Source organism: Megalops cyprinoides, chromosome 17 (genome assembly GCF_013368585.1).
Source record: "Megalops cyprinoides isolate fMegCyp1 chromosome 17, fMegCyp1.pri, whole genome shotgun sequence".
NCBI classification, from domain to species: domain Eukaryota; kingdom Metazoa; phylum Chordata; class Actinopteri; order Elopiformes; family Megalopidae; genus Megalops; species Megalops cyprinoides.
Genome location: NC_050599.1, coordinates 23,351,246 through 23,639,603, shown reverse-complemented (window position 1 = coordinate 23,639,603; position 288,358 = coordinate 23,351,246). Strand labels below are relative to the sequence as shown.

General features: G+C 43.3%; 16 protein-coding genes and 1 non-coding gene across 20 annotated transcripts; 5 read left to right on the top strand and 12 right to left on the bottom strand.

The window, feature by feature from the left end:
• Nucleotides 1-19,193: 19,193 nt before the first annotated feature.
• Nucleotides 19,194-19,353, top strand: LOC118792779. The gene has a single exon (XR_005005632.1). It is a non-coding gene; the product is annotated as a U1 spliceosomal RNA (small nuclear RNA).
• Nucleotides 19,354-70,335: 50,982 nt separating this feature from the next.
• Nucleotides 70,336-86,841, bottom strand: LOC118792030 (poly(A) polymerase type 3-like). The gene is made up of 22 exons (XM_036549716.1): nucleotides 86,669-86,841; nucleotides 84,970-85,140; nucleotides 84,464-84,530; nucleotides 84,203-84,284; nucleotides 82,483-82,592; nucleotides 82,246-82,299; nucleotides 81,805-81,916; nucleotides 81,401-81,490; nucleotides 80,898-81,036; nucleotides 80,560-80,632; nucleotides 79,847-79,967; nucleotides 79,362-79,446; nucleotides 75,569-75,622; nucleotides 75,034-75,153; nucleotides 74,552-74,661; nucleotides 74,244-74,365; nucleotides 73,444-73,586; nucleotides 72,877-72,944; nucleotides 72,621-72,787; nucleotides 72,302-72,352; nucleotides 71,822-71,878; nucleotides 70,336-71,310 (listed from the first exon to the last, which is right to left on the bottom strand). The coding sequence occupies exons 1-22, from the start codon at nucleotides 86,674-86,676 to the stop codon at nucleotides 71,215-71,217; spliced, it is 2,100 nt and encodes a 699-aa protein (XP_036405609.1). The 5' UTR covers nucleotides 86,677-86,841; the 3' UTR covers nucleotides 70,336-71,214.
• Nucleotides 86,842-87,154: 313 nt separating this feature from the next.
• Nucleotides 87,155-93,257, bottom strand: LOC118791834 (adenylate kinase 7-like). The gene is made up of 18 exons (XM_036549315.1): nucleotides 93,168-93,257; nucleotides 92,938-93,087; nucleotides 92,744-92,852; nucleotides 92,448-92,542; nucleotides 92,192-92,302; nucleotides 91,694-91,777; nucleotides 91,493-91,581; nucleotides 91,266-91,356; nucleotides 91,106-91,183; nucleotides 90,750-90,899; nucleotides 90,267-90,395; nucleotides 89,952-90,054; nucleotides 89,336-89,464; nucleotides 89,184-89,249; nucleotides 88,378-88,575; nucleotides 87,793-88,013; nucleotides 87,443-87,601; nucleotides 87,155-87,193 (listed from the first exon to the last, which is right to left on the bottom strand). Exons 1-18 carry the CDS (start codon nucleotides 93,255-93,257, stop codon nucleotides 87,155-87,157), a joined length of 2,091 nt encoding a protein of 696 aa, XP_036405208.1.
• A 3,849-nt stretch (nucleotides 93,258-97,106) lies between these two features.
• Nucleotides 97,107-99,822, bottom strand: LOC118791833 (osteoclast stimulatory transmembrane protein-like). Its single transcript, XM_036549314.1, has 3 exons — nucleotides 99,797-99,822; nucleotides 97,914-98,628; nucleotides 97,107-97,424 (listed from the first exon to the last, which is right to left on the bottom strand). Exons 1-3 carry the CDS (start codon nucleotides 99,820-99,822, stop codon nucleotides 97,107-97,109), a joined length of 1,059 nt encoding a protein of 352 aa, XP_036405207.1.
• Nucleotides 99,823-108,790: 8,968 nt separating this feature from the next.
• Nucleotides 108,791-119,371, bottom strand: LOC118792116 (galactocerebrosidase-like). 2 transcript variants are annotated; one of them, XM_036549831.1, is made up of 17 exons: nucleotides 119,170-119,371; nucleotides 119,003-119,071; nucleotides 118,494-118,557; nucleotides 118,239-118,352; nucleotides 117,970-118,109; nucleotides 117,808-117,846; nucleotides 117,197-117,324; nucleotides 115,541-115,696; nucleotides 114,288-114,412; nucleotides 112,703-112,830; nucleotides 111,774-111,863; nucleotides 111,572-111,661; nucleotides 111,087-111,231; nucleotides 110,504-110,684; nucleotides 109,709-109,872; nucleotides 109,497-109,573; nucleotides 108,791-109,399 (listed from the first exon to the last, which is right to left on the bottom strand). In XM_036549831.1, the coding sequence occupies exons 1-17, from the start codon at nucleotides 119,308-119,310 to the stop codon at nucleotides 109,253-109,255; spliced, it is 1,998 nt and encodes a 665-aa protein (XP_036405724.1). In that variant the 5' UTR covers nucleotides 119,311-119,371; the 3' UTR covers nucleotides 108,791-109,252. The 2 variants fall into 2 exon arrangements, with proteins under 2 accessions (XP_036405724.1, XP_036405723.1); XM_036549830.1 differs by lacking the exon at nucleotides 117,197-117,324 and adding an exon at nucleotides 116,419-116,549.
• On the bottom strand, nucleotides 119,313-130,742 carry LOC118791832 (nidogen-2-like; the record flags this gene model as incomplete). Its single annotated transcript, XM_036549313.1, has 17 exons — nucleotides 119,313-119,330; nucleotides 121,072-121,213; nucleotides 121,636-121,759; nucleotides 122,301-122,458; nucleotides 122,868-123,039; nucleotides 123,711-123,840; nucleotides 124,029-124,198; nucleotides 124,630-124,854; nucleotides 125,440-125,688; nucleotides 126,090-126,215; nucleotides 127,144-127,272; nucleotides 127,696-127,842; nucleotides 128,211-128,438; nucleotides 129,450-129,650; nucleotides 129,746-129,991; nucleotides 130,232-130,381; nucleotides 130,676-130,742. Coding segments are annotated over 17 exons (2,682 nt in total), but the record flags the coding sequence as incomplete, so codon positions are not given.
• A 5,372-nt stretch (nucleotides 130,743-136,114) lies between these two features.
• Nucleotides 136,115-139,823, top strand: LOC118792659 (prostaglandin E2 receptor EP2 subtype-like). Its single transcript, XM_036550553.1, has 2 exons — nucleotides 136,115-137,389; nucleotides 138,380-139,823. Exons 1-2 carry the CDS (start codon nucleotides 136,292-136,294, stop codon nucleotides 138,638-138,640), a joined length of 1,359 nt encoding a protein of 452 aa, XP_036406446.1. The 5' UTR covers nucleotides 136,115-136,291; the 3' UTR covers nucleotides 138,641-139,823.
• Nucleotides 139,824-149,083: 9,260 nt separating this feature from the next.
• cgrrf1 (cell growth regulator with ring finger domain 1) lies at nucleotides 149,084-152,102 on the bottom strand. Its single transcript, XM_036550464.1, has 6 exons — nucleotides 151,996-152,102; nucleotides 151,132-151,268; nucleotides 150,708-150,885; nucleotides 149,910-150,057; nucleotides 149,702-149,809; nucleotides 149,084-149,533 (listed from the first exon to the last, which is right to left on the bottom strand). The coding sequence occupies exons 1-6, from the start codon at nucleotides 152,097-152,099 to the stop codon at nucleotides 149,186-149,188; spliced, it is 1,023 nt and encodes a 340-aa protein (XP_036406357.1). The 5' UTR covers nucleotides 152,100-152,102; the 3' UTR covers nucleotides 149,084-149,185.
• A 2,157-nt stretch (nucleotides 152,103-154,259) lies between these two features.
• Nucleotides 154,260-172,176, top strand: LOC118792680 (syntaxin-binding protein 6-like). Of its 3 annotated transcripts, none has more exons than XM_036550577.1 (7): nucleotides 154,260-154,473; nucleotides 159,002-159,182; nucleotides 163,315-163,445; nucleotides 163,986-164,151; nucleotides 167,273-167,368; nucleotides 170,897-171,054; nucleotides 171,867-172,176. In XM_036550577.1, the coding sequence occupies exons 2-7, from the start codon at nucleotides 159,029-159,031 to the stop codon at nucleotides 171,888-171,890; spliced, it is 729 nt and encodes a 242-aa protein (XP_036406470.1). In that variant the 5' UTR covers nucleotides 154,260-154,473; nucleotides 159,002-159,028; the 3' UTR covers nucleotides 171,891-172,176. The 3 variants fall into 3 exon arrangements, with proteins under 3 accessions (XP_036406470.1, XP_036406472.1, XP_036406471.1); XM_036550578.1 differs by lacking the exon at nucleotides 154,260-154,473 and adding an exon at nucleotides 155,477-155,602; XM_036550579.1 differs by lacking the exon at nucleotides 167,273-167,368.
• Nucleotides 172,177-194,257: 22,081 nt separating this feature from the next.
• gjd2b (gap junction protein delta 2b) lies at nucleotides 194,258-196,926 on the bottom strand. The gene is made up of 2 exons (XM_036550227.1): nucleotides 196,449-196,926; nucleotides 194,258-196,156 (listed from the first exon to the last, which is right to left on the bottom strand). The coding sequence occupies exons 1-2, from the start codon at nucleotides 196,517-196,519 to the stop codon at nucleotides 195,313-195,315; spliced, it is 915 nt and encodes a 304-aa protein (XP_036406120.1). The 5' UTR covers nucleotides 196,520-196,926; the 3' UTR covers nucleotides 194,258-195,312.
• A 1,904-nt stretch (nucleotides 196,927-198,830) lies between these two features.
• actc2 (actin, alpha, cardiac muscle 2) lies at nucleotides 198,831-201,804 on the bottom strand. Its single transcript, XM_036549421.1, has 7 exons — nucleotides 201,738-201,804; nucleotides 200,970-201,114; nucleotides 200,481-200,805; nucleotides 200,224-200,385; nucleotides 199,923-200,114; nucleotides 199,405-199,586; nucleotides 198,831-199,253 (listed from the first exon to the last, which is right to left on the bottom strand). The coding sequence occupies exons 2-7, from the start codon at nucleotides 201,096-201,098 to the stop codon at nucleotides 199,110-199,112; spliced, it is 1,134 nt and encodes a 377-aa protein (XP_036405314.1). The 5' UTR covers nucleotides 201,099-201,114; nucleotides 201,738-201,804; the 3' UTR covers nucleotides 198,831-199,109.
• Nucleotides 201,805-221,912: 20,108 nt separating this feature from the next.
• LOC118791831 (zinc finger protein 770-like) lies at nucleotides 221,913-223,520 on the bottom strand. Its single transcript, XM_036549312.1, has one exon. The coding sequence runs from the start codon at nucleotides 223,518-223,520 to the stop codon at nucleotides 221,913-221,915; it is 1,608 nt and encodes a 535-aa protein (XP_036405205.1).
• A 428-nt stretch (nucleotides 223,521-223,948) lies between these two features.
• On the bottom strand, nucleotides 223,949-225,395 carry LOC118791830 (zinc finger protein 770-like). Its single transcript, XM_036549310.1, has 2 exons — nucleotides 224,168-225,395; nucleotides 223,949-223,965 (listed from the first exon to the last, which is right to left on the bottom strand). The coding sequence occupies exons 1-2, from the start codon at nucleotides 225,390-225,392 to the stop codon at nucleotides 223,949-223,951; spliced, it is 1,242 nt and encodes a 413-aa protein (XP_036405203.1). The 5' UTR covers nucleotides 225,393-225,395.
• A 12,361-nt stretch (nucleotides 225,396-237,756) lies between these two features.
• On the top strand, nucleotides 237,757-240,393 carry LOC118791987 (NF-kappa-B inhibitor alpha-like). The gene is made up of 6 exons (XM_036549609.1): nucleotides 237,757-238,021; nucleotides 238,725-238,830; nucleotides 238,937-239,144; nucleotides 239,264-239,352; nucleotides 239,448-239,705; nucleotides 239,920-240,393. Exons 1-6 carry the CDS (start codon nucleotides 237,777-237,779, stop codon nucleotides 239,953-239,955), a joined length of 942 nt encoding a protein of 313 aa, XP_036405502.1. The 5' UTR covers nucleotides 237,757-237,776; the 3' UTR covers nucleotides 239,956-240,393.
• Nucleotides 240,394-246,524: 6,131 nt separating this feature from the next.
• Nucleotides 246,525-250,604, bottom strand: LOC118792016 (proteasome subunit alpha type-6). Its single transcript, XM_036549699.1, has 7 exons — nucleotides 250,438-250,604; nucleotides 249,507-249,601; nucleotides 249,300-249,381; nucleotides 248,792-248,947; nucleotides 247,724-247,902; nucleotides 246,932-247,026; nucleotides 246,525-246,659 (listed from the first exon to the last, which is right to left on the bottom strand). The coding sequence occupies exons 1-7, from the start codon at nucleotides 250,511-250,513 to the stop codon at nucleotides 246,602-246,604; spliced, it is 741 nt and encodes a 246-aa protein (XP_036405592.1). The 5' UTR covers nucleotides 250,514-250,604; the 3' UTR covers nucleotides 246,525-246,601.
• Nucleotides 250,605-268,391: 17,787 nt separating this feature from the next.
• LOC118792509 (protein FAM177A1-like) lies at nucleotides 268,392-271,819 on the bottom strand. Its single transcript, XM_036550379.1, has 5 exons — nucleotides 271,709-271,819; nucleotides 269,824-269,997; nucleotides 269,500-269,566; nucleotides 269,150-269,247; nucleotides 268,392-268,970 (listed from the first exon to the last, which is right to left on the bottom strand). The coding sequence occupies exons 1-5, from the start codon at nucleotides 271,775-271,777 to the stop codon at nucleotides 268,770-268,772; spliced, it is 609 nt and encodes a 202-aa protein (XP_036406272.1). The 5' UTR covers nucleotides 271,778-271,819; the 3' UTR covers nucleotides 268,392-268,769.
• Nucleotides 271,820-272,379: 560 nt separating this feature from the next.
• Nucleotides 272,380-280,039, top strand: LOC118792612 (F-box only protein 33-like). The gene is made up of 4 exons (XM_036550496.1): nucleotides 272,380-272,928; nucleotides 274,751-274,861; nucleotides 274,957-275,669; nucleotides 276,150-280,039. Exons 1-4 carry the CDS (start codon nucleotides 272,513-272,515, stop codon nucleotides 276,413-276,415), a joined length of 1,506 nt encoding a protein of 501 aa, XP_036406389.1. The 5' UTR covers nucleotides 272,380-272,512; the 3' UTR covers nucleotides 276,416-280,039.
• The last annotated feature ends 8,319 nt before the right edge of the window (nucleotides 280,040-288,358 follow it).

Genomic DNA, 288,358 nt, shown 5'->3' with positions numbered 1-288,358 from the left:
AACCAGCTACTGTTTTGTTTTATTTCTTCAAAAGGTAGATACAGACACACATCAAACTTTTGTTCCACTTTGCCATAGATGCCGACTGAAGAGTTACCCTGCTCCCACCTTGAACGTGACGTAAGAGTAAAATGGCCGCCATGTGAATAAGGCTAATTATAGTAGGCCTACCACCAACTGGATCTTCTCTGAATCTGCAGCTGGGTAGGCTACTGTTGTCTGAGTCAGACCGCAAATAACCAACACAGCATTTAGTCCATGCAGAATTGAGGCACACAACAGATAAACATCTGCCACTGCCATCAGTGAATGTCATCTTATTTGCTGATAGGCCAATGGCGGCCAACAAGGCGAATATTAGCCGATACCAATGTTCGGCCGATATATCGGTGCATCCCTAAAGATAAGATAAGCGGCTTGGTTTCTTACAAATGCCAGACATGTATTTATGATACAGGATATTTGGTTAAATGAAAAATGCTGGTTTTCATACCAAAATACTTTATCTTATGTAGATGGTAACACTAGTTTTTCTATAATATAGTCTAATATTTAAAATGAACTTACTCTATGTAATTAGCTTCCAAGTATATTCTCTTTTCTTACTGCATGTAAAATGGCTGCCATGATGTAATTTAGTTTATAATTTTGGAAATAAAGATTTAATTAATAAAAAAGACGTAATTGCAACAAACACTAAAGTTAAAAGATTAAGTAAATTTCTGGCAGGCTTCACAATTCTTTTTTTAATTACATTTTTAGTGAAATATTCACATTTTGCTAATTAACATTTTAGGTTCACATAAAAATAAATATATATATATTAGAGCCCAACCGATATAGAATTTTTAAGACCAATACCGATTTCGATATTTCAGGTTTTAAAAATCCGTTAATGATATATCGGCCAATATTCTTTTTTTTTTTTCCAATGATTTTCCCTAACATTTGTTATGTGTAGTTATTTCAGAGTCCTCACCAATTACACGACATAATACAGTTTAAAAATAAACTTGTTTTATTGTCATAAATAGTATTTTGAACAAAAGTACAACAAAACATATTAAAGTTTTGATAAATAAGAGTCAAATGTATAAAAATACAAAAAAAAAAAAAAAAAAAAAAACAATTAAAAAATATCAGATCCATTATAAACTATAGAGTGCTACCACTAATGAACATTAAAAGAAATAGCATGTGTGTGTGTTGTGTGGGCCTGCCATATGGACATCAAGGAGAAACTATAAATAAAAAAAAAAAAACAAAAACAAATATATTATCCTTGAGAAAAATTTGGATGAAATGAACATGCCGTCTATAAAATGTTTAACGAATACTTGGCGAATAAACTATATACAGTAAATGAGGTAGTGTGCTGTGTGGTTCAGCAGTAGTAAAGAACATTAATTCCTCCTCAATATAAACAAAAAAGGAACTTTATTACTGCTACTACTACCACTTATAATAATAATAGTAATAATGATATACCATTTACTCTTGTGATTATAATTATCTGATAAACAGGGTTCTCCTTCATAGGCAAAAAACTATAGGGTTTTTTTGTCATTTACTAATTATTACCTTACACCTAATCTGTCACAATGAGTACTTTACAGCTCTAAAAAACAAGCATATACTGCCTTGATTTAAGATATTTACTTACTTAGATTTAGCTTTTTGCAATGCAGGAGAGAGCTGTTGGGTGAAAAAATCCATTAATATGATCCTCCTAAAGTCTGGATCTGACTATGTGTTTGCAAACAGACTTACAGGATGGTTCAGCTCAGTTCACACAGCCAGTTTTCAAGTTTCACTGCCTCATTACCTTGAGGGTGATAAGGAGTGGTCCAGTTCTTACGGGCCCAACACATAATACAAAGCCGTCAGCTCTGACTGACATGCTGCCCCATTCTGCATTACACAAACTCTCTTAGACACCCAAACAGTTGGACTACATCTTAGCACAAAGACTGAACAGAGTAACTTGTGGTTTAGTCCTTGGGTAGGCCCAAGTATACCTTGAGAACACATCTACCATGACAAGATTGTGGGGAACATGTCCGTGGGCCACTCCAGCAATGGATGGGCAAGATTCCCAAAGGGAAAGAGGTAACAGGCACTAGTGAGGCACCTCACTTCCAGCCAGACTTTCCTCGGGACGCAGTAAAGGGACCTCTTGGTCCACTCTCTGCTGTCTTCTGTCATGGCCGACCAGCAGCAGAGTCTGTCTTTGCACTTCCCAGATGAGTTGCTGCCTGATAGCGCTACCATGACCTCCCAGTTTTACAGTCTGGTAGAGTTCTCCCTTCATCCTCCTGTCCAGCCACCTCCCCACACCAATGCTTCATGAAGCAGCTTCGTCAGTGCCCAGCTAGACGGGTAAGGTCTAAGCAAGGATGAATCAGTCCCCATCCCACCAAAGCCTCCATAACCTGCCAGGCTCTGGGATCTTCTTTCTGCTACCACCTCCAGCCCTGTGCCACCTCCTCTTTGTAGGCTACATATAGATAGAATGCAGAAGTATGTGTTTTGGAACACTGTCCTTGTCACCTTTAAAAATAATTTTAAAAATACTAACAATAATGGATTGCATCTACATAACACCTTTCAAGCATCTCAGTGTGTGCTTTACAGTGAATGGGAGCGATTCACCTGAACCACCAACAGTATGAAGCACCCACCTCAGTGATGCAGAGCAGCCATTTTGTGCCAGAACAATGTTTCACTGCACAGGTGAGGCAGAAAGGGGAAAAAAAAAATCATATATACATTTAAAAACTGCAGGATTGCTATATGGCCAGCTTCAGAAGCCGATTTGCCCAGGACACAAGGGGAAGCTTGGCTTTCTTGTCCTATTGATACAGACATACCTTTAGTAGTACAAACTAGACCACATACAGGCTACTGATGAGACAGTTTGACACATTTTTGTACAGTTAGCTTGTAAAAACTCACCACTCCCTGTTAATTTTACAGGACTGAATGAATGATATTAAATTGTTGTCAACTATATTAATACAATTTACAATAACCTAAAACTACAGTACTCTCTAATTTGGAACTTCAATGGACAACAGCGCCTCCACATGGCAAAGCAGAGAGGTGGAAAAGAATCTGTAATGAATTGATTTTTCCCAGCCATACATCCTATCTTTGAAGACTTGACGCCACTTCCAAGAGATGTCAAATGCAGACCACTATGATTTTAACAGCTCATAAAACATAATCATTGACAGCTCATTTATGGTACTCCAGAACCAAGGTTTGGGCAACATTGCAAAATCTTTGGGGGGAAAACAGAGGCACATCCAGCTTTGGTCAGGACTGGTCACTGTGGTATGGTAGTTTTCAGAAAAAAATTAAAACAAAATAGCACATTTTTTGTCATTGAAATAGACAGGGTGATATTTACAATAACTGATGAGTTTTTCTTTGCCAGTATGATTACACACCAAGGAAATAGACAATACAAGAGTACCTCAGATCAGCTGGATTCACATGCCATCAGACCACGCATTTCAAATCAAAATTACGCTATATTATTGTCATTCAAAAGATCCTGTCACGCAGAGCAGCTTACACAACGCGTCTTAATAAAACGGCATAAGAATTTGCACAAACAGGGCACCAGTTTGCTGAAACATATAAAACTGAATTGATGCACACCCCCCTCCTTTTCCTTTTTGTTCAATCCCCTTCTCCATTCAAACAGAAATGGCAGTGAAACACTTTTCAAAGGAAATGAAATGACATTGCAATGGACAGGCCACTGTGCCTTGTATCGGTGATGTAATCATTGCTTCCTATGAAGACATCAGGAAGGAATAGCCCTCCAGTGAGTATTTATGTCACACAGGGGCAGTGAAAATGCAGTGAGATGCTTAGGCAGCTACAGCATTGTCATTAAAGCATTTACTCTGGTGGTGGTTTCATCATAACGCAAACATATTATACTTACCTCTTTTATGATGAGACATCCACAGTATGACCCCCTGCTTATTGCCATATAAATTCACTTTTATCACACTCTCCGCATCTTCCTCACATTGAACAACTTACTAATTCAGAAGTAGCAGTGTAGTGTAGGTCATTATACAGGTATTTGACAGCAATTTTCTACAACGAAACCAATGTTACTGATGTACAGGTATGAGGGCTCATCTGTCAGTCATTTCAAATGCAACTGAAATGTTTAAAGGCTTTGGAATGTACAAGTATGGGTCACACTTTACATTATTTGTAACTTTGTCAGAACTTCATCAAAAAACACAGCTCCCTCATGAATTACTACTTTATAAAGCAGTCATATAGCACTTTATGATGGCTGACAGTTTTGATATGGATAAAAAGTGCTATAACAAAAAGCATCTTCTTGTACCTGACTTAAACACTTGTTAACGACATGCTAACAAAGGTGCTACCAGCGGTTTATGAAGTAACAATTGGTAAAAAGTGTGACCATTGTAAGACCAAACAGTCTTCTATAGTATTATTTTGATGTAATTTGGTGAGCTAAAGTGAATGCAGGCACTGCCTTGGCTAGCGATGGATCTGAATAGAAGGGGAAAATACCTTTGATCTAATCATTACTCTCTGTGATATTTTGATTTAGATAATATTTCTCATTTTATAATAATATAAAAAAAGGCAAAGAAAAACAAAAACAAATATAATCAATAATACCACTAATTCCACTGAGAAATGTTGCTATTTATACAGAACTTTCTCATTATTTCAACAGCTTACAGAAGGAACACAGGCCAGGCCGTTACTTTGAAGACTTTCCAATTTTTTTCACTCTTGCTAAAATATCACGTTATGGCTTTGAAATGAGTTGCGTTATACTGTAATACACTGAGTTATATTTACTGAAGACTGAATTCCACGAATAAAATCTCAAGATGAGTGAGACACAACCAGTGTGTGGTATTTACACGCTATTTATTATAATCAGTAATATAGTACATTTAATACAATATTCAGTGGCTTACACGTTCTTAGTATTGAGTAGACAATACACTGAGGAAGCCTGTTGTGACAACTAAGGCATTCAAAAGTCATCATCATTTGTCTATGTGAGACCGATCAGGGACAAAGATCACTCCCGAATTTTCCCATAATCGCTCACTTTGCCGATATCCACAAAGGATTAGTGAAAGAAAATTCGGCAAAAACCAACTGGTCGGTGGGACTGATGGGGCTGTCGTTGCTCTGGGATAACTGGGGTGTCTTTCTCAGCGACTCTGAACAAAAACACGAGCAGTCATAGGGGTCCCTCTGTGATAGGCAGACAGAAGACGGACAGAGCGAATAAAAAGAGAGGCAAAGTGATGCATGATGGGAAATCGAGCGCTGTGAAGTCATTAGACCTACGCTACAGCAGTCTTCTAATTACCACACTTCACACTCCTGCTTATTCTATTCTACAGTCTACAATCAGCAACGATGGCAGCCTCATGTACAAGCCACTCCTCAAAGCATTGGACAGTGCGAACACTACTGTGATTGGCACACAAACAAAAGCGGATCATACCATTACGGGCTTAAAAGGGGGTTCCAATGCCCTCATTTCAAGGGCCCGCCAGTCAATGCCCCTAAAGAAGGGGTGTACCCTGATATTTCCGGATGAGCCCAGCCTGCGAGCGGGGTTCTTCTCCAAAAGCTGAAGGGGGAAAGGAGATGGGAACACAACACATTGAGAGAACCAGTACACATCTGAGGGACAGATGGACTCCCCTGACTACTCTGCTAAATGACATACAGGCTGACACAGATGAAGAGGGTCACTAGGTACTGCTGACAGAGCACTAAACGGTAGATATGCAACGCATTGACTTCAACAGTCAACAGGGTTGACAGATATACAGACCTTGTCCAGCAGGTGCTTTGTCTTCTTGTTAAACCAGCGGGGATAATGAGGTATGCCTTCGCAGACAGCCTCGCGAAGCTCATCGTCATCCTTCCAGGCAAAGGGTGTTCGACCAGTCAGCATTTCAAAGATTAGGATCCCAAATGACCACCAATCTGCAGGAAACGAGTACCCTGTTCTCGTGTAGACCTGAGGGAGGCAGAAGTCATTGGCTGAGTCACTGACATGGTCAGAGAGGGATACGCTGACAAGGTCACGGACATCATCAGAAAGGGACACACTGACTTGGTCACTGACATCATCATAGGGAGGCACATTAAGCGGATCATTAACGCCCATCACAGAGCTGAAATGTGAGTTGAAGTGTTAGCCTCTTTACATTCAAAGTTCTCAGCAATTAAGACTGTGCCCTCCTACTCCCTTGTGGTGGTGCACGCCGTGCTGTTAAATCAGAAGCTTACACACCACAAGTGCGGTGTGTGCTAGAGTGTGATTTCTACTGACTGAATCTCTGACATCATCAAAGAGAGCCTCATACCTCTGGTGCAATGTAGTGCTTTGTGCCACAGAAGGTTACAGCGCGTGTCTCCCCAAACAGGTTGTCCTTGCACAGTCCAAAGTCGACAATTTTTATGTGTCCCTCTCGGTCCAACATAACATTGTCCAGCTTCAGATCTCTGCGCAGAGGAGAGGGGAGAGAAAAAATGAGAGGAGGAGTAGATAGAAGATATCTGTTCACTTCCAGGACTGAATCCCCATTCAGAGCTAACAAGAACATGAACACTACATCAGCACTTGACCTACTGAAGATAGAGGAACATGTTTTACCTGTGGAGGACTCCATTACTGTGGAGGAACTGGATCCCGCAACTCACCTCTGCAGCGTAGAACCTGAGACAGTGAGAGGGGGACGCAGAGAAATAGAGAGAGGGCAAGAAAGAGAGCGCATTTGAGCTCTTAACAACCTCACTGAAAGCTCTGCTGTGCTAATGACTCGTTTACGAACCTGTGGGACAGGTAAAATAACAGGCAGGGGAAAAGCCCTTACTACTGAGTTTAAGAAACAGCGGTACTCACTGTGTGCTGTGCATGTCAAAGCTCCCCCTTTTGGCAATGTGGTAAAACAGCTCTCCTCCATTCACAAACTCCATGACAAAGAAAACTCGATCCTGAGGACACAGGGAAGCGCTGTTATTCAACACATGGACACACACCCGTCTGTAGGCAAGGGGCATTAATCTAAATTGGAGGGGAAAATGGGGAAGGGCTTTGACAGCCTGAGATCAAGTGGGCATTACCTTTGTCTGAAACGAAGTGTACAGGTGTGTAATGAAGGGGTTCTTCGCAGAGAGGGATAGCACCCTCCTCTCCACCTTGGCGCTGTCAACATTGCAACTCTTCAAAATGGCGTCCTTCCTTACTGCTTTGACGGCAAAGCGCTCCCCACTTCCTTTCACCTCCGCCAGCAGGACCTGAAGGAGAGGAGATGAGAAAAAGAGAAGGGAGCAGAGTAGGGTGATGATGTCGTTTTAAAAGGGAACTTTCACTGTAACATCAGATCGCACACAGAACACTGTTAAGAGCCAAGTGGGAAATGGCCATGGAGCTGTCAAAGGTGACAGATGTGTTTGCAGGTGTCGGTGGACCTACCGTTCCAAAGGTCCCCTTTCCCAGCACTTTGCGGAATGCGAAGTTTTCAAGGGGGAAGCCATGTCTGAGTGGGGAGATCTTCGCCTCGATGCAGGACACCAGCTCTTTGAGCTCGCTCTGGATCATGGCTGCTGTTGCCTGCAGGTCACGCTGGCTATACGATATCATCTCCTCTAAGTCAGGACAGGGTAGAGCAATGTCCTGAAGAGGGGAGCGCTGCGTGTGCCTCTTCTCGCTGACGGGCACTAGGGCCTCCACCCACTCCTCGAGTTCACCCTGCACCTGGGGTTCCTCCAGGGTTCCAAAATAGCCCCTGGATTTTGAGAGCTGTACCCCTTTATGGGCTGGGGCCTAGTGGAAGGAGAGGTGACCGAAATTCAGCCCTGACACCGACACTGGATTCTAACATATAAGATATGAACCACCAAAAGCCACATTGTAAAGAGTCATCTGGGACGTGTCCGTGTCTGCGTCCATGGTTATAAAGGTGATGGACAGGCGCCATGGGCAGTGCCCAGGCCCTCCCTTTCTGAAAGGTCCCTTTCCCAGGACTTTGCGGAACGCAATGTTTTCAAGGGATAAGTGTAAGTGGAATCTTCCAGACTTTTCTACCTGGTCATGTTGTACTGTGTTGTCGTTTACCCTCAGGTCACACTGGACCTGTTGGACCTCATATCCAAATGGTGTGGTCTTCACCTCAATCCAGGAGACCAGCTCGTCCAGTTCATGCTGGATCTGCCCTGCTGTTACTTGCAGGTCACGCTGAATGTGTGTCGTCAGCGCCTCCAAGTCAGGGCAAGGCAACTCGATGTCCTGGACGGGGCAAAGTGGTACACCCCCTGTCTCCAGAAGAGGAGAGAGGCATGCTGGCCCCTCCCCTTGTTCGTCCTGCTGCTGGTGTTCCTCTGAAGTTCCACACTGATCTCTGGATTTTGGGACACACGCCCCTTTAGGCAGAGAGCCTGGGGCCTAGGGGAAAGAAAGACAATGACCAAAATTAAGCATGGACACCAACATTAGATTTTAACATTAGCTTACTCATATAACACTCAAGTCCACAAAATTTCACAATTGACTGCTAAACTGGAATATTGCCATACTGACTGACACCAACCCATCAAGCCCAGCAGAAACACAACTGTATCACAGTGTCAACATTACTTTGTTAGTTTTTGTGGAATAAGTCAATGCTGCACTGTAATGAGTACATCTAATCTCTGAATAGCAACACATATGCTTGGCTGATGAAAGTCAGTCAGAGACAGTTTGATACTGCATATTTTTGCATGTCACACTCGCTTCTGCTCAGGAGTAGCAATTTTTTTTTTTTGTACTCTAGACACCAATTAACATTAGGACTACTGTTTGTTAAATCCGTTAAAACCGATTATTATAAACCCTTAATGGTTAACTGGTTAATTGTTAGCATCCCTGAGACAGGCGTTCAGTCCTACCTCTCCTATTTCCTGCAGGTCGGGCAGGAATGGAGCGGTCCTCATACTGCCCTCGATCGAGCGGACCAGCTCCTCCAGCTCGCGTTGGATCCGTGTGGCCGCTTCCTCTTGGTCACGACACACGTGCACACCCACTTCACTCAGCCCGGGGTTGGGGGCAGGGGCTCGCACCCGCGCCCAGGACACCGTCTCATCCAGATCACGCTGGATCCGGGCCTCCACAGCCCGCAGGTCATCCTGGAGGTGTTTGATCACCTCCTCCAAGTCAGGGGAGGGTAACTCGATGTCCTGCAGAGGGGAGCGCGGCGCACCCCTCTTTGGCTGAGGAGGACTGGACGGAGCTGCCCTCTCTTCTCCTGCACACTGCTCCTGGTGTTTTCCTGGGGCGTCATAGCAGTCCCTGTATTTTCTGAGATGTTCCCATCTAGATCGACGCCGAGGGGCTAGGCACTGAAGGAAGGAGAGGTCTGTAGTTGTTAACATTTCATATATATATATATATATATATATATATATATATATATATATATATATATATGAACAGATAGGTATACAGACACTATTATCAATCATCACAATTCATGAAGTACATTAAATATCGTCTAATTCGTCGGAAAAAAAAAAACATCACATTTATGTTCGCAGGAATTATGAACACGCGGTACAAACGGGACTGCGCGGCAGGATGGCTAGAGGTTTACGATTTCTCTTAGGGTCAAATGTCTTCTTGTCAATACTAATCAGGTCACAAGGTTGCTACGCCCTATAATTATGGGGTTTATTTAGGATATTTCTTGGCTGGCAGACTAAGCGAGTGCAAGACACTCGACATAATCATGTGTGTAACTTATAATGCCTTCCCTGTCGGATAGGTTATTTGATCGTAAATAATCTCATAAATGCGCACATTTTGCAAAAACACGTCTGAACGAACCAATCTGAAATAAAACCATGTCAGCTCCTTGTCACAAGTGCCAGTCGACACACTCAATCAAACGTTTCAGAAACGACGAAAATATACTCCTTTGACAAATAAGACGATCAGCGTCTTAACTTTCCAGCCGCCTTTTCCTTGGGGACACAGCAAGTTAAGCACACGCGCTAACTAGCTAGCTTTCTTGCTATTGCTACTAACGTTTATCTCAAAGCTACCAACGCAAAAGAACCGACACTATTCTTATCTTCTATGGATGTAGACTCGTTACGGTGAAATACACAAAATAATAATAAAATAAAATGTTACTGGTAAAGACTTTTAGTTCGCTTGATGACATGGCGCTAACATGTCACTTAAATGTGTGCTTCCGAGTCATTCAGCGTAGAGGGGGCGGATCAGATATCGGTATCAATCACAGTGTATAGATCGACAGTAGTAGCATCTAATTAAAACGGAATAACAAATCGCTGGATTTAGCATTTCACCGTTATCTTTGAAAAGCTCAGGTAATTTTTTTCCGCCTATGGCTTACTAAAGATCGTCAGCCTACAGTAGTATTGATAACTGTAGTTGTGGGGCAACAGGAAATACTGCAATCACACATCTTAAATTCATGAAGGTCCTTACCCGAAAAAAACCTCTGAATCGTTTGAAAAAACCCATTGCTTCTTTTTCTTTTAGGAATTGACGGAATGCAAATCTCAAAGTGATAATGCCTTGCACTGTGTATTCACCTCTAAATAAAGAGAATATTGCTCTGACGTCACAACAGCAACGATCAAAGTTCTGAGCTCATACCACGTCACAATACGGCTGCGTGCGCTGAGAGGGAGGACTAGTGACCTTACTGAGAGTAAGCTCATATGGTACAATTGGCACTATTTGTGGGGATTGCTTTCATGCCCTACGGTTATATGGTCATGGTTTACAGACAAGTCTCACTATATGTGTGTTTGTGTGTGTGTGTGTGCGTGTATGACAAATGTCCACTGTGAGATTTAGGTTTACAAAAGTAACATAGGTTCATGCTGACGCTGCTCCCACTTCCATGCTAAACTACCACACTACGGCACAGAGCAGAAGAATATGTGTCACAGACAACACAATATTTATCACATAAAAACATTGCTAACATAGTTATATACATATAGTCCATTGTTCACTTTTTTTATGTTGAACAAACCAATTCATACAGTATATAGTTCAGAACAAGTCCATAGTAAGGATCTCACAAATGCAGAGGGGCCCTCAGTTTGCATTCGTTCAAGACAATCATCAATGTAAAAAAAATCTGAGTACATTTAATTTTACAATTTACATTTTTGACATCCAGCACTTGCTCTTACCAAAAGCAACATACAAGATGCGAGTGCATTTCACACGACACGTTTACATTTTTGACATCCAGCAGATGCTCTTATGCATGTGTATAAATTAAGCATGTAAACATGTAAAATAATCAGACATTAATATGGATGTTTTGAAGAAGTGTTTTTTTTTCCAGTCAGGATTGCCAACATGTCAATGCCTGATTGTTTCCCACACTTTGAGGAAATGTAGCAGTGAATGAAACCTCTACAACTCCATGTTTAAGACAGTGGCACAATTCAAACCAAATGCCATTAGAGCTTTGGCTGTTTTTGATACGAGATAACACGATATTTTTTTATTGGTCTCTCACACACATACACGCACAGGCACGCATGCACACTTGCACACTCACACACTGATGCCTGCAATAAGCTGCATAAGTTATCTGCTCCTCGGACAGTGATGCAAAAGCAGGGAAAAAAAAAAAAAAATATATATATATATATATATATATATATATATATATATATATATATATATATATATATATATATATATGTATATCGACAAAAAGAATGCCTCTATGACTTAATGAAAAATCGCTTCCCTTTTGGACAGAACTTCATAGGCTACAATCAAGCTCAGGGCCCCCTCTTCCTGATGCGCAATCGCGGCGAATCAACTCAGCATCTATTAATAATTTCTCCCCGGCTCCTTTCATTCCCGCGCGCGGGTGCGACCGTCAGGGGCGTTGATGGAACGCTGCCTTTATCGTCTCCCGGCCCCACTCTGTCAGAGTGATAAACAATTCCAACAAGAATCAGAATAAAGATTTTCCCAGCAGACTCCAGGAGATAGAGAAGCCTTTTCCTCTCTCGCTCTCTCTCTCTCTTTTTTTTCGAGATGGCAAAATTTAATCAACTGCCTCCGTGTTTTTTTTTATATGTGTCATATTCAAAGAGATGCAAATGCAGCAGAGATGAAACCTGGTTTACTCTCTTGAGGTGACAGTCGAAGCAGGAGTTTTTGGGACACATGCAGTTTACCTGCGCGCTCCCCGTTGACCCCAGGGCGGGGGGCTTGGACCGGGCCAATCGAAGGTCTGAGGGCTCAGCTTGCTCGTCCCCGTGGTGTTATGTGACAATAGCCTTATTCCCGTGCATCACCACAGTACTCCTTTCTGTGTTACATATTTTTACCCTACGCTGTGCCTTAGGACAGGCTGTGAGTTTGAATTTGTGTATTTGTTATAACCAGCAGAGTGGAAGACTTATTAAGAACATAGTCTAACATTACAACAACCTCAACAACAACAACGACAGTAATAATAATTTAAAAAATAATAATAATAATAATAAATAATAAAATAATAATAAGGATGGTGATGATGCCCACGCTGTTAGAATCTTACAGGGATGAAGGACACATTCCTCTGTTTTTAAATTTGTCCTGTCAAGTGGTGGTAAGACCACTTTAATGAATATCTTGCTGAAGATCACTTGGCCAGGGTCTCCCACAATAGCAGTGTTTTACCATTAGTGGGTGAAAAGGTCACCAGAGTAGCTACAGCCTTCCTGCCACAGCAGAGACTCTGTACAGCAAACACACAGGGGAGGTATGCCAGCTCTCCCGCTGGACTGACTCCCTATCTTTACAGTGGTGAAAATATGTACAGCACGCATGCAAAATTGTTCACAAATATTTTTATTGGATTTTTTGACTGCAATGACACAATGGTATCTAGTGGGAAGCAGCCCCGTGACTTTCAAATAATAACTGCCACTGCCATTCACAGGAAGCCCCTCAGACAGTCAGTGAGGGACACTGCCGTGGCGAGGGCCAGCTCTTTGAGTCACAGCCACAGAAATTAGTTGAGGGCTCTATACCCTCCAGATTGCTGACCCTGAAAACCCTGTGGCTAGTTCATTTCTACCCATAATGCACTTCTTCATTTATCTGACGGAAAATGGGAAAAGCATTGCAGATTGCTTTATTTGTTGTCACGCTATTTACAAAACACTTTATTAGAAAAATGCAACTGACCCACATTCTGTTTATTTTTGGACTTGGAGACACTGAGTGGAAAAGGTGATTAATGTGAACACATTTCATAAGGATAAATATACCCAAGGTAATATTCATAGCTAATATTCACAGAGGGGTATGATAATGAACCCACATAGCAGATTAACATGCTAATCTGATCTTAAATATCAAAGTGTTGTCTTTTTATCATCATCTTTTTTGTAGAGACATTTTGCCTTTTTTAACCATGATCTTGATTTTAAGACGATTCAGTCCTTATTTAGCGATGTGAGATTTAATCTCTTTGAATATGGGACTTGCAATGTATGTTCAAGCATTATACTGTTAGCTGGTAACGATATAGTGAAAACATGGCAAATCAGAAGAATAACCTTAAATCACAATACAGTAAGAGCAAGCTGACAGGTGATGAACTGAGAATCCTGAGTCTGACAGAATGAGGCTGGACCACCTGTGTCATTTAAATAGACATTCACCGATTTTTAACAATGTTATCACAATGTAGCAGCATGCACATGAACTTGTGCAGTAGTTCCTCCACTACTGTGGTATATGACCCTATGAACTCTATACAGTTTCGCCAGAGGTGGTCTTCTGCCTTGGTGCATTTGATTGGTCCAAATCTGTATGCTAATTTTCCCATGGTTGGCACACATCTGCCCCCCTCCCATGGACTAGTTTGCAGGAACAACTGTCACGGGAAACGCACTTGCCGGCACGTCAGGAGAGACACCACGGTTATGACAAGTTTATTGTTTCTCGCCCCTGATTTATTCAGCCTGTTAAATGCGTTCCTCTCAGTCGCGCCGCATGCGGTCAGAGCCGCATTCATTAGAGGTGAGACCGTGTCGCCTTGGCAGCATGCCAAGGGAAGACGATGATTTGCGTCTGCAGGGGGGCACCTGCCCCATTGTTACCTGCGACTCTCCAGGCTCGTCAGTTTTGAGACTGTCGCTGCTAGGCTATTAGCACCGATAGCTAATGAAGTTGTGTTGACAGTAATAGATTTTTTATTCTTCCTCCACTGGTACAGGTCTGTCCTTCTTTAGACTCGTATTGTCTTCATACTTCCAAATAATACAATTAAACTGTATATGTTTTACATTTTAGCATATTTTATTTATTTTGCTACTTTTAAAAATTATGTGTACATTATAGGAATGCAGAATTGTCACTGGACCACTCCCCCTGACACTCATTTTCCCATAAACCCAAGCCCCTGCCAAGCATTGATTCTTCATCCAGGGGCCAATTCAGGAACGTAACTTCCGACATGGGAGAGTGTCAACTGTCCATTCACTTGTTGTAACTATGGTGTAACCGTGTTATTACAAAGAACAGTTCCATGCATGCCTTTAATGTTGATAAATGTGCTACTGTATTGGAAGCAAGGAATAAAACCAATTTATCAGTGTGAGGGTCAAGTACAGTGAGCGTTATAGGAGCACTGCCATGTCGACCGTAACAGAAGGCTTAGCGACTGTGTGAAAACAGGAATCCCCCCCCCCCCCCCCCATTTGCTTTCTGCACAACCTCCTATTCATGCTAGAACAAGAGTGCTGCAGACGGTATCAGAAACCCTTAGGGATTTGGAGCGCTGTCATTTCACGTAGCGTACATGGTCCAGCATTTATGGTGATATCTGCTACTTGGAGCTTACAGGAGAAAAAAAAATGAGAGAAAAGATATTGAAATTGCTGGTCTCCATGCATATTAAAGAAACTTGTCATCTGGACGTCACACAAGAGCACAAAAGATAAGAGGCACATTCCTATGGGGTAGCTTTCCCTGCCATCAAAATGTTCAAATTAAAGCCATAAAAATGTCCAATTTTGCAGTAAATGCTCTCCTTTAGTGCGCTTTGCATAAACGTGCATTTAAATGCCCCCACCCACCCCCACCTCCACAAAGACAAATTGGTCATTCAGATTCAAAATGACTCCTGCGCCAAAGCGCTAACAAAGAAAATTTGTGATATACGGGGAAATAAGAATAGTGAAATTGACATATTTAAAATGTTGCGCTTTTCAGAAAAAAAAAATAGATGGAGTGTGATCAAAAAAGCATGTAATTATGCTTCTTAGAGATTTTCTCCAGCAATATTGGGACAACACTGGCCTTTCAAGGTGTGCACCATGATGGTTGCTGTTATTTTTGAGTTGACACTTAAATGTTCTTGTAAACCTCATTAGCATGAAAGACGGCTTGCACATGTTTACCTTTTGACTGCTCTGTTTCCTGTTCTAAGTAGTCTGGGTTCCTGTGATGGAAGGAGAGGGTGAACAGTCTGGATCGCCCCTCTCAATCTGGTATGGTTTTACAGTGATTGTGACATCACCTGTATGGTTTTATAAAGCCTATCAGGATGTAGGCAGAAGGGTATCTCTGTAATTCCCTTTCTGGAGCTGGTATTTCAAGTCACAATATTGCTAATAAAATTGCATGTGAGCATCTGTATGTTTGTGTGGGATTCAGTTTTAAATATAGTTAGTAATTGAATGCATTTGTCTTTTTTCATACATTGTTTGGTGGAAACATTATTATGAATTATTTAACTCTTCAGAGCCTCATGAGAGTTAATGCAGGCAAGTGAATTTAAAACATGTGGCAACTAAAAGCATTAGACAAGATTTAGAAAAAAGCCTCATCAACCAACAGCAGATAGCTGCAAAAAAAAAAAAAAAAACATTTTTAGTCACTCAATGACTTCTGTCAAAATCAATAGCAAGGTACAGTGTGAGCTCAGCTCAAAGACTTAATGATGTTATTAATATTACACAAACTTGATGCTACCACAGTAGAGCGTCTTTCTCACTATATTTGAATCAACTGATTCTGAAGTATATTACTTTTCTTGTCGATGGCTTTAGGCTTAAAGGTAAAACATCTTCCATTCAAATGGTTGCAGTGTAAAATCCCAGGAGCATCCTGAAGTAAGAAAATGTGCTGTGAGTTTGAAGGCAGCCTATAATACATAAAGCACAGGGCAGCAGCCACAGGTTAAAGAGAGGACTGAAACATCGAAGTTCTCTTCTGATCGGCACTAACATTTTCTGATCATGTCTCTGAAGAGGTGAGAAGGGCGGAGCCTTTAACAAGCCTCCCGGTCGACCCCCAGCCGGGATGCACACCGATTCGGCCCGGAGGAACAGCTCTCAGGTCATCTGTTACACGGCGCGCGCACGAAAAGCAAGGAAGGCTTTCATTATGCGACTCATTTCTTTTATGTTCACAGTGAATAATATATGAGGGCGGCGCTGTGTTAGAGAGAGCCTTCAGCAGGCCCGGATGGGAGCAGACTGCCTATTGTAACCACTCTGCACCTAATTTATATCTGTGTAAATGGCATGTCGTTCGACACAGTCACTGCTGTGGAGTACAGTGTACAGGTTTCTGGGTTATTTGATTAACCTCTACCCAACTACAGCACTGCTGATCATGATTCAGTTGTGACCAGCTGTACCGCCAACCCTAAAGCTAACCCCCAACACTCCCTTTACTTTCAATCATTACACAACTGTTTTGTTTACATATCATTTGCACAGTATTTCTGATAATAATGTTATTATTATTATTTTCTTGGTTGACTTTGAAGCCCTTGTCTGGGTTGACTTAAATTTTCCATGTTATCCATGTATACCTTTGGATATTTGCTGAGGAATTCAGGTTTTAAGTGCCTTTCCAATTTCTCACCTCCACACTGGAATCGAACCTGCACCCTTCCGCACCTGCAGTGGGGCAACACCTCACAGCGTCTTCCAGAAGTCGTTATCCCCTTGGGCACGCTCCTCCCCCTCGGAGACTGACCCTGGGGAAACCCATTACTCAGGCTTCCAAACCGCAGCCCTGCATTTGCATGCGGGAGACAGTTCAAATGCAGCCGTATATCAGCCGCGGGGACTTTAAATGGATCTGCGGGGAGATTGGAACCCAGGAAGTCTCGTTTGCAAATATTTCACGCCCTGGCTGAAAAGATATCCGCCACCATTAACCGCCTAAAACCCTCTATGGCCGCTTAGCTCGTATATTTCCCTCCTTCCCCCAGTCTGAGGGGCCAGGCTCCGTTCGGCTGATCCCATAAATCTACTCGCAGGAGCCAGTCTGTGGTGCGCCATTAGTAATTAACGGTTAAGGTTATCTACTAAGGTGTACTGAAATGCTGAGGGGGAAAAAGAAGTTGCAGGGCCAACATGGAATCATAGATGAAGCAAACAGTTGCACTTTTCCAAAACATCAGGCCACAAAACTGGAAACAAAGGCAGCCATTTTTCGAGAAATGGCTGCATTTGCAAGTTCAGATGTTTCAGTGAAGTGAACCATGGTGAAATGTGTGCATGCATAGAATGGACATTTTTAGATTCAAACCATAGCCCTTCAAAAGTTTTCAAGACCGCAGCTGAGACAAGCAAATACATCCTTTCTAAACAATACATCTCCACATACAGTTTTAGGAAATTGTATTACTGTTGCATGGGTTTATGTGCAATGGGAGAGTGATAAATCAAATAAGATTCAAATGGACCAAAAATTGTCTGGAGGCTGTAACCACCCAACAGGAATTGTAGCAATTTGTTGAATTAAGCTCACCGTTTTTGAAACTAGTTCAATCAGAAAACAATGCTAATAATTTGTCTGAGCTTATATATACAGCAAATAAGGATAGGTCAATCATAAATACATACCATTTAATTGGTTGCAAGTCAGTGTTTGTGTTTGTGACCTAGAGTGAAATTTGGGTCTATCAAAGGGGTTTTGCAAAACTAAATAATTTAACGAAATCATCCATTGATGTTTCCCTCAATATAAATCATGTGAAAGTTAAATGAAGCAGAATCAATTGGTTAGCCCCTAAATCATGCTAAAGAGCGTAACTGTACACTACTGGAGTCAATATTTAGAATTCAAGCAATGAATTCAACCATTTCTAAAACAACCTTGCTTGCTTCACTGAATAGAGTGCAACTTTTTATCTGCTTCTCTGAATCGTGGCACACATTTTGATTGGTTAAAGTTCAAAAATTGCTTGTTATTCAACAAGAAAAAAGCTCCATTACGTTCACTAGAAAAAAAGTGAAATTATTTTGGTCAACATGACACACTATGGCTTTAATTCATTCAGGTGAAAACCCTCAGTATTCATGGGAGCATTTTTATGGCAAATCTTTTGATGACAATACAGTAAGACTTCTTTCAATGTGAGATAAAAACACTGAATTATATAGTCTAAAAAATGAAAGTGCTTCTTCGTATTAAAGAGCTAAAAGACACGGAGCTGTTCATCATATGCATTCCATTTAAAACAAAAACTTAGGCTGAGAAATAGAGTTCACAACATTCTTGTTTCTTTATCTTTAAATAGATCAAAATGACAACTAGCATGGAGGAGGGAAGATCCATCAGGTGTTTGATTGACAGTTTAGCACTTCTGTCAAAATAAATGTTTGTTTCTTTACTACAAACTTCAAAAACATTGCATGCCCTGTTCTGTACAGTAGGGTCACTCTGGATGCATTAGTGTTCCTGTTTCAACATTAAGCAGAGGTGTAGTAGTAAGGAGCAAATCTCAAAGGTTGCTGGTTCAGTTCCGAGATGGGTCACTGCTGTCATGCCCATGTTTCAGGCACTTAACCTGAATCATCCCGTGCATGTCTCCCTTCCTCCCCTTAAGGGCAGACCTCAAAACGGACATCAAATTATACACGAAGTACATGAGAACTGTCTAATAATATAGAAAATAAGTCTGTCTAATAATATAATTCAGTCGACATGAATTTCCATGCAATGGAAACATGAATGTTGTGTTTGATGTGGTTATAGCAGACCTTTATTTGGCTTATCTGATGAAGGAATAGCACCTGGCTGTGGGCTAAGGTTATTGACCCTCTATGTGGATATCATAAACAGGGCGGGAAAGAAAAGGCGGGAGATGGGGTGGAGGAGGGGTGCCTTGATCAAGAAGGTGGTTCACCCAGGGTGAGGCTCAGTCATTGCACTCCGGCTGTGCTGACCCCTGCGAATTCCCCAAATGTGGGAATTTTGACTGCATAATTTCTGGTAGTGGGGGACTGTGTTTGCGCCCACTCCTGATTTTTCTGGTTCAAAAACAGATGTTCAAAAGGTTGCCGGTTCAATTCCCCTTTGGGGAACTGCTGCTGTACCCTTGGGCAAGGTACTTAACCCACAATTGCCTCAGTAAATATCCAGCTGTATAAATGGATTAGATGTGGAAAAAAAACCGTAGCCTAAAAATCTGTAATTGATGTAAGTCACTCCGGATAAGAGCATCTGCTAAATGCCAGTAATGTAATGTAAACTGTCTAGTTGTCATTAATTGCATACAGATTGTCTGTAAATTCTTCTCATGAAGCTTTCTTTGGAACTTCAGTAATGACATAGTGTAAAAGTGTATCAACTAATGCGAAGCTAAGAGGCAATTTTTCACGAGGGCATCTATTTTAGCTGCTGTCTCCTCAAATGCCCCTCAAAACTGGAATGTGAGTTAATGAGGAGCATTTTAACCATGGGTGCGTGTTCAAAATCGTCAACATAAACTCAGACGACACTGGCTCACCAGTCTGGGTATATCGGGATTTCCTTCTATTTAACAAGAGAGCATAATGGTTTAAATCACAGAGCAAGCTATTAAACAGTCCCCCCCCCCCCCCCCCCCCCCATGTTAAACAACTGCAAAAGGGAGACCGGGGCAAGCCCTCTCAGCCGTGCCCATATCGATCCCCACATGGTCGACAGTCGCTCAAACGGCCATAAATTTGGAGTGAAAAACAGGGGTGCTGGAGGATATGATTTCATTTCAGGAAGGGGTGAATGGTGGAAAAGCGAGCTGAGAGTGGCCTAACATGGAAGGGGTTAGACTCCATTTAACGAACGTTTGGCCAATGTGCCGCTCACCAGATAATGAACCAATTGCTTTACTGCCGCTTACTTTCACACATTTTTTGGGCATGTGTGCAGTGGTGAGTTTTTTTGGGGAACCTCTTTTTCTCTGCTATCATTTAATTTTTTTAGACTTTCCCTGAAAAAACGTTCCTTGTTGCTGTGGTTTTATTTGTCAGATTGAATTTGACGTGAACGCTGGCAGTGCATCTGATATTTCGTAGGGTGACGGGCAAAGTTGCTCATTTCTCGTAGTGCTGAAAGGGTAAAGGGAAACCGTATGGCGACCGTGGGTGTGCATAGTTCGCTGACGTGCGTTACAAAGGTGAGAATCCACTGCGGAAACGTGTTTTCCTCCCACACGACCACATGTAGGCATGTCCCGCTTGGTCTCATGACCACTTGCTAAGCAACCTGTAAATATCGAGAAGCGTGGTCACGCATCTGTGCTCATACTTCACCCCTACACGAGTGGATACATATTCCCTCTGGATTACAATTAGTGTAGTGAGTGCCAGTAAAAACAATTCCCCTTCCCTAACCTATGTGTCTTACTAGTGAAGCTATAATGGGACTTTTGGGTCACCAGTAAGATTGGTGTTACCCAGAAGCAGGGGCACTTAACCTGAATTGCTTCAGAAAATATCCAGCTGTCTCAACAGATAGTTCTAAAAAAAAACAACATAAAGAGTTTCAATCCCCCCAGAAAGTGAAAAAAATGCAACATTCAACTGATAAACACGCTTTTTTTTGTTGATGGACAACAGAGTTCCATGTGCCTTGATTGATCAGAATCACATGATCACATCGAAGGCCGCGCCTGAGCGATCTGTTATGGTGCTGAAGAGCTCCTCTCAGTCCCCCCCGCTCTCTGTTTTGCATGTTTTTTAATTCTGCTGGGTGTGCCGGCACCGCCGTTTGAGCTTACTACATCACGCCTCACCGGTCCCAAGGCCTTCGCCTGCATAAAAAAAGAGATTTATTTTAACTTTCAGGATTAAAATGTGATATTTAATTACTTCTGGTGGAAAAAAACAGATTAATCTCAACGTGAGTTATGGACAGTCTAATGTCACGTAAACCGCACGGAATAAATCTCTGTAATGCAAAGACCCGCGGTATCTGAAGAATAAAAATGTAAATGTGAGTGAGAGATTTCCCTTGTGCTGACTGACTGGTCATCTCTCTTACGGCCATGCAGGTGTTTAAAGAAAGCGGAGTGTGAGAGAGCATAAACGAATGAAGGTGTGAATAGCTACAGTTACAGTCTGGTTTGTGCCACATGTCACATGTGCTTAACGTCCTTAATGTGCTTATAAAAACTTGAGTGTGCCACATGTTGTTTATGTTTTGACACCACTACTGCTGTTATGGGCAGGGATAAAGTTTTAGCTGTTGGGGTAAGTGCCGACCCTGACTGGTGAATTGATGGCAGCAAAAGGAGTTTTTAAAATGTCTTTGTTCATGGAGAATATGACACAAATCGGACTACCTTCCTTTTGCCCCTTGTCCTCTTCTGAGGAAAGATCACTTTGAATCTGCTGGCTCCATGCGTGTTTAAATCAGTAATCCCCAAAGACAACATACAGGGAAAATCACTGCACTAATAAACATGCACTAAAACACACGCACACACACACACACGCACACACGCACACACACACACACACACGTATGCAACATATGTGTGCAAACACGTATGTTTGCACACATATGCAAACAACCTCATACAACGGCACACATACAAACACAAACAAACAGCCCCCTAAAGTCACATAAACAGACACACACACACACACACACACACACACACACACACACACACACAAACACACAAACACACGCCACTCAAGTCAAAGTACTCCCCAAAGTTCTCGCAGAGCCTCACCGCTGCTACACAGTCAGCAAAACAGGTTGAAAGCATTAAAGAAAGTCACCGTTAAAAAGGCGAGAAAAAGAGCTGAAAGGAAAGGCAAGAAACATCTCACAAACAGCCCCAGCCTCCATACGTTTCCCTTCCCCCCTCCAGGAACCTCTCCCTTTGAAAAGAAACCAGATGAAATGGCATTATGCATATGAAAATGGCCCGAAAGATGTTTGATTTATGCATGCATTAGATGCAAATGCTATTACAGGATGTGGCGCCGGTGCGTCCCCCCCCACCTCCCCACACACACACACACACACCTCACAGCCACGCTCCGGCCGGTCAGATCAGACCAGATCTCATTAATTCGGACAAGGAGGGCGAGGGATGGAGGAATAAGGGGAAGGGAAATTTATGACCTGGACGGGGACTCTGCCGAAAAGGGACTAAATCCCATTCCACCCTCTAACCCCCCCCAACCCTGGAGCGTCTCTGTTCCGAAGCATGTTCTGGGGGAGGCCAATGTCACCAAATGTCAGTTCATCTAAAGACTTTATCAGATGTCGCGCCTGACCGTACTCACCTGTCTGATATCAGAATGCTCTGAGTCGTGCGCGCAGGCAGGTTTAATCTTTCAGTCTGGGAACGCTCCGCTAGGAAAAATCTCTGTGTTCTGAAATAGAAAACTGCAGATTTAGGAAGCAGAAATCCTCCTTCATTGACTTGTGCGTTTCGTGTATTTGCTTTTGACTGCCAGCGGCTCACATGGCTGACAGTATGTGTGAGAGACTGACGTTTTGAAACTGGCTGCTTTTTAATTGACAGAAAATACTGGATGAGGAAAGTGTGATAAGTGTTATATATCTCCTGGAAGCTCACAGATGCATTTTGCTTTAATTACCTACATTTTTCTGTAAAACATCCTTCAGGAATAAAAACGATACGGCAGATCACCTGTTTTCTAAAAACAGAGGTTTAAAAAGCTTATTGTCTATATGACCAATGAAAATGAGTATGTATGTGTGTGTGTGTGTGTGTGTGTGTGTGCATGTAAATGTGTGTACTAATGTGTGAGTGTGTGTGACTCTGCATTTTAGTGTGTATGTATGTGAGAGTGTGTATATGCATTTGTATGTGTATGTGTGTGTGTAGTGATTGGAAGCCTTTAGACAAAAGAGAAGCATTTACTAAGGAAAGCGGCAGTCGCCAGACGTCCGCAGAACTCCCCCCTCCTCCTCCTGCCGTCCCCCGCAGCCTCTGTGATTGGGGTCAGGCCCGGCATTCCGCGCCGTGCCGCCTAATGTGATTGCATCCAGGCAATACCCTTAAAGCGCAGTGCCGCTGATCTGCATGCTAATTGGCCCGGCCCTCCTTGCCGGTGACCTTGGGGAGGCATTCCAGTCGCCGGGGGAACCGTCGCAAGGCCTTCAGGATCGCGGGATGAAGCATGGAAGGCCGTGATCCGCATAACCCCAGCTTGCCGCCCTTCCCTGAATGTGCCCCACTGGTGTGCGATCGCATCGTAAAAAAAAAAAAACCCACTGCCGCTCCTCTCTCAAGGTGAGAATACCGGACTCCCTGCGACAAGCAGCCGTAAGCACAAAGGAGTCCGTCTCTCTGAGTGCACAAGGTCAATGCCATCGCTAGCCTGCCGCTCCCTCTCTCACTCGAAAACCCACGGAGTCTGAGCTGAGGGGAAACACCTCGTCTCCGCTTTAAATTCAGGCAAAGGCTCGTCTGGCCGCACGTGCTGCTCAGTGATACCAGGATGCTCTGCAAGGGTGCTAACAGTAAGCGTAAGAATGTTAACACCCCGGCAGCTTCAGCACTGAACTGACATTTGTCAATTATGAGGGGCTTAAAAGGCACCGAGCTATTCCCAATCTAATACCAATTAAAAGTCATTTATCAAGTAAAGTATTGATTTATCTCAAGGACAGGTGGAGGTGATTGGGAAGGATTTGACTCTGCTGCTTTTGACTGTCTCCTTCATTTGTCCAGCATCTGTAACTGTGTGTGCATATATGTGCACATCTGTGTATATCTGTATGTATGTATTTGGATGCATCCATCTATGCAGGAAACATGTTCATATACATATACATATATATATATATATATATATATATATATATATATATATATATATATATATATATGTGTGTGTGTGTGTGTGTGTGTGTATAGACATGTGTATTGGTATGTATTTGTATAGATATGTGGATGTGTGTGTACTATGCTGTCTCTTGTAACACTTCAATTACTTTTAAACAGTATTTTTATTTACAGCAGAGGCTCATATAACTGCCTCATATTTACTCCCAAAAAGCATATAACCATATCATTAATTATGCAATATCATGCCACAAAACAGTATGTTCCCATGTCAGTAACTATGCAACATCCTGCCCTATAGAAGTGAATAACCATATCAATAATTATGCAACATTACCCCCCCCCCCCCCAATAAAAATATGTAACCATATAATTAATTATGCAGATTATCCCTGCTTATGCACTCATACACACAGGTTTAGTTTAAAGCTCATCTTAAAATAGATAAGAGCTATGTTTTACAAAAATATCATTTTCAACAGCTGTAAATATTATCTGTCCTGAAATTAATAATCATAATGAAATGAATGAATAATGCTTGTAAAGCATGCTCCTGTCAGGTGTCCCTAGAGAAGGAAGGAAGGAAGAGAGAAAAAGAGAGAGTGAGGAAGTGGGAGAAAAGACAGAAAATGGAAAAAAGCAAAGCAATATGTTGTCTCTATGTAGTCTTCTCTCCTGAGGGGTACCACAGCAATACCCCCAACACACACACGCACACACACGCAAACATGCACAGGCACACGCACACGCATGCACAGGGACACATTTTGTCTCCATATGTGGCAAATTTGTCAGAAGTCGTCAACCAGCCAGGCGTGGATTTCAGCGTTTTTGATATGTCAGATGGAGGGGAAATTTCAGAATAATGAAAACGGAGGGTTTCTTTTTCACCTTTGGAAAACAAAACAAGTGTCAAGCCTGGTGACAAGTTTGTTGTCCTGTGATGATGACTATAAAGCAGAAGTATGTTGCTTCTCACTGACAGTTTGACCTACTTAGGTAGTGAAGACTCTCTCAGTAATGCTCCAACTCTAGAGTTAAGAAAACCAGACCTGTGTGTTGTGCAGTAAGCGCTAATCTGAAACAAGACGCACTACCTTCAATATGCGTCTTACATTAGTGACAGACTAATATCCTCACACTTATGTACAAATTCATGAGAAAAGGCTAGCAGCCATTTACAGACAAATTCTATTAAACGTAGTCTACTGACACAAAGAAAATGAATTCAAAATGACAAAAACTGTATGCCTCCCATATGGATCCTTAGAATTAATCCAAAATGCTGACTGACATTCCTTTAATAAACATGGAATTATTGCTGATTCAAACTTAAATTGTACTTTTTCAAAGGAACATTTAGCTATTTAATCCAATGTAAATTTACGATGACTAATAGTCCACACTGGGTTGCAATGTATGTGTATGTTCTTATGTATAGCAGTTATTAAGATTAAATGATGAAAGTATCATCAGGTTTATTAAATGTGTTATGAGGATAAATTAAGCATGTCTATTATTTAGAAAAAACAAACAGCAATTTGAGTTTCTCTTGAAATTGTTTATTTTTCAATTAAAACATTTCATTCAAACCAAAAGACAGCATGCTATGTATAGTTCAGTATTTTTCCATTTTTACTTTACTTTGTTATTTAAATTATTTTTGTTTTGTAAAAAGAAAAAAAAGCGAAATTCAAGTTCACACATTTATGGCTAATGCAAATTAACATGTGCTGTTTATTCATAAAACTGTCAATTCAATCTTTGTAGGCATGTAGTTCAATATAGAGGCTGTGTAATGCACTCAAATGTAAACAGAATATCTTCCACAGTCAACAGGGAAATGACAAATCCGGTTACAACAATACACACGCACACACACAAGTACTCATGAACACATGTACATATGTATACATATTTTTATATATTTGAAAATATGATTTTCTTGGCATATTCATTGACCCTCCATCTGATTCCACTGCTGTCTGTCATATTCTTTTCTCACAACAAACAATCTGTTATGTTATTTTGGGAGATGGGTCTTGTCAGATCTAGTCATGCTAATATTAAACTATCAGCACCCTTAAACTTTACCTCTCTGCATGTCTGCTTTTTGCATATTTATGTACTTGTGTAATTAGTGGTGTCCTGTTTGTGCAACTTTTTCATACGACTATATTAGCATCACTGTGAAAGTCACTCTGGCTAAGAACGTCTGCTAAATGAAAATAATGTAGATGCAATGTTAGAAAGATCAATTATAAAAACAGTGCGCCGACGGCCTATTAAGAACTCCAAACCATCAGGTGAGTTGCTGAAATTAGGACTCTGGGGACTACAGGCACAAGGCTCAGGAATATGAGCAGAGGATCGACCCCATCTCCTCCACTACCGCGGCATGACACCTCTTTTGCTCAGAGGGCGAGAGCAGCACAACTGGGCTGCAAGCTTTTAAATCATCTATCGCTCAGAATTTAGAATTTTGTTAAAGAAGCCTCCTCTGTTTCTTCCTTCTAATGATGGAGCTTACAGGTTTTTTAACAGAGGAGGTTCTGGAGTCATTCCTATTTTAAGGTAGCTTTTTAATTATTCTTCGTCGTGTTGGTTTTCCACAGGTTTTCTCTCGACCGCTTTATCCTGGGGTTTAGGAACAGCTGATGTGCTTTTTCACCTCAGGGTTTTCCGTTTTTTTTTTCCATTCCCCCCTTCAAAATATGATCTGTCCACTGCTTTGTGTGCAAAAGCAGAACAAAATTCAATTGTGTCTCAGGAAATCTGTTCATTTCACAAAAAACATGGATGTTTGACCCAAGAGCCCTTTGTCATCTGTTATACAGACTTTACAGGAAATCGGAAGCGGAGACATAGGAGAACGATGTTGATTGTGGTTTGATACCCCATTGTTCGATGCATTACAGGGTTGTATTCTCCTCACCATGCGGTATATGCTGTTCTGAATAGGAGAGTTTGGAATAGAGATAACTGTGCTCCAACCAGCAGGGGAAATATGTTCGATTGTTACAGATCACTTACTGTGTGTGTATACAAAGACTGAAATGAGAAGCGCTTATCCTAACTGAGGCAGAAGATTCACGCTGCAGTCTGTGCACCTGTGCATGGCCATTTTAATCTCCGCTTAGGTCGTTCATTGGTGTTCTTGGGTTCAAATGAACTCCATGGGGGAGTGTATCTGTGTATGTGGATGGTGATGGGTGTGGGGACGGGGGTGGTGTGGGGGGAGGGGGGTTCCACTCCACCACAATGACATATTCACAAGACACTAATAAAACTATTTTTTAATCAGCTTATCTTTTATTAAACTGAACCACATCATGATTATTGTGATACACATGCACACGGAAATGATTCTTTAAATCATTTGCATTGCATGAAAGTTAGTCTTATAAAATAAAAAGTGAGAAAATAACAATGTTATCACAGCATTAACTTTAGCATTAGCGCTCGAACAAACTGCACACCAAAAACAGCTTACATCCAGTACAAGGGTTTCTTCTTGCATTACAGTGGTACAGCACAGAGAAAAACAAAACAAAACAAAAAAATGGTGCCCGCAGCATTCAGTAAGAGACCGAGAGAGCAGGAAGTTCAGCTTTTGTCTTTACTGTGACCTATTTACAGCACTTCCAGGGTTGCTGGCTGGATCTAGTTCGCACTTCACTTTGGACTCCAAACTGCCATGTTCCAAATTATTCACGAGGCGGCCTCACGACTGTTTTTCATGCTGTTGTGTTACCTTTGGTGTACTCTTAAGGGATTTGAGGAGAGAAAACAGTTCTTCCCCCCCCCCCCCCCCCCCCCCCCCCCTCTTCTCTGAGTTGGAAACACCTTCAAATTCCTCGGAGAAAAGAATACAGCCTACCCTCATTCAGAGAGAGACTTGATCAACTCAGCCTCCCAAACGCCTTTGTCTCCAAAATGCCTTTGACTCATATCATGCCACACGAATACCATACAAGAATATTGTTGGGAACACAAAAATTCTCAATACCCATACATTTTTTGCTTTCAGTCAAAAGTGAAAGTTTTTGGGGCAAAGATCCTCACTTCATGGGTCTCAGAGAGGTCATATTTTTTAGCTCTCAACATGCACATTTTTTAAGAAAAAAACTGTGATCCAAAATGTGCTTATACGAATGACTATTCACTTAAGAAAGAAATCATCTCATGCTGAGTGTAAGAAAATTGCAGGGTTTCTCATCAGATTAGCTCTGTTTTTAGAAATCAAACTACTAAACATCAGTGTCTTTGACGAGTGACTCCACATTTGACACAATGGAAGGCATATCCAATCATCCGCAGCGTGACAGATTAATTTAGGGCCTCTTAACAGATAGCACTATTGCTGTGTACATTCTGCACAATGAAGCAAAGCAAATCCAAGCCAACTGTGAATGCCCAACTTGAGTGTGATATTCTGCGATGCTGGATGCCACCACATTTTGCTGGAGATGCTGATGATGTCACCTTTAAGCACGAGTATCCATGCATACAAAACACACAATAATTACAGAAAACTCTACACTAAGTGTATTGCAATTAGTCTCGCTTTAGCCCCAGGGACACTGAATCACGGATGCCTCATTTCCAAAATGTGTGCCACCCATTGCTGCTGCAGATTTGAGATGTTGTGATCATAACAGGAAGTGTAAATGCGAGATAATCTGTGTCACACGTATTAGCCGAAAACAATGTAATTGATGTTAGATACTAATCAACACCTGTTTGCATGGGGCTAGTATCCAAAAATTCATCGATCTGACTGTACCCTGATGGAGAGTTGTCCAAGGCTGCTGTGCATTGTGTTGGGCTGTCCATGTCTGATCAACACTGTACAAACATCAGTGTAAATACCATAAACCACTACTCCAACCGCCAACAATACAGCAGGGAGGCAAATTTTCACTGAAAAGTGAAAAGGGTAAATGATATGTGAACATCAAAATGGATTATGAAATCTTCCTCTCTCTTCAGATGGTAAATTACAAAAACAAATGGCATGACATGGCAAACTCATATCTGAAACATACATGTTGGGATATTCAGGGGTTGAAAGCATACTGCAGAATCAGTAGGATTCTCTATCCTGATTAGATGTTTTGGTTTTGATGAAAGTGGTTTCGCATCACCCGGAGAGCAGTTTAGGTTTAGCGTTATTGTGACGCGCTGTCACGGCATGCCGTGCTCCCGTGCGGGGGCCGGAGTGACAGCGGCGGTCGGTGACAGCACCTGCCGAGCGGCGCCTCCCCGCTCCTTGACATCTCTGTCTCGTGTCAGCCGCGTATTCCCGCTAATTAGCCCCCGTCTGGCTCCGGCGTTCATCTCTAAAGAGCGCTGCCTCCCGGCGGCGGGGTCCCAGGCTCCCGGGCGTCCCCGGGGATGGCGGCTACCCCGCTGGAAAGCCACCGCACCGGGGGGAGTGCGCCACGGCGCCGACGTGCAGCGGTAAACACGGCGTATCTGAGCGCCGTAGTGAGTGGGCAGAGGAGGAACAGAAGTTTGCGTGGAGTTAACCATGGGGAGTCAGCCCTGAAGATTGATGGCAAAGGGGTTGGGATGGCAACCAGCTCGTCAAATCTCATGCGATTATCTTCCCTTCTTTCTTTTCTTTTGCGCTCTTTATTTAGGGATCAGAAAACTCTGTTCCTGGTGCTCCATTATCCCCCGGAGGCTGTTGGCTTCCACTTTTAACTGTGTGTGTGTGTGTTGTTGGGGTGGAGGGGTGGGGGGTGGGGAGGTTGTTTGGGGTGCAGAGATGACAAATACAAAGGTCTCTGATTTAAAGTGTGTTTAATGATACCAGCATCTCTAAATCTAAGTCTTCCCATTTTTTGTCTTACTTTCTGTCTTTTACTGAGAGAAGGAAGTGTCACTTCTGGATATTTTTATCCGAATGAGTAAAAACTGTGAAATCAAAAAGAAATGTAAACCATAAATTCCGGATAACAACATTCAACCAAGCCAATACTGCTGCTACTATTACTACTACTACTACTAATAATAATAATAATAATAACAATATTAATAGAACTTAAAGGCTGCATTTGTTAGTAATAGTACTTGTTTTTTTCTGTGAGAACATTTTTATTAAGAACTGGATTTTTCCTCCCTCTGTGAACAAGGGCGTGGTGTTCCTTCAGCGCAAGCTACTGTGCCCATTTCTTTGCAGTAAAATCTGGTGATTAAAGCAAGCAGGACACCTATGTATTCAGTAAAACTTCACATTCTGAAAAATGATAAAAGATGGGCTTTCAAATCTTTTGTCATTGTTGTCTGTTTGTTTTCTTGTTTTACGAACGAGTGCATCCAGTTTGCCTTTGGAGTGAAAAGTAGATTCAAGAACACTTGTTCAATTTGTTTCACAGCCAAGGAAAAGCAACTTGGTGGGAATTCAGATTCATTAAAACAGAATTAATATGCATCATTATGTAAATGAGGTTTCAGTTAATGAGTTTTTAAAAGAAGCCTTCCTTAATTAGTTCACTTTTAATGGCATCATCATTTATCTTTTTTCACTTTGAAGCAGACTGATGTGCAGAAAGAGCTATTCCTGAAAGTGTCATTTTTCCCTCCTTTTTTAAGGATTATTCTTATTTGACCGAATTGTGTATAATTAATAGCTCTTAGGGCATTAAATGTATCACTTTTATTTAAACTTGTGACTTTTAAACTCATCTACTTCCATTTTCACTAGCTGTTTTTTTTTTTTTTTTTTTTACAAATATGGAGGTTGCTTACAAGACAAAAGTCCAGCCTCTTCACAAAAATGATTGTCAACTTTTTGCCACTTTGGGGCAAAACTTTGTGACTCAAATATCTCAGCAGAGAAATAATATCACACAGAGTCACTGACTTATGCTCGCCTTCTATTTGAGTAACCTTTTTTGCTATTGAGTAAAAATTAGCAACTGCTGTTTTTTTTTTTTCCCTAATGGCAATTTTGAAGTGTTAACGGAGCTGTCAAGACTGTGGGAGTTCTCTCTCATATCTCAGAAAAATGCAAACACATATCCCACGCACTTCCGCTGCCAGCCAGCATCTCATTTCCTCATTTGGAAACCTTTCAGCACAACTTAAGAACCTTTTGCATTTTTATTTGTCTAAGATCTGCCACTTACATGTCTCTCCTGATGTGCGCGCCTTTCTCTCATCTGTCTCATGCATCGGCTTGTTTTTATTTAAATAAAAACAAATTTTCAACGTTGTATATATACTACAGCGCGTAGTGTATAGTGTACTGTACACACCATTTGAAGGTAATTCTTTTCAATTTAGGAATTATATTTCTTCAGAAGACAATTAAATTTACCACACATTCTGGGGAAATACATGACAGCAACTTTTAGGTTTTTTTATATGTCCTGAAAAAGCATAAGGTCTATTCTGTTAATATTCCAGCACATGGTTTTAAAATGACTTAAAAGGTTGCAAACAATACATTTGTGTTCATTGTGCTGGTGTCAAAAGGGAATATTATCAAATCTGTCTTTAGCATCGAACATTGATTCAATAATAGTCAAGCATGTCACTGTTGTCCACTGGACGATTTAACTTTTTATCTTGTCTTATAATGCATGGATGGATTGTGTGCAGGTTCCAGTGACTCTTATGACATCCCATTCGTGATTCAACCGCCCACCAGATATTACAATCTGTTATTTACCCACAATGCATCTGGCACAGGCAGAAATGTGATCCGCGATCTTCCTTATTCCTGCTTCTGTAGCCAACTAAAAACAAATAAAATAAAATAATTTCTAGAATTTGCATTAATTCATTTTCAATAATCTACCTTAGTGATGATGTATAGTGCTACACATGTGCTCTTATTTTTTATTTTATTAAACACTGCAGTGATGGTGTGCACAAAGCCATGCTGAAACATGTCTGCTATGTCTAATAGTGTTTTACTTTCGGTACTATATGCATGGCAGTTCCTCTAAGAGTAGGTGTTTGCGAAGGAGACGAGCAGTGTTCCGGTAATGACATGCTAATGTGACAGTTTTCCCCTGCAGTTTATTGTGAGAGGCACCTGTACCCAGCTATTCATCTCAATCCTCGAGATTTTATCATTGCGTTTCATTTGTTTTGCGCCGCCGACAAGGACTAGATCATGAAGCAATGAAATGAATGGGCACAGCAGCAACTGGACCAAAACAGATAATCTTGACAATGTGTCATGCAGGAAACAGGTTCACGTGCTTTCAAACTAGAGACCTAAATCACTAAATCTCAATGTTCTCAGCGTCTAGCTGTTGGCGCTTGAAGAATGTTAACCCTTACTATGGCTGCTGGGTTTTCCAGCTGTGTATCATGAGGGATGGATTTGAATAACAGGGCCACAATGAAGAAAAAAACCATGCAATGATTTGCTTTTTAGTCCTACAAAAAATTTTCACCAGCATTAGTGACTGGCGTTGGATTAATCACCGTGTTGGAATGCTGGAGGGTTGAATCCCAGAGGGCATGGACCCCAAGCACATGTGGAGCAATGCCTGGCAGTGGGGGGGGGTCTCTTCTGTGTGCCATCGCTGAGCCCCAGGGACACCAATTAACCCTTTCAGCTCAGATTCACATACAAGCTGTAATGCAGGTCAGATTTATGACAGGATTGGTTTGACACCGTGTCTTGCAACATAATACCTGCAAATTCTGTTGAAAGCTTCAAAAGTTTCACCTGTGCATTAGGCTTGACTTACTGTCCTTCACATGTCACAGTTATAGCTCAGATTTTCATAATTAACTGTAATTTTCTTTGACTTCTCAGACTATCATCTGCATACCTAATTAACGACATTAAAAGAAATTGAAATCCCTTTCTTTAATGAAAACACTACTTTAGGGTAATTGGTGATTGATGTTAAATTTAAAGCATTATAAGAAAAATGATTATGAGAGAACAATGCAGTATTACATTTATTCAATTTACATTTGGTTATGCAAGACTATATGATTATGCAAGCTAGATGGATAATGGTATGATGTGGTCTTGTAACATCAAAACTCCTATACCATCTTAAAACCATCTACCAGTCCCCACAAGCCAAAGGGAAGACCAAAATGGCCCATGCAATTGGCCCGAGCTTTGACAAATGGTCTCACAAATGCAGAAACGAATGCGCCGACAGGAAAAAATCTCTCCTCTCCTCAGTGGCAATGAGATGCCATTAGCCTCCCACGACGTCGGCGAGCTGTTCTCAGTACAGTGGGAAGTGTGAGGTCTTCATCGGCCAGATTACGAGGCGTGCAGAAAGTGACGGCTTTCTCTTTCCATGTGAAAGGTTTGCAGTACTGTGACTCCACCCCCACCCCCCCCCCCCCAAAAAAAACAGCTTTCCAGGGCAGGGTTCCACACCCAGCAAAGAAAATGAAAAGACTCTGTTTCTCTCCTTTCCCTTGTGTATGATAGTTTTCATGCACTTTGGCTCCGAGTGGATGTTGTCACGTTGCTGCATCAATGTGAGTAATTTTAGAATTACCCAATTGGCGTTGGGCCTTGCCGTCATCATGGACGGACATCACAAAGTTTCACAAAAACAAAAAACAAATCTTTTTTTTTTCCTGTTACGTGAAACAAGTTAACAGATGAAAAGGTATAACTGCAAGCATTGGTGAAGGCAGCTGCCACTCCGGAAATGCTACTCTGTGCCCCGTCAGAACCAGCTTTCATTCCGCTCCTCCTCAGCTCAGCGAGGGAGGGAGGAAGGATGTTCTCTGCCCTAGCGAGCTTTTATTTATTCCACCTCTTAAACTTCATTGTGAAGCTTTGTTTCACACACCTGTGAATCTATGAAGCCCTATATAATTCTACGGTCTGAAGGAGATTAATTTATATCTCTTCGAAAACATGAATTGGTGCTGTTTAGTACGAGCGTTGTTGCATTAACAATTACCAATGCATTGTCAGGGATCCTCTGTGAAGGGTTATGTGGGTGCAAATAAGAAAATATGTCCTGTGGCATTAGCATGAGTAGAACAGAAGTGTGAAATACGTGTAGATTTTATCAGTCTCAAAGTTGTATACATTGGTTTACACTGATGTTACAATTCATGGATTATATGAACAGATTAGGCAGGCTAGTAGCAAAAACTATTTAAAAATATTCACATAAATAAGCAGTGACTTCTTGTGAGTAAATTCCTGTGAAAGACTTCTTTGAAAGCATAAGCAAGGTTTTCTCTGAGATTTACAAATAAAACATCAACATAACATATCAATATATAAATATATATTTATTTCTGCTTCACTAGATGCATTGAATGTTATGAGTCCTATAAGGAGAAAATGCACTAATCAAAAACAGAAGAAAGAAATTTAACACAATATTTGTACACATTCATAAATGTTCTCTTCAATTTTGTTCATAATCCTTGTTATGTTATTTCAGGGTTGACTCTGACATATAGTCATATAGTTTGACCAATGAATCACACACTTAACACTGTTTTTGTCCATAAAAAAATTAAAACAGGAAAGAGGAATAATAATATTATTATTATTATTATTAATAATAATAATAATAATAAAAATAATAGTTTATTATATCTTCCCAATGCTTATATTATTCTTGATATTTTGATGATATTTTTGACACGGTGTTGATATTTTATCTGGCATTGTTATTGTTGTTATGCACAATCATTAACTTTCTTAACTCGGGCATTGTTTTTGTTCATTATTTAGACGTGCATTGCAGAGGAGTCAATTCTCATAGATGCATATAAATTATTTCTTAAGGAGATGGCACACAGCATAAATTATTCAAAACAAGGGGGAATACAATATGAGATCAAATCACGGGACACAAAGGCTTTTTCTCTGCTGGAGGCGCAGCGTTCACATGCCCTCAGATCTTAGTTTGCCGCTAAATAAAGTGAGATCCACACAATCTGCTTATGCAAAAATAATTGGTAACGTACATGTGTAGCGTACTGTTATTCAGATCCAGCCTTTGTTGATCTTGTTTACAGATTATTAATTGGAGCGCTGCCATCCTGAGAATGGACTCCCCGTTTCCCAAAACGCAGGGAACGTCAGTCCTATGGACTATTTAGATATTTATCACCCCTCTCCACGGGTTCGATTAGGTTTCGGAAGCTGTTAACTTTGCCGAGTAAACTTTGAGCGCGTTTAAGTGATGAAAAAGAGAAGTCCATCATTGATTGATAATGGCATGATCTTGAACTAGGCACTGTTATTCATAAGGAGAAAACAAAATCATTATGGATATGCATACAGTCTTGAACAATATTGAGGGAAAATCAATATTTTTCTCTTTTTTTTTGTCAAGAATGTTGCAGGTGCCCATCCTATATACATTGCTGGAACAGACCTGCATTGTCCTCCATATTGTTGTGTACTGTTAGTGTAGAAAATATGATTACAGTATGAATATAATACACATTTTATGGTAGTGGTTACATTCAACTACAGGTCAACCAGTAGGTTCAAAATGTGAGCATTCTGATATGTGTGTTAGAAAAAGAAAAAAAAAAAGAATAGCGTGATAGATCATAATTTAATCTATCAATTGACCACATTCTAGATTTAGATTTTAGATGATGATGGCATAATGACTTTGCCTGTTATGACATGTGATTTGGGACTGTGACTCTAGTGCTCTTACTAAAATACAGACACCAACTCATCCATTATCCTGCAAATATTTTAGAATCACTTTCTCTCATCTCTCTGCTCCTAGGTAACTATGGAATGTGTTGTTTAAGGGATCTTTTGACAAATTAGAACAAAAATGTTATGATGATTATGATGATGTCACAATACAATGATGTCACAAACCAGAATCAAGGCAGGTATCCAGGTACCTTGTGACCTCTGGGCTAGAGATGTTTATCTGTGGTATAACAATGAGTGCAATATGCAAGACAGACAGGGGAGTGTGTGATAGGGTTTGAACGTGAGGGAAGCAGGCAGACTGAGTGTGGCTTTTTCTCTCGCTTTTTGCTTCGCGCCGGCTGTATGTAGGGCAGAGTGCATGCGCCCGTCTGACGATGGGGTATGGTAGCTTCCTCACACCACAGTTCACCGCGGGCGCCGCCGCTGGCGCAGGTGGGCACGCCTTCGTGCCCCGCGGGGGCGCAGGAGACAGGCAGAGCGGGTGGGCGGGCAGGAAGCGCCGGCGGAAAACCACGTGGGGGGGCACGCGAGGTCAGGGCGAAGCGCTCGCCCCGCGCAGGCACGGGGAGAGGGGCTGGGAGCGGAGCGCCTCCGCCACTGAGCGGGCCCCGCTGAACCGCCCCAATTAAAGTGAAACCTCACAAACTCGGGGGGCAGGGGGGTGGGGGGGGCGGGCGCAGAGAGGACCGCTCTGCTTGTTTGGCATCCCCGCTGAGAGTTTTCTCCCAGCATGCAGTCTGATATTGAGCACACAAACATGCACCATGGCCCCTTCCCCAGCCTTAGCCCCTAAAATGGCGCGCCCAGCTGAGCTCACAAATGCCTGTGAAAAGATGACAAATTCTGGCCTGTGCATACAGAAAAAGCTACTTTCCAGTGCTCACATTCATACGAGATGCTGCTGCATTCTTAACGCACATGAATTAACAATCCAAATAGGAATCTGTTAGTGTGTATGTGTGTACATGTGTATACAGAGGTCCATGTGTGTATCATGCACACGTGTGTGTGTGTATGTGTGTGTGTGTGTGTGTGTGGCACACATAAATTTAGCTTGTTGTTCCGAAGGATCAGCTCCCATTAAAAAGTACGATGTGATGCCTCTCTCTGCGGCTTCTTTCTCGCTTTGTCTGTGAGTGTGGATTCATCTATTTCCGTCCAAATCCTGATGCCGTTCAGGTGTTTCTGTGAGACGGTGTCGGCGACGCCGCAGTCTCTCTCCTTCCTTTGAACCCTGCCTTTATTGTGTTCTAAACACATTTATAATGAGTTTCCACGCTGCTACCCCAACATATGGCAGATTAGTCACCGTGCAACTGCTCGGAACGCTGTGTTTTAATTGGGAAGTTATACATCATTTCAATCACCCGAGACAACAACACAGAGGCTGCACTTGACGATGAATGATTAGCAATTTTGCTGATGTGATGAAATATATGCTGCAGTTGTTTAATCTTCCTGCAGTCATTCACACTGATCCTGTCTGTTTGATGATATATTCCATGTTTTGGAACTGTAACTGCTGTGTAGGGTGTGAAAAACATTAAGGATATTTTGAATAATGGGACCCTACAGCTGATGTCTCTTCATGAGTCTGTAAGTGCCCTTAAAAGTTCTGTTCTTTTGGAAAACAGAAAACCGCTATTTTCATATTTTAATTAAACATATACAACCCCTTAATTTTGAAAATATGAAATTGAAATTATAGACAGAATATAAAGATAGAAGATTGTAAAGAAGAATACTAATATCTTCTCCAGCAAAATAATGTTCAAGACCTGCAATACTGCCATAAATACAGCTTGGAATATCTGTAAAACAAAGTATTATACACTGCAATGGAATGGACAGTGTATTTATTGTTTACTCATTTCACTTAGTGATTTACTGTTTGACAACAGAAGTCACATTATTTGTCTTAACAGAGCTGATTAGTATCACCAGAATGTTAAATGGGTGGTTAAATAGCAATAATAAGTGGTTCATTACAATTCAGATGTTTTCAAAACCACATGGTGAATGTATGCACAACAGTGCCCCCTATCTGTGAGATATTGTAAATAACCGGTCAGCACAGGAATTCTTCGGGTTGTAATCACCTGCTCGACTTGTTGAAGTGTCCACTGAGTCAGAGATTTAAATTTTACATGTTCCATTTGTTGTCATGCCAGTGGGGCCTTTACAGTTATTTGATTTTAGATGATCCAATAAGCAGGGAACATAGAGTGTATTCACAGTGATGTTGTGGATGGAGACACAATAGACGTGATATTGCCTGCCACATTCAGAGTGTCAAAAATCTTCAGTTTTTTTTCCTATCAATTCTATCAATCGTAAAGTGTTCTTATTATTCTTAAAGGAAGCACTTTAGCCAGTGTGGTTACTGCTGGGACTGAGGGGTCGTTTTAATTATTATCTATAAGGCTTCACTTAAAAAATTAACATACAGTTTCAGCCCAGTATAAAGGTGTTTTATTCCCCATACTATGAGTTTAAAAATGCAGCTTGCCCTATATCCATAGGAAAAGAAGGTAAAAAGTCAAAATTGCCAACAGCAAGTGGCAATAGGTGCTGCCTTTGGCTAAAGCATAATTTCTGTACTACACAAGAGGCACAACAGCAAGGTGCCGGCAATTCCCTGATGGACTCATCCACAGCCAATGACATATTACAGGTCCCACAGTGCACTGCAGGAGGCAAAATGCCGATTGGAGGATTTGGCACATTCCCCACTGTCAGCTTGGCAACTTTTCGGCACCTGTTATAACAAATGTTGCGGCATGTACTATTTGAAAACTGATAGGGAAAAATCCATTTGTAATAGTTTCTGGAGGCATATTAGATTTCAAACCTTTTTTTTATTGGGATTACAAACACAAGCTTTACCAGATTGCTGACTCCCTCTGTAGGGAGTACGAAAATGTTTCTTTTTTAAATTGCATTTTCCCCATTAGTTGTATTATTTTTTTCGGTTTGATGAAGTGCTTTTTAAATTATTATTTCTTCTACAGCCTATTTGTAAAGGAGAGAGGGGAAGTAAAATCAGGACTGTCTTGTATTTGAGCCAATATGGTATTTTGTTATGGAAACAGCTAAAATGAATTGGTACACCAGAGTTCTTAAAGTTTCATGCCCTTCCCATTGGCATACGTCAAACCCTTTTTGGACAAGTGATAACTGTTTCCCTTGTAAGTAATATCAGTTCATTCAGCATGTAATTTCTTAGTTAACTACAAGTACTGTCCTTTTTTCAATATAAGTGAGGTCAAGGTGTGGCATCAGACACTATATTCAATAAAAATAACACTTTTCCTTACATTAGAATGGAAATAACTGGCATTCCATTTGCTCGTTGAGTTAAGGCCATTAGACAAAATGGATCCCCCTTGAGACTGTGTACCTTCCCTTGTAATTTTCAATGGAATCCTTTGATGGAAAGCAGAATAAAGTCGCTCCTTCAGGCCTTATTGAGATCTTGTGGTTTGGCTTAATTTTTTCGGTTCTTAATTTCCATTCCATTTGGACAACCGAACAGTGGCTTGGTGCTGGTTGGCTTGGCGCTGAAGTGACATGTACAGCTAGTGCATGCCAGAGACAGGCGGCAGAGGCAGGGGAAGCGTGAGCATGAAAGCATTCTTTGACATGGCTGAAACAACCCAATTACAAAGCTTATCAAACTTCACATGTCACAGCTGCTAATTATGCGACAGAAAGTGACACTTCAGTCGCGGCGGGACGCCGTAAGAGAAGAACAAACAGAGTCTGATCGCGGGGCGGGAGGCGAACGCTGTCACCACGCAACGATCATCATTAAAGGAAAACATTCTTCATCCATTGGGTCAGTTCTCCAACAACAGAAATGACACAGATCAGGCCTCTGTGTAAGAACGCTGCTAATTAGAGGAAAGATAGACTTAACAATGGATGGAAAGCAAAGTCATGAATATTTTTTTTCCCGCCACTTAGACAAATGATTATCTGGTGATTGCCCACAATGCTTTGAGGCTGGGTACCAAGCTTTGTACCTCTGGAGAGAGTGGACCCAAAATGCAGCTCTCCAAATACTGACAGACAGATGGCACAGTTGAGGAAGCACTGTATCCTTGAAAATTAGACGCCCCTTAACTGTGGAGGTCCTGAGGAAACCTACCGGATTCCTATATGTTTAGCACATGGTTCAAGAAACACTTTTTTATTCACTGGACCTGGATTATTGTTTGAGAGTCATTGGACAGTAGTAATATCTTTCTTAATATCTTTCTTAGCTTTTCTCTCCACATCATCTCCTTTCATTTGCATGAGCTGCTCGACCACGCCCCCTGCTGGGGGGTTGGGTTCTGTGAGACAGGAGCCTGTGTGTCAGGGCACAGAGAAGGCCTTCCAGTGTGACATCATTAAGCTCACAGATTAATGGTTCTAAATTACTGCCAGGTTCAAACATTGACATGTAAGGATCAGTACAGTTTAATCACTTTATGACAAAACTGGTATACCACACAACTGAAACTAACAGTTCATTTTCCCTTTGCTACCCGCTCACTATCCTTTTATAAACTCAAAAATATCTCAAAAATAAGACATACTCATTATGTAATAACAAGCTTATTACATGTTACCCAGTAAAATACATAAGGCCTTAAAATAAATCGTAAAATGTCTCTGAGTCATTATCTAAGCCCATCAGATGGACTCTTGTGGTGTGGAAGCCTCTGGGCACCATGCCCGCTCTGTCTTGGCATAAATGAGGGATCATTTTGTCCCCCAAACACTCTGGCATGGCCAGTCTGTCGTTATGTGTGGCATAAACAGTGTGACGGCCTTAAAAAATTTTGGCTGGATGTCAAACCTATTTACAGATCTCTCTTTCTGAGGATATCAGAAACCATATGAGGGGGAAACGTATGTTAAAACACAAATATCCAGTACCACTGTGTGTATTTCATTAACCCAGATAGATTGATCCAGTGTGACTGATTTTCAATGACTACTCTTCCATTCATGTAATTTATCATACGGATGTTATATCTTTTGTAGCATACATACTGTATATACCATTGCAACATACATACGGCATTGCACCATTCTAAGAAGTGGACCCAGTTAGATTGACGTTACAGCAAAGATGAAATGTAAGCAGTGATTACAGCATTCTATATTTTGATGTTATTTCTAGATCTGGAAGCCCTTCATAGCTCTCGCAGCTCAGCGCTCAGAGCTGAAACATTTGAATGGCGGAGAGGGTTTTTTAACAACACTAAACACCTGGCATCTCTCCCCCTCCTTTGGGCCTTCCACTGGCAGACTGATACTGGCTTCTTTAATGCAGACACAAATGCAATATCTGCTGATTTAAACAAGGGGGTATTCAGACATTTAAACGGGCTTCCGTTTTCAGGGGCCCGACACGCACTGTCTGAACACATGTACGAGGGAGTGAATCACTCCCTTCCTCACAAGGAGCGCCGCAGTGGGCATTTAAATGGAGATCCGCCAAGGATCCGGGTAGATCCAATTAAATGTGTTGGAATGCCAGCGGCATCGATATTTCACCTCGCTTGCCAATGTTCCTGTTGAGTGTCAGCGTTCCTGAAAACAAGGGATCGGTGCCATGTCCTTTGGCGTCTGTGGAGAGGGTGTAGTTCAACGACCAGATTTTGCACAGCCAGAGAACCTGGTGGGATGCCCCCCCGTGTCACCCTCGGACCTCTTTGTAATTTTCAGACGATCCATCACTAACTCTACAGTGCACCAACGCAACCTGTGCAGTTATGAGACACACCTACACACACCTTTTCAGAACTGTCCTCACTGATGTGCCTGCTGTTCTTTGAAAAACCAACACTGAGAGAAGCAGTGTCAGTCGCCAGCTGTCTCAAGCAGGTTTTTTTATGCTTTGGGCTGTCATTCCTGATGGTTCTTATTACTGATCGTTGTTATATCCTAATAGGACATGACAAATTACTCACGGCGCTGTACGCTTTGGTCTGCGGAATCCCTCCCCCCCGCCCCCCTCTCGCGGCATTCAGACAGGCAAATGTTACATCTGAAGTTTTCCGTGAGTGAGAACGCCGGCGCGAGCGGGATGTGACACCGGGAGGAAGTGCGTTTTCCTTCAGAGGACTCATCTCGACGGTCCCGTCGGCGTCGGATCAGAGTGCTTCACGCACGCACTCTGGCTTGAAGCTCCACAGCTGGACGGACTGAGCAAATTAATTACCGCAGAAATCTTGCTGTCTTTCTCCTCTTTTCTCTCTCTGGCTCCCTTGTTCTCTCTCCCCCTCTCTCCCTCTCTCTCTCTCTCTCTCTAATAGAGCTGATTAGTTATTAGTCAATTAGACTGTCAGTCCCACCACACAGTCACTTCCTTTGGGTTTTTTTTTTTTGAAGATGCAGAAACCATCCCTGCTTTCCTCTGTGGCTTTCATTAATTAAGGTCCTAATTACTTTTTTTCTGTTTTGTTATGAATAATTTTCATCTTGGAAGCAAATCGAGACAAACTAAATAATTAAAATGAAAACAATTTTGTCTGCCACGAGTTGGGAACTCGTTAATAGCCTTACTGAAAATAGAGGCACTGATTGGTAATTCCTCTCTAATTAACTCGTACACCTGTGGTGACGTTTTAGAGTCAGATATATAAAGGTTGCCAGCACCAACACCTTTCACTGTTGAAGGCAGTATGCTTAAATTAGTTAATCCTTTAGTCTCATATTTATATATACAAATGTTATTGATTTTTATTTTTACCTTCACGTGTTAAGCTGTTGTAAGTGTGGAGTTTGCTTCTGTGGAAAATGATTAAATCCTTTTTATATTCTGCCTCAAGTAATGAATGCCTGAGTTAGTCACCTGAGTTAAAATAGAAGCACTGATGGCAGTTAAAAAAATGAATAAGTAACCAAATGATATTGTCTCCTCAGAATCACACACTTGACATCCCGACACCGAATATTTGATGTTTTGAAATAAACAGCAAAGACCCTAAAAACCTAAGTATGCTAATAATATCATTCCCCAGTTCCTCATATACTTAATTCAAATACAGAATGCATCAAAATTCTCCTGCCTTTCACAGTAGGTCTTAATATTATGATTTGTTAAATTATCACCAGTAAAATCTTTATTATTTTACAAGGTAAAATAGTAAATAGTGCTATGATAAAGTGCTTCACATGGTAATTCATTTGACAATTTCTCTCTTTTTTGGAGGGGGAGAGGTTAAATAACCCTAGGTTTCCTAGCTCAATTTAGATCACACTTTCTGTCTTAGGGGTGAACTAAATGACTCATTAAAATGTGATATTTCCAATGGATCAACAGGCATTGACATGAGTCAGCTAGTGAGAGGCAAGTGTGAGGGAAGAGGTTCTGGAGCAGGCAGGGCAGACCGTAGCCTTATTTGTGTCATCAAAAATAAGGGCCATCTCTCTGGTCAGTGCCTGTCAATCAAAAATCATCCACACTCTAGATAAGAGTATCTGCTAAATGACAATAATGTAATGTGATGTAATCATTTCTCCGGTTGGCAGCTATATTGTTAATCAGAGTACTACTACTACTGTTACTACTACTACCACTACTACTACTACTACTACTACTACTACTACTACTACTACTACTACTAATAATAATAATAATAATCTCAAAGCCACCTCCCCCAGATGAACCACACACAGATTTAAAATCCATTTTTCCCTCTACATAGATGAGCCATGTGGTCAAAGGCTTAACTGAATCACCAGGTTAAAGAGCACTCTGCTCTGGACAGTGACCCAGGAGAGGGGGGCGCAGATGTCTGCTGATTCAGACTGTGATGGGCTTAATCAGGAGTGCCGCTCCGCAGACGGAATCACCATGACGACACACGTTCATAAACACATATGCACTGCTGGGGATACCGCCACTCCAGAACAAATTAGAATGACGATATTAAATTTGTCTGCAACGCAACAATTTTAATGTGCTCAGCTTTTAAACAAGCTGTTTTATTGGAATTATGTTTGGTGAATAATAAACACAGTACCTTTAATGTACGGTAAGGTATTTCAGAAGGTGATAGTCACAAACTAGCTTATCTTCTGATCATTTCGACTCCATATTTTAAAGGATAGCACCCTCATCCTGAAAACCAAGTCACCCCTTTAATTTGCCTACAGCACAGCATACAATAGCATGCGTTAAACTCTGTGCCTTGCTCTTTGTTCTTGTTACTGAAGGCTGCTGTTTGCTGTGATGCAAGTATGTCAGGAATGAGATTCTTGCACATGTGTAACCTTTCCCAGACCTGGTGGACTGTTTGATTAAGGACTCTCACCTGTATTGTCATGCATACAATTTCCCACACTAAGCTGATGTGGATGGAACATTAACACACAGCATTTCAACCGGCCAGTGGTTATTTTACATGAGCAGATAGGCTGTTGCTGTTAGCAGAGGTGAAAACATACAGCGTCCCTGTATCTGAAGTTCTGTGATAGGAGTGGATATGAGAGCGAGAGGATGTGACAACGATGCGTGTTATGATGCAACGCGAACTGTCTGCTGTAGTCACAGGGGTCGGCGAACAGCTTATGATATTGTATTGGATGAATAAAAAATGATGGATGAAAACAACTATGCTGCAGGTTCATCGCAGCATGTGTGTTACATTGCACTGCAAACAGCTGCGTCTTGTGTGTTGATAACTGCAAAAAATATACACCCAACATTTAAACGAACATGTAGATAGTGAAGGCTTATTAGCATAGCAATTTATGCATTTGATGCAACAAAACTACAAGTCATCAGAGACTGGTAAAATCACATTTAAATGGGAGACATCACCAAAGCGAGAGGCAGCAGACATCCGGGAGGCATTAGCTGCCAGCCTGCTCTTTAACACTTCTGGAGAAGGCAGCGGGCAGTTCATACCCTGCCGAAGAAACAGCAACTACAGATATAATTCTGATACCCATATCATCTGAGTGTCCCTTCACTGGATTCATTTCTCCTGCAAAAGCCTGACAGTGGTATCATTTCTCATTATTTATATGACTTGATATATTTTACATATAATTTACAGACATATCCAAACTGGGTTCTTCAGCTTCTATGGTGATGAGAGAAAAATGGCACTTGTAATGCTTAGGGAGTTGAAGATTCAGCTCAATACTTATTTCAAAAGTATTAATCCAATACAAAGTAAGTCCTGGGAGGGGAGGTGACAGTTAATTCAGTCTTTATGAAGATTTAGATGAAATTCCTTTTAATTAGTACTAATGTCCTGAACCTGCATCAGGTCACGTAACTCTTAACCAGTACTGCATTGGCCCATCCATAAAGCCAACACGTATGTCTTTAAAAATTCAAATCATCCTACATGATTGGACAGCTTTTTACTAGTTTCTCCTTCCTGAAAGGGAAGCCAGGATAACAGGCATTTTTAAGTGACTTGCCCTCTGTCCTTAGAACAGTGCAGTTAAAAGTCATTATTGTGCTAAGCATCATATTTTTAGTTTTGTACTTTCATTTGGAAAGAAAAATAACAATCCATTTTCTTTTTCCATCAATAAAACACCTTCTATTATTCCGTCACATTATTAAGAAAACGATGATGCTTATTCTATTTTAATCTGCAGTTGTTTTTTTCAAGTCTTATTGCTTTTTAACAAGTATACTATGATCAGATCTTGCCAGAATGGAACTTATCTACAGTTCAATCAGTGAGGAGAAAGTTGCACTGCGATGCAGCTGAACTTCTCAAACCTTTAACCCAATCACGGCATTTATTTTCAGCTGCATGACTAATACTCAGCTCTAACTCTGCCCATTTAAAAGAACACTCAACTGGGTGTTGATTTTGGGGTACAGCTACATAAACCGGAGTATTGAAAATAAGCTCTGTCCTCAGATGTCTTTGTAAAATTAATAATGCCAAAGCTGGGAAGGTAGTCACTATCATGACCCTTTACTATTTTTTTCATACTGGAAAATGTTTTCAAGAACACTAAAATGTTCAAGAATAGCTATTCACTCCTACAACAGGCACATTACATTGCTTACTGGTTGATCAGTTTAACAAGCAGACATATTAAGTTACAATTCTTTTGTCCCTCTCTCAGGTCATTTTACTGGGCTCATGTACCTCAAACGTAATCACAAATCCAAAGGAATCCCAGCCACTAAACAGCCTCATTACATCCTGAACAACCCTTAGCACCTAACAGCCTGCCTCTCAGCAGATAGTTATTCTCTGTAGTATAATAGGGGTGTTAAGATTAAAAAAAAAAAAACTGTTGGATTTTTTGGATTTTACATGTATCATTCATCTGATTATAACTGTAGCTCCTTTTCTGAACCACTGCCAACTCATTTTGTACATTAATATTCAGTCAGGGATGATAGGATTCCATTTTCATGGTTGGCAATGCAGAACGGGTGAGGGAAGACAATTACAGGCCCTTGAGTAAACTCTCTGAACGACAACATGATGTAAACGACGGTGAGGCGACTACTTCTTCTGTCTGCGCTGGTATGTGTGTGTGTGTGTGCGTGTGTGTGTGCGTGTGTGTGTTTGTTTATGTGTGTGTGCATTGTGTGCAAGTGCAAATAAAAATTAGTACCACAGTATCACATTAGTCATCCATATATCCCAAAATGCATTTGAGATAGAGGCCCCATTTGTGCCACCTGCCCCCTGTGGGTTTACTTCTGAATGCCAGTGTGCATGCCAGCTCCTGTCTCAGGACAAAGAAATAGTGGCACGTGGACAGGCATTGTTAGTCTTTCTCTCTGCTCTTCACTTGGGCACAAACGGTTAACGGTGCATGTTTAACAATTTCACTAGAAACAAACAGAACACTGCAGCCGCTCATATGTGTCTAACATACTAACTAGGAGTCAATCCTGTGGTTTAGTATAAGCAATACAAAGGGAACAGGGTATTTTGTCAGATAGATTCCCCATTGTTACCGCTGTCTCAGAGCAATTCAATAAAAGTTTCCATGCTTGAGAGTAAGTTTGACAGAGCAGAATAAACCTTGAATTTCTTTCTCCAGGCCACGGTTTGTTTGAGACTCACTGTTCCTTCTGTTTGAACTGGATTTAAAGGATTAGCATACATACATGTACAACGTACTGTTCATCCCTTATATATAAAAAAACACAGCACATCACACTAGCAAGTCTTCGCAAGTCTTCGCAAGTCTGAGCAAGTCTTCGCCTTTCAACAAACAGTCATTGGGACGAGTTCATTCACCCCACAGCAGAAGAACTCTATTGTCATGTAACCTTTTCTTGAACAATGGAAACATCAGGAGCTGCCCAGCGACCACTTCTGTCCCGCCCCAGGACAGACCACCCTGCCCTCCAGACAGTTGCCGACTAGGTAACAAGGCATGGTGAGACAGCAAAGGTATTGATAATTCATCAAATGGTACTCACTAATTGTTTGGGTTAATGCGCTTGACTCTTGCCCTGGCACAGCTGTTCAATACCTCCAGGATCCCTATTGGCTCAATAGTGCCCTCTACAGGTAAGTGTCTATCTCATTTCCACCACACACATACAGTACATTTAGGATAAACTACTGTAGTGCACCCCATTCTGGTTAAGGTATTACACATTCTAACACATTCTAGCCTGGCTTTCCACTGCACACAGCATGGCAGTATAAAGCACACATTCTGACCACTGCAGCTTTTTAACATTATATTTTGTGCACGTATGTATGCAAACACATCTTCTGCTGCATGCCCCAGCTGCCCTGACACATTTGTGTCTGCACAGAAGTGAAATGGAGCAATGTCAGCAGCATTTGAACAATGACAGAATAGCTATAAAATAGAATCATAAAAACAGTGCCAATTACAGGGTGGAGGGTGTTTTTTACAGTGAAAACACTGATGGGATTTCATCTTTAAATCGATAGTGATAATAAAATTTAAAATCTACATATGAGAAGACTGATCAATTCCATAATGATCCACGCCACAATGACTTGTGCTGAGTGTGGGTGAAGGAGGTGAAACAGGAAGAGTGAGCTGGCATAGCATTGATGATGGCTCACAGTGTTTGTGGTCCAGTGTGGGGATCAGGCGTGGTGACAGCAGACAGAATCAGGGACCCTCTGATCTCTCACACAGAGCTCCTACGCATTTGTGGAGTCACTGCCTCTAATCGATGTAACATGTGGAGTCACTGCCTCTAATGGCCATAATGTGTGTAGTCACTGCTTTTGCCTCTAATGACTGCATGTAGGAGTCACTGACTTTAATGGTCTCATGTCTGTTTCTGGGAAATTAAGAATTGGCACAGCAATAGCTAAATGATTCGGCTAAGTCCGCAATACTCAGAAGGACGAAGCAATGAACCGGAAGTCGTCCATCACAAATGGATTTTAAAAAAAAATCATGTCAAATTGAACATCACAGCCAGCTGAATCCCACCCAGCCCTGCCTCGCCCCTCTGAGAAACATCACGCAGGGAAAAAAAAAAAATCCCACCGGCTGCCGACGGGGCCACATTAAGATGCAAATGTATGCGAGAAATTAAAAAGCAGAATTACACAGGCAAATGAGGTGGCTGCACTCGAATTGTTGGGATTATGAATAATTACCGCAAATTTCCTGCTCCTAATATAACTTGTTGTTTTGATAAACAAAGACTTAATTACGGAGATGCGCGGCGCTCATTAATCTTGCTGGAAAAGCACGCCCCCGGTGGCCGGCGGTAATGAGGAGGCGCGTGACCTGAATCGGTGGGGAGCGTGGGGGGGGCGCTGGAGGTGCCGGGGCAGCTGGAGCGGGAGTGCCAGGCCGCCGTCCCTCGCGGGTCCCCCTGAGCCTTGTGATGTCTTCGGCCGGCCATCAAAGAGACTCGATTAAGATGGAGGCTGAGCCGTGGGGCCAGTTTCGCCGGGACCTGAGACGCCGCAGGAATGATCCGCTGATGTGCTGTGTGAGTGGTAGTGAGCTGCAAAGGGGTCTCGCCAGACTGTGAAGGCATTCTGCATGCTGTGCTTGGATCCAAAGGGGCTATACGAAGGCATTCACATGCCGTATGAGGTCCAAAGGGGTTTTGCAAAGGGGTCTACATGTTATTCTTGGACGCATTATGGTTATGCAAAGGGGTCTATATGTTATGCTTGGACCCAAAGGGATCATGCAAAAGAAGAGATGTACATGTTATATTTGGACCCAAAGGGATTAAGCAAAGGAAGGGGTCTACATGCTCTGTATGGTCTCAATGGGGCTATACAAAGGGCTCTACACATTAAGACTGGGTCCACTGGGGTCTGCTTGCCCAATCCAGAAGCTGTTTCAGGTAATAGTCCCACAGTGTCCCAGGGTTCAGAGGAGACACACAGAAATCCCTGGAGGAATGCGGCCCTGCAAAACTGGGGGACACGAGGTCCAGATGGCGCCAAAGGGTCTGACGACATTGGCTGTCCTTCCGGAAGAATCCACCGCCTCTTGATCTTTAAACTGAACGCGAGACACGGCTGGCGGAAGGAAGAAGGTCTGGCTGCAAGTCTCTGGCTGAGAGAATAAAAGAGCAAACAGAAAGCGAGAGTCAAGGGCGCAGCTCCTCCGCAAATCTGTCACGTGACCCCTTTTGTGTTGAACCACGCATCGGGCCTGGCTGCTGTTGCTGGGAATTCAGCGCGCTGTACGAGTATCCAGGAGATTAGAGCGAGGGCTCTTGCCTACTAGAGGATTAGAGAGTGATTTGATTTAGGAAATGCCTGGCAAGATAAAGCAAATTAGTTCTACAGACGCACGTATCAGAGAGGCCTTTGAAGGCGGGCTGCGCTCGTCTTTAATTTTAAGGGAACTTTCAGAAACGTGAAACCACACCAAAAAAAAAAAACACTAGAAGACTTGAAGAAATGTTCTTGATAGACTGCACAGTTGGTAGACAAACTTCTGGCAAGCAGAGGAGCAAGACACAGAGAAAGATGTCAAGGTGCGAAGATACTGCAGATATAGTCGGACACCTCCAAACTCACGCATTGAATGCGAGACTCTCGTGCTGGGATCACACCTTATGCTCTTTTGCTCAGGCCTCACACACAATTTGGAGGTGGATATTTTTTTCCCTGTTCTAATGACTGTTTACTTTTGCACAAAAGTGTCACTTATGCCAATCAAAACTAGTATTGACTACAACAGTGTAGTGTAAACTCTTGACTGAATTGCATCAGAAGAGACAGAGGTCCAACATACTGCCCCTTCCTCCATCCTCCCAGTCCTCAACCTCAAAAGTGCACTTAAAAAAGTGTTTTTAAAAGCAGAAAGCATGGAAAATAAGAAATAAGAATGGTTTTAACAATGGCATGGCCATTTTGTGGTTTTTAAGTGCTCAAGCGTTACAGTGCGGTCAAAAGTTCTAGTGGTATGTCGTGCTGGGCCTAAAACAACCGAAGTCATCAGTGTGCAAGGGCATTCAACTGAGTTAGCCTGCGTCAGCCCTGCAAAGCAAATATCCCCTCTCATTAAGGCCAATGGAAGTGATGCGGCGGGGAGCAGAAGCTTTAGCTGTGTCTTCAGGGGGATTCGGAAATTACTATTCAACCACCTCTCCACGCTCCAGACAGCTCCCTTTGTGATGTCACCGTTTCCAATGAGCGCGAGCGCGACACACTGGAGACCATTTCCTGAACCCCTGCATCTGTTTCCAAGGACACCGTAACCAGGATAGGGTTGCCACGAGATGAGAGGGGGATGCTGCAGACGCACCAGCCCTCCGGAGGTGATCTTACGGGGAAAGCTGTGAAAGGCAGTGGAGTACGACCGTAAGAAATGCCATCACAAGGAGGAATAGATTGACGTCAGTCCTCAAAAATGCATCACCTCTTCGTGGACTGGTTTGCCACAGAAGTCCCAAAAGCAACACCCACCATGCTGGCAATTAATTTAAGTCATCATTATGGGTTTGCCTTTTTGCTGTAGCTTTAAAAACATTTTTAAAATTTGCCATTTTGCTGTATCTTAAAATAATAATTTTAACTTATGCTTTAACTGAAATAAATAATATGAATAAATATTGTAGGATAGGATAGACAGTGGAGTTGTTGTCCAAATGAATCATAGGGGCAGTTCTGGCATCCTTTGGCTTCTTGGCAATTGGTTTCACTTTTCAGTGGAGAGGCTGACTCGGACCTAGTCCTGCAAAATCACCTCTTCCCTCTGACCATGACTCAATCCTGAGAGGGTTCATCAAAGAAACCAACCGTGTGGGCTTTTGCATAGATTTGGTTTCTCTTCATGGGTTCTTGACCCCTTTGGCAGTCTGCATATTGAAATAATGTCACATCCTTTTTTCCTGCCAAGCCTGCTCTGCTGTGTGGATGATCGCCCCTCAGGTTTTAGAAGACAGAGGGGACAGCAGGTTAGGGTATGGTGGGACAGAGGAGAGCTGATATGGGCATCAGAAATATAGAATTCAGAACTTTCAGACTACAGCAAATGAGCAAAACCTCAAATTCCAAATGAAAATTCAGGAGGAGAATTTATAGACGCTCCCACCACAGTTAAGCAAACCTAGACAAACCGGTCCCATCCATGACTAAAAACGAGACTTACCACTTCTATTCCATATCAGCTGTTCACGGCAGCCCTCCTCCACCATATCTCCCCCTTTTCTTTTCCCTGTTTATGATGTCCACACAGGGGGGTCAGCAACCTCGGCCCACGGCCAGGTGCTATCCCTTCATCGGACTTCAAGCCACATCAAAGACAAGCTTCAGGCTTTGATTGTATGGAAATTTATATCTTTTGAATACAGAGGATGTGTAAAAATGAAAAGTGGTTCGGTCAAAGCACTCTTGTCAATGATCTCAATGCTGGAGCACTTTTTTTGTTCTTGTCAGAGTCAATTCAAAGTTCAATGAGACTCACATCTGGTTGTTTGGTACACTCTTTAGAATAGAATGATGTTAAACACCACATTCTGTTCTGCTGAAGCAACACAAACACACACACACAGAACCAGGAGGTTCATTAAAACAGGTAGTGATACAAGTTAATGTGACAAACGGCTTGAATGGCCACATGTGCTTTGCTTTTATTTAGTATAGTAACCCCATCTGAAGTTCAGTGGTGGCATAAGATGTGAGAGGCTCGCAACAGAAATTAATTAAAGGCGAACTCACAGCACTGCAGACCTTCTCCCACGATCTGCACCGCGCTCCGTTAAATATTAACCAGCTAATTTGCTTTCCCTCACCACCTTCCTCTTACACAAAAAAAAAAAAACTTTGTGCAACTGTGCTACACTGGAAAAAGTTTAAGTGAAAAGTTTTGTGGAAAATTAGCAATTAGCATGGCGTTAATGAATTACCTCTCATTATCTCTGAATCAGCGGGCTTGTGCTAATTACAGAGAGCACTCCGGCTCTTCTGCGGAGCGGCACCTCTTGGATGAGAAACACGCAGAGCGGAATTTTTTGCTGCACGGGTACTGCAGGTGTTTTCGCAGGGCGCCGGCATGTCCGCCGAAGGCGGAGCGACGCTCTCGCCAGGCAGGCCCGGGTGTTGTTCCTTCGTTGAATTTCATAGTTTTTTTTTAATGATTTTTTTTGTTTGTTTGTCATTGTTGTTGTGAAAGGAAATACTGTAAACAAAATATTATTGCAGCCATTATCACATTCAAGGAAAAAATAGGGGAAAAAGGTGATGTACTCCACTAATTATCTCTGTTAATTAGACAGATACAGGATGCGCATGGAGGAATTAGATATAATTGGACATAGACACGTTTGAGCGAGACTTAATTACATGTAAGCAGATGTAAACAAAGGCATAAATGAGTTCAGGATCAGATAATAATAATAATAATAATAATAATATTAACAATGTCTGGTTTCCAAGGCAGATTCTAACATCCTTTGACCTTTGACCTAAATTAAAACATGGTGATATGGTGAAGTGCATTCCCTGTGAATTTCCTGTTGTAACTGTCATTGGTTGGCACACAGCATACTGCATTCTAAAGCAAAGCTCATTAACCTTGGTCCTGGAGGGCTGCAGTGCCTGCAGGGCCACTCAGCCTTGGTCCTGGAGGGCTGCTGCACAGGGAGGGCTGCTCAATGCTGGCCCTGGAGGGCCTCAGTGCCACAGTGCCTCAGCCCTGTTCTTGGTGTCTCTAGGCTTGTATTGCAGCTAGGCACTTAAACACCTGATTCAACTAATCATTGGTTTCATTAAATTACTTTATCTCTCCTCCCCACACTGGAGAACCTCAGAGGTATAAAGAAGGATTTAAACCCCCCGCAACAAAGTTGAGCGGTCCTGGTACACAAAAGTTCCTCACAAAAGATAAATGCTATCCCATTTACTGAGCCATGTGCTGCTGCTCAGCACGGAGTTTCACAGGCCTTGTATTTCACTACAGTAATGCACAGCCTGAGAAAGCATTTTAGCATTCACGCCTTGGAGCAATTCAAAAAATGAAACGAAGACAACAGTACGGCGACAAATCAAGGTATGTACACTGTACAATTTATGCAAAACAAATTTAATAAACCTTGGTGGCGTTCAGTGTAATAACAATGGAATTCCACAGAGAAATTCACGAGTGTCTGCAAGTCAACCTTGCTGGTGGGACAAATATTTACCAACAACATTTGATTTTAATGAATAAAATATAAAACTTCCTTCCTTAGCAATATAGCTCTTAATTGCTGAGGGAGAACGGCATTTCAATTTTAATATACGAAGAGAAAAATGAAGGCCCTGGGGCCTCTGCAGCAGCCAAAGACGTGTCGGCAAACGTAATGGAGAGGGGACCGCCTTCTTCAACTGTACAGTGGGGGCTGTGGCACACATTCAGTCTGAATGAACTTGCAAATGAAAGAAATTAATTACAATTGGTATGGAAGAAACACTTGCTTAGATGCACAGTTGCTGCTTTAGGATGGTGACAATATTAGCAGCACAAAGAGGAAGAAGAATGTGCTTTTTGTTATGAGTAGTAGTAGTAATAATACTTATTGTTACTATTATTGGCATTATGATCATCATAAACATTCATATATCCTCCACTTTAATGTTAATAGTCTATAATTCTGAGAGGAGGGCAGCTATCTGTGATTCAGAGCGGAGCAAGGCTTTGGTAGCACGGTTCTTCTTCGCTTTTATCACTGACAGATTTATCACAGACATTAGTGAATGTTTCTGAAACGTGTTATTTGGGCCCAAGTCTGTAGTCACGTAGCATTTAGGCCAGTTCAAACCTCATCATATGGTGCAACTAGAGGCTGAATCCCACCTCGCTCTGCATGACTCTGAATCTCTGTTGGCTTCCTTTAATGGGTCGGTGGTATGTTGTGTGTCAAAAGTTCACTTACATTACATTATCAGCAGTTAGCAGACACTCTTGTCCACTTACATCAGTTACACTTTTTTTTTTTGAAAGAATATTATCCATTTATACAGTTGGATATTCACTGAGGCAGTTGTGTACGTTAAGTGCCTTGCCCAAAGGTATAGCAGCAGTGTGCCAGTGGGGAATTGAACCAGCAACCTTTCAGTTGCAAGTTTTGCTCCTTAAACACAGTGCTACACTGCCATTTTTTCCTCCTGATGTACAACTCCTGATATATCAATGACTGCAATGAGTAATGTCCTTCATACATGCTAAAAGTGCTGTTTTTGGAGGCAATGCGTGACTGCATAGCTCCTCAGCCTTGTGGAATTTCTTGCCAGAAAAGGATTCACTTGTGCAGTTCATGAAATCTGCCTGCCAGTCATGGGTTACAGATTACCACAGTGCTGTCAGGACTCTCGTTTGCCTGAGTGTTTCATCTACAAACACAAAACTCAGTGCTGTTTCAACTCTGGCTCCCGCAGTACTGTTTCAGTGGCAGCAATGCTTTATATTTATACTGGATGGATATTTCTCTTCTTGTCATTTGAATTTAATCCATTTGAAGTGTTTTTGACCTGGCAGAGTCACATGACTGTGAAACACACACACACATGCACACATACACACACGCACACACACACGCACACACACACGCACATTCACAGTCTTAATTTTACTATGAAGTCATTATTATCTCAATGAAAAAAAATTGCATTATTTCTCAAATTATTAGGCATTTAGAACAGCTTTTTCAAAGCACATACATTCAGTATACATAGCTAGGGGAGGCTAATTATCTCTTTTGCATGGGGAAAGTATAGCTGGTCATTAGAAAACTGAATGCATAATCAAGCAGCTGCAAAAAAGGAAAAATATTTGGACTCAAGTGAATTCATAATAAATTTTGCAAATTGGGAATCACAACTTATTAGTTCTTATTTCCTGGAGTAGGTATTTGGAGGTTGGGTAGCCCTGGGAGGATATCTATGAAAGATCAGTTAAAGCACTGAGTGCACCTCTGAGCTTTCAGAGCTTTTTACAAATGTTTAAAATATGTAACATAATTGAAATAAATAACATCATGTCTTCTGCTGCTCATGAGACTGGTAAAGGCTAATAGATTTCAGAGGACGGCCCTTTGGCCAAAGTGTGCCACCCCGGACTGACTCCACTCCAATTGAAGTAGAAGCACACAGAAGTAATTTCTTCTTATATATTCCACCAGTTGTATGCATATATTGCATAGTATACAATAATTTTGCTATACTGGGACCATTTGGATAGGTTCCATTCACTTGCACTTTGTAGGCAACACTGTGTAGGTCACACTGTCAGTTTGACTGGCAAAAGTTTTAATGTCATTTTGGCTCTATGTGGAGGACTGGCTCACAAAACTGAGATTTATGTTAGGTAGATGGGAAATCGCACTCATGAAGTTATTTGTTTAGCTGCCACCTGCAACCATGAATGAAGCAGGAAGTTATCGTACCCCTCACACCAAAAATGTCTTTCATTATTTATAAGATGTTAAAAACAAAATGTTTAATCAGACCCTTGTAATCACACTGAGGTGGTTATCACGAAGGCTAAAGCGACACCCTGAGGTGGGATCACTTGAGGATAACTTAAAATTTGAAGCGGAGTCACCGAGACCCAGAGTGGGGTGCTCAGCATGTCCCTCAAGAAGGGTCGACGGCTGAGTCAGATGAATGTGGGACCACGGGCCCTCTCATGGATCCTGACTCACAATTCAAAAAGCTGAAGAGTTTTAAAGCTGACAGTTAAGCGCTTGTGAATATTACTTGAATCGAAAAACAACAACTGTTTGGCTACTCCAAATGAATAATAGAAATCAGATTGTGGCACCCGTCCAAACTGCTGCCAATCAAAGTGGGTGCAGTGGGTGCAGTCAAAAAAAATCATAAACAACAAAATGTAAAAAATAATAAAAGGATAATAATAAACTTTTGAATGACATGATATATATATTGCCTTTTTTATTAAAAACACAAAACAGAGCTGCATGATTTGAGCTTATTGTTAGTGTTACGACAGTTGTCACAATAATATGCAATGAATCTTGGATAAACATTGCCTGGTTCATCTATAGTGCATGTTGTATAATCAATACTTTTGCCCTGGAATGCTTCTTCTGTATCGGAAACCAAACTGGATGGACACAGTAGAAACATGCCAAAAGTGGGCTACAGTTTCCATTCCTGTTTTTAATGATAAATTAAGTTACTTGTTTTGTCCATGCTCTTTCTAGACACTGCAGGTTTAATTGCTAATTGTTAACTGGGAATGAATATATTTGCATATTAATTACCTCTCCATTTGCATTTTTAATTTGCTGCCTTCAAAGGGTGGCAGATAAAAGGTCGTGCTATTTTAAATAATTTATGCTTTATTGCTGAAAAGATGCTAGAAGGAAATATGCAGCTGGTTTCAGCCCCTGAGAGCTTTCACTGTGTGAAGCATTCTGAAAATTATTTTCACAAATCTAATTAAATTGGCAAAAAAAGCCACCCTGAACTGAAAGTTCTCGAGAGGGTCCTCAGGATTTGTGCAGTGCAGAACAGAAATGCTCCAGAGATGGATTCTTTTGAAGTCAGATGTACAGACTTATTTCTTCTTTGTGGTAGAAGGAAGTTATTCCTTTTTTAATGCATAGTTTTGTCCCATCAGAGGCACTCTGGATATTGCCGCTTTTCTTGCTTCTCCCAAACGCTGAGATGCAGTGCACAGTGCAGAAGTTTCACAAATTCAAAACTTAGAAGTCAAAATAAAATAATTCAGAGAAATGTTTTAGTAGCCTAAAAAGAGACAGCAGTGCAGGGCAGGGATTTTTCCATCACAAAAAAAAATCTTTCAGTGTTGCAACCTGCTGTTTTTCTAGAAATGGTCAACTGAAGTTGACTTCAAAGCAGGGAGTGTTAGGGGACAAGAACTCAGACCCTCGGTACTATGGTGTGGTGGTTCATGCAGGTGACTGAGGTGTGAGGCCCTGGTGACATCTGGCTCTTAAACTGCCACAATCCCATGGCAGAGAGGATTAGAAGAATGGATTTTGCACCCGTTCGCACAGCAATGTCAGTACTGTATATTCCCCTTATGAACTGCAATGCTAATCAATGATAAACCATACTAATCCCACATGAACCTCAAAGTGATATGGCTCCACCCCCAGCCAGGAGGGCAGGAGTTAATAGGAAGAGCTTTATAACACAGGTATAGGTGGTTTTTGAAGTATTTTTAGCAGTGACATTTCTTATATTTATATGTGTTTTATTTTAGGGAGAGGCAAGTCGGGTCCGATTTCCTCCTCAAACTTGCCTCGCCTTTACTTGATTCCAGCAAAATCTCATGCATAGAGACAATCCTCTCTCTGCAGGGAACCTAGCTGAAAAAATAGAAAATATTGAAAAGTAAATCCAAACAAATGGGCACTTTATCATCTCCGGCTTTGAGGCTCTTTAACTGAGCCGTGCAACTAAGACGGGCCATTTGGCTGTGAGCAAACAGTCATGATTATCTAAACTCTGGCTGTCGTCTGCAGACGCGCAATCAGGTAACTTTGTCTCTGTGAGTCTTTTGAGGGCAAGCTGAGGTCACACTGGCGTCAGCACGTCGACATATGGGTGATGGGCCTGATCATACTAATTCCCCAGAGGCAAATGAATGAAAACAGGGGAACGTCATCATTCTTTTGATTACATACATTGATTTGGTGTAAAACATATGAATGCAGGCAAAATAAGGTAATGAATCCCAGGAAAATGAAGAAAGAATATGAAAGACAACCACTGCATGGATTTAGTCTGTTAACCAATCACTCAGTTACTCAATAAATCAATCAATCAATCACACTGTAAGTCAGCCAGTGGGTCAATAAACCACTCCAACCAACCCATCCAATTTTATTGAGCAAAGCATCTTTAACAACAGTGCGGGCATAGTGTTCAACACCCAGGAAAGTGATTGAAAAAAAATCACACCTCCTACGTGTAAGAGGATCAATTAGAATGATTTGTTGTGAAGACAAAATGCCTTCTTATGCCACCAGGACCCCCTATTTACAGCACACCGAGGCGTTCTACTTTGAGTACTGAACAATTACACCAGGAACACAGGTACAGATGTACACCGGGAGGGTAGCACGGAACTCTCAGAGCGGAACATGTAAAACTGCTGCTGCTGTCACTTGTCCGTTGCCGTGGTTACGGGCCTCCGCTAAACAAACAGATAATGGTTGTAACATCCTGCTGCTGGCTGTGGCATAACCGGTGCTGGGATGCAGATGAGGGAAGGCTTCTAGAGAATGTTGTAGAAAAAAAAGAAAAGAGAATGTTAACTGTGGTGATGTGCGGGGTTTTTTTTTAGGAAAATGGGGTCTGTCCCTTTAAGTGGCTGGTGTTCGTTTTGGTATTTTGGCTGCACACAGGGGCTGGCTCCCGCAGTGGGACGCCCCTCTGGGGATCATTGCCATCAATCAGCAGGCCTCGATTACAGGCCCCTGCCACCCCCACGCGGTGGAGCCGCCGGGATCAATCGCAGCGATTGGGATTGTTTGGCTGCGGCAGCAGGGGAAAGCCATGCTGGCATTCTGGGCGCCGCCACAAGTTTTCATCACATCTGTCCCATCGATTCCAACAGCACTACCACAGAGAAAATTCCCTCAAAAACAATGTTTTTCAGTGGCCCTGAATGGAGGCTTTTAAAGTTATGCCTCAAAAGTGGTATTAGCAATCATGGCTGGGATTGGCATTTTCCAAATTAATTGAACCGCTTCAGAAGTAAATGACAAGGAGTTCAGTGAGGGTGAGGAAAATATTTTTGGGAAAAACAAATTACATAAGTCTAATATATCTCCAATAGCTGCAAATGCAAAGACTGAATTACTTGCAGTTTTATTTGCAGATCCAAATGTTTGAAATTTATGAATGCAGAACAAATTATGACAATGCCCTTTCAAACCTAAACCAAGATACAATTAAACGGCCCTTTAAAATGCCCTTTACCCTCAGCTGAGTAACCAAATGCTCAGCTTCATGCACGCTCTGAAGTTCAGGTTATCCTTCCTTTTCCTGCCAGATCCAAATTTTAAAACTGCTGTTGCTTTTGCATTTCTCTTTCTCCCACTGATCGAAAATCACACCACAGTGGCCCTTGGGATGAAGAGGATTCTCTGTGTCAGATCCAGCCCCTTTGCCTTTGTCCTCGCGCTCTTAAATTATATACCGGCGCTCCTCGGGACTCGGCGAACAATAAACGGGGGAAAGGAAGAGACGGGGCGCTCCGAAAATAGGCTGACATCTCTTCGTTGGATATCGCTGTAAAAAAAAAAAAAAAAAAACTCCAGAACCTAATAATATCCATTGCTCTTCCGCCCCTGTGATTGTCAGAGTAATCGACACCTTCCGCTGTCTGAATGGAAACTGAATATCAAAAGGACACAAATTAAGTGCCTGCTCAGTTTCCTCTCTGCCTCCATGGCGCTCGCTGATGATCCACCCAGCCAGGGGAATTAAGCGAACTCATTCCGTTTCTGTGCCGCTGAATGGGCAGCCCGTGATTGAATAATAGATATGTTTTTTAAGAGATTTTCTCCTGCGGTCTGTGTTTAAAAAGGATAACCAGACGCCTTCATCGCTGTAATTATCATGCGATATGCAGTGGCTGGCCATGTCCAATGTGACACCGTAAGGGCTATTATTAACTTTTTGGTTTCTTTTTTTTTCCCTCCTCTTGCGGTGCAAGGAAACATCACAGGGAAGAGTGGGCTTCTTCGGCCAGAACTGGAACAGCCCAATGGGAAAGGTATTCATGAAATTCCTGTGGATTTCGTCACAAAGCAACAAAACAGTACACTACTCTATATAGATATGTACAGATATATTTTAAAATCCTGTACTGCTTGTGACACTGAATGAAACATATTGTTGTGTCTTTGTCCTAGATTTTGATCGTGTGTCTGGCTTCCTGTGCTGTGATTATTTTTTAAAATTCCACTAAACAAGTAAAAGGTGTCCAAAATGTGACCTCATAAATACTGAAATGACCTCATAAATACTCATAAATACTGGATAGGGGAATGAAGCTCAATGCAAAAATAATGCAAACATGTCGCGGTTAAATTACAGAAATTACTTGTGCAAATCAAGTATCTCAACAAGATTTGCAGTATCCACATACTCTATGATGTATGAATCTTACAATGTTTTTCACTGTGGGGTGTGGGGTGTTCTATCCATTGCAAGCAACCATAACAGTGGAAGTTCATGATTTAAATAAAAAGTAACAACAACATAATATTAAAATTTAATGACCTTACATCTGGGTGATTGCTGCATTCCGGATGATGAATCCAAGAGCGCTGGATAATTACAGCTGTGTAACTATCAGTTCACATCTATTTGGCCAGATCACACAATAATCAGCTATACACCATAATGGCTATCCAATCCAAACATGCATTAATACAATAATATGCAGTAATGATCGACTTCTGAAAACCACTGAAATTTGACTGGTAACACAATGTAAACTGCTGAGATGCCAACATTTCAATGAATGGAAATGAACTTTCGCTAATGCTAACCCCGCATGGTGCATAGTTAAAGGGGCCTCATGTCACAAAACAGGGCATGGGTACGACTTCTTCCCACAACAGGAATCCATGTCACCACCTCTTTACCAAAGGTAGCATGTAGTGTTAGATTACCTCCCGATAGAGTACATCTGAGATAACATGCTCATTTAAAGTCCATAAGAGTTTATTGCACATTTTTACATTTTCTGTAACAGTGTGTGGTGGCAAGTGAAGATATCCCATGCATTGTTATGCAAAAAACAGGCGGGATCATATTTCTTCTTATGAATAAATATGAAGCGCCTGTGTTGGGATTTAGACACAGCTGGGCCTTGTCTAGGCGTCAAAGGGGGCAGAGTGACATGCCATGAAGGTTGTGACAATTTTTAATTTTTTTTTCCTTTCCGTTTTTTTTTCCCAAAAGTCAGTGTGCGCCCGCATGGATCCGCTAGCCTGCTGAAATCCGGGCTGCATTCCCCAGGCCCGTTAGATGTATTCACACAAAGCCGCTGGGTCCCGGGGGAGCCCGGTTTGATCAAACACCCCGCGGTGCGTTTGAAAACCCGAGTCGGGGAGGCATGCAGGCCCGTCCCATAATTCCCTGCTTTGTTTTCCTGCCCGGAGGGGGGTGGGGAGGGCTGTGCGATGGTACATACTAAAAATAAATGATGTCACGAGGATGCAAATGTCACTCCTCACACCTTATGTGGCGGTGTGATTACATATTCACCTTTCTAACACCGGAGGCCTTACTGGCAGGAGGCCACACCCTTAGACCACACCAGTGGCAACTTGTGCCTTCCATGGTACCTCAAGCACTTTCCTGCTAAAACATAGCGAGAAGAATTTCTCTCTCTAAATATGAACTTCTTCTGCATCTAATTAACCATGGACAACCATGGACAAGAAGCATGCAGCATTGTATAGGCATACCCTTTCTGCAGCAGAGCTTTATTCTTTTGTAAGTCATGAGCTTGTGCTAAAATACACACTAAGAAACAATGCAAACAATGCAATCCTTAAATGATTCTGAGCTGTATGAATGCTGGCAGACTGACAGCAGTTTGCTACAAATCTCCATAAACATGTATGGATGGTGAGTTTATTACATGCTGTATGGTGGTCATTTGCTGCATGGTGGTCATATTGGCCACTGCTCGGGTCTTGGGCCTGGTAGTCTGGTCCTAAAAGTCTAGCGAAATCCTCTTTGGCCACCAAACCCCCACCTTTCCCCCTGCTGATCTGGGAACAATCTGTAAAAGCCTGTCATTGAATCTTGGTTTGTGTGACACAGGTGAATAATTTTGGTGAAGAAATTTTTGGTGAGAAACTGATCAGATCCCCCAGCTCCGTGATTAGATGGGAGGGGGAGAGAATCAGGGCGCAGTCCGTGGCTGGGGAGAGAGTGGGTTCCGGCAGAGTAGTAGGCTTCCCTGTGCCCACGGGATCAATTACAGGCACTCGCTCAGCTTTCTCTATTCAAATGAGCTCCTGAAGAGCCCGGTCTCTCCACCTTTAAAAGCTCAGGCTATTACTATACAAGCAGCAGGCCAATAAAGAGCTCATTATCAGCAGTTTGGATGCACTTAAGCCGACGGCAAAATGCGTTTTATTTTCAAGTGGTTTTTTTTTTGTCCTCCTGTCCTCCTTTTTTCATTTCACACACCTAAGAAAACGTGTGAACCGCTGTGGATTTGCATGCTGCAAGCAACACATACTGTGCTATAACAAAGGCTGTTTTTGGGTACTTCAAAGTTAGGTGTCCTACAGACATGTAAGCGCTCCGGAGCAATGAAACATTGCGTTTAAAGCTGTGCTGAGTCGCTCGCTTTTGGCATTGTTTGAAATTATTCCCCATGACCACACAGGAACACTGTTCCTGCAGCTCAGTGTGGCAATTACCATTATTTTTACACAGTTCAGTCATGTATATAAGGTTTACAGAAAACAGGAACCATGCAATTCCATGTACTGCCCATGTGTCTCCACCCACCCCCCAAAAAGACAAACCCTCGGAGGTGGGGCCTGGAACACAAGCCCTGCCCTCAACCCTCCTTCTAGGCCTAAGAACTGCCCCTAGTGGCAAGTACAGCTGCGCCCCTCATCCATATTCGCGACACACTCAGCAAACATATTGCCCACAGCAATAAGAGACGGTACAGGAAATCACACTGTGTGGCCTCCACGGCAGCGACTGCACACAAACCTGGCAACATTAAACACATATGAGAATGACTTTGTCTTCCTGATATGACAGCTATAGCCCTATAAAGGCAGCTGAGGCTGGATCTGCCTTCATGATGCTATACTGCATTAAGCTGTTTATCACTCACGCCCACCAGCATGGCATCGAGGTGAGGAACAGGGCATGTAACCTAAAAGACACCAGTTCAATTCCCAGGAAGGCCATGACTGTTGTGCTCTTGGACAAGGCACCTAACCCAAATTGCCTCAGTACATATGCAGCTGTATAATTGAATGCCATGTAAAATTGTGCGGTGTGTGTGTACTGCTTTGGATAAGAATGTCTGTTAAGAAAATGTCATGCCATGCCCTCACACAGAGAATGAAGAGGATTAGCGTTTTGGGTCACCGAATCCATAAGTGAAGTTCTGCTCTCTGCAGGCGTCTTGAAGATGGCTCCCATGGCTCGAAATGGGCGTCGCCCAACTGTTGCGCCTGAGACCACAAGGCAAAGAGAGGCTGCGATTCAATCAGTTGTGTCATAAAGGCAAAGCTCAAAGGCAAAGTGAGGCAATGTGATTCCACCCTGTGTCAATTTACAGATTTTCGGCTTTCTGTTGTACGATACCTCCTACACTGACAGTCAAACTGATACACAGCTGTTCCTGCTCCAAACAAGCAAGCCTGGCTTCATCAGCCTATGGGTAATTTCAGATTAGGCAATCATAATGATTGTGAAAACATGGATAAACAAGTTCCCGCACCAAGCAGGCTGTTTTACAAACAAAGCCTACTGAATCAACTTTGTAAACCATACTCTAACTTCGTTGTCCAGAAGTTAGATAGTCCATGTGTTTGTTATTATAGTGGCCAGACAAAAGACAAAAGACTCAGAAACATAGTAAATGAACAAACTGTAAGTATATCATTCAGACAGTGAATGGCAACCCAATACTAAGACATTATTAACAGGCTAATCATGGTCTTACTTCTCTCAAAGTAGCAGCCATTGAAGGTCATTCCACACAGCTTAGGAGGTGGAGACAGGCTGAAGTGTCTGTTACAGCATGGGACATTTTGGATATTGGATACTAAAAGTTACTAATCTCTCAGGTCTTAATGAAAAGGTAGACTTCTCCACTTTTCCCTTACTATCATTAAACATATTAACAGGCTATATCCTGATCATTCTTCTCAGTCTCTTGTTTCAGACATCATTTTCCCCTCATTTCCTCTACTTATTAAGAGGAATGTGACCTTGTTGTTGTCAAATATGAGAGTGACACAATCTCCTACCTATCTAATGTAATGATAACATGCCTTTGCAATTGGATCATATGGCTGTATAAGTATGTTTCATGTTCTCTCTATTGGACCCTGACAAAGGCTTCAACAGCGCTTAGGTCAAGTGCATTTTTAATTCCCTATTGCCCATGAAATAGAGGCTTTTACGTGATTTACCAGTCGTGAGTGTCTTTGAATTTGAGAATCATTTGCCCTCAATTTAGAAAAAGCCTCACAGGAGACATACACACCTATGGTAAATGACCTTCATTTTATTTCTCTAATGTAAATTATAGCCATTTATGTAATGAGGGGAAGACAGTCACACGGGTAAGAGCTTTCATTGACATTTGCTTAACAGTAAAGCTATTTCCTTTCCCAGTTTAAAAAAGAGAGAGATTTGTACACACTGGGCACAAACATGAAGCAAGCAGAAGGCGTGAAGGGTCATACTACAGGACCTATCAAAGCGTGGGAGCAGGAAAATCGCCCAAATAGAACAGAACCGATAATGAACAAAGTTGACTTAATGACTGAGGCTGTGGTTAAATTCCATTGTTTGTACTCCCTCAAAATATGTTTTAAATAATATTTTCAATTTTCAATAATATGCATACATTTAAAATTCAATATATCCCCTTAAGACAACATAAAAGTGGTACAAGAGTATCACGGAAGTAAGGAACTGTAAGTTCCAAAATTTCTTGTACAATATATTTACAACCTTAAATTGAAAATCCACAGCCTTGAAAATCTGCAAAGACTTTCATAAAGACATCTTTATGTTCACATTTTATCTTATAAAGCCTACCTGGCCTGTCATGTTATGTTCTCTTGGGGCTTATCGAAGAAGCAGTACCTTACTGAAGAAGCAATAGGTGTAGAAATGCACTTTTTTTGTCAACCCAGTGTACTTAAAAGCAATATCTGTGCCAAGGGGAAAAATCAGGTGTAATTTCAATGTAAACATGAATGTAAACTTTGAACATGAATGCATCAATCACTTGAACACCCCATAATGCCACAGCACTGTGACTGAAGAGCATGAATACACAGGCCTGACCACAGAGACAAATCCCTTTATTGATAGGCTTATAGAATGGGACATCAAGCACCAAACCACGTACTTGCTTATACTTCATACTGGCATATGAAATGTTAAGTAATTTGCATACATTAGCATATAAAATATTTGGCACAGATGCCGCAAAAACATTGAAAAAGAGATTAATTGTCATCCACCAGGCGCGGTGACATAGTTAAAAATGAGTCGTGTTTAAGAAGCCAATTATCAGAGACTTTTAAAATAGCCTTTTTTTCCATCAGTACTCTCTCACTCCACACACACACACACACACATACACACACACGCGCACACACAGAGTCTCTATTTATGACGCCACCAGAGGACATGCTGAGCCAACAAAGTTTAGTTTCACTTGCCAAACTAAATGAATTGATTGACTCTTTTCTTCTGCATCGGGAATTTTAAATAACTTCATTAAAATACAGAGAAGCAAATAATGGCCTAACCATTATTAAAAAAAATCTTTTCAAAAGCACATTATTATCATAACTTATGCTGTGTGGCATAGGCGTCATTTACACTAGGGGTGCTGGGGACATGTCCCCACCACTTTTTGTCATGGCCCATTTCGTCCCCACCACTTGTTGAAAGCCTCTAGTTAGTTGAACTGTTGTTGTCCCCAGCACTTTTCAGAACAAACTGACGCCCATGCTGCATGGATTGACTGTAGTGAAGACACCTAACAACAATCACGTACAGTGTCTTTATTGTGAGCATCTGAGTTTTGCTATTGAGAGCGACTGTACAAGCCGCACAGTGCCTGACCGGGCTCTGACCACTGCACTCTGTGTTCTGAGATCTCCATTAAAGCTTTATAATGGCCCTCTCGCCTCAGGCCCGGCAGGCTGGAGACCGGGGGCCCCCTTCCCTGCCCGTGCTGCCAAGTGGGTTGTTTGTACACGCTAATGACTTTATAATCCCACGCCAGCGGGAGGCAGGTTTCGGCAGCCTGGCAAACACGGCGAGGCTGCAGCCATGGCGACGTGCCAGGGCGCGAGCTCCCACTGGTCCATCTGTGTCGCCTTGTCGAGGTTGTGGGGGAGGAGGGGGGGCAGAGGGGGAGGGAGGGACAAGAGCATTTCTTCTCCACTGGTGTTCCGGCCTCTCCTCCTCTGTCATATCCATAGACACCTTCGTCCCGCCACACACACAGCCCATGCTAAAAATAAGAGGTGCCACCGGGATGTAAATTTCTCTCCTCGCACCTTATGTTGTGGTAAAATGGCATGTTCACCTCTCCGATGTCAGGTGTTCCTGTAGCCGACAGACCCCGCCCAGACCACGCCTCAACGCCCCACCCCCTCATAGTCATGTACAAAGAGAGAAAATTAACCCCAAACGCAATTGTGGCACAACCTATGGTGAGGTTTTAGGCACACCATTTCATTCTGCTCTACCCAAAAACCAGTACCCAGAACTGAGAAACAATGCATCCACATGAGGTTCTCTTTCTGCATCTCCTTCACATGACAGTATAAGATCAGAATGACAGCTGAGGTCAAACAAAAGGAAACATTAGCACTCACTGAGTGTAGTTTTCATGACCCTGTGACCCCGTGACCCTGTGAATCCTGACCCCGACAGCAGTCATTGCCAGCAATACTCTGGGTTAAGACAGCAGGGCCTGCAACCTTTGACCCAGGAAGCAGAAGCGGAAATTACCAACGGCAGTGGAGCTGGTCCCGGTCCAGGAGGTGCTGTAGCTCAGTTGATGCCTGGCACAGCGTCTAAGTGCTGCTGAAAACCAGACATCATCACATACTTGGCACAGCTCTGCTCCTATGGGGCCAGGACTACCCCTTCTTCTCTGTACCAGATAGATTGACAGGTGCACAATGCAGTGAGCTTTTACACTGTCGTCTAGTGGATGGATGTCCCTTACCATGCAGTGGCGGCTGCACACTGGAGTTTCTGCGCTCTACTATGCGCACTTATTACTTCATATTAACACACCTTATGAACACAGGTCTGACGGCTTTACCTTCATTGCGAATGAACGAAGGACATTATCATACACCATACAGCAATACTGTTGAGGGCTAGGAGAAACAGGGAAATTAAAAATTGACTGTTATGATGAACAAATCACGGCATTTGCGCACAGTGATTATGGTACAACATGTAACGTTGTCATGCAAATGGAATGATGGCATGGTGTATACACCTTCGATAAGTCAAGGTTCCACTTTGTGAAGATTGCGTATTTCCTGTGATATTGATGGTTGATTTGTCTATCACATTTATATTTATTGAATCGTTGTTGCTTCGGCAATGACGTGTTGTAAATAGTGGTGCCAATAAGGCAAACTGAATTGAATTGAATTGAGATCTGTGGAGAAAAAGCTGGTGATGCTGTGACCAAGCACACTGCACCTTGAGCCCAGAGTATAAATAATTCCTTTTTTGTGATCCTCCCCCTTCATTGTCACTGTTAAATATTGTCCCCACGGCTGACTTTTATCCTTGCTAATCGTAATCCGGGTGCTGACGGAGCCGGTGGACCCCTGGATCAGCACGGCAGTGACAAATCCCCTGTCCCCTAATGGCTCACGGCTTCCTGCCGTCGCCTGCCAGTTTCCTGTGAGTCTCTCCTCCCAAACCATAAAGCGACTCAGCCTGTCCCCCCTGCGAAACACAAGCTTCAATCACCAGGCAATGAATGTAATTGTGTTTTGGGGATTTTTTTTTCTCGCCCAGCAGCACGTTGAGAGGAGGCTATGGAGTGAGTCCCGGTAGGGTGCGAGTCGTGCAGTCGGTCTGGTGAGTTTGCGTTTCGGTTTAACGTGCGCTTTCGCATGGAAGGGACACGGCTTCCTTCCCCCTGTGACTGCACGAAGGAAATGCATTCCGGCAAGCAGACATCATCCAAATCCCAGAGTTCCTTTCCATTAAGGCGAGTTGGCGAACTTTTACATCTGTTCGCTTGTGGGCCTAACGGCAAAGCCGTGGATTTAACTGAACTACGTGCTTAAATTTGCGGTTTTGCTCGTGGGAAATGGAGCGTCAGCATGCTTGATGAGCTGGAACTGGGTACTGTCAATTTTGTGGGGAGAGGGCACCCTTTCACTCCACCTAAGCACAATCACAATGACAGCCAAGACTCCTTACCCATAATGCCCTCTGGTTCAGCAGACTTAACCAACAACCATGGCAGCCCTTTGGAACCAAAAGTCCTGGCCTGTCATTAGGACCAGTCCACCAGTCCTCCTCCCTTCCTGGTTATTTTTTAAGCTTTTCTCCCCATGTATGCAACCTTGTTTTTCGATTTCCAAAATGTATACTAGTCTCGTCTCACTGAGCACTCTGCACTTGTGCAGGAGCCCTGAGGAAACAAATGTAATCCTCTGATACACCTGCATGCAGACAATGTCTATTTTTCACACTGAAAGTGACAAAGTGTACTACAGCGGAGAAGTCGTTGGAGGACAAGTGCTCTGAATTGCTGCTAAAAGTTCAAAAGACTGAAATGATTGAAACTTTAAATGTCAAATGTACAGTATATCTGCCAAGAATACAAAGCCTATTCTCTTTCTCTACTGTGAATATTAATTTAGCGTAGTTCAGACAACTGAAAAGCCACCTGGAATTCTCAGGTTTTTTATTTTATATTATTCATTTATTTTATGAAGGAGTGATAAATATTCTGAGAAAGGTCTCCCTCATCTCCAGAGGGCAGAGGTGTAATTATATTTACAAGACTACCCCCCACCAAGACAGGGTTCCTAAGCAACAAAACCCATTCCATGTTTTGAAATATGGGTGAGATCTCTGAAATCCACCTACCCCCTGACACACGCACACACAGGTTGTATTTACAGGTGGCTGCGGAACATTTGGAACCACTCCATGGTTTTAAGGATTTCACAGGCACAAAACATTATCATTGGATTCAGGTTGCAGTCCTCCACCATGCCGGAGACAATGTATGCAGGCTCGGCACCAGGAGAAGATACAGAGGGGTGCAATTGCAATCCACGGGGGTGCGCAAAAAGTCATAAATACTATGAAGACATCGGGATATAAGAAGACATTTGGGGGTGCACTGAGGTCCGTCTGGGGGTGCAACGCACCCCTGTGCACCCCCGTAGCACCAGGCCTGAACGTATGTGATTGATTTCCGGGGTATGGGTGCAGAGATGGCAACGGTGGAAAGGTAGTGTGTGTGTGTGTGTGTGTGTGTGTGTGTGTGTGTGCGTGTGTGTGCGTGACAGAGAGAAAAAGACAGTGAGACTTTTTAAAATCTTTCCTTTGCATCACCAATAACCCTATCATTTGTCAAGTTGCTGCATGACAATGGTGATGATGCCACCTAGTGGTTGTCGTTGACAACAACAAACACAAAATAAAGCTATTGATAAGACTAAAACTTGAGCTCAACAAATATATTATTTAGGAAAATCAGTAGTGATAAAACCTCAGTTTATATCACCATATCACATACATATACAGCGCAGTATAACCATGTTGGCACGATAGAACTCAAGTGTATTGAAAGAAACAGCGCAAGATGATCTTTTCAGCATATCTGATCTTTATTTGTGTAAAAAAAAAGCACAATACCGTGTTCTTACAAAGCCTTGGGAAAAACAAAACACCATGCTTCATAAATGATAGGTTGGCAAGAACAAAGGACAACATCAACAGCAATGGAGAAGTGACGCAAAAGCAAAGATTAATGTCTGTTCATTAATGGATGTCTTCGTTAGCTTAGCAGGGATATCTGCCTTTCCCCCTCCATCAACACAAATAGTAAGACAAAGATTTTATTTATTTTTTTTGTTCGTGTAACAACAAATATTAGTTTAGATGAGAATGTCCTAAAACAGTGAACAAAATTAAGTCCTCCCATCATCTTATAACAAAAAAAAAAAAATTTTTTCCAACAATATAACCACGCTTTGAGAACTACTAGACAACAATTAATCTTGACTGATCTCATGGACTAAAAATATGCAGTTAGATTTTTTTTTTTTAACTCCTCATTTTGACCACATAAAAAAGTGACTAAACTCTTAGAATCCATACAGACAAATGCATTTTTTCTTTTTTTCTGTATAACGGACACTCTTGAGGTATTCTGTAAATGTAACTGAATAGTTAGGAGCAGGTCAGAACTTGTAATATGTTCACACACAGCTCTCCGTGGTCCAGAATTATCTGCCTCTATGGCCATAACCAGCAACAACTGGTACCATAGAGTTGCAGGAATGGTTGCCTGTTTACCAAACAACACATTTTTCCAAAGAAGTTTTGGTCAAGTTACTTACTGAGGCCCTGGTCATTTCAGTTAGCATGATACTATCTACGTCTACTGCGATTTGTTGAGGCTTTTCTGAGAGTGATTTTGCTCCAAGACAACTCACAGGGTCTGGATTGCTGGTAGAGAGTACCTTATGTTAATAACATTTTTGTAAAGGTTTTTTCATAGTTTAGCAGTGCTAACACCAGTAGTTGCTAAGCAGCACCAAATTATTGTTACTAATTTTGATTGTGAAAAAACACACCTAGTTTACACTGAAACAAAAGCACAGATTGATCAAACATTATGGCCATAATACCTGCTCTGGACAGCTGTCCAACAGATAGTAAAAAAACATGTACACACACACACACGCACACACCCGCATCTTTAGAAATCACATTTACAATGTGAGGTTATGACATCATATCTATGTGGCCTGATTTCTCCATTATATGACCGGTCTGGGGATAACGCAGTCAACTGTGGAAGTTGTGAGTGGAGTCACCCCCTGCTGGGCAAAGCTGGAACACGCACACAGAAAGCCCCCCTAGAAGGTCATACTCTTGCTATTAGCTGTGGGCTTTGTTCGGTACTTTCTGGTTGTGATGTGACCCAGCATTTGCCCCTGGGGAGCGGAGTTGCTCCTCGGGTGTGCCTCCTAGCGCTGTTCTTGGATCCCTACCTGCTAAGTCGTAGCTTAATGGAATTTTTCACTACTGAGATGGGATTGGCTGGGAGAAGGGGCACATCCGACAGGTCTGCACTGGGAAGTCTCTAGATACGAGAATGAGACAGACAGAGATCACACTGGTAAGACCACAGCCACGAGACTTTAGCACCACAGCCACACAATACAGTGCTGTATCAACCTGCATATATCCTGCTGCATGCTCATTCATCTTAATGGCACTACCACAGCTGGCTATTTGTGTTTTAATGCAGTAAACACACACTCTACCTCTGTTCAAATACCTACTGATAAATAAAAACAGCTGCAGTCATAATTATAATGACACTTCCACCCTTTATGGAAAAAAATATGACATTTGAAGGAGACGGGAATTTATTTTTGCCAAATAAAACACATTTTTCAGGCTTTAGGTACAGGGATCATACTATTCTTAGACCAGTTTCCTGCATGGTAAGTCATGAGGCACCAAAAATGTGCGGATATTTGGTCTTCTTTTCCTGTTCCTCCATTGTGATAGGAGACACTGTACTGCTGTTATGACGTAAACTATACCAATGTAACAATTAGACAGGAGATGGTAGTGAAATCTGTTACCTTCATTTCTGCTTCTGCAGTCACCTCACTGTGAGATGCACGGACATCTTCTCCCATCTGCAGTTATCAAACATTCAAATCCATTCCCATTAATACAAATCCAACGACAGCAACAAACTGAAACAAATCCTAAATCTCATTCATGCGATATTGTTCTGAGCCACGCGGGAATAATTAGAACTCTGTGCGTAAAACACAGAAAGCCAAAGTTCACCAGACAGGGTACAAGTATAAACAATAGAAAAATAAAAAGACATATAGGTTGAACATGTAATTGAGACAGCGCAGACCAAATACTACATAACAAGTAATAAGCAGGGAGATCAGGGATATGGATTAGAAAAGAGAGAGTAGAAAATATAGCGAATATTAAATAAGAAAGAAAAAAAATAAAGGGATTAAATAAGAGGGACAGAGGTCTGGAATGGACACGAGAGGTCAAAGATCATGTTTAAAATCAGCCGGTGTCTCCCTGTTCACCTCTGTGACACTGACGCCATCTCCTGCCGCCCCCTTTTCTGCAGATGGATCCTGGCAGAACACAGAGAATATCACAGTGTGACAGAGCAGAGAACAGCACGCTGGAGAATATCACAGTGTGTTAGAGAACGCTGAGCTTCGTCTGAGAACATCACAGCTTTCGGAACCAAAAAGTATCACATTGTGTTACAACATCGCGGTGTAACAGTTTTTGTTTGAATTCCCTGACTGTTCGTGATGCCGTGAGTCGTGAATGAGAGGCCAATGGTACGGCAGAGGACCAGGAGAGAGGCGCTAATGGTAGCGGTTCCAGCCCTACCTCTTCCACCTTCAGCCTCTTGGCCCTTTCCTCCAGCAGAGGGGACCCCGTCCTCTTGGGTGCTGCGGGGGCAGGGGTGCAGGGGGCCGGTGACCGTGTAAGGCCGGGGATGGGCTTGTGCGCGGCCGTGGCAGGGGGTGGGGCAGACGTGAGGCCCTCGTTGTCACCTGCGAGGAGACAGAAGGTGTCAGGTTACAGCTGGCGTGTAAGGGTAGCCAATGGAAACAATGAGGGCCAGTGACATCGCAGCACAAACCTCCTGCGGGGGCAGAGTGACCTCCCACGGTGTCTGAGGGAGTGGCCAATTGAGGTGAGGGGCTGGGCCTTCTCCACAAGGGGAGGAGACAAGAGACAAGGGAAAGGGGGGAAAAACACACAATTCAGTTAGGACAAATAGCAATGAGAGCTCTGAGGGTCAAGTTCATTAAAATTTCACAATCCATTGGCTCATTAATAGAGGTGAATGCCAGGCAAAACAAAAAGCAGGGCAAAATAGCCTTCTACTGGTAAATAGTAAATGCCAGATAATCCTATTAGGCAGCATGGGAACATGGGGGTACTAGTTCAACTGCTCATGTTTTTAAATGCATAAACTTCCTTATGGACTCATTAGAACAATAACAAGCATTTAAGCCCATAAATGTCTTAGGAATACCTGATTTTTTTCATGTTTTAGGCAGCACTTACTATCTACCAGCACAAGGCCGCTTTTATCTGAGTTGTTCGCTTACATTGCATGTTCAGAATATAACTGTCACGAAAAGTTTGTGGAGAGACATTTCCCTCAAAAGCACAACTGACAGGTCAAACTTGTCACTCTTACCCCAAAGGTCCGGGGGTGTGGCTCTGACCGATTGCCCCACCCCTGGGCGTGGCGGTGGGCGAGGGCACGGACATGCTGTTGTCACTGTCCTGGGACAGGTCCAGACTACTCTCAGTGAGCAGGCTTGGTCCTTCGGTTGAGTGCTGGAGGATACAGAAAGGGACTCCAGTCAGGTACATAGGTCTGACACGTATACAGAACTTCACATGCCAATGAAAAACACAAATGCTATTCATGCTGGTGATTAGACTGGCAATAAGCATGCAAACACAGGACTTCAAGTATTGTAACACATATACAACTAGCTTCCATAAATACCTTCCATAAAGCCTTATGGTTCAAGCGCAGTGGCTGTTTAATGAACAAGGTCTTTAGATAATGGCTGCCATTGCATAGACCACAAACTCCTGTTCAATTAATTACTTAGCAAACTGAGGACACAAAATGATAGGTGATAATCACAAAATGCATGGTAGTTAAACTATAATAATATTAGAAAAAAATATCAGTAGCTTTTTACAGCTCTCATACCACTGTATTTATTTCACTGTAATAATTACTATGCTCCCTTTGTACCTGTAATAATCCACACAGTATAGTGGATGTCCAGGCAACTTTAAGTTTCTATGCAATGTTACTTTACTGTAATACAAACTAACCCCATTTTCACCATGTTATTATCTCTTTATTCTGAACTGAAACCAAAGTACTTCCTCCATAAACAAAACAAATATAAACATCAATACTTTGAAATGTTTGATCAGAACGTTAGCACGTTAGCATGGCCGGGCGTGTCCCACCTTCCTGCGCTTGTGGACGACGCGGTCTGGCAGCAGCTGCTGCAGCTGCTTCCTCTTCACGTGCATGGCCGTGATCTTCATGTCCGCCTCGAACATCTTGCTGCTGATCGCCTGCCTGTAGACTGCGGTCAAGGAGGGAAAGGAAACAGTGGGCACTGGAGCTGTATCATATTACTGTATTGCACTGTTCTACTGAAGCTCTTTTTTCCTGTTGTATTGAAGCTGTGTTACTTTTTGCTGTGTTGAAAGTGCACTGAAGCTGCACTGTACTCCTGTATTGAAGCCGTGTTTGTTGTTAATTCACTCACCGGTGTCAGTGAAGGACTGGATGTCGTAGGTGAGGTCCACGTTGAGGTTTTCCGAGCCCTCCACTTTTTTAAACACGATCCCGATCACCCACATTGTGCTGATCTCCTCCCTGTTCCAATCAAGCCACAGAACAAGATGCAAAACAAGAAATATGACAGCAAGGGTCAGAATTTTAACATCAGGTTACATATACATACGTCTTCATCTACAGTCAAAACCAAACCAAACAACAAACTGACAGATTCTGGGCTCAATTACTATGTACTAATTAACTATGTTGTGTTAACTGAGGGTTCAGGGTTAAGCATGTTACAGGAGAATTAAACATGTTAACTGAGGTCTGGGGGTAAGTATTATAGAAAGTAAGTATTACAGAATTAAAGAGGCTAAGCATTCGACAACAGAACTGTAGATGGAAAAATAACGTATGAGGTATGAGGATAAGTGTTGTTAAAGCAGAATTTGGAACCACATGACTTACTTTTCATTGCCTTCCTTTGGTCCTGGAAATGACTGTGGGTTTACGTGGGCCAGCGTGATGAACTCATTCTTCTCCAGGTTCCCCACCAGGATTCGGATCTTCGATTCCACCAAGCCGACCCTGCAAACAGAACACAGCAAGGTCTACATATGCACTCAGATGGATAATGCACGTTCACTCTGTACAGCAACAAGGACACATTAGCTCTGACAATGATTAAGAGCTGTCAGCCCTAGGACACAAATCCGACTAACGCTGTTCCCTGAATAATGCAACAAAATGTATTACTCATGAAGAGTAGCGAGTTGGAACACGCAAATTGCAATTCTGGTCACTGTGGGTACAGCTGAAATGCTGGTCACTCGTTTAATGTGAGGCACATTCAACCATAAATAGCATTATGCTAACAAGCTAACACGCTAACTTCACATGTCATACCTTCATTGTTTCATTTTAGATACCACCCCAGACAAGAATCGACACACCCGTTCACACCTGCGATGCCAAGCTATTCTTGGCGTTGTGTGGTACTCACCATTCCAGGTGCTGTTTCTCTGTCGGCGCGCTCGCTAGCAACACAATATAATGCCTTGGGACATAAACACAAAACAATGCCATTACACCCTTTAAAGAACTGCACCCCTAATACAGTGCTCAAAAAGCCACACTCTTGAGGGCTGTGCCAACCCCAGACAAGGGTTTGAATACTGGGGAAACTGTGAGGGGAGGAATGTGGAGTTAGGAACACAGAACTCTCTCAGCGTTCTGTGGCTGTTGTGCTGACATTCCCAGGTCAGCTGGACGAACCCTAAACCCTCAGAGGAAAGAAAGATGAGAAAGACAATGCATGCACAAAGGCTGACCAATCAAAAGCAGCGGGTGTTCCATCTGCTCAATCACCACACAACGCAACTCTCCTTCCTGCAATAAGGGGTGGTCTGTGCATAATTATCTCAGTTAAGCACATGCACGTCATCACACATGCATATGCCTGGCTGCATGAGTCAGTCTTAATACCGGAACTGGTAAGTTACGGCAGTAAGGAGGCTGACAAAGAGATCCTTTTAAGTTGAATTAGTTAACGTAAGTGACAAATATTATTACTTAGCTGAAACATTATGTTAAAACAATATTATAATCCTCATCAACCACCCATTTGTAGTACTCCCAGGTGGAACTCGCCTCTCAATATCAATATTCACAGGAAATTAAATCCTTGTGCTTTGTGGTTTGGAGCAATTGCTACTTGTACTGTCCTTTTGATTCAGCAGCGATAAAAAGATCTTTGTTCAAGTAACATTTAAAAAGGACCTGCAATTTGTCAAATGTAGCCTAGCCACAAAGTGCAAGGACTCTTTCAACGCAAAACTCCTCAGTCTTGGAGTCAACAATGGCATTAATATTCCCCAATGCAGAATAGTTTGGACCATTCCAGGATTTACTAAAAGCGGGTTGGTGTTGGTAAGAGGAAACCGCAAACGGAATCCAGTAAAGAGCCTTTAACAAAACTCAAAATATCTCAAATGGCTATGCACTGGGAGCACTACCTCCATCCTTGATCATAAAGCAATTACAGCCGATAATAACAAATGATACAACAATAATGTTACGAGGCAGATTTTGGCAAAGGCAAATGTAGTCTAGCCAAAGTCAATAAAACTAAAACGAATACAGAATCATTTCAACATAAGGTTACAATTTTGATTTTTTTTTTCCTTTAGAAATATAAAAAATAAGTAATATTTACTACAGCTGTTTAAATTAGGTAAAGTACACATTTTACACTTTGTTTCTTTGCCAGAATTGTAAAATACATATTTATGTGCAAGTCGAATTTTACAGCGGAGTTCTGTGGAAAAAAAATTAAAGAATTAAGATAAATAATACAAACATTACACATCTAAATAACCCAACAATGAACACAGTAAATAACTGTATGTGAGGCCTATCTAGAGCCCCCTGTCTGCTCCACTCCACAACAGGCAGCATTTTTAAAACTGTCATAGAGTTTAAAAAAAAAAGCTTGACTAGCGATTTTAAAACAAAGCTCTCTGCTGTGGGTACACTTTTCCCTCACATTCCACATTTCACAGAGATGGAAAATAAACTTAAATTCTTTCCGGTCCACCTGTAAAATAAAAAAAGACCGAGACAAGAATATGTAATTCATTTATTCAGAACATTTACATCTTCATGTTAATGCAAGATCTACAGGGACTGGGAAAGAATGGGAATTCACATAAGAACTATAGCCTGTAACCTATAAAAAAAACCTCAGAAGGAACAAGGGAATGGTTGAAGGAAGTCTTGAAATCTAGAACTGTGATAATTATTACATGAAATTTACACCTGAGAACCAGAGCATCTTTAATGTGCTATACACCATCAAGCAAAGCCTCTCCAACAAGCTAAGATTTGGGCTAATACTCCATTTTACTGTTTTAACATTGTACATTACATTAAATTTTACTACTAATAATACTAATATTTTATGATGAAGGCCAGTTTTTGGTCAATGCAGAATTAAGTCAACATGACTTTCACCCTAAAGTGGTTGGCTTCACTGAGATTGTAGCTGTTCGCTGTGTCAAGACAATAAGAAGGGCTTCAGTATGGCTATCAAACTGACGACCACCACAGAAAGGATCATTTTCTTGTTATAGGTGATGTCCAGACAATCGACCTGAAGCCTTTGGCTTTTGAGAATGATCCATGAAAAACATTACAAAAATGTTACTAAATGAATATTCAGACATTTGCTTCAGGTCAATTTAACAGCGTTGCTATCAGAAGGAACTTGAATGATTCTCTTGATTTTTTCTTGCATATAACGCATGATCTTAAATTGCCACATAATGGTTCAATCACATTTTGTAACATTTGGGTACGTCTCAAAACGTCAAAGTTCAAAAGGCTGAATGTCAAAGTAAAGTTCAAAATAGAAGGCTTCAAATTTAAAATAATTAAAACTATGCAACCCTGACGTAATTTAAGTCTTATACTTAAAAATACATATATTTATGCAGAGATATTTCAGATAATTGTGGGCATGGCACAAGGAACTGCAAGGGTTTACATCATTCATAAATGATAGGCAAATTCAAAGCCTTATCAAATTGATGGCCCAAGTCCAAGTTTCAAACAAGTCTCTGACTTGCAAATAGGAATCTGCAAATAGGAATGTTGGTTACAATAAATATTTTCATTATTAGAAGGTGCGTCCGTGTAACCAACTAACCTGTTCCCAGTGGAAAACTGAGTGGAAAATTCTGCACCAGCAGCTTTAGTGTTTGTGAAGACACTGTTCTATTTCTTTGGCAAAAGCTACTGAATCTGTGTGGAAACGGTTTTGTGAAACTACAATAAAAAATTGCCATGATCTATACCCAGCATGCCATGTACCTCAATATGAATAATTTGATCAAATTAATAGCAATGTGGTAATACAATTGTTCTGTGCAGTTGACTGACTGACTCCATTAAGTTTAAATGGAAGTTTAAATCAAGGAAGGCCTGCAGTTATAACTTTTAACAGTCATAACTTGATTATAAAATGACCTAACTCCTCCTTTTTCTCCATTAAAGGGATCCTGAAGAAGAAATCAAAGATTGCAAGGCAAAATATGTTGTTTCACACCTCACAACCAAAGACAGGAATGATCCAGAAGGTTAGATGAGATCACAGCGCAACCGTGTGGGAACATGCAGCTTTTAAAAATGGTTGCATCTAGATTTGCTTTTCTTGATCATGTTATGAGTGGTTTCACTGTTGTACAATTAATACATAAATGAAACAAAAAATAAAAACTATGGGAAACAGACTAACAAGAAATACATGGTGCAAATTGGGAACTAAAATATTTTATTTGAAATTGCTTGGTACAGTTTAATAAGGCACAAGAAAGCCAGGAAAAATCAACTTTTAATAAGATGCCATACAGCTGCTGTACCTACCTTCAGTATGTCAAACCACAAGTACATGCATGAACAGGTCCCTAAGCATTAACTACTGTGCTTCCACTGATAATATTTTATTAAAAGTTGCATTTCTGGACTACAAGATTCAAACATTTATAGGACTATAATATTTCATGCAGTTTTGTGAATTGAAAATGATTTTTTTCTTTCTTTTTTTAATCATAAAAGGTAAAATCTTATCTGCATGTTTCTTTACTTCAATCCACAAGGAATAAATCACAAAATCAAATGATAACCAAATATCGAATATACTAAGGAACTGTTTACCTACTTGTTTGAAAAATATAACTTTATTGAAATGGTTAGGCCTCACCACTTGTGTCCAACAGGATAGGCAGTTTAATACATACTTGTATTTCTGAAAGAAGTTTGGTGCTTCAAATAGTTTGGACCAATCAGATTTATTCAGCAAGATTTCGTCCGTGATGGCAAGACCTGAGGAGAAAATGAACAAGAATGTTACCTAATCAGAATGAGCTGATTTTACCCCGTTCATCTACACCTCATCTATGAGGTCATCTCTACGGACAAACATTCCGTGCTGTCATCAGTAAGCGCCACCATGTCATTATGTGTAACCTATCATCATTTACGCTTTTCTTGAGGTCAATTTTACTGTTCTGTTTCATTATGTATTCTTTAAAGTAAATTATGTCAAGAACAGTTACTTTAGATCACATCATTTTGGGCTGTATAATGTTCTTTCATGTTTACTTGGTGTTTAATATTCTTTCTCTAAATACATACGTCATTCTCGCTCTGTGCTAAATGTCTGTCTCTCTCTCTCTCTCTCTCTCTCTCTCTCTCTCTCTCTATGCGAACGTGTCTCACTGACCCTGTTTGAACTCCTCCATCATGACGGCACGGGTCGATGCCGACACATTGTAGGTGGAGTTCTGCTGAGGGTAGGCAGGTGTAATGATGGGCATCAGGTGGTACCTGTCACTGGGGGTCACCTGAAACGACACATTCTGAACTGTTACCTCCAATTCACTCACTTTCCCCATGGAGCTGTGCCTGCCTTTCACAGTAGTGTAGTGTCAAATTATTCAAAAAGATATACATCAGCCACTCTTCATGAGCTCTTTGTGTAGACAAAATAAAACATTTTCAGCGCCATGACAAACCTGTGTACATCAAAATAATTCTACAACTAAGAAAATATTGTTTAATTATGCACTTTATTAACAGTTTGTTGTGGGACAAAACATCTCATTTGAGGTATGTGGAACATTATGTGTTTAAAAGTCCTGGTGCCAACATAATTAATGTAAGTGCAATGTGCTGGCTGTCCCTGCATCTGCAAGCAGATTGGCTTATTCAAAGGAGGATTAGTGAGGGGAAGAAAGGGGAGAAGAAGAGACAGTGAGCGAGAGGGAGGAGAGAGCAAGAAAAGGGGAATACAGACAAGGGAGAGAGAGATGGAAAGACACAGAAGGGGGAGAGAAAGAGACAGATGAGTACGTGAGAGAAACAGAGGGGGTATGGAGAGATAGAAGCAGAGAGAGAGAGAGAAAGAGAGAGACAGGAAGAGACTGAAGCGATTACCCTTGGATCCCACACAGGCAGATTGAGATTACAGTCTTCAGGCTGCTTCAGGAGGACAGGGTTTGGCCATTCCCTAGAAGAGATAGCATTCAGGCCGTCACTCAGTAGCATCTATTGTCCCCTCCTCACTTCCTGTGTTACTACCGCACTGTGAAAATACCAGCACTGTCAGCCAAAGAAGGCCGTCTCCCGAATGAATAAAACCATTAAGAAAAAGAAGACACCAATTTCACGGAGATAAACATTTACATTTTCACATGCACGTTCTTGTTAGTCCTGCTAATGCATACTGCAAATAACTGCATCGACACTCTTTGAGGACATGCTGGGAAGCTCACCACTTTGAGAAGACCAAGAAGAACTTGTGCACCAGTGTGGAGGCCACAGCATTGGGGTACAGCTGGCATGTTCTGGCAACCAGCATGGCCCATGACACACCCCCCAGGAAGCCCAGGATGTTGGAGTAGATGTTGTGACCTGCAGGAAGTTCACTCAGTTACTTCCTTTTCCGCAACTCAGTTTGCAAATGCAATTTACTCCAATCCACCAAGAGGAGAGGTGAGGATGTGCATTCTGGGTTTTGCCTTAGGGCTGCACAGAAGTAAACTGGTTTACGTAACCATCAAGGGATTTCAAATGAATTTAAAGCTCTTAGCTGCCAAGAGAAATATAGTGCTTTTCAATATAGATAGCTAACACAGTAAAGAACAGCAGACAGAATTTCAATTTAACTGAGAAAGTTGAACAGTGAATGACTGGAGATTATTCCAGAGATTCAGCATTGCGAGTTGCTGCTTCTTCTTCATAAATACCAAACCAAAGTGAAGAGAGGGGAACATACGTTTGGCCCACAGCTTTATGGCCCTCAGTGTCAGTCTAAAGTTCTCTATGTTGGGGACTAAATGCAGGATTTCATCAGTAACTCGACAACCTGCAGGTAAAAAAATAATAAGAAAGGTCTTCAGTTATCAAGTCATTACTGAGACATAATACACTTGAATACTGCTTCATTTGCTCAGCATCTTTTTGTAGGCATCTAAAAAAACAGAAAAAAATTGTACGCACTTCCACAAAACTGACTACAAAACACACAGTTACAGACTACTCTTTCATATGCACAGATTACTCTTTTAAGTGTGAATATTAGTATAAATATGTCAAAAGGTTTTTTTCACATTCCATAAGTAAATGTGCTGTCTCCAACTGCTTCAAAGTTTTGTTTTAGGTTCACTGTGGGAAAATTACCATTCAGACTCCTTATACAGCGGATGTCTAGATTCTTGAGTAAGCTGTCATCTCGAAGATCCAAGTTTTCTGGGATGGTCTGCAGTGCTAACCGGGCAAATAGGATATCAATCTAAGCAAAGGGAAAGCAGAAAATGATGATTACACATGCTGCAGCCCAAGCCTTTGATTTTACAAAATCACTGGATGAAACAGCAGCTCTCTCAATAGCAGTGCCTCTCAGTCACTGACCGAGCAGTCAGCTACAACGTTTCATCACAAGAGGGAGCCATCTAACAGTCAACAATATGGCACATTTATAATTTCTTCTTCTTATTATTATTCTACATTATCCTATTCATTGTTAACTACCTTGTGCAGGAATTCTAAATGTACAATGAGAAAATGATCTTTTACCAGACTGCTTAGCAAAACATGTAGGTCTGTATAAAACAACCATACCTCAATGCCATCAAAGGATAATTTTATCACAGGAACAAAAGCTTCCTCCACAGCCTATAAAACAAAGTGAAAACATGAGTAATATATCCTTTAACAATATTCATCTGATGAAATGTAACAGCAATGCCTGCCGTATCATTATTAACTGCATGTGACACAAAGACTTTCGACAAAATCATTTCATATTCCGCGTAACAATTTTCAATGACTGTGTAACCAGTGAGATGTTCTTCCTACCCTCAAATCTTTGACCTCCTCTTGCTCCTTCAGCTTCTCATAGAACGAGGTGAAAAAGTCTGACCTCTCCACGTGCCGCGGCGCCACGCAGAGGGCATCGATATCAGCACCTTCAGGAGCGTCAAAAAGTCATTACCGTGGCAACCCGCAAACTGCATCAAGCCCAAACATTTACATTTATTCATTTAGCAGACGCTTTTATCCAAAGCGACTTACATAGGTTACAGTTCTTTACAATGTTATCCATTTATACAGCTGGATATTTACTGAGGCAATTGTGGGTTAAGTACCTTGCCCAAGGGTACAGCAGCAGTGTCCCAGCGGGGATCGAACCGGCAACCTTTCGGTTACGAGTCCTGCTCCTTAACCACTATGCTACACTGCCGCCCCAAACAACAAGCAGCAGCAAATGGGAAGTCCCCAAATCCAGACCGAGGGTTGACGTGACGACAAGGTTTAGGTTTTAACGTCTGGGTTCTTCTAGAACGTACTTAACAGTCTATGCCCGCAGGAACAAATGCAAGGAACCCACATTTCCGAAAGACAGATTACTACACCTCCATGCACAGAGGCCTTGGAGACACCATGGTGTCACTCTGGCCCGGCTTTTTTCATTTGATTTCAGTAAGACCAGATGCAACAGTCACCCTTCTGCTACTCCGCAGCAGATCCACTTGTGCATGGGGACATGCAGAGTTACATTTTATCTATGTATACAGTTTGGACACTGGATGAGTGCCTTGCTCTAAGCGCAGTGTTTCTCGGTCCTACTCCTGGAGCCCCCTGTCCTGCATATCTTCCATCTATCCTTGCTCCAGACACACCTGATTGAAATTAGCGATTAAATCAGGTGTGCTCAGTTAAGCAAAAGTGCCACTGCTGTATTCACTCAGGTAGCTAGAGCAGGGAAAGATGGAAAACGTGCAGAGCAGGGGGGCCCCAGGAGCAGGATTGAGAATCAGTGCAAGGTATGATCACAGCACTTCACCAGGGTTTGACACTGCAACCTTCTGGCCACCTAAGTCTAACTCTTTCACCACTAATCTTTTTTAACCTTCCACTTCTACAAAATACAAGATAATAAAAAATAGATAAACACAATGAAAGCCTCCTTCAGGAAATAAACTAATAACATCTACTAAGAACATCAGAATCAACATCAGACTACCTGTACAGTACCAGTCAAAAGTCTGGACACACCAGATTATGACAGTGGGCAATATGCATTCAAAGGCATTTTCATCTAAAGACTTGTACCTAAATGCTTGATTTTTTTTGTTAAACAAATATAAATAGTGAAGTTGATGGCTGTGTATGATTTTCTTTCCAATCTATTTTTAAAATATTTTTTGGCTTCTTTGAAGAATCTAAAATATAAGATTTTTTTCAGTTTTTATTTGTTTGGTCACTGCATAATTCCATTTGTGTTATTTCATAATTTTGATGTCTTTACTATTATTCTAAAAAAAGAGAGAAAACCCTTCCATGAGTAGGTGAGTCCAAACTTTCAACTTTTTACTGCATGTAAAAAAAAAAGCCTGTGACGGAGTGCCGTCACTACGTTTGAGTATGCATCTGACTGCCATACCAACGAGCCTGGCTCTTTGGCATTGCGGTCAAAGTCGCATGGTTAGATAGACCCGGGTTCAAGGCCGGGTGGGGTGACTGCTCTCGCCCTTCGCTACAGAGCATATCAAAAATGTCAACAAAAGTCCATTACCTTTTGTATGAACTCCTAACCTGTAGGAGCCAAATGTGAATATCTTTCCTCCAACATTTTCTATTACAGATGCAGGCAAATTCTGCAGGGAACAAGAAATAAGTAGTCATTGATAATATGAACAGCATGGGGCTGAAGCATTAGAACAGCCAGGCATTTCAATTTTTCTAAAAAGGCCCTTTCCTTAAAAGCTATCAAAAACTGTCCACCTCCCTCCCCCTATTGACTTCACCTTTAGAGTCAAACTAACACATAACCTACCTTAGTTCCACTGATGTCTCTTATCCAACCCTTAACCAGTGTGTTTAATTTCCCCAAAACCAGAATTCTGTTAAAGAGAAAACACATTGGTTCAGAAAATAAAATCACTGCACTCTGACAGGCACAAAACTTACATTTCACACCATATATCTATTCTTCATGAAAAATGTACCATCTTGCTCGTATAGGTCCACGCGACCTCCTGAAAATTGTCGGAATTACTCACTTCCGAGGCAACGAAATCTACCTTTAAAGGCCCTTGATCTTTACTGTTAGTACGCAATTTAATCGAGCTTACTTTCCCCCTATTCTTGCACAACTGATTCATATCGCGATTATATGAAGTGGGAGCAAAACGTCTTAAACGTCTTAAAATCACGTGTGAAAACTTAAGAACGAAGCATCAGAGATGACAGATGCCTCCTTAAAATGAGATCTGAGAAGTCACGACATCAATGCGCCAGGATCGAGCCATTCCGAGTGCACTAATAACTGCACCCGTTTACCTGCGCTGTAACTCCAGCTCCTCCTCGAACACGCCGTAGGGCTTCAGCGCCTCCACCAGCTTCCGCGTCAGCAGCAGGTCCACCTCCTTCGGCGGCGCCAGGCTGATGGGAGACGTGATTCCATAGTGCTTCGGCGGCTGAGGGGGCGCCTGCGACTGGTTCGTGATGGGGCTGTAAAACGGAGAACTCCTTTCACTTACCACGACTTCTTGTCGAGTTACAAACTGTTCTGCCAGCGATGTATTTGACTGTTCCCACTGCAGTGTGTAGTCCGTTCGTGGTCATTATCTTTATCACTGCTGCAATTGCATTTTTATAATCACCGTATGCCGGACAGTAATGGTTGGCCAAACTTTTGTACTAGAATGTAATGATTGCTTCTCGACTATCTCAACCTTCTTAACATCATATATCCAGGTATGCTGTGCATTTTAGATATTGCACGACGTCTTCTCTAAAAGTAGCCTAGCTGAATACCATAAAAAGATATTCAACCGCCTTTATCAATAACCTTAACTTCTTTCTTAAATGCCTCTTTCCCAAGAAGAGTTTGACTGGCTGAAACACACCTGTTCAGACTTGAGAGAAATTCGACACATCTCCCGCCTGGCTTATTGCAATAGTTCAATGTATCGCATTCAGTTCAGTTTTAGTCACTAGTGTGGTCGTTGGCTAATACGGTGGAAGTTAACGGTGCACTCAGTTTTCCTGGAGGGACATGAGTACTTCAATTTATGATCTTTAAGCACAATGTTTTCACTTAGATTTTACTGTAGCACTCTTTGCGGTTTAATGCCAGTTTAAAGTTTAAAGTCATTCTGGGTGAAGTGTGCCTCTTAATTTTCGTTCGTTCTGCTGAACTAAAAAACTACATCAAAAATGTGGCGAAAAAGCTGTACTGGGTAAGAGGGCCGGTCAAACAATTAGCTGGCAAGTGTATAAAATTAAGCCTGCTCATGTTAGCTCATGTTCAGATGGCTAAATCCGATTTACACGTCTTTTAGAAACATTTCAGCTAACCTTAGGAGATCTACAGAAGATGGCTGATTAGCTAGCCAGCTAACGAAGGCTTATGGCAAAGGAAACAATAGGTGCTTGCTAGGGTAGACGAACCTTGAATCAAACTACTGAGCTATGTTTAGCGAGCGCTACATGGGGGTGTACATTAGTGCTACTCTTCAGTAAGACCTACATGTGTAGATAGCGAGTAAGATCTTGACTTTTTTCCACAAAATTCACCTAAAACTACATCAATCTGGACCGCCCATCAAACATCATCACGTCTAATCTGCCGAACACATAAAAATACATGACTAATTAAGGAGCAAGTCGTCCAATTCCTGAAATTTACTTTGTATCGCAAATAGCTAGCTTTTCACCCACTAAACAAGCTAACAATTGACGCAGGTAGCCAACACTAGTTATCAGGCAAAGTAGCCAACTTGTAGCTAGAAACGTCGACTGAACGTGAAATACATATAACCAGTAACACTAAAATTACACAAAATATGTACTGATCTGTCACTACTTTTTAATTGCACATAAACTACATTATCGTTATGGTGGACGCAATATAGCTAATTTACACTGGGTGGCTAGTTAAATAACTAGCTAGCTAACGTTAGGCCAAATCCGCCCCTGCTGGCCCACTTCGCTAACGTTGGCTAGCTAAACACAGTTCAGAATCCAGCGTACTTACAAAGGCATGGTACCTCCAGTGAGAAAATCAAAACCCCACAAATACCATTTTTCATGTAATTTTAATCTTTTACATGACGCGTGTAAAAAATTATGCTTTGACCATGCTAGCTGGCTAACGTAACTGACTTCGTCTCTTTTGTTTCCTCACAACATGGTGTGGCGTAGCGCAGCTTGCCGTCTGCCACAGCAACCTTACGTAAGAGTGCGTTCAAATATCACGTGCTTCCCTTGGCCTCCTGGGAAATGAAGTTTACCGCCACAGGTTTTTTGCACACAACAAACGAACAAATCGCTAACGATTTTTATACTTTTGACTTACAAAACGTTTAGCAAACTTTACCTAATATCAGATATAGACAAACAACGATATAAGTCACTGCATATGTTCATTTTATTGTTAAGATAAAAAATAACATTTCATAGTATACAAGTATATACATTTATATATCATGTATCTTTTTAATCCCGAAGCCATGTGAAAGCATCAGTCTTCATGGGCACAATTTCTGAAGAGGTATTCTGCCTGAAATGCAATGACACAAAAAGTGATACGTTATTATTATACATTATATACATTATTTTAAAGTGAAGTCAAATATATAATCTGCCATATTAGATGTAAGAATTACTACAGATCCAACATGGAAAAAAAAAAAAAACATTTTTCAATCATTTTTAAGTCCGTATTTGTACGTTTCATGTTCAGTTTTGTCTTATTAATATCAATAGTTTTGGGACTTCTACATCTGATTAGTATAGAGATAAGTACTACCAGAAAGTCCACTGGATCATCTGGTTTGACTTTACAGCACTCGACCAGTGCCTCTGTGAGGGCCGGCATTACGTTCTTCATCAGATAATTCCTCAGGGGAATAGACTGAACCTCCAGCATCTCATGCTCCTGGCTCTTCACCTCTCTCAGATTTTTGCTCTGAGGACGGACACACATGCACAAGCACACACAAAACACAAGCACAGTTCAGTATAGCACTCAAACAAAATACAAAGTTAGCCATTTTACCAACTCATTTGCCCAGTCACATTTTTTTCTTGTACATATTGTTTTGCAGCTAAGCTTTCCCTCTGGAACAATGAACACATATCCCATGAACCTCTGCTTACCCACTTCTCCAGCTGTGCCGCCCGATTGGCTGCCTCTTCGGCCTCCTTCCTCTTCTTCTCCTCCCTCTCTGCCGCCAGCAGCTTCATCCTCTCCTCAGCATTCCTCCGTTCCTCCTCCTCACGTTCCTCAGCAGAGGGGCCATAGTTTTTGGCTTTCCCCACAGCTCTGATGATTCTCTCTGTCACATTCATGTATTCAATGTCTTTGCCAGCAGTGACATCTAAAACAGGATATGCACCATAATCCACATCAGCTACTGTAAGCAACTGGAAATTCAACACATCTCTCTTTGAGATGTCATTACAGAATCAGAAAAAAAAAACAGTTAAACTGGCATAAATAAAACAATGAAAATAATTCTAATACTAAAATGCCCTGCTGGAGCTGAAGCTAGTAGGAACTGTGGCCATCCAGGACCAATACTGGAGTCACACAAGAGCCCAGTTCAAACAGAATCATCAACATCTTGCTGGTATTTCTGAGACATTACCTGACTCTTTTTTATTTTGCATTCATTAAGTGCAGTCGTTGCAGGATGACTAGTGCCCAATGACTCAAAAAGGTGGATCCTTTATCCTCCTCACCAATGTGCTCTGGGTGAATCTCCAGCTCATCAAAGTAGTCGAGCACAGTTTCGTCCTGGGCATTTCGGTCTCTGAAGTCGGCCAGGTGGAGGAGGAAGCGGTCCTGGGTGTAGTTCGTGCCCTCCACCACACTCTCTGGAAGGTTCTGCACGCGATCTTTCAGGAACTCATCAGTGGCATCCAGAGCGAACACATACTCTGCAACAGAGAGAGCTGCCATTAAGTATGCCATTCGCAAGTAAGCAACACTAAGTTAAACAGGACCACGGCTGCTACCAACAGACGACATTGTCTACGTAGATGTATGGGCATTAGGTTCTACCTCAATCTGCCTGGATAAAATATGGAACTCAATGAATTTCTTGTTCTCAATCCAAAGATCAGTTAGCTTAGTACACAGCTGGTATTGCCTTGGATCCCACATATTTAGAAAAATACTTAAATTCAAACGCAGCAATATTTTGGAGCAGGTGACATCTGCAAGAGGTATTTTGAAGGAGGGGAGAGGGGAGTTTCCAAGGGCTGCCCCTTAGCGACACAGCATTTTTTGTTTCCAATTGGCAAGTTGGTGAGGTGTTTGATCACATTTGGAACAATAACTTAGTTTAACAAGTGTACTGCACTCTTATTGAAGGCTATAGGGTGAAAACAGAGGGGCATATATCAAAATAATTTAGGCTTCTAAATAAATTATTTTGCCATTAAAATGAAATGTAGTTACAGCAGCAAGCATTTTTAAACTAATTAACTTGTCAAAGTCATTGCACAAGAAATAGTTACTAAAGTATATTCCATCATTGGCTAACCTGGGATGATTTTTGGGTCAAACAGAGGAATTTTGGGTCTGGGTTCCTCTGGTTCTTCCTCTTCTCCTGAACACAAAAACAGTGCTTGATAAGTAAGGAAGGACATGAGTGAATTTTGAAAAGGGCAGACATGGACATAAAAGCATGCTTACCATAGAACAGCTCTTTGGCCTGTTCATATGTCTTAGGAAAACCATCCAAAACAAAGCCTTGATTCCTACAAGGCTTTGAATTCAGTTTGTCTCTCATGATCTGAAAAACAAACCTGTCGTCCAACCGGCCTGAAAGAGCAGATGACTCCCATGAGCACAACAGAAACTGGTTCACTTTCATTGGTTCAATCAACAAAAGGAAAAGGAGACTTTACAAATTTCAAAGAATCACATTACAATATCAAAGAATTACATTACATATGGTACATCTGGTACCATATGTAATGTGCATGAGATGGATTGTGATTGAACATAAAAGGAACACAAAAAAATCCTCAATCCTTTGTTCTTTAGGCTTAGTACATTTAGTTTGCAACCTGCTGCAAGTTGGTATTATCATTGATTTGCTAAGCAGGTGTTCTTAAACATGGCAACTTGTACATACATTTTTACCCACATCTGTTTAAACAGCTAAATATTTACTGAAGTAGTTTACCTAACATGCCTTCCTCAATGGTACAAGAGCAGTGCCCGAAGTGAGAGCCCTGCTAATTCAAGTCCATTTATCATCTCTGCCCTGAATTTAGCCTGTGGCTTGCGAAACTCTGCTCAGTACCTCCGTTCTGACTCATGTTCTCCTTCAGAGACTCCAGAAGTTCCCGAGCCCCTGAGGTGTCGTAGGCCTCGCTTTCCTCACTATCCATCCCAGCTATTTCTTCCTGGAACAAACCAAGAACTGAAATCACTGCTTTTCAACAAACATTGCGTCCAAAGTTCATAGAGACCAGCTAAAGCCTGTCAAGAGCTTCTGCATACTGCATGCTTCTTAACATTGATTCCAAAGGACATGACAACATAGTGCTTTTTGGAATTCATACTGTTGATTATATCTCGATAGCTTTTTTGTTTTTGTCTCTGTGACTTCACTGACCAGCTGCGTGATCCTCTCAGCGATGGCCTCCTTGACTGTGACATGATGCAGTTTGTAATGTTTGCAGATCTTCTCCGCCACCGTGGTTTTTCCCACAGCAGGAGGGCCCAGGATGCAGATTCGGATTGGCTGCGAGAATGAAAGGAACACATATGCATTTCAACATCTTAGTGAATTCCTGTTTATCACTCTCCTGTTCTCTTTAAATGGATCATTTGCTCTACAAACACGCAAACTCAAGAAGACTCAAATAACTTGGTGTACTGCATCCAGTGCAATAGCCATTATTATTATTATTATTATTGTTATCATTATTATCATTACTGTTAGTAGTAGTAGGATATACTGTACCTAAAGAACACTGTTTACATTTTAAATGTGTTTGTAAAATGAGAATACAAGCATACCAGTTATATTTCAAAGCTGTCTGTGTCTGTGTGTATGTGTATTTATTGTGTGTAATTGTTGTAAAACTAAACATACCAGCAGTTGTCTGATTTGCCTGTATTCTTCCACTACACGGTCAATGTTTACAACCATCCCCGACTCGCATGCCCAGTGGAGATTAAAGCTGTTCTTCAGAAAAACAGCTTCCGCACGCAGGTGCAAAGACAGGGCGTCAATGTCTGCTTGCTGTGGAAACAACAGATGCAGTGGTTTTCGTCTTACATTACAAAGATGCTGACAATTTGAAAGCTCAAGTGAATCTAGTGGTTAGCGTCCCATGGTTAAGTGTGTTGCCTTATGCCATTTCAATGGCAGACAGTCCAATACTAAGCAATGTGCCACCGTCACACTAATGATAGCTTTTTTTGTTCAAAGGTTTGCCAGCCACATACGGTCAAATCTTTTGTGAGGAAGGCCTCTTCTTTTGAAACTTTTTCGGTTTTCCCCGGACCGAGTGCACTGCTGATCATCTAAGGGACAACATGAAGAAAAGATGACAAGAGGGGAAAAACAAAATGATGTGCCACACATCTCTGTTACATCAAGGATTACCTTCACAATGTCTTCAGAGGTGTTCTTTGAGTCATCCACAGCCAATAAATAGTGGGTCTTTGGCTTGTGGTCAATGATATTTTGAATCACCCTTAAGAATAAGAGGAAAAAAAAACACCAATGTAAAAATATATGTATATTAACAAATTACAAAAGAAGTAACATTTCCTTTCATCATGCAAGATCAAGAAGAGTATGTTCCAAAGTAGTAGAAGAACATAACTAACCCTGCTAGATCATTAACATGTATTGTAGGAATGACGTTGTTGCCCGATCCAAAGATAGGAATTCTGGAAACTTCTCCCAGCCAGGACGCCTGAAATTAAAGCCAATACATGTGTAACACATCAGAAAAAGCAAAAAGCAGCACATAACTAAACCAATCAGAATGACATTAATAATGTGATAATAACAGAGGTATAATTTACCTTGAAAAAGTAGTGAAATATGTTCTCGCCCATTCCATACTGAATACCAGCAGCCACAACATAGGTAGACAGCTTGGACTTTTTCTGAAGGGTACAAACCAGTTCAAAACGCCTAGGACATTACAACGTGTTCCGAGGAAAATCCAACCGATTAATTGCACTAATGATCTCGCTAATTCTCACAAACAGTTCCGCTAATGATCCAAATCTCCATCAATAGGTTTGTCTTTTTTATGTTAGAGCCAGGTTCCTTGAATTTCAAGTAATCTGGCTCTAACAGCAACATAGCTATTGTCACGTAGCACGGTGGCACATACATAATTTCAAATCGGCCAAAATAAAAAGAGCAACAGGATTACCGCTAACATTTTAATTACAGATTGACATGCTGACGTAATTGGCAGCCCCGCGCACGTAGGATTCAAACATAGGTGAGAAAAATGAATGAGATCAAAAACTCCAAGTAACGACAAACTGTCTAACGTGACCCATACTTACAGTTTTGCCCATTTTAAGAACGAGTTTCTCTACGCTGATGTGTTCTTTAAAGTTTGGGTGGGGTCGTCTCCTCCTGTAGTCATCCTCTGTGAAGGGAATCTCAAGATCATCCTGGAAACAAGTCAGACAATGTCAGAACTGCCTACTGATCCTCAAAAGTCCGGAGGCCACTCCACAAGTTGTTTCCACCACAAGCATAGTAGCTATGTCTTTAAAACTAAAAAAAACAGAGCAAGTGAGCACACAAATCACCTACTGGGTCAACTGGCTTGGTCAACGCCCAGGTCATCACAGTTGATATCAAGATAAATATCTTCGGACCGGCAAAATGACTCATTTCAGAATGCAGAGCTGAAAGGGAATGCCATTTTAAGGAAGTGTTACTTCAAAAAAAGTACAATTATTTTGCTACACATTTGTGAACATGTTCAGGTATGTAAACACCACAAGACCGCTGAAATTGAAGAGCAAGACTGTTGAATTGATCTCAGTTACACTCTTATGCAAATTTTGTTAATACCGTGTAAAACACATTGACCCCCCAGTCTGTACCTGAAATTGCCCAGGACGCCTCATCTAACTGCTCCGCATTTTCACTTATATTGTAAACGATAACGTCACATTCCATGAGACGCTGCAGGAGCTCCTCTCGGTTAAGTGCCTACAAAATTCAAAATTTGGAAGTAAGATAATGCAGAGTAAACGCCACTATCGTGTGCTAGAGGTTATGCAGTAATTTAACTCACGTAATACTCTTCGAATGAAAAACTTGATCTCTGCTTTTCCGTTCTGGTGGCAATGGTTCCAACTATCTGAAAAGTGCCTTCGTCCTCCTCCTCTTCGCCTTCACCCTCGGCCTCATCCAGTGACGCTCCAACAACGCGAGTAGACAGAAACTGCACGGTAGCATGTATAAAACAGTGTTGACATCGGTTTTACACTATTCCACTGTTTGTCTAAAAATCCAGAACCTTACCTTCCCAATGCATTCGGAAGAATAGGAATCGACCAGGTTGATAAAAACCCGTTTAGTTAAAGGACCGATTGCTTTCTTCTCCTCCGCCATTCTCAGGAGTGTAGGGCTTGTCTGTCCTTGGCAACCTAGACGACGCGGTCTGTCGCTAGGTAACCTCTATGGGGGTGACATTTGTAGCCAAGTTTACGTGGGTGGTGGGTCCTTATTATTTTTGTGCGTCGATTTTTTTACTTTAAGATATACTTTGAAGAGGGCACATTTAATTTAATGGGAAAGTAATGCAAAAAAGACTTTCGCGTGGATTTAGGTTTTTCGAGAGTCAGCTGTTTAGGAAATGAGACACGAAAACACGAGTTGTAACTTTTTATTGACTTTATTTGAATGATTTTTTTTATCATCTTAGGTTAATAATCACATAAGTGCTTCAGTCAAAATAAAACGTATTATCCTGTATTTCAAAATTTTAGTATTTCACATTCAAAGCATTCTGTTGAATGTACCTTTCCCCCAAAGTTCACAACTGTTTTATTCCAAGTTCCAATATATATATATATATATATATATATATATATATATATATATATATATATATATATATATATATATATATTACATTCCTCCAGTGGTAGTCCTTTAGAGACTAAATTTAAACCACAGTATTTCTTGTTCCCTTCACTGAAAGATCTATGTTTCTTCCAGCTGACAGTGGAAAAAATTAAGGCATTTTTGGTTGCAAAAAAAAGATTTTGGCTTCACAACAAACATGATTAGACTCCGTGCCATCTGTGAGGAGAAAGTAGGCTACATTGTCCAGTGCTGTCAGCTCGTCATAGGATAAGCAGAGAGTATAGAACAAAAACTGCCAAAAATCGTATCACGGCTACGATGCAATTTTCAACTTTCCGAATTTGCCCTAAGGCCACAAAGTTAGGCTATAAATAGCTAATAAAACGTGTATGAGCACAAACTATCTCATCAATACACATTAAAGTGTTCAGGATAAGTAACTAACGGTAGAACCTTTGAACGTCTATCAGGGTATAGTTGCCACAGACACTTTCACAGCGAAGTGAAATTCAAAGCTCTATTTAAAACCGACAAAGAAGATTTTAATGGTACTTAACAGTGTTTAACATTTTATTTAAGGAACTAGATCAGTTGGTTTCCGTGAAGCTAATAATTAACTTGGGACGGTAAATGTTGCTTATTGTAATGTTTATAATGAGAAATTCAAAATACATACTGTATATTACTAGCCAAGGTGTAACGCACTGAAAACACTCTAACGAGGGTGCATGCTTGGCAACTTCGTTTTCACTGCGAAATCTGACCATAAAGCCAGTCTGTCATTTTATAATTATGAACAACTGCAATTGTACGAAGTATAACCAACGCAGAATCAATGCGTTCTTACAGCGAGTGTCATGTTTTCACGCAGAGATCGGTTGAACGCAAGGACATGTTGCTATTTCAATTGCCTCATCTGTAACCAAACACATGAGCATGAGCGATACAATGACATTGTGGATGTCGCCACCTTGTGTGCACACCACAGCACAGCTTCTCCGTGTTCAAGACTCATCAGTCAGTATGAGCTAAAACAACGACAAAGAAACGTCCGATACAGTCATTGTATAATTGCGTTTCAACTATGCATGCAATCTAACTAAAAATACGTGAGTGATTATTTTCATTATTGACATTGGACTTAAGAAAGTAGGTACAATCCTTTAGTAGTGTCCCTTTCTGTAATGGTGAGTTTTTATTTGGTAATGATCAGTTTTGCCCTGGAATTGTGCACTGTCAGTGTTCTTACTGAATATGCATGTTCAAGCGAAATAACACAATGTATGACTTACGATATTATGCTCCATTATGGTGCAACTGTAGTGAAAAGTTTACTGTTAAAATTTCAAATGATTTTTCCCTTTAATGAAATGTTCAGATCAACATTTTGTTTCATTGAACCCAGAAAGAGCTCTTGAGGGAAGTTAAAGGACATTCTAGTGTACCAGTACCCACGGTGGTTCATTGACACTTGGAGCACTGGACAGACAGGGTTAATCAGCTGATACAACAGAATAGAGGTTTATCATTCATTTGCATTCTTGAAAATACATAGCGCTGGTTTCAGTGCCAGGGAAAACCTTGTACACATCTGCTGTGATTTTGTCTAAATCCTGATTCTTGTGAAGTCACTGATAGTTTATCCAAATCAGCTGAGTTTTGTTTGACATCTGAAATGGTAGCTGTAGCTTTTAGCTTAGCTCACTGTACAGCTCACTGCACTTGTCCAATGTCTCATTGGTGAGTCTGTTTCCAAATTGAAGGGGGAGACTACTGGTGAATCACTAAAACTGACTGAGGAAGTTGACAGCTTGGCAATTTGAGCTGGAACCACTTCTGGCTTGGAAGAGGGAGGATTATTTGTGGGATCTGATATGCCCTTTCATTGCAGTGATGTCACAATTAAGTCCTGCTGCTATATATTGATTTTCAGTTTCACAGGCACTTAATGGGTTAATATTTCATTTAGCTGGATACATATCAATTCAGTAGTTGCCTAAATAATTTGTTTAAAAATCTTCATTTGTTTATTATAAGGCACAAACAGAAACACATTTTTGCACATCTGAGAACAATTTCAGCACCTAGCACATAGGAGAGGAATGTAAACCCTCAATGCCTTTTTGGATGAACCCCTGCATGGATAGTTTGACTTGCTAGCTAGCTATTCTTGATGACTTTAGAATGTTTGAATTGAAGTTGGAACATTAGAATGTTGAATGCCTTTGGGGGCCATGGAATGTGGAACACACAGCTACACTGCTGAAACCGGCGAGAGGGATGAGGGACTTCAGTCAGAGCATGGTGTATTTCCAGCACTATGTTGTTCTTGAGAAAGTAAGCAAATGCTGATGCAAGCAGCGAAGGAAGTGTTCCTTTGAGGATGACCCATCGTGCCTTTAGAGAGGCCAGCAGGAGCTGCTGGAGACCTATTCCAGCTTTCCTGCAGGGAGGCTGTAAAGAGCTGGAACTGATTACATTTACGTTCACACGCACCCCTGTCTCATAACAGACCATCACAGATTCAACACACAATTGTGAACATATGAATACCCTGTACCCCCCACCCTTGGCCTGATAGATAATGCAGGTGCTGTTACTTCAGTCAACATTTACTTGAGTAAACAAGAGCAATGGATGAATGAGTAAGAACTTGAGTTCATAAACAAAATCAAGTGTACTGCTACAGGTGGGTGATTCCTACATAGCCAGGCAAAACAGTTATTGATCAGGCGAATGGAATGCATATATATGGCTGGCCTGTCAAAGAAAGTATCCAAAGTTTCACGTGTATATTTGTTAAGCAGCGAAGCACTGCTCCGTGTGCCCTCAAACATCAGACAACATTTACATCCACAAAAGCTGTTCTCTCTTTTACAACCCTGTCAGATTTCTTTTAAAATAAAAAATATACAAATGTAAATTGATATCTACCATATCTGTGCAGTAAACCCTTATGTAAAAGTAAAATCTCAGTGTGTTGAAAATATGAAATCCAAAATATGTATACTTCTCAAAATACTATATGTAACTCAAAATCCTTCAAGATGATGCAGTTTACAACAATCCACTGAGCCACTTGGGAGACCCAGACTCAATCCCCCAGGCTCAATCTATCTTGTCTTTATATTAATCGCTGAGCTTCAGGAATCGTATGCTTTAAACATTGCTTCAGTGGAAAAATCAGATGTAATTAATTCAGGTTTATGATGGGGATTCCTGAAAAGTGTTGTGTCATTAAAGAGAAGACTGTCTTTTAACATTTTTGCAAAGGAATAGGAAACAGATTTATTGACAACTACATGCCACATTATGCAGTACATTTTGTAGGCTTTGTGTGAGCCAAACTAAACCCCCTAAAAAGGGCAAAGCTCAGTTCACTGGCCCTTCTCTCTTTTTCAACACCTTCGCCAGAAGGTACTGCACCCTCTGCTCCTCCCGTTTTCTGTAGAAGGAGGTGCAGATTTTCCTGCGCATTCGCCGGGCATACACCTCCACCAGGGTCATGAAGAAGGCAGTAAGGTACAGCGCCCCCACTGTCACCAGCACAGACTGTTCCGGAGGGGAGAGCTCCTTCACACACCGTGGTGGTAACATTGGGATGACGTAAGAATAATCTTTACGCATGGTTTTAACGTTGGCAGATCCAAAGAAATCAACTATGTCTCCAATTGCGCCACCAAGCAATATCTGGGGACAGAAATGACATGTGAAGGTGATCAGCATTTTTTACACTGATGATGGTTATCTGAGTTGTTTCTGAGTGTTCATCTTCTAAATGGTGCCATACAAAAAGTATATGATGTTCAAAGGATGTCTACTCCACCAGTGGATTCTGATGTTATGAAACAGTGATGTAACAGGTAGCTGTGGGAAAGTACTTACTTTCAGATCGGCTGTGATGATAGAGTGTATGTTGGGAACATCATGTGCCCATTCTAAAACAGTCTGCAAAACATTAAAGGCAAAATAGTCAAGTCCTATGATGACTGCAGATATCAAACCATACATAACAACGCTCATCAATGCCAACAGCCCTCTTTTCAGCTCAAGCCTTGTCATCTTCCACCCTGTGGTTCTCACAAGCTTTTTCTTGTAATGCAAGGGAATGTCAGCCTCCCCATGAACCTTTAATAACTCCATCAGTCTATGTGTTATATAGACGTTGTTATGGGTCACATCTGTCAGATATCCAATCAGGTACCACACTGAACCTCCTAGTAAGAGTAAAATGAAGGCCACTGCAATGACTTTTTGCACCACATTTGAGGTGGTCTCCAAAACTTTCTGTTGTGTGCTGATGTCTGCCTTGAGCTCTTTGGAAACTTTCTCAAGTTTCTGCATCATTTCATAAATGTTGGTGCCTTGCTGAAGGTGAGGAATAGTTTCTGTGTCTGTAAAATCTGGGATATCCTCCAAAATTTCCTTCATGTCCGCCACAGCAGACTTTATCTCCGTCGTGGAGTTCAGGATCCCCTCCACAGCCACCTGGGTGGAACACTTCATCATGACAACCACAGAGGAAACATTGTTGACCATGTTCGGGATGCATTTGGTTGCCAAAATTGTCAGCGCTGTGGAAATGAGGATCTTGCGGCCCTGCTTGGTGCCCAGCGAGGGTAAGATGATGGTGAAAGCGCAGCGCATTGGATGAAGGAGGAAGAGGACCAGGGCCAGGGTGGAGCCCGACACTGCCGCTGTGATAAGGGATGGGAAGGGGTCATACTGCAGTGTGAAGTTCATCCAGACATACAGCAGTCCCCCAGTGGACCCTGAGATGGCAAGGCAGAGGACAATGAGACCAAAGACCTCTTTGAGGTTGCAGGGTGTTGGTTTGGAGTATACATCCCAAATGATGTTCAAGGTTGCCTTTGTCTTTCCTACAAAGAAGGACCTGCAAAAGGTGCAAAAATAACCACCATTCATGCACAATGTTGTTGAAGTTTTTAGCATAAATCAAGAATTATTTTTGCAATGTCACTGATTGTTAACCTATTGTTACATTGAAGTCCTGCAGTCCATAACATCAAGTGTCACTGTTTTGGTCGCAATTAACATCCCCAAACATGATTTCTTCTTCTTGCAGTGACTAATGCAGCATATATACACTTTTTATGCTATCCATAAATGCAGAAACATTTGCTCCACTAACACTTGTTGGATTATTAGTCACACAATTCAGATTTAGTAATCTAACAAAGATTCCAAGAGTAGTGCACATTCCAGGATTCAAATCTACAACCTTCATGCTACAAGCTCAGTTCCCTAGCCACTGTATTATACCACCTTGCTACCCCACATACACAGAAACGCATGCAGAAATGTCTGCTGAAGAAAACTTGAATGAGGCATTGTGCTGAATGGTGCAATATAAACATCCAGTTAACAAAGCTTGTGTTTAGCAAAATAATGAGAATGTAAAATGATAGCTAGACAACATGGAAACAAAATGGACCACTACAAATATAGGCTGGAATCCTAGACTTGTATTTTTCCACACAGGAACTTCATCTATGCCACATAGCATAAAATTACAAACAAGAAAGGGATAGACAAGATGGTATATTATAAGCAGATGCCTTTCTGTAAATCTGCAGCCTGTCAAAGAGGATGTGATGGTTGTTTCTGATCACCCAATCAGTTATAGCAAAAAAAAATAATAATAATAAGCAACTGGAGGGAAGCACCACACATATTGAAAACTGAAAATAGAATATGTCTTTTTTAATTCATAATCACCCAACAAAAGAGGCTTATAGTTACACAGTAAAGATTAGCAAATGCAATGATATGCATGATATGTTTTGTATCATATATTAGAATAAAATGATCTCCCCTGATTAACTCATTGAAATTTGAAGTTAAACATTATTTCCAAGTAACACATGCCTGGAAATAATACTAGGCTCATATTGGCTGAACAGCATCAGTTGGCCGAGCCTAATAAGCATGATACCTGTAATTATGTTCAGAATCTCTCTACCATTTATTTTTTAGTTGTACAGCTAAAACTGTTCAATCAGAAGTGTTGATTCATTGCATGGAAGGAAAGGAGTACATACATGAGAGATCCTGAGGTCTGGGCCATCCTTCCACAGTTTGATGCCATGCTGGTGCACGTCAGTGTTGTGCAGTAAACAGACTATGGTCAGAATGACAGCATAATGACAAAACATATTAACACACGATACTCAAAAGCGGTAGATGTTACACACAATAATGCTCCTCATTGACTTTGGCTTGGAGTCCTGAGAAGGGGATCGTGTCTAATCACAGGAGTTTCTGTGTGAAAGGTGCAAGCACTATACCAGTTTTGTACTCACTGCCTGCATTCAGGTTTGTGATTGAGGTGGTGTGTGTGACTATATATGGTTCCACAGTGTTCTCTGTGTTTTGGAACACCTGTTTGCAAGCCTCTGGATGAGATGGTGACTGCCAGTTGTGCACCTGGCCATTAAGCTCCACTCTGCACCTGCCTGGCTGCTAGAAGTATTTACCACCAAGCTATCTCTCTCTGGATTATGAGGAGATTTGGTGGAGCTACACATGGAAGAAAGGAGAAAAATTAAATTGGTTTTGAAACACAGATGTGAAGTATAAGCTGAAGAGGAGCCAAAGAAGAGACCCACTGCATGACAAACTCTTGACTCTTGTTCTGCCCATTACCATAAATTCTGAGCCCCTCTAACAATAACACCCAAGGTACCTTGTGTAGCAGGCACAATCACGTCTCATCTAGCCTATACATTTATGGTTATAGTTAATCATAAATATCCATATCCAGTTCAATCAGTACCTACCTTACAGCTGTACTGACCAACTCTGCAACAATGGTGGTACTACCTCCTGCTGGTGGTTGACAACTGTATTTAGATGTGAAAATCAGTCCATCTGATCTGAGAATGAATGTTAAGTTCCTCAAAGTTCCATTTTGTCCCTCAATGGGATGTATGATTCTTGAGCTATTTGTAAATACTCTCCATTCTTCCTAAACGTTTGCGCATCATCCAGTGATTATTAGCATCAGTGAACTTTAGTTGATCATTCTACCAATAATAATTACATGAAGGTTATAGTGCAGTGTGAGTAATGATATATCAATATGGAGACACATAAGTAAATAATGGCACTAAGCTGAAAATAAATGGCACTAACATGAATAGCTCATTTCAAGCTATTTTTTATTCCTACACTGGTAGGCAATGGAAATCACCATTTATTAGTAATTGCTTTAAAGGTATAGCCATTAAGACAAAGCCCTCTAGATGAGACCACACCCAGACAGTGGTCCATCAGTCACAATTTAAAGGTGGCAGGTAATCCAGACAGCATGTCTTCAGAGTGTAGGAAAAATCCACAAATGTAAATGGAGAGAAAGTCTGAAAGTGCTCTGTGCTGTAGTGAAATTAGTCATGGAAAGTCACTTACAGTTTTAAAAGGATGATGTAAAACAGGAAAAAAGATATGGAAATCCTAAAGATATAAAAGCATTGATGGGAAATATGACAGATACCATCAAAGGCTACTACATCATCTGTGCATTCACAGACATTAGCACATGAACATAATCAATGTAAATGTTCAAACACATACACAAAAAGCGTAGTGTCAGACTTTCAAACACGATTGAAAATATTCAGCAAATTCAAAAAGAATATAGTTTATATTTCTAAAAACTTGTATTTGCATATACAGTGGAGAATATCTTTGGATGCTCTGTTCACCAATATATGTATAGTGGTATATTACTTTTTCTTGCACAACATTTATCATTATTGTTGTGAAGCCATGTGAAATGACAAAAAAGTGACATTTGTGTTAATGTGCTACTCAGCAAGAACAAAGATGAACATAGTCTGATTAAGCAGAGGCATTTGCCACAGCATAAAATAGTATGTCTAGGAGTTTAAGGTTCCCCTCAAGATAATGTCTGAAAATATCTGTGGTGAAGATGGAATTCAAATGTATTTCTTATCTGTGTTCCACACAGCACTGTTGCTGGGCAACATGGCAAAAGCAACCCAAAAGGTGGTGGCTTTTCAAGCCTTTTCTGACATAAATACATTTCTCCTTTCTGCTAGAAGAATTGAAATATTGTAGAGATTATTGCCACTTAATTCCAAATAGCCTGTGGTCTTTATTCACTCCACAAATATTTTTTTTTACTCAAGCTGGTATGTGTGCATATACAGCATGTTAAGAGATCAGACGGGGTTGCTCCACCAGAGCAAATGCAATCATGCCACAGATTGGAAGGATGAGGCTATTATTGCAAAGTTCTTCAGCAGGTAGAGATTTAGTCCCTCTTTTACACACTGGTGCACACATGAGAGATATAAAAGTGCAGGTGAAAGTATGGATCTCTATTCAAAAAGCTTTGAAAACCCTTTCAAAAGAAGTCATGAATGGTACAAATGTAAATGCCTATGTGCATTTATAATACACTTCAGTCACACTGCATAAATATGTAATAGCAAATACACAGTGACTATACACTGAATAATAGAATCAAATTTCCACAGGTCATATGGGTTATATATTTTACTACTCTTAACAGCAGAGTATTTTCTCAATGTGTTTTGTTTCTGTTTTCTGGATTTAGTTTGCAAGATATTTTAACAAAAACCATAAGGCTACCTGAAGAGAAAAATATTTATCTTGACAAACAGTTTAGGGCATCAAATGGCTTACCACAAAGGAACGACTTTTTCTCTTTTTCCAAGGGAAGGAGATCCTTAAAAGGAGCCGTCTGGTTGAAATGAAAATGTTATCCCCAAAGATGAAGTTTTCTCGGGATAAATACTTTTCTTTCTATTTTCCTTTAAGATATCTCTACGTTTACTACCTAAAAAGCAGAACTTTAGTATAGTGGTCATGTGACATATATTCCTATCTGTATGCTGCCTGTAACCAATCATGTAAATATCTGAACCTTCAGTCAGTTAAATCATCCAATCAGCAAGGCCACTGAGGCCTCAACATTAAGTGTTTGTTGTCATGCTCACACCCACATCCTTGACAGAGCATTAACAGTTGCCACTTACATGTTGTTGAGCTTGTAGAATATACTGAAAATAGAACACACACAGTGTTCCTGTGCAGATCTGGATTGTCTGCAAAAAGCATGTAAAGGTCTGGTAAAATATCTGAGATTCCATTACATTGCCATACTTTGGCCACAGCTACAATAAGATGTCAGCATTTAGTTCATGATTCTAGGATGCAACTGACACGAATATAGATCTATGACTCTGAAACATATTAATCTTATGCTGTAATATAAGATTTTCCAGTAGAAGCATTCATGACCTTCTTGGTGGTGCTGAGGCAAAAAGCAGTGTGAGGAATGTCACATTCTGAACATCTGACATAAAGAAAATCTGTTTCACTGTACTGGAAGAAGACTTTCCATTGTATGTAAATAAATTTAAAAAAAACAATGTGTTGATAGAAATGTTCTTCTTTGCCAGCAGTGCAAGTCCAACCATTGGATGAATAGACTTGGACTAACTGTCCACCATGTTCTTGTTTGGTCCTACCACAGGGACACCATTCATGTAGGACACCAACGAAGGGTCCAGTGGTTCAGCAGAGACAATATGGAGCTTACTGAACAGTCCTCTAAAAGAATGAGTGAGGCGTATACAGTAAGTGAACACAATCTTCTTGTGGCTCATATTTAGGTACTGTTTACCTTTAGGTAGTGCAAGGCAGAATGAAATGATATATATATATGGAGGGGAATTAATGCACTTTGAGAAGAAATCTGTGATAGAAAAATAGATATATACAAAATATTTTGTCTGATATATTCTAGTCAATAGAATCTGTTGATCAGGGCAGTGTTTTGAGATGCCAGAAATAAGACAATTATGACAGTAAAATGGTGATAGTAGTGAATCATGTCAATGCCAAATAAAATGACATCCATAGTTATGGAAGACTTGGAAGCCAGGTGCAGTGAGAGTTGTACATCATTTCACATGATGAATAGACACACAGTCATCAACTCCAGCATACACAGTATCGAAGCCATTCTTTCCACAATTTTATTGTACTTGGCCGTTACAGACACTGGCACTTACTTTTTATCCACATTTTGGTAGCAATGTAAATTGGACACTGTGAATACAGGCAACCCACAAAAACGATTACTTCAATTTCCAAGAAAAATGACATAAAACATAACACTTGTGTGAATTCATGATTCAGTTTCAAGAACAAACAAAGTTGAATGTGGTTAGATTGAACAAGGGCCATGTCGCAATGCCAAACTAAATGTCTGCTGTAAAAGTCGTATGCAAATTTATTTCTTATCTGTGTTCCACAGCTCACTTTCTGAATACAAAAAAGTTGAAATGTGGTTTACCATATCATGAGTTATCAAAAATAAATGCCTATGCATTCACTAAGTACCCATGCAATGTCAATGTGACTCCATGTAAGCATATATGAGCTAATGCATGTCATACAGGACCAAAAATCTGTACTACTGTCTTTTTGGAAGTGCTCCACTCAGGTGTAGTCCACACAGCAATGTACGTCTTTTTCTCTGTTGGGGTCCAGGTGTCTCACCATTCCCTGCACTGCGTTTTTAGTGGCACAAAAGTCCTTCAATCTTCTATTATGACTACTCAGCCACTGCTTTGCAGCAGCTACACAGGAAATTGATGCATTATTTCAGCTAAGTGGCCGATCGTATCTCTCAAGCCTGCCATGCATGTTGTGTTATCTCTATGGTAATAATCCCACATGTATCTAACTATCTGTGTTCTGGCCCACTTGGTCATGAATGGATACAGTTTATTGTTTGCTGGGACATAGATTAATTCAGGCGAATCAGGAAAGTGTGCAACCCATGTTGTGATGTTGTTTCTGTGGCCCTGAGGTTTATATGCTTGCGTGGCCCATTGACATTAAACGCCTCAGGAAACATGTCTGGTGGTGTGCGCTCAACCCTACAGACGGTACTGTTCCAACACAAAGCTAACACATACTTCCAAAACGTCCACGCATAAAATTATATACACTGTGAATGAAAAGCCATGCTTGGGTATGTTCTGGAAAGGTAATCGTGCGTAAGCGCTGCATGGTGAAAAATTGTGCTGCATAAGATTATGTTATGCTCCCCGGTGCTCGGCTGGAAAAAGTGCTTGACATTTGATGTTTCAAGTACAAGGCAGAGTTAGGGCAACCTGCCTTATACTTGGCAGTCTCTTCCAGGTAAGCCTATATAGGTGAACTAATGACCAGAAGAGGAGGGAGAGAGAAAAATCACGGCAACTTTGAAACAAATGTGATGAGATGAGATGTTGGTGATTAGTTTAAATGCAGTCTGGATGGGGAGACCAGACAACAGAATTTGCCAGGGCCTGACACAATTTTCAGTCCTTTGTTAGATTGCTTGTATACGCTGTTTGTGTCACTGGGATTTGCAAGACAACATTTTCTGAGTCACTTTTTTTGTACTTACACAGAACACACAATCAGGTTACGATTGCTATCCCTTTTACAGCCATTATCAGCAACTGTTTTCAGGCCAAAGGGAGTTAGTCATTACATGTGTCACCAGTCAGCACTGACTGGTAGCCAAAGTGACGGAACAAATTGGATGTTGGAAAGTCCTTTAAACTTTTTTATTTTTTGACTAATCCTAAAACAAGATTAACATCATTATAACCAAAAAAGAAAAAAAATCAATCTCATCATCACCATCATTTTCGTCTTCATCCCCATCAACGAAAAAATTACCAACATCAACATCATCAAAATGTGGCAGATACTCATGGATTCGCCAGGGACCACAAAGCTGGCTGAGCTGCATTTCAACAATGTTAGTGTGTCTTCTGTGAAAAAACATAAATTCAAATTTACACCACTGTCCTCATCACTTTGCTGGGGGTGTTTCAGCTGATTTATCCCCAATATATGCAAACTTTGTGTGGATTCAGTCCTCTGATGTTTCATCACTCTCACTAGTCTCCAGACATCTCTGAGCAGATTTAGAGGTAACCTAAGCACTGTGAGCATCATTACTACACCTTTCTGTAACACAAACACGACAGCCACTTTCACAACGTTCCTTGTAGTAGTAAAAAAATTAATACATACGTTATTCTGGCACTATATGCATATCTTACTATGCCAGCCTTGAAAATCAGCCTGCCTGATGTGCAACTAAAACTGATAGCATAGTTCTATGCTGTCTACCATGGGCTGAATTTACATGCATATTACATTCAGTCGTTGAGCAGCATTTCTGGACTACAGGATTCCTCTGGTTTGTCCTCTTTTCCTGAACACAAAAAACAGTGTTTGATAAGTATGGAAGGACATGAGTGAATTCTGAAGGGGGTAGAGATGGAGAGAAAAACATGCTTACCATAGAACAGCTCTTTGGCCTGTTCATATGTCTTAGGATGACCATCCAAAACAAAGCCTTGATTCCTACAAGGCTTTGAATTCAGTTTGTCTCTCATGATCTGAAAAACAAACCGGTCGTCCAGCTGACCTGAAAGAGCAATTGACTCCCATGAGCGCATACACTCACTAAAACAGAAATACAACTGCTATCATTGGTTCAATCAACAAAAGGCAAGGAGACTTTGCAAATATCAGAGGATAAAAAACTGGTACCATATGTGAGCTAAAATATGCATGAGGTAGATTGCAAAGGAACATAAAAGGAACACAACAAAATCCTGAATTCTTTTTTCATCTGGTACCATATGTAATGTGCATGAGATGGACTGTGATTGAATATGAAAGGAACACAAAAAATCCTCAATCCTTTGTTCTTTAGGCTTAGTATATTTAGTTTGCAACCTCCTGCAGGTTGGTATCATCATTGATTTGCTAAGCAGGAGTTCATAAGCAGGGTAGCTTGTACATACATTTTTTACCCACATCTGTTTAAACAGCTGAATATTTACTGAAGTAGTTTACCTAACATACCTTCCTCAATGGCACAAGAGCAGTGCCCCACATGAGAGCCCTACTATTTAAAGTCCATTTATCATCTCTGCCCTGAGTTTGGCCTGTGGGTTGTGAAACTGCTCAGTACTTCTACTCTGACTCACATTCTCCTTCAGAGACTCCAGAAGTTCCCGAGCCCCTGAGGTGTCTATCCCAGCTATTTCTTGCTGGAAGAAACCAAGAAGTGAAATCACTGCTTTTCAACAAATATCGCTTGGAAAGTTGAGAGACCAGCCAGGACTTTTGTAAGTTCGTTTGAGATCAGGATGCAGACTCCAAAGATGGCAAGAATTTATCTCACTGATTTGATGACTTAACAACTGATTCTTATGTGTGACATGTCCCAGGCAGTATTCATGAGGATTCACAGAAGGACAGCCTGACATCCTGTGAACCACTATTTTCATTCAATTGGTGTTTGCTCTCCTGTTGCACCTTCTCAGTTGTGTGCCCACCATAACTGCCACATTTATTTTTTACACCAGAAGAACTAACCTAAGCAGTGACACGGGCTTCTCTGTGACCTCACTGACCAGCTGTCATTTTACAAAAGAAGTAACATTTCCTTTCATCATGCAAGATCAAGAAGAGTATGTTCCAAAGTAATCGAGAAGAACATAACTAACCCTGCTAGGTCATTTACATGTATTGTAGGAATGACAATGTTGCCTGATCCAAAGATAGGAATTCTGGAAACTTCTCCTAGCCAAGAGGTGTGAAATTAAAGCCAGGTGTAGCATGTCAGACGAAAAAAAAAAAAGCAGCACACAACTAACCCCACAAGAATGACATTAATAATGTGACAGTTATGGAGCTATCATTTACCTTGGAAAAAGTAGTGAAATATGTTCTCTCCCATTCCATACTGAACACCAGCAGCCACAATATAGGTAGACAGCTTGGACTTTTTCTGAAGGGAACAAACCAGTTCAAAACACCTAACATTACAACATGTTCCGAGGAAAATCCAACTGAATAATTGCACTAACGGCCATGGTAATTCCCACTAATCATTCCAGTAATGATCCAAATCTCCAAGGTTTTTCTTTTTTTTTTAATGTCAGAACCGGATTCCTTGAATTTCAGCTAATCTGGCTCCAACAGCGGCATAGCTATTGACACATAGCACGGTGGCACATACATAATTTCAAATCGCAACCGGCCAAAATAAAAAGAGCAACAGGATTACCACTAACATTTTAATTACAGATTGACATGCTGACTTGATTGGCAGCCCCGTACTCGTAGGATTCAAACAGATCCTCAAAAGTCTGGACTCTAGAGACCTGCTCCCCACTTGCAGAGGCCAATCCATAAATAGTTTCTATTTGCTAGCTATATTTCACAAAACTTATAAACAGAAGAGACCACATGAACATAGAAAATACTTACTGGGTCAACTGGCTTGGTCAATGCTCAGGTCAACCTTACCTTCACAATGCACTCAGCAGAATAGGAATCAATCAGGTTGATAAAATCCCGTTTAGTTGAAGGACTGATTGCTTTCTTCTCCTCTGCCATTCTGTCAGAAGTGTAGAACTTGTCTATGCTTAGCAACCTAGAACTAGATGACACTGTCTGTTGCTAGGTAACCTCTAGGGTGGTGATATTTGTCCTCAGGTTTATGTGGGTGGTGGATCCTTATTTTTGTATGTAGATTTTTTTACTTTAAGTTATACTTTGAAGAGGGCACATTTAATTATTAATGCAAAACAGACTGTTTTAAGTTTTTGAGAGTCAGGGGTTTAGGAAATGAAGCAGAAACACAAGTGACAGCTTGAACAGTTTTTATTATTTATTTTTTTTAATCATTGTAGGTTAATAGTCACATTACATAAGTGCTTCAGTCAAAACAAAATGTATTATCCTATATTTCAAATCTTATTTCACATTCAAAGCATTCTGTCGATTGTACATTTCCCCCAAAGTCAGTGCAGACAGAATTATAATCAACAGCAAGAAATTGAGTCATTAGTTTCATTCAAAGTTCACAACAGTTTTATTCCAGGTTTAAAAAAAGTGTTACATTCCCCCATTGGTAGTCCTTTAGAGACTAAATGTAAACCACAGTATTGCTTGTTCCCTTCACTGAAAAATCAACCTTTTTTCTAGCTTGACAGCGGCAAGGCATCTCTTTGGTTACAAGAAAGGAAAAAAAAAAAGATTTTGGCTTCACAACGTAAGTATGAAATTAATCAGAAAGAAGGCACAAAATAATTAGTTATTTCATACAGGTCAATATCAATGGCAGCAACATTTACAATATTACAATATGTATTAAGAAAATCTTGGCGACATTTTAGCTGGTCAATACCAGTGTAGTCTGAAACAACTTCAACAGCTATATCACAACTTCACCTCTGCCAGGGAATGGCCTCAAGATGTAATTCCTGGTGAACTCAAGTTGAAAATGCCACACAACCCAAGCCAAATAGAAGCAGTAATCACAACATGATGCTCGAGAAAACTGAGGGGAAAAAAAGTGATGGGCAAATCTTGTGACACCTCGCTAATTAGTGTCTCCCTTCTGCGATGTAAAGTCACTATGACTTAGCCTCTATTGAAAAGTTGTCAAACTGCACCAGTTCGAAGGTCTGTGTGCCAATGGCTGCCCACCCGTTCTTGGGCTCCAGGACGACTGCGTTCTTCCATAAGGGATATCCATTTAGCATTCCCGAGGCATACTGGCCCTGCAGACAGGAAGAGAAATGACACAAACCAGGCTCAAGTTACTCCACGCATGCGACTAGTTCTTTGCATTGTGAACAGGTGGGTCTCTGAACCAACCTCTATGGTGAGGGTTAACGTGTGCCAAACCCCAGCTCTTGTTCCAGATTGGCCCTCCGCCAGCACAGTCTGTCCACCTTTTGAAGAGGAGAGAAAGTGGAAGCACACAAATGGTTTATCTCCGTCTCTTATTGTGTACGCTGCCAGCTGCATTCAGGCACCACAGCGGACTACAGCAATGAGTGCATCAGCAGAAACCATAAAGCACTCACGGAGGTCATTGGTGACTTTGTAAGTGCCGTCTGCGTACACCCAGTAGAAGACCCCCTTGGCGTTTCTGACCGACTCTCCCCCTTTGTCCACCCGTGCTGCGATGAACACGCCTCCTGTCTTCGGCGTTTCAATGTACACGTCACACGTCACAGTCAGGTTCTGCCTGTAAAACAAGAAGGAAAAAAAAAAACAAACCTGTAAAGTGCAGGACACAACCACCACGAGCAACTATCACAGCAAGCACAGGAAATCAACCCACAGGAAATCATGTCGTCCAAAGTTAACCATTACTTTCATAACTTTATTCAATGGTTATGCTCACAGGCCAACAGTCAAAACTGACACACAGGGGCATTCACATAACATTGGCCCTACGCATTGCTGGAGGAGGTAACAAACATTCTAGATTAATGTCCATGTATAGAGATGTGTGTAAAGAGAGAGAATCTGTACAGTGGAAAATGGCTACTGTTGAAAACTGCTGAAATTCACTGCAGAAATTCTGTATTTATGATAGCACTATTTATTACAGTGCTGGGTAATGGATTGACCTGGTCTGTCACATTCTGTATGCACTGTTGTTCTTGTGACTTTATTAGATGCAGTTCTGTCCCCTTTCTTAAGCTGCTCTGCATATGAACTTCTGCCATGTGACTCAATGTACAGTACATGTAAGAGCAACAGGGGGGGGAGGAGACCTTAGCTGAGCTACAGGATCTGGAGCTGGCAGCACTAAAAACTAAATGTGCTGGCAATGTGCTGCCCTTCCAGCCCAATAGCAGACGTGCGTGTACCAGTTGTGGTCTCCGATGACGCTGATGGTCTGGTCAGCGTCGGCGGCCCAGGTGACCGGCCGCTGGGTGACCACCTGCCGCAGGGTGAACACATGGGGCCCAGGGTCAGTCAGGTTGATGTAGTACTCAAACACGCCCGTCTGGTCTGCGAAGTCGGGCGCCTCTGTAAAGGCAGGGTTACCTGTGGGGCAGAGACAGAGGGGAGCAACGTGTAGGTCAGAGCCTGAGGCTTCGGACCGAATGAGTCTAGGATCAACTCCTGGGTAGGACAGTGTATTACAGACCCAGTACTCTCAGGGTCTCACCCTGAATGCTGCCGAACCATCAGCATTGCCACATTTTAGCTAATCATTCACGTATTTCAGTATCCCTCAAACTAAACTAGAGGCTAGTTACAGTGCACTTGAAATTCAACAGCAGTGTGATTGACATTAGAAATCCCCATCACTTTTTAAAGGATTAAAGAACCTGTTTTTCCTGACTTGAACAGAATTTCTAGCACTGTAATTTGCTGTGTGAATCCAGGAGGAGATAAACACTATACAGACGAAACAGATGACAGATCTTTTGGCTATACACTTACGGACATTGAAGTCATCTTTGTACGATTTTGGGAAGGGCGTGGAGGCTGGTGGTGCAGGGTAGCTCCCTTTGACACCTGTAGTTAAGGTTGTCAAGGTGTAAACCTCATCCACGTCCAGCTCCAAGGTGAAAGTGCCATCAGAAATCTATGAAAGGATAGAATGGGCTGAATATATTCTGAAGCTATTCTACTTCACAGTCACAAGTAATTGTAAAGAATCTATTTGAAGAGTCAGTTGACTAAAAAAAAACCTATTAACTGGTTTATACATACACTGTACTGTTCTATAAACAGGAAAACCCAATATAGCAAAGCTTATTTGCCACTTTGTAAACAAGTCCCCACATCAGTGGCATTTTCTGTTCCAACAGATACTCAACAGTGTATGAGAAAAGCATGCGTCTAAGCACATGACTTCTACAAAAAAAAACAAAGCAAAACAAAAAAAAAAAAAAACCCACACTGTGTGTGTGACTCGGGTTTACCTTCATGGGACTGAGCTGCTTGAAGAAAGTGGGATTTTTAGTTTTGAAATCAAACTTGGAGTGCCACACTTGGAGAGCAGAAATAGAACCCTGAAACACAAAGAAGGTGAAAAGCACTTTCAGACTTTCAGATTTCAAATGCTACGTGGCTGAACCTTCAACACGCTGCAGAACAATGTTAGTACTCTTTCAGAGTACTCACAAAAGATCCCTTCAGCTGGAATGTGGCATTCTGGGCGGAGACATTGTAGGCAGGCAGTGGAGGTCTTATGCAGATCGAGTGATCATGAGTCTTAAAAGAAAAAAAACAGATCAATGAAAACAGCATCAAACATTCACATGACTTTGATAACTGCAGTCAACGTTCAAAGTATTTTGCTTATTACAGGTAACACTCACATGACTTTGATGACTGCAGTCAACATTCAAAGTATTTTGATGATTACAGTGATGGCATATGAGCTACAACTAAGGCTGGCTTTATTCAGTTTTATTCAGTAAATATCCTGAATCTGTTTTATTGGTTTTGCAACAAGCAAGCAGAATTAACCAAGGATTAGCAATTAATAAAGGATCCCTTTTCACACTGATGCGGCAGGGCTGTCTTTGTGCACTTAATGTCAAATCATTTTATCTATAACAAAGAATTGGTGTGCGGACTATATGTTGATGTTTTGCGGGTTTCCAAATGATGCTTTTGCCATCCAAACAACGTACAAAACACAAGCAATTAGTTCACTGAGCTAAAGACCCAAAAACTGAAATTAGGAACTTCTCTTCCAATCTTTCTTTAGCAGACACTCACAGTATCTCTTTTGTGATATCTCAACATGTTCCTTCGCACTTTCTTTTGACACACTTTCATACTGATGGCTGACTAACCAACTAATCAGTTGTGAAACGAGGTGAAATCTGTAGCTCACCAGCGTCCACCAGATTACAGTGGGTTATGATGCGGGTTACAATGCATTTCGTTACATTCACCACACGATTTACAGGTACTGCAGAAGGCTACGGCACGATCACAGTCCGGTCCTAAAAATATCCACATGAAGACGCTGCAGGCACCAAAACTGACGCCGCAACCTTCCAGGAATGCCACGTTTCAGGACTCAGAAAAATCAGCGTTACCATGGTTTCAATGACGACGGTGAGGTTTCCCTTTCCGTCCGTTAAGGCGACGTAGCTCCCGCCCTGCGACAGGTGCCCTACGGTCTGCAGATACGTCCATCCAGGCTGGGCGAACTGGGTGGTGTGCGCTAGGAAACGGCACAGCAACTTTCACAGACTAGTTCTCTCATTTCCCATATACAGGGCAGCAGTGGTAGCAGTGGGGCCAGAGGAACATGGGGTAAATCCCCAGCACTACCATTGTTCTCTTATATGAGGTGCTTAAACTGACCTGAGTCAGTAAACAACCAGAAGTATGAAAACGAAAAAAATGTTAGCAATGTAAATCAACCCATATATGAGCATCTTAGAAGCTAAAACAGTAAAACACAATCATAATAGTCATAAGAGTAAATAACTATATGCCAATCCAGAGAGGAGTCATCAATCCTTTGGTGACAAACCCAATGGTCAGTTCAGTATTGTACACTGGTACCCAGAGACCATTAAGGTATTCTACACAGATGAGTTACTGTAACTTAACTAGATAGAAGATAGCAATGAAGCCTTGCAAGTCTCCCTGGGTAGGGGCTCTGCCAAACCAATTAACAGTTTTTCCTTTAGTGACAGGCTGCACTATGCTGAAGATGGCACGTGTGGGTGTGAATCCACCCAATGGCGTGTTGCCTGCACTGCAAGCATCTCTGCAGAATATGAGTGTTAGACACAGAGAACCAGATAAGACATTCTTCTCTAAATATTAGCTGAAGTGAATTCTATTTTAACTTCAAAAACTGATACTCTATGACACGCTTGACACATTTATATGCAGGAAGCTTGCTCTTAAGCTTAAAGCTCCACCAAGCTGAGGCTGTGACAAGACACTGGCTAACTGATAATATGAAGATGGCCTGTTTTGAGCAGTCATAGAGAACAGCCACATGTTTTGAAATATTTGGATCCTGAAGCTGAGGCAGGTTGAAATCAGTTCAGTGTAGTTCAATCTGTCCAAGTCTTCCCTGAGCCAGCAATTCTTTGTCTGATGTCATTAGACAGCAAATATAAGGTAAGGAGAACACAACGTGCAGAAAATCAGCCTCCTCCAGTTCCCACTGAGGAAGCGAGGGAGTAACAAAGGAAATTATTTTGGCCTAATGTTCTTCATTCTGCCTACGGCTCACAGTTCCGGCCACATGTGACATACAGTGAAGGATACAGAGTCATGTGTCCTGCAGTTAATCTCTTCGCACTATCTGGGTACGGCCAAATGACAAACAAGCACGACCCAAACCAACACTGGGTGAGAGCGCTTCACTTTTGTGTATCTGTTCGCAAAAGATGCACACCAAATTGCATGCGACTCATTGGAGCTGTCGCAACACTGCACGAAAAGGTATTAGTAAAAACAGCATTTTTCAAATATCAAAAGTCCCACATGACAGAACTGGATGGAAAATTCATGACTTGATGTGACTGTTGTACCATGTGACATTTCAGCACAAAGGTGACTCATACACACATACCTGAACGAATGCACTAGAGCTTTCATCAAAACTGGCCTGAGGGTGTAGGAGTTCATGTGAAATGGAACACGTGTGCCTCGTACCGGTAATCCATATGGGGGACTCCACCACATAGTTCCCGCTCCACGGCTCCTCCGCTGTCATGAGCCCGTTCCGTCCAAAAGAGAGGTCCTCATAATAGCTGGCAATCAGGTTCCACGAAATGGTGCTAGATTATGAGACAGAAAGAGTCAGCTAAGCATAGGAGACTACAGTGAGCCAAATTTTGAATGGAAACTTAAAGACAAAGCAAAACTTATCCTGCAGTATGAAACTAGGCCGCAAAAAAACATTATCTCAAACACAAGAACATTTAGCAATGGCTTTACAAACTAACTAATTCAGTGACCATAGCCCGATACATGTTGACAAAGAAATAAAATGCTCATTTTCTCTTTCCTTAAGAAAACCTTTCTTTCTGCCATCCAGCCTTCATTTAGCATTTATTTGTTCTTATAAATATTGTCAACAAACATTCAAATAAGAAAAATCTTGTCTGAGAATGGGAGCTGTTAGAATTTTCCCTTTCTAGGAAAGCGCACCTACATAGTGTGAAATGTTTTATTCCAAAATTAAATAATCTTGTAAGGTGATACATTTTCTTGTAAGGATGTCATGATCCGATACCTATACTTTAGCTCCCATGGAATTGTCTCAACATGATGGGAGTACTGTCAGCCGCTGTTTCATAATGACCCGCATTTATAGCATTTATAAAAATGTTATCAATTGTTTTGTGGCACAAACTCCTGATTTATTGAGAGAGAAAAGCAAGAGATTGAGAAAGAACATGAGAGACAGCAAAATCAGTGAATTCATAAAAATTCTGAAAAGGCAAAAAAAAAAAAAAAAAAACATTTGCCCCCATTGGTGGACTTTCTTTTAGCTTGCCATAACTCACCCTGTACCTCAAGACACACCTGTCCAAAGACCATGATTTATGTCTTGCTGTATCCTGTTATTCTCAAACAGCCATGCAGTATGTCTCATGATAGTGCATATCTACACTGTACATTTGTTCATTATTCATATCTCACTAATTTTTTGGAGAATAACTTTTGGAGGCCTGTGGTCAGCAATGCAGCTTCTGCTTGTAACACTGTGCCTATGAGAAAACAGGATTCAACTCCCAGCCATCTGGTTTAGGACGTGGTTTCCAGGAATGCATTGTGTCTATACGTGGGGACCACCTGTGCAATATGAAGTGAATAGTACTACTGTATTGGGAGCATTATGAAGTTCCTCACAGTTCTCAGTGTTTGTTAATGTGTTTAGTTTGTGTAAAGTGGACACGTACGAGGTCATCCTGCCATTGACGTAGTTCTGGTTGAGGATGCGGGCCCAACAGCCCCCGCCAACATCATCATTGTAGGTGCTGTAGTCCTCTGAAGACCAGAGCTTCTTCTCTGTCTTCAGTGCGTCAAGGACGGTGTTGGTCCCTGGGTAATGTGCCCTGTAACACCGTGCAATAAAAGCCATCTCTCAAAGCAGCCATGCCCATTCCATTCACTCTCCCTAACCCCCTGTCATGTGCCATTACTTCCTGTCATGCTCCATTACTTCCGGTCACACTTTACTTCCTGTAGCACTTCCTGACATACTCCATCATTTCCTGTTACGCTCCATCACTTCCTATCACTTGGTCCTGTTTGTGAGCACCCTGTTGTGCAAAATTCACTGAATTTCTCCAACATTTAAATTATCTGCACAGTTCATTGGAGTGAGTGCACCATGAAAGCTGCTCCACCTGCCATGCAGTGAATCTGTTGAGAACTTTGCATGGCATGAGGTTCTCAAACACAACCACTTCCTCTGATCATCACTTCCTGTCTTTCCACATTACTTCTTGTCTTTCTCCATCACCTCATGGCATGTTTAATCAAAGGGTGAGATCTTTTTCTTTTCCAATACACAAGCAACAGATCATAAGAAATTCCTTTCAGCACAAATAAACTTTGCACTGCTGTTTGTAACCAAGTTTCTTAAGGAGAGCATCTCCCCCTCAGAAGTATGTTGATGAATCTAAAGCCATTGGGAAAAGCAGTTTGCTTTGCACTGTATTTATTGAACACTTTGTTCCCCCACACTATTCCTGTGAAGAGTTCTGTCAGCGTTAAAAAAGCTCAACTCCCTTAAGGAAACAGTGAGAAAAGATAGCACAAAACAAGAGCATACCCAATAACTTCAACCACTTTGTGCAGTTCTGGATCGAGCAGCAGGGAAAGGGATATGGGCTGCCACAGGTTATCGCTGGCTATGATTTTAACCCTTTCCAAACCGCTCTTATCCAGGGTGTATCGCAGGAGCTTCCGAGTGACAGCAAGAAAAAGACAGAAATGTGACTGAGGGGTGGCGACGCCAGCGCGTCCCAGTGACAGTCCTTATCAGTGTTACACATGCCATGCAGAGTACTCACATGCACCACATCTCTTCTTTGTCACAAATATCATTTCATGTTTTTTTTTAAAGAAACCCAAGAAAAACAGCCACCAACATTTAGTGTCAGGTGTCAATAACCAAAAACCGTACACTATGTTATACTAAAAAAAAATCATTTCTGCAATAAAAACACAACTGTTGTGTCAACAGTAATAAACAGAAAACTGAATTTGAAGCATTTCCTTGTCCAGGTGTGGAACAGAAGCTGACCATTCAAAAAAACAGCTAATCATTCATCTCCATTCACGTGCTGTACTGAAAAATACCCAAAGTGTTTCAAATTCTCACCAAAATATGACTGAAAAACACTGCTTACTGCATTCATAAAAACGTTAGTAAGTGCTTTCCACTGTATTCCGTGTGCGTCACACTTGTTAGTAAGCAGCCTTTAGTAAGGGAGGACAGTTCTCAAAAGAAAAACTGTAATGGGGAAACAAAGTGTCACGGCAGCAAGCAAGCGCTAAGCTCTACTTTTTCTCTAGCGTCGCTAAGATCCCTACGCTCCCTTACTTACCCTATCACTTCAACAGCATCGTTGAGATAAGGGTCTACGATCATGGCACTGGATACGCTCCAGTCGCCATCCGCCGCGATGATGCCAACATCGGTTAAGCCGACTCTATCCAGCGAGTCCCGAAGCACCTTAGCGACAGACGACACACTCAGGATAGCGCACGGTGGCGAGCGCTCGAAAGGGGGTCAGACAAACTCCACAGAAGTTTAAATCCCCAGCAGTTGGCATTGTTAGAAAATTTTGGTAGAGGACAAAACAATTCATATATTCCTACATTTGGATCTGACATTTGGATCTGACATTTCCAACAATGCAGAAATTTGTTTTCAACATTTAAGCAGGCTATGCAGATTGCAGGGACCGGGAAAAAAAGAACAAAATCAAATGTTGGTGGCTGCTTTTAGTTAGCTGGATAATTTGCCCTTCATTTTCCATTAAAGTATCATTTTTAATAATCTGAGGGCACAATGCACAATAATCGACTGATGTTTTTGATTATGCAAATATATTAGTATGTTTTCTTTATGTTCATGATTTTTTGAGGAAAAAGTGACAATACAAGACACAAACGTAATCAAACGTATTCACATTAATAAACAGGCGATTCTTACCTTAATGTATTTGCTATCAAATTTCCTCTCATTCCATATCTGTGTGGTTTAAAAGGAAACACAAAAAGTCAGTGTGGACAACCTACAATTTACGGCCGATACGTAGGCCTTACTTAATGTCAACACTTAATAATTGCAAAACAATGAAAATGTAAAACATACCCCAATATAATCGATATCCAGGTCGTGGTACTGTTTAGCCCCAATTATCCAGGTAACAACGTAGAAAACCGTGATATCTGGGTATTCAAACGGCGTGTTCGTCCCGTGTCCAACCCAACCAGGAAAAGCCCAGGGTAAACCTTAAAAGACAACACGTAGGTCTGTTTTCACATTGCCTATTTACGCCCATGTGACACATGTTTGTCATTATGCCACTACGTGATATTTTGCTTATACAATATTGTTAAATTGACGCGTATCCACCTCACCAATGAGTGTGATATTTGGGTTCCTCTTCTTAGCTTCTCTCATCAGCCACCACTCATAACCGCGAAAGTAGTTTTCGTCGTTTTCGTAGTGCATATGCGAAGGCTCCGTGCCATCTGTCAGGAGAAAGTGCATTTTTCCAGTGCTGTCAGTTTATCATAGGATAACTTCACATCAAGCAGAGAGTACAGAGCAAAAACTGCCCGAGCTCGTATCAAGGCTACGATGCTATACATGTAGTTGTTTTATATCCTTACCTGTTGTCTGTGCATCTCCTCCAATTTCAACTTTCAGAATTTGTAATGAGGCCCCAAAGTTAGGCTAGAAAATAATGAATAAACATGTGTATGAACACAACATAAATCTCATCAACACAAATTAAAGTGTTCAGGATAACTATTGGCAGAGCCTTTGTATGTGCATCAAGCTAATAGCCACGGACACTTTCACACGGAAGTGGAATTCAAAGCTGTATTTCAAACCTGCAAAGAAGCTTTTAATGGTATTTAGCAATGTTTAATACTTTACTTAAGGAACTAGATCAGCTGGTTTCAGTGAAGCTAATCATTAACTTAGGGCGGTAAATATTTCTTATTGTAATGTTTAAAACGAGACATTCAAAATACAATCTGAAAACACTCTAAGGAAGGTGAATGCTTGACAACTTCGTTTTCATAGCGAAATCTGACGACAAAGCCAGTCCGTCTGTTTACCATACATACACCCCACATCGGCAACTGCAACACAACAAGATGAGTAGCTATACCTTAAAGAGGTAGTCCAATATTTGGCTACGATACGGTTCAGCGTAATTTACAAGAAGACGCGACGTTGCCTAGAAAGAAAAGGTACAATTCGTGTCATTTTGACTTTTAAATGAAACATCGGCACATCACGGAAGTGATCACATAAACGCCGCTCGAAAGCGCTCACCCCACCGCCGCTTAAACCACCAATGCCATCGAACTGCCTTCCCAGACCAATTTTATCGTCCAGAACATAACTGTCCGCGTTGCACAACCAGAGACAAGAACAAACCCATAAAATGCCTGAGTACAAAACACGTGGAATCATCGTTAGCCGTATTCACTGCTCTGCCACAACAGGCTCAGACGCCCAGCTGCGGCATATTCACCTGGCCCTCAATCACATGATGCTCTCCGCTCGTCACATGATTCGACACGCCTCCTCATTGGAGAGTCACCACGCTGAACTGAGATCAGCGGCGTCACACGCTGTGCTACGGCGTGCTGTGCAAAATGCTGAGCGCGTTCACTGATATGTAAATGATCTGGATAGGTCGTGCCCCGCTCCTAGAGAGTCATATGATGTTCATACTTTTACCACTAGAGAACTTCACTTGAGCTCTACACAATCTCTAACACATCAGACACATACGAACGCGGATATAGGACCAGATACGTAAGTGCCTGCCTGAATGCGTCTGAATGATCATGGAAAAAAATATGAAGGACATTTTTTCAGCAGTCACCCTAAATTTATATTTACATATATTACAAGTTGATTATTTTTCCTTCGATATTCTCCCTGGAGAGCACACTGTGTCCAGCAGAAGCAGTCAGTAGAAGCAGGAGACAGGAATGCTGATGTAAGCACCTGATAACATCACTGACCTCTGCGCTAGTTCATTGCAGGTAACCAGCCTGTGCAGTAGCTTCCGTCTACTGTCACGAGTCATCGTAAAAGGCTCCCTGCGAGTTCTGTGGCTGGGCTAAACTGGCTTATTCTCTGTGACAGTACGTGTGGTTGGATATAAAAGCACATATTTTAAGTCTTGGAACAGCCTTGACGGTTGTGGTGAATGGTTGGAATGCAGTTTTTCAAAAGAAATGTGCAACAACACAAACAGAAGAAAGTGCCTGGCTTTAGAAGTGTTTGGCTTTTGGTCTGTTTGGGCAGGAAGAGGGATAGCATATGCAGAAACCTAATTAAGGACAGCAATATGCCTATAGTAATCAAGCCTTATGAATTCCGTGACAGCATTCTATTATGTTTCCCTGAAGACATTCTTGAGATACATGTTGTGAGTGTTATTGCATGACTTTTATATTGGTCTTTTATGTCAATTTTATCATAAAAATGTGAGTGCTGCTGTATTTTTAAAGAAACACAGGGAGTCAGTACACACTGTACACACATCAATAACATTTTATGTTTTACACTGCATCAAAAAGACAAACATCTCGAAAACAACCGATAAACTTCATTCCATTTTTTTTACATGAAACAGAAATATATTTTTCTGCATAAATGGAAAAAGACTCCTTGATAATAAAAACCACCCTAGAAATAAACTGGAGCTGTGGAACAGAACAGTTTTAATTACAAACACCTAAATCTTTTATTTAAAAAGGCACAATCAAACATTTACAGAGTATTTTCATTTGAATATGATTGGAGGGTGTAATGCATGATACTCAGTCTGTCAAGTCTGTCTGGTCTCCTGTCTCCACTGTAAACGGCTCAAAAAGATCCCGAGACTTGGCCAAATCACAGCATGTCGCCCTGGAACCGCCATTACTGATGCCCCGAAACAACATGGCCGCAGGTTACTGTATAATACATCAGATACCTGGGGAGATTTAGTTAAAATAGGGATTATTATTCCAAGAATGTATATGGGTTACATTATGGTTATTAAAACTGCAGAAGGTTAAGGTAAGGATGTTGTTAGAATGATCAGTTTTTGTGCACAGCATTTAAGTATGGTGTGTATACCTGTGTGCAGCGTTTAACTACTTAATGTGTACATCTGTGTACAGTGTGTAACAACACTATGGGGGTGCCTGTGGAGGGTAGAATGTCACTGGTTACCTCGTGATAGGTGATAGTGACATATTTACCTGATGGGCAGAAGGGAGAGGTGATAGTGACTCCATACACCTGTGACCTCTGATCGGGCAGGTATTCATCTGTCACCTGACGGCCATCCTCACTCAGGACCAAGACTGCTTCCCTGCAAGAATATCTTGATCAACATCAGTAACTCTGTCTCCCAAACAGGAGAACTTGTCAGAGTGTGAGACTGTCTCTAAAGATCGGTTCTGTGCATTAGTCTTTATAAGAAGAGAATCACCACCAGATACACTGTGATAATAATGACCCTATCCTTAGAGTTGCATTTGTAAGATGAATGAGCAAACACAGTCAAAAGTGACTAACATGGGAGCAAAATATGTTTGGTGGCCTCAGTGGGTGTGGCTTATGACCAGGAACAGGGAGCAGCAGTTGGGACACGTTTTGAAATTACGAACAATGAAGACACGAAACACATGAAAATCAATAAACTTGAGTCAGATCAAGCAATGTTGTGAAGTGCAGTGTAAAAATTGTGTTTTAAGAATGGTGTAGCTGGGCATGGGGACAAGGGTGCTTCACCTCCTCCAATCAGAGAAGTAGAAATGGCTGTCGTAGCGCACCATGCTGAAGGGATAGCTCAGATCACTTTGGATCTCTCGTCTCCCTGTCCCATCGGGGTACACACACTCCAGACGTTTTGTGCCTGGTCATAAGGAAGACACTGGTTATTATTTGATCTGTTTCAGCAGAAAGTTCACCTGCTAATCAATATATTCTAAATCTATCTAAATTCACATTGATATTTTCCTGACTGAAAACACAAAGGTCATTGATATTTGTTAAAGGCAATGTGACTTTGGTGCTCTGTTACCCAGATTATCTTTTTCTAACATGCCCCCTTTTATACCATAGAATGAGTAGATACATTAAAAAGGAGCTTCTTTATAAAGATTTTTTTTCTTATTTCTTATCTCATTCCTTAACATTAAATTAAGTGAATACAAGAAAATGAGAATAAACACATCCAGGTGCTGGCTATTAAAAATGGCTCCCAATAGAAATTAATGTACCCATATAATGTCATCATGCTCCCAAGCAAAAACCTTAAATTACAGAATCAGTCACCATTTCAACCAACCAGAGGGCTTCATCACTGAGATTTTTCAGATTATAATTACACATGATTATGTGCAGATTGTTGAAAGTGATCAAATGCTGGTTGCAGGGTAGGTGGGGTGCCATACCTGCATCTGCCCAGCACAGGTATTTTGTGGAGGGGTCAAAGGTCAAGGCATTAGGCAGTCCAATCCTGTCATGCACCACCACCTTCCTGTCATGGCCCTCCACTGTGGAGCTCTCAATTTTTGGGGCGTCTCTGTTCCAATCCGTCCAGTACAGCATTCTGCAGAATGGGACAAAGGCCTCTGGAAGATCTCTAGCCATGGCATTGTGGTTTAAGCATAAAAGATATGCATGGCTGTGTGTGAAGGTAGCCCTGATTCCTTGTAAATGTATAATTTAAAAAATGAATGCTGTGATCAATACAAGCCCTCAAACCACAGCACACAAAATCAAACCCACTGACAGAGAAGTTCTTCTATCCCTCTGAATCTGCTGTTATGCCCATCATTGTGAGTGCTGTTGTTTGGGTGTATTTCATTTTATTGGGAGATGATTAACTCTGGCCTTTTCAAAGTATTCCTGCCAGGGGTCCTTTCTGACAGTACTGCTCCAGCAGAGCTAGGTGCTGATGAAATCCTTTACACTGTGAGTGCCAACAGGGTGAGTTTTAAGCCTCTGTCAAAGCATACCCACTGGGAGGGTCCACCACAATGGCTCTGGGGTTGACCAGGTCTTCGTCAAACAGAATCCTTCTCCCACTGCCATCCAGGCCTGATGTTTCGATTCTGTCCGTTCCACTGTCGACCCAGAACAATGCCCGATGATGTGCATCCACAGCCAGGCCCTCAGGACTGGTCAGCCCTGCCCAAACCAAAGTGAAATATAATATAATATACAGAGAGATAGGTTGTTCATCCCAATAATATATGTATGAATACATTTAAATTTGTTGATACAAAGTATAAATATATTTCAACATACCAAAAAGCAATAATTTACATATATTGGTTTAACTAAAAATATATCCTCTAAGATATATTCTCAATATGTGATATTTTAGTATGGGTGAACAGTATATCACAGTACATGTATTTGACTGGCAGATGCCCACAGTTAAAGCAATCTATCATGCTTCCACTAAAGTTGCTAAACTTGTATTTTGTGGAAAGCAGGTAAGGTTTTATTGTGCGAGACATGCTAGGTCTCTGTTACATGCACTTTTAGGTTAACCCATCCTGTGTGTATTACATGTTGTGAGGTTAACCCATCTTGTGTGTATTACATGTTGTCAGATTAACCCATCCTGTGTGTATTACATGTTGTCAGGTTAACCCATCCTGTGTGTATTACATGTTGTCAGGTTAACCCATCCTGTGTGTATTACATGTTGTGAGGTTAACCCACCTTGTGTGTATTACATGTTGTGAGGTTAATCCATCTTGTGTGTATTACATGTTGTCAGGTTAACCCATCCTGTGTGTATTACATGTTGTGTGTATCACCTGTGCTTTAAGCCGCTTTTTTGTTTGTACCTGAGTTGATGACAGTCTCAGAGTCTGCCCATGGCTCTAGCCTGGCTCTGCTGATGGTCCGTGTGGCAAGGTCTGTCCAGTATATCTTCTGCTCTTGGCAGTCATAGTCAATCCCAACCACAATGGATCCCTCCGGTTTCAGGATACAAGATTGAATGCGACCTGTGATTAGTGCCAGGCTCAGAATACACCCCTGAGTCTGTGATTGATGGCATGTGCCCCCTGAATCTAGGATTAACACTAGACCCTGAATGTGTCCTCTAATCTGAGCCCTTCAAGTAATGCGTTTCTGTTCAGGAGTCATATGGACACCCTTACCTGCAGTGTTAGCAGTACTGAGGCCCCCTCCTTGTCCAGGTGAGGCCCGTTGATGGGCAACACCCCAATCTGCTGGCCCTGAGCATACAGGAGGGTGGGTCCTGAAAGGGGCGGAGTTACATCAGGGTGGGGCTGCAGCAGTAATGTGGGAGGGGCCACAGTTGGAATGCCTGCCGGTAACAGGGAGGTCATGTTGGTGGACACTTACATTATATTATATTGTCATTTAGTAGACACTCTTATCCAGAGCAATTCACATATATGCTACAGTTTTACATGTTATCCATTTATATAGCTGAATATTTACTGAGGCAATTCCAGGTTAGGTACCTTGATCAAGAGTACAGCAGCAGTGCCCCAGCGGGAAATCGAATCAGCAACCTTTTGGTTATGAGCCCAGCTCCTTACCACTATGCTACACTGCCTCTCACAAACTTAAATCAATAAGGAACAAAGCGAATCAAACACAAAATTTTAAAAAATAACTTAAAAACTGACATGTAACCTGTGCATTAATCAAACAATCTCCAGGTTGGATTTTGCTTTCCGAATCATTCCTTTTGGCAGTGTTGATTGAAACTGACGGGCGGGTCGGACTCACAGGCGGGCCTCACGGCGTCGTGCGAGCGCGTCCCGACCACCTCCCTCCCGTCACGGTCCACGCACCAGCAGTAGGTGCTCTCTCCGTAGCACTGCACGGGCTCAAACTGGCCCAGGGCGTCGCACTGCGGCAGGTAGTCCCGCGGGTCCGGCTGGCCCCCGTAGTGCTCCAGCAGGCTCGTCCTCCAACGCTCGCACGCCGTCTCCAGGCGTGGCAGGGGCGGGGCTGCTGGGTAAGCATTACCGTGTGTCTCACACCCTGAGTCACCCTCCTGTCCCACTTTATGTAATAGAAATGATATGTCCACAGTATTCAAGAAGATAGGACCTTCATCCACAATAGCCAGCAGCTATTGTACTTTCGCTAGATTCAGTCTGATCAGGTAAAGGAGACAAATAAGAGTAGGGCTTCTCCATTAGACTGCTTTGGTCACAGTGCTCTGTTTACAGTGTAAAGATGAAACATTCCTTATGCTGGTCAGACAAACATTATCCCTGGTCTGTTGAAATACTACTTTATGAGTGAGGCCTTTGGGACAGCAGATTATAGCTCTGCTCTCTTCCACTGGGTAATTATCTCAAATATAGACTTGGCTCCACTTGGCTGTGCAAATTAAGATGAACATCTGTGAGACAGAATCCATGCAGATTTTCTTTACTGGGCTTTCTACAGCTTCTACTCAGGTGTTTGTACACAGTTCGTGGGTGGTGTCTCAGATGTTTTTACCTGTCAAAGAAAGTTTGTAGGTTGAGTCTGAGGTGCTTTTACCTGCTTGAGACAGCTTGTGGGCAGGATCTGAGCTGATGGTACGTGGCTGGTCACAGTTGGGGTGTGGCATGGCTGGGAGTGTCCTGGTACCTGCTCGCTCCTGCCCCCTGCTGTCCACGCACCAGCATTGTCCTGTGGTGGCATGGCACTGAAGGGGTCTGTACCCGCCGTCCTCGTCACACTGGGGCACAAAGCCCCCTCCCACCATGGGTCCACCCCTCCAAGCTCCCAGACCCCCCAGCAGGGCATCTCTGTGCTGCTCACACTGGGTCAAAGTGCGCTGTGGGTGGACTGTAGGAAGTGCAGTGGTCAGGATTGAGAACCCAAACCCTCATCCAATCAAATCATACAAAGACCAGAAACATAGAATGAAATCACCCAACCAAAATGTAGCATAACCGAAAACATTACACATACTCAATCAATCAAAATGCATTAAACATCAGATCCAATTGACCATTCATAATAAACCGTAACTGTAAACATCAGTTCTGTTCAACCAATGAAAAAAAAACAGTATGACTGGAAGTGGCCTGACCTGTTCAGTTTGACGAGTAGAACTCTTAGCAATGGAATTAACAATTTACTGAATGGTGAGACCAAGTGCAACTTTTTACTGCTGTTGTTGATGATGCTCAGGTGGGGATGACCCCAAAATCACAGAGATATCCTAACCAATGATCAGGGCTTACCACTAAGGGGCAGGCAAAGGAACCCATCCCCCTCGTACCCGTGCCTGCATCGACACTGGAAGGAGCCAGGGGAGTTTGTGCAGGAGGCGTGGGCGTGGCACAGCTGGGACAGGCACTCATCGATATCTGTGAAAGGAAGAGAACTGACACTGCCTATCAGACATCCATGTCGGCTTCTCCTTTCACATTATAATATCCACTATAACTGGAAATTATTCCATAAAAAGCACTGTCAAGAACTAACTAATTCCTTTGTTAAGAGTACTGTATCTAATGAAATGGTATTTGAATTCTTTGAGAAGCACTAACGTCTATACTGATTATTACCTTACCAGACATCCTTGTGCTTAAAATACCCACTACACCCCTTCACAGCTTCATCTATGACCCAAAAACTTCTAACTTCTACACTGCAAAACTACATCCTTGATCCTATGACCTCTGATTCTATTATCTCCTACTCCACACTACTGTAGCCATGACAAAATAATGACCATAGGTATTCAACACCTCTATCTGTCTTTTCTCTGTAATTCTGTGCCTACTAGTTTAGGAAGAATTCTGGTCCTGTCTGCATTGCTGTGTTAGCTATGGATGTTCTGGCTTTGGCCGTGCCCCTTCATGAATATTCCACACAAAGCAGCAAATCAGAACAGTTTGGGCATTGACAATGACAGAGGCAGAATTTGCTAGGCATACAGAGCTGAATGAGTATAGAGAATATCTGTGACACTACTTCACACTCCTATATTTGACCCTATGGCCTCTAACCATTTCATCCCTGCACTACAGCCACAACCCTATAGTCTATAGCCACTGACTCCTGTACTACACGACTTAACTACATCCATGACCTTCTGATCCCCTTCAATTGCTCCACACTCTTGCCCCAGAGCAACAGATGAAGAATGTATAATTGAAGATGTTCTTGGCTGGAGTTGTCTGAAAATATGCTGGAGACTTGTATGAAAGCATAGGGGAAGGGTTTGGTCTTTTGGTCCAATTCCCTAACAGCTGCACCAGCGGCCCATTTCTTCAGACAGGTGGAGCTCACCTATGCAGGTCTGGCCATCAGGTCCAAGCTGGTATCCGCCAAGACACAGGCAATGGTGACCGCCTGGAACATTCACACACTGGGAGAGAGGGCCGCACATACTGAGACCCTCTGTGCACTCATCTACATCTGAGAAAGAGAGACAGGAAGATGAAAAGAGAGAGAACAGTATTAGAGATAATCTGCACAGGATTAGTCTTTTTGAAGTCCCCAAAGTATTTTACCTCATATCTTGACCTCAGTAAAACAAGACTGGATTAGCTTTTTAGCTCTGTTTGCTTTTCATGAGTTAAGGATGTGTGTTATTTTTGGAAAGAAAGCTGCGTGCTCAGAGAGAAACAGAAACGTCTTGCATATTACCATTGGTGATTTTGGAGAAACATGCTTTATACCTGCACTTTATCATAATTGATAATGACACTATGATAAGTGGAAATAATATAGCATAAATAGCAAACCTAAATTGCGTGAATTAGAACAACAATGAAACCACAGTAACCACACTCCTCAACCCCCAAAAAGCCCCCCATCACCCTGTACCCCGTCCCTTACCATGACAGCTTTGGCCGTCACCCCAGTACCCCACGGCACACTGGCACTGAAACTCTGTGCCCTCACCCGGCAGACAGAGGGCAGCAGTGTGGCAGTCATGGGTGCCGTCCGAGCAGGGGTTCACTAACACTGGCTTTGAAGGGTCCTCTGGAGGGACACAGTCAGGGTCATAGTTCAGAGGTCATCAAGGGATAGCAGCAGTGAATTACCCAAAGTACTATTTTGTTTCAATAATCATGACAAACAGGGAACCAAAATCAAGCCTTCCTGCTGATTTCTTAATATGAGCTAGCGTGTAAGCTCTTCCACCCCACGCAGCACAACCTGGCACACACAAGCTTTTACGCAAGGATTTACGAGAGCAATGTCACAGGGGGAAACAGGATGTTACACTCAGCACTAATCACAGTTCACTTAAATACAGACACAGACACACACAGACAACCACATGCATTCACACACACACACACACACACACATACACACACATACACACACACACACATAAAGTTCACCTCCAACAGGCCCTATCACGTTGGCGGAGGCGTATCTAAGGCTGTGCTCCTCCTCCTCGTACAGGATGGCGACGCGTTCCACGCCCAGCTGCTGGGTGTCAGGGCTGGCCCGGGGACCGTGGGGACAGTTCCTGTATGAGATGTTCCAATGCAGCAGGAAGGAGAAGGTCTCCTTCCCGCCATCCGCTGAAACCACCGTGTACTCGCGCACCGATGAGGCTGTCACCACTGGACCCAGAAACAGCAGACTACATTACCCAAAGTGCATTTTTGGTTTACCTTGCTTCACAGCCCTGGCACAACACCAGTCTCTATGGGCCACCACCACAAGACATTCTATCAACATGTTTCTGGATATTTATGGTAAAAAAATCAATTGACCATGCTCTCCCCATATGTGATGTGTTATGACCTAAAAAGCAACCATTTATATTTCAAACCCATGACAGACACAATTGACTTTACAAGGAAGCTAAGTCAGTTTGCATAGACCTGTTTGGCTTGTACAGCTAAGTGGCAGGTTGGAGGAATGAATTCAAGTGAAATCATAGGTACAGGTGTGCCTTATCTGAGTTGTACCATTGTGATGTCATAGATAGAACAGAACAGGTTTTCAGTTAGGGTTAGGTTAAGGAAAAATTTTTCTGAAAGTTACGACAGCAATCTTAATTTCCTGTCCCAGCAAAGGATTTCATAACTAGAGCCATCAAGCTTCTTGACACATGCAGTGTTTGAGGTTGGCACAAAATTAAGGTTAGGGGTAGGGGTGGGGTTAAGGTAAGGAGTAGGAAGAGAGTAAATTCCTGGGTGGGCCAGGGTTTGGAATAGGGGTAGGGTTAGTTTGTGAAATTGTTTTTACTAAATATACACTTGTGCTTGTAATGCATGGGCCTATTGCAACACCTTTCCCTGTTATGCCTGGAGCCAAATAACAGGAGGGTTATCTGTACTTAAATGACTTGAGGGAAAAGATTAATAAGGAGTAGGGGTAAATTTAGGTTTAGGTTTAAAGTTTTAGGTAGAGGTAGGGTTAGAGTTAGGGTTTTTGGGTTGGGGTTAGGTTTAGTCTATGATATACACACTATTGCTTGCAGTACACAGGCCTATTCTAAGGGTTAGGGTTAGGTTTAGGGTCAGGATGGGTGAGTCGGGGTAGGTTTAGGGGTGAGTAAGGTAGGTTTAGGGTTAGGTTTAGGTTTAGGATAAGGGTTGGGGTAGATTTAGGGTTTGGATCAGTACCTGATTGTTGGTACTGGTATGTCTCCCTGTATGGCTCAATTTGCACTGTTGCCCCAGGAGCTATGAAGGGCACATCACCATGGATACGGGTGTCCACACTCAGGTAGTTGTGGTAGTCCAGACCCTCTGCTTGCTGAACAATGGAGACATGCTGGTTTCCAGGACTGAACGTCACATCCGTGTGACAGGTGAACTCAGCCCCTGACACAAACACAGCGAGAGGGAGCTTTCATGCCTCTTCCTGCTCTGCGGGTGGCTCAGCAGGCAAAAGCAGGGGCGACACTGCGAGTCCTCACCGGTGATGCTGAATCCGTTCTGGTGGTCCAGCGTTTCCATGGCAAACAGCCACCCGAACAAGCCGGCAATGGGGGTGAGGGGCATCAGGGCCCGGCCTGCCAGCTCGGGGATTTGACTGAGGGTGGTGAAGGCGCGCCCGTCGCCCACAACCATGTAGGCATGCAGGTCCACACCGCCCAGCTCCACCAGGCTGTTCCCCACAGACACGACGCCCTGAACCTTCCCACTCACGCGCTGAGGGACGCCTGCGTGGGGCAAAGGGCCTCAACACTCTGAGCATGATCCTGACCGGGCATTCTCACAGTAACCTTACTTTGACTGATCTGATTATTTTTAGCAGAATGTTGGCCCTGGCACACCGATGGGCACGTCAGGCCTGACAGACTAAATTGCTCTGACACACTGGTGCCCACACCCACTCAGACACACCGACAGTCACATCTGATCTCATGACAATCATCGCATCATCGTCACCTGACTCTCACCCTCCGGCAGGCACTGGTGCCCGTTGCCGTAGTAGCCGGACCGGCAGTGGCAGCAGAACCCGGAGGGGAAGTCTGTGCAGTAACCATCCTGAGAACACCGCTGGTGGAATCTGGCACACGTCTCCTCTGTGCCTCCAGGGATCCCTTCACCTGAGGATAGAAAGGGGAGAGGTCATCCACAGCAGACTGCACCACTGCAGAGGTCGGGGGGGGGGGAGGGGCGAAGGACAGGTCATCCACAGTGGACTCATCCATTGCAGAGAGTGGAAGTTGAAATGAGAAGACAGAACAGATCCTTCCAAAGTTACTGTAGGGTGAAATGAATAAGGAGCAGTCCTGAAGTGCAGGTCTGGAAAGAAGAGAGAGTGGAAAAGGACAGGAGGCACGACACGGATTGTGCAGGAGGGGAGAAAACCTGAGACACAGAGAGTGAAGCAAGCTCACCTCTGGGGCCAAAGTCTAGGTAGTCTGCAGTCTCCCCGTGGAGTGGAGGGAGCGGGTGCCGATCCTCCAGGGGAACGTTTCTGAGCTCCTGAACACCTGGTCCTGAGGGGTCAGAGGTCATTGGGTAGAGTGTTGGGTCAGGCTGAGGCTCAGTGATGGTGAGAGGAACCTGAAAAAGGCAGAGAGCACAGGTAAGGGAGTGGACTACTATTATATTTCCATTAGCCATGTTCAGCTTTTCCTGGGCCATTCTGCTATTTCACCATGCTAAAGGCTCACTGCATTTCTCCATTTCTGAATCAATGCATCACCTACAAAATTCAATAAGAGCTACATTCTATATATTCTATTGCAATAGCTTTTCAACTGTGAGTGAACCAGGTGCAATACTGAGACACACATCTAAAGCAAAGTTTCCAGTGATAATAGTTTCATGTCACTGGGGTCTCCAGATCTACCTCTTTTGACACATGTAGGCTCAATACACACATACTCTGTACAATCAATTCTGTCTTTGTGCTATATACTTTATGCTACTATGCTACTAAATACACTATACTGTTTTCAGGTTATCCTGTATGGAATCTATACTAGATACGAAATTGTCTCTACTCCCTAGTGCATGGACTGTATTCTCCACACCCTTCTTATTATATATGCAGCACCTTATATGCTCAATGCTGTACAGCACTACTAGGTGTCACATTGTTGCTACTAGTCAATGTCCTTAAGCATCAATGACATTCATGACTAGCTTCTCCAGTTCTTCTCAAGTACCACTCAGGTTCGTTCATACTGCGCCAAGTGCAATCAAGATTAATCACTGCACTGTAACTGACAACTGGAACGGGATATGATTCAGGAACATCCCGTAACTTTCAATCAGACTGAAAACACCCAGGGAGTGACAGGCATTAATGCCAAAGGGAATACACAATACAAACTACAACAGTGGGTACCATACACTACACAAATCTTGGTATCTTAATCTTCCTTAAAGCTATAGTGCTTCTCATTGAAGTGAATTTCTTTGTAAATGTTATGAGACTTTGCATGCTTTAAATGTCTCTTTAAAGTGGTTTAAGGTACACTTGTGCTATTAAAAAGATTATATGATTGAATCTGTTGTTCAGCTAATTAGTTGCGGCAAGCTCTACTGAACTGAAATGGTTGACCCTAACCCTTATTAATTTTGATATATATTAAATATTTAGTTCTAACTTTACAAAAAACATTTGAAATTCAAGATCTCAGAATCATCTCAATATTATAAATTTTGGTGTTGGATTCAGCCACCATGATGTTAGTCTTTGAGACTGACCTTTGCAAAATAAATAAATAAATAAATAAATAAGTAAATGCAGTGCCCTAGTTTCTCGTGGTAGCCAGCGGTATAGTAGACCCCAATTCAATGGTTTATTGGTTAGTTTTTTCATCAAGCAAACTGAGTGGTGTGTTAATGTCAGCTTCTATTTCATACCAGTGTTTAAGACGTAAAGAATCGTATACTGTGGCCTGGTGATATCTAAAGCGTTATAAACATGATGTACACACACGTTTGCATTAAAAAGGACTTTTTCTGAGATTTCCCCGTCGCAAAATAGTACAGCACTAATACTGTCTTCTATTCAATATTATGTAAAGAACCATTTATAGCACCATTTTCAAAAAAAAAAAAAAAAATCCGGAAAGCATTCTTTAAAAGTTATTTTGTCGATTATTACTTTACAGTTAATTGTCTCATACAGCTTTTTGCCACTTGAGATAGCATTTTTTGAACGTCGTGCGTTCGTTCTTAATTCGATAAGCACAGATATGTTAGATTGACTTACGTGTTCATCACTCAGCATCCCATCATTAGCGTGCATGGGTGTCGTCAGTAGCGCTTCAGTAGTCTTGTCTCCGTTTTGAAGTTCGCCGACTGTTCGATTGGTGAAAATATCTGTCCTGTGAAGAGTCGTTGCGATACAGATTTTCAGAAAGAATACTGGTAATGAGTACTTCATATTCAGCGTTCTTGGTGGGACAGAGGCAGCTGAAGCAAGAAAAGCGAGGCATTCATTGCACATTCCTAAAACCGCACATGCACTTTATTTTTATCTCTGGAGGAATTTTCAAACTCTGTATTTGGTATGACCCAAACACAAAAGAAACTTTATCGGGAGGGATTTGACAATGAAGAAGGCAATGATTGGCCATGACACACTTCGACTCACAAGACACCAGACACCAGTTTAAAGAGTTAAAATAAGATTTGCGCCCATTATTCGCCGGTTTTGCGAACAATTGCATGAGAACAGGGGCGTCCTTATCAGAATACATTTATAGAGCATATGATCATTCACGTAACGGTTTCTAAAACCAAATCGACTTTCTGTATTATTTGAGATAATCTGTACAACAGTTACTATTCCTGGGTATCCGATTGGTAAAATAACCTACAGGTTGCACTGATGCACATCTGCCTACTGTTTTTGTTATAGTCTACTAAAAGCCGAAAACTGCTTGTTGTGATTATATTGCAATTACATGAAAGGATTTGAGTTTAATTGGATCAAATGGCTCACATTTACATTTAAATAGTTGTATGCCACGTGTTGTAGCCTGTTGCGCTTATTGAGATCCTTTCATAATCAGCACTAGACGTTTAATGTTCTGTAATAACTATAATCATTATATACTTATTTTGGTTATGATCGTGATAAGGTACTGTAAAACATAAAAGCTCCACTTTTTACCTTTTGATTCCACACGGAGGCGTACTCTCTCCTCAAATCTTAAATGGTCGATTCTTCACACTAGTTATTGTTAATTTACTCAAAAAGTAAATACGAAGATTCATGATTTATTGCTTATTGCCGGCGTCTTGTCCGTGACAAGTTTGCTAATTTTTTTTTCTTAATTTAAAGGAAGAAAATGGTACAAAACGAGAAGGACAGGAGGTATGTCTACGAGTCATTCTTTTATTGTATATAATATATAATATTGCATACTAGACTGTCTCGTAACCAGAAGGCTATAAGTCTGGCAACAAAGTGAGCTGTTAGACCCTTGAGCAATTAAAGAACTAGACCAGGTTGGACAGCTGTTTATTTGGATAGCAAAGTAAGAAAGAATATAGCTACACCATATTGAAGTAAATATTTTAGCCACATGCTTTACATTATGATGCAACATAATTACTTTCAGATTTAGCTGAAAAAGAGTGCGATATTTCTAACTTTGATTTTGTCTGTCTCCAGTACCCCAGAATACGCAAAGAAGCTGGATTTACCACATCTAACTACTACCACGAGGTTAGCACACTGATATAATGGATATTGATTCAGATACAAAATAAGGCATAAACTAGTTGAATGTATAAGGACACTGTAACTATAGCTTGACTCTGTCACATTATGACCTTATGTGCAAAATGCTCTGCAATTGACAATGTTAAGAGAAATTCAACTTCATGAGTAGCCTATAATACTCCCCACATGCAATATGGCTACCACACCATGGAGCCAAGCCAGTTCTGCTAGACAAATAAACGGATGTCCTTCTAGGAACCTATTGTAAACGTTGCACATTACACAGTGACATAATAAAAAGCAATTGCTTCCAGGTGTATAAATATATTCATCACATGCCACATGTTCATATACACGAGGAACAGTGTAGTGTAGTGGGAAGGAGCAAGGCTTGTAGCCAAACGTTATAGCTGGTTGTATTGACAGATGGGCCACTGCTGTTGTACCCTTGGGCAAAGGGCTTACTTTGAATTGCTTCGGTAAGTATCCTTTTGCGTAAATGGATGATATGTTAAATAAAAAGCTATAGAAGTACCTCTGGATGGGAGCATCTGCTAGGCACATGTAATTGTATTTAAGTGTTTTTTTTTTCACTCTCAGAATTTTGTTTGATGTTGCTCATAGCTGTTGATGACTATGTTGGTGAGCCAGTGGAAAATCCTCCTTCTGGACCAGTTAAATTCAGTATGCATTACAGTGATGAGGACACTGCTGTAGAAGAATCCATCTTTCAGGTGTGACATTTAACAGAGATCCTGTTGACCTTAGTCATTTTAGATCCCGTGGCACCAAATAAAACAATCCTAACAATCCCCGACAGTGTCCGAATCAAATACCCCAGGCCTTTGAAACAAACCACATAATATCCCCTTGTAGCCTACACCTGATGGTCCGTGCATTCCCCGCTTGCTTTTTTCCGTCGGCGCTGTAAAAGGAAAATAACTTTCGCATTAACTAAACATAAACAAATATATGACTATGTGATTTTACGCACATGAACGGAGAATGACCCAAAAACCGTGGAAATCGGGCAATGTAGTCAATGCGGACAACTATGGAAGCACATTGCATTCACAAAAGGAAAAAAAATAGACACCTTATCTCGTAATTACGAAATCTTTTCTAATTTTTTTTTCCCTTTTGTGAATGCAATGCGCTTCCATAGACAACATAGCGCGCAACTGTTTAAAAAAAACTGTGGGGGCAGATGTTGGGTGTGGCCTTGGCGTGTCCAGCTCCCTGTTCCCACCAAGTTGCATCCAAATCGGTAATGACTGCGGCATAGTTTTGTGCGCGGAAAACGCTAGTAGGAAAAAAACGAATAAAAACAGAAAAATCTACATAACAACGGGAAAGAACAGCTTTCCTACGCCTTAGGCTTGGAAAGCCAGTAAACATTATGATAAGCGGTGTTACCCAAATAAACCAGCACGGTATGACTTTTTTTAAGGATCCTAGGTATCATATGACAGGCTACAAGGAAATGGTGTGTTTTCCAGCCAGTCCCCCCATCCAGAAAAAGCACCCAGTGCGGTTTGTTTCCTGAACTAATGTAGTTTGTTACGAATTCCATCTGCGTCCTGGAGATGAGGAACATTGAACAACGAATAATGAATGAACAATGATTTTTTTTCACATGGTGAACCTGCGAGGTAGCACCAACGTCACTTTCAAACTGATTTAGGTAAAGAGGCAGAGGCCAGCGCTTGTCTCTCGGGGATCGATTCGGTTGCAGTGGAGCAGGACACGAGAGCAGTCACCAGTGGTGGAAGAGTCGAGAATTTGCAATAGCTTTGAATAGAACAGGAAAAAATGAATATTATTAAAAAATGAATATGAATATGTCATAAAAAGTTTTCTGTTAGCTTTGTTATTGCGGATTGAACTGAAAAATGTGTCGCTCCAGTATTGTATTTCACGATATTGGGTTTCACAAGAATGCATACTCTAGACTAGCGTGTGTAAAAATAACTTAAGTAATTTCAACAGGAAATGTCAAGGCTATCTAGAATGAACAGCATTTCATCCATGAGAGCAAGTTCCGCGCTGTTTCATAAAACGTATGTTATGTAATATCATTAGTACTACTACTGAGGCTTTTCCATTATTTTGTTTGATGTCGTTATTTTCCGTTAAAAGGTCTGTATGACTTGTCCTTCAGCGCGCACGGGTTTTGTGCTTCACGCCTCTTCATCAGGACTAGCCCACTGCATGCCTTTTAGACCACCCTTGGAATAAGATCGGAGGAGACATTCAAATCGATTGGATACACTCAGTGCTCGAAGATCATTTCCGGAGTGCCTTGTGAAGTGCCAAGCTTTCAATGAACTGTCAGTGTTTTCTTTTCTTCGAAGACTTCGCTGTTGCTTCATCCGAAAGAGTGAGACACTTTTTTTTTAAATTCAGAATCAAGTCTATTGGATTAGATGGGGAATGTGCGCGTTCACCTTTGTTTGAGCTGCTCAAATGTACAGAGTCTACGTACAAAGACATTACAGTAAATGGAAACCAGAACTTTTCAAGTTTATGTCAAGTTTATGTTACCACCGTCGAAAGAGAAAATAACAAGGGAACGCGTGAACTGTGGCAAACCGTTTTCCCCATGGAACTAAACAATACTCACAATGACAGCTGTGAAAGGAGAGAATGGGTCGCGTCCGGGAAACCGACCATCGCCATTCTGATGTTCTCAGCTGGGGTTATTGGGAATGTAATCGCTTTGATACTTTTGGAGATCCGTCGGAGGAAGGAGCACAGCGGCGACCGACAGTCTCTGTTCCGCGTGCTGGTCACCGCGCTGGTAGTCACGGATCTGATCGGAACTTGCTCCGTTAGCCCTCTGGTGCTGGCATGTTACGCGACTAATAGGACGATGGTTGGCCTCAGTCACAGCAAAGCCGTGTGCGAATACTTTGCATTCAGCATGACTTTCTTTAGCCTGGCCACTTTGTCCATCCTGTTCGCTATGGCGTTGGAACGCTGCTTCTCTATAGGGTACCCCTACTTTTACGAGCGACATTTCAGCAGACGTTGCGGGTACATATCTGTCCCTTTCATTTACGTGGTTTGTATCGTTTTCTGCGTCTTGCCTTTCTTGGAATTTGGGAGATACGTGCAGTACTGTCCGGGCACGTGGTGCTTTATTGACATGGCCCACAAAGACACACAGGTCAAGGACCGAGCTTATGCGTATATTTATGCCACTATAATGCTTATACTAATCTCCTCTACGGTGATTTGCAATGTATCTGTCATCTTTCACCTGGGCCATATGTACCGACGGCGCAAAGACACACAGGAGTCGTTGAAGAGACGGCACAGAAGATATACTAGGTCATTCTCCATGACAGAAGAAGTGGAGCACCTTCTCCTCCTGTCGTTCATGACCGTGGCGTTCGTCATTTGTTCAGCTCCATTAATGGTAAGACTAGTTAACGCATTTTACAAAGCAACTGCAAAAACTCTTGTATCACTGTTAGGCTACGTGTTAAATGTGCGTAATGGGTGGTCATTCACAAATAGAGCAGCTGTTTACATTTATCCACCCACCCCCTCCAACGACAAGTGCCCGAAATTGAACATAGTGGTTGGAGGGTCAAAGATCTAATTTGATCTGACCAACTATGGGTTTTTTCGTGGGTTGTAACTGGATTTTGTGGGTGGTGGAACTCGTGTGGAGTGTGCTTAAGTCACCGCTGCTTACGTTTATCTGTATTTTGACGTAAATTGTGAGTAAAGGCTCTATTTTAATCATACAGTTTAAGTGGTATTGTAGTGAGGCATAAAGTGAGCTTGATCCTGCAAACAATTTCTAATCATTCAAACATAAACATTAAAGAAGGAAAAAAAAACACAGATAATGACCCAGTGCTCAGTGTCTTCCCTACCCCGTAAGCACTTTCAACAGAATGTTCAACATTCTGACTGTGTTGGTTCATTGATAGGAGAGAAATCAGGATATATACACATGAACCAGCTAAAGTGGCCATCAGTGATGATGGGTGTCCTCAGCTCCACAGGGAGAATATGAGCCACCTGTGGAGGGGCACAGCTGTGTTAAAAAGCCCGTTTTTTTTACCCATATTGTTTTAACTGAGAAGATCAACTGAGAAGAAAATGTACTTCAAAGAGTAGCACATTTTTAGGGATTCTATTTTTATAATGATCTTGGGAAAAGCAAACATTAGCAAGCTTATGATGCTACAGAGACAGCTGTTTGATTCATTGCTACTTTGGGTAAGTTGACTTACTTGGTTAGACATACAGGAAAAATATGTTGAGTTTCTGTAGTAAGGGATGATTGTTTAGGAGCTCTATCCTGGGCTGCCTTAAGGAGCCAGGATGTTCCAGGATGTTTGTGCCTGTGTGACAGGCCCTTAGGAGTGACTGTTTGCTCTTGCGCTCCCTGCAGATCCGTGTGTACATTCACACCATGGCGCAAAGCGACGCGGTCGATCTCATCGCCCTGCGCTTCCTGTCCGTCAACTCCATCATCGATCCCTGGGTCTTCATCATCCTCAGGCCGTCGGTGCTGCGCTTCCTGTGGGGGGCGCTGTGCAGCGGCCGCGTCTTCCGGCCGGCGCCGGCGAGAGGCGCAGCGGCGCCTGTCCTGCTTGAGCTCTGCCACAGCGGTACCTCTGTGGAGAAGGGCAAGGTCCAGACCCCAGCCTGAGAGCACTGATTCTGGGACAGGAAACAGGAAGCGGTCCCTGAGGAAGCAGTTATGTGGATGCGTATCTCAGAGATTTCCATCACTGGTCGAGGATTAGGGGAGATTTGGGGGTGGAGCAGGGCATTTGATTTAAGTTTTATTTACATCAACAGCCCTACTGCAAAACTACATATCTGGACTGTGCTGAAATTGTAGTCTGGTCCAAAGAGGGCTATCTATAATGTAAATTTTGGTTCTTCATATTGATATTGGTTGAATAGCTGTTGCTCAAAGATATTTAAGAAATGTGTGTGTTCATGCACCTGTGTGTCTTTGCATGTGTGTGTTTGTGGATTGTCATTCTGTGTCCGTATTATCTGATACTCAGTCTCTGCCTGCCCAGTAGCACCCGTGATTCCCAGGGAGACATAGACCGTGTGACCATGCTCCAGCAAGAGAGGAGCCCTCGCTGTGATTGTTTAAACATGTGACACATAACCCGATGCTGCTATTAATAGCTGTCAGTCAATGTGACTGACCTTGCTAACAGCACATTGAAAATGACGGGAATTCCAGACTGAATATGAGATATACGTGACAAGGGTGGTTTACAATGTATACGTTTTTGGTTTTGTTTTGTTTTGTTTTGTATTGAAAGGACATGCAGTTATACAATGTTAGAGCGGCTGAGTAAGTACATTACAGCTGACAAAATCTTAATGTAATATGGGCATGAAAGGCCTTGAGTCACTTAAGCGTCTCTGAACAATGTGCTTTTGTAAACCAGAAGTCAGTACTCCTCAATGAGGACATTTCGTGTGACATTTAAAAGCCTTTTCCATTCAGTAAAGGCAGTTTGTGTGACAGAAGCAGTTTCTGTTAAAGAGGATGTTGATGTTGTGGCGTCTGTGGCGGGTATATTGAGAGGATGTCAGTGAATATTTCTAGCATGTCTAGCAATATGTCTACCACGTACACTTCATCACTACACCGCAATGCTGTTGTTTTTCCTGTGGTAAAAGAAATAGACACACACAGAGTGTATTTTAATCTGATCACATATCATACTTGAATGTAAATACTGTACATACAATAGCCAATAATAATAAAAAATGTTTTGATTTTGACGTTTGTGTTGCGTAGATAGCACGGCCTGCAGTGGTCACCGTAGCATAATGTGCATTCTCAAACATGGGTGAAAATAAACCCCCCCAAGAAAGAACTGTCAAAATGGAATTTCTTAAGTTTGAAAACATTTGCCACCATGTACATTAACATCAAGAGGCTTTTCCCTCCCATACTGAAGAGTGAATGTGCCGTCAAACAGCTAATACACTGCTGTCTTTTTCAATGCTATGCACTGATGTCAGGGGATGGCTGGCTACATCTGCTGAATCTGGAAAACTGTCCAGACTAGTCTGATGCTTCTGATAATGAGCTTTTTTTAGCCACATGTATTTTCATGATTATAATAACAGGGAGATTTGTTAGTAGGGGTCTAGCGTTAGCCTCCTGAAAATCTGGGAGAGGACAGTGTGTAGCTCAGAGAAAACAGAACTTGAGACAGGCAAAGTAAGCATGCTGAATGTTTATTGTTGATCTTCAGATTGCTGTGACAACACAGTGCGTGTCCTGTGAAAAGATTTTCTGTTACACAGAAGCATTTTTCATTCTTATTCTTCTTATTATTATTATTTCATTCTTATGTATGTTGACCGCATTTGGGGGAGGGGCAACCCCTAACCCCTGATCCCCGGCAGAATGAAGACAGTTTGTTTTGCCATTGCGGGCTGTCTTATCATTGTTGCCTTCTGACAAAGCTGGGATTGAACTTGGGCCGTACAGCTTGGCTTGTGGTCAAAGCATTGAGAACCTCAACCAATGAGCTTTTCAGGAGTCTTCAGAAAGGGATTTAAAAAGGGAGAAGGCTAAATATGGTGGGGTGTTGTGGTCGAGTACAGGCAGCCAAGGCGTACAGAGAGAGGTTGGAAAAATGGGGGGGACAATACGGTCGCACATGGCGGGGACGTGAAGGGCTGTGAACATGGACAGTCAATGTGATCGAAAAAACGGGTATGGGGAAGATGACAGTAATGGCAGTCTAGGCAACTGCACAGTGTAGAAGCACTTGACAGTCATGAGCTGGAGAGGAGACAGTTGGCACAGGACGTATGGGAATATCTAGTGGGTCTGTCATTGTCATGTGTCACACAACCACAAAAGGAACGTCCAGTTACATTGGGTATTGTGACATGCTCTGGGCTTGGTCTTCCTCTTTTCTAAGTTACTACAGTATGTGTCAACAGCTCAGTCCTGGAAGGGGAATGAGTAACTTTGCCTGACTAGCCCATCTCAGCTGCATCCCAACTGTATGTCACCAGCAATAGCATCAAGGACCTTTTTCTGACAGTGTTGCTGGTGCTGAGGTAAACAGAGTCCACAGCAATTTACAAATTGTGTGGCTCAAAGTTTATGGTATTTTGTGTGCTTAGTTGCTGATTGTAACTCAGCTCATTACGCTGCCTAGCAGACATTCTTAGCCAGGACAACTTACATATTGTAAGATAGATGTTATCCATTTACACAGCTGGATATAGTCTGAGGCCATTCAGGTTAATTGCCTTAGCCAAAGGGACAACAGCACTAGCCCATCTGGGAAGTGGACTGGAAACTTTCACATTATGAGCCTAGACCACAGAGCTATAGAAACAACCAAGTGTACCTACCATTTTCTTATTTATGTGAAATATGAACTTATGCATATCTTTTCATATTGTTTATTCTACATTGGCTCTAGACCGTGATGTATGATTAAATACTCAGGCCTACTCTCTTAGGAAATTGTAGCCACATGTTGGTAACATCCAATTAGGGCTCCCCATTGTGATGTTGAGGAACAGACCCTACTCATAGAACATTGTTCTAATCACACTGTTTACCAGGGTTCCTGTCTTTCCCCTGGCCTGGGAAAACATTTAGTCCACTACATCATACCATCATTAAGTCAAAATGAATTCAGATGGGATTCACAACTATTTAAGGTCATGATGGAGCGCAGCAGGACTTAAAATTACCCCTGCACCCACAGATGCTTCGAAAACCGAATGTTTACCTGAAAATGAAAGACAGCTGTGAACGATTGCTCAGGGCTCTGTCTTGGGCGTGTCCTTATTCAAAGGAAATAGACATCATGCAGAGACAGGCAGCCTTCACAGATGAAGGAGCTTTTCCCTGTGTTGAAAGATTCCAGCATATTGCTGAAATGGTTTCAGCTGCCAATAACCTTTATATATAATTAACTCTAAAATGTCCACTCTTGTACAAGCTACAGATGAATTGTCATTGCCAATGCTGGTTGTAAGAGTAGGCCATTGTGAATACTTTCCTCCAAACTATAAAAGGTGCTCTCCCTGGAACCCTGGTACAAACAGTGTTCATCTCTACTCAAAGCTCCCAGAATGCACCGCTAGCTGTTGTTTTTTTTGTTTTTGTTTTTTTTTGAGGGAGCCTCACATTCCTGTTTCATATCTGGTCTTGTCTTGACAAGTTACTACGCAAACAATATGGTCATAGTTTTGTCTGACTTCCCAGCAGTGCGGGCTTCACATCACTCTTGTGTCAGAGTGATGATGTATTTGTGCTGTTTGTCCATCTTTCTCTAGGGGTTTTGTCTGCTCTGAGGGAATGTCCATCTCTCTGAGGGTAAGTCCATCTGTCTCTGCGGCATGTTCATCTCTCTTCAGGGGAGTATCTATCTTTCATTGGGGGGAGTGGTGTTTTTCTGGGGGTGTGTTCTGCCTTTCTCTCACTTATGACATCATGCTGCACAGATGCTGCGCAGATTCTGTGAAAATTCCCCAACGTGAAAATCACTTAGGTGAGTCACCTGGTCACTGTAACCGCTGCGTCAGCTGACTTGCATGGTATAAAAAAATGAGTGAATCTCCACAGGCTTGATCTGTAAAAGGACAAACCTCCAGTCTTCTAGCGGTGTTGGTCCATGACAGGGAACACCTCCCTTTGAATACTGTGGTAGCGCTTGAGTTCTGTCCACGCTCTTGGAGGAGGAAAAATAGCTCTGCTATTGTAAGCCACTGTGAAAGTGCATCCCGCTGGGGTGCAGCTGGCTGTCACATACGCACCCCTGCTCCAAGCCACGGGTCTCGCCAGCTCTTACACACTCAAACCCTGTGGGCCAGCGAGGTCCTGCCAGACCCATAAATGTGTCATGGTGCAATTTTTCGCTTTGTCATTGATATCACTCTGTGATCTGTGATGAAACAGTCATGCCCGAATCCCATAGTGATCAAATCAGATCGTCCATCAGAGTCAACTAAACCTGTCCACCATGAGTTCAACAGCCTCGAGGCGATGTTGTATTAGGCCATGCCTGTGACGTCTCAGTAGACTAATCTATAGACTGACACTAGCTCAAGATGGGTTTGGCTGAACTGCATTTGGTATTTACACCCAATTATCACCTCATGGAGGCATATCCAACACGACAACTCCTGCTGGAACCCGATCTGTCTGGATTTGTTTAGAGAGTTCTGCAGATGCCAAACCACAGGGGCCCCGACTGGATTAGTTGCTCATTTTATTCATGCATAAAATATGCAGCATTGGTCAGCGTGCATATTACAATGGCATGAAACAGAACAGTGAAGCGTGTGCTTCTAAAAGCGTTGTGGAAAATCTCCATAATCAAAGATGATGTTTTACAATGTTATGTTTACATTTACATTTCGTCACTTGGCAGATGTCAATAATCAGAGCGACTTGCAAATCTGAAGACAGGAAAGTGCATATAGAGGCCATGTGAACAACTGCACATACAGGAAATAACATTGAATCTGAGCAGGAGTCAAACTATCACACGGTGTTACAATAACAGGCACTGTACTGCCTACAGAATAAGTGCTACAGTAAAAAAATATATACATATTAAAGAAGGATGAAAAACAATGCTGTATTAGCTTGCAGATAATGTAAAGTTGGTGTAACCCTGTGTGAGTGCTACTAGAATTGTGGTTAGAATATCGTAGGGTCTAATCAGCAGTAGGGCTCTGCCTTTGCACCTGCAAGATAGTATGACAAACATCCGCTGCGTAATTCACCACAATTAAGGGTGTGTGGTTATGTAATTACATTTTGCAAATAAAGAAATGGCAGAATTGAGCTGATTCTTTTTTGGTTCAGTTGGCTTTTGCAACTTGTAGTCCAGTAATATCAGTAATATCAGAGTCAAGAAGTAGTCAAGAAGTGAACTAATTGGTTCCCAAATGTGTGAGCATTTAACACCATGCCTACAAACACTCTGAAATCATAATGAATTTATTCATTCATTTATTATGAATTTATGCTGGCAGTGGCGTAATTAGGTCCGATCATTCGGGGCTATGGCCCCAAAGATTTTAAGCTTAGCCCCGAATATTTTCACCCTAAAAGCGAAGGTGTTTATAGCACAACAACAGACAGACTGTGTAACAGAGCGGAATTTGACTTGCAGCGTCTGAAGGTGTGATAATATTTATTTATTGTAAAGGTAGATATAACCTCCCCAACCTACCGATGCCAATCTCCCTTCAAAAAAATAGACAAGCCCCAGGCAAACTTGACTTAGCCCCTGATCTTTTCAATAGCTAGAAACGCCCCTGGCTGATGGCGTCATCTGTCACCTTTCGAGAGTTTTCGGGGCTGAACTGGCCCATGACGCATGGTGCGGGCTCCTCCCACTGCGGGCTGGAACTGGAACTGTCTGTCCCGAAATACCTCATCCCACATGTTTCAACCACCTCAGAGAACCCCACTTTCGTGTCTGACTGAAAATGAATGTTCCATTCAGAGCAGGAAAATACACACGCGCACACACACCCACACAACCAAAAAAAAAAAAAAAAAAACACACACACACATAAAAATGCATGAGTTCAGACAAATATATGCGCGCGCACACACACACACACACACACACACACACATACACATACACATACAACTATACAACTTCTGGTAACTGGTTTCATTTCCTGATTTCTGGTTTGAAATGAGAGATAGCGAGACAGTCAGACCTCTAGTTCTTAAAACACTGAATCACAAAAGAGATTTTTCACCATTAGAAGAACTTTTACTGCATATGTGGGTGGAGGAAAGGAGGCAGTTTTATGAGCAACAAGGATTTTTTTGAGCAGCAAAAATCATGAGACACCCTTAAATAAAAGGGTCACGTTCCACATTGATCCACATCACACCAGACCTGTTCTCAACAATCTGGTGGTTTTCTTTCAGGTTTTGTCCCCACAAACATGGGTCTGAACTCAGAATATAGAATTCGCTCTTAATGTCCTTATATCCAACATTCCCATCATTCAGGAGCTAACTCACAAGTCTAGGATGAACTGGTGTAAGGATGAACACACCAGCCAGGTGTTACGCACAGATACTAATGATTCTGATTATACATACAAACACTACATTTTTAAATGACCCCATCGGCTTATTAACATTAACCCAGGTTGACAAATGTATCTAAAATAGCAATGTATCTTACATAAGCTGCTGAGAGAAATTTAAGCAACTAAATCATTGGGGAAAATGATTGATACCTAGGTTTATCCAGCCACATTAATAATGTAGACAGCAATATTATTGATCATTGCAGGCCAACTGGCTTTTGACTTTGGTGGCAGAGTTTACTTTAGTTCAGTGCATTGGTAACAATGAAATGTGATCTATCTTCTTTTCATTTGTGTATTATCTGCAGTTTGGCCAGACGGACCGCATTAAACACAACAAGCAAATAAAACCAGGCCTTCCTTAGATGGAAGACTGAATGTTACGCCAAGACGCGTGCTTCAGGCACAGAGTAGACTAACCTCTCAGGTCCGCCATTTCGGAAGGACTGGCTATGATCCTGCTTTCTAAATCGAGAGCGTAAGGATTGTTAACTCACGATCATGACCTCTTCTCCAGGCAGCTCTGTCAAACAGTATTTATAAAACAAAGCTTTTACAAAACATTGTGTCTCTTATGAAGATTTATGCTGTATTTCTGCTCTGAGCTCAGAGAAACATTCCTTTTTAGACTGGTCTGCTAGTCTTGGAGAGCAAGAGAGAGAGAGCAAGAGACCTGAGAACATTATAAAAGCATCCACTTTTCTCATAATGTACCCACTACTCTTAAAGTGTACATTACCTCTGCTCTGTTAAAGTATCCATTATTTAATTAAAGCGTTTTTCAGTCAAAAGGCCAGAAGCCATCCCACCCTGCAAATCTCTCCTGCCTGATGGCTCAAGCTAAGCAGGAGTAGGCTTTGTTAGCACTTGGATGGGAAAGCTCCTGGACCAGCAAGGTTGCTGCGGGAAGTGGTGTCAGTGGGCCAGTAGGGGGCAATCTTCTGTCTGAATCTAACAGGAGACCAGTCCTCCAGTGAGGTGGTGGGGACACTGTGCCGCAGGAGCCGCTGTCTTTCAGATGTGATTAAATTAAACTGAGGTCCGGACTTTCTGTGGTCATTAAAGATTCCATAGCACTTGCCGCAAAGAGTAGAGGGGTTTTCTGGTCTGCTGGCCAAATTCCCACTCAGGCTTGCTTTGGACACACAGGAGGATTGAAGGCTCCAGGGTTGCCAGATTGCTGACAACCTATAACCTTAACATTTTTCTCCCTCTTGTGCCATCAGCAATATAATCTTCTGCTGTTTTCTCCCCAGATGTTTAGAATGATGGTAGTGAGTAATGGGGTAACTGCAGCAGGGTAAAGAAGCGGGGATTGCGTGGTGCAGGATGGCAATTTGATGGATCTCAGGACGGATCTGTGAGAATATTAAAAACACAGCCTCCATAATGAGCTTCAGCTGAACCAACTCCAAGAGCACTCACAGAGTCCTCTTTTTCCCAGGCTCGCGAATGAGGAAGAGATGGAATTCCCAGTGAAGCAACCCCCCTGCCTTATGCAGCCGGCGGGTCTGCATTGTGTGGGAGAGGTTCTGAACCGGGCTCTGTCAGGGCTGTTTACACACCACCGTGATCTGTCGCAGCTTTCACTGGGACCCGAGCACCGCCAGAGGAAACTGCTCAGCCAACACTTCTGAGGTCGTCCACCGTTTGAGACACATACTGAGAGGGCTGTGCAGGCCAAAGGAAAAAAAAATACTATCCGACATTTTCCCAACAGTCTAACCTGGCTGTCATTATACTCCGTGGTATTGAAATCCTCCTAGCAATGTAACTCACAAGGTTGTTTTCACAACATTGATTGGTAATACAATTTATTACAAGTGGTTCTTGAAGGGTCAGCCAATAGATGTACCGTAGTTTATCACCCCCGTAGATTTTAACATTAAACAAGCACTTTCTCTGTCAACAAATGTAAATAAACAATAAAATTATTGGACGGAAGTTGGAAAACTGTCAAATCCGTATTGCTCTGAATAACGTTTACCGTTGCCTCCAAATGAATGCTTACTGAACAGAATCGTTTTAATGACATCTAGCGGCAAGTATTTATATCGCATACAATGGTTTGAGAGAGTATTGCGGCCAATTGTGTGCTGTGGGATTGGGGGAAACAAATATTTCAGCTTCGGAAGAAAAAACATTTGACGGTGACACTGCAGGACAATCTATATGTTCCATATGTAGTAGATTTGGACAGTGCGGCAAGACGGAGCAATACCCGAGGAATAAACATTTTGTAAAAGTACGCCAGTGTATCCTACTTAAACGTCTTAGGATGTGTCGAGACCTACCAACAGAGGGGGCCATCGGCACGCAAACGGAACTAGAATCCCAGATTCAAAATCATACTTACGAAACGTCCCGTCAGTGTGGTGCCTAAGACAATATTGAACTCATTTAAGTACAATAAAATACATTAAATAGGCAATAATTAAAAACACAAGAAAACAACCCATAAGAATTGTCTCTGAAACAAGAATAACCACACACTTATAATCACCACATAACGTTCATTAGGAAACACCCATGCATGTCTAAGCATAGACATAAGCCGTTCATTTTATGATATATGTACGATTGATCAAAACTGCGTAAATATAAGAACCACCCGCACAGAAAATGGAAAAACAACTTTATGTTCTAAGAATGCACTCTTCTGAAAATTGTTGTGCTTTCATGTGGCTTTTTAGCAAATGCGTCATTTACAAAAAATAATCTGTATGCCGATGCACACTCAGAAAAAGCATTTAATATATCCGCATAACGAATACTGTATTTTTAGGTTTCTTTCATCTCACATTTCTGACGATGACAAATTTCTGTTAATCCTGTATGGCAATATTTTACAATAAGTTCTGAACAAATCTGCTAAAAAAAGGTTTTACCTGCTTCGGATTAAATTTCAAATTTACATAGCCTCTGGTAGGTCCACTTTATTTGTTTAAAATTGGATGTTTAGGGTGAATTTTGACGTTAAGGTGTGCTACTCTGCAGCCGGGTATTGGTGTGGATAGTATTATTTTCGTACTTCAAGTTTCACTTCATTCCCACTCCCCTAGTCACTAAACATCCGTTATGTCTAAGTTCAGCTTTAGTAACCGTTTCCTCCTGTCACGGATATTTGGACTGCATACATCACAACCCTGGTATGGCTCATCAACCAGACTAGCTCCCAAATCATACCACAGCCAATAAGTCACATTACTGTCACACCTTTTCCATAATTACCTCGTGTTTCCATTTACATTTCTCGTCTTGTTTTTAAAACGTACAGCCCTGCTTTTGTAATTAAGGTAGCTTCATCGTTCTGGTCTTGTGAGTCTCTGCTCTGATGCACAAAAGTTGTAGGTCCTGGTCTAGGCAGAATCGCAGGAAAGATTTTACAACTGTCCCAACTGTCTTTTGTCTTTCTGTTAGCCTTATGGTGGTTTTTAAGATTCCACCAGTTAGGTAAAAGAATAATCCAATTTGTGATTACAAAAAGAAAATTATCAGCATTTGACCTGAGTTTTTACCAGTTTTACCATACTTAAAATACTCAAGTACAAAGCTGAGACAACAACAAAAAAATCTTTACATTTTAATTCTTCAAATATGTCTTTCTGGTGTTGTTTTCACCTACACATAGAAGCAAATAAATAAACTATACTTTAGTTTAGTTGCCTAAAAATTATATGTACATATTATCCACACATACTTTACAAGAGTTTCCAAGTTATGACACTGAATTTTTTTAACAAAATATTTTGTGAAGTTTACATCTGTGAGACCATGTTTGTATCTGTGTAAAACTAAGTTTATCTCTCTGTCACAATGTATTTACATCTGTGTGATGCTGAGTTTATCTCTGCGTCACACTATTTATATCTGTGTGGGGGTCGGTTTTGTGGACTGTTTCAGTCATTTGTGAATGGTGGGGAATATCCCCATTCTTTCAGACTTCCCATCTGCATCAAGGTCTGTCCACTACGTCCCACTGTTCAGCCTCTAGGGGCGAACAGGGTCTCCAACTGGGTTGGTGTCCGTGTCAGAACACCAGGACCCCTCGGCCTGAAGTAACGAGTGAACCTATGCTGCCCTGTCCTGACCAAGGAGACATAGGCTGTTTTTATTCCTCCTCCTCTTCCTCTTCCTCTTCTTCTTCCTCGTCCTCCTCCCGCTGAGCGGGAGGCTGCAGGGACAGGGCGAAGGACTCGAGGACGAAGGCGCGGCACATGGGGCAGTGCTGGAACCTGGCCACGCAGCCGTCACACAGACAGGTGTGCCTGCAGGGCAGCAGCACCCTGTTCACGGGGGCGTTCTGGCACACCACACAGTCTCTGCCCGCATAGCCAGGCCCCTCCTCCTCTCCTTCTGGCTCCACCCTCGACCCCTCCCCCTCCACACTGGGCTCCTGGGTAGAGGCGGGCTCTGAAGGCTCAGACTGGTCGCCCTCCTCTGCAGACATGAAGAGCGGCTGTGTGAGGGGGGGAAAAAAAACAGACCAATGAGCTGTGAGGATTGGTACACTTGGTACAGACAGACAGCATAGATGCTTTTAATGGACAGCAAAGACAATCAGAGCAAATAGAGCAGACACTGACAGAACAGACGGTGCAAGCACTCGACACAGACACTGCGGTACCTTAAGCTCATACATGTTCCCCTGTGCCGTCAGGAGGTACTGATAGAGGACACGCGCGGACAGCGGATATTTGTCATCCGGAACGTGAATCACAGTCACATCTGCCACCTGAAAGTGACAGCAAGGTTTTAATCAGTGTCATCAGGCCCTTGCGAAACAGAGAGCCCCACCCACTTTGGTACAAACAGCCCCTCCCCTTGTGACTCACAATGTCGTAGCTGTCTCTGGCGTCAGGCTCAGCCAGGGTCAGCAGTGCCACAAGGGGGTAGCATGCGCGCGGCATTAACCCGAAATCCACAATCCCCAAATCCGCCGGTATCCGACTGACGCGCTCCTCTCTGTCTTCTTTCTCAATGCTGAGGGCTTGGTCAAAGAACACTGTGTCTGAACAAGAGCTTAAACATGAGACACGATACAGCCTTTCATGCTGGTTTCTTTAGTCTGTGCAACTGTCAGGGTTACAGCACAAGCAATCAGGAGGCTGACCCCGGCTGATCAGTGGTCCTCAATTACACCTCGCCCTGCTACAGCCCTACAGCAGTGTACTCTGCTAAAGCTATTCCACAGTTATTCAAACCCTACCCTTTGACTAGAAGCCCTGTTAAAACTATGGCATAGCTATATGAAATGCTGCAACACACCCTGCCGAAGATAAAAAAACGGCAACAGGTAAATCCCCTAAGCTATAGCATAGCTGTAGAACACCTTGCTAAGATGCAGCAAAGCTATACAAAACCATACCCCTCTATTAGACACACAGCTAAAGCAATGCCACAGCTATAGAAAACCCTTCTCTGCTACAGTACACTTTGCCCTTCTACAAACACTTGCTGTTATCACTGTGATCATGTGGAACACTAGCCAGGATTTGACTGCATTTAACATGAGAAACAGGAGCCAGAATTAGGCACCCCCTGGTGGAGGTTTTCAGTGATGTACAGGAGTGCTTTGACCTGCGTGCTGAGCCCACAGCCCCCCCCCTCCCGTGAAGCATGCTGAAGGATACTGGAAGGTTTGGCAGTGCTGGTACTGGAAGTGCAGGGCCTCCTGGAAGAGCTGCGGCGTGCTGAGGCTCAGGCCTTGCTGGTGGGTGTGGAGGGCTGCCTGCAGGGCTGGCACGCTGCAGCCCCAGTAGCAGCTGAGGACACACTCCTCCAGGCAGCCGGGACGCAGCGCCACGCCCCCTAGCAGAAGACTGCAGTATTACTACCACAATCATTCTTATTATGATATGAGCTTGGTTTATTTATTTATTTAACTGTACTTCTGAAACAAGGCCAAATAATTAATATTACATCCTAGAGTATTTGGAGTTGGAGTTGAATGGTGTACGGTGGTTAAACTGCCAAACAGAATATCCTTTGAATATTCTCTGTGTGTGGTTCCCTGGTCTATTGAAACGTGCAAGCACGTCGCTTGACGTCTCTCACCTGTTACAGACGCGTCAGAGGCCCTGACCTGGAGCGCAAACGGGTTGGTCTTTTGCACCATCCTCTTCTCCGGGACATTCCACACGGAGTCCGCCTCGTCAGAGCTCCGCAAAATTACCGGCATGTCGAAACCAAACCTTTCAGACAGAGCGAAAAACGAATTATGTCAGGGACACATGAATATATGAGGTTTTAAAAGCGGTCATCCAGGGACGTAACTGTGTAGTATACAGGATTTTGGGAGAATTCAGTCCTGCGTACGGCTTTCGGGTGAAAGTACTGGAAATACATCACAGTCAAGTTCTGCATATTCTATTTATCAAAAATCGAATGTAGCTGATAATGCGCGAAGCTTAAAGTATTTACTTCACACAACTGTATCTGCACGTTGATCCTTGTGTAAGCGAAACCATACAACGCATCTTGTCTGGACACAAATGGATTGTTTATTTCTTATTTGCTTATATTCGCCGCGTAGCTATGAAAAAGAAAAACACGAACAACTTGATGTCGAAATGCAAATTGCAGCATTTGCCAGTTACTGCAAAAGAACACTTCTCGGAACAAGCCAAGCCAGATGCTATCGAGCAACAACGCTATACACCCGAAAGTGAGAAGATGGTTAGCGCTCTGCTTGTCACCGACTGCAGTCCATGTGGCAGCTACTAAGAAAAATTATGCGAAATTTCACTCTCAGTTAGAGAGATACAGTACACTAGATTATGAGATAGCTATAGTGCGTTTGATAGCTAGACAGCTAGCCAATTAGCTAGCTAGCTAACTTCTCCATTTGGCTATCTGACCTCTATCAGTTAACTAATACTCGTCAAAATGAAAAAGGAATGAATTTCCTTAACAACCTACCAGCCCAGCACCATAGCAGCTGTAATGATGAAACATAGGGACACGACGCTGATGTAAAAAAGAGGAGAGTACTCGTACAACATTACTAAAAATACAGCAGCCATGTCAAAGCTACATAAATGCAATGACGTAACATTACGTTCGTGCATGTTGTGTTACGTTGGAGGAGGAGCACGTTGTCTCCTCCTTGCTACCCATTGAGCTGTGGCTCAAACAGGCAAACAGGAGCTGGAACTATTTATAGATAAAAGGATAAAACTCGTTGATTCATTTATGTTTTTTTTCACATGCACGTGGTTACCGCCTCCAATTCTCGAGGTGTGGAAGACAACAGAGGGGTGAAGATAATGTGCGTCCTTTTACACGTCTGTAGTAGAGCATTCTGTCTCATGAATCTCTCAAGAATACAAGAATTGGTCCTTCTCAACTAAGGCTTAAAACAGAAAAAAATAATTTTGCATGTATAAAAGTAGTATCTACATTACTACTAGTATCTACACTACACACTACATTTTATTCAAATTTTGTGATTTTATTTTCTCTCCTATCCTAATAAAAGCAAATAGAATAATTTCTCTTTGAATAATGAGCATTCTGTGTTAGATTGATTGTGCCAATTAGTACATTTTTTATCATCCAGTTAAAATACTTTCCAAGGCCAGCTACCATAGATAACATGGGCTTTCCTGCTGTTTGCCCATTGTAGGTTTACAGTGAGCATTGGAGTGTTTGCCCCGTGCAGGCCAGTACACCAATGCCCACAATAAGGATCATCCAGATGAGTCCTGTTAGGCCCCTGTATTAATGCCGCACGCATGCTACCCCCTTGTGGCACTGCTGACCCTGGCTGAGCCTGACGCCAGAGACAGCTACGACATTGTGAGTCACAAGGGGAGGTGCTGTTTGTACCAAAGTGAGTGGGGCTCTCTGTTTCACAAGGGCCTGATGACACTGATGGCCATGTGCTGGGCCCACTGTAGGTTTACTGTGGGTTTGCCCAAGCCACACATACAAGTTTGCCTGGATGTGTGTGTTTGTGTGTGTATAAATTGTGTGCAAAATTATTATTCATCATTACTCTTTGTAATATAAAACTGTAGTGACATTATTTTATTATTGTGGGTAGTAACAGCTCCTCTCTCACAAGTTCAGCCTGCCCACCATAGGGTGGTCTGTTGGGTTAGCACAAAGACACGAAAAAGACTCAGAGCCAAGTCAGTTTCAGTCATGAAGTGCCCAGTCCAGACACTGATTCTGTTTGGCGAGCCGGCTGTATCCTGCCACAGTAACAGGACACGTGTCAGGAATGTTGTCACCCAGAACATGATGGGCCTGCTCATGACTGACCTTCTGCTTCAGTACGCTGTGGACGACAGGTTTCCCTACTCTTACGTCCCTGTGTGACGTCACATATCGAATCAACACATGCATCCAGAAGGTCACAGACACTCATCCACTCTCACTACAAAGCAGTCCTTGGCCAAAGGCTGTGAGTTGTATATTCAGGTATGGCACTGTCTTTGAGGAGAGTACTTAACATGAATTGCTTTAGTAAATTCAGATACAATACAGTTTAACTTGATGTGGGTATGGGCAAGGATAAGACAATGAACAGTGAAAAACCAAAAGTAAGATATGAATGTTTTTATTTTCTAAATGGATTGCAACACTGAATGTCCACTTTAACATGTGATGTTGAAACCACAGACCTGTGTGACCAGCTTCAGAACTGCTGACTGCTAACACTAAGGCCCTTTCAAAGTTGCATTTAAATGGAAATGGAAACAATACTGTGTCTTTGCTCAAGTAGAAAAGAAACATTCAGACGAAAACTTTTGGCAAGTGTCAAAAGAAAAGTTATCTGGCTGTATAAATGAAAAAAACAGTTGTAACCTATTTAAGTCGCTCTGGATAAGATGACAATGTAAAATGTAATGTGATGTGAACAATTAAGTTATGTCCTCGTAAGTCAAGTCTGACTGAAATTGGCTGGATTTTTTCGTCATTGCACTTGACGTTCGTCCCGATTATATTAATATTCTAATTAGATTAATTACTCGTCGCGCTGTGATTTACAGTGCAAATTAAATAATGCCTCCTGTGTAAGAAAGGACGGTAGTATTTTTTAAAATGGTATTTTAATTGACTTGATTCTTTAGCACGAATACCAATATGAACGTGCTAGGCATACGTAATGAAACGACTCCATGTGACTAGTAAGCGAGCGCTTTGGTTGCTTGCTTTCAGAAGTGCTGGGACGCGCGGCTGCCACTGCTACGCTCAAAACTCCATGCAAAGTAAGCTGGTGTCAGTTTAGCTGCGGTTTTCGAGGGAATCGCTCACGTCTGCATACAGCTGGATAAAATGCACTTACAGCAGTTGATGGGCTGACCGCGCTAACAGGACGAAGTGAATCACGGAGTTTTCCACGTGGAAAGTGCACCAGTGGACAACGCAAGCTAACTCGACCCAAAAGTGGTATGTTAAGTTTTACTACGCCTCACGAAGCTATCTGCAACTGTTTACATGTAGTTCCGAGTCAGGTGAAGCATGCTTCTTTGATCAGCTCTTATGAGCAGTTGTGGAGTTATTGGACATTTTTTTGTTATTTGTTTGGTATTAGACGGTACGGCCTGTACCTGGCAACTTTGATCATTTTTGGAAGGTGGCTAGCCGACTACGCTTATGTATACTAAACAGTCGTTATAGCTGTTCGTGCAGCGGCGGGGAGGTTCTAACGTTGTTGGACAGCGAGTACCTAGCTCAGTGATTTCTGAGTGGTGTTTGGCGCAGTGGTCTAGCTGCCGTGTCAAAAACCCTTCCAGCGTTTGTATTGAAGTTGTGCGCTGTTTCGTCCCTCTAAACACAACTCATTTTGTCGACTTTTTCAATGTAAACGGCTGAATTAAGTTTGCATTCTGATGGGTTGCGAAAAGCATGTAAAGTAAGCACCCCAGTAATAAGGTGAGTAGCTTGCCAGTAGGCTGTAAATATGCTAAATGCACAGTATTCCCTTCATATCCATAGTACCCTAAATGAGCATTTTAGATTTCCGAATTCGGTTCTGCGAGGCCGTTTGAATTTTTGCCAGTTAGCTAGCTACTAACTAGACAAGTTACTTTCTGGAGGGAGCCAGCTAACATGTGAGTGGCTATTTAGCTACATCTGTTGTAACTTAGCTGTGTTTGTAGCTCCCCAGCATAATCTACCGTACCATATTAAGCTACTTACACGCTGAATGACATTTGATTGCGGCAGTAACCCTAGAATTGGTTAACTTTATGTCCGGGAGAAAACGTAGTACTCTGGAATCGGGATAGGTGGGAGTCGTTTTTCCAGTTATAAAAGATGAGTCACAAAAACTGGAATTCCCAGGACATAACGCAGCGGGATAATGTACACCTAAGTCTAAGCACATATGCTTTGGAATGCATCAGGTCGAGAGTAATGACATGGCACAGATTTGTTGGAAAGTACTGGAGGTGGTTGCTTATATCTGCTCTGGTCATTTTGTCTAGCTGAGTTTATCCAGAGCAGTTAGACCACGGAGATTCGTGACACCAATCAATAACACGAGCCCTGCTCTGCCGTTGTGACATTAAGCAAGGTAGGTAATTTGATTTGGCTTGATTAAATATTCCACTCTTTGTCTAGGTAGATCATGAGACATTTAAACTTTGCGTTTAGTCCTCGACTGCCGAATAAATAAGTACGTAGAATAAATAAGAAGTTTTGTTAAGGAAGTCTCTACACCTATTTGAAATAAATCAAATTACTGGGCTGATCAACGTAATATGTTCTTTACATTTACATTTATTCATTTGGCAGACGCTTTTATCCAAAACGTCTTTCTACTCAAGTTATATCTTGGGAAAAGTGTAGTCAAACATTTCTGAACACTACGTCCAAAACTGACTATGGAAACAGCCTTAAAAGTAGAAGCTTGTGCCCTGACCAAAGGAATCTAATGAATGTAGTAGGTTTCCTACAGGAACGAAATTCAACTGACATTGCTTGTGCATTTATACTACGGTTGAATGAACAGTGCACTTCTTTTCATGGGTAATGTTTACAATTGTGTAACCTCTGGTTAATATTTTGACTGATCAACAACTGGTGAGGATGTCCCGTGCAGTGGATGCTCCCTAATAAACAGTCAGCTGCAACCGGTATTCCAGATAAAAAAGATAATAAAGAGTGCAATACTGCAGATCTTTTTATGAATCTGCAAACGTTCTCTCTCCACAAACAGTAATGTGGAAAAGCCACTGTACATCTGCCATCCTTGACATTTGCCTCTACTGTAAACAGCAGAGAAATCATTAACTCCTCACACAAAGACATCCTATGTAGATAAGTTTTTAGGTTTTCACACTCTGTGTTCTTTTTCTTCATATTTCCCAGTGACTGTAGGGATTTGCAGAATTTCTGTTGAAAGAATGGTAATGATCTGGTCCGCTACTGTTACAGAACTTTGGTGGTAGCTGAAGGCAACCTTGTTGGGCTTGGTGAATGTTGGCATGGTAACCAGTAGCAAATGGGTCATTCCATGCCAATTTACCCAGAATTCAGAACTTTTCCCAGTTCCCAGTGGGGTTTTTTTTTAGCTCCGAAGCTGTATTTAGCAAGATCTGTGGCAATTTTTTTTTTTTATGCAGGACCAAATAACTTTGAGATGTGATAGAACTATATTAATACTACACAGAAACAAAATTTGGTTGCAAGAAAGTGAAAACTAGTGGAGATATTAATCTGAAAATTGAAGGTTCTTCATTTGGGTAAAAAATGATTTATATTTATTAATTTCATTACTGTAAAACATTCAGCGACAACTATTTACATGAATAAATGTTGCAAATTATCCTTAGGGTTTCTTGGATGTTCTCTATACACACAAATTGTACAAATTTGAACCCAATCCAGTGAAAAATAAGCAATTGGTCAGGCTTATAATACACATACAAAAAAAATCACAAAAACGATGAAATTTAGCTCTGAGGGCCAAACTTCAAAAATTACTAAAACTAAAAAAGTATTTGGAGTAGAGCTATAGGATTTTGCAAGGTCCCGTGAATTTAATAGAATCTTTCACATTAATTTTTTTTCAAGAATATCCATGACATGGACTGGGAGGTCCCTAGGTGAGTTGGCATGGAATGACCCAAATGTCTTTCTGGGGGTTAGGTTCGATCCGGGTGGATGTGTCCTGGCTTGACCTTCCCACTTCTCTTAGAACAGAATCAGTGGCTCAAGAGCCAAGTCGAGATGCACAAGTCAAGTTTGGCAGTACATGGCATGCTTATGGTATTTCTCTGACAGAAACTGACTGGTTTTCGTTTCATTTCATGATGTCTGTTGAGGTACGTGTCAAAAATGCATTGTGTCTCTGGTATGCATGGGTTGAGCAATCTCCAGGTGAAGCAATAACTGTTAGAACTGAAATCTCTCGTATAATTTTTAAATATTTGTAGTTGTTATTGTTAACAGGACTGGCTAATAACTGATGAGAGGATATTGGTGGTGGATGTCCTGCTTTTGCTTGATTTTGAGTCCAGTTTGGGGTTAAATTTTTTCAGATCACGGATGCGGCAGTTGGCTTGCAATGCCTGTCCTGTTCAAGGCTTTGAGGCTGTAAATTTGGCGGCAGCTTGGAGTTTGACATTGAGTGTTGCAGTAAGGCAGTTTATCTCCAGCACTGGGAGTGCATTTACTCATTTAATTTGGCTCAGGAATTCGCCTTAATAAATGCTGTGGGCTGAGGAGAGGAATGACAAAACCAAGCTGGTCCATCCAGCTGTTTCAGTCTTTGTTTCTGCCAGGGCGGAATCTTTGATGGACACCATACCTGCTGCTGACTCACTGTTTATTTAAACTGATTTTTTTCTTTCAACATAGTTGTCAGGAGAGCTCTTCTGAATCTGAATCTTGCACTTACGGATGTGCTGCTGTCACGTGATTGGCTGCTGCCAGTAAACGCACAACCATAGCGACACACAGTGCGTCAAATCAGGGTTTAGATTTTGGCTCACTAACAACAGCAATAACAAACTGGATGTATTATTTTTCCTCGTAGATATCAGTGAAAAGGAACTTAAAAATCTTGTATGAACCGTTGTAAACCTTGTAGACTAGGGAAGGGAGTGTTCACAGAAGCCCTGCCTACAGGAAGACCTGCTCAAAGTTGCCGATGGTCTTTCAGCAGTGGGAAATTGTGCTCAAGCTGGCTTCTCAGCATTTCTGTGAGGCCGGATTGCGTAGTTGCTGTGGGCAAGCTGGTTTTGGCAGATCAGCTCCACCTGGAGTAACATCAGCAGAATACTTCTTATCTGTTTCACTTTAGCTGTTAATGTAATAAGTTTAAGGTCCATTTAACTCTGCATAACATTTGGATGTGGAATAATTTTGCGTTGTTTCTGAGACGTATCCAAAAAGAAGAACATGTCACATATTTAAGGGAACAAAAGCATGTTTGTCCCCGGTAGACCTTCCTCGCATATCACGTGGTGGTCAAACAATGGAGACTTGCAGCTGAGTATTGGTCTGTGAATTTCTGCCTCTTGTTTCTTGTGTGTATGAACAAAAATACGCATATAATGAAACAGTTGCTCTGTTCAGTGGCAGATCTCAGTTCTTACAGCACGAGGAATGTGTGAATGTTATAAATTAGTTTTGTTTTGCGAAGTGTGCATGATGTAGATGGCTTGGCAGGGTCAGACACACAAGCAGCCCTGTTATTTCGTGTGAAAGGAGGCAAGAGGGGGTAGCGCAGATGGAAATGGAGAACAAAGCCAAATGGAGAGATGGAGTGCATGGGTTGTGGGGGTGGGGTGGGGTTCAGAGGTTGTCTATGGGTGTGTTCATGTGTATGTATATGTAATACTGCGCATGTTGCCATGAGATACATGCTACATGGCAGTAGCGGGAAATGAACATTTTCGTTCAGCTGGAACCGCGTGCTTCAGGCGTGGTCACTGCTGGCTCAGCCTTCGGCGTTGTCTTTCTCCAGGTGAGGGCGGAGAGCCGTAGCCCAGCAATGAGTGCCAAATCGGCCATCAGCAAGGAGGTGTTCGCGCCGCAGGATGAGAAGATGCAAGCGGCCGCGCTGGTCAAAAGGAGAACGAAGAAGAAGATCCCCTTCCTGGCCACCGGCGGCCAGGGAAACTACAGCACCTACATCTGCCTGTCAGGTAATCAGACTCTACATCTTCCTGTCTGCCCCAGAGAGTCTGTCTACCCATTGCGCGCACTCTCAGTAGTGGTAGGGTCTTGTGCAGTGTCTGGCAGTGCCGTGTTATCTGCTCTGGTATGAAGAGAATGCAGATACGGAGGGACAGTACATTGGCAGAGGTGCTGAAAGAGAGAGCGTGCATGTCTTCGTATGTGTATGTGTGTTTGCGCGTATGTGTGTCCCGTTGCAGACTGAGGCTTCTTGTTATCTGCTCTGGTATGTAAAGAATGCAGGGGCCGTCTGAGCACACAGTCTGAGTGGGGGTTTCCCATGTGAGAGCTACACTGAGGACCCCCGCTGTCCCACAATCATATCACCTACACTCTAGCCCACTCTCACACGCATCCCCCCTGCACTGTAATGCCCCACTCTCCCAAGCACACATCCCCGGGACTGTGGACCTCTCTGTCATGCACATACCCTGCACTGCCATCCCCCGCTGTCCAGACCACCTTCCCCAATATGACAATCCCCCACTGTCCCAGAGACAAACCTAATACAGTGAAAACTGCAGTGGCATTGGGGAGTCAGGGCAAACTGAGGAGGCTACAGGTATGAGAATGACAGGCTTGACTGTGAATCTGATGCCTGTGTTTGTGTGCAGGCTTTGTCTGAGAGGGAGAACCCTGACTGTCAGTGCAGCCGGCCTTAAGAAGGGCGGGTCATAGTACAAAATGCTGGGGCTGAAGTCTTTGGCAGTATAGTTTTTTTTGGCCCGATGATGTCTCTGAAGATCCCAACGTGTTGAACGTTTGGAGTCCCTAAAAACAACCACTTACATGTATGTCTGCAGAGTCCTGAATGTGCTGGCAGAACTTTTGAACTTCTGCGAATTCACATCATGAATAATGATGTCTTTACAGTCGCGTGAAGGCAGACGCTGCAGTGGGATTGGAACAAACAGGAGTTTATCTTCCAGCTGCTGATTGTGAAACCGTGAAGCGGCGCCGTTGTGTTCCCTGTGTGCGGGCGCGGGGAATTCTGACGGAATGCTCACTCCGCCCTCGTGATGTACATGGCTGAGGGGATGAGGAAGGGGGGGGGGGGTTTAAGGGGGCAGCCTTTGAGCTGTCATGCTGTTGGTTTGCTCTTGGGTGGGCGTTGAGTTAAACCTGTTAAAATTAACCAACGGGGAATTTCTCACAGAGGGGCGTGCCTTTGCTTCACCCTGCGACTGCTCCCCCTTCCAGGTCTGGCATCTCGGAATTACAGGGGCTCTGTTTCTATTGCACTGAGCGCACGCCAGTGCACCTGTTTGTCTCTCCAGCTTCCTAACTTCTCATAGCAAGTGGAATTCAGGAAGTTAACGCTCTCAGTGTTCAGTGCAGAGCTGTGTCTTCCTGTCAAGCCATCAGTTTTTCCACACAGGCTCTCCGGTGCCGACTGTAGTGAGTCTGACGGAAACATGGAAGTTGCTTTGTTGGAACTTGGCCCCGGGCTCCATCGCACGGTGATATGCATGAAACAGGAAGCAGCGCTGGTGTCTGGAATCGGGGAAATGTTTTTTGCATTGGTTAAGGTACCGAGGTCAGAAGGCTGGTTGTAACTCTGGTATGATACACAGGGGAGGTAAATGGGGTAGGTGCATTATGTTAAAGAGATCTGTACCCTGCACAAGCAGTGTAGCCAGCAGCCAGATGAGGGGGCACTAATGTCCCTCCAGCTTCTCCAGTAAATCTCTGACCTGTAAAGCTATGCTGTGTGCATGTGAGCACGAGAGCATGTCAGCACTTTGCTCCCACACACTAAACACACAAGAACTGAACAGCCACTGTTCCTCCTGGCAGCGCCACATCCAGCAAGCCTTTTCACTCAGCAGTGCCTCTAGTGGTAAGATCTCATCACTGCAGCGACGCAAGTGAGCTGTTGTTTCCAGGACTGCTTTTTTTTTTTTGCTAGTCCCAGCCAGTAAATGCTGCACTTTTTCCACTGCCCAATTCAAAGCCACAATGGCTGCTTTTAGCATTGCACAAGGGCAATTGCCAGCCTCCCAGGGCAGTGTAGAGGAGACCTTTGTTGTCTGCTTGCAGTTCAGGCCCATTTTGTTAAAGGAAGGCTGGAGTTCCTGGGGTGTATACAGAGAGAAATTCACCCACCGTAAAACAGACTCCCTGCTCTCTTCATTATGAAAACCTAGGAGAGAGAATCTCTGATATTGCAGACCCCAGGCCTGGGCTCAGCTCCCCTGCCATTTAATGCCCCACTGAGGCGAAGCGATTTGAGCATTTCAGATACAGCTTTACGGCACCCTCAAATGCAGGACCAGTGAAGTACACAGGCTGCACACAGCCCTCAGCTGACAATAACAAAGTGACATGAAAAATGTCCAAGTGGCCTTCAGCACAAACAGTTACAATGTAAGGATACAGAAAATTAATTTAAACAATAAATGTGTTGTCGAATGAGGTGGCCGAGGCTTCAGAAGGAATGTTTTTTTAGTCCCACAAAAGGCTAAAATGCCGTTCATTGTTATTATGTTTGTCAGAAGACCTCGACCTACACAGAACAGCTATGATGATGCCTTGCTGGTGGTTTATATGAGTGCATTAAACAGCCAGGCCATGATTAGTTTTTCAGTGCAGTTCATGTCAGTCGGGCCGAGTAGCGGAAATGGTAACTGTTTGCTGGAACGTCAGCTTATCTCCGAAGGCTGATATTGAGTCTCTCTCCAGACTTTGTTCCCATAAACTGTGCCATTGAACTGTTCCTGATGTTCTCCAGGTTGTTTTTATTGTCACATGAGGTGTTTGTACATACTTTACTTAAACTGTATTTTATAATGCACCTCATTTCATGTTTTACATTTGTTGAATGTATAAATAAAAAGAGGTAGGGAGATTTTTGGCATGCTTGGGAGGTTGCACGTCTGCTTTTGCGCTCACATACAGTTTCGTCTCGGTCATTGAGTAGTCGCAGATCAAATGGTAAATTTTTGTGTGCTACAAAGTCTCGCCTTATCTTGTGAAGCCTGTCCTCCGTGAGCGATAAGAGCCTGAGAGAAAGGCAAGTGAGAGAGTGAGGGGTCGAAGGTCACTCTTTTCCGTGATGGACAGATTGGGGTTGTGAAAGTGACAGTGAGGGCAGGAAGGCGGAGCAGAGGGGGAAAACATGACTTCATCCTCACCCGGGGAAAACCGTGTTGAGGCAGGACTGACGTTTTCACAGACCACGATAAAGTCTGGTCCAGATAGCAGACTGATGATACTTTTCACTGTTACCAACTCTCATTTATGGATAGTGACATTTTCATTATATATAGTAAACTCCCAACCACTGATAGTAATGATACTTTTACTTTTAACAATGGAGTCCTGATATCTAATGTAAATGACATTGTAGCTGATACTGTGGGAAACCAGGCTCTGATTGCTGATTAAGGATTCTTGTGTAGACTGAAGTCTGTCTGTTATGTCTGTATCTGTGTTACAGCCATCTGTCACAGATTTATTCAACCTGGTTAATGGGAGATATCTGTTCCCTTTCAATGATTAATGTTGTTTCCTCTGCATTGACTCTGGTCTGTGTGCTCTATAGTTTTTACCATAATTAAAGCATCTGGTTATGCAGTGCAGACTCTATGACCACGGGGTGCTTTCAGTGGCACTGGTAATTTATTCAGAACTGGTAAAGCGTAAGGCGGATATCTTCTTGCTCCTGGGTGTTCAGCCTTGGCTAGCGTTCAGAGAGTGAAGTCAAGGAAGCTTCGTGTTCCTGTTACTGCTTCCATTCAACATGTAAATCCTCCTGTCATAGTGGGTGCTTCCGATTTCTTCTTTTCTCGGTGTTGGAGGCTGTCACTTCGTAGCGATTTCAGTCTCAGCCTCCTGAGGAGAGAGAATTTGGATTCTTCCTACTCTGAAATGATCATACTGTCAAAAAGGAAGCTAAGTAACGTGCTGGATTTAATCAACCTGTAAAAGAATGAACAGGACATCTTGCTTTTCATTTTGGCTGTAGGTAACAAGTATACTATTATTAAAACATTGTACTCTTAATCCCCCCCCCCGATGTTATCAGGGTGTTCTCATTATCTCTCATTATTGTTGTGCATGTTGTGAACTCCACCCCTTTCTCCTCCCTGTTCCCAACAGCGACCAATAAGAAGCCCAAGCAGCTCTACATCACCAAGGTAAAGCAGTTTGAAGGCTCCAACTCCTTTGTTGGAAGGTCGCGGTGGACGGTGGAGCAACTACGGCAGGTCGACGGTCACGACCCCGACAAAGTGAGTCTCAGCTTTGGTGAAGTTGGATTGGGGCTGGGGTGGTCACATGGGATGGGGAAGGGAGGGGTTAAGTCTGTGGTCTGTATCTGTTTGAAAGTTGGACAGCCTCAGCTTCTTCATTGAACCTTGCACTGTTGGGATTCTGTTTGTTGCCAAGTTTAAAGGAAAGATGTGGGTTTCAGACCATGGCATTACATGCCATCTGACCCTCCTCCAGTAGGTGGTGGTGGATGCTATTTGCCAGTTAGATATTTTCACCGGAGTGAGTAGATAAAAATCAGATTTTCCCAGACCGAAAGAATCATGTAGATGGTGTATGAATGTGTAATATGCGCATGGTGATGATTTCATTGTCTGAACTGAAGGAAAAGAGAGACACTCTTTTACAAAGGGATCCTCCTTTGAAAGCATTTGTGAGGGTCATCTCTAGCTCTCTAGGTCTCATGTTGTCATCCATGTTGTTTCAGATGTTCATTCTCAGGGTTGCCCTTTCATCCTGGCTAATGAGCAGCTTGTCCCACCCTTTTGTGTCTTTCTCAGGACTGTCCAGAGTTTACCCTAGTGTTTGACAGTGGCTCGGACCAGTGGCTGGCGGGGTCGGCCACAGAGAAGAACATGTTCATCCAGGTCCTGCATCACTCCTGCCAGCGGCACTGCACCGATCGCAAGCCCGACTTCATCAACTGTCCTTCCAAACTACTGGGAGGTGAGTGGACAGGACTGGAGCTCTCCCTCTCCTGTGACAGACAGGGCTGCCCCCCCCCCCCACCCCAACGGGGGCCACAGCTCGTCCCATCACTTTCTCCGAGCCCCAGGCTGGTTTTTCACCTCTTTTAGTCCAGTAGGACCAGGCAGTTAATCCCTGGTTATCCAGATCTGGAATTTTAAAGAGCAATGGGTCCATTCTTTAAGAGCTACCTGTGATGAAAAGTACACATGTAAACTTTTGAACCTGCTTACCTGGTAATACTAACTTCAAAATTATGACATTTCTAAATTTACCACAGTGCTTTAATGGTGATTATCACTGCTGCCGTGGATCAGACTCAGTCTATTCCATGTGGATTGTGTGCTTTCATTAGTAACCTCCCAAAGGTAGAGGCCACTGTCATCCAGTGCCACAACAGCCCTGTCCTGAAGGCAGCAGCTGCATAAGAGCTATATTGCCACTCACCATCATTCATCATCCAGGATCAGTTCAGGCAGAGGATCATGGTCAAATGTCAAGCGAAGCTTGCTTTATATGGGATAAATTCCAAGGAATGGAATCAGTTACCCGTTTCTTGGAAAATGTTTCCATTAAAATATAGTCTGAACGGAAGGATTGAAAAGCCAGGCCTTCGGAGAACTAACCCCTGTCCTGTTGAGTGTTAATGCACACACTTGGAGTTTTGGGAAGAGTTTTGCAGAGAGATGGGGATTGCACAAACTGGGAAACAACTGTAAATAAGAACAGTTAATAAAGGCATAGACACTGTAGAAGTTAAATGGTTTGGTACAGTGCAGGTTAGTGACTAGTGTGAACTAGGCTAGGACTTCCTGGGAGACAGTGGTGAAAAGCTTGTTCTGGGTCTGGTTCCATATTCTGGTTATGAGTTCCAGTTCTAGTTCAGTTCTGGTTCTGTTCTGGGCTGATTCTGGCCCTCCTGAAGGCAGTACAGAGTTATAGGACTCTTCAGGATACATTGATGAGTGCTATTTTTACGATTCTTACTGGCACGAAAAGGTTCTTCTTTGAGAAAAGATCTGACACAGATCCTTTATTTCTCTACCTGACCCCCATTAATGATCCATTCACACATCTTCTAGATGATCACTTACATCCTCAGGTTAATGTGTGTTGAGCTTATTTATTTTACTCGGGTTAGGGTCATGGTTCTTAATCATTTTAAATGACTTGCATGAGGATTGTACTTTCCAGTTTGCTCATTTTTTTAAGTGATGGGCGGCAGTGTAGCATAGTGGTTAAGGAGCAGGACTTCTAAGCGAAAGGTTGCTGGTTCATTAGCCCGCTGGGACACTGCTGCTGTACCCTTGGGCAAGGTACTTAACCCACAGTTGCCTCGGTAAATATCCAGCTGTATAAATGGATAACACTGTAAAAAAAAAAAAAAACTGATGTAACTGATGTAAGTCGCTCTGGATAAGAGCGTCTGCTAAATGCCAGTAATATAATTTAAGTAATGTGATGCATAAATATGGACTCGAGTGATGGAAAATAACAACTTTGGCTGCTGTATACCTCAGACTGCATACAAGCCTGTTAGTCAGGAATCCTTTTGTCCTTTAGTAAGAGAAGTGGGAAGTGTCTGGAGTGGTTCCTGTCTGGCTGGTTTGCGTCTAGCCTAATCAGCAGTAGCACTGAGCTCATCTCATCATCCGGAGTAGCAGCAGCAGCAGCAGGCAGGAGATGGCCAGGAGCTTTCCCCAGAATACCTCATGGGCCCTGTCACTCAGACTGAGATGAGAAATTCGCCTGTCTAATTAGGTAATTGTTCAGTCATTAGCCTGAGATGGGCCAAATGGTTCAAGAGTTTGCTGAGTCCGTTTTCCTCCAAAGCAAGTCAATGCCAGCGTGGGGGTTGGGTGGGGAATAAATAAAGGGAAGCAAAAAGCAAGCCCTCGGTTATATATTTCACACAGGAATGAAATGCTTAACAAGGATCTGCACTTAACTGGGAGCTAATAGATTTATCAATGTTGCTTAGTTGTCACAAGCACCCACCATTAGCTTGCAGAAAACGCAGTAGGCACCGGTAGTAGAGTGATTGAGACACACTCCGAATGAAGACACCAGAGAAGAGGGGTTCAGACCCAGTCTGAGTGAAGACATCAGCTGGAGAGAGGTTCAAGTACATGGTTCGAACACAGGCACTGGTAGTCTTTGGTCATAATTTATTTCAGTTGGCTGCAGCTTTTGCCTAGAATAAGTTACTCTGTCTGTAATTTTACATCACTTCCTGTTTTCATGCAAAAGCTCTCCTGTGTTGCAAGTATGTGTTGTAATTGAGAACCAGTTGCCAAAGGGATTTTCTACGCACTAATTTGAAAGACAGCAGACAAAGAGATGCAGACAAACAGTTCAGGTGAATTGCTGAAAATATTACTTAACAGAGCTTTGATTTTAAAGTGATTCTAACATAACAACAGGAAGTAGTATAATATTATTTATTTTCTGTCTCACTGCGTATTACCTAATTTCAGTCCTATAGCTGCTGTAAACTGAAAAGAGTGACTTCTCCTGGTGCTTACATTAAGACTGTGTGTTTGGCTCTCTCTTCTGCTGGGGCCTGCATTAAGGGTGTGTGTATGAACCCCTCTCTCATTGCCATTTACTTTAACAGACCAAATGCTGTCACCAGCGGGAGAGAGGTTCGTTTGCGTCACAGTGGTGATTGGCTTTCACTGGGTGCATGCCATGAGCAAGATGGCGGTGTCGTTCTGGTTGAACAGCGCAGCAGACAGAACGCTCTGGGTGAAGCATGCCACAGAGATGAAAGATCATCTCTCTCCACCTCTTCCTTCACAGCAGTGTTGTCTTTACTAACTCCTAATCTGCCCAGAACCGCATTTAAATGTTGCTACTTGTTCTTCTGAAAATGTTATTTATATCGTAAATGTTGTTTCTCCAGTAGGAGAAAGGGAAGTAGGAACGCAGCAGACAAAACATGACAATCACAAACAGGCCTTTAGACTTGATGTTCAGTTACATTTGAGTGTTTCGTGTCTCTTTCCTGCAGTCTTTCTCTCATAGCCTGCTGCAGCAGACGGCCAGTGTGAACTGACACACTGTTTTTTTGTTTTTTTTTTTTTTTTTGTCGCTGAAGGTCAGTCAGGTTGTTCTGTCGTTTTCCGTTGCAAGATGTTTTTGAGCAGATTGAGGCATGTGATGGTTTCAAACCAAGCTCGCCTGCGTTCTGAAGGTAAGCGACAGACTTCAGCTCACTACCCCCACCATGCAAAGTAAATCCTGAAAAACTAATTTGTCTTAGTCTTTATACGACCACTGATGGGCTAAAACAATATGTAAAGCTAGGTTTTCCCCATGATAAACATACATGCAAAAGTACATGTTCCCTTTGTGCTTACTTCTCTTTTTTTCTTCCTTCTAACAAAGTCCCAAGATATCCCTTAAGAATTAAGTATTACTTGACTGCAAAAATTTCTCTTGGCTTGAAGCTTTTTTTTTTTTTTTTTTTTAACAGCTTCATTTGTTTCTCTTCTTGAATCCCTTGTTTTGAATTGTCATCACTCATCAGCAGTGAAAACAGGATATTTTTTTCTTTCTGACAAGATTGTCCTGGCCAAAATATCTTGAGGATAACACTGTATGACTGGTTACATTGCTAAAAAGTTGGCAACCTTTTTGCAATGTAAATGTTACGTGGTGTTATATTCAAGTGCCTTTGTGTATTATATGTAACAATACATGAGCACTGACAGGCAGCCACACTACTCTGCATACTTGCGTAATATCATGCGCAATTGCACAGAACACAGGGCTTCAAAGAAGCTTTCATTTAGCCCTGTAATGGTATGAAAATTTAAACGTATGGTCAAGTTTTGGTCACCAGCTCAAAGCACGGCCACCTTAGACTGTTGATATCCTCAATGTGGCACATACAGTGGGCGTCATGGGGGTGCATGCAGCCTCGTTAAAGACGACAGGATGGAGTGCCATGGACCCAACACCTCATCAGGAAGGTTGAGTTCAGTAACTCATTTATTTGGTTTTCTGAAAATCTCCCAATAAACAGTGTGCTGCTGATTCTCTCTGCATGGTCCTTAGCCCTTGCTGTGTCTGGACTGATCTGTCTGCTTTCTGAAACCGTGTGTTTGTTGGTTTTACTCGTTAGAACATTCCACCCTCCGAGAGCCAGGGCAGCCCACTCACCTGTGCTTTGTCCCACAGCTGCAGCTTGCTGGAGAAGGGAACTCCAGTTTGATTTTTGCACCCTTTTCCTGCCGCCTGCAGTCTTAAGTCTAGGGTCTGAGAACCTATGGGCTGCATTTCCTCTTTCAAATGGAAATATCTCAGACAGACAAAAAGCTGGCTTATCTGGTCAAAAGGTCATAAATTTCAGAACTTCTTGAGAAGAGTGGGGGGTGTGGTTATTTGAATTCTGGTCTCCAGAGTAAAGCGCTTTCTCATGTGGCTGCTGGAGAAATCCTGTGGGTCTGGTCTGTGTCAGGCCACTTCCTGTCAGGGTCTCGTTAAAGAGTGACTCTCCTCAGTCACGGTCTCTTTCAGGCCCATGACTCTATCAGTACAAGAGACCTTCACCATTTGTAGGGGACACATTTCTGAGATCCCTGCAAATGGGACATTTATGAATACTATACAGAACCTATAATAGACATATAGTCTGTATTTTGTCTCTTAAATAAATGATTAATGCATACATTTGCATCATAATGCTATACAGGCTTAGAGAGCTTCCATTAATGCATTCATGATCAAAGCTTCTTTATAGTCATGTTAACCCTTTCGCGTGTATGGTCACACTGGTGTGATTAGCCCTTTCACGCGTACAGTCAAACCAGTGTGATTAGAACACTAGATTGGAAAAATTCTAGCTAACATTAGCTTTGAGGAAACAGTGATTTAACATTACAAAGTATAGCAAATGCGGCAGTGAAAACTATGAGAAACTTAAGGACGCTAATGAAAACATAAACCATGCAACGTAACACGAGTGCTACATAGCGTAAAATAAGTTGCATACGAAAGGGTCAACATCATTAAAAATGTTATTTGCTTTATATAGAAAAATCATCAATGACAAGGCATTCAAAATGATGCAGATGCACTGGCTTTATAAAGTGAGTGAATGTTTTGTTTAATATACAGATTTGCCTTTTATATAAGCTAAAATTTGCAAATGTTTGTAAACTGCAGAAAGTGGTACCCCCACCCCACCATTATCTCTTCCTCCATTTTTCACAAGAGGTCATGTGCCATCTAAACAGCCAGCTAACACCATCTACTGCTGCTGCCCTTGCCCATCCTGAGGAAAAAAAGCCAGTCGAGTTCAGCAGAAAGGGTAAAAACGGAACAACTAAAAAGTAAAGTGGCACGTTGGAGTTGGCACAGTTGACCCTAAATACCAGTGTAATTCGGGCTGACAAGGCAAGGTCTGTGTGTGATGCTAGCGACATTAGCTGTTGGAGCTAAGGCAGTGGCAATTACAGCTCGAGCTCCAGTGAAATGAGTGTGGGTGACTGTTTAGATATGTTGCTTAAATAAATGTATTTCATGGCTACTGTACATTCGATATTGTTTCTTTGCTGGTTAACATTTTACTTACTCTCCTCCTCCTGGAAGGCATCTGTATATGTCCTTTTATTTATGGTTCTGATAATGTAATTCCTGATAATGAAAATGACTTGTACTTTAACATGAGGTATAGCTGTAAATGGTGAAGGTGTAATATGATAAATATGGTGTACTATGGTAAAGGGTGGAGTATGTGAATTAAAAGTAAGAGCATAGGTGTTGGTGTGGTGTTCAGCAGCCTGGGAACGGAGTGGAGAGTGAAGCCAGTAGCATGGTATACTGTGTACTGTGTTGAATCGCAAAGAGTAAAGAACCACTGCACTGCTCCCCTTCAAACCCATGACTTTGCCAGTATCCCCTGCCTGCGATTGTGTTGGTATCCCTCCTTCGGACCCCTGATTCTGCTCTTTTCTTCAGACCTTTGACTGTCAACATCTCATACAGGCTCATGACTGCTTTGCTCCTGTGATTCTGACTGCAGAACTCTGAGGCCCACGAGAAGCAGGCTTTGTTGGCTCGAGCATCATGGATGGTCATCCCACAGTTTGTTTATTGTGATATGAGAATATTTTGGGTGGGCGGAGAACGGGTGTCTCAGAACTCAGAGGGCTCAGAACAGACCCTTTTGTTCTGTTAGAAAGTGGGAAGGACGTGGAAACAATGGGAGAGGTTCAGAAGCCAAGCGAGTACTGCCGCTCAGTCGTCCCACATGCGTGTGTACACCGGAGGCCGTCTGCACGTTTCGTGGACACTGTTTCAGCGCAACTGTGCTCAGATCCACGGACCTGCTGTTGAAGTGAAGTCTCCGAGCATGAGGGTTGTCGGGGTTTTGGTGTAAACATGGCAACTTTGGGGTGTTTGTGTGAAAGTGTGCTTTGTGAACGTGGGGCCTGCTGCTTGGAAAGATGCTCGATAGAAGGAGACAGTATGACACATACAAGCGGTTCATTGCAGCCGCATTGGTGAGGATTCTGCAATAATTCCTAGCCCCTCTCCCAAAGTCCCATGCTGTACTGATAGACGCGTGACCTGATGCAGACGAGTGCAGATACCTGTAGTGTTCACTCTGTCCTCTTTAAGCCCCTGGACTTCCCTGTTTATGGATGACTTTCAGGAGTTTGACTGTCCATCTCGCCTAACCTCCTCGCTGTCGCCGCCCTTGTGTCCGCCTCAGGTAGCCGCGTGCTGCAGTCTGCCACGGAGAGCGTAGGCAGCGCGGTGCAGATGGCCAGCGAGGCGTTGAGTGAGCGCGGCGAGCGACTGACACGAACGGAGGAGAAGACGGAAGAACTGATGAACAGCGCCCAGCAGTTTGCCGACACGGCACAAAAGGTGGCGGAGATGAAGGGCGAGGCAAGCGCCCGCTGTCTGTCTGTCTCTGTTCGTCTGTCTGTCTGTCTGTCTATGTGTCTGTTTGTTTCTCTGTCTGTCTGTACATCTCTCTGGGTGTCTGTCCTCTGATTATTGTGCAAGATGTTACAACCAGATCTTTCCTCAGTGTAAACTCCAATGTTGTACTTACACAGAGCTGCTCAGTAACCTGCTGAGGGAGGCTAGATATTTTATTAGAAACGGTCAGACATCTACTTCCTCTAGAAAACCATGTAAAAAAAACTGATATGTACATGTGTAATGAACACAGACATAAAGAATTTGTCTTTTGTGCTTGATATAGACTGTCATATATATGGCCTCGTTGTGTGTTAGATACTAAACTAAATATTCAGTTGGATATTTAATTAATGAAGCATATTATTATTATATTATTATACTATGTTCCTTTAATCTTTTCAGCTGATTAAATGCAGGGGTTTGATCCATCATTCTGTAATGAGATTGAGCCTTGATGGTCCTCTGTGCTAGCTGGATTGTGTTGTTTTTCTGCCCCCAACTGTTCGTGATGAGAATTGCAGTCTACATGAACTTTGGCTGACCTGTTTTTAATGTATTTTAAATAACTGGAATGAGGCTGTCTGCTGCTCGTTTTAGCTTTCTGATGAAATTGTGTTCTCCTTCTTTCTTCCTCCCCCTCCTCTCTTTCCCCCTCCCTTTTTCTTCCCTCACTCTATCCCTTTATCTCCCACTCTCTCCCTCTCTCAATACCCGCCCCTTCACCCGTTTCACTCTCTTTCCCTGCCTCACAGCTTGCCATGAAGTACAAGAACTAAAGACGATTCTTCTGGATCTACTGGGACCTGTTCCAGATTTGATTTTTTTTACATTTTTGAAGTCATTATTTTTACACTTTACTACTAATGATAGTTTACTTGGCATCCTTGGATGTGCAGTGTTATCACTGGAGACTGACATGGCTCCTGCCTCTCTCTCCTGGAGCTCTGAGCTTGCTCCAGCACCCTTTAAAACACAGCATCACCCCCAATGCCCCCCTCAACATGGGGCTCATCACTGCAGCACCCCCAAAACAGAGGCCCGACACCGCAACGCCCCCATCCCCCCCCCCCCCCCCCCCAACACACACGACAGTTACCCATGTACGTCAAGGAGCAGTGGTGTGACTCCAGGTTTAGAGGGACAATGGGGCATCTGTTCTAATGCTTAACTGGGGCATAGTGGGGAGAGGGGTTTCAGTTCTGATACTGCAAGACAGGAGGACAGCCGGAGAGGTGACAGCAGAATTTGACAACAGTGTGTTTATGTAGACTGTCTGCTCCTTGACCAGTCAAGAAAGGGTAAATCATCCGAACTGCCACTAGCCATGACTAGCACTATCATTCAGCATGAGCAAAGCTATTGTTGTTATTACTACAACACGAGTAATAAACCAGAAAAAAACAGAAGATGGATTTTTTGTTGGTACTGACAGTGATCGGATTACTACATTGGTAGGACCGTGAGTGAAGGAGGTTTTGGGTGTGGTCATTAATGCCTGACCTGCAATGTAGTGGTTTCAGACAGTCACATTTTAGATTTCATGACTCTCAGGTCTTTAAATAATAGTCTGACAAAAAATGTAATATAGTCTCAGCAGTTTTTTTTTACAGATCCGTTTTTCTTCTTTGCGTGTAAAAATAACTGCGAATCGCGTGAGTAATTCGGATAACTCACTTTTAACTGCGGGGCAGACATTCTGTGGTTCAGTCCGAGGGGATCTGATTCCCCGAGATGAAGTCTGGCAGCCAGAGCCTGTATCCAGAACACGCTGAGGGCTGAGACGCGCTGGGAAAACAGAGTGTTTATTTCAGTTTGTTTCCAACAGCGCGAACTGTGCCAGTCAATTTCGCTCATTTCAAAGGCCCTTAATTGGCGTGAGGGAGATGCAAGTGTCACTTCCCTTCCCCGTCACGGGGGCTGCGGCCTAGCGCGCCGCTGCTCTCTGGCCATTCCCGAGTCATGGCTCGCATACGGCGCCAAGACGGGGGCTGCGAGAGGTTCTCTCACTGCTTCACTGTTGTGGTGTTCGGTTTAACCGAGTTGGTCTGGGGTTTTTAGCGTACGTTGGTCGGGTTAACCGCATCAGGTCAGGCATTTTTTGGTGATGGGTTTAACTGCGTTGGTCAAGTGTTTAAGGTTTGTTCCGCACCACAATGGTGTTTCTGGTGTTTTCACTCTCTCACAGACTGCGCATATCACATTCTCCCATAATGCACTGGGCTGGCTCTCAGCTCCGAATGATGTTCTTGAGTTAAGTATCACATTCTTCAGATTCTTCACACATTGTTCACCCTTTCGCTTTCGCACATCTTCCTGTCACCTGACCACACACAACGGTGCTCTGTGAACGCGCCCAATCTCAGAAACTGCTATAGTGTAGATCTTTCAGTTCTATGTCATTTTAGCTTCTTTCGTTTTTACGGATTGATGACATGTATGAAAATGTTTTTAATTTTATTTTAGTACTATTGTTAATATATTTTTGTCAGACACGCCTGTGCAGGTGTATGTTTTTTTAACTAATGCATTGATGAACAGTGCTGTAAGCTGCTTCAGACTGACAGTGTTAATTGTACCTGGCTTCATTATTGACAGCTTGTCTTTTTTTGCCCATAAATGCCTCAAAACTATTTTGAATGGGTTGTCTTTTTTTCATCTTCATTTCTGCATATTTCTGTTGAGCTTCTTCTAATTACCTATTTGTGTGTGTTTGTTGGTGGGAGCAGTATTTCTAACTATAAATCTTACCTGGTGTGTTTCAACTGCAGGGTAGTAAGATGCTGTGGTTTCCATGGTGAATTTCGTTGCTAGAAAAGAAGCTAAGACCCCTTCAATTGAAAAATTGATAAGAATTTTTTGTCCTTAGACCATGGTCGTACATGGTGAAGGATGGCCATATGATTCATCCCATGTAAATCCTGTCCCCCACAGGCACAGAATACAGTCAGACTTAAAAAGGTCATATCATACCCCCTCATAGTCATAGTTATATCACTCTTACTACTATTGTAACTTCATAATCATGTTGTTTCCCTGGGGAAAAGGTTCTGAATGCACCTGTAGGAGATGTGGCTCACCTTTAACCAGCACCTCCGTGTTTAAATTTTTTTTAATGCTTTTTTTTTAATCTTATGCAAACATGTTTTTGGAATTGCTGGTTGTATACTGTGCCGGTCTCACCTCAGTAACCTCTGTACTTGCATAGCAGGACTAAGGCAGGATGAATGGAATCCCGGGATACAGTTGTATGCAGCCAATGGCTGTTTTCCACTCTGCGAGTCTCAGTGCATTGCAGTGGAGTGAGCACTTGTTGGAGGATAGGCACTACTCTGCTGATGTCATCCGAGCAACTCATAGGCGCCCAGCAAATCACAGGGTGCCCAAGCACAGTGAGATGAGCAGCCTCTGCTGACGTACCATCCCATGTACCTGGCAGTACAAACTCCATTTTTTCTGCCACTGTGGGCTCATCACTGGCTAGTGACATGAGTGGGATTGAGCCCTGGCTGTAGTGCTCAACTTGCGCTCAAGGTGAGTACCTTAACCACTGAGGTACTCGGCAGCTACCAGCTGTGCCTTTTTGAACACTAGAGCTACCTAATGTTTTGGAACCTAGCGATTAGGTAATCCAGGGCTCAAACAATGTGAGAACAATTTTGAGTGCTGCTGTTTTGAAAAAGACTGCTTCGGTCCATGAAAAGGGAACAGATTTGTCTTAAATTGTAAAGTGTTCCATTTTTAAATTGAAAAAAGCTTTTATCTGACACAGCTCATTGCACCGATGAAGTGGTTTACGTAGCCTCATTTTGCTGTCACTCACAGCGGCTGTCTCCAGTGATGTGAACCGCAGATCCATGCTGAGAGCACCCATGAATCCCCCCTCTGTAGCAGTTACTGTAGCAGCCCTTTATGCAGGCAAGTATAGATGCACAGACTTTAATTGCATGAGGATGGGCTGCTACGGTGGGCACATTGAGACAAGCCACTTGGATGAAGTAAGGTGAATTGAGCACAGTTTAGCACCATCAGAAGGGACACATCCCACTCTTCCCCTGTTGTGTCCACATAATGGTCAGAGCATAAACAGAGGTCAGAGGAACATATGTGCTTGCACATGTGTTTTTTTTTTTTTTTTCAGTCAAGACTGTGTGGGTGTGAGAAGAGTTGGTGTGTATGTATGTGTGAATGAGTTTGTGTCAGGAATAGCTCAGTCTCACCTGCAGGGGTTCTAGTCTGACCTGGTATGCAGGGAGCTTGGAGGCCTTTTCAGTGGTTATTGGAGGAATTGAGGTTATCCTGTACACTATGGAACACAATGACAACCGCTGACATGCTAATGGTTCCCTCTTGAGAGATTTAAGATGTGACACGATAAAGGTGACGGTTACCGGCTGCGCGGGCTAAACTGTAGCTGCTGATTTATGGCGGCATTGATGGATGCCACTTGGCCCCCCTCCCCGCTCGGAGGTGTAGTATCGATATCGCGCCCTTTCCTCGTTAGTAAGGCGATTGATTCTCGACGTTTAGCATTCGCGCCCGCGCTTGCAGTATCAGGGGGTTTATGTTGTGGACACCGGAGATTTGTGCTCCGATAGCTAAATGGGGCGTATCAGCAGGAAGTCCGAGCCTTGACACCGCGACTCTGAGTCTGCAATTAAATCCCGTCAATCTCATCGATTCCCCTCCGGTTTCATCACGGTCGTACGACATGGCGCCCCGACCTTCAGCGGCATCACAGACAGGGCGAGGGCTTGCACCAATAAGAAGCCAGTTCATATCAGTTCATTTAGTTTGAACACTTATAAATTAATCGGCCGCACTTGTTTTTTTTTCCTCTGGGGCTGTGTCTCCGTGCATTACAGCGGGACGACCACCAGAGGTCGCTGCTGCACAGCCTTGGGCAACAAGGAGGAGGCAAAACTTGCCAAACATTCGTCAAGCTGTTCATTACAGTGCCAACAGCTGAAGTTTCCGGGGTGTTGAATCTGCTGGTCTGTCATTTTGCCAGTGTGTGTGTGTGTGTGTTTATGTGTGGAACAACCATCTTGCTTTCCATGAAAATGATTAGGGTTAAATTTTGTCAGCTGTGTAATGCGCAGAGTGTGATTGAGTGATTAAGAGAGCTGTTTACAGGTTTTTCAAGGTGTAAAACTCATCTGTTGCACAAACACCCTCTTTCTCTGGTTGACCTCAGCTGACACCCACTTTTACCTGAGCAGGTGCTCCTTTTATAGGTACTTTTGATGATTGTATTCCATCAGTGGTGGTGGTCAGTGAGCTGCAAACACGGCAAGTAGAACTCTCATTAAAAGCTGTTAATAACAAAAAATAATACAGGATTACCAAATTGGGACATTTTGGTAAGGGTCACCTATCAGAAGAACCTTTGCACACATTATGTTTATTAAATGTAATTATAACCCAAAGATTGTTTTTTTTTTTTTTTAATTTTGTCTAAAATCTCTGAGCGCATCTACTGTGGCACCTCTGCTTTGGTGCAATCACATAAAAAGGAAGTGGCTGCACACTGGCATGATTGATGCAATATGGAGCTGCTGTAATTACATTCATATACAGTTTTTTTTTTTTCCAAATTTTCCACTTGCGATATTGCTAATAAATCTCTACAATTTCATTTATACACATATTACTTAAAAATATAAAAATACATACATATGGAGATGTTAATTTACATAAATATAAATATACAAAAATATATTTAAATATAAATATACAAAACATATATGTTGCAGATGTTTTGTGTATTTATGTTTAAATATTTATCTGTAGTTTCATAAAAATAAATGAAAATAAAAACAGCAATTGCGCTGCTGATCATCTTCTTATGAAAGAGAATGAAGGGAGTGTTTTGATAAAAGAAAATCAGGCCATGGAAAAATGTTTTTGATGAACAGACTGTAATCTTTTCTGTCCCTTTCCTAGAGGTCATGTCTTGCTTCAAGTTAATATTGCGCCAAAAAAAATCCAATTTGTGGATGTAGGAGACACGCCAGTCCGGCCTGGGGATTTGGGCCAGGCGTAACCAGGGTCTGGGAGCGGGAAATGTGGGCCAGGCGTGTGTCTGGGTTATTTTACCCATGATGCCCCACGGGCGGTATATGGGGCGGTATATGGAGTGGGCGTGTCTGCTGGGAGGAGCAGTGCTGGATGGAAGCAATCCCGCTTGGCGTGTTCTCCCTGTCGCTTGGCTGGTGTGGCTTTATACAGTGTGATCTTATACGCCTTTCACACCCAAACCCATGGATTCACCTACACGCTACATTCTCCTCCCACCTAAATCTTCTCCCCCTTTAACTGAGTGCCTGGGGGTGTGTCTGTAGAGTGAGGGGCGAGTTTGTGGATATGTCTCTGTACAGTGTGGGTGGGGGGGACCGAGGGAATGTCTGTGGAGTGATTGGTGCGATATAAGGGATATATCTGTACAGTGATGGTGGTGGTTTGAGGGTGTGTCTGCTCACGTGTGTAAAGCACAGACCTCTCCCCTCAGGTTGCTCTTTTGAGTTGGCTTCACCTTCGTGCTTCAGTGAGAGGTGTGATCCTGGATTCTGAATCCTGTTCTGATCCCCAGAGGTCATGTTTCCAATCCTCATCGCAGTTGGTCATTGTGCTAATTCTCTTCACAGCTGGTTATGGTTCTATCCCCCATCCTAGGTCTTAGTGGTTCTGTTTGCTGGCCCAGTTGGTAGAGGAACAGCTGGTGTTCCTCAGACAGAGGTCTTTTTTATCTCTGAGCCAACCTGTCCCTCCAAGCTCCTGGCTCTATAATTGTGCTAGTGAAATAATCGTTCACATAAACTCATCACTTTGTGGTTTAATTCGACATGTGTGAATGACGACATGTCCTTAGATGAACCAGGTGGCTGGCTCTGTTTGGTTGGAGATCAAAGGCCTGGGTTCAGGTGACGCAGTTCCTTTCATCCGCAGCACACACATCCGACCAGCATGAATGAAAGACTGAACTGAATGTGACCATCTGAGTCTCACTCTCACACCTGCACTTAGTTACAGGAGAGATGAGAGGTGGATACAGTGTGCACTGGTCTGAGATCAGTGTAAAGGAGATGCTGCTTGACTGTCTCCTGTATCTCTCTTCCTTGACAGCCTGGACCCAGAGAGGTCAATGTCCCAGTGAGGATGGGCACCAGCAGCCTGTTGAAATTGGAGTTCGGATGAAGAAACCGGCCTTTCTCTGAATCGTTATCTTCCTCATTGATTGGTGAAAAACCTCTGTTGGTTGACAAATCAATTGACAATGAAGCTGTTCCCAGCAGCTAGCAGCTCTGTGTTCAGTCCTCCCAGAATTTAAATTATTCAGAGCATGGATTGCTAACTGCTGAATGCATGGATCTGCCCCTCAGTCGATATTTACATTTGTGTTTGCCTCCTTACTGTGTTTATGTAACAGGGCAGCCTGTTGCCAGTGATTCTGCTGCAGAGTTTGGGTGTAACTGCAGCTTAACGTTTTAGCTGGCTTTAGCAGGTTGCCGGTTCAATGCCCAGCTGGGGAGCTGCTTGGATCCTGAGGAGAGTACTTAACCTGAATTGCTCCAAATTAATATACAGCTGCACAATTGGATAACGTGCAGGGTAGCTATGTAGGCTGCCCTGAATGCAGGCCTCGGCTAAGTGAATAAGTAGTTTAAAATGATGTGGTTCTGTCTCCTGGCGCGGGTAAGGGAGATGGCCAGCTGTGGTGTTCTCAGTTAGCTTTATAAATGTGGCTCGGCTGACCGCGGTGTCACGCTAGCCCGCGTCCATCACTAGAAACATAATCTTCCTGCAAAAAAAAACAAAAAAAACAACAAAAAACAAAAACAGAATTGAAGCGAGGTTACAAGGCCAGCTGGGGCCTGTACAGGCACGGCCCCGATTCCCCTCCGTGTCCTTGGAAACCACCTGGTAAATAACAATAAATCTTAAGCGCCTTTGGAGGATCGCGTCCCTAATCTCTCGGCGATGTCTGCTGATTTATGAATCGGACGCGGAGGTCGTCACGCAGCAGGGCGAAGCGGTGGGAGGCCTGTGATTGGGTGTGCCCTGTCCCTCTTCTGGAGTCGCAGCGTGATTGGTTGCGCCCTCTCCCTCTTTGAGGGTTGTAGTGTAATTGGGTATGCCCTCTCCCACCTGTAGGGTCTCAGTGTGATTGGGTGTGCCCTCCCCCACCTTGAGGTCTGCAATGTGATTGAGCATGACCTCGCCCACCTTGAGGGCCACAGTGTAATTGGGTATTCCCAATTACCGTGTGATTAGATGCACCTTGCTTCTGGAGGGTCAGTTTGCGATTGGACATTGTAGCCTAAGGCTGCTTGTATACTGGTAGGAGTAGACCAGCATGAGGGTGTACTCCATGCTAACCTAATCCACAAGAAGGCAATGGTGGGATGTTGTGTTTATCAGCCCAAAGTGATGCGCAGGTTAACCTTAATCCCTTTACCTTGTGCCTGGGGTTGCATTGTAAGTCATCCCAATGTCACAGTTGTTACAGGATAAAATTAGAAATGCTTTGTGGTTTTAATGCTCCTGCCTTACGGGCATCTAAGCCACCGTCCAGCCCTGTTCTCTGTACTAATTCTTAAATTTTAATCCCGTCTTTTAAATCAATATAAAACGGGGCCCTATTGTCTAGCCCTCATGTTATCACCTGGTAATGGGTTTATTACAGACTTATCCCTACCTGACTCAGGATGGGGAGAGTGGCAGAGAGGGGCGAGGTGGGGACAGGGGTGTGGAGGGGAGGGGACAGGACGGGAGGGTGGCAGCTGGCCGGGTTCCGGAGAGAGCAGAAGTGCTTGCGGCGCACTCATGTAAAGGATATCGATTCCCTTCGTTTCTCCCCCGATCAATACTTGTCTGGGACTGTGTCCATGTCAGGAGAAAGTAAAGTAACAAGGCTTCCGATGTCTTCTTTTAGGACACCAGCTCCGTCCCCTAACTGTGCCTGCAGGCTGGGGTTGTGTGCGCTCCTTTTGCGCAGATGCAATAACGGGCACACAGCAGTGTGGTGTACTGGTGAGGAGCCGGGCTAGTGACTGAAAGTTTAGCTGTATACATGGATAAAATTGTAAATTGCTCTGGAGATGTGCAAAAAGGCGACAATGTAATGTAACACACATATAGGGACACAGGAACAGATACACGCTCTCTCCATCTCTCTCTCTCTCTCTCTCTCACACACACACACACACACACACACACACACACACACACACGAACGCATATGCACGCAGTGACAGTTGCACATGTTTGCCCTTGCAAACGTAAACGCGTGACGACAGGCGTGCACACGCTGCTTCCAGCTCTCGCGCAGACAGACACAAATGCATACGCTCACACACACACAAAGATAAACAATGCGTACGCACAGGCATGCGCATAAGCACCCCCCCCCCACACACACACACGAGCCAGGACATCTGGGTAGAGCTGAAGGGTTTGGAGTAGAGGTTTCATTTTATATCCTGCGTAATCCACCCACAGCTGTAAAGCTCTTCCTGATGCTACAGTATCCATCCCTGCATCAGTCAGTGTCATACCCCATACAGTGAGACCCCTCCTGTGCACTCAGATTTTTCCATGTCGTTTGGTCGAACACAGATCACATCAATGATAGCCTGAAATCCTCACCAGTCAGGAGGAGTGACCTTTCCCTGAACTGGCCCTGCAAACCTTGCAATACCATGTGGTGCTCCGATAGAGCACTTCCACGGATCCGAATGTCTGCAACGTGCACTTGAGATAGCGTTCGTATCACGTCAGTCACAGCGCCGGACATGCATATCGGTTAACGGCTACTGTACTTTACGGGAAGGGCATCGGCTTTAATAATTAAACTGTTATCCCCCCAGGGGGTGGGAATATGCAGGAGGAGAAACGAGACCCCTTCCCTTTTGTGGGATACAAGCACGATCTCTCCCGCCATCCGGGCAGAAATTGATTTATTCCTAAAATGCATTTTTTTCTCTTTTTTTCAATGTTCAGCACTTTGCGCTGTCATCTTCGAGCTCTTATTATGGAGAGGGCTTTGCTACACACTTGCACGGCTCTCCCAGGCCCGTGCTACTTGATAAATAGGTATTGACCAGAGCATCTAAATTCCATCTGTAACGGTTCGGGGGGACAGAGCCGGCCGCTGCAGCCATTTTGTCGTTTGCGCAGCAGGCCGGCTGCAGATTAATTGGCCAGAGAGCGGCTTCCAGTTGCTACTGCGGTGGTAATTAAGAGAATGTGAAAGAGCACCGGGGGGCTGACAGAACGAGCCCAGAGAAACCTCTCCTCATCTTTTATTCACCTCTGCCGTAAACAGTTATTCAGCACATTCTCGCATTTCTCCCGGCGCACTTTTTTTCCTTGCTGCGCGTGCCTGTGGTTCTGCGTCAGGTGCGTCGCCCGGAAGCGCAGACGTGAACTAGAGGAGCTGCCGCCGGAACGAACAGGGGTGAGGACTCGCAAGTCCTCGCAGCACCGGTGAGGGTAAGAAAGGGTTAATGCTGTCCAATCAAGAGGCAGGCCAATTGGATTAATTAGATAAAGTTCTGGTGGGGGAGAGGACACTTGCAGATCCGCGGGTGCTGACTTTTGCCAGGCGGCTCCCCGGACTTACCGGATGCCCTGCCTCGTGTCCACCTCCCACAGAATACAGTTGAAAATGGCTTCTTCTCCCAGATCAGTTGCGACTTTTTTCACCTTCTGGTCAAGGTTAGCATTACGGATTGGTAAAACTGATCCTTGATCAGCTCTCACTGGTAGGAAGTACCTACACTAAAGATCAGACTGCGTTGATGTGCCAGCGGGGTTCCCTCCGTCTCCATGGGAACAGGGCGTGTCCAGCTGATCTGTCCATGAGGACATAGGTACGCTGGCAAAATTCCCAGTCTGGCTCTCTGTCTCAGCCTGAGCATCTAATCATCCCCCCAGTTTAATTGGCTAAATAAATCCTTCCCTCTCCACCACAGCTGATATATAGTGAGTGCTCTGGTGTGCAATGTCTGCCGTACATCATTGAGGAGAGAGCTACACGTTTTTGACATTAGGGATCAGTCACCCCTCTCCTGTGGTAACCTGCTTCATGATCCACAAGAGGCGCTATATAAATGCAGTCCATCACTCATCCAGCAACACCACAATAACCACAACAGGACATAAAGCTTGGTGCATTTTTTAGAGCCTCACGAAAACAATTCTTTGTATCACTTGACTTGAAACTTTGTGATGTTTAAATGTGATCTGCAAAACATGCACATTCAAGGACACCTGCCAACTAAGACCATCGTCATAGAGGCCATCGTCGGTGTGTTGAAAGGCAGAATAGAATTGGGCTCCATTGCTGACAGGTAGCATCCTCTCGCCCAGCAACAGACCAAGGGCGGGGAAGGTGAGCTGCCTTTTCGCGGTGTATCTTGGGTCATATCCTGGGCTGACTGTGTGCCGGGACACCAGATCACCCCGTAATTCGCTCTGCGCTGCCGAGGCAGATTGCCCGCCGTTCCGCACGTCCCCAAACCACTGGCCGACTTCCACGGCAAACAATGAGAGAGGAGGAAGAGGCCGCTAATCCCATAATCCACATATTTCTCACATGGCATGATTAAAGCTCAAGCCCGCGCAACGCAGCCTATCTTAAATAATACAATCTCCAAATACAAATGGGCTTGCATTAAAAAAAGATAAAAGACCTGAATATGAACACAATATTCTGGTGTGACCTTGTATCTGGTCAAAGAGGAATCAGGAGAAAGGCTGTGGTATTTACTGGCTGTATGGTGTGCACACACACAGACATGTGCTCGAGTGCATGCACACACATACACATGCACTGTTCCAGGCAAAGTGAGAGTGCAAGGCTGGGTCTTGCAGAGACAGACACATATGTATTGTGTTTTAGTTGTACACGATGTGTCCTGCAGTCTGGCCTAAAAACAGCATTGACCAATTAAAGCATGTTGCCAATTAAGGCCTTCTATCCGAAAGGCCTGATGTCTGCCTGATTCTCAAACCAAGCATCCTTTGGCCTGACGTGCGACAGCTGTTTAAAAAATGTGCAACGTGACTGATGGCGCAATTCCCTGTCTGCTTACTTGTGTGAATGTGGGGTGTGAAAAATGGCATTGCAAGCACAGAGTCAAACCTGGTGCTTCCCTTGTGTTGTCTGTGTAATTTAGAGTTCAGGCAGTGGCTTGTCTATTCACAGACAAGCGTGTTGAGTCTCTCCTTAAATAGCAGCAAGAATATTGCACAAACATTGTGTCACAAAAGCAGAAAAACTGTGGCAATGTCACTGTGGCAGTAAGAGTGCCAGAAGTATTTTGCCAGAGTACCACTACCAGAAGATGTGGCAGTCAGAAAGGTTTATAGTATTAGTGAAAGCATTAATAATTAACTAACAATTAATTAACAATCATGCAGCAAGGACTTAACCAAAGGAAAATGAAAAGAAAAACAGTCTTTTAATTAAAAATAATGATAGGTTGTAGTGGTTGGTTTATTATGTCCTCTGTTGGTGGTGGTTGTTTATGGATCTTTGAGGGCTGCTGTTGCTTTGTGTGGCCAGTAGCAGAAATATGAGCCCTGTTCATTTCTTCTGCGGAAACAGGAAGGAGAGAAGCTGTTAGCGCTCGTCGCAAGAGGTCAGTTTCAAGGGGAAGGCAATGACATTCCCACTGCACTATACCTGTCAGCGATAAATATTTCTGATCGAACTCCACCGCCGTGGAGTAGTAACCTCGGAATGAGCAAGCGAGGAGGGGGAGAAGAGAGAAGCGTTCAGGTCTTCAGTGTGATTCAGTCTTGCAGTCTGTGGTAATAGGCTTGTAGAAAGAGCAGTGACGTGGAAATTGTTCAGTCTTCAGAGCCCAGAATTGGGGTTTCTCATCAACAGCCATTGATCCTGACCCCTGACCTCCGACCCTTGACCCGCTGGGGTACCCAGTCCTCATGAAGGCTGCACTCCTGAAAACTGCATCCCCCTGATGCATGCTGGGTAAAGGGTTCAGACACTGCAAGGCATCAGCAGTATTGTAGATGAGACAAGATTCGGACTCTCCTGGCTAGTGAAACAGCACACATCTCATTATGAGTATGTATTATTCTTTCAGATGCCCCCATCCAGAGCAGCTACATATTTCCATAATACCCATGTATACAGGATCTCTACTGAAGCAGTTCAGATTGAGCATCTGCAACTTTTTGGTTGTTAGCCCACTTCCCCCATCATTGTGCCATACTGTTACCCAGACCTTATAATGTGAACTCAAAGACCCGGCATGATTTTGCACTAAAACTCAAGTGCAAAAAAAATGTAAAATTAATTTGATCTGGCGTGTGTAATTTCACACATTATCTTAACACATCGCTGGTTGTGTGGGAGGTGGAGAGCTGGGTTTTCTGAGGCAGAGCTGTAACATCAGGCAGTTACATTTCCAAAGGACAGGGGGTCACAGTACCTTCAAGTGATTTCAGGTCCAGTCAGAGCTATACAATGCACTTGTTGAGATTACTATCAAGACGACCTATTTTCCATTAAAAAGACATGTATCTTAAATAGAGAATATTAAAAGAAATAGAATAAAGTGTGAAAGTGATTACACACCTGGTAATTGGAAAGCGCACAGAATTTCAAATCATATAGCAGTGTGGTGTAGAGGGAAGGGGCAGGGCTCATACCCAAAGGGTTGCTGGTTCAGTTCCCTGTTGCGGCACTGCTCTTGTGCTCTTGGGCACAATTGCCTCAATAAATATCCAGCTGTGTAAATGGATAAAATTGCAGCCTATGTAAATTGCTCTGGATTAGAGTATCTGCTAAATGACACTAATCTATTATCTGCCAGAATTGCCTTTCTACTCAAGCTCAGAAGTGGGGTAGCTCTTGTGTCCTGTGGCTTTTTCTGAGGGAAGGTTTCCACAGAACTGGATGGAGGGGAAACTGCCAGGACTTGGTCCCGCGCAGTCTGGTCCTGTGACAGAACCATAACCAAGAAGAGCTGTGTCCGTCCTGATGTTGGGGTTTGGATTAGCTCTGCCGTTTGATGTCACTTCAGCCTTCTTGAGTTCACACAGGGGAGGGGGGCTATGGCTTTTGGGAGGCCTGTTTGTTTCTGGGCTGAGCCGTGGAGGCTGGATGAGTTTGGTGGTTCATAAACGATGCAGTAATTAACGGGGTCAGCTGAGAGCGTGGCGCGGTGTGACCTTCCATGCCACGTGTCACGCGTTCTTTCGTCCCCTGTCCCAGGGGGAGAGGTGAGTCACTGACCTTTACGCATCAGTACAGAGGCTCTCTGAGGCCCCAAAGAATGAGGGCAAGGCCAGAGGGTCATCTCTGGGAGCCGCTTGGAGAGATGGGTGATTTTCGAGGGTCCTGGGGGTGCAAGGGAGTGTGGGATGTGGAGGGGAGCCTGGGGGTGTGGCGGGTGGGAAGGGGGGTGTGGAGGAGATTGACGATCAGAACCCTTAACATTGCAAAGTAGAAATGCACAGCAGCCAGGCAGCACGTCAAGGCAAGGCCCCGCCCACTCACTGAGAACAGAACATGATGCCTGGCGCAGGAACCAATCAAATCGCAGCAGTTGCAGAAGCACTGCAAATTCTTATTCCTGACCTGATTTCATATGCCGTGGCTATATCTCTTTGTGCACAACTGGGGCATAAGCTGCTCTTAAAATAAACTTAAGGTACAGAATTGAATGCATAACAGATCGCATCGTCCTGAGCAACCTACTGGCAATCTGTCCAAGGCTGGTGTGTCAGCACTTTAACTGGTGGGCACTGTCGCAAACAGGAATCTCGTCTCTGTATCTGTCTGCAACTATCAGTATCACAACATCTCTCACTGTAAACAATCACTTCAGCTTAGCATTTTGAAGCAATGCAAGAGACTCAAGACAGCCTCATATTTTCACACACAAAAAGGACAGTTGGATACCATTCAGCATAACATACTCAGTAGTTCTTACCCTCAATTAAATGTGTTCTTTGGCATGTGACTCTTTTGGCCCCTGAGAGTTAATAGCACCGGGTGTAATAATGGTCAGATGTGACATGAATGTTTAGGTTACCCCATCTCAGTCCTGCAGATAGCTTCCCTCTGGGGCCAATGAGCCATGTGACCCCGTGGCCTCTGCACGTGACAACATGCTATTGCGAATGTCGCCGTAGCGTTTCGCGGTGCAGACGGCGTGCTCGCACGCATCGCCATCGCCGCCTTGCTCTCCCGCGTGTGAACATGTGACACGTGTAGTAACACAGACATTACATCGCAGATCAGTGTTGTGTTGAGCACTGAAGCGCTACAGCATTAAGAATAGGCAGAGGTGTGTTTGGAGATGAGCCTATCATTTCTAGCAATGTTTATGTGTACTGTTTCATGCTGTTGGAGAGCAGTTTTCAGTTTGGCTACAGTGACAACAGACTGGATCATCTGTCAACTGCAATGTTAAATCGCAGTGCCTACCTCTACTTAAATGAATGTGTCGTTTCTTAATTCTGTATCAAAGGGGTGATTGAGTTACCCTTAACGTCACGGTGGGGTGTGCTGGCAGGTGAAAGGTCACGTGGGGGGTAAACGCTCCCGGTGAAAGTATCTGCGGAGTAATGGATCGTTCGCAACGTAATCCACTTTATTCTCTTTCTTAGATAGCAAATGCTCGCAATCCCTTTACTGTAAGCCTGCTTTACAACTGCTGGCGAGCGTCACACAGTGCTATCTCTGGCGCTAACAATCACTCTCCGCTTCAATGCAATTGTTCTGTGGATTAAATCAACACTTCGATTAAAAAAAAAAAAAAAACGAAACCTATTAATCTGGGGTAGATTGAGCCTTTCTCGGATTAAGGGAACGTACGTGCTGCTTTGTGTACCAGATTTAGTGGAGTGGGGGGGGGGTTAAGTGTGGTTCCGGCCGGTACATGCAGATTGCAGTGAAAAATGAAGCATGCGGTCGCTGCATTGGTGTTAAATGGGGTGTATCAATCACGGCCTGTGCCAGTGGGGTAATTGTATGGAAACGAATGAGACTCATTAGGACAGCAAATGGATGCGACGGGACGGTGCCGGGTGACCGGGTCTCCCTGTGCTGAGCGCTGTACGCCCACACAGTTTGGCTGAAATGCTCACACCCACGTGATAATGAGTGATACTCCACTACACACATATGTTCATATCTATATCAGGCTGACTGTCCAGCAACCCGGTGGCGCCAGGAAAATGGTGACTTTGGAGGAGAGATGGCAGGATAGTGACAAGTAGCTGAAAAGTAGAGCCTACCTTTGCAGTGACAGCCATTCTGAACCTGCCTTTGGACTGTTTTGCATGACTAGTGGCTACATGTCAGTAAATAGGTTTTGCTCATTAGCACCCAGTTCCTTTTTTACACTATGGGATCTGACTGCATTTACCGTTGTGCACTTCAGAGCAAGTCACTTTAGCTGCAGGTGTAGTTTAATGAAAAAAGTGGTTTAAAGAACAATTTCCAGTCTCTTTGTTTTAATTGAAATGATGTAATGTGAGGAGCATCACGATTTTGCTACTGCATTAGACACAGTTAAATGGGACTGGAACCGGCTATTGATGGCTCATCCATACTAAACTAGGCAAGCTTGTTAATCGAGAAGAAAAGGAGGAGGACGAGGATCAGTTGAAAGGGAAGTTCACTCTCTGCCTCTTGTGTTTTCCGCTTGCCAGTCCCCCCTGCCGAGGAGTCATCCCCCCTCCCAGGGGAGTGTCACAGGCCCTGTCACCTCCAGACACGATGCGGGCCCCCCTGGTGGCGTCCTCTTCTGCCAGCACCCCGCCCTGCCCTGGGCCAGTGGTGAATGCGCGCTGACAAAGCCCTTTCTGCTCAGAGTCCCCCCCACCCCCTCCCCGTGAAGATGCAGTTCTGCTGATCCCAGAACAGGGACTGGGCGAACACCGGTGTGGCTCTCTCACACAGGGAGTCATATTTCTGCTGAAAGCGCTGCAGAGGGGGCTCCAGTTACACCCCTAATGCTCTCCCCCCATGTGCACTGCCCCTCCGCACCCACGCGGTTTAACCGCTAATAACCGCAATTAAGTGCGTTTATTTATTCAGCTGCCCGCAAGGACCGCTGTGCTTAATCCTCAATCAAGCCATGGCTCGCTAACAGCTAAAAAGAGGCCATTTGGCCCAGGTTCAGCCTCATTCACTTCTCAGCCATATATCTCTTCACTCTGTGAAATGAAGCAACATGCCTGCAATTAAAGTAATATGCAAATCAGCCTCCATCTCAGTCATTACATTATTGTCATTTATCAGACGCTCTAGTGACTTACATAGGTTACAGTTTTACATGTTATCCATTTAGGCAGCTGGATATTTACTGAAGCAATTCAGGGGCAAGTACCTTGCCCAAGGGTACAACAGCAGTACAATTGAACTGGCAACCTTTCAGTTACAAGTCCTGCTCATTACCACTATGCTACACTGCTGCCCACAGTCGCTGCAATAGCCCAAACTTTAAGTGATTCTGATGATAATATGTTGTTTAATGTGTGCATAAAAGCAGTGCTGCTTGAAGAAGGCTCTTGCTGCACTCTCCCCACACCTATGGATGCTGATTAGCGGGCTGTTTTGAAAGCAGCTCTCTCTGCTCATCAGCAGACTGATAGATGTGCACAGGCAGACAGAGGAGTGTGTTCATTAGCCGTTCGCCGCCTGCGAAGATAACACCTGCTCGTTCTCTCCACGTGTGGAAACAAGTCTGACATCCTCACGGTGCTTAAAGTGAGAATGCCAGGGCTTCTGCCTTCTTCTTAAGTCAGAGCTGCAGATTGGCTGAAAGGATTGTATAGTGTGAGGGCTCTCCCCTCTTCAAACGTGTTTGAGGAGTATTTACTGTATGGGCACTGGAATACTTCTGGAATATTGCCTGGAGGATTTAAGGAGTAAGGCTTGAGGTGTTTTAGGAGTATAGCCTGGAGTATTTAAGGAATAAGTATTGGAGTGTTTCAAGAGCTTGTCCAGGTGTATTTCAAGGGTAAGGATCAGAGTCTTTGAAGAGTATGACTTCGAGTATTTCAGGAGTAAGGCCTGGAGTGTTTTGTCAAAGCTGTGCCTGTGCCTAAGCAGGGGAAGGAGTGGTCTGAGGAGGCCCTCCCTGGGCCATGGCAGCCTACATGCCCCCTCCACAGAAGCCCTGTGGTGACAGATGTCTCTCCTCTTTCCCTTAGCTGCTTATTTGGGCGTTCAGTGGGAGGTGAGCAAATGCGTTTGTGGGTTTACTGTAGAGCGGGCGAGAGAGAGGGGGAGACGAAGATCATAGTTGGCGGTATTGTGTCTGGCAGGAGGGCCCAGATGCTCTCAGGGGTGGGAGTGGGAATAGTGGAAAGAGCACCATATAGGAAGGCCTCGAAGAGGGCGGGGTGGAGGGGGGGGGGTATGAGCGGTGAGGTCCACGCGGGTCGAGTCACCATTTCGCTGTCCGACCAGCGTTCAACAAACAGCAACTGCAGTGCTGCACGCAGACTGGGGTACTGTTGAAACGGGACTTCAAAAAGTACAGAGGCTGATCGAAAATGCTAATCAAATCAAATCGATACTGAGTGCCAGAGCCAAAGGCACAAAGTAACGAAAGTATGAGTGAAGACAGAGTGTCCAGCAGAGGGGGAGTTTTCTCTATTACATGCAAGATGTGTCTCGGAATGCTCGTTATGCGGCAAAAGTTGTGAGGTGACACATATAAGCCTCCCTTGAGGCTGCTGTATATACCTACTGATTCATTACACACACACACACACACACACACACACACACACACACACACACACACACAAATATACCACTATCCCCCCATAGCAAGACGCCCTTGTCCTGGGTCAAGCATTTGATCATGTGACAGAGAGACCAGCTTGCTGTCAGAAGCCCCAGTCCTGCCATTTATATTCCACTGATCGCGGAAGATGTTTTACCTAAGTTGTTTATTACAACACAGTCATAGGCCAGAGTTTCAGCCCTAGCTGGGCTGGGCTGTGCTGGTCAGCAGTCTGTTTATGAACGTGTGGACGCATCAGTCTTTCTACTGTCAGAACGGGACAGGTGAAGGCATGGGCATGTGTTTTACTGAACTCACATAATGTCCTCCCTCTGAGTGCCGCATCATGTCTATGAATTCATGAATTCGATTTTATCGTCAGCAAAGTAAGCACTGCTTTATTACACAGTAGTTGAATGCTACACGTAGCCAATAATTCTGTCAGTTGGAAAAAAAAAGCATTTTTCTTTCAGCATCTAAACATTCTGATACAATTCCATGTTTAATTGACCTTTAAGCTGAAACACGTTGGTATTTCAGTAATAAAAATACTTGACTCTTTATTTTATTTAACTCCGAAGTGATGGTGAACTTTTTTTACCTTCAGAAAAAAAAATGAGGAACAAGACTGATTTCCACAGAGGACCATCCCCATTCCCTTAAAAATGTGCTGTGTGAAGCAGGTGTGAAGAGAGCTGTGTGTCTGTGATTAACACGCCTTGCATCTGACTGTGTAAGCCGGCTGTTTTTCCCTCAGACGGTGAGCACTTTGCAGCTGACTCGGGAATGTCCTCTGCTTAATTGGCTGCCAAATGGTGTGGAAAGCAATGGTTTATTTGGAAGGGGACCTGGGGTGAGAGGTATATTTTTCCTGTCAGGGCGGCTACAGGAGGGAGTGGGCGGTGTGGGCGGGTGGGTGTGGTGACTGTTGGCGGTCCTCGGTTAATGTTCGGATTCGCTGGTTTTCCACTCCGCAACTCTTTGGTTCCTGGACTTCACCTCTCACTGCTGTCTGAGGGCCCACAGCTTTCATTGTAGAGGGCATTGCATCCACAGAATGATCCTGTACAGCCCTGTATGTTTCTGTGTGATCCTATATGGTTCTTTGTGAACCTGTTTGACCTTGAATGGCCTGGGACTGCCTTCTACAGTCTTCAGTGCTCCTGTATAGTTCTACATGTTCCTGCATGTTCCTCTATGGTCCTGTATAGTCGTGTATGTTCCTCAATGCTCCCGTCTGAGGGACCCCATTATAGCTTTCATTGCAGTGGGCATTTCATCAATGGATTGATCCTGTTCAGTCCTGCATGTATCCTCCATAGCCCTTAGTTTTCTTTTATAGTCCTACATGGTCCTGCATATTCCCATGCGGTTCTATATGATCGTATATGTTCCTCTGTGCGCCTATGCTCTTCTTCGACCCTGTATGTTTTTCTGTGGACGTGTTTGGTCCTGTGTATTCCCCATATGATCCTTCATGGTCTTATTTGTTTATCTATAGTCCCGTATGGTCATGTATATTTCTCTTTATAGTCATTTATGGTTCTTTAAGACCCCTCATGAGCCTGTATGACCCTATATGGCCTTGGCTGGCCTCATATCTATCTGTGTAAACTCACCCTCTGCATCTGCACTGATCCTTGGACAGCAGTGTGAGTCTTGACCGAGCTTTGGGCTTTTGACCAGAATTCGTAGCGTTTGAGACAGGACAGGTTGCAACGGCGACAGGTCGTGATGGTGACAGGTTGTGACGGCGGTGTCGTCCAAGGACAGGGAGAGCGGATTTAGGGGACCAGGCTCTGAGCCGCACAGAGGGGGGAAGCTGTCCCGCCTCCGAGGCCCACAGGAACCTGTCTGTGTCAGACTGCGTTAGGCCCATCTTTCCGGAGTCAGTCGGCGAGACCAGCTCCCTCCACCGATAGTGCTGAACTCTTAAAGTATTCATGCGCGTCCTCTACCAAAATAAAGTCGGCCCTGAACCTTTTTTTTTTGGTGGAAGATGCTGCATTGTGTAACCTGCTTCAGAGTACAGCAGGCACTGTATCCAATGCTCAACCCAATCCATTTCACACACTCCTGAATGAACCCCTCAATGATAGCCTGTCCTGCCCTGGAAGGCTCTCACGCACACTTTTAAAGCAAAGGAAACAGAAACACCTTGTACTTCAAATACTGTGTTGGGGCTACCTGCCTTACATTGGCTCAGCAAGATTTTAAAATATGTTTTAGCTGAAGTGGGTGAAGGTATCATTGCCATATAAATCATATTGGTGTGGTGTGTGTGTGCTCTCCAGAAGGCATCTCTGCTGCATAGTGTGAGGACATGTGTGATACCTTTTCCCTCGGTCCATGCAAGGTCGATGGTTTCTTTTCATCTATGCAGGGGATCGGTTTCAGATTCAGGCTTTTGATTTCCGTATTGAACCAGCACCTCACTCTGCGTCGTAACCGCATGAGCTGGAGTCTCGACTGCTGGAAATTCAGTACAGATAAACCAGCTCGCAAAGTGCATCCTATTCCGGTAGCTGACCAACTCCCACTGTGCATTTAATTGTGTGTAATTAAAAGCAAAATGCTACACGGCGTTGACTGTAAATAAATACAACCAGCACTCTATCTCTCTCCCTGACTGTTTCCAGTGTACTTGTTAACTTCAGATAGGATCTTTCCCTTTAAATATGAACGTGTCTCAGGATGTTCAAAGCATATTTTGGGCATGCACAGTTAGGACTTCTTGCCTCCCGAAGCAGGTGTGCTCCTGGATGGATTTATTATCTTTTGTTGATTCAAGCAGGGTTGCACTGAGACGCTGACCAGCCCTGAGCTGACACTTTGATGTAATTATTTTTGTCGTGAAGTGTCACCAGGAGACAATAAAAAGCTCTCAACATTCTCATCTCTCATTGCCTGTTCAGCATTAATCTCTATCAGCCCATGCACTTCTATAACTCTAAGCTCATACTTTAAATGATGCTTTAAATGGCTGTTAGAAATTTGTTTAATTATCTGCTTTCATAAAATAAAAACATGAAGAAGAAAACCAATGCAGGTGCGATGTGCTAATTAGTCAAGCCTCTTAATTCTCATGAATCAAAATTTACCACATCTTGCATGTGTCTGCATTGATTATAAAGCCACGATATGCTGCCATTCAGGAGCAGTTATTCGAAAATGGAAAAAGAGCTGTGGAAGAAAATATTTCAAAGGCAGGGAATTGGTGAATGAGATCTTGCACATGAATCCTATCATTACAGTAAAAAGATCCTGCAATTTAGTCTGTGCCGGAGAGAGACAGAGAGACAATGGCAGTGAGAAGAGTGCTATAGAGTGACACAGTACACAGACAATGAGACAGTGAGTGAGAGGGAGTGAGAGGGAGTGGGGGGGGGGGGGGGGGGGAGAGAGAGATTGAGCACTGCGCCATGCCGTCAGGCCAAGCAGATGAGCTGCGCTCCATCTATATTGTGTTTGAGGGGAAATTTCAGGTCCCAGCTGAATTTGAGACTGATCTGTTAGAGCTTGCATTCTTCGATTTTCCTGCTCAGAGTTGCAGAGTCATCTTGGCAGCTGCCCCCCCCCCCCCCCCCCAGCAGAAAGATCCTGGATGGTCAGCTGGAAGCTTTTCTCCAGGGCAGGGGTGTTGCACTCAGCAGTTTTTTTCAGTGACCTTCATGAAGTCTTTAACCCTGCTGCTCTACCCCCCCCCCCCCACCCCCCCACCCCCTACCCCACACCCTACCCCACACCACCACCACCACCGAAAAAAAAACACAAAAAAAATATGGCAGACTGTGAGGCTGCCGTGACCCCCAGCATGTGTCTGAGAGCAGCATATCTTGTCCAACGATGTGAAAAACCATCAGCAATCAAGGTTCTAATAAGACTTTGTCCTGTCCAGGTCTTGCCCAGCCCTTTGCAGTCCAAATTCAAGTGTGGGGTTGATTCAAGAGCAGGGCCTCAGTACTGCAAGCCTGCTGGAGGTGGCTAGGGTTAGGTGCAGAAATAGATTATGTCTCCAAGCTGCCTTTGCGTCTGTGCAAACCTGTGTCGTGGGCACGTTTTGGCAGATCAATGGGGGTGATTTTTTTCGGAGGCTAGCTGACTGATGAGAGTGAGGTGGAGAGGGAAGGTGCAAACGAATGTAGACTAGCAGCCAAGGAAGGACTCTGACTCCCTACTGACCGTGACTCGAGCTGACTGTGACTCCAGCTGTCACACGCTGGTGAAAGCAATGCACGCCACACGCATCTCAATGTACATCAACGTTTATTTGGGAAGATTTCTTTCTTTTGTTTGTAATTTGACTCATTGTCAGTTTCATTGTGAAAAACAGTAGCACCAGAGCAGGAATACATTATTGCCCATGTTTTCACTGATTGAAATTCAGATTTGTGCTATAGTGCCTGTAGATCTGTAGTGATCGTGGATGAATATATTTAATGTATATACAAAGACAATGAATTATTTGTGAACAATATGATATATGGGGGAAGGAGAAGCTCAGCGTACCGTTTTCATCTTGAATCAGAGCTATTCAAATTAAATCAATGTCATGGCGGCGTTTTCCATTATTCAAGCATGGAATTTAGCTTTCATGATGATTATAGTCTATATGTATACGTATATGCATATATCTATATACATGTATGGCACTTGATTACACAAAAGCAAGAGATCACTTTACACAAATGAAAGCGGTGGGCGCTTTGGTGTACAAAATAAAGAAGTCACAGACTTTAGCATTTGCAGCAAATCCGCCCCACACTCTTGCGATTCAGCTTTAAAGCAATGAAATGATTACTTACGTTAAGGTCAATGGTGCATGTACAGGCAACTGCAACGACAACGACGACAACAACAAGAAAACGTAGAACGCTAATGCATGTAATCTAAGCATCTATATCGACCAATAATCAAAGCTGGATGGTTGTTGTGAATATTTGTATCATACTGAAGTAGCCTATAAACTCTGTTTCAAACAGAGCCAACGGTTGTGCATTTTGTCGGCGTGCTGTGTGTGTGTCTAGAACCGAAGAAAATAATCGAAACCCTGTCACATACGGGCTATATTTGGTTCCAGGTGTTCACTGCTTAGTGCAATTTAAGTTTACTCCCTTCAAGTGCCGTGGATTGTTTTGTGTGTATAAACGAGTAAATGTGCCAACATGTGACTGATGCGCTTCTTCTCTAGCACTTTACCAAGTATAAACTTTACTAAAAAGTAGCATCAGTGCATTTTAATAAATAGGAGGAACAAACGTACAAGAACGTTTGTCGCTGTTTGTCTATAAAAGACAAATAAAATGTATTCACCCGCCTAATTTCTCGAACGTAACCGACGAGTGGAATGTCCGTCATATGGTATTTTTGTGTGTGTTTTCACTTTACACATCATAAATGATCTAGTGTCCTTCAAGAGCTACACATAAGCAGAGTCACTTGACTGAGTGCGGCCGAAGTTTGGCATACTCATTCGGGGCAAGTCTTTATTCCTGATTTCGTAAATGGACTTCCTTCTGGCCTGCACCCCTCTCACGGCCGTTTTGATCTTCCTCCACCCCAGGTGATTGAGTTCTGCTAAATTCAGTACCACACAAATCCCACTCACGGCAAACATGAAGACCAGAAACACGGTCTTCTCCGTCGGTCTCGAAACGTAGCATTCTACATCTTTAATGCACGGGTATCGATCACATTCGTACACCGCGGGGACGTTGAATCCGTACAGGAAATATTGACCCACCAGAAATCCAATTTCGAGCGCGTTTCTGAAAACGACTTGGATGATGTAGAACCTCGAGATGCCTTCTTGCCGCCTCATTTTGGATTTAGTAGTTCGCAGCGCTGAGGTTGGGATCTCTTTTACTTCCAAGCAGTCCGGCTCGGCTTCTTTGGTTGAGTTCTCCGTGTTCTGAAGTACTCCGTTCACGATTGTGTTTTTAATCTTTTTGCTGTCGTCTCGCTTCATTGAATCCGGGTCCTTGTCCAACGACAGAAAGACAGTGGAGTATCTGCGCTCCTTCTGTTTCGCAGATTGGTGCACGGAGTAAGTGATAAAACACAGACTTGGAGTGCAGACCATGATGATCTGAAACACCCAGTATCTGATGTGGGATATTGGGAATGCCTTGTCGTAGCACGCCTGGTTGCAGCCCGGTTGCAAGGTATTGCACACAAACATGGTTTGCTCATCATCATAGACCGTTTCTCCTACTATCGCTACGATCAGAATCCGGAAGATCACCACCACTGTTAATAGGATCCTAAAAGCAAGCAGACAAACAAACAAACAAACACAAAACAAACAAAGAAGTTATAAATAGATTTATACTGATCTCATGGTTTTTTAAAAATAATTCTGCTTTAATCCCGTAAAGATTTAATAGGAGATTGAACACGTTGAGCTCTGAGCACGTTTGTGGTGGGGTGCTGTCCGGTGCTGAAATGCAAGGTCTCCTCAGATGCATTTCTGTACACTTCCTATCCGCGCGACGTTAAAATATTTTTTCTCTGGATTGCACATATATATCAAAGTGTCATCGGACCGGTTCTTACCTTCCTATCATAGTAGAGTGCTGTTGTACAGCCGCTTCCAGGAGCCGCTCCAAGATGGTCCATTCCCCCATGTCTGTTCATTCGGAGAGGAGAGCACACCGTGCACTGCGAGTTCCTGCCGAAGCGGAATGGATTTTTTTCCCCTGTTTTAGTCTCCGGAGGTTCCGATTTTATCTGACGAATGCATTGATCACACGCCACCACTGCCCTCCTTCCGCTACCGCGTCTCTGTTGAAAGCTCACTGGAGGAGCCAACACTTGCGAGTCTGGAGCGCTGACTGGAATAAAACCCTCCTATTTTCGATCTTCAAAACAGAAGGGTGATGGGTCGCACGGCGTCTGAATGGAGGGAGGTTGGATTTAATGTTTTGCGCGCGCTAATCCCGCTTTAAGTAGTCTCCTCCTGCGTCACAGGCAGACAGGTTGGTGGAAAGCGGCCAAAGAGCCAGGATTTCTCCGTTTCATTATTATCTGAATATAGCAGGGACCCAGATTCGTCTGAAATTAAAATTACTGGTGATAATCTCGCGACACCGTGGGTGTCTCTGCTTTAAACACCTACAAATGACTGGCCGGGAGACAATACCGCCCGGTCTCTATGATGCAGATTATAAAGGCACGTGAGGATTGTAAAGGAAGCATGTGCTTATGTGTGCAATGTACACTAGCCCGCGGGTCACGAAAGGTATGGAGCATTCACTGTGAAGTTTTTTTTAATTGATGTCCGTGTTTGAGCCGTCAGTTGTAATTGTTTACGCTGTATCCGTCCTTCCCTCGTGACTGTGCAAATGTTGCATGATGATGATAATGTCTTTTCCCGTCCCTGCAGCTCCTGGTCTCGTGTCTTCCAGTAAGATCCTGTTTGCACAGCAGTCACCGATAAGGCCTTAGATAAAGTTGACCAAGTGAAAGTATTATCCCGAGCAGCTAATCGCTTTATGATGTTCACCGTGAGCGTTTAAAAATAGGCGCAACTCGCAGTAGGAGGCCGGGCCGTGCATTTTCTACAATAGATGCGATCAAGTCAGCCATGGCGTTTGTTTACGTTGCATATGAACGGAATATCTAAGACACCGCGGTAAGTGTATTAACAGACACATTAGCCAAATTACCCAAATAATGTTAAGGATTAGATGAAATTAGATAAAATGGTAAAGGCTCACACCTTAAAGCGATTTCAGTCAGAGTTAGCAACCGATTTTTCCAATCTAAACCCAGAATAAACTGACAATAAATACAAATGTCTTGCACGTGCTTTAGTAGTGGCACCGATTTATTTTGTTTTCCTTTCTTGGAAACCTCTGCCGGTTATTTAAAAACAGTTGCTTTTGACATCGTAATTCAGCATTCCGCGGATACCACAACCACTCAACTTGCATCATTTTAAGGACCGTTACTATACGTTATGCAACTTCTGACCATTCATCTTGTGTGTTTATGCTGCATGATGTATCGGTGGTAACCTGAACCACGCGCGCAGCATAAACCAGATGAGAGAGATTATGTAGAATGGTTTTTACACTCTGTGACAATACAGAATAAACCCGAAAACATTACAAAAGCTTGCGTGTTTTAGTGACTTCAGACATTGCCAATGTTTGCCTGGTGATGTTAACTGGCATATTGAAACACAAAATGTACACGGTTGATGGACTCGCAGAGAGCTTTTCAAAGCGAGTCCTTAGCTCGGTCTCAGTTTGTTTTAATTATCTAGGTGTTTTAATGTTTGTACGCCTAAAACCATATCCTATATATAGGTAAGACACTGCCATCTGGATTTTAAGGTCATGGGTTAGTCACTTCCCACTACTCTCGCTCTGTTATGGAGGCTGGAACATCCAGCTACTAAAGGCGCACGTTGCCGCAAGTTCATTCCAAACTTGTCCGTCTCTGTATGGACAATGGCACTTAAACAACGGGCGTCATTGCCATTTTCTCGTGTGAATTTAAAACTGACGGTCTTGATCTGGAATGTTACATAAACCGTTCCAATGCTTTGGATTAATGAAAAGCAAAGCATGAAAAGAGGAGTACAACTGCCAACGACTCCTGTCAGCTGCCAAATATTAAGTAAGAGTATGAGAAGCATAAATAATGACTCATATCGTTTACAAATATTTATCAGCTCAGTAACCTCCCCGCTGGCCTCCACAAAGGCGTAGTGGTAAAGTGACACACCCTAAAATCGGAATTACGTGTGGCTTCTGGGAACACTTTATGCAGAGCCTAAAGCCATGCGATTGATAATGAATTCTAAAGAGAACCATGGGCAGGGGTCGTTTGTTCCACATTAACGAAGGTGTTTATTTTTATTATTCTTAGTAAATCTTATTCTAATACCAAGTAGAGCTTAATAAAAATCAGTATATTGCCTGTCAATGCGATCGTAGGCAGAATGACTGAGAGACAAAGGACTTTGAAAGTACTGGGTCTTGTTTATTTATAAACCAATAAATATCTACATAAAAATGCACTTTATTGTAAACAAACTGTACATCGACAAAGGTTCATTAACGTTTTCTGAATTTTTGACTTTGGAAGCCACAGTGTTGGTCACGCTGGAGGGGTCGACGAAAGGCAGCAGTAACGTTCGAAACCTGACATCCGTAAGAAGATGGCGGCTGACATCACCAGGTGGGCGTTAATTGGGTTTTTCTGCGCTCAGAAGCATTTCCTGTGCACGATGGAAGGACCGGCCTCGTCGTACTCCTGTTTGCTGATCCACATCTGCTGGAATGTGGACAGGGAGGCCAGGATAGAGCCGCCAATCCAGACCGAGTACTTCCGCTCAGGGGGGGCGATGATCTGAGAAGAGGGATACGTATTGGAAAATTAGTGAAACGTCCTCGGAATGACGTTTACTACAACCCTTTCCAAAAACCTCTTTATCTACGTGACATCTACGTATCATGCGCTTACATCCGGGGCACAGAAATGAGGAGTAAAGCGGAATTACCTTGATTTTCATGGTGCTTGGAGCTAAGGCGGTGATCTCCTTTTGCATTCGGTCAGCAATACCGGGGTACATGGTAGTACCACCAGACAAGACGTTGTTGGCGTAGAGATCCTTGCGAATGTCAATGTCACACTTCATGATGCTGTTGTAGGTGGTTTCGTGAATCCCGGCAGATTCCATTCCTGTGACAACGGACAGAAATGTTGAAAAATCGGCTCCCTTTCCGAGGGCGACAGTGAACTGTTTGGGCATATGGTCATGCGCTCGAGGGGCTAACAGGTGCTGAAGCGGACAGCTCCCTGACGGCTGCGCACACAAAACAGCGTGAGGTCCCTTTATTTAGCGTAATACACACAGAAACATCACAGACAAGGTCCTTGCTATTTCAGTATGTTGACAACCATGCACATTTGTTCTGTATGAGTTTTTATAATTCAATGATTGATTTTAAACAGTCTGTCCACAGGTAAACGTGCGTGTTAACATAGAGGCGTGAGTCGTAGGATTAAAATGCGTACCAATGAAGGAGGGCTGGAAAAGTGTCTCGGGGCAGCGGAACCGCTCATTGCCGATGGTGATGACCTGACCGTCAGGCAGCTCGTAACTCTTTTCCAGGGATGAGGAAGACGCCGCGGTGGCCATCTCGTTTTCAAAGTCAAGAGCCACGTAACACAACTTTTCTTTGATGTCACGCACGATCTCACGCTCGGCTGTCGGGGAAGTGATTTTCGAATTTAGATTTCAGGTTAGTTAGCGGTTTGCCGTTCATATAAATATGTATGGACACACGTTGATTTCTAGAAATAAACTGATGCCTACCGGTGGTAACGAAAGAGTAGCCACGTTCTGTTAAGATCTTCATGAGGTAATCTGTCAGATCGCGACCAGCCAGATCCAGGCGCATGATGGCGTGAGGGAGCGCGTAGCCCTCATAGATGGGGACGTTGTGGGTCACACCATCACCAGAGTCCAGCACAATCCCTAAACAGTGGATGAAAACGTCTGTTGATAATATGTTCACACATTTTACGCATGACACCTAAGATACACCAACAGTACGCGAGCATTCATCTCACCTGTGGTACGTCCGGAAGCGTACAGGGAAAGGACAGCCTGGATGGCGACGTACATAGCAGGGACGTTGAAGGTTTCGAACATAATCTGGGTCATCTTTTCGCGGTTGGCCTTGGGGTTCAGGGGTGCCTCAGTGAGCAGGGTGGGGTGCTCCTCGGGGGCCACGCGCAGCTCGTTGTAGAAGGTGTGGTGCCAGATCTTCTCCATGTCGTCCCAGTTGGTGATGATGCCGTGCTCGATGGGGTACTTCAGGGTGAGGATACCCCTCTTACTCTGGGCCTCGTCGCCGACATATGAGTCCTTCTGGCCCATACCCACCATCACACCCTGAGAGGAAGGAAGGGAGACAAATACCGCATCCCTAAGTCAGAAATCCTGATGTCACTCCCGCCTATCATCGTATATGAAGGGGTATGAACACCACACCACTTTTAAGTGGCTTTGAATGACTTTCGGATCCAGAGCATAATGACTGCTGTTTCGCGGCATACCTGGTGACGGGGACGGCCGACAATAGAGGGGAACACGGCGCGGGGTGCGTCATCACCGGCGAAGCCGGCCTTCACCAGCCCGGAGCCGTTGTCGCACACCAAAGCAGTGGTCTCCTCGTCGTCACACATCGTGTCAAATGGGGATCTGAATCAGTGACCCAACATACACGCGTCAAACGCAAGGAACAAATAAACGAATACACAGAACCTTCGAATTCCTGAAATGTTGGCGCTACTTGTAACATCATTATAATATCAATTATTGTAGTTATATTAGTTCGAGTTAGACTTCCATCCCGCCAACACCAACGATACAATACAACAGTAGTGCAAATGTTGCCTAAACTTTATTTCCCGAACATGTTTAACGGAGTTTGTTTCAAAATATGTGTACTGGGAGGAGGAGGAGTTATATGTTAGCGATGAGCAGTTAAATGAGAAATAAAATAATGAATTATAAGTGAATATGTGAAGCTCACAATGTGGGTAATTGATGGGGTTGCGTTGAATTGTATTGTGAAAAACCTCGCACTGAACATTTTTTCGTTTTCTCTTCGTAGTATAACGCCCAGAGACAAAAAAAATGTCAGTTTGCTAAAATGAAAATTAATTATTCGATCTGTGGAGAGCTTCTGTTAGTTCCTGTTAGAAAACGCTGACTGGTTAGTTGGAGAAGAGAATGTTCCGTTGAGCATTCTGTAAGTCGTCTGGGTGCGTGCATAGTGCCCTCCTGTAGTCTGCAAAAGGGCAGTCTCCATGCGTACTCACCAGATCAGCACCTGGAGCTGTATCCTGTGAAAAGCGGGGCACAGTGCAAGGAACAACTGCCGATTTATACTCTTACAAGTGTCGCTGCGGCCGACGGACCACCTTATCCTTATTTGGTATCCTCCACGCCATTGACAGCAGCGAGCCCATTAATGGAAGGCCGACGAGAGGAGAGTTCAACGCGGGGCGCCCCGGCCCGCAGCCCATGTATGGAAGGGACCCGCGAAGGCAGGGCGGGCTGAGCTGCGTCGTTACTCAGTTTTCAATGAAATATCAAATGGCCTACAAGGTGTAGACACGACTAAACTAACAACTAGGTAAAATAGTAATTAATCACAGAGCTGACAGATCTATTTCGCTGTACAATTTTCAATGTGAAAAGCGGGCCATTACATTTCTGACGAGAAGCGAATTCATTATGAAGAAAATGTCTGAGTTGTACTGAGATATATGCAAAGTACAAATATATATACAAGCTATCTGTATATCCATGTTACATAACACAAAAATGTATATGCATAGCATGAACCCTAGTTCAACCCCCCCTGGGGAACCTAGCTAGAAATAGTAGCCTACACATGGTGGGCTTTGACAGTTTCTACGGCGTGATGTATGCAGTGAACTAATACTGCATTGTTTTGCCTTTAAAGTACAGGACCTGAGCCGTACTAACGAAAAAAAAAATCATTACCGAACAACTGAAAGTTGTTTTTCACGTCGCAACGCTGCTAAAATAACGTAATAAATGAATGTATCAAGAGAGACGTTGCATGACACGTTTAATTTAATCCGTCCCAGTTTCACCACATTATATCCAAGGGAACTGGTTATTGATATACAAACGAGAGTGGGAATGGAGTCAGTTGAAGAGCTCTGAAGTAGATTTTATTTATGAATCTGTATATCAACAGGAGAAAGTTTTAGGACTGGTTAAATCTTGCGGGGTGAAACTAATAATTCATTATTTCTTTATATGTATATATATATATATATATATATATATATATATATATATATATATATATATATATATATATATATATACTATTCGTGATTATGCCCTCAGGGCTAGTATCTCATCTCGAAATAAACTGAGAGGACACGTCTGTCGGATCTCCCTCATTTCCGTGTCTGCCCCAGACAAAAGCAGTTTATAACAGGATTGGGTGTTAAGCTCCGACAAACGAAAAAAAAAATACATTTATTCGTGTCAGCTGGTGCAGACAGCTGCCACAAAGAGTTCAGATGTTCCTGTCCTTCGCGATGAAACATGTTTTTATTATCATTATAATGTGCTTCAATAAAGTCACTGAGCTTTGGATTACCCCATGTCTGGAGATACGTGTCTGTTGGTATCTTCAGCGATACGTTAGCAAGGACAATCGTAAATCCAAAATTCTACAAGTTATTTGATGCACTTTGAACATCGTAAGAGAAATATTTACTAAGGTTCGGACCGTTTGTTTGTTAGTGTTCTTTTATACATTTATTGTATGGCAGTTGTGCAAAACATTTGCTTGGTATTCACCTGGGCGAATAAATTAATTGAATAAACGAATCGAATTAATTCTTTCAAAAGACCGGAGTACACACCGTGGTCATGTCCAGGAGAACATCTCACAATATTGTGGCCTTCTTTTGGAAAGAGCAGAGTAAGATAAACTTGGTACTCTAACACAATGCAGAGATACTGCTGTCTTTTCGGAGATGAAGCCGGTACAATTTTCTCATCTGAGCCTTCCCCTGAGATCAACTGAAAAGCTCATTATATGACATTCCCTGCGTCGCTCTCCCGGCGTGATCTCCGACAGGAGGCGAAACACTCCTTTTCACACAAACCGGGATCTCTGATCTGATAATTAAACAAGTTCTGGCGAAAAGAAACGTTGCTTTAAAATAAAGAAAACACATCTATAAACGGTAATACACATGCCCACTCTGCCATACGTTCTCACGTGTGCAATGCACTATTAAGGCCTTGCACAAAAAATAAATTCCTTAGCTGGTGCCTGTGGGCTTGCGCTTTGACCCCTCCATTAAGGCGTGTATGGTTTGACGCATGTGGTATTTATGGCACATAATGTACTGAACCGGAGGGAGAGGATGACATTTTTTTATTAAAACTATAATTAGCAACCTTTGGTAATTTCAGTATGTTTAACACAGCGCAGCGTGTATAGGGAGATAAAGGGCTGAGGGGAAAACATGACCTCACACGTAACACATATCTTCCAGGTGTCCCTTTTGTGTGTCTTTCATTGGCGTTCAATGCGTTCAGCTGCATTTCCTGCGGGTCTAATCCACCTACATCTCTGTCTTTCTCTGATGATGATGTTGATGATTAATATTATTACTGTTGTTATTAACAGTAATAATATAGAATGAATATAATAATTACCAATTCCATCCATTGAAAGACCAAATAAAATAACCTCACTGCATCCTTTACGTGGACGATTGTGCTGTTGCTCATAAGTTATTGTGAAAGCTCAACAACAAACTTTCAGTGGCTCCATATTTTATTCACCAACCTGCTCTCATCGAGGAGAACCTCTGATGATTCCGGTATAATAGAGAATGGATCTTCCAGGACGTGCCTAAGGGTGGAATTTAAAATCTGTTAGGATGTCCTCTCTCGTATTACCCCCGATATTAGCACACAATGAGGAAGCAGTGTCTGCCTTTGCTTCCAAGTGGTCAAATGGAAGATGGAAGTCATATAATTATTCCATTTCAAATGAATCTGGGAAGGCCTGGTACTTAAATGCACGAGAGAACTATTTTAATTCCGCGTCTTTCACTGGCTTTCCATGGAGAGGGAAGATGAGGTTAAACAGCGCTTTGAAATTAAAATGAAATATTCATGAAGTCAAATTTAAATAGCTTAATCTGCAAATGCATAGCTTTGGCGGTGACAGTGCGCATTCATTTAGTTATTTTTGGGTAAATCTCACTTTGGGGATTTTAAAGTGCCTCATCCTCGTATATTAGCTCGGCGGATGATAGATAGGTATAGTCAGTCAGGAATAATGAGAGATGAACCGCTGTTATTTAGTGTCTTCACAGCTGCGACTGCCTAAAACAGAGATGCTGAGTCATGCACCTCTCGCCCACTGCTCTGAACTGCGCAAATAAAGACACTCGGTTTTCATGTTGCTGCCTAGGTTGTCTAATTAATATTTATATTTATTCTTTCTCTAATTAGCCGTTTTCATCGCTATAGCTTCTTTTTCATGACTGGCATTTTAATTAGCATACAGGTAATGTGTTGGATGTGAATAATTCATAATTTCCATTTGAATTTTGTCATTCATAATTCAAACGACGGAGAGCGTTCCCGTGTGGATACACAATCGATATATTGGATGTATTTAACACTGCCTCGCTTTTCCGCTTATACTTACCGCTAGTACAACTTTAGGCACCTCGTAGCTAAACTCTCGAACCACAACTTTTGCAATCAAACTTCTTCATACATTTTCCATTGTTAGCGAGTACTTAACAAGCAACTTTGATTTGCTTTGCACAGGTGCGAGTTTGTCAAAGCTGGTAGTGTGGCTGTAGAAGCCTCCTGGCCCCTGGCCAAACAGGTGTAGACGCACACATGCCTCTGACCCGCACATGTCACCACATGCTCAGACTGTGAGGGGGAGGGGTTATCTGTCAGCCCGTTTGTGATGTCATAACGATATATAATCCCCATATTGTGCATCTGAGGGCTTAGCCACAGGCCACGCTGTTTCAGGTAGAACACCAGCAGGGGGGGAAAGCCTGCTGTCAGAATAAATTGGACAGGTGTAGCACTGAACCTCCCTACAGTGCTGCCAAACTCAGGACGGGGGAGGGGTGGGGGCTCCACTGAGGAGTGAAAATCTCTGTCTGAAGAGAAATCCATGTCATTGGTTTAGTTTACAGGATCATGGATTCAGCAGCAGTGTAACCGCTTGACAAATGTGTGTGTGTATGTCTGTTTGGGTATGAGTATGTATGTGTGTGTATGTGTGTGTGCCTGTATGTGTGTGTGTGTGTGTGTGTCTCGGTGTATTAGGCGATCATCCTGGCAGATCAGAGTTCACTGGGGAAGGCTTTGTGAGTAGTGAAATGTTTATTTATAGATGGAGTTGGGCCAAGGGCAGGCCACTCAGGCTCATACCTTTCACAGATATAAACTTTGATATTAGGCCATGACAGATGGCAGCATAACTCACGCTACAACCACACTGGCACATGAACAAACTCACCATCGCAGCAGGGAGTAGGTTCCTGCCCTTTGCACTATGTTACTTTGGAGAGGTAGGGGTCTTTCACAGGAAATTATGTCCTGGAGGGCTACAGTGTCTGCAGGGGGACTCAGCCCTGAGCCTGGACAGCTACAGTGTCTGCAGGGGGTCCTAGAGGGCTACAGTGTCTGTAGGGGGTCCTGGAGGGATACAGTGTCTACAGGGGGACTCAGCCCTGGGTCTGGAGGGCTACAATGCCTTCAGGGGGACTCAGCCCTGAGCCTGGGGGGCCACGGTATCTGCAGGGGGACTCAGCTCTGGGCCTGGCAGGCCACAGTGTCTGCAGGGGGACTCAGCCCTGATCCTGGACGGCCACAGTATCTATAGGGGGACTCAGCCCTGAGCCTGGACGGCCACAGTATCTACAGGGGGACTCAGCCCTGAGCCTGGAGGGCCACAGTGTCTGCAGGCATTCACTTGATCCACACTGATCCACTTGATTTAACCGATCATTGCAATTGCTGTCTCAATGGAACCATCATAGCTTTCCTCCCCAGGTCTGAGAATGCTTGTATTTCAGAAAGAGCCGGAAAGCGTACTGGACCTGGAGTGGATATGTTCCGGTGTATCTGGTGTGTAAAAAGGTCAGTTACTCACTGCTGAGGGAAGAAAAGGCCACAGAGGGTCACACAAATGTTGCATTGGCAGGGTGAGGGTGTTTGCTTATGATTTAGAGGGACACATCTGTTGGTCCCCCTTAAGCACTGCAGCCAGAGCTAATGACATCGCTAAACAAACCCATTAGACCTAATGGGTCAGACAGAAAGGAAAATGGTAAATGTCAAAACAGCAGGGTACAGCAGATAGAGGAATCACATACTCAGCAAGTTCTTTACCTCTGACCATGTAAGTGAAAACAGAGAGCTGAAGGGTTTCTTTTTAGGAACGTAATCTGTGACAACAGTTTTAGGAATGCCTCATTTTCATCCAATGATTTTAAAAGGGAATTGGCAAGGTCACATGAGATGGTGGGTGGATCACAGCAGGTCTTGGTCAGAAGCAAATACTCAGGGAGCCACAGAGCCAAAACTAGTCATTGTTTTGGCCTTCGCCACCTTACTGGCTGGGTCAAGCATTTGATCCCTCTGGGACCTCACAGCAGAGTGGGGTATTAGGGCCAAAGGTCAAAGGTCATGGTCACAGCATTCATTTCAACCTGGCAGCCTGGAAAAACAAGCAGTGATGCACCAAAGCAATTGGTTTGGTGTGTTACGGTCTGACCAAATCCAGGCACAGACTTACCCAATGTCCAAAGGCAGCCAGGACAGCAGAGAGCCAGCTGAGCTACAAACTCAGGTTTATTGATTTGCTACAATAAACCTGCAGCCACCTGCACTGTTTCCAGAACAGGGGAACTGATGATTCTACCCCAGACTGCCTTAGCTGAACATCTGTAAAATTTTCATCTAGATACTGGATGATGTTTTTTTTTTTTTTTTTTTTTTGTAACCAATGAGAGATCAGTATGGTAGTTCTTCTGATCAGTGGAAAAGACCAATGAGAGGTTCTTCTGAGCCTGGAACCTGTCTTTTGTCACTTACGGGAAAACATAAATTATTTATCAGTGGTTTTGCCACTGTTGTAGCTGCAGATGAAGATCTTGCTTAAATGTTTTACACTGTCGGCTGCTCCTTCCCTGCCTGTGGCTCCGGGCTTAGTGTTTTGCGTTAGCATGGCAGACTGCATCACCGCGGCTCTCTACCTGAGCCCTTTAACGGAACTACTCCTAAAATATTTATCTAGCAAAATGAGACTATGCATTTTTCAGTCCGGAGAAATGACCTAATGTTTCCATATATACTGTCAGCCCACTTCTCCTTTGTGATAGTGACAGTGCTCTTTTCTCAAACACAAAATATTCTCTTCTTTCGCTACATGCATGACACCCTGCACCTGTTTCCATCTGTCTTTACCCCAATTAGCCTGTTTTATTGTGTGAGTCTGTGTCAGTGTATCTCAGAGTACCTCAGTTTGCGTCGGATCTCAGTCATTCCTGATTTCTGAAGGGAAGCGCAATCAACATTCGTGCCCTAAAAATGAACGTGTATGGAAAGCAGAGAGAAGGAAGTGTTGCTCAGAATTTTGATTCGACAATACTTTTCTGAAACGATGGTCAAATGTTTTATTAATAGTTCAGGAAAAGTGCCATTTCCACAAGTTCTGTTGGATTTTGCATTCCAATGAGGGCATTACAGCTATTTGTCAGTTCCTGGTATTGTCAGACGCATGTCATTGAATAATCAGACTTAAACTAACCGTAATTCCTTTACAAGGAAATGAATCAAGTGTAAAAGCATTCAACCTCATTGAAGTGGACATGGATACTAACAACGTCTGGCCCGTTCGTCCAATCAGAATCTGCCCCTCCCTTGGATATTAGGCTTGCATAGAGGTACATTTCAGAATCAAAGTAAATTTACTTTTGCCTCTTCCTCCTCCTCCTCTTCACAGGCACTGCCTCATTCTGCAGGTCTGATGTTTGTAGAGTGATCTGAGCATGCTCAGTGTGTCCAGGCCCATGTGTCAGCCCCAGGGTAGGGCTGTGCTGATGTACTGCAAGAGGATTTAAATATGCAGCTTGTTCTCCCTCTCCACATTTCCCCCTTTTCCCATTTTTATTTTCCTCTTCCTGCTCACCACTTCTCCCCTCTCTCCTCCAACCCTTCATCTTCTTTCCTCCTTCCTCATCCCTCTCACCTCGTTCCTTCTATTCTCTTTTCTCTGTCTCTCTCCAGCTGTCTAACCCTAACCCTAACCCTAACCCTTTCCTCTTTTCCCCATCTTTGTTTTCTCTATCTCTCTCCTTCTGTTTCATCCCTCTTTCATTTCTCCTTTTCTCTTTCCTTTGCTCTCCTTCTGTCTTGTCCCCCTCTCCTATTTCATCTCTTCTTTCTCTGTCTCTTTTCTTCTGTCTTATCCTTCTCTCCTCTCTTCTTTCTGTCTCTCTCCTGATCAGTCTCTCCTCTTTCCTCTCTCCAGGATTAAGGGTCTCTCTCAGGGGCGTTTCTAGCTGTTGAAAAGATCAGGAGCTAAGTCAAGTTTGCGAGGGGCTCATCTTTTTTTTTTTTGAAGGGAGATTGGCATTGGTAGGTTGGGGAGGTTATATCTACCTTTATAATAAATAAATATTATCACACCTTTGGACTCTGCAAGTCAAGTTCTGCTCTGTTACACAGTCTGTCTGTTGTTTTGCTATAAACATGTCCTTTTTCAGGGCGAAAATATTTGGGGCTAGGCTTAAAATATTCAGAGCTATGATCCGAATGATCGGACCTAACGACGCCACTGGCCTCTCTGTAGTCTATTAGCTCCATGTTCTCTTATGCCTTTTCTCCCCCCAGTTACTGACTGCCTCTAAAAAACCCTCTACCTTAAAATTGCTACCTACAGAGGAAGATATTACCCCACAGTGACTGATTAGAACAGTTGTGAGCTCCTTTATAGCAGCCAACCTAGTTCTCCTTACCGATCAGTAGCTCAGATTCGCTTGGACGCTGGCCTCCATGCTTTCCCGAAATGAGAAAATCCCTCTGGGGTCGGAAAGGGATTGATTTCAACCTTGGCTCTTAATGACCACTTAGAGCCCTCTGTGCTGGCGTTGTTGTGAGTACAAAGCAGGTGAGATTGATAGAGTCCTAAATGAGGAAGCTGAATCGATGTCCAGTGAAATCCCGCAGAGCTGTGTAATAAAGCTCATTGTTTTAGGCCTGGTCTGCACTGCTGCCAGTGTGTGTGAAAGCATCTGTCTCTGTGTGGGGCATGGTTTGGACAAAAGCAACCCAATCAGCATGGGGTGAACGCACAATATCCACAGATAACAGCCTGTCATATTTACCGTCCCTGCCGTAACTGAAATTTGTACATGTACAGTTTGTATGTGTGTATAAGTATATATTTGAATATCTATATGGTTTTGTGTAATATGTATATGTACAGTACACGTTTTGTACTGTAACTGAACACTGAAACATTTCTTCTTAGTGTTGTCATTAGTGAGTAAATGTGACATTCACCTGAATTCGTCTTGTTCCTAATAAGACCACAGTTTATATTTACTTTTACCTGAATTTCTTTGGCAGATACTGTAATCAAGAACTTGTTTACAAAGGTCCATTAGTGCATACAGTAAGGCCACACAAACAAAGGTACAGATGCAGAGCAGGCCAGTAGCTTAAATAAAAACCTCAATGTATCATGCTACAGTAACCATAAAGCGCCATGCTGAAAAGCAGGACTGATAAACAAATTACTACAACATAGTCCATGCACTATTGTCAGTGAAAGGGAGAGTCAGGGTTAGACAGGCTGAGTTATGGTCTGAAGATGTGGGTCTGCAGTTCAGTGATTCTGCTGTCCTGGCCACTGTGAGGAGCTCATTCCACCACATGGGGGGACCGAATAGACAGGGAACATGACCAAGGTGTGTGACCCCGTGGGGGACGGATGGTCAGGAGTTCCTAAGCTGCAGAATGGAGCGGTTTGGCTGGTGTGTAGGGCAAGCTGATTGCTTGTAGATAGGGAGGAACCATTCTGTTCACTGCCCGCTGAGCCCAGTACCAAAATTTTAAAATGGATGAGAGCCATTGGCAGTAGCCAGTGAAGGGAGATGAGCAGAACTGAGGACTGATGTGTAATCGGGTATCTCAGCTATAATAATCCACTAGACCAGAACCAACCTTACTATAATAAATCACCAGATCAGAACCAACCTTGCTATAATAACTCACTGGACCAAAACCAATCTCACTATAATAACTCAGTGGACTAGAACCAATACTGCTGCGATAACCCAATGAACTACACTGGAAATTTCATTAAAAAACACATTTGTCTTGCTCAAGCCCTGTGATATGGTAACTGTAACAGACAACATCTTGGATCCGGATGCATTGCATCTCTGTACCATTGTGTCTAAATGGGGCAGAAGTAGGGCATTGCTTTACAATGCTGTCCCCTCTGAACATCACAGTGAAAGAGCAGCACCATGCATTATGCATAGTTTTTTTTTTCATTCTGGCGAAGCTTCTCATTAGCGGCCATTGCTATAACTCATACAAGCCCTCGTCGTTTCAAGCTATAAGTATACACAGAAGGAACAGAGCAATAAACACCAATTTCCATCAGTTATTCTGAGACAGAGAGACCAAAGGGAGGTTTTTACAGACGGGGATGTGGAAGTTCCTCCACACGAAAGAGCCTTTGGATACGGCCAGGTGGTAAACCTCCCACCTGCAGCTTCTGTAATGAGCAGCTGACACCAAAAGATCCCGGTACTGCCCCAGTGAGACAAACACACAGTGCATTTTGTACTTGCTTTGCAGATAGCGTTCAGGGTTCCCTGAAATGTTGGTGTTGTTTCAGAAAACACGTCCAGCAATCTGTGACCCTCAGGGTCAGAGCTAAAGTGCCAAAGTCAAAGGGTGGGGGTCACACGTGTATTTTGTACTGAGCAGAACTCTGACTGCTGTGTCCCGGGGGTTCTCTATGGGTCCAGCTGGACCTGGAAGGAAGAGTTTTTTTTCTGACACCATGCTGGTTTCAGACCCAGAGGAAGACCAAGCTCGATTCTGATTCTGCTCTGGGTTGTCCTTAATTAAATGTTTTATAACTGTCTTCTTCACACTGTCAGTATAATGAAAAAGGTGTGACATTTGACACCTGTACCATTAATTTGCATGGATGAGAAACACAGAAGTACCAGCAAGTCCATTGAGGAGGCAGTAACGTGAAACACCATGTGACACATCAATGTTCTGAGTCCAAATGCATCCTGTAGACCTTATCATTACTCATGATGTTTTCATGAGAATTTTTTGTGAGGAAAGCGGCAAAAAGTTTGTCATTTTTACAGAAGTTTGGTAAAAAAAAAAAGAAAAGAAACTGGGAAAACCATACTAAACCTCTCAAATGTGAATTGTCAAAAAGTGCAGTTGGATTTGTTCAGGGCTGCCATGTTTGTTCTCACATAACACCTTTTCAGCTCCAGTTCTGTCACTGATCCACACAAAACCTAGCATAGTGGTTAAGGAGCAGGACCTGTAACCGAAAGGTTGCCGGTTCGATCCCCGCTGGGACACTGCTGCTGTACCCTTGGGCAAGGTACTTAACCCACAGTTGCCTCAGTAAATATCCAGCTGTATAAATGGATAACATTGTAAAGAACTTTAACCTATGTAAGTCGCTTTGGATAAAAGCGTCTGCTAAATGAATAAATGTAAATGTTAAACCTGGCGTGTATGCAGATTCACCTCAACAGACACTACACTGAGGCAGGCTTCAACCAGCATCTACAGCATCTACATATACAGAACACCCCAAGGAGACCATAATTAACTCAAGGATGCATTTGTTCTGAGTGCGCTTCTCTACAGCCCTCTACAACCCTGTAAGGTTTTCTGAGTCAGTGTTAAAGCAATAGCGCAAAATAACAATAAACTTAAGAAGCACAGTATGGTCCCTGAGCTCCTTCCATGATTGGCCCACTGTTATGGTAATAAATACACTACTCCAGTCAATGTGAGCGGATTTGAAGTGCCTCTATATCAGTGTGAATCAAACCGCATAGATGCACTCACATATCAAATTGGACTAATGACTGTTTTATTGCACTCCAGGCCTTTGGGCAGCCCACTCTAAATACAGTGTGTGTCATTCTTACCTCTATAAAAAGACTGGTCGGGAGCAGGGAAGGGTTGGGGGGTGGGGGGTGGTGCAGGGCATTTCGGAATGTGTGGAACGAGGGGAGCGTGCCAGACCTGTAATCTAACATCCGCGTCTGGCGAGACAGGGTCATGTCAGATTGACAGAGGAGACAGGGGGCTGGCAGGTGACGTCACCCCCGCCCCCCCCCCCCCCGAATATACACACACTCACAGACACACACGCACACTCACATACTCACACATCCCGCAGAGCTCGATCAGACCCAGGGGAGAGAGAGCCGGGAGAGATCCCAGGAGAACGAGCTGCTCTCTATCAGTATCCTACTGCACAGAAGACCTGAGTAATACTGAACTCTAGTCTCTTTCCCTCTTGTTTACTCAGGAGACTGACTCTGAGTTTACCTGCTGATTCAGAGAGTGAAATTCAGACCTGGCGTTTTATCTCACCAGAGGTAAGCGTATGCAGTTTGATTACTGCTGCACCAGCATTTCAGCCTGCAGCCCTCTACTAGACCAGGCAGCTTCAGAGAGGAAGCTCCTCCTGCACTAACATCCACACCATCTAGGCAGGGCAGGCAGGAGAAGGCGGGGTGTAGGACCACACCCGTCACATGCACCAGCCAGTTTTGGCCACACCTATCTCTCCAACAGGTTACTGCGCGATCACCTCGAGGCTGCACGTTTCTGCAGCCACTAATCCATCCTCAGCAGCCAGGAACAGCTCCTTCATGAGAAACCAGCTCAATTCCAGACAGACTGCCTCCACTGCGACAACTGTAAAACTGCTCTACAAGTTTGCATGTTAATTATGTATTCATGAGGGAACAAATGGAAAAAGCTACAGACAAAAAAAGCTTGGAATATTGAATTACTTCCGTTATTAGTGAAATATTAAAGCTAGAAATAAACCTCGTGTACCAGTTTTACTGTAGTACCGTGTGACTCATTTAACATCTATATAAAGAGATGCCGGCTTTAATGAGACAGAGTGGGACGGGAAGAGCGCAGATTAAAGCTAATTGCCGCATTCAAAACACAGCAGATTTAGGGTCTGGCGGGTGGTTGGCATGGGAACAGCCAGGCAGCTGTGAGGGCTCCATAAACAGCCCCAGCTGACAGGGATCGTCACACCACGCCGGCAAGCCACTCCACTCAATCTCCGTGATTGACAGCTGGCAGTCACTCCCCCCTTTTCCTCTCAGTCCTTGGCTCGGTCGTTATCTCTGCCTCACAGGCTAACAGCCCTTGCATTCTAATGTATCGTCTTTTACTCTGTTTTAAGCCTTTGTATTGATGGAATCTGCGCTATGCACCAGCAGACAGATGCATCTTTATGCCCCTGCCCTCCCCCATACCACACACACACACACACACACACTGACGTACACGTAGGTATATGTATTTGCTGACAGCTAGGTTTCCCTCCCTCTGTATACCTGGCCACTCCGCAGAGGCAGAGGGTATAGAGGGTATAGAGTAGACCGTATTGTGCTCTTGGACACAGGGCACATTGCAAGTCTGCGATCACAGGCATGTTCTACTTCGGCACGACCTTCTCCTCTCACAATAAGTCTGATCAAATGACATCATCTGCCCCATTTCTGTCAACAGATCTGTCAGACGCCTGCTTGATATGAGACAGGACACCCTGCCTGTTTGGTGCTGTGAGAGGGCTGGAGCTAATGTTTAACCTCTGATCTCACATCAAAGGAGGAGCTCTTCGGCATACCCTTCAGCACCTAACAGGTCTGCGGCATCAAATACATTAAATTTCAATAGATCCGAAAACAGATGCACATTTTTGGACAGACGAAAGGTCAGCAGTTGAGTGTATTCACAGTGCAGTGTGCCTTAACGGTCCCTCCTGGTCTCCAGCTCCACTTCATGCTGGCGTTGTCCTGCATGGTTGTCTCCCTAGGTCAGCAGCTGAAGCAACGGTCAAGCAGTTCACAGCCACTTCAGGTCTCTGCTCCCACAGCCTTAATGGAGAGATAACAACAGGACTGACATGCACAAACACTCAGACACACACACATACACACACACACACGCTGCTGACGACCAGTTCGAACAGCAGCCCTAACCGTCAGTCACCCACACCTCCCTGAGGGATAAACAAAGGACGAGGGCGGAGGCAAGGGGCAACATTTCATGTCAGCAAAATTTTGTTGTTTGTTTGAACAGGACTAGCCCCTGTGCCTGTTGCTAGGACCTGGACGAAAGCACTTTCCCAGGACCGTGTTGCTAGAAAATGACCTGATACTTTCGTTCTCAGGGTCCACCAGTGTTATTTGTGCCTGGTTGGAGCTTGCAACTATGCATGCTGTGTTTTCTAAGAAAGTGCATTCCCACAGCATAGTGACTGAGCAGTCTTCCTGTATAAATGCTATAGTCTTCAGAGTATACTATATTGTCTTCCTATAGGATCCTGCAGAGTCTTCCTATAGATAGATAGAGGATTCCCACTGTGGAATATGCTGGTGAACCCGTACTGATTTACAATACAGTCCTAATATCTATACACTGATACAACCAGTGTTCTGCATCTGTCTGCAATGCAATATAGCATCTGCTACGGCATAACTGCACTGCGGTGCATCCACAACATCAGCTTTGTCCACCAGAAGCACCAGGAGCTAAACCAGGTCCTAACCAAGTTTAACCCTCATTCAGAGAAGCGGCCAACTGAAATACATCTAGCGAACTAACGTCAGTAAGTTAATGCCACCTAGTGCCCCCCCCCCCCCCCCCCCCCCCCCCATTCCCGAGTTTGCCACAACTGTTTGACGCACGCTCGCTGAATCGGTATCGTGACCTAACACCTAACACTGGGCACTGTGGCAGGTCCAACGCGAGACGATGATTGCTCTTCCATGCACCGTGCCAGCTGCGAGCGGAGCAGTCTCAAGTCTCAAAGGGTGCTTTTTTTGTTGTGTTATTTTGAGGGAAGTTACTTGGAGCAAGGATTTGTGTCTTAATATTTTCCATGAAGGAAGATAGCAGTTTAGCTACCTAAAACCTACTTGACCCACTAATAGCATTTATGGTCATGGTATTCATTTTTCTTGGTGAAAATATAAACCACTTCCTTAAAAGTTACCTAGTTTTTAAAAGTATAATAAAATGCCCAGGCATACAAAATTGGTCTTAATATTACCTTATACATATTTAATAGCTTTATAATTCATGGAAAACCCTAATGGCACAACATACCTGGATCTCTCCATGTAGGGGAGTTATGGCTGCAGCCCGGAGGATGGGCTGACCCCGGAGGGGAGCCCATCCTAATTTCCAGTGTGAAGTATGGCTCTGCTGATAGACAACCTGCCATTGGATTCTCCGTAAATAACACATCACACTCGCGGCCAGATACCAGTCACCAGCTCATCTTAGCTACCGCATCTCTGTCCAACTCGCTGTCGGGCCACATTAACCAAACTGCAGCTCAGGTACTCTAGGAGGGCCGCTCTCTGGAAATTATGAGCTCTGAGCTTAAATAGTACACATTATGCATACACATGCCTATACTCTAAGCATACACAACTTATGCATATGCATGCTATACTGAAAGCATATACAATTTATGCATATGCATGCTTTTACTGAAAGCACATACAACATGCATATACATGCTTATAACAAAAGCTTGTATACAACTTATGCATATACATTATTGTACTGAAAGCATATACAACACATGCATGTACATGTCTATGTGGTAATCATATGCAGCGAAAACAGCTAGCAGGGATCATCACCATTTATATTCACACCTCACTTTGGGAGTCTTGCCAAACTGCATAAGGAACATGTGAATAAGGTCAGGACCCCCTCTTGCTTCCAAGGTGCCAAAAATAGCAATAGCAATATTTATAATGTTTTACTGTCCAAAGACTGGGATAAACATAGTCGTTATATAAAGTATTTATCAACCAAGAAGGGCTCTCTTTGAATAATGAAATGAAGTAAAATTGCACACTCGTACAGTCTACTATCCTCATACTTTATGAATGACTCGTCGCGCAAAAACCAACTCCATCTCATACCCAGAACCAAAGATGGCCTTTCAGAGTGTTATAACCATCTGATGATGTGGCGTTAACACTTCTGCAAGTGACTCATTACAACCTATTTCAATGATGCATGTTGGGGTATAAATTATATCATATGGGATATCAGTGTATTTTTTCCATGCCTAACGCATTCAAACAGCACTTGGATGAGCCTTCACTTAAGTTTCATATTGCTGCTTTGTGCTAAGACTGGCTGTCTAAAGTTTACCTACCTCTTTTTTACTACTGCAGACCTACACACACACACACAAACACACAGTGGGGAGCAGCGTCCTTGAAATCAAAGCCTCCAGGCCAGGGCCGGGAGAGCCTTGAGAGAGTCCTATCCAAAGTATCTTGGCTCCTCCCTCCCTCCCTACCGAAATGCTTAGCGCTCTAATCCCGGCCCAGGGATCGCATCTCTAGCCTCGGATCACACATGACCTTCTGAGAAGACCCGTTACACCAATGCGTGCCTTTTCCACTCAAGGTCCTCTCCTTGGCACCGTGGCCGTGTGGCCGGGGCCAAAGTGCGTCACACCGAAACAAACAGTCAGAGATTTTAATCCAGTGTACCTCTGTTTAAGAACACCTCACAGCAAGTACCCTATATGGACAAAAATATTCGGATGCCTGACCACTACACCAACAGGGACTGTAATGACATTGTATTCAAATACATATACTTTAATATGGAGTTGGTCCCCCTTTTGCAGCTATAACAGCTTCCACTCTTCTTGGAAGGCTTTCCACAAGATTTTGGAGTGTTTCTGTGGGAATTTGTGCCCATTCATTCTGTAGAGCATTTATGAGGTCAGGCACTGATGTTGGACGACAAGGCCTGGCTCGCAATCTCCATTCCAGTTCATCCCAAAGGTGCTCGATGGGGTTGAGGTCAGGGCTCTGTGCGGGCCAGTCAAGTTCTTCCACACCAAACTCATCAAACCATGTCTTTATAGTCCTTGCTTTGCGCACTGGGGCACAGTCATGTTGGAATAGAAAAGGGCCTTCCCCAAACTGTTGCCACAAAGTTGGAAGCATAGCATTGTCCAAAATGTCTTGGTATGCTGAAGCATTAAGATTGCCCTTCACTGGAGATAAAGGGCCTAGCCCAAACCCTGAAAAACAGGTGTGGCCAAATACTTTTGTCCATATAGTATTTTCCAAAGAGAATTAATTATAAAAGTTTTAGCTACTGTGGGGAAGACGATTCCCTGACCCCTTCTTCAAAAGCCGATCGAGCTAAACTCTTAGAAAATACAGGGGTATTAAAAACAGCAAACTAATAAGCATGTTAACACACTGACGTTAAAGAGATTAACATAATACTTGTCCAAAAATGAACAAATCAATGCGCGTGTTGACACTTTAAGCGTATTAATACATTTAAGCTTTGCTTCACATCTGAGTAATACTTCTCTACCAGTGACTGTGATTATGCTGCAAAGGAGAAAGAGTTAGAGCTAGCACTTTGTGAGATGGAACATAAAGTAGAGACTCTTAATAAAGAACAGGGTTGATTGTATGTACATGGATGTCTGATGCATGAGTTTGCAGCTGGGGTCCAGGAACAAGCATGTAGACATGTAGACTTCACAGTGGATGGGGGTCAAAACGTTGCGGGTAACTCTGACTCCCTGTTACATACCCTGAGGTTCAGGTTGTGGACAGAGGTGTGGGGCTAAGATGGCAGATGTTCTTCATGTGTGTCAACAGGAGCTTCTCTGGAGTCCTTCCATACCACATTACTCCAGATGATACAGAGCTTCCCAACAGAGTGCTAAAGCTGGAGCCACATCTAAGTGCTGGCCCCTACTGGCAGTGTGAAAAACTTCCTGAATGTTACAGACCATGGCCTTACACAATACACCGGCTTGTGCTTGCAAGTTTGTCCCTGGTCCAGGGAATGCTGGGACTTTTTGCAATTTACAGTCAGCCCCTCAGTCTGACAAGAACAACTGAGGAGTAATCAATGAAAGCGATTAAACTGTAAATGCAAAGCTTTTCTGTCATTTCATGTGTTTGAACTGTGGATGTTTATCATCCCTGTATCAACAATATATTCATTTTCAAGGGTTTCTCTTGGCTGATAATCCTATAGACCATGTGCCACATACACACAACTCTAACAGAGAGCACCCCCCACCCCCGACACACACACACAGTGATAACAGCTGTCTCCACACAGCATTTCATACATGCATGCATGCACACGCACAGACCCCGCTAGAGTGGGGCTTTGCGTGTTAAAGACAAGGGAGAGAACGAGGTTCCCCCAGGGGCCATGACATCATCGCCTCCGCTCTAACGTAAAGTGGCTGGAGCCCGCTGAGATTTGCCCCGCATTCGAACCCCAGATGCACTCTGAGCGACATTCCGACGCTCTGATGATGGACGCATTTCTCCTCTGCAGCGATGACAGACACATGGGCCCCCTTCCTATCCTCACCCCCTGTCCACTTATGATGTCACTCTGCAAGTGTGTACATAGGGGCTGTGAGCTTACCGACCCCAGGCACTGTTTAGAGCTGCCATCACAACTAATACTGCCTAAAGGCACAGGGAGCCAGCCTCCAGCAGCTTCCGCAGAGGGTGGTGAGGGTGCAGTTCTGCTTAAACTGGGGCTAAGTGTTTGGTTCAGTTCTGATTAAAAAGGGTTTCAGTGTAGAGTTCAGTTGCAGTTAAGGTGGAGTTCAGTTCTAGTTAAAATGGGTTTCAGTACAGGGTTCAGTTCTGGTTAAAGTGGGGTTCAGTGTAGGGTTCAGAATACCAGCGCATGCCTCTCTCCACAGATACAAAGAAAAGAAGAAATGAAAATGGACATCACCAGAAGGAGAGAGAGGGAGACTTTGCTGAGTGATTCTGAACTGAGTCTGTGCTAAAGGGTAGTCACAGTAATGCCCTGAGGCCTGGCACTACAATTGGAAAAAACAAACAAAAAGACATAATCTCTCAAATGCCTGCACGCACTCTCTCTCATGCACACATACACACACAGAGTTTCTGGGAGTGAATCCCGGGGGGATGTGCACATTTTCTAAGCCGTTCCAGGCAGGAACACCCTGTTCTTAGCCCAGATAACCAGAATCCAGGAGGTTCTGCTGCAGTGGTGTGAAGCACTGTCACAAACCCTTGTACCTCACCCATGCAGCCTACACCGCTGTGTTGGTAAGAGGCAGAAGTATGCTGCCCCCTGCTGGAAGTAATCCTGAACAGCTGGGATCTGTCCATAGAGTGTGCAGGTTCACTTCTGAAGACATAGACCTTGTGATCAAATGTTGGAGGTTAAGCCTCCAAATTGTGAGCTTTGTGGAGACATGCAGACATAAAACTACAATCTTACCTATGTAAAGAGGAAACCCTACCTAAAACCACTCAAAAATCTTGAATATGAGGTCTTAATACCTCAAAGTTAATTTAAAGAGACATAACCATAGAATGTATATTGGGAATTATCCAAAAACACATGAGTACAAAAGTGCAAAACATGTGCATAAACAAAAACCTATACTTACATATGTGTCTTTGTATAACTGTTCATTTAGTAAAAATTACCTAAATAAAGGCTGTATATGGACATAGAAAAGACATATATTTATGAATAAGTCATAATAACATGTCACTTCTTAGAAAAAGGCATACAATTATAGCTTTATCTCTGTAAAGAAATACATTATTAAATTTACAAAAAAACACCTAAATAAGTGTAAACACACTGAAAATGGGTCTGAAATGACATGGAATTTTTTGGAAAGTCACCCAAAAAACACCCAAAGGTCTTTCTTCTGTTAAGTTCAACACATGCCTGACCGCAGCACCGCTCGTAACACATTCTGTTAACCCGCAAACTGATCTCAGGTCAGCGTTGCACCTCCTGCAGGGGGGGGATTGCCCATAGGGACCGCTCCAGCGGCAGTCACAGCACATTACTGCCACCTACTGGACATCGTGAAAACCACAGCCGACATCTGCAGAAAGTGATATGAACGTTCCTCAAAACAAGAACAAACACATTAAACAAATTCCTCCACACAAAAACATGACAAATGATGACACCCTTGAGCTACATCTGATCACGTCCACAGAGACAGGTCTGGCAAGAGTGTACATATTCAACATCAACACAGACAAGTAGATTTTACCAGTAAAGCCAAACAGTGAAACTGCACAGACTTGCCGCATTACTGTAACCTGGTCACAGGTTAGAACCAGTGTGTACGAGCTATGGGCTTCATCAAGATCTTTAGTTATACACCCTCAGGTAAATCTGTCACCTTGTTATTTAATACATGCACTCTATGAACACCTCATTCACACAAACACACACACACACACACACATACAGTACATCAATGCAGGGACCGTGCTTTAAGAGTAATGAATAGACAGATGGGTTGCATGTCGCATTCTCAATGTGTTAGTGAAGGATCTTAAGGATACACACCTGTGTTCATGCTGTGCTGCTGAGAGCAACAATCCATTTGCGAAATGTGTGAGAAATTCAGTCATAACGTATTTGTGTTCGAGTCTACCATGTGCACAAAGGTATATAAAGATCTACACACAGAAGTTAACTTGCTCTGATCAAGGACAGGATGGCGAGTTGTACAGAAAGAGGAGATGGAAACTAATACACAACACATTCGGAAATATATTTAGAATTTTTTTTTTTTTTAAAAAAAAAGGAAACGGGTATAAATTCATATGGACAGTACATTACGAAAGATTTAAAAAAGAACTGAAGAGTGACCTCGTTTGCATATGCTGTAGCACAATCAGCATATGTCACACTGCGAACAAAGGGATGCCCCAGATGTTAGCTACGATTAGCCAACTTCTGATACACTAACTAATATGTTGTCACATATGAGCAGATGTAGCCCCATAAACTCAAAATGAAAATGTGGACCAAGGGGTGATTAAATGAATAGTGTACTGTCACATTCTGCTTTCATACACCAAGGAACAGGTAGGTATTGGAGCACTTGTTCAAGGACTAGACAGACACAGCAAAGCAGCCAGTATAAGAACTTCTATCCCACAAGCCAGCCTTTGTAAGTTTCAACAGTAGAATGGTAGGGCTGTGTCCCGGTATATTGCCTAAGAATGAGTGACCGACAGATCTGTGAGTTAGCATTGCTGTGGGTGAGACAATGCGCTCAATCTGTGAGTGGTCTGGTACTATCTGTGAATGAGCTGGTGGGTTTTTAAATGGCCCGACTGGGTGAAAGTCTTCCCGCAGGTGGGACAATGGAAGGGCCTCTGTCCGGTATGGGTGACATAGTGCCGCTTCAGCTTGGATGGGGCCTCGAAGGTTTTGGGGCAGATGGCACACTGGTAGACACTCTTCTGTCTCTCCTGGCGTCTGTGAGAACACCTGTGAAGCCGCAGCTTTTTCTCCGTGTCAAAACACCGTCTGCATTCCTCACAGCAGTAGAGCCCACTGAGGGAGTTGCACAAGCGTCTGACGGGGACTCCAGGGTCCACAGTGACCTCAGATCCTGCAGTCCAATCCCCTGGGTCCTCCTCCTGCTCATTCATAGTCATACTGTACTCCAAAGCGGTGTCTGAGCTGAATCCTGCCTGATCGAAGGGGTACATGCCCCCTTTCTGACTCTCAGGGCCAACTGCGCCCGTCTGACTGGGACTTGGGCTGGAGCTACAGTGGATCTGGTCAACGTGGAGGTCCATAGTCTGTTGGAGAGCCTGGTCACACTGGGAAGTCTCTCCTGTGTGGATGAAGTTGTGACTTTCAAGGTCAGGAGAAAAGGGAAATTCTCCCTGACACTCAGTCTTACACACTGTCATTTCCGACTTTGCACAGAGGGGTGTCTCGGCCGATGCTGACTCCGCATTCACTGCCGTGTTCAAAAGGTCATGGGAAACAGTCAAGCAGCGGTTGGGGCTGGCGCCGAAAGACTGTAATATTTGGTCTCTGCTCTCTTTAAGAGGAAAGGCGGCAGTGCTAGACCATTCTTCAGGAAGAGAGAGATTCTCTGGAGGGGAGCTCTCACCCTGGTCCCATGTTTTTGCCAATTCGCTCTGCTGAACGCCGCTGTGTGTGCTCCCCGAGTGTGTCCGTCTGTGGCTCTGCAGGTGACAGCGCTGCCGGAATGTCCTGTCGCAGATGCTGCATCTGAACGGCTTCGCGCCCGTGTGCACGAGGAAGTGCCTGGACAGCTTGGAGGGGGCGTTAAAATTCTTCAGACAGACTGTACACTGGTGTGCTTTCGCTTTGCTGTGCTTTGGCGTGATGGAAGGCGTGAGGCAGGTGGGGTCCAATGTGTGGGTGTTTTGATGGTCTTGTTCTTCTTTGAGGAAGCAGGCATCCCCCTCAGGTCTTCCTGGAAGACCAAACCCAGGCAGTAATCTGGGTGTCTCGCTTTGGCAGTCCAAGACTCCAGGACTTTCAGAGCTTGCCCGTCCATTGTGGTTTTGCTGGTGTCTTTCCAAATGGCTGTGCTGTTTGGATTTTCTGCTGCTGTCAGAGCGGCAAAAGGGCACGTGGCCAGTGTGTGAGAGGATGTGAATTTGGAGTTTGGAGGGAGAATCAAAGTATCTCTCACACAACGAACACTGACGGGCATGTCCCAAGACCTCCTGCCCCCCTTGGTCTGGATGTTCCTTACAGTCATCTCTGTCTAGCTGTAACATGGCCTGGTCAGACACACTTGAGCTGTGCATCTGAGGAGTAGGGTGTTCTGCTGGGAAAAACACTGTAACGCTGGTTCTCCCAGGTTCAACCTCATCCTCATTCTTATCAACCACACCCTTGTGATCTTCAACCATACCCTCGTGATTGCCAAACACACCTTCATGATTGTCAACTAGGCCCTTGTAATTGTCAACCACAGGCTTGCAATCATCAAGCACGGGCTTGCAATCATCAACCACAGGCTTAAGATTTTCAACCTCATCCCTGTGAGCATACGACATGTCTTCGTGATAGACTGGGTCCCCACCATTCCCCTGTGTGGTTTCTGCTGTGGAGGTCTCTTTGCCCACATTTGGTTCTGCAGAGCACCGGGTTGGACCCTGGGTTGGGTCCACTTGTGGAGAGCTCTGAAGATCACTGTCCAGTGCTGCCCAGCCTGGGGAACTGGACTCGCTGTCCTGGTTCTGCCCTCTATTGCCAGATCTTTCTGTTTTTAAGAACTGCCTTTGCAGAAGGGCACTTCTGAATAGTCTCCACTTGCTATGGGTTTGCTGGTGCACCTTTAGATGGATGGCTTGCCTGAAGGTTTTCGCACATTGCAGACACTGAAAGGGCCTCTGTCCGCTGTGGGTCAGGCCATGTCTCCGGAGCTTGGAGGGACTCGTGAAACTTTTCAAACACAGAAAACACTGGTGTTTCCTACCAGTCTTCTCCTTCTTTGAGCATAAAGTACTGATCTCAGACGAGCTTCCATCAGAAGTGCTTTTAAAGTCAAAGCTACTCTCCGCACTGCCCTTGGGATGCAGCTTCTCTGGGGTGTCTCTCAGAAGGGGGGCGTCCAGCCTTAATTCTGTCACTGAATTTACACCATCACATTTGACCTGGCCAGAGGACAGTGAGTCACTGTCCACCCTGGTCTTTCTACAGGGGACGTGCCTGGGAGAAAAATGGGTTCTGAGATGGGGTTTCATATGCGCTAGCTGGCGTAATCTCTTTCCACACACGTGGCATTCGAAGGGCCTTTGTCCTGTGTGAATTAAGATGTGCCTCTGAAGTTTGGAGGGGGCAGAAAAATGTTTGGAACAGATGCCACACTGATAGGGCTTCCTCTGTTGGGTTGACTTCTTCTCCACGGCTCTGGGGTCACCACAATGCTCAGGTTTAACACTGACATTGAGCAGCACATCCAGAGTGTTCCTCTTACCCAGCTGTGAACTGCTCCCTCTCTGACCTGGGTTTTGATTGCATGATATTTCCTGGCCAAACTCTGCAAGTTCTACTGTCTGGTTTTGTGCATCTCCTGCTCCTTTAGTGCATCGATATCCATCCAACTTCCTACTCTGGTTCCAGCAGGGGTGCCTTTTCAGCTGGGCTACCTGACGGAAGACCAGGCCACCAGAGTGGCACTGAATGGGCCTAGGTTCTGCGTGGGTCAGAGAGTGCCGCCACAGTTTGGAAGCAAATGGGAATAGTTTGAAGCAGACACTGCACTGGTAGCCCCTGGTGTTGTTCTGCAGGATGGTCACTTTGGGAGGCTGGCCCTGCTCTGTTCTGCACTCATTCACAGACTGATGAATTGAGGCATCATCCCTACTCTGCCATTCACTAAGGAGCACATTCACAGAGCTGTCCACACTGGGCAGCCAGTCAGAGTCCCGGGGTCTTGGAGGCCATGCAGAGGCAGCAGCAGTGGGGTTATTGTCTGAAGGTCCAGGGTCACTATGGCAACTGTTCTGAGTTTCAGCCTGTGACAAGTAACCAGCCCTTGGTCCACACAAAGAACCTTGAACCCTCTGTACTCTTCTGTGAGTCTGTCTGTGGGTGTTCAGGTGAGCACGCTGCCTGAAGCCCCGCCCACACTCCCCACAGAGGAAGGGCCTCTGGCCAGTGTGGCCCAGACAGTGGCGTCTCAGTTTAGACGGAGCACTGAAAGACTTTGGGCACTCCGGACACTGGTAGTTCCGCCTGATGACTTTGGAGGACCCTGAGAGACTCGCCTCTGACATAACTTGCGGTGAATCTCCTCCGCTGTGTGACTGGGGAAGGAGTTTTAAATGTCTGACGGCCTCCCCACGAGAGGCGCGCTGGAACAGCTGCCATCGGTGAGCGAGGGCGTGTCTCTGCAGCTGCCTAGGGGAGCCGAAGCGTCTCAGACACACGGCACACTCGTGAACATTGGCCCCGGGTGAGGCTGTGCCTGTCCCCACACAAGGGTTAAACCGGCGCTCCTGAAGCACATGCTTGGAGGTGACCCCTCTGTCGGGACATGTCCGGTCTGCCCCGTTCCAGCTGAGTCCAGACGTCACAGCCAGTGGTGAGTCCGGCGGGTGAGTGCCACACTGTGACACTTCCTCAGCCTGCAGAGAAAGGCTGCTATTGAGACCATTCTCCAAGCCTTTTTGTCTATCCAAACTGGATTCACTCCCTTCCTGACCCGAAGAGGGACCCCTTTTTGAGTGGCTTTCCAGATGCTTCTTTAAGTGGCCAGCCTGCCGGTAGGCTTTCCCACACAGAGTGCAGCTGAAAGGCCTTCGTCCTGTGTGGGTGAGGAGGTGGCGCTGGAGTTTGGATGCAAATTCAAAACTCTTGAGGCAAACGGAGCACTGATGTGGCATTGTGAGGTGACCTGGGGATTCAGTGCTGCTGCTCACCTGTGAGAGCTTTTCAGTGCTGTTTCTACAGGGTGAGTGGGTGAAACATCAGCAGCCACTCCCCATAGCCTCTCCTTGAATGACATCCTTCCTTTCAATATAGTTTGTGGCAAAGGGGCAGGGTCCTTGCTTTAATAACCTTTGATGTCCATCCTAGGACACAAAACAGAAAACACGGTTATAAAAGATTGCAGCTCTACCCATTACACAATCCAAATGGCTCTTCCTCATTGATAAAGACAATTCTATATGTCTCCGCTACTGTTTTTCAATTATCCCGATCTTTAAACTTTGATGTAAGCCGAACGCTACACAACATACTTCAGATACAGCGCTCAATGTTGGAATGGTATAAGCATAATAGTAACTAGCTTAATATATAAGACTGACATGCATTTTGCTTAAATATTGACAAGCTAAACTGGGAACAGATAGCCTACCTTGCGAAGTGGCGAGTATTACGGTATTTCTTAGTAAGTGATTGTCAAGTGACATTTAAAAATAGAGGCACGCAGAGCGTAATTTCATAAATGCATCGAATCACACGGACGACTCACCTAACCACAATCAAAGGTAGTTATGTTCGTCAAAATCACACGGAAGCCTCTAATTATTCTTTCTGAGTCGCTGAGCCATAGTTAAGGGTCTTGACGATAATAATAAACTCCCCCCATCTACGAGGAGAATTTTCCATCCCGTCTCGATGAACGGACGGAAACAATTCCTGCATTAACTGGTTCCCATATAGCTCCACAGAGATCCGTACAAATGAAGTAAGTGGAAGGCTAAATGTTATGTCAGCATATGTGCTATGAAAGGTGCAATCCAAATGTATTTTCCGGTACAAACCAGTGACGCCAATTGTTTTCGTATTCTTATATATGTAAGTATACATCTGTGGCCTTTCAGCTCGCTACAAACAACCGCAGTCACCGCGGAGCAGCACAAAGTTTCCCGGGGAAGAGACCGTGGAAATGCTTGCCTTTTTGTTTCTTAGCTGTTACATTTGGTTCATTTCTATCCGGTTTTTATAAACATAAATGAAAATGTATACATTCTGGTCGCCATTGGTTGGAAAGTATGATTTGAATCACTTCATATTTTATGTGTAAAATATGTCAGTGACCTAGATGACAGTTTTTTTATTTATTCCATATGACATGAAAACATTCTATATGGATTAAACGGTTTTTTTTCTGGTATGTAACAGCAAGGTATTCTGATAGATATTGGAATTTAAGCAGAGAATGGATTTTGAGATAACGTTCTGTCTGAAGTCTGAAGGTGTGATAAAATTGTCGCCACATGCAACACACTCGCTGCTTGGTTGTATTATGCTGATCTGTGATCAGTGATCCTGCTGCCCAAACCCCAAACATTTATGACAGCACAGAAATCAGATTCATGCTTCAACAGCTCCTCTCACCGTTGGGCTTCAGGTAATACACGCTTATTCGCATTATTTATCTTTGACTTTGTGGCATGTCTGGGTTATTACACACAACCGCATTGGCACTGCGCGTAACTTTGAGAACACATTTTTTCCATTTAAAGCAAAACATTTTATTTTTATTATTGTGATTGAATAATACAGTAATAAAGCCATGCTTAAAAATACCAGTATATTATTTTATGAATGTCAAGGTGTGACATAATTATAACCAGCAGGAGTTCATGGCTCATCAGGGAGAGCCATATATCATTTGTCCACATGATGGCGATATATACCACTCAGGTTAGCTTAAAGACCTAATGAGGTTTGAAACCTCTCCAGGTAAATGTCACAAGACTTTTTTTTTTTTTTTTGCTAAAAGAAATGATGCATTCAATGCTCATTATAAAATGGTTAACATCAACAGGGCAACAGCACAATAACATTCAATAATGTAGGAAGGTTCTCTTTCCACTTCTACAATGGAAAAGTGATATAATAAACCAGCCTGGTTTCATCTTTACTGTGAAAACTGGTATTTTTAGCCGGCTTGGTTCCACAGCGTAAATAAATAAATAAATGAATAAATAAAATAGGAAAAAAGTGAGTCAGTCAGGTTCCAGCTCTATCTGAAAAAGGGTATCTTTCTGCCTATTTGGAGTGCCTTTAGCATGGCTTCCACACATGTGAATCTGTCTTCTGCATTCAGCCATCGTCCATCATTACCCTGAAATCAGTGAATAGAAGACAACAAATCTTTTCTGTTAAAGAACTGGTGGCCACAGCAACACAAATCGAGCAGTGGCTGGGCAAAGACACTAGCCTACCACCCCAGCTGCATAAAGTAAATGGTAAATGGAGGACAGTGGGACTAGTAATCCAGTTTATTCTGCTTGTTTGTGGCACATGTTTGCCAGGTTGCATGCTTAATTTGTATATTTTGTGTTGATCAATCTGTGTGAGTGTGGTGCTGGGAGATAGCGGTGCGATTGGGCAAAAGGCTGTATTGACCCATTTGGCCCTTCCCTCACCCTAGCCTCAACAACAGACACTGGCCCTCTGGCCTGCTGGATCCGGGGTCCCCATTAAAGCTTTTAAAAGCAGAGCCAGGATCAGACCTCTGTATTTTTCCACCCCTGTTTTTTTGTCTTTAAAGTAATTTGCCTGGCTAAGTGTTTGGGTGGGGGGAAGGGGCAGTCCTATATGTTGAGGGGAGAGGGATTGTACTATGTCCCAATATGCCCACGGCAGAGAGGGGATGAGGTGGACCTCGCGGCAGTGTTAGTGAGGAATAGGTGGGACTAGATTGGCAGTGATAAGGGCACTGGACTCCCGCAGTCCACGTGTGGCCAAGTGTGATAAGGACGGCTTGGGTCAGTTTCTCTCCCAGCTGCAGGCCATGTCTCCCCCAGCCCTTCCCACACACCCAAATCCCCAACCTCACCGTGTTCTCCGAGTTCACTGGGTAACTGTTCAATATTTGATTCTGATGCTTTCCGAGTTAAATCATTTATTTTAAATGAGCACAAGCTCAGAATCCTACTCCTTGCTGTAAAAGATACTGTACATAGCATGCTGGATTCTTTTACTATAATATTTCTTTATTTATTGCAACTAAATACTGCCAAGAACTCTGATGAAAATCAGTTATCGTATCAATGAAGCAGGAGGGAATGGAAGATTTCTGCCATCCCAAAGCAAATCAGATGGAGGCTTATACATCTTCTTTATATGGTACCCTCCATATTTATTCATAACCCTGGGTAAATACTGAGACAAAAAAAAATACTATAAAAGAAAAAAATGTAAACATTAAGCATTTTCTGATTAAAAATAGTTTTAAATGTTACTTTAATCTCAGTAGAATGACAAAGAGAAACATATTGAATAATAATGAATTTTCATCAAATGAACATAAGAGTGTTTTGTCACAACTTTAAGCAATCTTTATGTAAAACTCTGTGGAAGTGTCTGAATCTGTATTGAGCCATCCAAAGGTTTTCTCATCGTTGTGGTGTAAAAATAACATGGAACATACAGAAGACATTCATCAGTACCATGCTGAGGTCAGAGAGCTGTCTTAAAACTGCAGGTAAATAGTCCTCAACATTCACAAGTTGTACAATTGCCGAAAAGGAAATGACTAAAAGCCGAATCTACCACTTTCCTCTGTAATGTTAGTTATAAAGAAATTTAGGGCTGCTTTTAACCACAGTAACCATGCAAGAAAGAGGATACATGGACAAGTGGTTCAGGAGGTAACAGTTAATCCACAGGCAACAGTTGGAGATCTCATAAACAACCATCTTCAGGTTAAAAACAGTCAGAAAGAGGCAATCAAAGCGGCAATCAAAGATGCATGCATGCATGAATTTTGCATTCATGGCTGGGTTGACTAGGTTGATAGATCTTCACAACTGATCATCCTCAATCTGCTCACCTTAATCCAATTGAACTCCAGAAAACAGTTCTATTCCATTACAATAAGAGCATTATAGCCAGGGGTAGGCTATAATGTCATTCTAACAATCGGAATGATTAATGGAAAACACCAAAAGCTGAGTTGTACTCTGCTATATTAATAAAAGATCACATCATTGACGACATCTTTTATTATCAGATATTTGTCGATACATCGAATACAGTTATCAAAGAAGTATACTCCATCTTCATCACATATGGACATTTAAACAGAGTACATTCGAATTGCGCCGTCATTTACAATTTATGTAATAAATACAAAATACATAAATACGACAGTGAGAAGTTCAGTGAGAAATGACTTAAATGTGTTTTCATATTAAATTAAAACATGGTATCTAGCAAACTTAATTTGGGACGTGACGGTTGGACTTTTCAGATGCTCAGTAAGCCTCACATTTCGTGTCGCCGTCGCTTAGCGCTCTTCTCATGTGCCAGCACGGAGCGGAAAGAAACTTGGCAGAACTGGCAAGGCAATGGGTGCGTGAGGTGCGGGTTCTGCGACTTCTTGTGTGTCAAGGTGACCCCACAGGTACGGCTGGCTTCGGTATATTTTCCCGAAGTGGAGACAGTTACACATCTCCCGGTTTTCACCAGGACGAAGACAGCCAGGAACAGAAGTCCCATAGGTGGTATCGCGGTGACCCAGGAACGTCGTATTATACACACCCCTGTATAGCTCATTGAAAATATTTTCCTGCGATCTGACGCGCTGTTCCACGGGCGCGTGGTTGTCGTTTGACCTCCAGGAGAGTTGTTCTTTCCCGATAACGCCGCACGGTTGTTGTTGGTCTTTAACGGTGAGACACGGAGAGCTATCCAGGGAAAGGCTGTGCTGATCATGGGTCCAAAAATTGCGTGCGTTCTCTTGTCGTTGCACAGACTTTTTCTCTGGGCCCTGCCTCAGAGCTAGTTCGGTCCCGTCGTCCCGGGACTTCCCGATGTTCGAGGGACGAGGCTTGTGCCATCGGCGGTGGGATGCCAGGTTTGCTGCGCTGTTAAAGGGTTTGCTGCAATCGGGGCAGCGGTACTCCACACGGACGATTCCAGAGCACGTGTGGTGCGCCAGTGAAAACGGGTTTGGGTGTTCTTCCCCGCACAGCTGGCAAATAAACTTCCCCAATGGTTTATTTAGCCCAGAAAATAAAGTAACTTCTGAACTCATCATTTTCTGACCTGGTGGAGGAGAGTAATTTCGAATGGGCTTTTTTACCTTCAGTTTGACTGTACGATGTGGATCTCTGTGACCATATTTCCTGGAATGATGTGGCTGAAAAGTGGTGCTGATTTTCGAATCCTGTGGCGGGAAGGGGGGGCGGTGCGTTAGCGGCTCCTCCGTGCAAGAGAAAACAGAGCTCATGGGGAGCGACGTCTTCATCGGTGAACTCAGAAACCTTTGCATTTTCTTTAGCTCTGCTCCAATGGGCCTCCCTGCACACGAAGCTCCAGATGTATCGGCTGACCAGCATTCATAGTCAGCGAAGTTAACATGCTTGTCATCAGCTGTGTGCTCTCTCCTCCCTGCGCTCTCAGCGCTTTTCGGTGGATGTGCACTTTTCAGCTCTCTGACATCTCTACTTACTTGCACGACTGAACCTGACCTGGGCATGCTCTCGTCTGGTGGTAGAGCTTGTGCAGGCAGGTCCACGTGCTGGGCTTCTGTGTTAGCGTCATTCATTTTGTAAATCGCAGGTGTCCGCATGCACCTTTTGATTAAGAAACCCCTGGGCATTTTTAAATATTTAATACCCTCTATCCACAGTCACTGATTCTTAGCTGGCCTGGCGATCAGATGTGGTAGCAAACACGAACAGAGAAGAAACCGCGATGTGGTGCATCATTATCCTCTTTTTAAAAAACTTTGGGTCTACATTTCGGCTGTCGTGATGTCATAATTGCTGTCAAAGCCTAATCCAGTTATAGACAAGAGGGCTGTTGGTCAGACTCCAGTCTGGACATTGTGTAGGGGGTGCAAGTTGTAGCGCTGCGCTCACAGTGCTAATTGTCAATGGCACAGCAGACCTTTTGCAAATTAGACGCATTTGTTTTGGCTTCTCTACATATTATAGTTGAAAGACAGTACTACTGTAAGTAGCTATTTAATCAGCCTAAATTAGATAATATCATCGTATGATCACCATCCATATTATTGTCGACAGGAGATGATCATGATTGTACGCAATATTGCATGTGGTACCATGTCTGTAACCAATGCAGCATCTTCCCATGCAACCGTTGAAAACACAACTAACTAATTCCATATAAATGCTTTCATTTCAGTTGTCTAGAATTAGGTAACAATAGCAGACACACTTTTGCCTTGACCAGGGGTTTAACGAATGATGACACAAAATAAGGTATAGTCTGATACAAAGTCCATGGCCAAATGAATGCCCGTTTATTGTCCAAACAACATTTCTTTATGCACATATTGGATTTTGTTGTGCCATTATTTGACATGCCGCACCCTTTTCCCCACGGTTCAGATAATTAATCTAGATACGTATATCAAATCGTAGTGCAGTTTATAAGATAAAACGTAATGGTTAATAACTTGATGATCTGAAAGATGTCCTTATTATTTTTGCCTTTTTGAAGGCTTAAACGGCATGCATGTGCTAGAAGGCTGCGTTTATCTCCACAGCAGAAACATAGAGATCCTTGCGGCGTAGACTGTGGAACTCGCTTGGCTTGACTTGCAAGGAACCTGCTACCGCCTGGCGCGCGGCTTTCATTGGCGTTCCACCCATGAGGCTGGGAACGCTGATAAGAGATCAGAGAAGAGGCCCCTTTATTCCACAGGAAGAGCCCGTGTGCTTGTGCTAATTAGCGTGAAGCGATTATGGATTTAGGGAGCGCTAATGGAAAATGAACTCAAACTGAACCTTGAGAAGAGTTTTTTTTTTTCTTTTTTGCAAGGCCTACCCCGATGTTCACAAATCTCTCCCTCTCGCTCGCTCTCTCTCCCTCTTTCTTTGTCTATTTTTTTTTCTGATATTTCCAGTAGCATAACTCACACTGAGTTGTTAATGACAAATGTAGCGAGCTCTGGCAATAGCGATATGTTTCTTTATTGCTGTCTGATAGCGATGGTTCTTTTATTTCGACTACTTTGGTGAGGACGACGTTTTCGCAGGCTCGTGAACATTGACACAAAGTTGATTTGAATTGTGATTGAATGTCAGTTAATCTACCACTATCCATTACGATTGCCAATATAAAATTACATTGACATTACAACTGAACCGCCCGACCCATAAAGCCATCTGCCAAGGTGGCAGAAATAAACATAGGTCTATCAGTTTTTCTTTTTTTTTTTCAGCTTTGAATCTGAGGCCTATCGTCCTTCCACGTATGGCCCCATTGCCCTAAACAATATTGACAACAAAAGGTTTACTATCATCTATCGCCTTTCATTTGGGGAACCCCTAAACGCGTTGTTTATCTCTGTTGGTGGTCTGAAATGGTTCTGTACGACGACACGTGGACAGCTCCAGCTGCACGCGACCACAGAGGCTACCGGGCGTGAAATAAAGTAAACAACTATACATGGGTTTGTTGTTCAAACATGTTGCCAGCTTATATAATACATTTACATAGTCTATACAAATTTAAAGACACGAGAGCTTTTCAACCATAACTTTCTTCTGGTACAGGTCTATCACGTGGGACTACAAAACCATCTTATATTAAATTAATTCTGACAGTGCTATTGCTTCTTTCTCTTTCACAACCAATAAGTGCTGACATTATATTGTTAATAATGTTACACGTAATTAGCCTGAGTTTAAATAAAAGGACAACCAGTGCAACACAACTTGATGTGTTACAGTAATATTGCAATGCCCTTTTTTAAACGATTTAGAAAATGTGAACGGTGAAAACTTAGATATATATTTTAGGTGATCAATGGTATTGTTGCACCTTACGATCCGAAATACACTAACAAGCGCCTGATCCCTTCCATTACGCCACCACCAGGGGGCAGCACAGATGCGTTTTTGCCTTGTCAATTTGACAATTAAATCAGAAGAAGGAGTAACTATCATAATTTCAGTTTTTTAGATAATGAAGGTTCGAATTTCCACAGTGTGTGGCGACCATTTGCAGGTATGTTTTTCAGATTTTAATCAAGCAATTGTGGTTCTCAATAACATGTATTACACAACGGTACAACACTGGTGTGTGAAGTGGCATTCCAATCTACTTTCCCTGAAAGGAGTGCTATTTGCTAAATGTGCAGACAAGCAAACAGCTGAAACTTTTTGTATTTTCAGCAGCAAGGTCTGATAACATAGGGTATTGAACTGGATATTTGTATACATGATAAATTTGCCATCACCCAATGCCTCCACCCAGAATAGCAGGTTGGATAGGGTGTGGATGCTGTGTCAGCTGGTGGAAACTTGCAGGCATGACACAATGTGCCGACACTACAGAGACACTGTGTCCAGAGGCAGAAATATGGCAAAGTGCCACAGCATTGTAATGACTGGATGACTTAACACCACATGCACTCGCAACAGCCGTTCTGGCAGGAGTTAATCATGATCTGAATGCATGCCCAAACTGTGATGTAATACCATTTAAACTGTGTGACCACATGACCCTATACTTGCTTTTCACAGCTCCTCATTTTGACTCCTTAAACTCTCATATGATTCATTGACCAACAAACCTGAAACTCAATGATTACATGATCATTACTTCATTTATTTTGCAACATTTTATAAGTACATCTATATTTGGATTTATTGTGATTCAGTGAATTATCATGTGGACAGAGTCAGTTTCACTGAATGAGAGAAAATGATACTGTGTATGTAGTGTATATACCTGTGTGTGTGTGTGTGTTTGTCTGTCTGTCTGTGTCTACATGTTTATTTTTTTTTCCTTAGAAGGAATAGGAATGTATGACTTAACTTTGAAAATGCTGGTTGTACTACTAATAATTATACTACAAATGCTAATAATGGCTCTGTAAATTGATCAGTATTTTGTTGGTCTGTGTCTCTCTTGATTGTAATTGGCCGTCCTGAAAAACCTGAAAGTTACCTGAAAAAGGTCCTGTGCAAATTGCAAAACACGTTATCAAACAGAAACCTGAAGCAAAAGTGGTGCATGGGCCTTTACCTATCTTTCTTATATGTGACAGGGGGTTTTCACGGAAACTAGGGTTAGCATCCAGGGACATTCTGTGGGACAGAACTTTGTTATATGACATAGTTCAAAGGGAGGGGCATGTGTGGACTCTGTCCTGTGTCGTGACACTGACTTTGTCCCGGATTGTTTTGGGATTGTGGGGGATTCCCGTCCCTCTCCCCCCTACCCCTGCCACATACACATGACCCTGTATACACCCCACCTCCTAATCAGAACTACGTGTCTCAGAACAAACACACACAGTGACAGAAGAGCGTGGCTCAGCTTGGCTGTCATTAGTTGAAGGAGGAAACTCCCTCCAGCAAGGAGACAGGGATAACAGCTCTGCAGTTGGCCATAACACATTAGCCCCCCCTTTAGGAATAAAACTTCCATACCAACATTGTGTTCTTTTATTTGGCTGTCTGTTGTGACACTGAGGGAGATTACTGCTTCTTTCTTAAGGTCATGTTTCAAAATGCAGTGGCTTCTTTCATATTTTCAGGCTGTGTCACAGCCCTTGATTAGGCAGAGCTGGTTTGTCATCCGACCTCATATTAAATCCCCTTCTGTCTGGCCATGCACGCTTAATGAAAGCAGGTCTGAGATGCCCTCAGTAAGTCCCATACTTACACGCTTGTGTGTAAGTGTCCTGCGCTGTTAACAGCACACAGCAAGCCACAGCCTGTCCTTGCATTGCTCCAGAGAGGCGGAGCTGGGTTAGGTCACGCCGTGTTCCCCTGGCCTTCTGATGTAAATGCACTACGTTAGCACCATTCTTTAGAAAGGGCTTTGTGTATCAGGGAGATTTCTCGGGACGTCTGTCCACCACGTGACACGGGCAGGGGGGAGTCCCCCCGGTGAGGTGCCGGCTGGATCGGCCACAGGGTGCCCAAAGCTGGCCGGTGACACATCGCTGCCCATGGAAACAAAGTGAGCCACCAGTGCAAAGCCATTACTGAGGACTGGAATGAGAAAATGCTCTTTGGTCCGTTGCATGGAACCCATAATTCACAAGGGTTCAGTAGAAGAACTCATGGACTGCACACAGCCGCAAACCCCAGATATGGCCAGCCATCGGGTGGCCAGCATCTCTGGGATAAGTGATGCAGATCAGTGTTTCTCAGATCGGCGTAAACCCCGAAGTGCATTGCATCACTCTGGCATGTCCGGGGAGATTACCGTGCATGGATACAGTTGCTAAGTTGTTTCAATATGTTAGAATTGATGCATATGTGGGGGGTGGGGGCGTATGAATAAGACGTATGAATAAGAGCATTCCCAGGTGCCCCAGTCTACGTGTTTGACTGACAGGGCTGACTGCCAACAGACTGCTGTGAGAGTTCCCCTTTACTTTACTTTTAATGACAACTTAGTGTCTCTGTCAAATTTTCTCAGGGTAGATCTACCTTATGATTGCAAGAACATAAAAAAAGCAAAAAATCAAAAGACAGGTTAACTTTGTTGTTTGTATCCACATTATCACTGCAACTTCCCACAAACAGGGACTGTGAATTGTATTTAGGATATGTGTGTGTGTACACGGCATATTTCCCTATGTGCACTGCATATAGTACTTGCATGCCACTGACAATGACAAAGAAGCAAGGTGGAGACACTCTGTATAACACGGGCAGCGTGGTGTTTTCTGGGTCCCCACAAGGAAAGTTATTGCATTTCTCATCTCTGTCACAGACGGCAACATGGTGTTGTTGTTTTTTGTCTGCTTCATATTTACCTGGGATTACTGATAATTCCCCAGAAGCAATCCAGACAGCCACAGGACTATACCACAAAAATGTTTGAACATAGCACACCTGAGTAAAGATCACTATAATTACCTGTTTCAGACCTCTGCAAAAACACATACTCAACTAATTGCTGGATGCACCTAAATGAATATCTCACTGTACGTGTTGGCACAGGCAAAAGTGCATATTCCAGCCCTAAAGGTTAAAATGGATAAGCTCATGGAAGGCAGACGGTGGGAATTCACAGTAACAGCCCAATGATTTATTTCCAACCTTGGTCTTTTTCCTATGTGCTCAGGAGGTGGTTCGTGCTGCAATCCCCCAATGCACCATGTGAGGCGGATATTCCCCAAGTAAGAAATTCCCATGAACTTCCTTACAGGGAGGCTGGGAGATGGCATAGAGTGAACCCTGAAACTCCATGGAAGTGAAACCCTCAACGGCTGAGTTCACACACTGGTCAACTGACCAGATTGGTGAAAATATAAACAATTCTACACCCAATCACATTTAAACCATTTTAATGGTGTGTAAACCGTGGAAAAATAAACACTGGGGCAATTCCCCGCCATTGATGAAGCGACGAATTGGTGAAATTCCTCGCTGTAAAAACCAGAACATTCTTCAATGTGCACCGAACAGACAAGTTTCCCCCCCGTTCATTCATAATTTCTCATTCATTATTCATTCAAATGCACTGTGGAGGCATAGGTATATTTGAGTGTCTAATAGGAAAACACTCTTTCGTTTTTAGTTCTAGTTAGGGAATTTTCGCTATAAAAGTCCGTTGTGAGTTTCCCTTATTACCGTTCAGCTAACTCACCACCGCGCGGAAATCCCCAGTAAAGCTCCTCCCATGCGAGAGGCATTTAAGTCACACCCCGGAGTAGGGCCACACTTCAGTTCTGCAAGAGACTCACGATAGTACGTGAAATGGACGCCTATCCTGTCTACAACAGTAACCCAATGGATTATGATATCGATAATGTGGATCCCAAACATGGGAAGATGCCTTGTGCCGAAGAACGCTTCGACAGCGGCCTGGACTCCCTCAGAGAGGAGGAATATAACAATATTGTGAAAGAAATGGAAAGTCTGAAAATGGCTCCTGCGGGACCAACAAGAATCGAGTGCAACAACGAGCCGTGGAAGCTAGAGAGGACCGAGGACGGAGACACGTAAGTTTAATTTGTCAACTTCTGTAATTTATTACATTTCACTGTTAACTCGTCTGAATGATTTAATGCAGTTGCATGCAGTTGCAATTTGGCAACAAATTGACCAAGTTATGACCTAGCTAATGAGGTGTGTATTAATTGTTGAAAAAGCTGATTTTGAATAACTTTGAACAATAAATTCACTAATTTACGTGTTTAGTCATCCAGTTACATAATGTATTAATATGATTATCTTTGCAAAGCAACTTTGATCAATTGTAGTTGTCCATAATTCTTTCAGATTTAAGCCGTGATCAAAAAGGCAAACTCTGCAAGTACTCACTTGTATGCTTGATTGCATGGCTTTGAATATCTAATAGCGAAAAAATGCACGTAATTCACGTCTGCAAAAGAACAATGCAGTAAAAAAAAGGATTTTACGTAAACAAAAGACTTTACAACAGAACGGAATGTACTCTGGCGCAGCGCGAGCCTGGGCGGCGCTGAGTGCGCGAGGCTGGAAAGTCCCTGGCGCTCTGCCAGCAGCCCGAGTCTGATAACGCATCAAACGTGTCAACCACTACAAGTGGAAATAACCTGAAAAAACCCAGTCTTGCGAAACACCATTATTGCTCACGCTTTGTTCTTTTTTTGAACACTTCCCCCGCGAGTATTTTTGAAAGGCAGGGTTTTGATAGAACTTTTTTTTTTTTTTCCTCTCCAGGTTTCTTCATCTGGCAATTATTCACGAATCACCCGTGCACGCCATGCAGATGATTGATTTGTCTCGTGGAGACCCTTTCCTGAATGCACAGAACAATCAGAGACAGGTATTTATAATTTATTTTATGAGGTTTATATACCTTTTTGTTTAAAATTGCACAACCACTAAAAAAATTGGTGTAGCTGATGGTTTTGCCTTGGTTGTTTTTTTAGACTGCCCTGCACCTGGCCGTGGTCACAGAGCAGCCCCTTGTGGTGGAGAGGTTACTCCAGGCCGGTTGCGACCCGCAGCTGGTGGACGACTGTGGAAACACCGCCCTCCACATTGCCTGTAAAAGGGGGTCCCTGGCCTGCTTTGGGGTGCTCACCCAGTACTGCTCCAGCTTCCTCTCCTCCATCCTCACCAAGCCAAACTACGGTGGTAAGTCCCACCCCTACCCCCACCACCCCACCTCTGGCTGACCAATCACTTGTCCTGCATTTCTGTTTTGTCCATTGCTGGCCATGTCTAACTTAACCCCACCATCTCCTCTGTTTCAGGTCACAACTGTCTTCACCTAGCCTCCATCCATGGTTACCTCTGCCTTGTGGAGAGCCTTTTGAGGCTTGGCGCAGACATCAATGCACAGGTAGGTGTCATGGCCCCACACCAACCTTCAATATTCTTGAGCTGCGTGATGTTTGTCATGTAGCAGGTGGGCTAATGAACTGTCCCTTCCTTTAGGAGCAGTGTAATGGTCGCACCGCACTCCACCTGGCCGTGGACCTCCAGAACCCAGAGCTGGTCAAACTCCTCGTCTCCAAGGGCGCCGACGTCCACACCCTGACCTACGGGGGCTACACCCCGTACCACCTGACCTTTGGGCGGCAGAACAGGGAGATCCAGCAGCATCTGTACACCCTGACGGCAGAGGAGCTGAGGCAGCTGCCACAGAGCGAATCTGAAGAGAGTGACGAGGACTCCTCGTCAGAGGATGAAGAGGTGAGCTCTCTTTTTAAGACAGGGGAGGATGCGGGCAACCATCAGAAATTCTCACAACCCTCATATAAATAAACTAACTGCAAACCACACCAGTTTTCACTGTCCAGATATCTCGGACTTGTATACCTTTGTAAGTCTCTCAGGACAAGAGTTTCTGCCACATGATTAAATATAATGTAATGTAAGTTAATGGTCTTTGTTTTCCTACCGACAGATGTACGACGATATTCAGCTGATGGGACAGAAGTAAGGCGATTGCAGACCCCTCTCCCACCAAACACAGCCGTACAAGGAAGAGACTTCTGTCGCAGGCAGACCCAGAGGCATTGCCGTGGAGCTCCAGCCCCCAACACCATACTCCCAGCCAGGGGCAGTATAACTGGGCCAGAGACAGACACAGTCAGAGGCGAAGCTGATGATGGCGATGGCTTTAGAAGAATGAAGGAATGGATGAAGTAATACGGGAAACCAGAAAGATAGAGAAGATGTTCCTGACTTCATAAAGGAAACTCATATTTTCAAGATGTGAAAACTCGATATCATGTAGTATACTGTACATAGAAAGAGATATATTTTTGTATGTGTAAATATGTTCACAGCAAATTGTATAACACTATTGTAATAATTCATTTGCTTCAAGTAAGACGGAAGGAGTCAAGAAATTCTTAAATTAAAAAGGATAAATCTACCATTTGAGTTTGGGTCTTCATTTTGTGGTATCTTTCTCTGAATCTGTCCTACAGTTGGTTTAATCACACAGAAAGCATTCAGAGAAATGAAACGCAGGACAGCAGTCAGTTCAGAAAAAAACACTCCTGTTTTCGTCCCTTACTTTGTCACCACACTCTGAACTTCCTACCCCTTAGCAGCCAGTCCTGCATCTGCTAACCAAACCCAAATCCTGACTTCAGCCATTGTGTGAGGGGAGTGGGGTGTAGAACATGGAAACTGATCTGGAGTCAGTGTCGGGGCAGAATTTGTCCGTGCTGAGAACAGCGGATGTTCTTCCCTGTTCTGTCTCAGCAGGAAGTAAAGGACAGTCCCGCTTTGTCACTGACTCGTGATTAAAAAGGCCTGTATGATGAGCGGGTATTTCCCATAAGAGCAGGGGTCATCCAATTCCTGAGCCTCCGGGAGGAACTTCACACGGCACAGCCTCTGGAATCAGCAGCTGACTCTGTACAAAAGTGGTGAATCACAGGGTTTTTGTGGATTCTGGAATTGCGAGTTTTTGGGTTTTCCTGGTCTCCAGCGACAATGAGTCAAACTGTGGTGTGCATACCACCATGGGCATGTTTAAAGGCGGCTATGCTGAAGTCACCGATACTAAAGCTACCCATTATTCCTGTATGGCTAACCTCACAAAAAAAAAAAATAAATAAATCATAGAGACCATAAAAGAAAAAATAGTTCCCTCCACACACACCCTACATCCTTTAATCCTAGACAAGTGAACTGTGTGCACAAAAATTCAGATCATTTCCATTTTATGGCCTTGAGTGAGCAGGTGATCAGTAAACTTGGAACCAGAAACAGAAGTGGCCCTTAATCAAGATCTGTTTCCTTGATCACTCGACTTACGAGTCAATCCAGGGAATTCACCTCCTGGTACACTGATTGCTTGAACTGAGATATGTTGTGCAACTGCGTTTCATCCACTATGTCACATTTAGCATTTTTTTTTCTAAAATTAATCTACACATCCAAAATGATGAATTATCATCTCTTGCATTTATTGTCGATTATGATGGTGATTTATTGTTGATCTCATCAAGACACTCATCAAGAGTGTCTCAAGACACTCATCCAAATCTGGTTTCCTCTTGACTGTAGCCTTCCAATGGTTGAAGGAGCTCCCTGTTACCCCCAGAATGGTTAGGTTCTTGGCAGTCCTATACCACAGTCTCAAAACTCACCTTTTCAGGCTGCACCCTGGTTCACAGGGCAAACAGTTTTCTCCTTTCAGCTAGCACTTCTACCATTATGCACAAGTAAGATAGTTCAGATTTGTGCATACTAGTATTTTTTACAATGCTTATGCAGTGTGTTTCTTGCATATTCACACGTTCATAATTCATGAGTTGCTCTGGACAAGACCTGTGAAATGAATAAGCGTAAATGTAATTGAATGTGAAAATTTCCACTATGGGCATGCTTGCAAACCAACACATAATCCTTTGCAGCCTATGACCAGAATGTGCAAATTCAAACTGTTCACCCATTGAAGTTAATTCTGTTTTATATGAGTCTTATAGTGTATGACAGACCTGAGAAAAGGTGTATAATAGCACAGCGTTCAGGAATCTGCTGCAGTGGAGGGAATGAGTATTTTGCTCAGCAGAGGTTAACAAGGCAGGAATAACTCTCATCGCTGAGATGATCAATCAGAGGCTTTAGAACGTGGGTGCCAAAAAACACGCCTCTCTAACCGTGGGAGTTCCAAAATAGGGCCGAGAACTCCCACGACGAACCTCTGTGGCGTGACCTCCTCCCACGCTTGACAGAGTTCGTCCGAGCCTTGCGGGTACCACAGTGACAAAAACACAGCACTGCTAACCGCCATTTAAAAGCCTCTTGTGGGCCCTGTCACATGACACCTGCAGCACCCCCAAGGGCTTCCTGGCTGCAGGCTCAAGACCACAAACAGTGGAGAAAACACGATATGCAGCCATTGGGTGCACAACCCTAAACAGTCCGGACCCTGGCCACCCCAATGCAGCGGCGGACACTACTACATAACAGTACTGGGCAAAATCTGAGAAATGCCTCCAAAAAGCAATCTATCCCACAGGTAGAAACACACAGACCCACAACTTGAACATCATTATTGTGATTATTTTTAATTCACTTCACATTAAGATTAGGTCATGATCTGAGAGATTCAAACAAATCCATGTTTTCATCAGCCACACAGAAGCGGTTCCCCCTGGACTTTTCTCCTCATCTTATTTGCCTGCATCTCTTTTTCTCACATCTGAATAATATCTGCATAACTTTTTCACAACTACGTAACTAAAATGTGTTTGCCGGCATTAGGTACGTGTTAATCAGTGGCTGTCATTCGGAACTTCTGCATGACATTTTGTGTATAGCAATCGCTGGTGCTTCTGACGCTTGCAGTGAGTCACCCCCATGCCAGTCTAACGAAGGCATGTGTTATGTCCCGGTCTTGGTTCATACGTCAGTAACTCCAGTGAGCAAATTTAGCAGCAGAGTGCATGATTGTATTTTTGTGTTCAGTTATGCAGTCTGAATCTGAAACCCCCTAAAACTGGGGGTGCTCTCTGTAGCATCTGTTTGATCACCACCGGACAACAACATGGACATGACCTTGAACATGAAACATGCTATTTTTAAAAGGCACAGAGACTCCACTCTGTCTACACTTCGAATGCCACAGAAGAGAGCCGATCTGCTTGCAGGTCATGTGACCATGTGCGTAAATAGACTGAACCACAACAGGAAGCTGACAGATAGCAAAACGTCTACGATAATTTCTGTAGGGAGTTTATCGTAGCAAGATAGCTACGATAAACTCCCTACAGAATTTCCCTGCCCTCTAAAACTTGCCTCGCAGGCATGAGAATGATGCAGTCACAGTCACAATACAGGAAAAAGGCCGTTTCCTGGAAGGAAGGCAGGAACAGTCAAGTTTTTACTGCAGTCAGAAAATGGAATGCACAATCACACCCAAACACTCAAATTGAAAGGAGAGGAATGGGAGAAGGAAAAAGGAACTGAATGTTCATTTGTGGGGGCTTTGTGCAAACACATGGATGGATACTTTTGTCACTGGCCAACAAGGCTACACCCAGCCCAGATTCCTTTTACCCTGCCACGGCAAAAGCACATTCTTTGTGTAATTGAATAAAAAATTAAATTATTTGTGCAAGATTTGTATTTGCTTAATTTGTTAGACTTAACTGTATAAAATGTGATTGCTGCTATCATTTAAGAGCCAGTGAGACTCTTCCTCGTGGCTGCAACAGGCAACAGCTGTCCATACTGCCCCCTTCCTCCAGATGAACACATAATGTTGTGGTGTTACACCAGAGTGTGCTTCCCCTATGACACTGCCAACTTTCTCAGGAAGTTATTCATCCGCTTTTCTTATCTTGTGTCTTTTTGTGAATTATGTTGCAAAATAGTGTGTCCACTTTCTCACAGTAATAAGGCCTTAAATATATCATATGTTCCATTAATATAGTTGGACATTTCCCGAAGAGGGAAAATCCACTCCTGGGGGTGTGTGTGTGTGTGTTGGAGGGGGGGGGTAACACCAGGGGTAACACCAGGGGAGATGGACCATAGATGGCATAAGTGAAAATCTGTTTCAAAGGCTGCGTCCAAATCTAGGCCCTAGCCCATTGCTGCAGTGAACGCCCCCCCTGTGTCCTGTGTTACTGACATCACAGTGAATGCCACTGATGGGAGAAGCTATTTAGGCATGACGAAGACACTAGATAAAACAGACTTCCCCATTCATCTGCGTAACCGATGTTTGTGTGCAGAGATGGTATCGGTCAACAGTCTTTTAAATCATCACGTGCATGTTGTTTCATACACGTAATCAAGGAAAATACACGACAAAAATTAATGCATCTATTTTAATAGCCATCAGTGCAACATTTAATGGTAGTGTATATGACCATGTGCATTTGCAACAATTTCAGTAAGCACCTTCACTGTTTCTCAGTTTCCACTTTAAAGGTGGATAAAAACTAAAGGAAAGTACAGGTGAATCATATGTGATAAACACTGTCAACAATAACAATATGTAACAATATATATGAATAATATATCAATATTATATTAATATCATAATACTACTTATTGTTGTATATTGTGACATATTTACATCATGCCATATATTAGTATTTAAATATAAGTTTCTACATAAACACCTGGGTTTGCCACTCACAGTTTAGCAAGGTTAAACTGGATGGAAACAGGGCTATAGATGCCTTTATTGAGAAGTGCATGTATGCCTGTGGGAAACGAATGCACCTGCCTTGTGTGTAATGCAAAGCATTCTGGGAAACCCCTTACTTTGTATACAGCAGAGCTGTTGGCTCCATCAAAGCAAGCAACTGATCACCAAATACACCCATGAACCCTTTATAAATTCACTCCCCAGGCTTTGCAATGCCTTCAAATATAGTGGCTTTGTACTTTAAAAAAGTGGTAGGTGTGCACTGGGATGTTCTTTGAGATGTATTATAAGTCCCCATGTTTTCTTACCTACTTGGGAGGACTGAAGATTGATATATGTAGCAAACACATTTAACCCATACTTGCCATTTCTTGAAGAAGTCCCAGTGATCGAAATCTACTTGTTTTTATTCAGGAGGCAGAAGTGGAGAAATTCAAGTGCTAAGTGGTAACTAACAAATACTTTGTTTTCTTGAAATACTTAACTAGAAATATTTCCACTAATATCAATGGCATCTTTAGAAATACATCATGAGGTTGTTTTGATACAAACGTGGTGGCTGGCAACCACGTTTTAAGGTTTTAAGATTGTGCAGCTTGTAAAAGCACTTACTCCTCTTGTGTTAATGTTTCCTACAATGGAACTGTATTTCAAGTACAGCACTAATGAATCAGTATCTGTGCATCCAATTCCCTAACCTTACCAGCACGTTTTACAAATTGCTCCAGATAAGGGCTTCTGCTAAATGAATAAATGTAAATATATTTGGATTGCATATGTTGTGGTTTGTACTACTAACTGTGCAAGTACAGTATGCCTGTGTACAATTCTGAATCACAGTCTGTAGTCACACTTCAGGAGACTGCTCAATCGTGAGGGAGCGTAGCAACTGTAGCAGACCTAACGCCACTGTGGTCTAAATACAAATATAGACATTTGAGTGCTCTTTCACCTATGCCCATTTCAACCTCTTTTGGTGCAGATGCTAGGGAGTGCAATCCTTTGATACACTCACACACCTGCGGTGACTATTTTTCACACCATTTTTTGTGCACCACAGTGAAGCAAACGCCCACTGGACAACAGGCATGTCTCCATTGTGGTCTTCTGGTCAGCTCATAGATGTGATTAGCTGCAGGGTACCAAAGGGCGGTGAGATGGGGAAACCCTCCCTACAGACACACACTCCTATTGCAGTAGAATGAAGTCAGTAAGTAAATGTTCACCGGAATATGAAGAGATATCCAACACTAACTTAATTGCTGTTTTCTTGTATTAGCTACCCAGCTGTCAAGGTGGCTTAACACTACAAAGCCCACTTGTTTAATTTGCCACTGTAAAGCGAAAGCCATTCGGGCAAGAACTTCATTAATAAGAGGAAAATGGAGGATTCATTTTAACCCTTTCACGCGTAGTCAGACCGGTGTGATTAGCCCTTTTGCACATACGGTCAAACTGGTGTGATTAGAACACTAGATTGGAAAAATTCTAGCTAACTTTAGCTTTGAGGAAACAGCGATTTAATGTTACAACGTATAGCAGATGCAGCAGTAAAAACTATGAGAAGTTTAGTAACGCTCATGAAAACATAACGAACCCTGTAACATAACACGCTGGTTACATAGCATAAAATGAGTCACATATGAAAGGGTTAAATAACTTATGCAACCATCTCATCTCCGTTGTTATTTTATGTGCCCCAATGATGCATGTTGGACAGAAGGGCTTTTGTTAAAGCACGACTTAAAACCACATGTGGATCTCAGGCGCATGACTGCGGTCTCGCAGTTGTGGTCACATTGAAAGCATGCACAGTTCTGTGGCACAGGAGATCTCGAGAAATAAAAGCTGCAGAGACATTTGCTTTTTTCTCCAAAATGTTATCTTTAATGGAACAGGGTAAATATACAGGAAACAGCACTCGCTCCATTCTCCTCCTGCTAGCTAAGCTCAGAAGCAGCTCTCAGTCTCTCTCTGCTAGGGAGACCAGGTGTGTGTCCACTTCAGCCTCCGGCAGAATCCTGGAAGGGGCAGACAGACACAAAATGAAATGTGGGATCCCTGTTGGTTCCAATCTTCCACCAAGGATGCATCTACTTTACGTACATGAGTCAGAGAAAGAACATAAGCATTTAAGGCTTTTAGTTCTCCAGTAGTTTGTGATGTTTAGGGTAAGCCTACATTAGCTGTTCAAATGACACCAACACCACAGCAAACACTGATCCAAGATCAGTGCTTAGGGGCAGAATGCATCTACAATAGTTTTGATTACTTAGCTCCCACAACCTCTTACCTGAACTTGGGATCCTCTGTGGTCACGACCCCGATCTCAAGTTCGGAGGGTTTAAAGTCGATGGACAGCACTGTTGACAGACAGCTTATCGCCGTCTATCACAGGGAGAGAGAAATACACATTGATAATACCCAACCACCAATCAAATACATAATACCTCGATTTACCTACAAATATCTGGATATTCACACTAAAGGCAGAAGTCATTTCTTAATTGAACTCACTCATTTAATCATTCAATAAACATGTTTTTTTCTTTTTTTACCAAGAAGATCATGGTCTTAACCTCAATAGTTTGCAGGGGATTTATTTTTGACACCAACAATATAAAGGTAGGAATGTCCCATTTATCTCTACAGCTTGCTGGTATAAATACATTTACATTTATTCATTTAGCAGACACTTTTATCCAAAGCGACTTACATAGGTTACAGTTCTTTACAATGCTATCCATTTATACAGCTGGATATTTACTGAGGCAATTGTGGGTTAAGTACTTCACCCAAGGGTACAGCAGCAGTGTCCCAGCAGGGATCGAACCGGCAACCTTTCGGTTACAAGCCCTGCGCCTTAACCATTATGCTACACTACCGCCCATTTACCTTATTTACATTTACCTCAACATGCTTCCTTTTTACCTCAACATTTCACCAGGAGGAATTCTTCCTTCACCTGGATGGTCTACTACAAGGAGTGCGTGTTTTACTTCAGTCTTACCAGAAAAAATGTATTTTTTTTTATCTTACTTCAACAATTTTACCTCAGTGGGCTACTAGGATAATGTGATTTTACCTCAACGGTTTGCTCGAAGGTCCAGTCCAGTTTCTTCTTCACTTTCTTCTCCAGGAAGCTGGTGGCCTCTGTCTGCTTCACTCCCGCCGCCGTCGCCTTGAAGCCGCAGTAGTAGCCGGCGGGGTCACACTTATAAACCTGAGGGCCAAACTCCTCGTCGACGCCAATCACGATCATGCCTTCGGCACGGAAAACAAAATCACATTGATCACAATCTTAACGGCAGTACAGATAAAGAAACCACACTGGTCACAATCATGCTATGCTCTGACGACAAAGAGATCACAAAGGCAAATTCAGTCAGACATACAAATATCATACAAAAATCAAAGACATTGCAAAATGGATGCATTGGAGCATTACAGAACACATTAAAAACAATACATGCACGTTAACTCCCAGGGTCCCACTGACCTGCTGGTGGGAGATGTATTGCTACCAGATGTATTGCTACCTCAGCAATGGCACAAGCTACAGTGTTGATTCAAGTATCGTCTGAACCTATGGCAATAGCAGTTTCAAGTTACCCCTCCCCCCTCCCCCGCCTCTTCACAGGCAAAGCTGTCCTGTCAGCGCATACAGAATACGCATAAACATTGAAGAGATATTGGAACTTTGAATTCATGAAGTTTTTGTCAAAGATCCACGACTCAATAACTTTTTATTCAAGATAATTTCCTCTTTTTTCCAATAGGCGTGACTAATTTTTTACTGTTTGAGGCCTTGTCTTAGGCTGGTAGTGTTTCTTAGAGTTGAACAAGAGGGCTCATTGTGTAGCCCTGGGTCTGCTGAAAACAATGATATGCAGTATTAGTGTATGAGTTGGACAGATGGGGTTGTACAGGCACACAAGTAGCAAAAATGGGGCAAAATACCCCTGGGACCAAAAGGGTTTTAATCTACAGGTGCAAGCACAGCAAGAAGCCAGTGGTGCTGACACAGAGATACAGCGGCCTACAGGGTTAAAGTTATTGGGGTGTTGGTCAAGGTAAATGCAGAAGTGTTAATATGGTTGTTCAACGACCTTGGTTTTTAAAATTGTTACTGGAAGAGTGGTGGTATACTCACAGCAGCCCAGAGGCCGCATCTCAGCGTTCTGCGTGTAGACCTGAGAGATGTCGGCCATCCTCTTGCACAGCATGTCCACCGGGATCTCGTAGCCGTACTTGTACTGCCAGTTGGCCGCTTCATATCGGGCTCTCTGGACCTGGGATCTGCTGTCGGCTTTCGGGTTGGGCAGGGTACAGAGAGGGGAGAGAACCGGTGAGAACCTTGCAAATGACACCGTGCAAGACTGGATCAATCATGAGGACGACTGCCGACCACGGGATAGTGGAGAGGGTTGCCCCATATTTTCTGTTACCCACTGATTTCAACCAATCAAAACTTCAGTTTGGTAAAACATGATTTTGATTGGTTTAAATCTGTGAGTACATTTCTCACATGATGCAACCATTCATTAAGACTGGTGTTTGTTTTTCATGTGGAAGTGTCAAAGTAATACATAAAAATCTACATTTAATTTAAGTGGGTTATTCTGTCTGTCTACAGAAGGTAAAGCATGGTTATAATCTACCTGTCATCCCCGACATCACACACCCAATGTTCTCAGTTATTCTGAAGAGATGAGTGACAGTGCTGGAGTCCAACAGCTTGTCCTGCACCAGAGAAGGAGAAGGAGACACAGGGGCATTAAGAGAAATGTTTATATTAAACACGCTATAACTTCGCTGTATTTCAAGCTCATGAGTAAGATCAATGGTGGAGCCACGCATGCACTTACCGGCACTTTTTTCTGTGTAACAACTACTGCGCAGTCTTTACCTCGAACCGCAACTGACGTCAGGCCGCCTTGGTTTATAGCCTTGAATGCATATTCTTTAAAGAGCATATAGCACAAAACAATGGATTTGTTACACAACAGTCTGCAGTTTCACTCATTCACCTACAAATACATATCCACATATTGACCTATATAAGCAGTCACTTCAGCTAGTGACAGAAAAAATTATGAATCATCACGTCCAAGATAGGGCTATAAGAGCTGATGTTTTTTTTTAGTATTCAGCAAAAAAATGCAGTTTAGCTATTTAATTGCAAAATTTCTTAATTGAAATATAAAACACAGTTAGCTACCAAGCTGTTTCTAAACTGAATTTGTCAGTCAGCTAACAAAACTTCTTGATTAGCTGGATAGCTAGATGCCAGATACAGTGCTAGCTCGCTAGCCGGCTAACTACCCAGTTACACCACTAGCTAACGTTAGCAAACTGGTGAAAAGAGGAAAACCTGCATCAAGTTAAATGTGAATTACTGACTAATTCGGTAGCGCAAAACAGACTAGCTAAGTGATTAACCGGCTAGCTGCGTTACTTTAAAAGTTTAGCCGGCAGCTAACTAGTTAGCTTTCGGTTTTCATAGTAGTGAATGACAATAAGTTGTAGGCCTTCGCAGCATGACAATGAAATGCTTCTCATACAGAACACCTACACATGTACAGATAAATATTGGCAAATTTCAGAATCGATGTAGATAAATCTTTAAAAACTTAAACCACGTTTTAGTCAAATCTGTTTTGCACCAACAATAACATAACGCTGCACCGGTTTTCGTGTCAGCAATGTGAACCATGACAGAGCAGTTAGCTAACTAGCTCTCTGTCGGTATTGGGGATGCTTCCTTGCACGGCAGAGGAAAAAGCGCCCCGTACTCACCTACTTGGTACAGGCGACCCTCAGGAGAGAAAATCGTAATGTGTCGATCGAATCCCGCACTTGATCCTCGGGACATTGTGGGTTTTTTTGTATTTATTTAACAAATGTTCAAGAGTAAAAAAGCCGATATGCCAAACTCAACTGAGACACAACAAGCCACCGGAAAGTAGTTGGTATTCTACTACCGGGGTCATAGGGGAAAAGGAAGGGGTTGCCTTGGTGATAAAAGGAGGATGGGATGTTGCCTATGTTGTAAGCTCCAGGGTAACCAAGAAAAATGCGGTAATTCACAGAATCTGTAATGAATATTGGTAATTGAATTGTATGCACTTAATTTCCCGACACATTCAATGCTAGACGTCTTTTCCCCCATATTTCTCCTTAATTAACGTCTGGTTATTTATTCCATATTGGGGCATGTAAACGCTACACATTGACGTAAATTAGGCACATTTTTTTCGAGTTATTTTTTTTTTAATGTTCATTTACAGTATTTTTTTTTTTTAAAAAAGAATCAGGACTCAGACTGTGATTGGCAGTCATTGATAATTCCTTGTTTCAGTGAACAGTTTAGATTTTTTTTCTGTGCGCTGCAAACCTAAATTGCAAAAAGAAATGTGGCATTGTAATCAGTAGGCAATGGAGAGCCATGCAAATACACACCACAGTTTCATGTAAAAGTCATAAATAAACTGGATAGGAAGAGAAAAAGAAGCGTGTTAAAACGCACAGTGATTTAGAGGGCCTCAAGTCTATCTAAAGCATCAAAGTGTGTTTTATCATGAAAGGGATTCTTAGTAGTTCCCTCCTGGAAGGGTTTCTAATCCTGTTCCTGACCCTTTTCTTCCTTTGTCCCCAAATGGTGGAATGAGCTCCCCACAACTGTTAGAACAGTGGGAGACTGAATTTTCACTTTTTCAGAATACACCTAGGCACTCCATACTCCTCCTCCTCCTCCTCCTCCTAACACTAATATGAGGTAGAATATGTTAAACCAGAGTGCAATTTAATTTAAAATTCTTAGATTCTTCAGTGTCTTAAGCTTGATTGTGATGATACAGACCTGTGGCATTTGTGGTAATACAGTTTAATTCTAAGGTTGTATAGTAATAGTTTAAGGCTGTATGCACTTTGGCAACTCTTAATCCCTGAAACATCAATGGTTTAGTATCTGCTAAATGACTAAGTAGATGTAAAAATGATAAGAAACATCACATCACCCACCAAGCCTATATTTACAGTCATGATTAGTAGGAGTAGATCACCTGATAATCCATTAGGAGTCATGATGACAGTTCAGGTCTCATAATCACGTTTTGGTTTTATGATTAACCAGAAGTCTTCCATTCCATGAAGGGTTGGACTGATTCTGTAGCTTCCAATCAGGAAGGAGCACTACCTGGAAGCCTAATGACGTGCACATTTTCCCACAGGAAAGTACCAGCAAGCAGAATGAAATCGCTTTCTCCTCAGAAAGGAGCAGCTAGGAATACATGAATACCATGAATCCATATTGAATCATATCCAAGAAATCAATCAAATGAAATGTATTTTGTTATAATACATTCTACAATGGTAATCTCACAAATTGTTGAATTGAATGAACACTGGTTCATTCTCCACAGGGAAAACCATACAAAAGCAGGGCCAACTAGGGAAGAACTGGAAAATGATTCCCTGACTTAAACACACAAAACAGTGGGAAAGAGAGCCGAAAGTCTAAGACAAACATTTGGAAGGTTAGAGCATGAAAATATTCATCTGTTCACTACATGGGTCCGGGGACTGTTTGAAGGCCAGTGATATCTCAGGGTGGGGTGCTTCCCATCCAAATAAGAATACGGCAGGGGTATCTGGGATTTTCCAATCCATCTATGACCTGTATTTCCAATGATGCAAGATGATATGAAAAAACAGCATGAATGATAGTCATAGTGACCTCTTGATGCTTGGGGCTGGGTTGCAGGAGCAATTGTTGCTTGGATAACAAGAAGGAGGCAGATGAAAAAAGAGAGAGAGAGAGAAAAGGGGCAACAGGTTAGGCGGGCAAGGAAATTGAGTACAATATGTAATGTGGCTGTTCAACACTGTAGCCTAAACAGTCATAAACTAGGGAAGCATACAAAAGAGGAGAAGAGTAGGGATAGGTCTTGTGGCCATGAAGGTGAACTGAGGCTCCCCCTCCCAAGAGCAAGACCCTGTTAAGACCCGCCGGCCCACTAACTAAAGAATCAACAGCCTGCACAATTCTGAAACTTTGGCTCGCCCTCATAAGTTTCTTTTCACACAAAGTACACGGATGCCATTTTTTATTCTGTTGTGCAACTGTGTAAAATTCCCAGGGCGTACCTGGCGAGTGCTCCGTCTTTGATGTGTCAGGCTTTACTCTTTTTACACTCCACATCTGTGAGGACTTTCCCCCAGCTGCACGGCCGTCGGACAAATGCTGACACACTCATACGGTGGGTGGTTCAGTCCCTCTCCGACAAAACCCAATTCTTCAGCCACCCTTATTTGGTCTTTTTATGTGGGTTACTTACTCATGCCGAGCATAATGTTGTTTCCTCCTGGACAGGAAATGAGACATCTACTTGTCCTGTATAAAAATTAAAAACTAAAGAAAAAACACGTATCAACATATGGCAACCTCACAGAATATGAAGCATAAATTATTAAATACAACACATCAAGGATTGTCATTGTCTCTGGCTCTTCTTGAAATTCTGCAATTTAGAAAAACCAAAAAGCCCTCACTGATGCTGGCTCCTTCGGTTTAGTGCTAAACAAAGAGGAAGCCCCTGCCTGAGTGGCTGTTTGGGAAAGGAGGGAGATTTTTTTTTCCATGAAATCCCCATCACCCAAGCCACGCGTGCCACTCACTGGATCTGGAATCCGTGGGGCATTTCCTGGTGTGTGTCAGCGCATATCTATCCACTGAGTGAGGTGACAGATTTCTTTCTGTGGAAGGAATAGAGAATAGGAATGAAGAATAGTGCAAGAATCTGCCTCATCACATTCTGCATCAATTTTCCTACCACACAAAACTTTTATTAATCAGAAAGCTTTTTTATGAATGGGATTGAATAAAAAGAGGAAACCTAAAAAAAAACATTGCTGTCTCTTTAGTCTGTATGAAGTCACTGTGATTGACAGCGGTGTGCAAAAAGAGACGCTTGAGTGTCTGTGGTTGTCTGACCCAAAAATGAAACTGAGGAAAAATTTCCTCTTCAGCTGCAGCTTGTGTACAAAACCAGAGAGCACTGGCTGTTAGTCTGGAAACCTTGAATACAACCTAGAGTGAGTGAAGTCCCAGGGTGCTGTGGCAAATCTCAGAGGGTACTGGGTGCTGTGGTAAATCTGAATGGAAACTCCCTCTGCCTGTTCTGCTGGTCCCTGCGAGGGTGGGGGCGGTGTAGCAGGTGAATTAGTACATCCTAACGCAGTCAGCAGCAGCAGCAGCAGCAGCAGCAGGGGCAGCTTCCTGTTTGACCTTTCCCCCTTTTCCAGATGCTGCCACGTCTCCTCATAGGGCCAGTTCCCCTTTCTGTTCAGCACTGATGGGGAGGGGGTTGTACATCTGTGCCAAACTCCCCTGCAGAAATCCCCCCACCTCTCCACTGCCACCAAGTGGCAGTGTGCGGGATCACACGGGGCAGTGTGGGGCAAAGGGGAACAGGTGACTCACACATCACGACAAGCTCACACCTGGATGAATCACAGCACTTGCCACCCAGGGTAAGTTGTGACTCCTCACTCATTACGCATTCCCCATACCACACTTTAAACAGTGGAAACAGGAAAAGGCAATACCACCTTGCTCTCTGAATGAAAAAAAAAAAAACATGAAAAAAAGCACCGCTCTCATTTTTTAGGGTGGTCTGTTTTTTTTTTTTTTTTTTTAATATTTCTTATTATGGAACTGGAACTTCTTTCTGCCCAGCTGATATCATGTGGCATGTCTGCTGTGCGTCTGGGCGCCTGATCAGGGAGCTCTCATGCAGGGCAAGGTTCCGCCAGGCCGTAGTCATGGGAACAAGACAAACATGAGAATATGAGGCTGTCCGTGGCACTGATGAAGGGAAATGGCACACAGTTATGAGAAGGGAACTACGTGACCTGAAATACCAATATCTGATACTGTTGTACTGATATGATGTTCAGGCGGAAGTGGTTTGTGATTTCTGAAGTTTAGGAAAACAGATGAATGTCATTTGGAAAAAAAAATTAAATGGCAGGGTTTAAAAGTCAGTCATTTATAAATTTACGGATTATATTAACCTGTTAAAGCCTTAAGATCAGCGTTTTCCCTTTCATACTGTGGAAGAATGTAGATCATTTTCAACAAGCCTAGGACTTAAATTGGTTTAGATTTAAAATTTTTGCGTACTATTTAACTTGCACTAAACCTGGACCTGTCTGACATTTGGATTACTTTGCATTTTTAAATTAATAAGCAATTAAAGTTATGCATAGCGGCATTAAGTAACCTATAATAACTTCAGAAAGAACTCATTTCAATGTATACTTAGGCGGCTTAATCATATGTGCTCTCAACTATGAAAATTGAAGTAATGACTGGTTCATTTTTATGTACTTGTACAATAAACCTGTATTTATTATTTATTGAGTCATATGGATTTGTTTATAAAATATGATAAAAAGTGATTGCATTAATGTTATATTTACAGGAAGTGGTGATACAATCAGTGCTGAGTTGTGACCTATCATGTTGTTGGTTAATAAGTGTCAAAATATGACACGTCTCTGCTTCCAGCTGTATTTTCAGCCAAAGATTGAAAATGTCAGCACTACAAAATCAACACCGAGACTGAGACGCTGGTGTTGATGGAGCCTGGGGCCCCATTATGAAGCAAAATCAAACCCTGTGGTGGCTTTGCCATCCAGCTTTCAGCCTCGGCACAAATACACTGCTTTGCACCAGCGAAGTGAAAATGTGCGACCTTTTTACCGTGCTGATATGCGGTCGCAGAGGAAACTGCTCATCAGATCTCTCTCGATTAGGCCACGCGGTTTCCCAGAAAAAGAGCACCTCATTCTGAAATACCCAAAAAAAAAAAAATGCCCCCTCTGCATGACAGATTCACAAGGTGGACGCGCGTGTGGTGGTGCATTTATGTCCCAGCGGGGTTTGTGCAAAAAAAAATAAAACACCAGAACTCCTGCCTGCTGTTCCGGTGGTGGAGCAGGAGGGGACGAACATCTCCATGGACTAAAGGGGCCCCATCGTCCCACTGCCCTAAACTTATAAAAGCGAAAAAGACTGTTATGAGCCGGCCGGCCCACGGTCAGCAGGTACATCTCTGTCTCTCTCTCTGTCTCTCTCTCTCTCTCTCTCTCTCTCTCTCTCTCTCTCCCCTCCCTCTCTTTCTCACTTCTGTTCTCTCCCTCACTCTGGGAGTTTTCTGTCATTACCCCGCCTCTGCCCTCACCCAGGTCAGACAGAAGGGGCAGCACCACAGCTCTGTGGAAACATTCTGTGTCCACGCGTGGGCTCTTTTTCCCTCATAAATACCATGATGGGACCCTATTCTCCACCCTTAGGCTCTGGAAAGAACCAACACATGGTTCTGCGGGGAATATCTGATTGACCACATTAATTTTTGTGCAGACGGGTCAACTGTAGTGGGAGTTAACTACTTTTAATACTCAGCATGCTTCCAATACACTAACATACACCATACCACATTCAACATAATTGTTGGATAGACACATTCTCTTTTGGACTGTCATTCCGAAGATTAATATGTCATCTTTTGTATCCCTCTCTCTCTCTCTCACTCACTCACTCTCTCTCTCTCTCTCTCTCTCTCTATATATATATATATATATATATATATATATATATATACACTGTATATATAGTGCTTACAGATGAAACTGTCCACAGATCTATGCTTGCACTGCACTGTACATTATCAAATGCTTTCCTTGGAAGTAAATACCGTGAAACTGTAGAGGTTTTTAACTAAATGATTTGTTACTGCTGCAGCGCAGTGCAAACAGGCAGCAGGAGGAAAGGAGCCGCGAGACGGGCACACTGGCACACGCTCAGCGCTGTCTGACAAGTCTAACCACTTTCCTGTGACATCACCAGGAACCCACCTCAAAGACCCAGGGATCATGGTTGCACACAGCACCAGTTTCAGGTGGCAAGCAGGGCAAAAGTCACTGGCGCGTGTGCGCGAGTGAAGGGGGGGGGGGGGGGGGGCAGAGGGGATGTTTTGGCAATGCGCTCGGATATCTGTGTTAGTCATCTTGCAACAGTAGGCAGAAAGCCCCCCTGCCACCCCCCCCTCCCACAAAGCAGGTCTGTGGGCACCGCTCTGCACTGCACCCCGGCCGCAGTCTGCAAAGACTCAGAGAAGGCACGTCAAATTCAGCGAAATGAGGAACGCGTATTTCCCCTCCCCCCACAGGGCCCCGCGAATTTGTGAACTCAGACCGGACGAGCGACCGGTTCTCCTGGGTGAGGATGATACGTGTGGGGTGCCACTAGCGGTGGGGGGTGGTGCATCCTTATTGGGGACACGTCCTTCTGTTGCGTGTTCCCAATAAGGATGCACTTTGTTTAAAGACGGCGTCGTGCAGCATCACGCCTACTTCCTAAGTAAAGTTTCTGGTGTTGTCTTTGTCACGCTATGGCAAAACGTATTTACATGCCTGGTCCTGTGAAGCTCGTAAACTTTGCATGACTTTGCATAACACAGCTGGATCTTGACTGTTCGGCTTGAGTGCCTTGCTCAATGGTGCAACGGCAGACGCCCCACCTGGGCATTGAAGCAGGAACCGACAAACCTGGGTCCTCACGACTACACCGCGCTCTTTGAATTGAATTGGGTAATAGGGCTGGAGTGGGAGAGAGAGAGAGAGAAAGGAAGAGAGAGAGAGATACAGAGAGAGAGAAGGAGAGAGATAGGGTGAAGACTGCAGTCCAACTGTTCAACATTTACATTGTGAGTTAGTGGTGTGGCTGGAACATGCCTCTGTCTTTACAATGCAGAGGTCAAATTCCTGTTCTGTGTGGATGACCCGATCCTATTATCTCCCACAAAACAAGGGCTACAGCAGACGTTTGATCTGTTCCAAAATTAATGCTAGACCTGCTCCCTTGCGATACTTTTAAAGAGGACAAATGTCAGGATTTTTCAGAAGTCAGGAAAATAGATTCCAATTCATTCTAGGAAACCCCATCCTAGATCACACCCAAAATTATACTTACCTGTGTTTGACAATTAATGCCTCAGGGAGAAAAAAAAAACTTGTAGAGCTCTATTTGCAATTAAAAGAAATTATCCAGCTGATTGCACTGTATGGGAGTAAGATTTGAGTTCCACTCAACACACTCAACTATGCTAAATGGGACAGGCATCCAGCAGAAACCCTACATGCAATATTCTAAAAGCACAAGGACAAACATACATGGCAGAATTAGACCAGTTTCAATTGGCATTTAACATCCAGAAAAGGAGTGCTTCATTTCTGGATGTGTATAAGATCAAGTCCCCAAGACACACTCCAAAGCATTACAGGACCCGGAGCTGTGCACTGAAAGGAGTCCTCTCGGTCAACTGGTTTCCCATACAAAAATGAAATATATCATAATATATTGAGAAATATGTTCTTTAGCCAAGTAGTATATTGCACATGCATTTAAAATGTATTAATATACCAAAACAGCACTAATTTATGTATGTTTAATACTGATGGGGCTAAAAATATATTCTCTGAAATATATTCTTAATATATTATTTTTTCATATGGGTTTAGACCTCACCAACTAATGCTTGCTAATATACACTATGTGTGGGCCAGATCTGCTTCTGAACAAGACAGAGAGAGTGGGGGTCAAGGCATTCCCCCACTGGGTTCAGAGAGACAGAAAATGTTAAACAGGCATATGCTGACCTGGGACTGTGTGTGCTGCACGTGAGACTGTCACAGCTCCCGCCACTGCAGCTCACATTATTTGGCTGCATTGAAAGAGGGTGTAGCAAGTGCCACACATCCATATCTGTCAGGTACATGGAGATGCAGTGCATGATGGCATAAAAAGACACAGAGTTTTGGATGAACATGTCCGCAGCAGATAATGAAGGAGGTAAGGGAGTGACTCAGTGGTTCTTGTCATGCGGGTATTCTGTACAGAGAAGGCCCACCCCCCGCACAGGGCTCAGGGCTCAGGGCTCAGGGCTCAAGGCTCAAGAGCGTTCTGAGGTCAGGCCTAAAAGGGCATCTGCACAGACAACTAAAAATACATCATGCACCTGAGCCCAACAGGAAGCTAGGGTGGTGAGCAGGCCTGCCTCCTACACACTAACCCCAGCCTCTCCCTCACCCCAGGCCACCTTGGGCATTGCAACATCCTCCGATTGGACATTCACCCCCTCTGTGAAATTCCGTCCCGGACAAACTGTTTGCACTGCATTGGTTGCTTGTGTGAAGAGATGGCCTGCTTGTGGGGAGTGCAGTTTTTCAGAGGGGTGTCCTTGTGTAGCTGAGGTCCTCGCTCATGCTCTCTCCCTCCCTCCCACACACACACACCCACATGCACATACTCACACCCACACACACACACACTCACATGAGCACAAGGGGGCTGTGTATCATTTCTGTTAATGACTTTGCTACTTTTATGCCCTGTGTGTGAGGACTTTTACTGGAAAGAAAAAATGTGTAAGCACTCTCTCATCCTTCTCAGTATGTTTCACCTGTAAATCCTGCAAAAGATGTGAATCAGATCTGAGTAATTTTACACATCTTGACATATTTTTTGTCTCTCACAGATTTGTAAAACTTCTGTGTACTTTTATGTAACAGTGCAATCATTAGGACAGACCTAATTTCTTTGGAATTACTTCGCACTACTAAAGAGGTAATAGTCACCAATGCCGCAATACTTTCTTCGGAATTCAACACCCTGCCTGGTGGTGCAACACAGGAAGGAAGTTGCACCTTCCTCTTTTTTGGCAGCAGGTGGGGAATTTTCTGGAAACCTAAACCATACAGATGAATAGGAAAGGCAGAGCACTTTACCCTCTGCGGCAGTCATGTTCTTTGTTTCAGCTTCGATAGCGCTGCAGGTGTTGCTGTGTAGGATAGATCAGCTGAACTCAGTTCCCCCAGTGTATGTGTCATCCTACCAGTGCTATAGTCACACCCCTCCCCCCTCTCAAAAACTTAACAGCTCCCCCCCAAGATACACACATCCACACACACGCACATAGTCAAACAATGAAAAACTCACTTCAGAATAACCACACATTTTTCTGTGACATATTCTGCAAAGGGGACAAAATTCCTTGTGGTTTAATCAAGACACACTGTACAATACAGCAGTGCACTGTGACCAACAGTGACGTGGTTTAAGATGACAGTGGGGGGCTTCAGGGGCTTGTGCGGTACAATAGATGGTCATGTGACTGCAGAAAGCTAGCTGTGACTCCTCTCTCCCTTGCAATATCATCAGCTTGTTAAAAAACAGGACCTTTTTGTAAGAGAATAGCATCCACTTGTTTTTAATGAAATAAAATTAGCTCATTATACATTCAGTAACACTGGTCACCTCTGACTGTATGTGATTGGGTGGGGAAAGACTCTGACATTACAAAGACAAACAGCAATGGCCGAGAATGTTACAATGATGGCCTTGTAGGATTAATCAGTGGAAAGCAATGAGAATGAGTGTACTGAGCCATTCATTCCACAGTGCCTGCTATCTCAATTTGCCCATCATATTACAATGCCTGCTATTTCTGGTCTGAATGATCTCCAGACTTTCGCTGGTATTTGCTTTGGGCACGGGCAGAGCCCTATAGCCTGGGTTTGAAATTAGCCTCATAATTTATCAACAATGACTGGAATCTCACAGCGCTGGAACAAACTGGCTTTGTTCCATTAGTTATTAGGATGGGTAGGTTGGCCAGGGCTTCCTATCTTTCACTCCCATCAGGCCCCCTGGTTTTTCATCAGACGCTTGTGAGTTGCTCAGATGACATCAGCAGAGTGGTATCTATCCTCCAATGAGAGAGTCCACTCCACTGTAGTGTGCTGTGTGATACGTAGCATGAAAACTAGTTGTTGGCTGCTTGCAAGGTTTGCATTTGGGAAAAAGAGAAAAGAAGACTTGCCCTTTTTGGCAAAGCCACTTTACCCATCACTGACAAAGGTGGGGGAGAGGGTGAGTTGAATAGGCACAAGCAGTAGCATGTTGAACAAATACTTCTCGAAAGATGACAAAACAAATCCTGCATCCTGTTACCGCGCTTTTAGTCACCAGTGAGATGCTGTCACCCAAGAAGAGTGTCCGAGCCCTGACCAGCGGCTTGTAGAACATTTTTTCAGGGTGTGGGTGACACAGGATCTGCAGTGAAAATTCGAGAATGAGGAACACTGGTGAAAGGTGAACATTGACCGGCAACTCATCATAACAGGAACGTCGCATTGAGACCTCGCCGAAAATATACGGTTATTAAATCTCCAGAATACAGTCATTTACAATTACAAAGCACAATCAACATTGTCAATTTGAGACATGCGGACTTGATAAATATAGCACGGAACACACTGTACAGCATACCTGTTGTAAATTGTACTTATGTTCAGTCCCAAGTCCCTTCACAGCGCACCCATAGGGAACTGCTTGTCAACAGTAACTGTTTCAATTTCACATTTATACATAGCTACATCTTTCAATGTGTTCTGAGCAATGTGAAGTTCTATACTGTGCTAAGTAAAAAGACTTGCAACTACAAGGTTGCTAGTTTTATTCCCTGAATTGATTGTACCCCTGTGCAAGGTACTTAACCCAAATTGCCTCTGTAAATATCCAGCTGTACGATGGATAAAGCTTAAAAATAAGCCATGTAAGTGGCTTTGGATAACAGCATCTGCTGAGCCACGGTAATGTAATGCACTTTATTTGTTGACTCTCAGTGTGCTTTTGTTAAGTGCTGGCTGAACCCATGAAAGCACATTCTGTTTCAGAGAGGCTGCACCTGGATGGAGTTTGAATGGTCTGGAGTGTCTGTGTCCACATCAAATGCTGACCTCCTCAGAAACTCTTGCAAAATACAAAACCTGTGAACAACTCAAACCAGCTTGTATTGCTCATAGAGAAATAATTTCTCTTGGGAAAATAAAGCATTTTCAGCTTGAGTTTGTAGCTCTTCTTGTAGTTCGTAGCTACTTCTGAAAAGGGAAAAAAAGTGAAAAATCCCCCCTGCTTTTTTCTTGCTCTCTTCCCTCTCAGTCACTGGAAGGAAGCCAAAAACATGAGTGCTGGATTAATGAGCAGAGTCCGGGGGGCTGGGCTTGGTTCCATAAATACCTGTGGGGAGTTCTGCTTTCGTTTCACCTGCCCCGTCTTGCAAAAGTGGAGCGCCGCCAAGAAACGTGACTGATCCGCCGTGGCTCTGAATTGTGGGAGTTTCTAGCTCTGCGCACGGCCACGTACCTCCTGGTGTCACCTGGGAGACCTGTATCAGGCGGAGGTGAAACCAAGTACCCGTGTGACCTGTCTGGTGGTGGGGAGGGAGGTTGGGAAGGGTGTAGCTGTAGCCTTGGAATTCAAAACACAGCACTGCACAATTCAAAGCACAGCACTGCTGTGCACTCATTGTACTGTCACGCTAAGGAAAGAGAAGTGTGTTTGTGCATGTGTGTGTGCCACAGTGTTAGAGGCAGTATGGATGAGAGTGGTGTTCTATCACTATTAATGACAGTGCTGGCTAAAGATAGCAATGCTTCAATGAAGGCTGTACAATGCATTCACTCCACTCACCAAAACGTAGTATTGCTTTACAAACTGCACTAACAGAAATGCAGAATTACTTTGCAAGCTCCACTCCCATCCAGAAATGTATTGTTGTTTTATAAACTGCACTGGCAAAAATGCAGCATTCTTTTGAAAACTCCACTGCTGGATGCTTCATTTCTCTTTCTGACCCGAGAGCACAGTCTGTAGATCCCCTTTCTGAAATCCCCAGCCCCCCTCCCCCATTGTCTCAGTTGCTCAACAGCCGATGCTACGGTTGTTTTTTGACAGGGGAGCTCAACGTCTTGCCCTTCCTGTACATTGTCTTCTTACAACAGCAGTAGTAACAACAACAACAGCAGTGGAGACACCACTGAAGAGAAGCTGGCTCCAAAACAGAGCAGCAGCTCTGGGGGCCTGGTAGTCTGCAGACGAGTACTGGCGCTCTGCAAAAGCTACTCTGCAGACAGGGCCAAGTCTGGGGGTGTAGCAGGGGTGCGCATCTGCAGATGGTAGAATTTTGGGGGAATTCCTGAGCTGAGGAGGGGTTTTGAGATGCTGATATTCTTCCTCCACTCAAGCACAGACACTCTGTCTATCACACACACACATATACACACATAGACTCTTTATCTTTCCGACACACATGTTCATAACCCCACAAATTATACCTCTGGTGATGGTGCACAAAGAGCAGTACAGACACAGACCTCGATGTTTGCATTGAAATCTTCTGCACCATGGCAATAAGGAAATGGAGAAAATTCAAAGCATTCACAGTTGTGTGGCTATGCACTTAAAGGTCTGCATTCATTGGCTTCGCAGAGATATGTTTATTATGCATATTTAAACAACACACAAGAGCTGCAAGTTACAAGGCCAGTTTCTTTAAGACAAGGGCTTCTTGTGCACAGGTTGTTCTTTTACTGAGACACAGAAAACGGAAAACCCCAGTTTTCCCCCAGCCTCCTACAGAACAGAGATATATGAGGCGGTAATAAATAGGCCATCGCTGTGAAAATGTCGACCAACGAATTGCTCCCATTCTGGGGATGCAGCCTATCACACTCTGCGTCACGTTGGAGTTGCAACGGCGTGCAGTGTGCAAAGCAGACACATGCAAAAAGAGCAGAGCAGAAAAGAAAAAGAAAAGAAATGCAGACACGCGGAAATGGCGCTTCTCATTTTTAAAGGCCTGCTCTGGCCACGGGCCAGAGGCAGAGTGGGGACGAGGGCTGGGGGAATCCCGAAAACCATCCCGGAGAACTCTGCGTGCCAGAGACGGGGCGGGATGGACTGGGCGGAGCTGGCACGCAGGGTTCCCATTGTGCTCAGATAAGCTGACAGGCCGAGAGGCAGACGCAACAAGGGGTGCACGGGCGACTCATTCCGTGAGAACACGGCCCCTCACCATCTGCAGCGCGGCTCCCGGCGCCGGACACTGCACATCAGAGCAGCCCTTATGTAACGCGGTACAGTATGCGCGTACAATGCAACTGGCATCCGCCCTCTAAACAAAACAAGCCCTGCGGCGATTGCACAAGGAGACGAACACCAAAGTAACTATTTGAATTTTTTTGCAGAGAGGAAGTAAATAGGCTCAGAGAGCCCTTTTCGTGAGAACGCAGGGCCAGAGCCTTCCGCGGTCAGGCCTCCAGATTCCAGCAAAAAGGGAATTTCTGAACACCTTATCTTCCTCCATAAAGTACATTTACGAGCGCTGATAAAACAACACCACATTTCCCTGACAGTGAGTGAGTCTTCATTCAACCATTACTGTTGCAAAGGGCAGATGGACTTTGAGTTATGGGATCACTAAAGGTGACAATATTGTATTGGTACATAGGATATAAAAATATAAAGATTTAATGAAATCCAGCATTCAAAGAATCCTGTTTTTGTCAATGTAAGTCAAAATATAAGGAATGTATTGGTAAATATATAAATTATTGACTTTTGATTTTGTAGACACGTAGGCCTGTGAAAGTGCATGCATTTAAATCATGATTGACCAATATAACGACTGAATACGATTGAATACATCAAAATGTCAGTGATTGATAACTTATGCAATAGGCGCATGGGCAGATATTAAAATATGTTCTGTGTATTTAGGGTGCTATGTCATGACGTAATATTTTGTCATATGGCTTTGAAATGTGTGCGTTAACCATTGAGACTCTAAGGTATACAGGGACAGTTTGGATCAAAGGGTGAAAATAACAATGACTCTGTATCTGTCATTGCATTGCATGTAGCCCGCTCCATCTAGCATGGGGCTGATAGATAATATCAGCATCAGCATTGTCTCCGACAAATAGCATCTATGCAAAACTACAAGCCATTTCCTTTGTGTGGAAATGCTAAGCTTCACCTGAAAAGGCCTTTTTAATATAACGGCAGCAGACATGAGAGCAGTCTTTCAGGTCGGTGACTGGATAACAGCTTGTTCATGCAACATTATGTCTTCTCTAAAAGCAGAACTGCCTGGTCCAAACTAGTTTATTTCTGCCTTTGGCATCAGGGTTCAAACCCTGAACCTTCAGAATGCTTAGAGATGTTTGTTCCGGCCCACACACTGTGACATCACTCCCTTTTGCATTATGACATTGTAAAGCATGGAGTCTTAGGGGAGCAGGAGCAGGATCAAGGTTTTGGGGGTGTCCCCTGCCAAAATTCTGACATAATGCGGTATGTTTTTATCGATGGGAATACACACACGCACACAAACACATACTACGGAGGCGGAGAACCACAGCAGAACGTGGGATGGAATTCCCCCCCTCCCCATGTCCACGCCCCCCACCCCCCCACTCAGCTCTAAATCAGTTGTCTCGCTTTGTCTGTAGGTAGGTGGTAGGTGCAGTCTACAGATGTCTTCTGTTTCCTCTGAAAAACATCAGCACCCCTTCATCTACTGCGATCCCACTACACTATGGAATGAAAAACAGTCTACAATCCAAATTTTGTGCAAGTGAAATGCACAGTGGTGTTATAGGGCACTTTGCAATCCTGTGATAGCGAGATAGCTTCCAGTTTAAGTCAGAATACTTCACAGGTGACAGTGTTGACAGAGCAAAGAGAAATATGCATGCCTACATTGTGAGGAGCTAAGTGCTAAGTGTGTAAACATATATACAGGTGTGTATATATATATATATGTATATATATATATATATATATATATATATATATATATATATATTATTCGGACGCCTGACCATTACATTGTAATGACATTGTATTCAAATACATATACTTTAATATGGACTTGGTCCCCCTTTTGCAGCTATAACAGCTTCCACTCTTCTTGGAAGGCTTTCCACAAGTGTTTCTGTGGGAATTTGTGCCATTCATTCTGTAGAGCATTTATGAGGTCAGGCACTGATGTTGGACGACAAGGCCTGGCTCGCAATCTCCGTTCCAGTTCAAAGGTGCTCGATGGGGTTGAGGTCAGGGCTCTGTGCGGGCCAGTCAAGTTCTTCCACACCCAACTCATCAAACCATGTCTTTATAGTCCTTGCTTTGTGCACTGGGGCACAGTCATGTTGGAATAGAAAAGGGCCTTACCCAAACTGTTGCCACAAAGTTGGAAGCATAGCATTGTCCAAAATGTCTTGGTATGCTGAGGCATTAAGATTGCCCTTCATTGGAAATAAGGGACCTAGCCCAAACCCTGAAAAACAGGTGTGGCCAAATACTTTTGTCCATATATTATATATATATATATATATACACACACTTTATATACAATGAAATAGTGAAATGTTAATAATAAAAAACCTCACAATCTCACACACACACACACACACACATGTCTGTGTGAACTCGTAGGACTTCGATTGTGTCCCAGCTAGCTGAGGAGGGTATGTCCAGAAACGCCCTGAACTGCAATCTGCATCCTTCTGTACTTGGGACTAATCTGCCCTCCTTGCTCTTGGTCTCTTGGTCGTGCACAGGTACCACCTAGTGGTCATGAGATTTACTGCAACATTTCTTCATAGGGTGACGAGGACTGGTTTTGCTGCCCTTCACAGCACAGGGTTGCTTTTGAATGCCAGGTTTTCAACATTTTTAAATGGCTAACGGTGGCAGAGGGTGGCCGAATCATTTTCAATTTAACGTTGTGGTTGACTGGCTAGCTGGAAAGAAAACCCACAACACCTACAGTGCTAAAACAACGGCTCTTTGAATGAAACTGTCCAGAAATCCCCAAAGAGAAATAATAATTATGGTTTACATGGATCGGATCATGATAACAAATTGAACCTGTGTGTTTGGGGTACTGCATAACTTCCAAGCCCCACAAAGAGTTTTGCAATATGCTGTCACACTTTCTTACAGTGTCTGCAGACCCATACCAAAGACATATAACAAAGATTTATTTCAGATCTCACATTTTAGGCTACACAAAGACATGTATCACTTTTTCATAAGAGTCCTTTCTACTACAGCTGCTGTTTTGGCTGGTGCCACCCTCTCTTGCTGTTACTATCAAGATGTGACATTCAGCAGGGGCCTGACAGTCTACAAACCACTTCCTCTAAGGGTGCCAATAACTGGGGCCTCTGATCGTCTCGCTTTTCTGTAGATATATTTGTCTCTGTCTCTCTCAATGACTCTACCTTCCCTTTTTACTCACATCCATCCTTGTCTCTCTCCCTTCATTCCCCTCCACTGCCCACTCTGTCTCTTGCCCTCCCTCTGTCTGTCTTGCACTTTATTTGTTTATTTTGTTTTGCTGAGGCTATCCGCTGCTCCCTGGGTGCTCTGAATTATGGGTATTTGGAATACAGACAATTCCTGTGAATTATGAGAAGATGGAGGTAGCCCCACTGCATTACTTGTATGCAGTATACAGATAGCCCAGTGAATTATGAGTATATGATATGTGGAATTCCTCAGTGAATTATGGGAGAATGGTATACACAGCCCCACTGTATTAATGGTATGAAATATGCAAACAGTCCAACTGATTTACGAGTGTATAACAAGTAGACAGGTATAGAGTATATGGACAGTCCCAGTGAATTATGGGTATATGGTATACAGGCAGCCCTACCTCCTGACTACTGTGTTCTGTTTTGGGTGGCTTTAGGCTGTGGTGTTTGTGGTCTCTGAAAGGGGTACTGTCTGCAGTAAGAGGCTGTTCTTGTGCTGGTGGAGCTCAAGTCTGGACAAAGGCCAAGATGGAGCTGTCTCACTGCTGCACCAGAGTCCAGTGGTTCCATATGAGTCAATGATTAACTACTGAATTAGACGACTGAGGCCTGTGATATAGGCAGTGACACAACCTATTTTTTCATGGGAGCTGATTCAGAGCAGGGGCTGTGCAGGCCCATTGATCTTAGGTGGATGCCACCATCATGTCAACAATGTTCACTTTAAGCCCAACTATATAAAGTCAGTTTGTCCACACAGCATCTACTCTGAACTAATGTCCTCTGAACACAGGTTAAAAGACACATCCCACTAATTAAGCAGGACGCTACAGTAAACCCAACTCTCAATCTGCTGTCCAGTATTGTGGAGCTTAGGGCTATGCAACTGCATGCGTTGATTTTTCTAGGTTTTGTGCACTAACATGGCTACCTCTTTCCCCTCTCCACCACTGAAGAAAGCTCTCACTGAAATATTTGCCATCACACTTTTCACCTTGCCCCTTTTTGCATGCATCACATGGAAGGCGATGTAATAAAATATCTTTAATTGAGCTCAGCCTCTTCATTTTTCTTGTAGTGTGTGTAAAGCATCTTGTTTTCTACTCCTCTCCATCGCTCCACCATCCCAGAGACCAGCAGGGAGAGCTGAGGGTGGTGTCTCTCCATTAGGTGGAGTTAGACACGTTATGAGCAGAGGAAAAGCAACTGCTGAGCACTTTAACAAAGCGAGCTCCTGGGACTCGTATTAGATCATCCTCTGCCCAACCAGCATGATCAAAGCTATCCCTGCAGTCAACAACTGGCTGGCACCACCTCCTGGAGGATCTGTGACATGCATTTGGTTCAACAGGGAAGGAAATTTACAGCAACATTAATCTGGTGGCTGTGTCACAAATGATAAAAACAGCAACTTGAGTTTGATAGCTATTAAATGTTTAATAAAGTGTGTTATATACAAAATTAAATAACATTTCTTTCACAAATTATTACAAAATCCTTAAGCTTAAATAATAGTTGAATAAATAAGTTATTAAATTATTTTTAGAAACAGTGGGAGGTGATGGCAGGACTCAGTAAGAGTGGGTTAGGGAGGGGAACGGGTGGAGTATCTGATGTCATCTTTAAAGTGGGTTAGGAACAGACAGAGTGTCTGGAAGATTGGAAGAGAACAGGATGGGGAAAGAGTCTGATGACACTGTAAGAGAGGGTTAGAAAGGGTTGTTGGTGGAGTCTCTGATATCCCTGCAAGTGTGAATTAAGAAAGGGAGAGGGTGGAGTCCCTGATGTCCTCGTAAAAGTGTGTTAGAAATGGATGGGGGCGGAGTCTCTGATTTCTCTGTCATAGTGCATGGGAACAGGATGGGGGGGTCAGACTCCGATGACACTGTAAGAGTGTGTTAGGAGTGGACGGGGAATGCTGGAATGCTGACGTCTGAGATTGCTTGAGGCTCCTTCACCAGCTCGCAGGTAACATTGACGACGGAGGCAGAGCCATCCGGCTGCTCTGTCAGAGGCCCCTGGCCTTCCTGGCTCTGCTGCTCCTGAAAGCGCCTCTCTGCCTCCTCTGACAGGTGGTTGTCCTCCTCCTCTTCGGCCTCCTGTGTGGGTGAAGACCTGGGCTTTAGCAGCTGTGCACTGAAGCCCTCATGGACACACACACACACACACAGACACGCAGAAAGACACAAAGGATACCAGGCTTCTGTGTCAACCACTCTTGTGCATTTCAGAGCCTGTCCCCTTCACAGATTCGCCTCTTGACTAATAATTTACGTACCTCCTGCTTTGTTCTGTAGTACTCATCGATGGCGTACTGGTATTTGGCCGAGGTAACGCCCAAGGCTGTGGCCACCTTCTCTCCGAGATAGTCACATGCTGCAAATCCAGACCAAGACTAGAGTGATTAGGGAACAGTTAAACCATTCAAAAGTAAACAAGACATCCAAGACAGCAATCAAAATAAAGGGTTGATTCAGGTAGTGGGGAGAAAGAACATTCACACACATTCTTTAGATTTAATAAGATGCTTTTGGAGAGGTCAAGACACTCAAACAGTGGAATAAGAAAAACCCCAAATCATAAATTTCCTGGTGAAGCTTGCTGTTCTTCAGTTTCTCCATTTCTTACCTGAGACAGTGGATGTGGCCGCTCTCCACATGTGGAACCAGAAATATGGCCCCCAGGTTAGCTTCGACTAGATGACACAGGTGCACAGTTCAGACACGGGCCAAAATCCATATACGACAGTTCATGCAAGGAGAGGGATTTTGCTTTTTCGTGAATGTCACTTAAGATTAGACACTGTGCAAATCATTGGTTCTTAACGTTTTGTAGGATGGGCTGACGGTAAATTCAAGTAATTAAATTCAGGCATGACAGTATAAAGAGTGTCTGCGGATGCAAGTGAACATACACACTTTTGCTCAACATCTACAGAGTCTACACACTCACCGGATCGACTGGCGATAACAGGTCCTTCTTCTCCGGTTCCTCCTCCTCCTCCTCATCCGTGCTGTACTCCTCCATGGTCTCCCCGCTGGCGAAGTGGATGACCCGACGCGGAACCTTCTGCCGGCCCAGCTCTCCGACTTCCACGGTCTCACAGTCCTTTCCGACATTAGAGTTCTGTAAAGATATTACGATTTACAGCGTAACGATCTGGGTTAACATTACATACTCACCTTCTTCACACAAAAGCTTGACCCAGGAACGTCAGTGTCAACAAATCCCCCACAAATCCATAACCTTTACTGCCTATTTTATCCTCGACACTGTTGTCCTTTAAGAGGAAACCCATTTCGTCCAAACCACAGCCTAGTGTGTCCAGTCCGCTTGCATCGATTTTAAATTTCGTGAATCGTGCCAGCTTGACATGAATCAAGGCTTTGAGCCTGAGCGGCAGTTTGCGATGGACCCTTTGTCCCTCTGTGCAAAGTGGTGTTAGATTAAACTGTCACGGCTTTCACGTCAATAAAGGAACCCCTGTAACTGTCCAGGGCCTCGTTTCCCAAAAGCATCTGAAGCCCAAAGTCATCGTTGAAGCCTTTCTGAGAAGCACGTTTAATTTACTGAGTGGTTCCCAATGTCATTTTAAATACAGATGCTTTTAGAGATATTCGTAGATTAACGAAAGCCTCAGAGTAATCGCAGAAATCTTAAATGCGTCGTAAGAAAATAAATTCTTCTTACCGTGTCGGAAAGCATGTAGGTATAATCACAAACTACAGTTTCAACGCCTTTACCTTGTTATGACTGCTTACACTGAGTGTTTGAAACATGTTTATGCATATACAACCAACATCTGTTTTCATATTAATTGGCCAACGCTAATTTCTACTGAAATAAAAGACTTCATAAAATTAGCGACATTTGTTTACCTTATCGTTAATTTTAATGTTTTACAATCAATCAATGAATGCAAGATTATTTTACTTGAAAAAATACAAGAACCGTTGAAGCATTAACACGTATCAAGTCAGCATGTTTCAAGAAAATGATCAGTGTTGCATCAATCACGACGAAACATTTCTATTAGGCCTATGTGAAAAACAAGAAAATACATACCGTACTCTATACTTATTAATACAGAGAAGCAAAGTATTTTTTACGTTTAGTGTTTTATATCTTTTCGTAAAACGGAATACGCATACAGTATATATAGAAAGGTAAGATGCAAAAGGATAATTGCTCACTAATGCTGGACAATTAGTGGATTAGTTGTCTCTGAGGACGGTGAATTAATGCTGACGTTAATTGCTTATTAGGCACCGTGAAAACAACGTTCATTTAGGCACGCCGATTCATCCCTTTGCGAATATGCACTGCCCACGTTCTTTCTTTAAAAAATTACGCAAAGTGAACAATTAACCTATGTTATTTTGAGTAAAGAATGCTTCTATTGTGTTATTTGATTAATTTCCACGTAGTATTTGACGTATTTTACGACAGTCCAACCGGTTATTATCAAATTGATTCAACAACATTCTCAGCACATTAACATTCTCACAATTAAGATGTTCTTTAGTGTCGTGCGCGCGTCCCCGCTTCAAGCGTCGTTTTGGGAAACGCGCAATTGACGGACGTTCTTTTAAATCGCGGTTTACAACCCCTCTCAACCACTAATAAACATAGCTATCAGGGAATGGGGCCCAGCAAATAACGACCACGTCATATACACACGTCAACACCTATCTGTAGAGCAAATAGCTAAATCCACAGCAACAAAAATAGCCTACACAAGACAACACAAGACCGACCGGTCAATATCATCACAAGTAAAGAATATGAGGATTGCCATCGTTTCTGAATGCAACAAAACAGAAGTAGCTGACCTTACCTTTTCTACCTCCATGTTATGGTCTAAAGAAACGTTAATGTTAGAGAGATACACAGATAATTCAGCCATCTCTCTCCTCCGTTAGTTTTAGACTAACACGGAAGCGGCATCTCCCAGACCACACCCTCCACCCCCCTCCCCATTAACCCTTTCCTGTTTACTTTTCGATTTAAAGTCCAACTGTCAATATTACCATTTACATAGCATCCAGTGTGCACTCACAACTCCACCAAATACGCGAAAACGAGCCAAACACAAAGTCAAAGAAGACCTCATGAGTACTGTTCCAAAAAGTAGCCTAAATATGCTGGTGCATCTCTCCTTAGCGACCACTGATGCAAATCAGAGCTTGCTGGTGCACACTGGCAACTTCACCACATACACCTCCGAACCATAACATTGTTAAACTACGCCTCCATCGGATATAGGTGGTATTGCAAAAACAGCCAATATTTGGACTAAACCACTTCACCTGGTAGGTGAAAGGTTTTCCTCTCACAAAATTAAATTAATCGCGACATTTTTCTTGATAGTATTGTATGCATCGAACAATAAACTCAAGTGATTTTTTTTTTACATTTAATGTGTATTATTTTAAGCAAAGCCGCAACAAAATTCTGATCCCTGCGCAAGAGAACTTGTGGTACAATCCAATAGTATTGAAGGCGGAAGCTGCTGGACGATGTTTGTTTTCAAGAGACAGAGGGGTTTACCAGAGCTGGGGGCACAGTGACAGAGGTGCCCCAGTAACTCTATCACGGTTTACCAGTAATTTTGAGCATATAAGTCTAGAAACGAGCGGCCATGGCTCTGTGCGGGGGTGTGGGAGCCTTGGCCTTGCCTAGCGAGCTCATCGTCCACATCTTCTCCTTCCTGTCAGACTGGGACAAGCTGCGGGCCTCGGCGGTGTGCTCTCGCTGGAGGGAGTGTCTTTTCTACCCCGCACTGTGGACGGACCTCAAACTGCGGCTCGGTGGGGCCACGGGCGGGGGCGGCTCCGGCCCTGGAGAAACCCCAAAGCTGGAATTCCTCATGCGCAAGTTTGGATCCTTCGTGCGTGAGCTGGAATTGGAGTTCGCCCCAGTGGAGGGATACCCCAGTCCCGTGCAGGGAGCGGAGCCTGCGGAAAACGACCCGCAGTTTCCTGCCCGCTGGAAGGAAGCTATGGACTGCTATCTGGACCAGGTATTATGCGTGCTGAGAGGTCTGCGAAATAACAGGTAACTATGTGAAATGAATCTAATGTTAGCTGGCTAGGTAACAAGTTGGCTATCAGCGTCAGGAGTCCTAACACATTCCGGTCACCATGTTGGATAATGGCATGCGCAGCATAAACAAACTCCTGCCCTTATGTAATAGTGCAATGCGTTAGCCAGCCAGCTAGCAAGCTGTAAATGGATCAGTTTACCGCTCCTCCTCGGTACATTTACCCACAACAACCGACGCAGGATCAGTTTACTAAACCCTATTCTTACCCCCTCAACCATCATGTGTAAAAAAACACACACATCTGAAATCGATCCATGCTTAGGGCATCGACAGGGTCTAATTTCACCCCAGTCCAGTAAAGTTAGCACAGCATATACGCTCTTCATTGCTGTGACAAGACAGTCCGCCAGCCAGCTAGCGTTGTCTAAACAGAAGAGTTTCTTGTGCAGACTCATTCCTTGCCAAATGTTGCTGAGCACGTCTGTTTTATGTAATTAACAAGGAATCGTGGGCTAACGTCTGCTATATATCGATGTAGGACATGGAGTTGCTAGGTTACACGGCGCATGCATTGGTTCAGACTAACGTTAGCTATCACGTTAAGTTAGCTGAATGAAAACTTCACTCTTCTCAAGAACATGGGCTGTGTTTTTCTGTCACCTTACCTCAGAAACACCGAAAGGCCTGATTAAACGACGTCCCTTGTGTTGCTGCCTTGAGATCCTGCCCCCAAAACTGCTTTGGCCAAAGAAGTTGAGAACATCAGCTTGCGTAGCTAAAACTGTTAAAGTTATTCAGACAATTTCTGGTGATGCAAATGCTGTTATAGTGTGGAAATCAAATGAGCCACTTGATATGCTAAATGAAGGTAATGTAATACAGCTCCAGAAATGCTACTCAATGAATTAACATACGAATACATTAAAATAAAAGGTTCAGTAAAGCACATTTAGTTCCTAGTCTTCTTCTTGGCTGATTACTTAAGTTAACTGCCAGATTCCTGCAAATACGTGCAATGAAAAGTTGCCAAAGAGTCTATTGGTTGTCAGTGAAAAGCCGATGCTTACTGCTCGTGCCAAGCATTATGTGTTTATGACAGGATATTGTTTTGAGGGCTATTGATTGCACATGCTTGATTTGGGTAAATGACAGCTCTTTGCCCTCTTTGATCTCTGAATATGCCCACATGGGCCCAGGGACAGCTTTTGAAACGCGGATCGGGGATCAACTTTGGGTACTCCGGGGTCGAGCTTAGAGGTCGCAGCGGTGGTAGGGAGTTTCGGATTCATCATAGTCTTGGGTGGCTGGCCCCGCAGCGGAAAGCCACAAGCTCCTCAGGTGTTGAAGCACCCGCTCGTTGGAAAGCAGGCTGTTTGTTTTGCGCGCAGCTTAGCGTTCGCGTGGGTGTTTTTGCCTTCCCCGTCCGCGTCACCTGTTAGAGAGAGGCGGTTTGAACAAAGTGGCCTTTTGTCGCATTTTGTTGAGAAATCTGCGGAGTTTTCCAGCTGTTGAGAGAAAAGCTCGGTTTATGGCACACAGTCGGAACGTAATCCGATGTTTTTTTAAAAAGGCTGATGGATCAAAGGGAGAATCGTTCACTGTGATTCGCAGTGCACATGTGATGGGATTGGGGGTGGGGAGGGGCAGGACTAGGAGCATGTCGGACATTACATCATTTTGATAAATATGGAGAGCATTGCATATAATAATTACCTGTTCATAATCAGTTATTTAAAAACTGGGACTATATATTACTGTTTGTATGAATATGTAATATTTTAAAAGGGCAGTATTTTAACTGTTTACATGGTTTCTCACTGCTTTGTCTCTCAGAAATCTTCAGAAGCTGAGCATGTATGGATCCACCTGTATTCTGCTAGACGAAGACTTTTTGGAGAGCACCTACTCCAACCAGGACAACCAGGAAAGCAAGAAACTGAAAGAGTGAGTTCCTGGGAAGCAGGGGGTGGTGGGGTCTGTGTGGGCTGGAGTAAGGCTTTATGTGGCTAATCATCAGCTCCTCTCTCCCTTCTCTCCAGGATCCAGCAGCTGTTTGAGCAGGTCCTGGCCAACAGCAGGCAGATGAAGTGGCTGGGCTGCGCCTTCATGCTGGGCATGGTGACCCCCAGCTCCCTCTCGGCGCTGTCCAACCTCAGCGCCGGCTGCCTGGAGCACCTGGGCCTGCTCAACGCCCACGCCCCGCCCCTGCTGGACGACCAGACCCCGCCCCTCCCCGATGGCCTGCCCCCGCCCCTGCTCCGCCCCCTGGAGCTGGAGCGCCTGCCCCGCCTGCGCTCCCTGGCGCTCGACTTCCACCACTTCACCTCGGGCATGTGCCGCGCCCTGGCGGGCAGCGACCACGCGCCCCTGCTCCGCCTCTCCCTGCTGCTGGCCGGCACGGCCCCGCCCGACGCGCCCCTGGAGGACACGCCCAGCGAGGAGGACTGGCGGACGCTGGCACAGAGCAGCGCCGGCCTGCGGGTGTACCTGATGGCCCTGGACGCGCGCAGCGAGGACCTGCTGAAGGTGCTGAAGCCCAGCCTGCCCCTGGAGCGCTTCCACTTCGACAGCTACGCCGTCTGCTCGGCCGGCACCCTGGAGCTCATCTGCCTGCAGTACCACAGGACCCTCACGCACTTCACCCTGGTGAGGGACGACGCCCGCTTCCCCGACCTCAGCGAGAACCACAACGAGGACCCGCTGGTGCTGCTGGCCTGGCGCTGCAAGTGCCTCTCTCTGCTGGTCCTCCACGGTGAGTGTGTGCGTGTCCGTGTGCGTGTCTGTGTGTGTTTGGGTGCGCACGTGTATGTGTGAGAGAGAGAGACAGAATCAGTGCGTGTGTAAGAGAGAGCACATTCACTGAAATTTACATCTCTCCCCATCAACTCATTGAAATGCCAAAGAAGGCATGAGAGTATTCTGTACACCTCGGTTTTAAACTGAGCATTACAATGAACAAAGAAGCAGAAAAGCTGAAGAGTTTTGTTTGTGATTTGCAACTTATTTGAATATGAAGGTGTTTCGTCATGTGAGTGCGTGTTATTGTGCTGAGGCATTTGATGTTGGATACGATTGAATGGAAGTGCCAGTGTAATGCAATTGAGTATGTAGCTGTGTTTGTCTACTGTGTTTGAATGCATGCAGCTGTGTGAAGTGTAACGCGCTTGAGTATGAAATGTAGTGTGTTCAAACGCGAAGCAGCATGGTGTGTAACGCCCGTCCTCTCTCCCAGGCTACACGGTGTGGGCCCACAACCTCATCGCCATCTCACGCCTGCGTGGCCACAGGCTCAGCGTGCTGGAGGTGCAGGAGGAGAGCATCCACTTCGACGCCTACCAGGGCCTGGTCCTGGGCAAGGACCCCATGCACCACCTCACCAAGGAGGTGTCCCTGAGCCTGGGCCGCGCCTGGAGCCCCGCTCTCGAGTCCAGCATCCTCCTGAACGACCCTACCCAGCACTTCTACAGGGAGGCGCAGATCTTCAGCGCGGGCATGTAGACCCCGCCCACCCCCGCCGTGCCCAATGCCCTGTTACACAACAGGCCATGTTGTTTTATTATTATCATTATATATTTTTGGAATCTGTTTTTTTTTTTTTTCGTTTTCCTGTAGCTTGAATTAACTCTTTGTATGTGCTGTGTTTAATCAGTATTGGCTCCATATTTATATCTACCTTTGTATCTTATTAATCAGAGAAGGGTAGACGGGGGATGGTTCAGTACTTAGTGGGCGGGTCGGAGGTGGGGCTTTTTGTGGCTAGCCTGCGGGAGGAGTAAGACGGTTCAAGGGTTTTTGTTCGTTTCGTTCATTTTATCTGTGCTCACCGGAAGGGTAGTGCGGAGCAGCCCGGAGGTGAAGTCCGTCAGTCTGTTTGCGCTTGCCTGTCGCGCTACATTGCTTTTTTTGCGAGGCCCGTGTCTTCTGAGAGGAGAGACACAGAGAGTGAGAGCAAGGGGGTGGGGCCCTGCACGCTTATGGCCTTGAAAGGCGACGCCGCTCCCGTGTCTGTACAGCGCCGCGCTCAGACGGCTCAGGGAACGCCTCAGGCCTCTCCTAAACCGCCGCCCCCCCCTCACCCAACTCCGGCTAGCGCCACACACGCCACCATGGCGATGATAATGATGATGACATATGAAGAACGGCTGGCCGAGACTTTTTAATCGTTAGTTTTGTTAGTCAGAGGGGCCTGGAACATCCCCTTGTGTCTAAGGTCAGCAGTGTTCGATCTGCAAGGCTCGAAATGGAGGAAGAGGAGCGTTTTGTTTTTAAGCTGTTCTTTTTTTTTAACATATCTCAGGAAGTTTGCCCTCGCGGCGCTGCTATGATGAAGGCTTAAGTGTGGCTCTGTTTCTCTCGCTCCGTTTTCCCCCTCTGTGGTTCGGCCGCAAAAGGCCTCTGCTTCCCAGGCCGAGGTATCAGGCCAGTGCTTTTGTAGTGTCAGAGGGTATTCTGCCAACCTCTGTTAGGGTCAGCGCGAGTCTGGCTGCCCGTTTGGAGGTGATTTATGGTGTTAGCTGCCTGTGTTAGGGCAAAATGTGGCATTAGGCGTTAGAGCAGGTGCAACGCTAGCAGCGGGCAGTGTTAGAATGAATGTGACAATAGCTGCCTCTGCTGGAGCAGATTTGATGCTAGCTGCCTGTGGCAAGGCGAATTTGATGTTACTTGCCTGTGTTAGGGTGAATGTGAATGCTAGCTGCCTGTGGAAAAGCAGCCCTTGGTAACTGCGTCTGCCTGATAGCCCAGGTTGAGTGTGGCTGAACGGCACAGCGTGTTCAGGGAGGGTGTCTTACTTTGCTGCCTGAAGGACGCGTTCCTCACATCGGAGGGTGTTGGCGGCAGACATCGGAAGGCGTCGGAGGCCAGCCGGTCTGTGAAGCCCGCCTGCCTGGGGCTGCTCCCTTACGGTCGCTGGGCTAACCAAAGAGAGTCGACAAGAGCTTCAAGGCAGTCGCCGATTATGTACTGTGTAAAATGCGAATGCTCCTCTGCTGTCTTAGCTAGAAGTTCGAAAAGCGAGGATCCACATGACTGCCCTTGTCTGAGGCCGCCCGCATGAGAGGGGCATGATGGAAGGGTAGAGCTTGTAGACTCAGTCTTGCCTGTGCTGCTTTAAATATTTCCTCTTTCTAGCTCGCCCCAAAACCCGCAGAGCGTCAGTACTGGATACATTTGCCTGACAGCTGGCAGGGGTTGAGACCACGGTGCCAGTTAACTGTTGTCCTTAGAGTAGCTGTTTGCGTCATGCCTGAACCCAGGGAGCTTCCATGTCACGCCTGCATTGTTCGTTTGTTTCCAACCGATGCCTGGTACAACGTTAAATTAATGTTCACTGTATCATTGGAGTACTGAAGTGTTTATTTCTTTTGTAAGATTGCATACACGTGGGGTGGGTTGTGAAAGGTGTACCAGTTTCTCACCAGTTAACCAATAGGAAACAGCCTTTCTCAGGGTTTCTGTTAGGCCAGAGGTGGAGCTTACCCATCCAGGGGCGGAGCTTACCTGCTCATGGGCAGAGCTGTGCCGCCCGGGGGAGGAGCTTACTCTCTTAGGGGTGGGGCTTACCCGTTTGGGCCTGGAATGTGAGTTTTTTTTGTGGAGGAAAAAAATAACGCCTCTCAGTAAGTCACTGGAATTTTGCTTGTGTCGGCGCATGTGTCAGCTGCCAAAGATCCTGGGAATGTTACCCTGTTTAAGTGCCCTCATGCTGGCAGGGGGAGGTCAGCCAACCTATATTACTGCTACTGCTAGACTTACGAACGCGTTCAACCTGTGCGGTTCACAGCAGCGCTGTGGCTCGGTCAGCGACGGTAGGACTATTACACGACCGTGCATTTTGTTTCACTGTGAAGAGAACGTTTTATGAAAAGAGAAACCACGGTTGGTTCTATCAAACCTGTAAGCTGCTATGAGACGTTAAGGAACATTCCACCAGGAGGAAGGGGGGGAAAAAAAGGCCAAATGTCTGTGTAAGGTTATTTATTTTTTTTTAACATTTCTTTTCTCTCTGCATTGGGGTCCAATCGGATAGCTGGTCTGTTACAACCTTTGCCAGTGTGAAGTCTATCCACGAGAAAGATCAGGGAGCTTTCTCTTCCTTCAGCCCCACGCACTGCTACCGCGAAAAGTATGGGGCGGATCTCGTCTTTGAAAAAGACCAGTCGCTTCTTACAAACCCCATGTTCTATTTCGATTTGTGTTTTTGGAGACCGTTATATGCATTCGCAGTCTGAATTCCACCAGCTTTGTGCTGTTCTCAGCTCAGCTGACAGCGGCCACTTGAGCACAGAGCCAGTTACTTTACTCTGTTGCCGAAAAATCGAGGCTGAACACAGGGCACCGTTAGACCACGCGTGTTTCAAGCCCGCTGCATAGGTGGCGCTCAAAATGCTGCCATTTTATCATACCCAGCTTGCATCACAAACAAGGTCAAACTATGCAAGAGGAAAGCATATAATCTCATGGCATTGACTTTCTTTTTTTTTCCTTTTCATTCTCTGTGATTTTTTTAATGGAAAGAACTTGCTAACAATGATACTTGGCCTTATTATTTTAAAATCTTGACGCTCTGGAAGCGAACTCCGTTTCCGGGGCGACCGCGGGCACAGACGTTGTCTCTGTGAGACTGGCTTGCTGGCCCCTGTTTGTTTTAAGTGGTACGAATGTTGTGCATTTGTTTAAAATCAGGACAGCTTGCAATAAAGACGTTGTAAAGTGGCCAACATGGGGTACTAGCAGTGCTAAGACCTGGCTGCGATTTCAGAAATAACACACACACGCACATGCGCGCACACACACACACACACACACACACAGACAAGCATATATACACAGACACACACAGTATATATGTGTATATGCAACACGTCTGGATTCTATTTATGAACATGAAGAAGTTTATATGCATGATTTGCAACAAAAAAGGGTTTTACCATCTTAAATGTTTGCTATTGGGGCAGACTTGCATTGTCTGTGTTTTTGTCTCCAGTTAGCAGAAAGTGTTGGATTTTATTTGTGCATCAGCGCGGGTAGATTGACCTGCAGGTTGGAGAAGAGGGGTGATTTTTTAACTTTCGGCCTTGATCAGGGGTTCCAAAAAGAAAAGAACCGATGGATGTGGTTTGAGACGGCTGACTGTTTGAATTCATGTCGAATGGTTTATGTTCAATGCATTTCTTTTCTGTGAATAAAATCATTAAAAAGAGAAATGCCTCTGCTTGTCATTCTTGAGAAAAAGGCAGACCTATAAGATTATTGGAAAGCAAAGTATTGGGAGTAAAATATTTTACTGTGGTATTGTGTAACTTCTGATGTACTTTTTTGTCGCAGTAGCTGTTCTACGTTGGCATACGTTTTAAGTGCCTCAAGCTTAATGAGCACTATATATCCCACAGTGCATCTGTGTTTGTTTTTGCTTTGACACAATATCACTAGTATCAGGGTAATATTACGTCTGTACCAACAGTTCCTACTGAAAGCAGTGTGCTGTTGGTTATTCAGTGGACCCAAAGGAAGCTGGTGAAGTACAGAGGCTTTTGTAGACACCCTGTGTACTTCTCCCTACTCCCCTGCTGAAGGTAAGTCTGAGGAAATGATGCATACACTACTGTGGTCTTAGAACAAAAGTCAACTGTTTTTTATGTAAGGAGTGTGTGTGTAAGGGGAAAAGCTCAAATTGAACAACAAAGGTGTGTGTGTGTGTCTTTTTTTTAAACGAGGGACGTGTTCTTCACAGAGAACACATCCCCATGTTAGACATCTCGAAGGATACTTTGGATCTCCCCATGGAAGCCCCCCTTGGGGAGGGGCTGCGGCGGTAACGGAAGGCTAGTCTCCCGTGTACTTAATTAAACTTTAATAATGAGCTGCGTGTTCGGCGCTGTAGCGGCACACTCCTCCCAGCAGGCCCCCTGTCTGAGCGATGCGATAATGTTTGATTATGAAGATGGCCACGCCACTGAGCCGGAGGGGCCGGGGGGGAGGGGGGGGGGAGATGAGGGACGAGGGATGAGGGACGCGGGCTGGAAGCAAATGCGGGAATCGCGTGACGCCAACGCGGCTGATTGTTGCGCCGCAGTGCGGACCGTGACGGGAGAGAGCTACTTTGCATCCTGCGGGCGGCGCAGTGCGTTTCTAATCCCCACCTGCGGAGCAGGGGCGGGGCGGCTTTGATATGCATGAGCCATAGACAGACGTTCTCTCCAAGGGTTTAAGAGACATGCTTGTGTTTCTGCTTGGTTAACCTGAGACCTACACTCCCTCCACGAGGCGCTGGATGCAGGTGTCCCGGTCAGATAGGTCTAAAACCCCATCCACAGGTTTGACGTCCCACTAGCTGCTCTACATCAGTACATGGTAAACTGTGGTGAGCTATGCTGAGAGTACTGTTTGGTACGGTTTGCAGGAGCTGGTTAGTTGATTGGTTAAAGTAGACATGAAAAACACCTTGGAGCAATGCGAGTTGTTGAGTTACTGTGTAAACATTGCAGTCAACACAGACTGGGTTAGGGTTAGGCCGAAGGAGAGGGGATTCACATCCTTGAAGGGGATTTTGGACGAGAGTGCCATTTTGGACAGATCAACCCTTGGGCAGCCAGATATTTCTCTCTATCCATGTCACAGCAATGGTTTTGGTTAAATTATTCATGACCTTGAACTTGCCACTAGATGTCAGTGTTGTTCCAGCAAATTTTACCCTTCAAACAGCTGAACTGTGTTCCTGAACTGTATTCCTGTTAAAAAAAAGGAAAAGAAAACTCAGGGTTTTCAGAATGATTCCAGATGCAATCAGGCCTTGTTTCTGTAACAGCTTGTTTCAAGCATAGAGCAGTATAACAACAACTATTATTGCTAATACCATCATACAGACACTACTATATGTGTCTTGAGTAAAATCCTGAAAGCTTTTGAAACCTGCAGAACTGAATCATATACTGTAGGCCGTACAATATTCTATATCTCCACAAAAATTAATACCAAAATAGCACTGTACCACTTCATTGCTGAACTCTTGTCATATCTTCAATGAGAAGTCCTAATCTGTGAGGTTACAGATATAGTTCTGATAGATTAAATATGGTTTTGTGGTCTGAAATCAAGTCTTTCAAAGCCTGCAAAGATTACTGCAATTTATACTGATCTCTTGTTCTGATCTCTTGCACAACAATCCAAATCATAGACGACCTGATTGTGTGTCATGTACATAGCAAAGGAGCAACTCTCTGTGATGTATTGACAGTCAACCCCCAGGCCAAACTTGTGTTAATCATGTGACATTCATGGTGAAGAGAATACAGATATGTCTTATTCCCTGTAGCTCCCAGCTCTGGATAGAGCCAAAGTGCATGGAGACCAAATCAGGGAATGTAAGCATCTTATTTCAGTGCTGAATAAAGGAGTAGATTCTGGGTGAAGGACGCGTAGGACAATTCAAGGTTCAAGATTCAAGAACTTTGCACACAAGATTCAAGAACTTGCAAGCACAACAAAATTGCAGTTGTGTTAACCTCCAACGGTGTGTTTATATTTAAGTACTCACACATATTTACAAAAAAAGCAATATAAAGTATCTTTATACATACATACATCTTTATACATATTAAGTACAGAATCTAAACAATATAAGTACGAAATATAAACAATATAACGTATAAAATACAATTAACAATAAAATATTACTAACGAGGGTGCAAAGGCTCCAGCAGCAAAGGTGCAGTAAAGGTGAGGTGTAAGTATTGCACATACTCCACAGGAGAGATGGGCGTCTTTGGAAGGAGAGGTGGTGTTGGTGCAGCGGTAAGGAGCAGAGCTCATAACCCAGACATTGCCTATTCGATTCCCAGGTCAGTCATTGTTGTTCTACCCTTTAGCAAGGCTCATGACCTGCTTTTCTTCAGTAAATGCCCAACTGGACTGCCCTCAATCCAAATACATATATCAGAATACATAAAGGGATGATACGTATTTGTATGGATAAGCACGTCTGCTAAAGCACATCAATGCTGAGCAGCTGGAACAGCTGGATGGATGTGTAGAAGGTGCAAAAGCTTCCTCCCTTTGAGCCAGTCACATTACCACAGGTGATGTCCTCAGAAAATGGTTCGCCCACGTGAATATTCGCCGAAGAGGGAGCTGGTGGGATACATCACGTGGTGGATGAGAACCTGGCAGCCTTTGACGCATCTGTGAGGGAATACCGGCTTTTCATCGTGGTCCCCCTCTAATGGCTTCGTGTGTGCGAGGAACTGCATCGTGGGACCGCGGAGAGCGGACACTTCAGGCACGAGTGCCCCGGTTGGGCTGCGTGGGTCGAGGCTGCCGCCCCCTCTGGCTCACTGACTAATGCTCTGTGAGAGAGAGCTTATGAAAGGGCCTGGATTCAGGTGGGATGTTAGGCAAATTCCGGTAGCCAGACACCACGCCACTGCAGACATAATGAAGAGTGCTAATGGATTTAAACATATTGCATTCACATTTCTCAAGAGACTACCTCGGGAACAGAGATGGGCAAAAAAGGCATCATAAAGTATTTCAATACAAAATGTAAAATACCCCTATGGTGAACGTCTCAGAATAAACTGCAAAATACTACTGTGAAAAAATGTATCAAAATAAAAAACAGTATTTTGTATTTTGAAAATACAAAAATACATTTCACAGGAAGCATCAAAAGTACGTTTATATGTAATTCAAATGTGTAGAGAGTAGACTTCAACTTTTCTTGACAACTTAACATAATTTTCAGTTATTCTCAAAGGGAAGTTTTGAGTGAGAAATTGCCAAGTGGTGTTCTAGAGCAGGAACAGCCTTTTAGCCATAGTCCGGTTTTTACATTATCAGGCAGCGTGTGTAGGAGTGTAGGACTAAAAGTACTGAGTTTATGAAATGTCAAATGTTAACGGCTTTATTTCTAACTTGATAGCTAGCTTCACCTCTCACCGCTATAGATTCACAGCCTTGCTTGCAATCACTGCATTAGCTCACAACACAAAGCACCAACCTTCAGGGAGAAATACAGTATTTATAGTTCAAAAAATGACAAGCAGATGAATGAGTCATATTACGGGATGACAAAACACAAGTGGATGAACCTATAGGGTGGAGAGAGATGAAGCAGAGGGGGTGATCAATATGTCAGCACATCCACCCTCATGTGAGCCTTACCTGTGTTTATTTGGATGTCTAGGAGACAGAAAAAATAGGTCTCTCATGGGGAGAATGGGAGAGAGACCAGGAAGCAATCTGAATATTTTAAAAATACAAAAATACCTCTCTCTGAAGTGTGAAGATACAACTTACACTGACATTACAAAATGCACAAAAATATTTCAAATAAGTATTTCAAATACATGTAATATAAATGCTGCTCACCCCTCCACAGGAATTATCATAAATGTAGGTTATGAAATGTATGTTGTATGTTTCCGGATTGAAAGTAGCCCCATGAGTTCCCATTGACCTCTCTACCTTTAAGTCAAGGTAAAACACAAAGGTATATGTAGAGGGAGGTAATATATTGTCAGTAATGGCTGCGTCTTGCTTTGCGATGATCAAGCAGGGCAGACGTTTTTGGATGTGAATCCTGACCAGCCTCAGATCACAGCCCGGTCCACGGAGTAGGGCTTAATTTGAAGAAAACTCATCAGTCCATTTCCTGATTGATACATCGCTCCGGAGAAGAGCATCCTCTTCAGTAAGCAAATAAAGATTAAAGAAACAGCTGATTCTAATTAAAGCCATCTCCTTCTGGACTGCCAAAGCAGGAGGATCATGTTCACAGCGGAGCTTGTAGCAATATATAAAAAAAAACTCGTGTCAGGATAAACTGTTAACCAAACGAAACAAGCTGTTGTGCTTCCTCTGCCGTGCGGGGCCTAGCACATGGGCCGCATTTCCACGTGTAGCCGCTGTTCAGGGGCGGGGCTGCCGGCAGGGACGTGTAGGATCGGATTTCAAGTCTTGCGCCGTGCCCCACCCAGCATCAAAACTAGGGCACACTTCCTAGAAAGATGCCGGTTTACCTTCATTCACGGGCTGCACATGATTACCCACACAGGAAATATTCTTCTGGCATTTGTGGGCTATTTATTCAAGCTTTTTTTGCACAAAGCAGATTTATGGGGAAAAAATGCTTGCAGCGTTACTTTAACAGAATAATCATGTTTTATGCCGAGTAATCTGTGTTTTAGAGAAAGGGGGGGAGGCACCCAAATGGCGAGGTGTTATTCATTTGATACGATGCCTTCCTCGGAGGTAATGAACACCTTCATAGAAATGTGCACACAAAGCACGCTAATACCAAAGCTGCTCTTTCATAAAATATGATTAGGAATGCTGGAATCAAAAGAGGAGGCCGCTGTTCTTCTGTGTGCGTGGGCATACTGAGAGTTCCTTTACGACGGAATCATTACAGTCGCCTCTAGCAGGAGCGGACAAAAAACCCCCCAAAAAACAATATATTCTCTCACAGTCAAATATGAGTTTAAATTTCAACATCTGTCACATAGAGAAAATAACTTGTCTTGTTCAAGCACTATGGACAGGAGAGTAAATATCCATCCATCCATTTTGTGACTAAGGAAACACATAAGATCTTTTTAGATGGAGGTCTGAGGCAGTACTAGGAACAGAATGAAGATCTCATTGCTCTCTGTGCACAAACATGGTTCAGAGACAGCCCACACCCAAGCACTAACCTTGGATTAGCAAACCTTTGCTCACATGCTACCTGGGGTTAGGAACTGATTAAGAGCATATAATAAAGATGTCATTGAGCAGAATGTTCTATCAATTGATTCCTGGGAGCCAACTTTCTCACAGAAGCTAGGGAGCAGAAAATGAATGACCTGAATACTTACAATGCTGAATATATTCTTAATAACATTTGCCTTGAGAGAGTATTTAAGTGGTTAAAACAGGAAAAGAAACATATTTTTTAGATGAAATACAACATGAATGTCAACTGAGTCACTGCCATGACACCATTATGACATCGTTGCCCTACTATATCTATGTATGTACCCAATTCCAGTAAGCTTTATTGGTCCTAGCTCATTTGTTTTGGGTACCTGTTTTGGTCTATGTGCACACCTGTCCTGTTGAAAAGCACATTCTGGTAGTCACGTTTTACAAGGAAAATTAGGCGACAACACAGAAAGCTCAGATTTTGATGCTTGGTGCTTTCCTTTTTTCACACACTCTCATCTAAATGTTACAGATGTATCATGTGGCAAGTCAAAGCCAATCATATGTCAGCATGTGTAGTCTATGAGGACAAAAAAAGAGAGAATTTATGATGGAAGTTCTATAAAGCATCTTACTATCTGTGGCTGTTTATTGCCTGATGACTATAAACATAGCCATAGCCATAGAAAGTGAAATTTTTCAAATGTTATTATTTTTAAGAAAATATCCAGCTCATCTGTTAAAATCTGTTGTTTGGAACGAATATCTGATTCTGACATATGTAGTTAAATACAGTACACTTACTTCCCAAGAATACTGTAAACCAACAATAAATGTGAACATTTTATGAAGTACTTATTACCCTCTTACCATCTGTTTATTAACTGTTAGGAGAGGTCATACTTAATTAATATGTTGTAACATGTTTACTAATCCTTACCTATCAGTATATACAAGCCATTGTAATGAACTGTGAGCATCCTAATGTGTGTCTGTGTGTTTATTTTAAACAAATGCACATAAACGTCAAACAGTGAATCACACAGGTGGTAGCAGTGTGGTTACGGTGGGTAAGAAGCAGGCCATGATATCCAAAGACTTCTGGTTCTATTCCTAGATGGGCAACTGCTGTTGTACCTTTGGGCAAGGTAATTAATGCAAATTTTCTTAGCAAACAGCCAGTATAAGTGGATTATATGTCTGTGATACTAAGGTAGCATTGGCTGTTCCCCAAAGTGAGCAACACCCTTTATTTGCCAACAATTAACACGGAGTCTGGAAGGGATTTTAACACATCTTGAGTACCGCCCACAAATAATATTTTAAAGGGAGGGGTGTTTGAATTGGGAACTGGAACACCGCTCAGAGTGCTGAATTTGACACCTTCGGTGGGAGACGATTAACTGAGAGAGTAAACAAGACCATGAGACACACCAGCGACAAGAAACCACGAAAGGCTGAGTGTTTTTGTGTGGGTTTATTTGAACGCGTTTCCTCTTTTGAGACGCGCCCGTGCGTTCTGGCTCAAAAGTTTTAACGGCACAAAAAATAATACAAAAAAGGCAATCGCGTTTGAGGGCTGAAATAATTAATCTTAATTATTTAACAGCTCGGCAGAGACGAGATCAAGCTGAAATATGATACAATCTATTATATCTGACACCACTGTAAATGATTAAAAAGAAATATTTATTAACGAAGTATATCAATGGGATGTTGAAATATGCATCATCCAATTAGAATGAAACAACCGCGGCGTTTCTTTGTTCGTGGTCCCATTTGTTTATTTATGATCTGTAATAAATAATCTAACAGCCGCATGATAACAATGGAGCAGTGGACCACGTGTTCGCACGCATTCTTTCAGATCATTTGTCCTCCCGTTTAGGGGCATCAGAGGCTGCTTTCATGACCGGCTCCTCACAAATCTGTGAACAGATTCAGCTCAGCTTTGCTGAAAAACAGGACGAGGCTGAGATTTTCTCAGTCGAGACTCAATGCATGGATAGCGCGTGGATTAAGCTGTCAGTCAAAATTTGAGGAAGGACACCTCTTCCCGAAGTCCCTTCCTGTCACATGACTACCACAATGTGTTTCCTCAGTGAGGTCTCAGTCAGGCTTGTGTGTCACTCTCTGGCTTCTGGCTAGAGACCACAGAAATATTTGCAAAAAATCGTATCCAGCAGTAAAGCGAAATGCGTCATAATATAGACTGTTGTTAACAGGATGCTACTCCGCTGGTGCTGCTGTCTTCCAGCACCGGCTCAAAGTGCACCTGTTCTGACGGTACCTTGGCTCACAGAACTTGGACCTGTCCTACTCCTAGCTCTCAGAACCTCATCACTCAGAGATGTGAAATTTGATATAGTGTAGCGTCGCTCTCTCAGATCTCTGTTAGACACTGCAAGGACAGCTGCGTGATAAAGGGCAAAGTTGCTTTCATGGATCATTATCTGGCCTTGTTGGCACTGTGGCGCAGCTCGCATTTATTTGACATGCAGTCTGTTGCACAGTGGATAGCGTGTCGGCGGATAATGAGGCATGCATCCTGTACAGTAATGCAGATCCCGAGCCAGGTGGCAAGATCCTCGCTTGCGTCTTTGTTTGATTTGGAAGAAACAGCAAAAAAAAAAAAAAAAAAAAAAAATCTGGCGTGTTTACACTTGTCTTGGTTGAAGATGCAGTCCTCCAAATGAAAAACTGTGAGCGTCTTTTTGCTGCCTTTCTCCCATCTGTCTGCTGGCGATAGATTAGACGGAT

Coding starts and splice junctions, on each gene's coding strand:
- LOC118792030 (XM_036549716.1), bottom strand. Junction 74,366..74,551: donor CCAGTCCTTCACTGACACCG/GTGAGTGAATTA, acceptor CCTTGACCGCAG/TCTACAGGCAGGCGATCAGC. Junction 72,945..73,443: donor CACACCCCCGGACCTTTGGG/GTAAGAGTGACA, acceptor CTTGTGGAGAAG/GCCCAGCCCCTCACCTCAAT.
- LOC118791834 (XM_036549315.1), bottom strand. CDS start 93,257: ATGGCGGAGGAGAAGAAAGCAATCGGTCCTTTAACTAAACGGGTTTTT. Junction 90,900..91,105: donor TCCTCACAAAAGATTTGACC/GTATGTGGCTGG, acceptor TTGTTTCCACAG/CAAGCAGACATTGACGCCCT. Junction 88,576..89,183: donor TGACCCAAAAATCATCCCAG/GTTAGCCAATGA, acceptor TCTCTGTTGCAG/AGTATGTGTTCGCTCTGGAT.
- LOC118791833 (XM_036549314.1), bottom strand. CDS start 99,822: ATGGCCCAGACCTCAGGATCTCTCAT. Junction 98,629..99,796: donor CAGACCTCAGGATCTCTCAT/GTATGTACTCCT, acceptor CACCTTTTGCAG/GTCCTTCTTTGTAGGAAAGA. Junction 97,425..97,913: donor TGATTGGATATCTGACAGAT/GTGACCCATAAC, acceptor TTCTGTCCCCAG/ATATTGCTTGGTGGCGCAAT.
- LOC118792116 (XM_036549830.1), bottom strand. CDS start 119,310: ATGATTCCACGTGTTTTGTACTCAGGCATTTTATGGGTTTGTTCTTGT. Junction 111,232..111,571: donor AGCAGCTCAGTCCCATGAAG/GTAAACCCGAGT, acceptor ATCCTTTCATAG/ATTTCTGATGGCACTTTCAC. Junction 109,400..109,496: donor CGTTAACCCTCACCATAGAG/GTTGGTTCAGAG, acceptor TCCTGTCTGCAG/GGCCAGTATGCCTCGGGAAT.
- LOC118792659 (XM_036550553.1), top strand. CDS start 136,292: ATGAACTGTCAGTGTTTTCTTTTCTTCGAAGACTTCGCTGTTGCTTCA. Junction 137,390..138,379: donor TTTGTTCAGCTCCATTAATG/GTAAGACTAGTT, acceptor CGCTCCCTGCAG/ATCCGTGTGTACATTCACAC.
- cgrrf1 (XM_036550464.1), bottom strand. CDS start 152,099: ATGGCTGCTGTATTTTTAGTAATGTTGTACGAGTACTCTCCTCTTTTT. Junction 150,058..150,707: donor CAGCACTGCCAAACCTTCCA/GTATCCTTCAGC, acceptor CCAAGCCCTCAG/CATTGAGAAAGAAGACAGAG. Junction 149,534..149,701: donor GGAACATGTATGAGCTTAAG/GTACCGCAGTGT, acceptor CCCCTCACACAG/CCGCTCTTCATGTCTGCAGA.
- LOC118792680 (XM_036550577.1), top strand. CDS start 159,029: ATGAGTGCCAAATCGGCCATCAGCAAGGAGGTGTTCGCGCCGCAGGAT. Junction 163,446..163,985: donor ACGGTCACGACCCCGACAAA/GTGAGTCTCAGC, acceptor TGTCTTTCTCAG/GACTGTCCAGAGTTTACCCT. Junction 167,369..170,896: donor AGCTCGCCTGCGTTCTGAAG/GTAAGCGACAGA, acceptor TGTCCGCCTCAG/GTAGCCGCGTGCTGCAGTCT.
- gjd2b (XM_036550227.1), bottom strand. CDS start 196,519: ATGGGGGAATGGACCATCTTGGAGCGGCTCCTGGAAGCGGCTGTACAA. Junction 196,157..196,448: donor CACTCTACTATGATAGGAAG/GTAAGAACCGGT, acceptor GCTTGCTTTTAG/GATCCTATTAACAGTGGTGG.
- actc2 (XM_036549421.1), bottom strand. CDS start 201,098: ATGTGTGACGACGAGGAGACCACTGCTTTGGTGTGCGACAACGGCTCC. Junction 200,806..200,969: donor TCGGCCGTCCCCGTCACCAG/GTATGCCGCGAA, acceptor CCTTCCTCTCAG/GGTGTGATGGTGGGTATGGG. Junction 199,587..199,922: donor TTTCCAGCCCTCCTTCATTG/GTACGCATTTTA, acceptor CCGTTGTCACAG/GAATGGAATCTGCCGGGATT.
- LOC118791831 (XM_036549312.1), bottom strand. CDS start 223,520: ATGGTTGAAGATCACAAGGGTGTGGTTGATAAGAATGAGGATGAGGTT.
- LOC118791830 (XM_036549310.1), bottom strand. CDS start 225,392: ATGTCAGAGGCGAGTCTCTCAGGGTCCTCCAAAGTCATCAGGCGGAAC.
- LOC118791987 (XM_036549609.1), top strand. CDS start 237,777: ATGGACGCCTATCCTGTCTACAACAGTAACCCAATGGATTATGATATC. Junction 239,353..239,447: donor GCGCAGACATCAATGCACAG/GTAGGTGTCATG, acceptor CCCTTCCTTTAG/GAGCAGTGTAATGGTCGCAC. Junction 239,706..239,919: donor CCTCGTCAGAGGATGAAGAG/GTGAGCTCTCTT, acceptor TCCTACCGACAG/ATGTACGACGATATTCAGCT.
- LOC118792016 (XM_036549699.1), bottom strand. CDS start 250,513: ATGTCCCGAGGATCAAGTGCGGGATTCGATCGACACATTACGATTTTC. Junction 249,382..249,506: donor TTACACAGAAAAAAGTGCCG/GTAAGTGCATGC, acceptor TCTCTGGTGCAG/GACAAGCTGTTGGACTCCAG. Junction 247,903..248,791: donor GATGCGGCCTCTGGGCTGCT/GTGAGTATACCA, acceptor TCCGTGCCGAAG/GCATGATCGTGATTGGCGTC.
- LOC118792509 (XM_036550379.1), bottom strand. CDS start 271,777: ATGGCTGAATTATCTGTGTATCTCTCTAACATTAACGTTTCTTTAGAC. Junction 269,998..271,708: donor ATAACATGGAGGTAGAAAAG/GTAAGGTCAGCT, acceptor ATATCTTTACAG/AACTCTAATGTCGGAAAGGA. Junction 269,248..269,499: donor GGCCACATCCACTGTCTCAG/GTAAGAAATGGA, acceptor CTGGATTTGCAG/CATGTGACTATCTCGGAGAG.
- LOC118792612 (XM_036550496.1), top strand. CDS start 272,513: ATGGCTCTGTGCGGGGGTGTGGGAGCCTTGGCCTTGCCTAGCGAGCTC. Junction 272,929..274,750: donor AGAGGTCTGCGAAATAACAG/GTAACTATGTGA, acceptor TTTGTCTCTCAG/AAATCTTCAGAAGCTGAGCA. Junction 275,670..276,149: donor CTCTCTGCTGGTCCTCCACG/GTGAGTGTGTGC, acceptor CCTCTCTCCCAG/GCTACACGGTGTGGGCCCAC.